The following is a 288,358-nucleotide window of genomic DNA, read 5'->3' as shown; positions in this document are numbered from 1 at the left end:
GTTCAACATCAAGAATTGTGCTTACTGCCCAGTAAAAGCTTTCTCCACATTCGTGGAAAAATTACAAAGGACGATGGTGTAAATGCGGTGACGACTACGAAATTGATCAATATGGTTGTTTGCCATTTGTTTGAGAAAGTTCGCTACGAGTTGAACGGTATGGAGATTGATCGGAATAAACATGTTGGTATCACCAGTGTTATAAAGGGTCACTTATCCCTAAGTCCCGGTCAGCAATACAGTCTGGAGAATACCGGTTGGTTGAGCGGTGATACCAAACTAACTGATGCTTCTGGAAATTTGGACGTTGTTCTACCGTTAAATTATATGCTGGGCTTTGCCGAAGATTATTGTCGAGTCATCGTCAATGGCAAACACGAGTTGATTCTCAGACGTTCCAACACCGATTTGAATGCGGTGATTCAGACCCCGCCCACGAAAAAATTTAAAATTACCCTTAATAAAATCGAATGGTTGCTACCCTACATCCAACTGGCCGATAAACCGAAAATCCAGCTACTCAACTAAATTGCCAAGAATCTGGCGATATCCATGAGTTTTCGTTCTTGGGAAACGTACGTGTATCCGATACTCCCGTTGACGACGCGACATGTGTGGGCTGTCAAGACACCGACGCAGTTGGAGAAACCGACATATGTCGTTCTGGGATTCCAAACTGCAAGAAGAAACGATCCCCAGAAAAATGCCAATGAATTTGATCATTGTCGAATCAGAGATGTAAAACTTTTCCTCGACTCGCAGTGTTATCCTTACGGAAATTTGAATCTCGATATATCCAATAATCAGTACGCCATTCTCTACAACATGTATGTTCAATTTCGAACAGTCTACTGCAACAAAGAGGCCGAACCTTTGTTATCGAAGCACGAATTTATAAACCAAGCTCGCCTCATCGTTATCGATTACTCGAGACAGAATGAATCCTTGAAAACCGGACCAGTGGATATTCGATTGGAATTTGAAGCGAGCGTTGAATTTCCCCAAAACACCGCAGCCTAGTGTATGATCTAGCACGATCGTATTGTCGAGTACAACCCGATTAGCGGTACGGTTAAGAAATTAGTATAAGTCAATTTTGGTATAATAATATGTTTAATTAATATGGATATTGTAAATGATATGTATAATTTTACTTGTTAAATTTAGAATACGATGATCTATTTCCATTATTATGTATGAGCTGCAAACAGACTGTAATTGTTGATAAATAAAAAACATCTATTCAAAGCATCCAACCGTTATTTTTTTGAAACGTTCACCCATTTACATGATAAATAAAAAAGTTAGCATCTTGCAGCGAGCTTTGGAGATATCACGCATTATCGATCGGAGGAATATCGATTGATCGATAATGCGACATACCTGTGGCAACACCCGGTAATACCAACAGTCGTTCCTCGTTGCATAGAAATATCACGCTATCACGCAGAACTTGGATATTCACAATTCGGTGGGTAAACTGTCTGCCATCTAACAATAAAAAAATTTGAATAGTCCGCTCATCCTACGATGAAAAAATCAAAATGGCTGCTCATCTGGCTAAGCGAAAAATTCCATTATCAAACTGTCTATCGGTAAAAATCAAAATGACCACGCATCCGAGTAGTATAGGGGCACTTTGGGGCGTCACAACAAACCCCCCACGCACCCCTCTCCGGCGCCAGCCCCACGCCAGGGAGTGACTTTGGGACGCCTTCCCCTTTCCCCGCCGCCCCTCGCCGCGGAGCGAATTTTGAAACGCAATCCCCTTCCCCCGCCGCCCCTCGCCTAGGAGTGACTTTGGGACGCCATCCCCTTCCCCCGTCGCCCCTCGCCAAGGAGCAAATTTTGGGGCCCCTTCCCCTTCCCCCGCAGCCCCTCGTCAGGGAGGTATTTTATTCTGGAAGCTTCTCCGGACGACCACCCCTTTCCCGCAACCCCTTGCCAAGGAGCGGTTTTTCCGCCTCGAAGCTCCGCGGCTCGTCAGCCCTTCGCCCGCGACCCCCTCGCCACGTGGTGAATATCGTGTGACGACCCGTTACCCCGGGTACCGTTGACCGCGAATCGGATTCCGGACTCTACGGGATGGCCTCTGGGCCTGTGCACCCTGACCATGGGACGATCTCTTTCCCCTTACCCTGGTGCCCCTGGCCGTGCGGCCGACTCTGGGGCCACCTACCCATCTGGCCCCGCTACCTCCGTTCACGAAGCGAACTCTGCGACTTGGACGTTTGGGGTTACAGGTCCTCCACCCCGGCTCTCGTTCTTTCTCCATCCCTGCTCTCTGTGTCGGGTGCTCGTGTCACTGACCTTACCCAGCCGTCAGTGTTTATCCTAAGGTTTACGTGCGCTTGAAAAATATAAACCTGGTCACTCTCTCTCTCTCTCTCTTTCTTAATGCAAGACTATAGGCAAACTTAGATGTTCGAGGATCAGGGCGGGTGGGTGAGAAAACAGAACTCAATGGTGGCTTGCGTGAAAAATCAAATCTCATCCTTGCAGGTTCATTCGGTTAACACAGGTGCAAAGACATACATGGTTATTACTATTTGTTTGCTTGTTGTTGGAGCAGGATGTTTTCATTTGTGATAGTTACAGCGCCCCACATCACCACTTTACTTATAATAATTATAGCAATCACGAGTATAGACAGTACCACCCATGGATAAGGCTGTTCTTCGGGCACGTACAATGGTTCATCTACAGCATCTGCGTTCGCTTGGCGGGGTATAGCCGTGTTGATCCAAGTCTCGTTGCACGAAAAAATTCTCAGGGTAACACATACGTTGTCTGATATTTCCTCTTGATTAATTTCGAGTTGTACGGTGCCCTTGGTCTTCATTGCGAAATACCGGACAGGAGGTATCCCGATGCTTAATGATGGTAGTGTCGAAATAGTTTGTTCAGAGACTGGCTAAGGCTTTGTCCTCAGTTTCGATGGCCTGCTTGATTTCAGCAGCGAGGTATGATGAAAACAGCCGCGTAATTTCAAGGAGAACAATACTGAGGTAATTCTCGGCAAAGGCAGGATTCGCTGACGACGCGATGTGTTCTAGGACAGCGCCGTATTCCTTCTCCACTATTTGCCTGATGCGGTGAAGACTCGGTTCCTTGAGCTGCGTCAGATTCACTTTCTCGGCTATGTATGCGACGTATGATTTCTTGCACTCGTTTACTGAATGGGCTAAACGCTGAAGCCTTCGTAGCCGTTCGTCGACACACACAAATATAGCTTTAAGTCCGTTGAATTTGGATTTCTGTATTACAATTGTGGGTTGATACACTTTCTGGCGTTTGGCGGGTGACTGAAAATTCTCATCCTGGGTGGCCGTGTCTGGGCAGTCTGATTTCTTATCTTCTGATTCGGTGACTTCGGATTCCGTAGGTATTTCGAATCTGACGGCTCGCTCACCATGTGCTGTTGACAATTCGACGTTGCAACCCCCAAGCTCAATCCGATTAGAATACCATTGGGCATCGGTGTATCCTTCTATGTCAAGGTATTCGGAGATATTGTCCAACTCATCTGCGAGTCGCGACCAGGCTACTGGTGTCAGACGCACGCCTCCGGAGGAGTTGTTGACGAGTTTGATGACCGGTTCAAACTGATCGTCGAACCGTAGACCGAGACCGATGACTATTTTCTTAGTAAAAGAATTATTTAGACTATACGTTGTCGACAATAGCAGATTTTTCTCAGTCTTTTTCAAAGCCTTCGTAAATGTTTTATACATTTTATTCACGTTACCCATTGGTGCAGGAGATTTGGATGTAGCCATAGTTCACGTGAGGATTCTTCCGTAGTTGTCGCAAAACTGACGCTCTTTTGTATCTCACTTGAATATAGAGGGTGTAACCCCCACTCCACGAAACGGCGTTTGCAGCGTGACTAAAAAAAATTAACGAAATTCTAATGCCTCGTATGATTCAGGCGTTCCTTACCAGACTATATCAAGCTTCCGCCGTTGATTATATTTCATTTCCACGATGGGGAGTAAGACAAATGTAAATATGTCGCCAGAAAACCCAACGATCTCGATAGGCCTGTATCAAACTTGCATTCGGTTCACAGCTCGAATTCGGTGCTATGGTCGGTGCAAACAGTTGCAGTCTATCGAGGTATGTATACGTAGACATTGCAAGAGAAGAAGATAATGGGAAGGGTTACGGGTGTAGACAGCATAGTTCATGTTATACACGTTATGCTTGGGACTTGTGACGGCTCGTAAGCTGGCCCGCGCTTTTCTGACGTACAGCCTTAGGGTATGTTGTTTGTTATGGCTTAGTGGTCGACGAGGAAATACAAAGGGGCCTCACCGGGTGTATCATTTCGTTGTCGCAAGATGAGTCCACAATCTCCGTAGGTCTGCATAAGGTTTATATTTCGTTTCCGTTTCTGCGGCTGGTGCAAACAGATTCAGTCTATAAAGGGATGTATGTGTAATCATTGTAACAGATAAGATGATGAGAAGAGTTGTGGGTGTGTACAGCATGGACCGTGTTAAACTTGCAATGTTTGGGCCTTGCGTCGGACGGTAGGCTGGTCCCCGCTTTTCCAACGTACAGCCTTAGGATATGTTGTTTGGTATGCCTTAGTGTTCGTCGTGGGAATACGAAGGGGGCCTCACCGGGTGTATCATTTCGTATTCGCAAGATGAGTCTACAAGCGCCGTAGGTCTGCATTAGGTTTATATCTAGTTTCCGTTCCCTAGGGTGGTGCAAACAGTTGCAGTCTATCGAGGGACGTATACGTCATCATTGTAACAAAAAAAAGATGATGGGAAGAGCTGTGGGTGTATACGGCATGGACCGTGTTATACTTGCAATGTTTGGGCCTTGCGTCAGACGGTAGGCTGTTCCCCGCTTTTCCAACGTACACTCTTACGGTATGTTGATTGTTATGCCTCAGTGGACGAAGGAATACAAAAGGGGGTCTCATCGGCTGTACCATTTTGATGTCGCAAGATGAGTCTACAATCTCCATAGGTCCAGTATGCATTAGGTTTATAACTCGTTTCCTATTCTGAGGGTGGTACAAACAGTTGCAGTTTATCGATGGTGGTATACATAGACGTCGCATGAGAAGAGTATTAACATTATTCTCAAATACACTTGTTTCTAACCGTCACCAACCGCCGAATCAGCTCCACGATTTGAGGTAGGAATTGCGAGTGAATCCATCGGATCGTTTTCTATTTTATCTCTAAATTTCATATGTCTCGACGAATACCCGTTCTCCCGTTAATCAAAGTAGGCTTTAGGGCATGCAAGTTTTTCAACAGGATAAATGACGTCAGCTGTACAACTTTGTTTAATTATGAGAAGACCATGATTATCGCTGTCAATAGATTTGTTTTGCCATATGTAGCAGGCGGTCTCCGCGTTGGGTCCGGGTGGCTTTGGTTTATTTTCACCCTGGCTGCGGGTGTCTCACCGCGAACCGCCGCGGAAGGTTTAAGCTAGCGGACCATAGTAAAATTTCGTATACTTAGCTCAAGAAGCGGCGTGGTAACGTATTGTAATAGCATTTGCCCTGAACAAAACCCAACCTGTTGAACTTATAAATAGTTGTGGGCCCGGAGATCTTCTCAGTTAGAAAATCGCGGTGTTGCTGAAAACAACGATTCTGTTTCAATTATTGTTATATTTTTAAAATAATACATTCGATTAACGATCTCCGTTACGCGGTGGTGAAGGCAGCTAGCCAGGCTAGGAGGGCTAACGCGAGTCTTGTGCGTGTGTGCCCTGTTTTCCGTCGGGAGTTGTTGTTCCGCATATCACATGCGGAATTGCTTCGGCATTTGCGACAGCCTCTGGCGCTCTGCGGGGCACGGGCCCTGCCTCACCTCCACAGCACCGGTGCGTTGCGGGGTTACGAGTTCCTTAGTGCAGCCGCGAGTGTGATTCGCCAGCGGGGTGCCACCCTCTTCGCCGTTGTTCGGGCGCTGATGGCCGAGTACAACGAGCGAACCGGTAAGTTGTTATTTGTGTTGTGCGCAGTGTACGTTTGTGTGGAGTTTGAATCACCGGATCTTCAGAGTGGGGTAAAAAGATAAAAGAAAATATGTAATATGAAACATTAAGATCAAGTTTTCCAACCGTCAGAATTCCGCGCGATGCTGGAGGACTCCGCGGAGAATGAGGCGGCTCTTTGCGATATCGTCGTCGACGTCGCCGATGAGGTGATTGCGTCGCAAGGAGTAGCGCTGGGGAGGCCCGCCGAGGAGCCGGTTTCTATCGCTCGTGACGGTAAGTCCAGATGATTGTCCGTACGCTGTGCCGTAGCAGGGAGTTGTCGCGTATAAATACGCTGTGCACGAGTGGTACATCAAAATTTCCTTGTGTGACAGAATTCATGATGGATGATACCAGCGAGAACGAGGCAGCTCTTCTCGAGGGCTGTGTTGCCTGCGAGGAGTTGGCGATTGCGGAAGAGACAGGGATGAATGAGACGATGGTAAATGATAGGACCGCCGAGGAGCCGATTTCTGTCGGAGCTCGTGACGGTAAGTCCAGATGATTTGTCTGTACGATATGCCGTATATCATGGAGTACCCGTGTGTAAATACGTTGTACGTGAGCGGTGTTCCAAGAGTTCTAGAAATCTTCTTTCACGTGTGTACTTAAGGTTATTGTGTCCGTTGCAGAAATCGATTCATCACAGGCGTCGACCTTAGTGTTGTCACGTCCAGGTCCGTCAGGAGTGTTGGAAATTCAAGGTATATAGGAAAAGCTTGAAAACAAAAATGCAGACCAGGTATTTTGATATGAACTCACGAGAAATTTCTTCTCTGGTGGGGCGGGTAATTAGATCCGGTCGATGCTCATGAGCCGGCGGTAGCAGAAGAAGAAGGAGACAATTATTCTATATCCCCAATGGATGAGGTGATAATATTTTTGTGGCCGCAGACGCCCGAGAGTGGAATATTCACTCAGATGAGCTATACTCCGCCGGCGATGGACGAGGATATTTTTTAGGGGAACTAATCACACGGGTACTCTAGGGTGTGCGTTTCTAGTAAAACTGCGAAATTCAACTATACTTGCAGATTGACGACGCTTTACCATGGAATTTAGTCTTATTTTTGGTTTATATGTACAACAGGGGGTCTTATGCAAACTGTTGGACCGTGTCACGTAAACGAGGGCGCCAGTACCTCGGGCATACAGATCGGCGGGGGTAGGGCCCAGAGGGCTCCGAGTTACAATTCTGACGTGACATTAGAGTCAGACGATGACGATGCCGATGACGATGACGAGACACAGACTGCTTCCGAAGTGACGTTTGAATTCGATGACGATGCTGACGACGACGAGACAGAGGGTGCATACTCTGGAAACATGGGCAGAGAATCGGAGCTAGAGAGTGAAGCTGCGAGCGAGAAGGAGTCAAGTCAGGCACCCGATGACGGGGCTGATTCACTGGGTAACCGTTTCACGGTTATCGGTGAATCAACGAAATTCATTCGTAAATTCGCGGTCACAGGGCGTGAGTTGCGAATGAAGATCGCGGCCCCTGAATCGGGTGTTAATCTAGTGGAGTGGCTGGAGGACGCGTTCAGAGACCTGCATGCGTATGCCGTAGCAACGTGTCGAAGTAGCGACTACATAGGTTTCACGTTTAGCGCGAAGAGTTTTAATCATGGTCCTGCGTGGTTATCGTTCCGGCCGGTGAGGGATTCGCGGTACAGTGACCTCTGGAAGTTAGTTTTCAGCGTAGCCCAGAGCGCATCAGAGTTTGGCTTCGACAGCGTCTTCACCGTGACGGTACACAGTGTTGGAGTACCGGAGGGTCGCGGAAAGCCGAAGCCGATCACGCACGCGGGGGTACTTAAAAAATCCGTCGTGCAGATTGTCAACAGTGACGGGTTGTGTTTACCTTGTGCCCTTGTTGTCGCCAAGGCTCACGCCGAGAGAGGCCTGAACCGCAGTGGCGCTCTGCACGAGCATTACGAGATGGTGAGATTCGCTAGGTCCAGTTTCCAGCGTGCAGAAGCGCGTAATCTTGTTGCGAACGCCGGTGTCGAAATTCCGCCAACGGGGTGCACAGTGCATGAAATCGCACAGTTCCAGAACTATCTGGCACGCGAGGGATTCCTCATCACAGTGTACGAGTTGGGGAGGCTAGGTACCGGCAAAGCGGCATTTGACGACGGTACTGCCGTGGTGAGAGCAAACGGAACAGGCGATGTCAGGCACCGATTGAATCTGCTGTATTATCCCGAAGAACAGCATTATTGCCCAATTGTAAATTTAACCGCGGCCGCAGCAGGGGCCTTTTTCTGTCAACCCTGCAATAGGAAATTTAACAACGGGTCCGAACACGGATGTTCCGTAAAGTGCCCACAGTGCCTCGCATCGCCACCGTGCAACAGCGAGTCTCGCGAAATCAAGTGTCCCGATTGCAGACGCGTGTTCCGCGGTAACGGTTGTCTGGAGTACCACCGCAGGATCGGCTTCTTCAGTGCGCCTCGCTCCGTTTGTGCAACGCCGCGTATATGCCGGAATTGCGAGCGATTCGTTAATTTTTCGCAGAGGGCACACATTTGTGAAACTCGTTTTTGCGTCACGTGCCGCTGCAACAGACCGTACAATCACTACTGCTTCATGACGCCGCTGAAAGACGCGACAAGACCGAAACGTTACATCTTCATTTTTTATGATTTCGAAACGCAGCAATGCGAGACGGTAGACGGTGCGCGACGACAAACATACATGTGCCGAACTTGTGCGTAGCGCAACAAGTGTGTACGCAATGTATCCACGATCCCGATATATCGAACGGCTGTTCCGCTTGCGGGCTCGTACGTAAGTTCGTTTTCAGGAGGGAACCGGTGAAGGAGTTGGTAGACTTTGCCACTCGGCCCGTTCAGGACTTTGCCCGCATCGTATGTATTGCGCACAATGCAAAAGGTTTTGACGCGCAATTCATACTGCGGCATATGGTTGAGCGGGATGGAAACCCGCCGCAGGTCATCCTGAGCGGCAGTAAGATCATTATGCTCGAAACGGGTCACACCCGATTTCTGGATTCCTCAGCATATATGCCTATGGCATTATCGGCGCTACCGAAGGCTTCTGGACTACCGACTACTTCCGTGAAAGGTGTATTCCCCCACCTTTTCAATACCCCTGAAAACGTGGGTTACGTGGGACCGCTCCCCGCAGCGAAGTTTTACTCTCCGGATACCATGAGTAGCGATGCGCGAGCAGAGTTTTACTCATGGTACAACGAGGCTGTAGCAAACGACCATCTGTTCGACTTTGATGCGGAATTGTTGTCGTACTGTCGGTCGGACGTAGATATTCTGCGACGTGCGTGCGTAGCATTCAGGGACATATTTCTGGAGTGCGGCAGAGTGTGTCCCTTTACCGAGAGCACGACAATTGCCTCGGCTTGTTCGGTGCTGTTCCGTAAAAATTTTTTACAAACGGAGCGAATAGGTATCCTGCCACCGTGCGGCTATCGTCTTGCCGATGCCCAGTCTCGTAAGGCTCTGTAGTGGTTGGTCGTGAAAGAGCGCGAGCTGGGTATTGACATCAGGCATGCCGGAAATGGACGTGAGTTTCGGATTCCGGAGACGGGTCGCAAGGTGGACGGATACCATGTCGCGGGCGACGGTACGCGGCACGTCTACGAGTTTCACGTTTGTTTCTGGCACGGCTGTCGTAAATGTTTACGAATTAACCGCGATAGGCGTAGCGTCAACAGCGAGACGTTGGATAGGCGTTACGAGGAAACTCGTGCAAAGATCAGCCGTATGCGCGAATTGGGTCACCACGTGACGGAACAGTGGGAATGCGAGTTTGATCGGAGCTTGAGGGAGAACGAGGAGATGAGGGAGTACGTGGCAACACACGCACTGATCGCTGGCACTGCCACGAGCGAAGCACTCAATCCGCGTGATGCGTTCTACGGCGGTCGAACGGGGAACGCTTCCCGATACTACGAGGTGAAAACAAATGCAACGGGCAACGCGTACGAGGAAATACGATACCCCGATGTTTGCTCGTTGTATCCGTTCATCTGTAAGAATGGAAGGTTCCCTGTTGGCCACCCGACGGTCTACGTTGGAGAGGAGTGTAAGCTCTTGACAGGGTCAAGCGGTTGCGACATCACGCGAGTTGAATGGCTCATCAAGTGCCGAGTTTTACCGCCTCGCAATCTTCATCACCCTGTTTTGCCGGTGCGCATGCATGACAAACTCATGTTTGCCTTGTGCCGCTCATGTTGTCAGAGTTTGAACCAGGACGAGTGTAGACATGATGACGAGGCTGCGCGAGAATTCGAGGGCACGTGGGTGTCGATCGAATTAAAAAAAGCCGTGGAAATGGGATACAAGATCAGGAGCATAAGCGAGATCTGGTCGTATACGGTGACATCGTTTGACCCGACTACTCGTTAAGGTGGGCATTTCGCCGGCTATATCGACACCTTCCTCAAGATTAAGCAAGAGGCAAGCGGCTGGCCTGCTGAATGCGAGGACGAGCCGGTTCGAATGCGCTACCTTGATGAGTATGAGCGGGTCGAGGGTATACGGCTAGATCGCGACCGTATTGCTAAGAATCCCGGCATGCGATCAGTTTCCAAATTATGCTTAAATTCGTTTTGGGCCAAGTTCGGGAAACGTGAGAATCTGGTAAAAACAGAGGTTATAAAGACGCGTCAGCAGCTGCTCGAGCTTTTGACCAACCCTGAAGTCGAGGTGTCCGGTTTGCTGCCCGTGAACGACGAAGTGTTGTACGTGCGTTGGTCGCACGCACAACACAGCGTTGAACCGTCAGCGCTGGCAAACGTCGTGATTGCCTCGTACACTACTGCCCAGGCTCGGCTGAAGCTCTTCTCGTTCCTTGAGAAGCTCGATCGGCGCGTGCTCTATTACGACACCGATTCAGTAATTTATACCCGAAACCTCCGAAGGCCAAACGAGTATGAACCTCTCACGGGTAACTTTCTTGGCGACCTGACGGACGAGTTGGCGTCTTACGGCCGTGTGAGTTTTATACGCGCTTTCGTCTCGGGAGGGCCAAAATTCTATGCTTTCATCATTCAACGTCCGAATGGTGAAGAGGTGGAAATTTGCAAGGTGAAAAGCATATCACTGAATCACGCAACGAGCTCGAAAATCAACTTCGAGGCCATCAAGCGGATGGTGGTAGAAGCCGCTGCACCCATTCCCTTGGAGTATCGCGCCATTCGTCGAACGGAACTGCACGCAGTCGTGACGCACTCCGAGCACAAAACGTGTAAACCGGTGTACGTGAAAAGGCGTTGTTGCGTCACGGGTTTCGATACGCTGCCCTACGGTTATCGCACTGGATGATGACGAAGATCCCGGACTCCGAGCAGTTGCACACCACAGCTTCCGTCTTTTCACCCTGCGGTAGTACGGACACCCGGACGGCAAGCGACGCGCGCGTTTGAGCGACACATAGATAGACAGACAAACAAATAGACGGACAGACAGAGGACACCGAAGGGATTCTTACCCCAACCGCCTGTTATTCTAACCGGCGAGACGCCAGGCCAACCCATCAGATACTCTCTTGTATGTGCCCCGCCAAACTGTATAAAGGTTAGTACCACGCTTAAACCCTACGCATGAAAAATTGTGAAAAAATCTCGCATTGCTCGTGAAAATTCATCTCGTCAACCGCGGCGGGGCGCGCTGTTTTCAAGCTGATATCACTGCGCGCCCGCGTACGAATAAGCTCATGGCGTACGCGCCTCACGCACAATCAGCTCGACCGCGACCGCGCCGATGAGCTCGTACCTGCGCGGTTATGCTTCCGCGTGCGCTTGAATAAGCTCATGGTCAGCGCACGAAGGGAGTGCCGCCGCCGCCGCCGCCACCGCCGCCGCGAGCAAGCTAGCGTAGTAAAAGAACGTGTTTTCAGTTGTTTCCATTTTTTATAGATCCCGCATTATCCCTGGATTCTTCTTCTTCTTCTTCTTCTCCTTCTTCTTCTTCTTCTTCTTCTTCTTCTTCTTGTTCGATGACGGACACACGTTGGAAACATCCGTTTTCGGCCTTTGTAGCCGGGCCATCAGGATGCGGCAAATCAAATTTCGTCAAGAACTTTCCGCGTCATGGAACGTCAATGTGCGAGACAAGATTTAGTCGTGTGATATGGTACTTTGACGAATGGCAGCCGTTGTACGACGGGGAGAAGAGTATAGAGTACCGCGAGGGGTTACCGCAACACGCCGATTACGAGGCTGACAAAAAACCGAAACTTTTGGTGATCGACGATCTGATGCGAGAGGCTTCAAACAATGTCGTCGTTGATCTTTTTACCAAGGTCTGTCATCATAAGAACCTCAGCGTTTTCTCCATGACACAAAATCTCTTTCACAAGCGCAACGGTCAACGAGATATTTCCCTCAACGCAAACTACATAGTCTTCTTCGAAAATCCACGGGATCGTGCCCAAATTCAACATCTAGCCAGACAGGTTGTGACGTTGCACCTAGAGTGCAAGTCATAACAAACCCCAAACCCGCGGGGAAGAGCCGAACGGGTGAGTCCCGTCCCGTCGGGAAAGACCCGAACGTAACCGAAGCCCCCCCGACGCTCGGCAGAGCCGAGCGCCAGGAGCAGTACGTTCACGGCTGTCAAAGCAGCAACACCGGAGAAACCAAGAATACGAGCAAAAAGAGAGAGAGAGAGAGAGAGAGAGAGAGAGAAAGAAAGAGAGAGAGACACAACTACACACACACCGATACACCCCGCTACACGTACGCCGACGACTCCAGGAGAGAGAACCAGAGAGACACAGCTACACCCCACCACACCTCGATACCCACACACACACGCCGACGACACCAGGTTAGCCTGCATTCTACAGCCGATCTGCTCCTCCCCTCGCAATACCAACCCTTTCTACCTCACACTCCCCGTCACACTACACCCCATCCCCTCGCAATACCAACCCTCCCGACCTCACATTCCCCGGCACCTCACTCACTCTCCCCCCCCCCCCCCCCCCCGTGCGTATCTGTAAGTTAGTATTAAGTAACGCTAAGGGCTGAGGCGTGATAAGCCCCCAGTAAAGTCTACAACCCTTTTGTATCTTTCGTAGTTTAAGTCGACTCACCCCCCCCCCGATCGCAACGCATGTACCACCTCCCCCTTTTTCACAAATACACACACCAAGTTTTACCTATTACATCCGCCCCGTCTCTAATTGTCTCTTCCCCCCCCCCCCCCCCCACATTATTCGTGCGGACTCGAAACCCGTCACAAGGTGTATCCCGAAGATCCGAGGTTTCTTTAAGAGGCCTATCACGACGCTACCGCAGCGTCACACGGATATCTGCTTTTCGACCTGAAGCAATCCACTCCGGAGAATTGCCGTTTCCGATCAAACATCTTCCCTTCGGACGATAACCACTATGTCTACGTTCCGCGAAAGGATATAAAGGTCACCAATGCGCACCGGGTTCCAGTCGTTCAGCTGTGATGCCTCGAATAAGCCGTACCGCGTCCGGTCGCAGAGCTCGTGCCGATTCCACCAAAGCAAACGCAGTAGCGCTGCACGCTCTGCAGAAATTGAACCCATCGCAGAAATCGGCATTGCTACGCACGGCCGACAATTCGCTGGTAAAGACCATTTGTGAGTGTGCATTGAACATCTTGGAGGGTAACGTAGCACTGTCCAGAATTCAGAAAAATCGTCTGGCACGTCATAAACAGACATTACGGTGGTTGGCCAGTAACCGGGGTACCTGTAAGTCCAAAAAACGTTTTCTTGTTCAACGTGGGAACGGATTTCTCACCCTCTTGCTCGCTCCGTTACTCGGGACTTTAGCTTCCAGCCTCTTCTCCAAGTAGCAAAATGGAACGTACAAAGAAGATAGTTTTAATTCCTATGGAGAGTATAGAGAGATTTCAACAACGCGTCAGCGAGGGTATAGCCACTACGCTTTCACCTGGAAATACAACTACCACACGCACCGATCCCGCTTCAAGACTCGACAACGAGATGAAGGACATCTTGAACAAACCGACGAAAGACGACGCAGAAAAATGGAAACTCTATCAGCAGGTACTTCAACGATATTTGTTTTTTGCAAACGACGCACGCAAACCCATGAAATTAGACGTGCTCGAGGTAAAGGAGAAAGAGGAAGAGGAGGAGGAGAAGGAAGAAGAAGACGGAAACACAGCCGAAGAATCAATGATATCTCCCACTGTAGCTGCGAGTCCTGGCAACGTTCAAGCGCGCGCAAAGAAAGTCGCGTCAGCGGTACCAAGGAAGTATCGTGCAAAGGCCGAAATGCTGATGCGCGAACTCGGCAGCGTACAGGAACGATTTCCTTGGGATGCCGCAGGAACCGTCTCGTTAGACGGCGTTACAGTTCCCGGCGCAAACATCGTCGACCTGGTCAATCATGCCATGCGATCTAGGAAGACTTTTACTCCCACAGGGTCTGGTCAGTTTGCACGGTTTCTTCAGACGATCAACGTACCCCGAGAATACGTGGGGAACGATACGCTTTGGAAAGACATACGCAAATTCGACGCTCCGGGTCTACCGACGGTAACATCGCAACAACTATTGACGCACACCAGTAGTTCCCCGACGAAGCAACGAAGTTCCGCAAACGTTACACCCGTAACCAGCCGTTCTCACGACGCAGGATACGCTCTACGCAAACGCGCCACCGGAGCAAAATCCGGTTGGAAAACACTTCGGCTGAAGAAAAATGACGACTCTTCTTGAAGAAACGTATTACAATCCCTCGCATACTGCCGGTTACGCGGGAGCACGAATTCTGGAAGATGTTGCACGCGAAAACAACTCTCGCGATTCGGTGAGAAAATGGCTGGCAGCTCAGGATGCCTACACCTTACACAAGCCCGTGCACAGGAAATTTCCGAGAGCAAGGTACAACGTTTCCAACATAGACGACGTATGGGAAGCTGACCTGGCTAACCTGAGTTACATGAAGGCCGCAACAACGGTTTTTGCTATCTCCTGGTGGTCATCGATGTATTGAGCAAGTACGCATGGGTGGTCCCGCTGAAACGAAAGACAGCCGCAACCGTTGCTGAAGGTTTCGAGCAAGTGTTACACACTACGCCGCGCAGACCCGACCTACTGCAAACGGACAAAGGTAAAGAATTTGTCGGGAGTGCTTTTCAGAAGATACTTCGCGACAACGAAATACGATATCGTGTTACTCGTAATCTCGACGTGAAAGCAGCTATCGTGGAGCGATTTAATCGTACACTCAAAGAACGCCTGTGGCGTTACTTCACACATAAAAAGACGCAACGCTACGTCGATGTTTTGCCACAAATCGTGCAAGCCTACAACAATACAGTTCACTCGAGCATCGGCATGGCGCCGTCGGAAGTGACGCTTCGCAATGCTGCTACAGTACGTGCCCACATGAAAAAGCGTTATCCTCCGCGTCCAAATGGCAAACCGAGATTCCATAAGAATGATTTTGTACGAATTAGTAAAACCAAGGGAACATTTGAAAAAGGCTACGCGGCAAACTGGAGCGAAGAATTATTCAAGATCCGACGAGTGCTTGCACGTTCACCGATAGTGTACGTCTTGGAAGATCTCAACGGCGAAGTAATCGACGGCTTGTTCTACGACCTTGAACTTCAGCGTGTGGAGGGGGAAACACGGGGATGATAAAATAGCGTGTTATTGCAGCATGTATCGCAGTCGTTGAGTGTTCACCGTTCGACTCGTGCATCAAAGAACATGTCCCGGGATCAGTTTTACCTAACTTTACCGAGCAACAGCTCGATGCAGTTTTTTCCGGAGAATCGGACGTGCTGTTACATTACCCAGCTACCGCGTCAGATTCAACTAACGGGAGACTGGGAAGTCGGGCTGGCCGGAATTCATTATCCACTCACGTTTAAACACCCTCGGGGGAATGCGCCAGTGAAAAATGAAACAATACCCTCTGTCACGCATTACAATACTCCTGGGGAAGGCGCAGTTGAGGTATCAGATTGCGAGGTATCCGAAACCAACAAATCATCAAGGATCCCCGGCTGCCAGGTGTTCATTTATTGCGATCTGGTGGAGCCACGTATCGTTGGAGATGTTTACGCCCCGCTGTTACGAGTCATTCAAACATGCGGCAAAGACTATATCTTACAAGGCGAATCAGAGATGAAAACACTATCGCCACTGTACTACGTACCACTGATGCTCACGAACTTTCAAACCATCGAGATCGATACAAGAGATCAATTCGGTAGTCCAGCACCATTCACGAGCGGGACACTGACGGTAACGCTGCATTTTAGACGCGTTGAGTAATTGACTGGAATCACAGGAGTCGTTCAGCAAAAGAGAGGGAAAACATACCAGGTACGACATGGCTCATTATATACAACATTACGAAAATCAGCTCGGCGGTGGAGGCATAGAGACGGTTTACCGAGGAGCACCGCATCTACGCGGGCACGGAATCGGCAGCTTCTTGGGAGGCCTGTTTCGTCGAATACTACCTCTGCTGTCCAGTGGTGCTCGCGCGGTCGGAAGAGAAGCACTACGTGCAGGGATGAACGTCATGACAGACGTAAGAAACGACACTCTGTTCAAACAGGCAGTCAAGAGTCATTTCATAGAATCAGGACACAAATTGAAAGGAGCTGCTGAAAAAAAAATTGATAAACTCGTGGAGGGCAGCGGTTATAAAAGCCGAGCCGGCGGATTAGCGCGTCAGTCAAACATTGCCCGCGTCAACAGACTTGTCGGCGCGCACCAAGCAGCTGGTACTACGAGAACAATTAGACGAAGGTCGAAAAAGAAAACATCGGCCGAGATACCCAAGCGTGCCAGAACCGTCAAGAAAACTAAGCGGAAAAAGTGTTGTAAAAAACGGGACCTTACAGACATATTCGGACCCCGGTAAGCCCACGCGCCGCTCGTCTTCAATCTAAACATCAACAATGGCCTTCCTGCACGCGCACTCGGGTGAGTGTATGAAGTCGGAACTGGATTTGTTTTCTCTACCACCAACGCAGACGTCTATTGAGGCTGGTCAATGGGTACACTACAAGCCCGTATCATCTCTAACCGACGATTCCCCGATTGAATTTGTTGTACCTGGAAACGGTGATGAGTACATCGATTTGGCACACACTATGCTTAGCGTACGAGTGAAGCTACAACCGTCTGCTCCTACCCCGTCGGCAGGCGAAGGCAACGCGGCTACTCCGCATGCCGCTCCGGTAAACAATCTGCTTCACTCGATGTTTAATCAAGTCGATATATTCTTCAATCAAAAACTAGTCTCACCAGCCAACAACTCTTACGCCTATCGAGCATATATAGAGACTCTACTGAATTACGCACCGCCCGCCAAAAAATCCCATCTTTCTTCGGCTCTATGGTACGACAGCGAGGATGGAGTATCGGATGCATACGACGCCGACGCCGTCGGTGCTGACCGAGGTTTCATCGAACGCAAACGGATCATGAGCAATGCACGTACCGTTGATCTGATTGGACATCTGCACGGTGACGTATTTAATCAAGACAAATTTTCAACCAACGGTGTGGAACTGCGTCTTCGACTTGTGAGATCAAGAGACAGTTTTTGCATCATGGAAGCCGAAAATCGCCACAGGCTGCACATACTGGAAACTTCACTGCTTGTTCGCCGAATGAAGATCAGCCCTGGAATCTTGCTGGTGCACGCACGGACGCTAGCCGAAGGTACGGCAAAATATCCCGTAACCAGAGTCGAGGTGAAGTCTTTCACCATACACGCAGGAGTACAGGCAGAAACACTGAACAATGTCATACTCGGACAACTACCGAAACGAGTGATAATCGGTTTTGTCAGCAATAAAGCCTTCAAAGGCGACAGACAGTGCAATCCGTTTAATTTTCAAAACAACTCTTTGAATTTTCTATCGTTGTACGTCGACGGGGTGCAAGTCCCATCGAAGCCGCTACAGATGAGTTTTGGCAAAGACGATCTCTACGTGGACGCTTATCACACCCTCTTCTCCGGTACGGGGATTCATTTTCTGAACGAAGGAAACTGTATCGACCGGCAGCAGTTCGCTAAAAGAAATTGTCTATTGGCTTTTGACCTAACCCCCAATCTCTCGGCCAACTGTACATCGCACTGGTCGCTCATCAAACATGGAACTCTCAGGGTCGAAGTGCGGTTCGACGATGCTCTCAAAGAAACTGTGAATTGCCTAGTGTACGCTGAATTTGATAATATTATTGAAGTTGATGCTGCACGTCAGGTCATTACAGATTTTTCGGGCTAAGAAAGAGAGGGAGATCACGCCCCTCCTATCACGACTGCTTCTATGATATACCAGGTGGTGATTTCCGTTAGAGAGAGAGAGAGAGAGAGAGAGAGAGAGAGAGAGCACTGTGACTACACCACGCCAACGTCTTCAAGGGGAGCAACAGACCGGCTGGAGACACCCGATAAACAAAAATTGAGACGGGGATTGTAACACAAGGCTGTATACCGGGACAATCTCTTGAAACTATACATATAACGCGCATGCGCCAAATAATTTAATCTCATTGGTCGGTGAAATCGCGCCGCGGTGATGTTTTCTTCTGCTGAGCAAGCCGCCAACGTACACAAAATGAAACAAAAGCTGTAATTCTCTCGCGCGTAAAGCCGTGGATTGAGGTTATGCTGCTGTTTATTTTTACGTAGCGTGAATTGTCTAAGAAGAATAGTATCGTTCAGCAATACCGTGGTTAATTTCGGAAGATATTCAACCGACGCAATAAAGAATTTAACGGAAAAGCAAATATCAAATGATACAGAAATTGGGTGTTATTTATTGAAAGAAGAAATCTGAAATTCAACGTGAAATGTCATTAACAAGTGGGAGTCTGGACAAACAGAGGTAGGTAAGTAAAAACAATGTTTATTGTGAACAGATTCTTTATTTACATAAAATTAAAAATAAATGAATGGTTGAGACCCAGTAGAAGGTATTTCCAGAGTAGATTCGTTACGGTGCAGTGCTCCAGAAGTCAGTAATTAGTGCCGATGAACATGAAATAAATAAAAGAAATGAGTAACAAGGAATAAAGAAATTATTCATCTTAAACACGAAGCTTAGGAGGACAAAGAGTAGCAATTAACAGAAAACGTACGCGACGCAATACTCACAAAAACCCTCGCCGACATCATTGATTAGTTGACAAAGTTTTTGCAGCTCCATTGTACAACAATCAATATTCCGTTAACAAAGAGGGTTCACCAGATATCCAAAAATAAAAAGAGAAAAAGAACAACAGTTAATATTACAGTGTAAATCATGCTGTTAATGAAAAATTAGGAAACAAAACAATAACTTACAAGACAATCGACTGAAAACACTGGGAGACCAATCTCCACTCTTCTGATCACCCCTCGTCTAGCCATTGGTTGCCTTTCAAAAAGTGCTCGAAATGCCCTCCAGCAGCTGCAGCGCAGTAACCGAGCCGGTCGTAGAAGGCATTTGTCGTGTTGGATATAATATCCGGAGACAGGTTCTGCAGGATGTCCAAGATCCTAGCTTGCAGTGCGGCAAGGTCTTCAATCCTACCTTGGGCATACAGAACATTTTTCAAATGGCCCCACAAGCCGTAGTCCAAGGGAGCGAGATCAGGTAAACGGGCTGGCCACTCGACCTCCGGGCTTGCCCTGCCAATCCAGCGTCCAGGGAATTGTTAGTCGAGGTAATCACGCACCGCACGTGTGAAGTGCGGTGGGGCTCCATCTTGCTGAAACCAAACAGGTTCACCCTAAACACAGAAAATGATACGTTACTTGTAGTAAGCGTAAAATTATTCATTTGAAAATCATACGCACTCTGCTAATAATAACGCCAGCTCTACATGATAAAATACACTCACGATTTCTTCTTCAATCAGCCTAAGAGCCGGTACAATCCTCTCTCTCAGCAACCAGAGATACTTCTCGCCGTTGAGGTTTCCATCAATAAAAAATGGCCCAATCAGCCGATTGCCAATCGCGCCAAGCCAGACGTTGAGCTTCAACGGGTACTGCGTGCCCGCCTGAATGAACAGACGAGGGTTGTTTCGACACCAGGCTCTGGTGTTCTGCCTGTTCGGTTTCCCGACAAGTATCACCGTACTTTCATCTGAGAAGCAAATGCGACTCAACAAGCCCTCGTCTGCGTTCAGACGTTCCATCAACTCTTGGCTGAAGCGAAGACGACTATCGTTATCACCAGCCAAGAGTTCTTGATGGACTTGAAACTTGTACGATCTGTACTTAGCTTCACGCAATACTCTTCTGACCGACGCGTTAGATATTTCCAAGTCCTGGGCGATGCGGCTGATAGGCTTGAATAGATCCTCTTCGACGGTCAAGCAGATGTCCAGCTTGGTATCTCAGCTCAGCTGACGGTTTGGTTGAGAGATTTTCCTGGTCCTCTCGTCGACACTACCGGATTTTTCAAATTTTAGAACCAGATTCCTGATGGTCGCTAACGAGGGTGTCGGTCGATCCGGGTGTGTGACGGCGAAATGGGCCTGATTTTCCCGGTAAGACGGGCCCTGGTAATGATGTTTGACTAACTCCACCTTTTCCTGCACAGAAAACTTGTAATTAGGCATTTTTTTATCTAATGAACACGATGAAAAAATTCACAAAAAGATCGAGGTAGTTGCCAGACACGTCGTTGAAGTTGCGCGATCTTATTGCAAAGTGGTCAATTTACGCGGGCGGGGTTGTTTATATTCGCGGGTGGGAAAGTTACGAAACTCTGGAGAAAGATGATTGTATTGGCTGATACCAGTCGCGATCGTTGCCCTCATCCAATCAAATTCTGGTATCGCCAGAATTGTGGTTTTCGCGCCCTCCCAGTGTCGCCGGTATGCACAGAATTAGGATACGAACTATCTGGTTAAATACCACGTGGTGATCTGTCTCTGAGTTTCAATTCTAGAAATCGATGTCCCTCTTCATCATTACGTAGGAAAACAAGGAAATAGTTTCGCGATGTGATCGGCGATGTTTATTCACCTCGTATTCAGCGGTTCAGGTGAACGAATTTCAGTAACCTCGCGATCATACCGTGATATTCGCGATCATATTGTGAATTTGCTAATCGAAGAATTTTGTTGATTTCGAAAAAATATGGACTAGGAAAAAACTCCACAATACAAATTCAATAAATGGTATTCACAAAAGCAATACGTCAAACGATATCTAACGATCAGTAATTTGTGATTGTAATTTTCGAGCATTAAGCCAGGTGATGTCTGGTGGCAATGCGTCTCATTAACGTTTTATGTTTTGTGAATTTTATTGGAAATTAGTTGTATTCAAAAATACCAAAAGATCCTGTTTGATAATAATAGCTTCTAATATTTTCAGGTACGAAATAATTCATTGTCAAAGCGGGACTAAATTTGTCAGGCATCGAAGCATGTAAGTAAATTTCCAATTACGTGATCTTTGACAATGACAATATTTTAACATGGATTCAATGATTAAATTCGTTTTTTTTTCAGCAGGCTCGAAGTTTAAACTTTAATTAACACGAGGAAAATTATGCCTTACCTGATGGTCAAAACGTTTAGGTGGCAAGGATCCTGGTTTCTCGAGCGGTGCAATCATTAGAACCATTGAACCTGGTTGTTTCGTCAGACGTCAGGTGCCGGAGTGAATTTTATCAGGCCATCGCCACCTTCTTAACATCAGTTGAGGCAAAATTGAAGAGCGGGACATACTACAGATCATAATGGCTGAATATCCCATCATTTTACTTTGATCGAGCCAATAGCGATAAGTTTGTTACTTAACCGTTGCTGCCAATTCATTCTACCGAGGAATCATTCTGTGCACCATTGTAATTTAAGCATTATTATTGACCAGCATTGTTTTTCAAACTTTATACCATTTGATTTGGTATCTTATTTTGAAGCTTACTTTTGCTCTCTTTGGCATTGAATTCAGATAAATAGTTTTTCAAGTCCTCAATTAGATTGTAGGGTTGAATTTTGCTAGGCAAACTGAATCAATCTAAATCTAGAACTGTTGAATAAGTTCAGTTGAAAATGTCTTTAAATTTAATCTTAGTTGACGGTGTCATCTGGCTAACTAGTTGCACGATAACTTGAAACCAAATTCAATTTTACACTCTTTATAGGGTCCTACGCTAAGACTGAAAGCTTGTGAATCTCCATGTACCGCAATTATTTCTGAATTTCATGTTAGCATTATCTGGAGCAAAAAAAATCCCATTTTGAGATTGAAAATGGAACCTGAAACACAGAGTTATTCAGTAGCACGAATTGAAAACCAAGAATTTTATAATGGTTTCTGCAACAAAGGGACTCTTTCCAAATATCCTTGTTAGAAGGTGATGTTCGGAGGACTATGAACAAGATATTGTATCGGATTACATTATTTGGAAAAAAATCTTCATAAACTTGGTTAAAAATTAGATATTCATTTATTTTGATGGAACAACGGACACAATCTTGAATCCGATAAGTCAAGATCCTCGTAATAATGTTCTAACATTACTCTAAAACATGATTGTCCTTGAAGCTAATTGTGACATTGAGGCGCATTTTGAGAAACTTGATTTTCAACTTGTGTCACAGGATGTGATTTACGTTCCTGAGTTCTACGCTTTCGATTAGATTTTCTTTGTTTCGAACCGCACTAACATGAAATACAGAAATCATTTTAATAAATCTAGTATTACTTGAATTTTCAATTTGAGTATTAGGTTCTCTTCATTTATTTAATCGGACATCATTGAAAATTTGCGAAATAAATTCTGATAATCATTCGGAAATTTTAAATAGTAGTAGCAATAATTTGTTGATCGGAAAAAATACATTGACTATCGACTATTCGTAAATTTTGTTGAACTATTTTCAAGAAAAAAAATATTCACAGTTCCGTTACAGATAGTGAGATATTTAAATTTCTTGAACGCTCGGTTTAATGTCTCATTTTCGAAAGTGATACAATTCCATATTACCGCCTGAAATCACAAAAGAGTGAGAGAGTTGCCTAGTTGCTTGAAAGTGGCGATGATCTTTGTACGTCTGACAAATTGAATGGGCAGATAACAGTGAATATCAGAGATGTAATTATTTTGGCCGTATCACCTGTTGATAGATAAAAGTTCCATTGTTATTTCTAATGTACGAAATAATAAAAATGATTAAATAAAGTGTTCGCACCTACCTGCTGCGTTTCTTCCAAGCACCCAACATTTAAATAGATTTCTCATTTTAGTCGAATAAAGCCAATTTTCAAAGAGCATTAGCATCAACTTTCCGAGTCACTACTTCGACTGTTTGAGATTCTAACCTCAAAAATTCGTATGAACTACGCCGCCGCCAGAAACAGAGTTTGACAGCTGAAACTCGGAGTGGCCAGCCTGCCCGAGCAGCCGATAAAACTCGCGCATGCGCATTATATGTATAGTTTCAAGAGATTTTCCCGGTATAAACACCCGTAACTACGGTGCCGAGCCAGTCAGTATTAAAACTACGTCACTGCAGGTTCGCTCTTTCAGCTCTCTATTCATTCGACTACATTCTTTCAAGTTCAAGTATGGATTACGTGATAGATATTAAAGGGTTTCGAAATATCTATGGTAAATTTATACCGAAAGAGGTGGCAGTCGTCACCATCGATCACCGCTACTCGGCATATTGGTTAGTAGAACCGCCATATCCCTTCACGAATCTGCCGCTCAAAGAACGTGGGGTGAACAATTACGTAACCTGCTACCATCATGGCATCGAGTGGTTTGAAGGTGATATCTCTCTGGTTCAATTAGACGTTAACCTCCGAGAAATCGCACGTAACGCTCATCGAATCTTTGCCCGTGGACACGATAAATGTAAATATATTAAAAATAGTACCGCGCGTCAAGTATACAACTTGGAGGACATCGACTGCCCGGCGTTCGACAAACTGGAACGGTCTTCGGTATGGTGCTTCTTCCACGGCGTTATGAAGGGGGAATTTTTCAAATGTGCGATGAACAACGCACTCAAACTGAAGAAATGGATCAACAATAACAATATTCTAACTAAATACGATTATACAGAAGCATTGTCAGCCAGTAAGCCCAACATCACCGGAGAGGAGACTTCGACTAGTAATCAGCCTCTGCAGGTACCAAAAAGAAATTTCACGCTACAGGCAGTAATACCAGAGTCAGTCGCTTCACTGGAAATCTCTCCTGATCCGTCTGCGCCTACGTCAGACGGCGAAGTTACCGTTCCCTACGACATACTTACTACTGCGATTGACTCACATACCTCCTCACAATCTTTTACGAATGGTATGATCATCTCCGATAACAAGGGCGAAGAAGAAGAAGCAGAAAAAGACGAGGTACAAAATGGACAGTCTACAGATATGGAGCGCGATGCCGGCAATGCCGAACGGGAAGACCGGGGTTTTTGCAGCGGATCAGATACCCCTCATCTGGACACGCCCGACAGCCTTTGTGTCAAACACGGATGATCACACACGCCCCGGTAGCCACTGGGTGACGTTTTTCGTCAGTTCCTCGGGACACGGTACATACTTCGACAGCTTCGGATTACCACCATTCGTCCCTCACCATAAGCGGACTTTACGAAGAAATTGCAGACAACACGACTAGAACGACAGACAGCTTCAAAGCCTCACTTCTGATGTATGTGGACAATTTTGTATTATTTTTATGCACTTTATGGCTGCTGGTTTTTCTCTGCGGGAGTTTCTCAATATATTCACTCCTGACCTCGAAAGAAACGATCGTATCGCAGAATTATTCCACAACCGAATAGCCCATGTCACAAAACACAAAACTAACACCGTGAATTCAAATCACATTTATCCTATAAGTTGTCTTCAATGTTGTACCTCTAAGAATTGTAATGTTGCTGATCATAAGGCTGGTAAATAAAAAACCTTGCTAACATATCTTGTGTAATTATAAGAACATTGTAATTATCATTTATTCGTTATCTGTAATAACCATGTATGTATTTGCACCTGTGTTAACCGAATAAACCTGCGAGGATGAGATTTGAATTTTCTACGCAATCCACCATTGAGTTCTGTTTCCTCACCCACCCGCCCTGATCCGCGTACATCTAAGTTTGCCTATAGTCTTGCATTAAGAAAGAGAGAGAGAGAGAGTGACCAGGTCTATATTTTCCAAGCGCACGTAAACCTTAGGATAAACACTGACGGCTGGGTAAGGTCAGTGACACGAGCACCCGACACAGAGAGCAGGGATGGAGAAAGAACGAGAGCCGGGGTGGAGGACCTGTAACCCTAAACGTCCAAGTCGCAAAGTTCGCTTCGTGAACGGAGGTAGCGGGGCCAGATGGGTAGGTGGCCCCAGAGTCGGCCGCACGGCCAGGGGCACCAGGGTAAGGGGAAAGAGATCGTCCCATGGTCAGGGTGCACAGACCCAGAGGCCATCCCGTAAAGTCCGGAATCTGATTCGCGGTCAACGGTACCCGTATTAAGGGGTCGTCACACGATATTCACCACTTGGCGAGGGGGTCGCGGGCGAAGGGCTGACGAGCCGCGGAGCTACGAGGCGGAAAAACCGCTCCTTGGCAAGGGGTTGCGGGAAAGGGGTGGTCGTCCGGAGAAGCTTCTAGAATAAAATACCTCCTCGACGAGGGGCTGCGCGGGAAGGGGAAGGGGCCCCAAAATTTGCTCCTTGGCGAGGGGCGGCGGGGGAAGGGGATAGCGTCCCAAAGTCACTCCTTGGCGAGGGGTGGCGGAGGAAGGAGATGGCGTCCCAAAGTCACTCCTAGGCGAGGGGCAGCGGGGGAAGGGGAAGGCGCCCCAAAGTCACTCCTAGGCGAGGGGCTGGCGCCGGAGAGGGGTGCGAGGGCGGTTTGTTGTGACGCGACAAAGTGCCCCCATACTACTTATCCGACTAAGCAATAATCAAACTGGCTGCCCATCTGACTAAGCAAGAATCAAAAACCTGCACACCCCGACCCTAATCAACGTGGTGGCATGTGATAGGGAAACAAATCGGTTAACGTAAAAAGAGGTAGTGGGCAGCGTTTGACGAAGGGCAAAATGAAAATGGTTGCTCATCCGACCGAGCAATAATCAAAATGGCTACCCAGCTGACTAGCAAAAAATTTAACTGTGAAAATGTCTATCGATAAAATCGGGCGAAAATATAGGTGGTGCCATCTATATTAATAGTCAGCACCAATATCGCGGGTAAGGCTTTTCATCGCGGTGGTAACATACCGACTATCGGTAAGGTAGGAATCAGGATACAAGAGTTCTAACTTACCACAGTATGTTACCACCGCGATGGTAAACCTCACCCGCGATATTGGTATACCGATTTCACAAAATATGCGGAGTCGTGCAGTTCGACCCTAAGGAAATACTCTGTGAGATTTCCTTTGTACGGATTAAGCCGTCGAGTCTGTGGCCATGATAAATGCAGAATATGCAATAAATATCTATTTTTTGTGAATTACATTCACAAGCGACTCAAGGTAGAACTCTGAGAGTCTACCTACGTACGGTAAAAACCGCTGAGTCTGAGGCCCGTTTTTTCCGCGAGCGACTCACGCTCGAACCTTCTTAGGTTATGTACGACGATGTATTTCGTAGAAATTGTCTCCGTACGGCAAAGCCGCCCGGTCTACGGAAATAACTATAAAGAACATGAAAAAATACCTCGACGACTTGTCGATGCACCCTGATGGTTAATCATTACTCTCTTTGCAGCTACGCCCGAGGTAGCGCCCGACTTCTCGAGTCCGTATCTGAAGAACTGTCAGGCATCGCGTTGACCATCTTCTTCAATTTCTTAAAGAACTTCTCGTTTTTATACTCTTTGCTCTTCTTCCTCTTGTGTGATTTTCCCATGATTCTTCCCGATGAAAAACTTTGAACAAAGCTCTAAACGTGCTACACTTTCACACACGAAAAACGTTGACTTGGAGAGGAAACAACCGCATCGCCATAAGGACCCGGCGGTGCTCTTTTGTTAAGCACTGAATATTCGTGACGCTAGCGTGTGAAATTAGACGGTACTATGATGTAATCTCGAAAACGAGACTCGTAATATAATAATCCAACAATTGGCCTTGCATTTGATTTATCTGAATCTCTTCAACACGCTGAAAAGTCACTACGACTGGTAGCAAGAAACATAAGTTGGCCACTGGGATAAAACTTCAAATTTTTTGAAAATTGGATTTCTAATTCGAAAATTCTTTATAGAAAGGTGCAAAGATTAGTTATGATTTTTTTTCAGATTTGTTATTCAATCCTTGCACTTGCATATTACATTTTTCTTTGTTCCGGAACGCACCTGGGACGTCGCCTCGGACTGCGTCGAATCTGGGAAACTGTGGCGATTTGATTGCAGAATTTCGGGTGCCTCCCACACCTATGCTATTGACCTTGGACATATGCTCTTGCTGACTTTCGTACCGGAAATTTTGTGCTATACAAGTTTGTTCCTGTGCAATTTTTGTCCATCTGGCACAATTCTTGCAACATTCTAGAATGAAGCCAACAAGCGCGCAAGGTTTTCATCATCTTGTACGGTTTTTTTTCTTAATTTTTTTACGTACGTGTATTATGCAAACTGTGTTTTTCACATAAAGTTCAATTTATGGTCACTAAATCACTTCTTTCAGGCCCATATTTTTTTTAAATTCAACAACCTGTCCACCGAGGAAATTGCGCACTGAAATTTTATACATCTGTTCGTTATTTATGGGTTTTATAGATACTCGCAAGCGCAGTAATAGGGCTAGCTCGTATGCAGCAGCGAGAGCAGAGGTACAATTTCCCCGTTTTATACACAATCCACGATTTTGCCATATGTTTGTGAAAAAATCGGAAACTCGTGGAGTAGAAAATTTTTTTATACAATGTGTATAGTTCTTACAAGAACTTCATTAAGCAAAAATGTTGAACCCGGTAAAATGATCGTATTTCATGATTACTGATAATATGTGCGTAGTTATTCATTTTTGGGAAACAAAAAAAGAATGCGGAATACAAATTTTCCATTACCCGCATGTAGCGTGTCAGTGCGCGTTGAGTACAGTGGGTCTAGGACACTGAACTCTAATATAACTGGAAGGCCCGCTGCAATAATAAGGAATAGGACTTGCTTTCAGCCGAGTGAGAGGTATCAAATAAGACCACTCTCTCAGTCGCTCCGTGTCTTCCAAAAATTTTGTCCACTTATTTTCACACCTACAACACATTCTGTTTGAATCTCTTCACGAATTCTTGCATTATCTTATGTTTTATAAAAATTTACCTTTTTTTTTTCATATGATATTGATATATTGTATTGAGATTTTGTAATAATTAAATTAGGAAAAATAAAACTAAGGACTGGTTTCTTTCAAAATACTTACAGACTACCTGAAGTCGAAATACTTACACAAAAAATGAGACATTACTACCAGGTATAAAAAATTGATTACATTTAGTCACACAACAACCTCACATCATTTTTTAACAGAATAATTATTCAAAGTTAACAATAAAATAAAATCCCCGGTTGTTCACAATCACATATTAAAGTTCAATGTGGTTTAGTAGGAATAGGATATTGCAGTGGGATAACATTTTTGCTTCGACGGTGCAACGCATGCGCAGTACCTAATAGAAAGAGACAGGCTGGTATATTTGAGTACATTTGAGCTATCTCTGTCGGCTGAACCTCCACCACCGCAGCAAGCCTTCCAGTTATATCAGAGTTCAGTGGCCTAGGAACAGTGTGGCATATTCAGGAAAAATAAAACGTGAAATTCAAAACAGAGAAATATCACTTTCGGTATTTACACATGATGCAGAATTCATACCTTACATTACTAATAGCACATCGCTGTTTCTATAAAACATAAACATTATACAATCAAATTAAAGTAATAATCAAAAGCGTACAGCAATAATCTTGAAATGTGCATCCACTTACACATTCAATTATCGGCCTAGGCTCTACGTTCCGGCGGAATGAATTTCGTACCATATGAAACCATCTATATGTGAATATTTCTTAATAAACTTTTTTAATATTGATCGGAAGCTTTATTTTTATGCAATGACTTGTAAAATTGTATTAAATACATAATAAATATTCAATAATAGACACACATATTGTGAATTTTATTGCAAAATTTCAAGAGACTATGTACAGTAAAAGAACTGTAGATAAATGTATAGAAACCAAGTTTTTTACTTCATACATATTCGTAAAAGTAGGTCAAAAGTTAGCAATATCTCAATGTAAAAATATCAAGAAACAATAAAAATTGGCATACGTTGTAGAAAAATGTATAGAAATAAAATTCTGTAAAATTATGATAAAAAATGTAAACTATAAATATAAGATTATTTATAAGAATGTTTTTGTATAAATTTTAATTTTAAAGAATATTGTGAAATAGTCGACACAGTGTCATTGAATAAATGTTGATCAAAAATAAATTAATTTAAATAGAAATACTAAAAAAAAAATAAGTTTTCTTCTGCGACTTTCCGAGTCAGTTTCATAATACTGTCAATTAGTTCTCGACCATTGCAGCATGATCTGAAACGTGAAGTAAAATTTAAAAAAAAAAAATAATAACAAAAATAAAATTAAATCTTAAAATTAATATAACGAATTTCAATCCATTGTTCAGAGATTAAAATTATAAATGGATATAAGAAATTTCTATGCATTTTTAATGAGGAAAAATTAACGTTTAAAGAATATTATTTAGAAACTTATTATTCAAAATCATTTTAATCGAAAAATAAAATAAGACAATTTGTTTATCTGATGCGCATATGTATTGCTATTGTCTTGCTGGCGAATACGAGATCATTTTTTAAACCCTTGGTCAATTTTGCATTGCTCGAATGGATTTTCAGCCGGAAGACTGCAAATCGTTCGGCGATTTTTAATTATAAATTGTAACATTCAAGTAAAATATATGGTATTGAATTAAATTTCTCAACAAAATAATTACGTAAACTCAAGTTATATGACCTTAAATTATCTATCGACGATTTAAATATTTTTTCCATCTCAATGAAATAAATCATTGTTTTGCCGTTCACAAAAAATAGTGGGTTACTTTTATAACATCTCAGGTACGATATCCTGTTATAAGAACGCTGAGTTGATCTTAAATTGCCTGTGCATAATACACATTGTTTACAAACTTTTCTAGTTTTAATAATACTAGTGATAAGGCATCCCGCAATTTGATGCAAAATATTTAGTTCTATGTTACTTAATTGTACATTGCAACAAAGCATATCAGGAACAAAGTTCGATGCAGAAATATTTAAACTGTCAGTGTCACGAACTTTTTTTTTTTAAACTTTGTATAAACTCAAGAACGTCCGGTAGGAACTTTCGATCATCGTCATTATAATTACTACTTGAAACGTTTCTCATATAATCAGAAATTGTCATCAATTTTAAGTTATTTTTTAATTGTACTGCATTCAAGACAATTCTTCATCCTTAAAACCGAGAATAAATTTTTTATAATATCTTGAGTGAATCTTCCACCAAAAACAAATATGTAGCCACATTTATCAATCAAATATTCTGACAATTCACTGAAAGACGTAGTCAATGTTATCATTCCTTTCTGAAATGGTTTGAATTCTCTTTTATTACCAAACTCTGGAGACGAAACCGAATCAATGAATTCATACAAAAAAGTAACGATAGCATTACATTTTTCTTTATCCATTTTACTCACAGCAAAAGTTAATTTCCTGGAAGTCAGTATCTTAAAGCACAGTGCAAAATTTTCTATCAGCCAGGCAGTGGTTTTAACTTCAGGTTTATTTAGTTCTTCCCCTAAAAATTCCAAACTCGTAATAATTTCATGACGAAGAACGTGCGAGGCACTTTTTACTGTCATCTTTTGAAAATGTCCATTTCTATCAATGTATTTGTTCGATAATTTCGGAGCTAATTTTAAATCAAAATCACTTTGATCTTTCAATAATTCATCAAAATGCGCTGAACTTGCTATATTTGTTGGAAGATTATACAACTTAACGTACTTGTCAGGAATTTTTACAATTACATCGTTCAATATCCCTTCTTTAAATTTTTAAACGCATGACATACGTCGTGAAACAAAAATAAATGCTGTTTGTCATCAATTAGATGTTGACATTTATTTTGTGTCTTTGAATACATTCCCAAATTAACATCAAATGACCGCCACATAGCTTGATTAGAATATCCCATATCGGATAAAATATCATGAACGTTTAATCTTAATGAATGCGCTTTTCTTATATAATTTAGAAATAATGGCTTGTATTTTGTACCGTCCGTACTTTTCCCTGTGTGAAAAGAAATTAATGACTTGTTTCCACTTTTTACTGATTCCAGCGACCATGATAACAAGCGCATGTACGCTGCAACCTCGCTACTGTGATGCCCGGGTAATGTTACATTGCCTGCATAAGTCTCAGTACAATTATCATAACATAAGTTTTGAATTATGCTTATTTCGTCTAAAACTATAACACATTTTTATGAGATTCTTTTTTAAATTCTGATACTTTCAATTTAAAAAATCCAAAAATTTCGTGGCTAATACCGCTGACGAATTTCCAATTTTCTAATTTCTTGCGAAGTGCTCTGAGAGATAATGGAAGAGGAAATTTTTCTCATAACAATTCTGTATACCTGGAAACTCCGCATGCAAATTTTAACTGATATGCTTTAATTAGAGAAGTATTAAACCATTTTAGCATTGTTTGCAAATTTCTATCACGAAATTTTAATTGATCGTAATTTAGTATTGTATGGATACCTTGTGGAGTTTGCTCAAAAATACGTATTCGGTCTTCCAATGTCTTAACCAACACGTTTAAATAAATTATATTTTTGCTTGTATCTTTTTTCATAGAAATTCTTAGACTTTCACTTTGCGGTACAATTTTTCAAGTGCCTTATGCTTTTTTACTAAATCTGTGTTAGAATCAATAGCTTTGACATCTTGGTGCCAGGCCAGTAATGTTTCTTCTTCTCTGATTAAGCCATCATCATAAACAAACTTCTTTGTGATTAATGATTCATTCTTATACTCCGCTTGATCAGTTGTTAAACTTAACTTCAATTTCGTTGAAACTTGAATTGTCAGGAATACGTTATATTTTTGCTTCTGAAGCTTTCTTGTCTTCTTTGACATGATTACTGCAAGATACTTTGTGCATATTTTATTCACTTTGCCTTCCGAATAGTTTTCCACCAAGTATCTCTCCATTGCTGGTCAACTCTGTTATTTGCACATCCTCAATATTGTCTAAAGGCTCTAAAATTTGTAAAATATTAAATCAAAAATATTTGTAATAAATTTATATAACATTATTGTGAAAATCTTTTTTAAAAATGCACAATCATATCTCTGTAAGAGTTTCAATTTCAATGTTTGCATCGTTGATTCTTCGTGAAAACGGGATTAAAAGTTTGTTATATTCTTTTTCATGGGCTTGTAATGGATAAACTTTATGTGAGTGGGGATTTGTGTGTTTATTATTCTGTTCCTTGTGAGTATTTTCAATTTGAGTGGACTCTAAAGACAAAACTTTAAACTTAAATAATAACAGACAAAGGAACAAAATTATTACATTAATTGTATAAGTATGTAACTTTGACTTATTTGTAGATTTACTTGATGTACCAAGTTCCTAAATATTATTGGAATAGCTCACATTTTCAATTTTCTTTTGCTATCTGACCTCACTTTCTCCCACATATCTGGTATGAAATGACACTACAAATATAAAGAAGTCGATAATATATTTTTCTAGTTTCATCACATGAGGTGTTTAGTTATCTCTAAAATAAATTCCGATATCGAATACTCAGTGAAAATTAATATAAAACTTACCTTGCATAGAGCAGATGAATCTTTTGGTGTCCAGTCAGTCATGTGACCCAAAGTCCTGCAGTTTTTTTCCCATCCTCTCCTTCGAGCAATATCTTTTGGAAAGTAATTCATTTTCAGACCCATTTGAAACGTATTCTGACAACCTTTCGCTGAGCAGGGATGCATATTGGCTGTGTGCGTATAATCATCCAGCAACAGAACAAAGGAAATATGTACAGTAATTGCATATTATTGCTTGACATTATTGCACATTAACAAAAATTTGCAGTTTTCGGCATGATTTTCTAAACCGCTGAGTATCATTTGAGGTTAGCTTTTGGTAGCAAGTTAAAATTATTTTTCCTACAAAAAAGTATTTCACATCCTCACTTCATTTACATCGCGTTCATTTATAATTCATATTGGATGTCATATTGGCTCATATAACAGTGTATTGGACTTATGATCGAATGAAACACACGACTATTACATAGAAGTATCACAACCTGACCTCTTGCCTGGACCCTCCTGAAGCTGGTATCTTCAGTCAACGCATGTAATTTGCCTGATATTTTGAAATTCGCGAAATAGTTTTCGTAAAAATGGCGAAGCTAATCAGTACGGGGCACGCGTTTGGGCCACGCTGTTCCTAGACCCACTGTACCTTAAGCGATGCAGTCCATAGAGATATAAGAGTAGAGTACGTGAGCCACAGGAGCGCACATAAGTGAAAACCAGCACGCGATAGAAAGAGAGAGAGCAATTAGGGAGTCTGGTTATCTTTGTCTAAACACGCATGCGCTGGCGTGCCGACGGTTCTTGACACAAACATAACCTGCTTCGTACTCTATTTGAACATGATTATACCAAAAAAGGAGGTTGGTGTTCCACAGAATATATCGATGAAATAGTGAATCATATTAGCGGTTCTATAGTATTTTCATTAAAGAATAAAATTCATTGTAAACAGTGCGTTGCTATGATAGAAGGGAATACTGATAACAGCAGCAATTACAAATTAACTAAACTAAAAAATCGTGGAGGCTTGCACTTTGCATCTGACGACGTGAACTTTATTTGTATTACGCTGAAAAAATTTCAAGTCAAAATCGACATTTAACATTTTCTTCAAATATTATGGATAGAGTTGTCTCGAAAACTCTGCAAATATTACCAAACACGATATCAAATGATGGTAAACATTCTTTGTAACAAGATCCCTTGTGTGACCACAGACATAAATTGATTTCACTTATATTGTATATTAGTTTATTTAAATTATACTAATACTACTATTCATAGTCTTACTACTGATTACATTATTTTTTTATATGTTTTCGTATTGAGTGCGGCCGAGACTCGCCTGCTGCGCATGCGTGATTAGACAAAGACAACCAGACTGACTAGTTGCCTTCTCTCTTTCTATTGCGTGCGGGTCGCATCGGCTGACTCACGTACTCTATTCTTATATCTCTATGGTGCAGTCGCGTGATCAGTGAGTGCAGTAAAGTACGAGCGAAACAGCACTAGTTTTGTTTTCTCTCCGTCTCTATCTTGTCGTCTGTGACCCGGTTGCGGCTTTTCGCAGCATTATCACAGTGCAAAAAAATTGCACGCCGGAATTTTAATAAAGTATTAGCTCAAATCTCCAACATTGTGACGTCTTGAAAAGTAATGTGCCCTTATTCTATGAATTCTGAACATTTTTACGCGATTTTAATCAGGTTTGTAAGATTTTGTATCCCTCGCGATGAATATTCACGATCGGAAAACACATATTTGAATTTAGACTAGTATTTATGATAATTATACTGTGATGATTTTTATCATCAATTCGTTCTTTTGGTAGAAAATTTATTTTCAAAAGTTAGCTTTACAATCTTTAGAAGATTGTACATAGAATTTGATTGATTTCTTCAACTTTCGCGGTAGTATAGCAATAAACAGAAGTCATAGCTAAGCAAACATTTTTATACGTGAAGTCAATGAAAAGTTTGCCTATATGCTTGGCCTTTTTTTATTTTGAATCCACCGTGCTTTGTTTCCCCCCGGTCACGTACGCTCATTAATATTGTTATTTTTGTGATAGTCTAATGAATATGTGTATGAGATTCCTCAAAAATGTACAATAACTGCTATGTCGCCTATTACGACAAATCTAGCTTTTTTTCAAAAGGCGTATAAATTTTCGTGCTTTCCTCTAGCTTTTGGAAAAAAAAAATTCTAGTAAAATAATCAATGCTTCTTTGCGGAAAATGCACTTCTAGTGTTTCGTAGTTCAAAAACTTAAATTTAGAGCTGTATCCGTTCTGAACAAATTTTTTCTCTGAATTACATTTTAACCCAGGTAGCACATTCATATCCCAGTAACGTGAAAACATGTGCTCTACATGTACCGTACATTTACTCCATTATGTCCGCCACAAAACATTATGGTAGCTATATATCAGACACAGAACAGAGATACGTATCAATGATATCATAGATATCGATGAGATTCATATCCTTCCAAGTCCGTTATGTATCATTTATGTTCTTATTTTTTGCATCCAGTGCATGGCAGTTATATTTTGCAGTGGCAGATCAGATTCCTATTTGTTACGTAATACATCCAAATCAGAGCAATTGAATAAACGTACTTAATAACTATCTCTTACTTCGTATAACATTCGACGAGATTTATTTTATGCGCAAGTGCACATATGCACGCTGCTAAAAGAAAGCAAACAAATACTAGAATATATAAGGAAAAGATTGCTTATTACCAACCAAAATATTGAAATAGAATGTGTCATAAAAGTAACCAGCTTGAAATGACAAAGCATAACAAAGATACTAGAATATAGAAATTCAACATGTAGTGTCACAAGTAACAATAGGGAAACCTAGTCTCTCGTCTAAGCTACCGATTTTTGTAAATTATTAATGAATGTCAATCTTTCATACTTGTAAACATCTATGGTTTTGTCTTATTCTTGCGTTATTGTCTCCCGAGCTATCGTCGCTTTGTTTTTATCGATTTGCAATAAAGTTCGCACTCTCGTTTTTAATTAACAAAATAAAAATTCGCTTAGCGTCATTCTTTGCAACTTGAGTAAGATCACGTCACCCAGTTACGTGTAGATTTAAGTAAATTCTTGCATTATATCGCTTCGCCCAACCTACGCACATTTTTCGCTATTAACTATCGTCTCTCGTTTCAAAGCTACCGTTAAATTCTGTTCTATCGAAGTTTCTGCGAATGGCTATTGTCTGTTTTACTAACTACCGCTATCGTTGCCATTTCATTTGACTGTCTTAAACCTGTAACCTGCTCGACAATGTATGACTGATTGACCCGTTCATTTTCCCTGACTTGAGTTTATTCTTTATTTCTTGACTTTCTTTAATTCTTTAATTATCGTTAGCTGCCTTGAATACCGCCACTCTACCAGTTCGAGTGAGTACCTGAACCTAGTCAGCCGTACAACGGGTTCTCTAGTTATTTTTCGTATTGTTTCGTATTGATTCTTATTGATTGGTAATTATTGTATGAAATTCGACGCTAAAGCGTCTGACGCCCAACGTATTTTATTTTGTTATAGCTTAGTTGTTCAGAGTAAGTGGAGAACCGCGCCAAGGTGTCAACGGTAAGTTCTCATCTGAGGGTAACAGAATCTAGCGTTACAATATATATATATATATTCTTTTCCTCTCTTAATTTTCCGCTTCGTAACAATATATATATATATATATATTAAGAGAGGAAAAGGATTTATTTTTTGATGAAGCTCTCCGTTTAAAGTCTCGAGATAGACTGTTTTTACAATAATGTTGGTTGACACAGCGACCTTATTCTTTTTAAAGACATAAGAGGTTTATAAACGTCTTTTATCTATGATGACTACTAGATTATTAAAAGGGGGTAAAACGGGTGATTTCACCCTGTGTAACACTACTCCCCTCCGAGGAAAAGAGTCGTCCCGACTCGGGAAAGATAAAACAATTGTAAAAGTGATCTAGCAGTCAGTACTCGAAGGTGAGTTGGAGCTGTGGCTCTAAAAATTTAAAGACTCCCTTTTTTACTATCTGGCATTTGCCCACAGTCTCAAGGTAAATCACAGAAAACCTTGAGCAGATAGTTGAGCGTTAAATTGAATTTCAAAATTTATGTGCCTTGTTTTATAAAGGTAAGTGTTAAGGGTGAGTTAGTGAGTTCTTCATGAGATTCCTTGGCCGAAGACACGAGACAGACCGAAGGGCAGGAGACAGAACGGATCCCAGAGGAAGAGATTTTCTTTCAAAGTTCTTGCGGGGATCAAGAGATAGAGTTGGGAGGACAAAAGTGAGAGGAACCGGATGATTCCCAATTCGCTAAGCAAATTTGGGGGGAAAAAAAACGATTGATTGGATTTATAACTCATTCAATGAAAGAAGAGGAACGATCTTATCTGAATATCCGGAGAACTCAGGCTAAGACCGGACAAACAGTACAGCTGGAGGTTACATCGGGAACAGCCAAAGACGGCAGATTCGTCGGGGAAAATCTATAAAAACTCAAAGAAACTGATATATTGGTTACATAAAAAAAGAGAGGATACGACGCAGGCCTCTAACCACGAACTGTGAAGCAATAGGGCTAAGGAATTTAGAAGAAACCGAAGATATCCGCCCTTTTGAAACATCGGTAGCTAGTTTCCCGAATTCTGAGGAACAGAAGGTTGCGCTTCCCAAACCGGATTAGAGGATGCTCTCTTGGAGGCATTATTGCGCCACGAATCTTCCGCAGTCTTCAACTGACGGTCGAGTTTGAAACAATTCTTCGCGATATGTCCTCTTACGCCGCAAAACTGGCACTCTGAGACAGGCCGATTGGAGTTTGATCTATTGTAACGCGAGAAACCACTATTTTTCCTTCCTGGAAGAGAATCTGAACTAGGCTGATTGACTGAAGGACGGGACGAAGAATTTTCTGAAGGTTCAGCTTGGCTTAATCGATGAAGTTGACGCGAACCTAAATCCGCCTCGTTTATGGCTTCTAATTCTAAGCCCTTAATAATTGCTTCATGTAGAGAAGTTGGAGCTGCGAGCCTCAGATGATACCGAAGCTCCGGATTCCAAATCGCATTAATGAATTTCGCCCGAGCTATCTGATCTCTAGCTTTTTCTGCACAATCAGTAAGGGAATGTCGAGCGAGACGTTCGATGTCATTTCCGAGAGAGGCTAAATCTTCCTTGGGCCCTTGACGTCTATTTTCAAACTGAGTGAAACAAAGTTTGGAAAGATGTTCTTCGCCAAACCGAAGTTTAAGAGCCGCACAAATGCTGTCGAAATTTTCAGAATCCGAATCTGAAAGCGATCCAAGAACTACCAAAGCCGGACCAGACAAAGACGCTGTCAAATTAGCTGCTTTCTGGGACGGACTCCAACCATTAACCTTACTCATCATGTTGAACTGACGTTCGTATAGACTCCAAGCAGACGAACCGTCATACGAACCGGGCTTCAAATTCGATTGTTTCGAGGGCAACTCTACAATACTCGCGGCAGGTACAGAGACCTGATTGAGTCCGAACGAGCTCCGAGTCTGCGGAGGGAGAACGTTGGCAGTTCCGCGCGATTTTAAAAAGGCCAAGAACTCTGACTGAAAATCCACGCTAGGATGAGACGGCGCGACAGGAGGCTCAACTACTTCTGAAATATCACGTGACGGAACATCGTGGCATTGCGGAAAAGAGCTAACCTGAGCTTGTCGCGAGACATGAGCAGGTGGAAAATTTTTAGCAACAGGGGGAATTTCGCCTCCCCCATAAATGGCGTCAGACCTTGATTGATCTGGAATTGAATAAATGGAGGTCCTTCTTGCTGGGACCGGGACTGAAGGAAGAGAAGTCCTTCTACCTGGGGACGGAACTGGGCGTATTGGGAATTCCTGCGGCCGCTCCTGAAGCTTCTGCACACCTTGCAGGATCCCTATCAGCGCCTGGGACACGATTTCCTGTTGTTGACGTTGTTGCGAGAGGAGTTCGTGCAGAAGATTCTGCTGTTCTTGTTGCTGCAGTTGTAGCTGTTGTTGGTGTTGTTGTTGCTGTTGTATCTGTCGCATCAGTAAATCTTGGTTTCCTTGGATGAGCTCTGCCAAGAGAGCTAGTTGGGGCTGGGGCTGAACCTCAGCTTCCAAACGAGGAGAAACGGGAGGAAACGCCGGTTCAAGGGACGAAACGCGCCCGGCAGCTCGTCTCTCCGCGCGTGATGTCCTCGGAGTTCTTTGCATTCTTGGTAGACTTCTTATCACTTAAAATCCACTCAAAACTCTGTCGAGATTCAGAAGAATCCCACTTCTGACACCAATGTTACGAAGCGGAAAATTAAGAGAGGAAAAGGATTTATTTTATGACGAAGCTCTCCTTTTAAAGTCTCGAGATAGACTGTTTTTACAATAATGTAGGTTGACGCAGCAACCTTATTCTTTTGGAAGACATAAGAGGTTTATAAACGTCTTTTATCTATGATGACTACTAGATCATTTAAAAGGGGACAAAACGGGTGATTTCACCCTTTGTAACAATATATATTGTAACGCTAAATTCTGTTACCCTCGGATGAGGACTTACCGTTGACACTTTGGCGCGATTCTCTATTTATCCGCAATATCAAACTATAACAAAATAATTACGTTGGGCGCCAGACGCGTTAGCGTCGATTTTCAAACAATAATGCAAATCAATAAAATTAACACAAAACCGTACAAAAGAGATAAATAGAGAACCCGTTGTATGGCTGGCTAGGCACAGGTACGATCGCGTACATCCCAGTAGAGTGGCGGAATTCAAGGCAGCTAACAGTAATTCCAGAATTAAAGAAAATAACAAAATAAAGAATAAACTCCAGGCAAAAGGGAAATGAACAGGTCAATCCATCATATATTGTCGAGAAGGTTACATGATTGAGACAGGCAAATAAGATGGTATCGATAGCGGTAGTTAATAAAATAAATAATCGTTGTTCACAAAAAGTTCGGTAGAATAGCAGTAAACGGTAGCTTTAGAACGAGAGACGGTAGTTAACAGAGAAAAATGCACGTAGGTCGAGAGATGCGATATAATGCAAGAGTTGACTTAAAACTACACGTCACTGGGCGACGTGATCTTACCCAAGTTGCAAATGACGCTACGAAATTTAGTATTCTGTCAATTAGAACGAGAGAACTGTACTGCGATCGGTAGCAAACAACGTGACGATAGTTCGGTAGATGATGCGACAAATTTACCATAGATTATAACCAGTATGAGAGATTGACATTCAGTAACAATTTACCAAGTCGGCAAACGATCGACTAGGTAGCCTTCGGTAGAATTATTCATAAACGGTAGATTCGACAATTTATAATGATTACGTACTTGAGGAATTAAATAATGAATTCCTAAACATAACTTTTGAGAGAATACCAAAATACAAAGTTATGAGAGTGAGAATTTCGGAGAGTTTACAAAATAGAGAAATATACTAAAATACACCGCAATACAAAAGAATAATTCACAGAACTTAATTTAACAAAATACGGAGAAATAAATAACAGGCAAAAATAATATAAAATTGTCAATAGTAATAAAAAAAAAGGTGCGGTAACATCTAGGGGTGATTCTACGCTCGCTTGTACTCCAAGGAACTCGATATGTGATACAATAGGCACAAAAATAAATAAAAATATAATAAGCGATAACAGAAATAAAATATAAAGCACGCTACTACTACAAAAAGAGTATGGAATAAAATATGAAGCCAATAGGGCTCAAAGTACGATAGAAAATACAGAAGCAGGATAATAGAGATTCACCAATAATCAGAAAAATCATAAATACAAGAGAAATAATTATTTGGCAGTTACGAGGTCGCTCAGATACGAAAATAATAAATTACTGAAATCATGCAGTCACACGGCGGCTTACTGCAAACTCTAGGCCGTGGACCATGATGCACACAAAACTGGCATCACACGATGCAACCAAGAAACAGTAAATATAATATTAATGACCGAAACCATGCAGCCACACGGCGGCTTACTGCAACTTTAAGCCGTGAACCATGATTCACGCAAAGTCGATAAATACCATAAGAAAGAATAGAAATTATGAGCAACTTCGTAACGGTACAATTCAAAGGCAAAAGCCTTACCTTAACGGTTGACCTCAGGCACACAAACTGACTCTATTTTAAATTAAACTTAGAATAATAAAACGAAAGTAGAAAGGAAGGAAAGGACTTGAATTTACAGGAAGAAGTTAACGGTAGTGCAATGATCGAGAGTATGGAAAAACAGTAGATACGATAATGGTAGAATGAAAGGAAGAAGGATCGGTAGGTATTAAATCGAGAGAATAATCGGAAGGATGCGGAAGAACGATGCTGTCCCTCAGCAGGTCAAGCGTAGAATAGCAGGTCGTAGTTCAGCTCGCCGATCTCGTGGTTGTCGTGAGGTGATTCTTCTTCTTTGATTGGTCGGTTGACCCCCACCGCAAATAGGCCATCCCCCTGTGGCGAATATTGGTTACTGCGTGGTCATACGTCTCCCGAAATTACCGCTAGATGTGGCGTAACGTGCTGCTCGCGATTTCGTCGTTGACACCAACTCGTACGATTTGTAGTCGCTTCAGTTTACAGTCCAGGCTGCCTATCATCGGGGACTTCTTTGGCAGAGGCATACACAGGGTGCCTCTCGGCCAAAGTTACCGGGTGGAGAGTGACGCCTCATTGTTCACCTCCACCGGCTTTTGTACAGGCAGTAGCTAGCTGCCTGTACCTGAGGTCGTGCAGTCAGACGGTTGGCCAAACCGTGGACCACGACCCACACAATTGGTCCCTGTCGATAGGAAGGCAGCGTCGATCCTCAGAACGATGGCTTCATCAACCTGGACGTAGTGGTTTGGGGTCGGTCCGGCACCAGGCCGGTAAGTCGGAGGATGGCAGGCTACGGTCTGCCCTTCACGCCATCCTTACGGCATCCGATAGAGTTGGCGGCTGGTTCCTCTTCGAGGAACGATGCCCTCGGCCGACGGGAGGATTTTTATCTCCCTGTTCACCGGCAGTCGAGGCGATACGGAAGGTTCGGGTGGATGCTACCCCAGGTGTATATAAAGGTGCACCAAGGTAGCCAGTGTAGTCTGATGAGACCGTCAGTAGGCGAAGTCGTCGAGAGCTGCAAACGGTAGATAGTGGTCCCTTGTTGATCGGAATCGTTGTCGTCCAAGTACCTTGTTAGCGTGCGCCGAAGCGCGAAATAAAGAATTTACAAAAAGAATTAGTTAAAAGTAGTTATTGCCTATTTTGTATCGAGTTCGGTTGGAGTACCCTGCTGAGGACGCGTAAACTAAAAATAATAACGGTTGTGTGCCCTTGTGACGGGCGATTCTGAAACGCCACGTTACAATATATATATATATATATATATATATATATATATTTATATATATATTTATATATATATCGTATATATATATTTTTTTTTGTGGATTCGCCGCTGTACCATTGACTTTGTGGAAAAAATGCTGAAGACTAATAATGTCAAAAGAGCGTCTGAGCAAAAAATATTGAATATTTATAATAATGATAGTAATAATAATGCTAATATTAGTACTAGTAGTTAATAGCAATAACAATAACAGTGATATTATATATACGATATGATATTATATATTTTGAATAATTAGGGGCGTATCTCCTATACTTACACCCATTTACTATTCGTGTTTTTTGATGTTGACATTTTCTTACGTTTAGAACACTTCGTCGTGGAATGCCGTAAACAAATATATACGCCTCTCTGCCATTAAGAATTGCAAAAGGGCGTAAACTTGTCGCTTAGGGCTGGTTCCATTTCAAACTGCCCAGCAAGGTCGGGACGAAAAATTTAAACGACTTGTAAATAATTTATATGATTCTTTGGGTAATTTAAGGGGACCCATATTTGGTCATTTTGCTCTAAAAAAATTTCATCTCTTTACACGGCTATTACCATTTTTTGTCAAAAACTCGTTTTTACAGATTCCGTAAATTTACTGTTTTTTTTAAAGTGCTATAACTTTTAAATGAATTAACGGATTTGAGTGATTTTTTTTCAAAATATGCGTATTTTTATCTTCTTTCAGAAAATTCCAAATTCAGGAAGATCGACACAAAATCGCCGGAGTTATTGAACGTAATGTTGAATAATCCGAAAAAATTCAACCCCGATTTTCGGGAATTGCGTATTTTTTTTTCTCTCACCACTATGTAGTTAATTCAATATAACTATGTAGTTATAGTGAATTCATGTTTATTGTAATATTGAACTGTTTTGGGATTAATATAGTCTTATTTTTGAATGGATTTTTTTACACTATTCCTACCCACTTATTTCATCGTATACATGTATTAAACAGAAAGAAGCAATGTAGCGACATAAAGAAATCGATTTACAGTACAAAATATACGCTACCTGAACATATCAAAAATTCGTGATATTGAAAAATTCATAACTCTTTTTACAGAACTAATCCGCTAACAAAACTTATGCGAAGAGTTAGTGCCTTTAAAGAACTATTCGAGAAAAAATTGGCGAGGAAAAAAAAAATATGCAATTCCCGAAACTCGGGGTTGAATTTTTTCGGATTATTTTACATGACGTTGAATAACTTCGGCGATTTTGTGTTGATCTTCCTGAACTTGGAATTTTCTGAAAGAAGATATAAATACGCATATTTTGAAAAAAATCACTCAAATCCGTTGATTAGTTCAAAAGTTATAGCACCTTAAAAAAAAACAGTGAATTTACGGAATCTGTAAAAACGAGTTTTTGACAAAAAATGGTAATAGCCGTGTAGAGAAATGAAATTTTTTTAGAGCAAAATGATCAAATATGGGTACCCTTAAATTACCCAAAGAATCATATAAATTATTTATAAGTCGTTTGAATTTTTCGTCCCGACTTTGCTGGGCGGTTTGAAATGGAACCAGTCTCAGGCCTTTCTTCCATTAGTTATACGATATATCAAACTCACAGTTGTTAAAAAATCTATCGCAATTATCCCAAATAACCTGGTATTGAAACCTAGAAAAAATATTTCAAGGACTTTTACCGTAAACTATTAAGTTCACCGACAATGCTATTTAAGAAATATTCAATGCAATGAAGAAAGTTCTCAACCGTTGGGAATTATGATAAAGCTTCTCGGTGTCGGCGGTCAAACGTTTGAAATAAAACAAACATCTTTCGTTTCTGCCCTAGTGAGAGGGGCCCTCCTCAGAACTACAATTTATTAACAGAAATAAAAAAACATATCTCTCTATCTAATAAAAAAGTTTCAAACAAATGAACGTAGAAAAAGATTATAATAACAATAGTAAAAAAAGATTATAATAACAATAGTAAAAAAAGATTATAATAACAATAGTATACGCATGAAGTTGGCGGTGGGGTGAGATACCGAAAACAAAACAAAAAGTATCTAGCAAACCCTTTGACAGCTGTCATCGGCTGTTTATGACAGTCTTTGACAAATATCTCTATAGGTATCTGTTTCTGACGCGCAAAAAATGAACATGCAAACGAAAATTATAACGATGATTCCCGACAGGAATTGTCTTTTTCGCGCGTTGGCGTATTGTGTATACGGCACTCAAGATCGACACGCAGAGGTGAGACTGAGTATCGTTTCAAATATAATGGATAATTGGTCTACATTTGCGGGTTTTATTACAGGTAATGAGTCAAACGGTGCTGTGATTAGGTGACCTGGTGATTACAAATCACATATGAATAAAAATGCAATATATGCAGCTGCGGAAATTTTTAAGATATGTTAAATCGAGTATCGCGAAGAACAAATTCATCCACACCGGATCGGATCACAAAATGGAACACAATTCTCGCTACTCTTCACCGGTGACGGAGAGAGTGGACACTTTGATGTCTTGCAGAACCAAAATAAAATTCAGATAGTGAGTAATAAGTATGAAAAGTAACAATCAAATAATAGTAAATCTAAATATATCACCAAACAGTCAAAAGGACAGCCAGGATTTACGATGAAAATGGAGAAAGGAGGAGTTTCAAGCAGCAGACAAGGCGATGAAGATGGTGGATGGTCGGAAGTATCACAAAAGAAAGAGGAAAATAAAATTGTAAGTGCGAAGAACCAAATAAGCCATAGAATAATATCCACCAAATATTCGTATAACCAGGAAAGAGGACGACCAGGATCGATGTTGACCACAAGAGAAAGAGGTGTTTTGCGGAATGAACATCAACGCAAATATAGAGAAAAAAATAATATAAAGAAGGTGATTTTGGAGAATAACCGGCAGAGCGGCAGTAAAAATAATTCAACGAAGGGTGTCGAAGAATTAGAAGAATCGATTGCGATGATTGATTCGGAAAATAAATCGAGAGGACGACCAACCAATGTGATGTACATAGAAGAGCGAAAAATTAGACGACGGGAACAGCAGCGAAAATATAGGGAAGCGAACAAAAAATATCATACTGGCTTTTCAAACAACGAACAGAAAGGAGGAGTTTCAACCAGCAGACAAGGCGATGAAGATGGTGGATGGTCGGAAGTATCACAAAGGAAAAAGGAAAATAAAATTTCAAGTGCGAAGAACCAAATAAGGCAGAGAATAATAATAAACAAATATTCCTATAACCAGGCAAGAGGACGACCATGATAGATGTTGACCACAAGAAAAAGAGGTGTTTTACGGAGTGAACAGCAACATAAATACAGAGAAAAAAAAATATAAAGAAGGTGATTTTGGAGAATAACGGGCAGAGCGGTAGCAAAAATAATTCAGCAAGTCAAGGAGATAGACAGATATCAATAGAGAAGGAACACCAATTTTCAACCAACGAATGGAAGCTTAGATTGATGAAAAAAAGAAAAGTAAGCACAGAAGGAATTGAAGTGGACAGCAAGTGCAGGACCTGTCATTAAATCAACATGAAGGAATTCGCCTGTCTACTAGACAATGCGTAAGGAAATAGTGAGGCGCGAAGCGCCGAACAACGAGGCGCGCAGCGCCGAGTGCCCGAGGCGCGTAGCGCCGAGATGGGGTTGGCGCGCGAAGCGCGCAGGGGCGAAGCCCCTAGTATAAGAAAAGAAAAGAAAAATACATATAAACCATAATGCATCTATTTACATCTGGAGCATAAATTTGTGGTCAGTAATTTGACATATTAAACGGAAAGACGAAATGTATTGTCAAAGAAGGAAAAATCAAAAAAAAGGGGGGGGGGGCAGAAACTTACATGAAATTACTCAGTAAATGGCGTCAAGGCCAAATGTAGATTCAATCTCTCAAGAATTAGAAAAAAACCAATAGCTCGCCGAGTCGTTATTTGTGTTCAAAGAAAAACTTATTAATTGTCATTGGCACCATCAAAAGAGCAAAAAAACTTACAAAAAGGGTAACCGGATATTAATTATTCATTTGTCTAGCTCCTTCGGAACCATTATAAGACGGAATCTGTAATTTGGAATTGAGACCATTAGCCGAACAGGTGTTAAGCCGGCAAGACAAAATGGAAAACGAAAAAGACCATAAATTGTGAACGATGAGATAACGACTCAATGAGTATAGAAGTACAGTCGGTAACTAGGCAAGAACCCTGGAGAGAAAGACGTCGTGGCACTGGTATCTATCCTAGGAAGTTAGCTACCTCCACCGCGGGAAGGAAAGAGAAACTCCCTATTTGTTCAAAATTAAACTGTAATTAACATCACTGAGGTTATCTGTGACATATCTTAAATTGACGGAATCGCGTTCCCCAACAATATTACACATATCTAATATCAATCTTTTCTCTAATTCTTACGGTGGAAGACGCTAACTTCTGTAAAATAAAAATTGTGATTATGTTCTATTCTATGTTTTGTCAATGTCTGCTCCAAGCCATTCTCAAACGTGAAGGACAGCTGTGAGTTTGTAAATAAGATCCAAAATCTCAATATCCCAGATGATCACCTTCTTGTATCACTTGATGTCACTTATCTTTTCACCAATGTGCCAACAGATTTGGCAATTGATGCGGTGTCTAGAAAATGTGACCAAATTAAGAACAATACTCAAATTCCTTTGGATCAACTCGTTTGGATCAACATCACGTTTAAGAATGTTACTTATTCACAAACATTTGGCTTCCTAATGGGATCACCCCTGTCCCCCATATTGTCAGATTTGGTTATGGAGGATTTAAAGACAAGATCTCTAAATTCGTTGAAGTTCAAAACAACTTTTTATCACAGATACGTCGACGATATTCTTCTTACCGTCCCTTCTGGCCTAATTGACTGTACGGTTTCGGATTACAACCAGTACCATGAAAGGCTTCAATTTACTTTTGAGGTTGAGGCTAACAATCGGATCAGTCTTCTCGACGTATGTGTGATAAATCGCTCTGGATTCTTGATCACAGATTGTTATCAAAAACCGACGTGGTCCCGTAGAGATATATGAATTTTGAGTCACATCATCCGACCAATCAAAAGGTTGCAAACATTTACAATTTGTTGGACAGGGGCATCCTGTTGACTGACTACTCATTCCATTCTAAAAACATTTATCTCATTAAACATGTATTGGCTCTTAACAACTACCCCGAAAAACTTGTCAACCGTTGTATCAAAAATTGAGTCGCTTATTTGAATGACAAAACTTACGGAGAAGTAGGCATAACCATAAGCAATGATGATCCTTCAGATTCTAACAAAGCTATTAATGACTTTTCCGTATGTGAAAGGAATGTCACAAAAAATAGGTTGTGCTCTTAGAAAATTTAATGCTAAATATGTTTTTAGGAATACCAACAATTTGTCAGGGCTGTTTATTTTACCCAAAGATCGAATCCTCTTAGAGAAGTGCTCTAATTTAGTCAATAAAATTCCTTGTACTGATTGCAACAAATGTTATACAGGGCAAACTGGCAGACATTTGAAGACAAGAATCAATGAGCATAAACGTAATATTTTCTCCGATCCGGAAAAACAAACAACCCTGACAAAATGTAGAATAGAACATAATCACAATTTTAATTCTACAGAAGTTAGCGTCTTCCAGCGTGAGAATTAGAGAAAAGATTGATATTAGATATGTGTAATATTGTTGGGGAACGCGATTCCGTCAATTTAAGATATGTCACAAATAACCTCAGTGATGTTAATCACAGTTTAATTTTGAACAAATGGGGAGTTTCTCTTTCCTTCCCGCGGTGGAGGTAGCTAACTTCCTAGGATAGATACCAGTGCCACGACGTCTTTCTCTCCAGGGTTCTTGCCTAGTTACCGACTGTACTTCTATACTCATTGAGTCGTCATCTCATTGTTCACAATTTATGGTCTTTTTCGTTCTCCACTTTGTCTTGCCGGCTTAACACCTGTTCGGCTAACGGTCTCCATTCCAAATTACAGATTCCGTTTTATAATGGTTCCGAAGGAGCTAGACAAATGAATAATTAATATCCGGTTACCCTTTTTGTAAGTTTTTTTGCTCTTTTGATGGTGCCAATGATAATTAATAAGTTTTTCTTCGAACACAAATGACGACTTGGCGAGCTATTGGTTTTTTTCTAATTCTTGAGGGATTGAATCTACATTTGGCCTTGATGCCATTTACTGAGTAATTTCATGTAAGTTTCTGCCCCCCCCCCCCCCTTTTTGATTCTTCCTTCTTTTACAGTACATTTTGTCTTTTCGTTTAATATGTCAAATTACTGACCACAAATTTATGCTCCAGATGTAAAAAGATGCATTATAGTCTATGTTTTTTTCTTTTTTTTTTATACATATATTTTTTTTATTTCTGTCAATATTATTGTAGTTCCGAGGAGGGCCCCTCTCACTAGGGCGGAAACGAAAGATGTTTGTTTTATTTCAAACGTTTGACGTCGACACCGAGAAACTTTATCATATTCAATGCAATATCTAATTTGTGCACTATTTGATGTCATACTGTCATTGCGTGATGTATCCTCTCCGGTTCAATTCATTTTATACCATCACATTAATCATTTTGCTCTAATTTACAGTATTTTCCATAAAAATGGCTATGGCTATAACATATGAAAGCATCATGGTTGGATCAATCGAATTTTTAAAAAAACTCTTAGATTCTTCTATGATATTGGGTCAAATTATAAAGTACCTAGTTACCCAAATAGAAGTGTTATCCAACCTAGCTTCCGTTAAGGATTTCCATTCCGTCTTAATTAAAAACATGACTGTCAAGATTACGACGATATAACACACACCAGCCGTTCGCAAATTCCATTCCATAGAGTATGTGCCTGCCATTTTGAATGTGAACAAACAGGCTGGCCCATTTTTGAACTTTCAATTCTTCTCAGTAGCATATTGGTGCATTGTTTGCAGTAAGAAATTGAATATCAGGCATCTAAATGATTCTGTATTTAGTCTAGAAAAATGAGCTTGGAGGGTGAAAAGTTAAGTTCCGAATAAGAAAATGTCGGGCCACTGATCTCCGAAGAATCAATATTTATTCACCAATAATTATAATCATTAGTCACTGTTCACAAGTTCGATTTCTTACGTCTCCCGCAATCTGTATAGAAATAAAGTTCATTTACTAATTCTTTACGTAACTAACTTCGAAGCTGTATCTTCAAGTAAGACGCTGACCTGTGATACAAACGAAAGATTCTCAAAAAAAATACTTGGACTGTGAAGACCAATAGATTGTTTCTATTTCATTAGTTTCATTGTTCATTTGATGAATTATGCGCTAAATTTGAGATCTCTAAAAAGTACTTGAAATGGCACACCTTGTGGCACATTCATTATGTTTATTTATTTCGTTGCAAAAAAAAAAACATGCATTGGATTTTCGATAGCAGACGGCGTGCAGGTTTATCGTGAGTCGAAAAGGCTGCTTGTTAATCTGGACTACCGATGAATAGTCGGGTATGTTTTTTTAAATCTTATTTTCATTTACTTTTATTGTATTATTTATTGTATTCATTCACATAGAATTAATATGACAGAATTCTCAAAAAAATAAGTAAAATTCATAAGTAACTTTATTTTTAACTGGTTCTCAGTAATTCTATGTCCCTCTTACCTTGACGTGAATTTTCTTCCTTAATAATTACCGGTACAAAAGTACTCGGCTCTTTTCTGACAGACGTTGAAATTGCCACAGTGTATATAATATCGCGAACGGTATGCCCAAGGCTCAAATAAATTACGCTATCGATACATCTTTTCGCGGAAATAAGATTCAAACAATATTTAAAACACTAGTTCTATATGCTCGTGTGAGTGAAAAACATCGGTGTAAAACCTGAAATAAAGATTTTCTACAATTGCAGTATAAGAGGTGATTAAAATATCCATTGACTGTGGTAGGTCTTTGATCGCAGCTTGAAGAAATCTGAAGAAGTACAAGTGAATCGCTCGTTGGCACATTTCTCGTCGCATTGACTCATCGGTGCGAACTCCTACGTGCCTATGTAATACATATCCATTATTTAAATTCGCATGGCAATTAAACTTCGTTTCACTGACCTCTCAACCCCGTCCGGGGTCAGCCCGCATTAGGCTAATTCCACTGCATTCTACGCGTGTTACTCTCCACTGCATTCTATGCTTGTTACTCGTCGTGCTATCCACTTGTCTGCCTGTCCTACGTATTCCGATCTCCAGAAGACTTCTCGTGAAATCAGGCGCATGCAGTGTTGGTAATACTGCAAAAAGCGTTGAAAAAACGATAGCCCCCAATAAAATTCACTTATGTTTAAGGAGGTTGATTATAAAAGACCCAACCTTGGCGTGACAATTATAATCTAAGTAATTCTACGGAGTCTCTCTAAAGTTAATTGAATTATATTAGGGGCCTTCGAAAAAATCATTCAGACACCAGCCCACGTACAAGTTAAGTGAAGTTTGGAAAATCCAAACGCGCCAGATGGTGCGAATGATATACGTGAAAGAGAAGGGGTCGCAGTTGATTGTACCTCGCAGCACGAACAGCGAAATTACTAAGTGTGCTACATGTGCGCAAAGCATGTGTATGCATTCTACGGATCAATGAATCATGAAAGGAATTATTGCGGTAAAAGTTTCTGAAACTTTGCATGGGGCATTCCACGCTAACTCAACCAACGCTTGACTCTCACTATTTCTGATTTTGTCCAAAAATCCTTATGCAATTGTCCCAACTCCGGAGTAAATTTGTTTTACTAATGATTTTTGAAAACCAAATTGGCTTTGGCCGTAATTGAAATATTTGAAAAAATCTTAGACCCAAAGTGGGTCAGCGTTCCGTTTTTATTATTTTCGGAGGATAAATTTTCAAAAATGGAAAGTAAGAGCTAGTTCACTTACAAATTTTTTAGAATTTTTTTAGATTTTGAAATTACAGCCAGACATTTTGATTACCAAAAATCATATGTAAAACAGCTTTAATATAAAAAAATCCAAAAAAATTCAGAGTACTGTTTTCGAGTTGGGACAATAACATAAAAATTTTCGGATAAGATCAAAACTGGTGAGGGCGCGCTGTTGGTTGAGTTGTCGCGGAACGTCCCATATATAGGCATGTATGTTGGGAATATAATGCCAACTCGATGCAAGACGAACTTGACCATTTTCAAGACTTTTGGGATTTCGTAGATCTTTGCGCAAGAAAAAAAAATCGGATACTTACATTCAAACCCTATTCCTAGTTTTACCACTCTCGATGATTTCAAAGAAGGCGGCACTATAAAATATCTAAATATTGATAACTCAGACTCTGATGAAGGAGTAACATTGAAGGAACAGAAATCTAGAAGGTGATATTATCACCGAAAACAATTTGAACCAAATTAAGAATGGTGGCGTTTTATCCTGGCTGAGTTAGGGTGGAATGTACTATACGCAAATGAAACCAGAAGCTGACAACAATAAGAACTTCACTATACGTGGACAACCAATGACGTATCCAGTACCTGACTGGATCCTCCCATTGTTCTTGTTTATTAATTTTGTATCTATTTTAGAGATATTTTTTTCTTCGTAATTTAATTATTTGACGACCGCAATAGGATCACCCAATCCTAATCTTAACGCATTAGTTTCGAGTGATTGACTAAGTTTATTAGAAATTCTAATCATTATTATAACATTCAGTGTACGTTATTATACGACGCGAAGGCTGAATCAGACGGTACAATTTATAACATCATCAATACTATCTACACTATCACTTCCTTTGTAATGGCACTACTGTGAACAAATTATTGTCAAAAATTAACCTGAAGATGGTCGGCACGCAGCCCGACCGAAACGTTATTATAGTAAATTAACGGTTCTATCTGATCTACTTCGACGAATGACGTCACTTCAAAAAAAAAACGACAAGGTCACGAACGCAACAATTAATAATAAAAATTATAAAAAACATGTTATCACCGCTATAGATATTGTAGAGAAACACGCACATTTACTAAACATGTATATTGGAAAATGTTAACATAATCATTTTGGTACTTGTAAGCTTCATCTGAAGATTTTAAATCGTCTGCTCAACTAAAATTGAATAAAATGAATTCAAAGTTGTGTATTGTCGGATCAGTTTCAAATCGAGGGTGAAAAAAAACAGTACGTCTAACATTATAGTGAGCAAGGTATAGAGAACTCTTCGAACATCGGAGAATTTCTATAAAATATGACACGCGGTGCACGTGTAGGGTAAGCACAACTGTTACATACACTCCGACAACAGAATGAAAAATGTAAGAAAATTCAATAAAAATGTAATGCTGCACATTCTGCGGCACATCTAGGATCAGATGTTGGGGCTACACTTTATCTGACTTCACCTTAAACGCATCCTATCTCTGATTATGGTCTAAAGAATACTTTCCTCGCCCTAGTTGATTCTTCCCTTCCTCCCCCTCCGTGACATTCGCTACTTGGCCGATGTGCGCACGCCTGGTCAAAGCACGGTACGTCACGGCGTGGCGCTTGAACCTGCGAAAATCAAAGTTGGCTGAGGTCAGGCTGGGGTTAGGCTCAGGTTGAGCAAGGTTGAATCAGGTTAGGTTTGGTCGGGTTAGGTTGGATCCGTAAGTTCGGCGGGACGTCGGGCTCGACGTTACTCCGCGATTCAACTTTCAGCCGCCGCGTCAGTCTGCGCGTGGAACTGAGCCGTGAGCCCACGGAGTTTGTCCCGTCCTCTCGAGTTCCGCATTCATCGGTTTAAGAGTAACCAGTAATCTCTTTTAGTTGAGAGAGTTTTTTTTTGCAATTTTTGCAATCGAAGTGTAAAACAATACTCTAAAAGTTAGTTCGTACCAGTTTGAAGATTGGTTCCAAAATAACAATAAAAATTTCTTTTTACGCAAATTAGACAACCAGAACAAATATTATAAAGTTAAAGTCTACGAATTCTCCGATTTAAAAAAAATCGTCAAAGAAAGAAAAAGAAGTATAGAAACCAGAGACTGAAACTGTTCTTGTTTCATGGTATTTTACCAAATTCCCAAAAAACTTTATAAACAAGTTTATAAAAAATCTGCGTCAGTGATACACGTTCCAAGTGCGTCTGGCATACTCGGCTACACGAATTCTCATTTCAAAACTCTTCGAATTACTAAGGAAGTCCGAAGCCTTTACTTCATGAGAAGACCGTGGTACAAATTTCATCGGAGTCGGTGCCATATAGACGTCAATTGACACGCAGTAGAAAAGTTTTGCATTACTTCAGACTGCGTGGTGCAAGCAGTGCTGGAAGTTTGGTGTGAATCTAATCAAGTTTGACTTAACAAAACATTGTCTGCAATAATTTATTAAGCATTCGAAGACTTTTATGCACTGCTATCCATTTGCGCTCGATAAAGACATTAACGCTTTTTACACTCCTCGGCAACCGCAGCAGAATGTAAAATAAAAGTGAACCAATTATATCGCGAGTGAACTACCCACGTCCACCTTGAAATCGCGTTATGCGTAATTATACTTATTTCTGATGTCTGGTCCCTTCCGACTTATGTCAAAACGCTAGATCAGCGTATTAAGCATCTTTGAATGCCATTCTTACTACCCAGTATTATTCTATTGTCAGCTTATTGCATAATTCCATATAGAAAGAGAAACGATTATCGCTACTGCAGCAAAGGTGCCCTGATCTCTTTTCTGCAAGCGTCATTCAAACCTATATTATCCACTTGTTGCGGTCGCTACGGGTAGCAGCCGACGGAGATAAAAAAGAAAAGAAAAAGTTCGAGGGACGTTGGATTAAAAGTAATTTCAAGTAAATGCAGCCAGAAAAACTGTGTGGTCAACTGGATACTAGATGAGCTCAAAGGGTTCTTTCTGCCTCTACCTCCGGTTGAGTTCCAGGCGCGTTTAGTCTTTGGAGAGACGTGCAGTTCTCTGAACCTTTCCGACTGTTGAACGAAAATTAAATTTTACTTTATTTAATCGGACACATTCTACAGTTTCTATGTAAAGCGATCAAGTTTCCAATCAGAAGTGACCAGGTGGCATTCGTTGCTATTTTTTAGTGAAATTTAGATTTTTTTCAAATCGATTTACTTCAATTTTGCATCCAACTATGCAGATTACCTCGAAACAAATATGCCTCGCCGTCTATTTCGTTCGATAATAAAATGAACCGGTGTGTCGGACCCGTTTGACAGCCTCGAAACTAGTAAAAAACCAGTTTAGCGGTAGTAGTAGACTCAACGACAAGAACGACGCCTTGCAGCTCAATCCAATTAATTGGAAGAGGTAGCTGATCAACTTGTAGTTACAGTAGAAAGTGAAGTGAATGCGTGTTTCGTGTAAACGTTAATGTCGCAGATGAACTGTGAGTAATAAAATATTTCTAGCGTCCCAAGTATCTACTCAACAACATCCAATCGACGACTGATTAGATAGCCAATATTTATCGGTGCCAATTTGCTAGGATCACGTGCTGCGAGTGACGCTATCAAATTAAAAAAAGGCGTCGAGAATTTCTTTCTGAGCTTAAGCAATTTGATTCTATACTACTCTCAATATCTTGCTACGAGTCATTTCGACACCCATTTATCATAAAAAATATTTTGGTAACGACCTTTACAGAGAATATGCGAAGACGGTTGGAGATGCGTCATCCTCTCCTCTATTTAAAAGCAAAAAATCGTCAGTGAAATGAGAAATGAACATCTTTGCATATAATCACTTCCAAAAATTAACAGTAACATAAGCCCACTGTTACAGCAGCCAAGAGCATAGGGGTAAGAAAAAAAATCGCAAAAGGTGAAGACCTAAAGGCTGTGAGAGAAAGAGCGAGACATGAATGGCCGAAACTACGGTGAAAATCTATCGAAAGAGGTATTGAAGCTAATACCCTCCCATTTCATCAGCGCAAATAAATCCAGCACCATGCTGCCGCCTTGCGATAATTTCGGAAACGGAACTGTCGAGAACTACCAGCATGGCTGGGTGAATGTGACGGATTTTAACGCATTTGGCGTCGTTGGTTCGATGAACAACGTCAACTGCCTCGAACATGCTCCTCAGTTGACATATAGCGCCTACGTGAAGGCGGTGGTGCTCTCTGTAATGGCGGCGCTCAGTCTGCTCGCGAATGCCGCAACAATTTACTCGATAACAAAGAATCGGCGGAAAAGGCAGAGCTGCACCGCCATTTACACCCTAATTCTGCACCTGTCAGTGGCTGACCTATTGGTTACTGTTTTCTGCATCGCCGGCGAGGCGCTTTGGAGCTACACCGTCGCCTGGATCTGGGGTAATGCTGCGTGCAAGATATTCAAGTTCCTACAGATGTGGAGCCTGTATCTTAGCACCTTTGTACTCGTGTTGATCGGCGTCGATAGGTTCGTCGCTGTTAGGTACCCCATGAAGAGCCTCAATACTGCTCAGCGTTGCAGCCGGCTCGTGCTATTGACCTGGGTGGTTTCCTTCATTCTCAGCATACCTCAGGTGAGTTGGTTAAATCAGTGGCTAAAAGTCTTCAATTTTATTTGATTGACTGACTTGACCGTAGTTTTTAGAATAAAGTTTTACAAATGATATTATAACATTCATCGATATCTGATGTAGTTGTCGAAGTTACTAGGTGGTATACCGGTCCTCTCAAGATTACCAGAAGTTGAATTATGTGAAAACGTATACGTTAGACAAGCCCCAATGTTTTTTTCCGTACAAATTTTTGTAATTTTGAATTTCTACAGAGGCACTTTAGGATTGGTACCAACGAAAATTGAATGCCTGCTATATTCGATAGCAGGAATTTTTCTCGTCAAAATAGAAAATCGAATGAAAAAAGCAGTGAAAAATAAAGATCTACGAAATGCGTGACTTTAGTTCAGTCCTTGACAGTATCTTTTCAGGACTAAATACCTCATAGAAATGAATAGCAAAACCCTATGCAAAACTTTGATGAGAACTTTCTCTCTACCTCATGGAATTTTCCGCTATTAATTTCATTGTGAAGAAAGTAACATCAATACTGCTGGCACGCGTCATTCGGTTCCATAACCCTCGTCCAATTCTGTACCTGAATCAATTGCTAAAGGAGTTTGACAGAGATAACTTGAAATTTCTGATAAAAAAAAGTATTTCTGCACAATCCGGAATTCGTGATACTGGTTCTAGCATAATCAGTTGAAGGGTAGAGAACGCAAGTAGTGTAAGTTAGTATGAGCTAATTTTTCAGGACAAAAGAATTTGCTTTTGAGATTACTAGCAATTGTGATACCGGGAAAACTGTATTACTCTGCTTCGATCTATGTCGTAGCAATAGTTAAAATCACTGTTGCTACTACACTTAGTCCTTAATGAATTGCACCGCTTACATTCTCGACCCCTCATTTACGTGATAAAAAACCAGGCTGAATCAAGTATCATCATTCTATGTGTTCTCAGTACGGAACAATCTTTCTGCAGTTGAGAATGTCAAATGTTTAAAAACAATGAGCAATCTGAAGCTTTAGTTTATGTGTCAGTTCAAAATTCCCTAATCAATGTCGAGAAAGTGTAAATAACAGTGTTATCGGACTCAGGAGTTAATTAATGTTTCCGGTTAAATTTTTACTTCAGGGGAAATGCGGGTAGACCCGGACACGTGAATGAAAAATACCAAAACGTATGAATAACAGGTTTCCATGTTCAATATTACATCATTTATTAACTTCAGTATCGTTTTAATGACTTGAACAAAATAATAGATACTTTGCTCAATTGTGTAAATAAGAATAATAGAAAATCGTTACCCTTTAATTTGGGGCAATGGAATAAACGGGGCATAAAAGCCCCGGACACACATTTTAATGGCGATTAGACCGTTCTTTGGTTTCGCCAACGTTAAAATACCAATAGATATTGGACGATTTAATTTTGACACAGGCTTTGTGAACCCAATCGCTGCATTTTCGACTTTGAATCCAATCCTCTCCACACGTGATGCCTTCCGTAGCTTCATGACGATCTTCAAGGGAGCAGGTTTGAGATTGTTTTGACGTTTTTTAGTTTGTTTCGATTCGTTTTTTTTTTCTTTTTTTTTTTTTTTCTTTCGTTTTCGGTAGTTTACCTTCGGTGACTGTGATTTTCGTTTCAAAATCATTCTTGTACGAAGAAGATGTTAATATCTAACTTCTTTGCGGTTTTCGGGACCGTATTTTAAGAGGCTTTGCTGGCACATCAGAAAGATAATTGCTTAAAAAATCGGCTATACTGGATTAACTGGGTGTTTCAGAAGTAGGTGGTGTGATACGGCTGGTGGAAAGCTGGGTGATATCATTTTCTGTAACAAAAGACACCGATTCCTGAGCGATATCTGTCATTCTAAAACATACAGACTGTCGGAGGGAACCCGACAGACTTGCGTCCGGGGCTACCCGATAACCTCTATCCCATATTTTTATTAATAACGATCAAATTTTAAACGTGATCTAATATACAATGTTATAAACGTAAAGTACATGTAACATCCCATAATGCAATTAATAAGTTGATTAGTAATACTTACGATTTTTATATAAAAACCGTTGAAGTTAAATGAGCGCGCATGACAATTCTCGGCGGTGACGAACTTCACAAATACATTTTACCCGGTCAGCGGTCATGCCATTATAAACTCTAATTTGTGTCTGCGCACTACGAACACGTTGACAAGTGTCGATTTGTTTACGTTTATATTTCAAGCATTTCGGACTTTAAGTGTCCAAGGATATCCGCTGTCCAGAGCTACCCGCACTTTCTCTACCACCTTCCGAGAAATCTTATTCATCAATTTTTAAACTGAAAAAATAGTACATTGTGTACTATAGAGGAAAAGCAAGACTTTTGTAGTGAGCTTATTGACAAGTACTGAAAACATCGAGCGCATCATTGAATCTTCCCTCCTCTACGGTGCGCACTATACTTTCGATAATAATACCATGCTTTTCAAGCTTTCATTCTAAAATGATTTCCACGAGATGCTGGAATTCAAGGGGGGGAAAAAGCAAAAGAAGGGTCTCTTCTGGGTTGAAGCACCGACCTATAACAAAACCACTATTGAAAAAAAAAAAAGCGCGACTACAATATTATGCAAGAAGAAAAAAATTGCTGGAAAAGTATTGAAATAACGACTTGTCGATTCTGTTATTTGAAATTTTCATTCATAATAAATGAACAATTACTTTGATGTTTTGGTGATGTTTCTTCAAACTAGATTTATGAGTGAATACTTTGTTGCTTACCTAACATTATTTTTCCGGGGGTAACAGTCTAAATTTTTTTATGTTCTTGCGCTGGATCATTGGTATTATATTAGGCAGACTTGACTGAGGCAAAATGTTTTTATAACGATATCATGTTGCCAGTTTTTGATGAATTTTTGAAAAAAATCTTCTGCATCAGTGCTTGACTTCCACGCACCTTGACGTTCAAGGTTCTGATATTTGGCCCGCTGTCGATAAACAATGTAGAAGAAATTCTGCAAAAGATTGCTTTGCGTAGGTTTGCAAGTTATTTAGATTCAAATAAACCGCAATTTGTTTTGGTATATTCAAAAACTTATGTATCCCAATGACTTACGACGTGCAATTGCCTTTTTAGCAATTTCACACTATTTGATTCCTCGGTATATCTTTTGGATGCAAGTTTACATGTAGTTTCACTATTCTGGCAAATTCTTCTGTGATAACAAATGTACATCAATACTGTTACTAGAATGTATTCTAAAAATCACTTTCATGAGTAAATACAGGGTGAGGCAATTGCAAAGTCGAGAATGGGAGGAGCTTATTTTATGAATTGGGCCGTACCCCTCAGCCAATCTGGAGTGAGTCAATTGAAACTCCGAGAACAGGAAGAGCTTAGTTGTGTTAATATCAAAGTACGGTTCGAAGTGTGTACCCACTATGAATGAGAAACAATAATGAAGATATGGCAAGAAAGGAAAGATGACAGCACGAAATTTCAACAATTAGGTTCGTCATGGCATATGAAAGTCATGTTCACTCACAGACCTAGCATAGTTGAATAGGTTAGTCAGTATGTGTCAATAAAAAAGGAGAGCAATTTAAATACTGTTTACTATAATACAAAGTACCATTTATTACTAATACAATTCTTGTTGCCATATCGTGACTTTATTTCTCATCACCACTGAATACCTGTATGTAGACTTCAAACCTTACTTTAATCAATATAACTGAGCTCCTTCCATTCTCGGAGTTTTAATCGACTCGCTCTAGATCGGCTGAGGGATACGACCTAATTTATCAACTAAGCTCATCCCATTCTCGGCGTTTCAATTGCTTCACCTTGTGTATCGTTACCTGAAGCCTCAGCCAAAATTCTTACGATTTCTTCGGATCAAAGCACCTTTACTTAAGAATCGAGATGACTGTTTTTTCACGAAATCTTTATTGTCAGATAATTGGCAATGGCAATTTGTTCTTTGATTTTCAGCGGTATCTTCATCATAGAATAAATGGTGGGTAGCGTCCATGCTTTGCCCAACTCGTTGTAAAATGCCATCAATATTGATTTTGAAGTCATTTTAGTATCGAGTTGACGCTTCCAATCGACAACTATATTGTATGCGGATTAATAAATCTGTTTCGACTTAGATGGCAATGAATAGTTTTTAAATCTTTTCACCAAGTCAAGATCGCGTGCCGTATTTTTCAATCACTTTTTGCTATTGCGTTTCTTAAGAGGAAACTTCGGTGAAAAAAAAGTACCGTATCTTTAGATCAATTTCATTGAAACTTGAATCATTTATTTACAACCCTCAAACTTGAATCTGATCCAAAATTCAGCTCAATAGGTTAAGTAATTCCAAAGTTATGCATTTTTTTCTAAGATTTCTTCGAAACATCCCTTGCCCATTAGGTTTCATCCTAGAAGGTAGAAATGTTTTGTGGATACATTTAATAATATAGACTAAAAATTATTGCAGGGTATTAAAACTATTACTTTAACAGTTTGAAGTTTTTTCGCTACAATTTTTGGTATATTATAGGCTGTGAAGTGAGTTATATTCACCGGAGCTAAAATTCACAGCAGCAATTTCAAGATAATATGCCTAAGAATATATCTGCCAAAGGGCAAAATGATTGGACGAAACCTATGCGCACGTAATATTTTGAATACCTGAAAACACAATTCTGAGATAAACGCGATTTACATAAATTCAGATTCATGACCTTCTAGGAAGCAAATATAAAGTATGCAGACAATGAGTTATTTACTGTAGAGATAAAACACTTTGACTTAGTTGAATTTAACGTTGATTTGGGCCATAAAAAATTGGGTCAAAAGTTAAAAAATTCGATAGTCGGATTTTTCTTTTTTCATGCCATTAATTAAATTGAATTCAAAATTCATCTCAGAATGTGAGTAATAATAATGATAAATCATGTATCGCTCGTCAGTGCCTATCACTGTTTTGATTGATCTTCAATTCCATTCCTCGGTTTCAGTTTGTATCCAATCGGCTTCTCCGTGTCTGTTCTGAGGTCAACCCTATTCTTACGCCGCGTCTTCCTCCAGAATCATTTAATTATCAATGAACTCGCTCCGGGACATAAAGGCAAAGAAAAACCCAATTATTTTATTGTGGAATAATTATTAGGGCTAGACAAATATTTCAATAATATATTGAGTAAATGAAAACGATCGACTAATATTTATCTTCCCCCACTGGAGTCTACTATACAATAGCGCACCTGAATTTAACTTGGGAGCTGACTGCTTGCAAATTAGTCCCGTGCAGAAACCGTTAGAATTCCCCGGCACCATACCATGTCCCTTGAACTGCTTCTGTTTTAGCCTTCTCCGCAGCGGTTATTTTTAATTATCACTGTTCGTCTGGCTTTCTTAGACTCAGTTGTTCCTTTCCATTCAGCCTTATGCTTCCGTCTGGCATCTCGTTGCTGGTTCATCTTTTTTGCATTATCTGCCACCTTTTCAGACTTCACTGATATCTTTGCCTTTTGAGCATAGAGCGTTCTAAGTAGCATCTAGTTGGGCTGCGACAACGACACACACCTGGCAGTATTTTCAGAGTACCTGGTTATCTATGGCCAGTCCAGTAAGGATGTCGATGACTATTCTTACGCCATATAACGATGTAAGGCCTCGTTTGTGCCACGTACCGTCGTAAGATACTACAACGTTAAGTACTACCCCACTCTTCATCGAAGGATCTATTACTTCATGCGCTCTTCTAACAGTTTTTCTAACTTTCTCGAAAACTCTCGCTTCTAACTTCTCAGTCCCCGCAGTAAATTGGTGCACATGAAATTTGAAGCTACTTACACTAGTGCCTTTCATACCCATTACGATACAGAATTTTTCCGTCCTGAGTGCCCTAGTCCAACTCCGATGATTCCGTCAACTACTCGCCTGTCTATTTCGAAGGGTGGCCTTGTCGAAGTGTCATTGGTTCGTGGGCTCGTGTAATTTTCACCTATTTTATAACTGCACTTGTAGCATTTGACGACGAGCGAGTCCTGATTGGATTCATTTTGAGAGACAGATCTCTTCAAAATTTACTTCGGAGTAATTCAAACCACAAGAAAACTTTGTGACAGCTCGTCAAATCTATCGTTCCAAAAAGTAGCATAGCAAACACATTCGCGGGGAATAACGACTAAACTGTATAAATTTTTAAACCCAAATGGTTAGAGTATATATCAAAATAACTTGTACGAGAGTTATCCGCAATCTTACCGACCGATGACGGCGCACAGGCAGCCGTTAACTTCGCACTTTTTTATTTTCCAAAAATAATGGAAAGGATCAGCGGACTTTGGCGAAAATTGGTACTTAAACGTTTTTTGAATCACTGATCGCGAATCCAAAGTCGGATTTTCAAAAATTTCAAAAGCGGCTCCATTATGATAGTCAAAAGTTCAAAAATTTCTTTATCGGTTTACGATAAAGTATTTTAGCAATGTCAAATTTTTCCCAGTTGGGGGACGGATGAAAAACGTTTTTCCATAAAAAACCGAAAATCAATTTTTTGGTCATTTTTGACGAAAATTTCGCTGAATTCTTCCCTTAAATGAACTCATTTCGACTTAAATATAATATACAATATCTTGCATTACTTACTTTGAAACCTTGAGCGTGAGGTTATGTCAACGAACACATCCATCGTGATACGAATTTTCGCGTGATTTTTCAACGTAACAATTGATAGCAGCATCTCCTTGAAAAATACCGTGCGACGTACAACAATGACCTGTGCCCGTGAGAAATGCGCATGCATGGAGCACTAATTTGAATATTCTCGCGTACTATGAACCGAAGGTGCTCCTCTGTCCACTCCCCACCATTAATTGGTTTCAAGAGTCCAGTAGACGCCTACTTCACTAACACACGCATCAGAAATCAAGGATACATGGTTGCATCGAATAAATAGATATTTATTTAGAAAAATGTGAAGACGTGTTTTGATGAAAATGATGGTATTGAACAGCTTTTACCTACATTTAAGATTGTTTGATTCCTCGTACCATTGATCAGATCGGCTTCAACTGATGGTGTTGTATCATCTTAAAGACGTGGGAGACAATAAAACGAAAATTCTGCAGGTACAAAAATGTACGTCTATCATATTTTAGACTTTTACAACTACAGTTTTTTATCAAATTTTGATATCGACAGTTGGGAACGTTTCTTGGCAAGTTTTGAACTATCTTTTTCTTTTCTTTATCCCTGCCATGTGTACTCATGAAGGAAATCAGATCAATCGCAGAAATAAATTCTGAAGCAATTCATAAATTGATGAAAAATTTTGCCAACATAGTTACTTAGCGTACATCCTGTACGCCCTAGCATCGTACATGATCGTTTATCTTGTCGTCCTACAGAAAGCTTCTACAACGTACTATTTCACTCTAATTATATACGGCTGCTTGAATGCGGCGTGTATCTTTGGAATCCTTGGCTATACCTCATCCAAACCCCGAAACTGCTCGTTGTCAATCTCCCAGCTTGTAGAGCCTGCAATGTGCTGCTGGAGTAACGAAATTTCTATAACGGGGGCGCGGTTAACGGGCACTTATAAATGAGGTTGAGGCAATCCAGACCTGCGAAATTCACCCCGGGCAGCGCGATTTTATATTGTTGCCAAAGTTACGAATCTCTTACCGCCTTGATATTTGTGGTATGTAAAGTGTTTGGATGGAAGAATGTCATTCAGTAATGGAGTGTTTGTTGGCGCTCTCAAGTAGTGAAAAGAGCTTCAACTTGAGTTCGAACGTGTTAATTGTTGTCTTTAAAAAACCTTAATAAATTAGTTACCTGCACGAGCCGGTCTGAAACTCGTTTCATTCTATTGATTATCAGCAATTACAGTAAATATGGTTATCAAAAGAGAATTAAAAAATTGTAATACTTCAAAACACTGCTATTCGTCGTGCGATCCCAAGCAGGTCTTTGGTATAGTTTTATAGAAAACAATAACTACGATATCGCCGAATCCTACTTTCTTCTGCAACTGTCAACGTCAGCTTACTACTAGTAGGAACTGGTTATTGGAAATAATGGTCAAACGAAAACACCACACCTGTCGTTACCGTTTAGACTCGAGTGTGGGCTCTCCTCAGAAGGGATACGAAGATTTGAACCCTCATCGAAATTAAGACAAGATGTCGAATAGCACAAGTGGTATAAACCTACATCTTAATCGCCAACCAAACTTTACCTCATCTCTTTAATTCGCACTGGGACGTCCAGCGTCTCCCACCTTTTTTTGCGGCTTATTCTGTATTAAACTACTTTTGTAGTAAAAACTGCCGCGTTTGTTGGTTCTATATGGTCCCTGAAAAATTCCGAATCAGAACAAAATACAAAATTCATTTATTGCAAAAATAGCACACATAAATAGCACATAAACAAATTGTCAATATTCGTATTTTTTCACGAAAAAAAAGCATTTGCAGCTGATCCACCATGTCAAATACCAATTTTTACACAAACCTAATACACACCGAAAAATTTAGCAGAATTTTTTAAAAAATTTTTCGCTTCGTAGTTTTGTTTATCGGCCATATTTGATCAGCCATTTTGAATTTTCAAATTTCGAGATCAGATTCTTAATCAGTGACTCCAAACACCCATGTATGCAATTTTCGAGTGAATCGCATGTAAGGAAAAATGTATGCATGAAAGGATTAAGTCTAACTGCTTGATTTAACTTTAAGTCAAGTCGACACTCTATGTTATGCTCGTAATGACATCTCGGATTGCTTTTGACCCCTCTTTTCTCCTAGTCGCTGTTCGTCCACCCATGGTTTTCTGCATCGTCAAATTTTTGGCATCTTAATAATTCAACAAGACACGTAAAAGTGGGAGATCAGGATTTCGAAGGAAGTTTGATAACGCATCCGTAACACTTGCATGATATGGATGACTTTGTAGATATTGAAAAGATCGAAAGATTAAGGTAATCATTCCTTCTAGTGACGTTATGTATTAAATTCTACACGTGATTCCGAAGCCGATTAGCGTCGCATCTTTTATTTAGTTTTGCAGGTTATTCTGTTTCTCATTGTGTCGAAAATTTGAATTTGAAAATATTTTTGGATCTATGTGTACATTAACATTTAACGACGATGTCGTACAATAAGTATCATTGCCAATCCACGATGCATGTTTAGGACATGCGATATTAATTCTCTTAGTTTTTTTAACAATTGAAATATACATGTTCGTATGAAGAAGGCTTACACTCGGCTCGAAACGTTAACGACAGATGTGATGTACTTCAGAAAGTTTGCTTCCTCAAATGGAAAAAAATATGACAGAACCGGTTCAAAATAGACGTCCGACGAGTGCGCGACATCACTGAGCCGTAAATAAATTACCAGCATTGAGAAAAGCGAGGGTGAGTAAACGAGTTATATGAACCTCGAGCGACGTCACAATGCCGCAATGCTTATCTTTTCGTTATTTCACGCACACGACCTCGGTAAACACTGAAAAAACGCCCTCAAGTACCACGAGTTAACACCTGAAGAATAGCGTATTGTTTTACTATTGCCGAAAGTGGGCGATTTCTAATGAGTGTGAAGTTTTGCAGCATGAGCCGAAGCGAGCGAGTATCAGTTGTCACCTGGTGAACAATCACTTCCTCCCAAATGTCGGAACCAACAACACCTAGGCCTGTAGAATATCGTTTTAAAGTTAGTAATCTGTTAATAACTATTGTAATCAATCTGCTATTCATTGAGTTACCTTGTTTGAATTTAGCTTAGTTTTATAACAATTTTAGTATTTAATGTAATATTTTTGCAACATAAACCAAATATTAATATATAATCTAAATTGAGAGACGTGAGATGACAATCAGTCAAATAACTGATTGTTCGTCTATAAAATAGTAGTGTTACATTCAATTTAAACATTTAAATATTATACAGAGTTATAACAAACAATTTAGGGAAAAACATTAATTTTGTAAAATGGTTTTCTCGATTAGCTCTGAAGATGGTTGGCAGGCAGCCCAGCCGAAATGTCGGAAATATCAAATATATTCCATTGGCCTTACATCGACGACAACCTTATTTTATTTAAATTACAAACGGCCACAAAATCCACGACAAAACATACTATTATACCAATCCTATCGCTATTACACTATTATACTATTATTATTATTCATTACACACTCCACAAGCTTCGATAATAGAACTTTCCAAGCATAGGTTGTTTCGGCAAAGTAGCGAACTCGATAGTTTGAATCAAAGTATCGAATCGCGCTCATTACTGTCTCATTTCACTCGCTATTTAAAATCGTCCTCACATATATTATGTACTCAGGCTTCCGTGCAATATTTACCCTTTCGTCTCTACCTCAAATCTAGTCGCTTGCCGGTGTCGCACCTCGGAACAGATCATCTGTGTATTTCATGTATTGTTTACTGTTTCAAAATCATATCTGGGTATCATCTGTGTATTCTCTCGCCTATTTCAACCTCAGTTGTCTGTTTGATCTCTCACGATACAGATGGTATCGCTATACATCGGATCAATAAAGTATCTCATTTATTGTCAAATGAATATCATCGATCGTAATTATCGTCCCGCTTCTCCACTATCTATAGTCTGTCATCACTAGTTCGCGGATCCTACGTCAACAATCCAAATCTTTCACTATCTTTCCAAACACAGGTGTTGGTGAAATTGATGAGAAACCTCATGCTGAAAAAATGCGATATTTCTACAAGCAAGGGGTCATCCATAAAGGGGAGTGGGAGGGCGCAAACATTATTATGGAGTCTTAACTGGGGGATAAAGTCAGAAAATTTCTCTCGTAAGTGTTTTCAAACTGTCTATAAATACGTAACATCTATGCTAGTGTTCTGATAACACGTGTGATCTGCCGTGTTGTGGAAATTTTCATTAAAAAAATACGCTGATTACCGATCACTTTTGTTACGTCTAACTTCAGAAAAAATACGTCCATAAATAAAATGTTTATAGGGCGATTGAAATGAAATTGATCACAAGCTAATTTTAAAATGACCAATCGAAAACATTAAATTACTTTTTACCACTGTAATTGAAATTTACGCTCATGAGAAAGAAATGTAATTCAATTTCTTCTATTGTTTACTCTTGTAGTCTTTATTCGTAACAACAACAACACTGACATTCGATCAAATTCTTTTCATAACCCTCTAAATATAGGCTTAAATCACAACACAGTATTGGTAATTGATTTTTTTTCAACCAACCATTATCATCAACAAAATCATAGGTAATTGATTCTTGTTAATCACACGGGACAAAAATTAAAAGTTGTCAAGTTCATCATTGAGTTAAAAGTGCAGTTAAAAATTCGCTACGTCAGTCTTCTGTCGATGTTAGAGCATTTTTCTAGTGTGAAATATTGTCGTCATTCGTTAAACAATATTTCACCCTTATTCCGAAAATGCAGACAGTGATGTTTATATATATTTTATATATTATATATCATTCACGATATTTTATGATTGATGAAATTATTTGGAGAAAAAATCTAATGAAAAAATTAGGGGGGCTGCATAGTTTACGGACAGTTTCTAATTACAAGATACTGTGTACGTAAGGTACGCCCTCATTGAAATATTTATTGGCCTAACTGTAAACCTTTTGATACAGCATAAGAATTGGCAAATTTATCCCAGAAGGTGAATGCTGAGTACAACGAATATCAAATTGTTTCCGCTGCATCAGACCAGTTGTTAGCTCCAAAACTTCTCCGTATTTTTTCAAGGCTGCTTATCAGCTCCTGAATGGAAAACCGATGAACGTTTTCAATGTCTGTAAATTGTCTCGTTTGATTCGTTTGTTCATTATATAATAGTGAGCATGCTTTTGTATGAAGCGATTTCATTTGGAATTCAAATTAAGAATCAGAGGTTCGGAATCTGCAATTATTTTATTCAAAGAAAATCATACAAGGCAAAGACGAACGGTAAAGGCGAATGAAGTTATTTTTTACACCGTTCAGAACTTGCTCGAATTCCGAAATAGGTACCAGTAAATTTTAAGTTAGATCTGGAGCCAAGAGTTTGATTATGTTGATCGAATGCTGTGATTAGATGTGCGTAATATATGCGTCGAACAATATGATAAATTGATTCTAAACGGCAATTTCAGACTGGTATATCGATATAGAAAACGAAATAACTTTCAAGTATTTATTAGGTTTTTTTATGAGAATGATGTTGACGTCAATGTTCGTATAATGATACAGCTATTATCTAATGATCGTCGAAATTCGGTCACTATCGAGGACGTGATCGATTATTCTGATTTATTATAAATAACTGACGGTTATTTTGTCCTGCATTTTTTTTTTTATTTTATTAGCTCACTCATTAAGCAAATTAACAATTCATTGGATAATAAAGAAAAACCACGGATCAGTGGTCATCATTTGATGTTTTTCACGGCACTTTTTATCACCTTGCTAACTCATTCTATTACTGAGAGTACCATCGAGTATGCTGAAAATCTTTTGTCGTTAACACGATTTTTTTTAATTCAACAGTTTCATCCTTATCAACAAAATTGTATGCTATTGCATTATTTTATTCGTTTTATAGTAATTTATGTAATGCTTATTATCAAAGTCGTATAAACTGTGTCAAAGTGCTTCGAATTTTTAAAATTTCGACATTGCCGTCCTAAGCTTACGTTAAAGAATAATAGGGCATGCCAATTTTCTATTCGCATCATTCGAATGTAAAAGTTCTTTAATCCAGTCAGATATTGAATTTTTGAATTTTTCTATAGAAGCATACGTTCAAACATAACAAACTGGCAACTGCTAATTTCCATGCTCATAATTTAAATGCAAGGGCGTGTCAATTTTTGATATTTTTATGAAGCCACTTCCAGGAACATTGCGGGAGTTTGTCGTGACAAACAGACTATAAGAGTATAAGTATTCATTAAGATTAGGAAAAACCTTTTTTCAACAAAACCAATATTTTTCCTTTCACGGTAAGTAATGAAAAGTGAATGGAATTACGGAGATTGGTGAATCAAATCTCAATATTTGTTTGTTGATTTGATTACGAGATCATCTAACAAAAAATTTATCAGGTTTGAACATTTATAAGCTACAATGATTTTCTCAGAAATGTAAGAAACATGAATACTTTAGTTGCAATTAGTATATTTTTGAAAAATTCAACATTCACTGATACCGACATCATAAGAAGATGGTCTCCCCAAAAAAATAAACTATCGTGAAATGAAATCGTACGAATCTATCGGATTTTTAAGCACCTTATAGCACAATTGAATAAAAATATAGTATCTAGACTCTATTTTACAGTTTTTAATTTTTCTTGCCCTTTTCATTCACGGTAAAATCTCCGTAGCTGAACATGCGATTCGATTCCTAGTACCGCGTTTGACTCCGACGAAAAATGGACAAAGAATCATAATAGCATGGAAAAAAGAGGAAAAAGGTTTCATTTCACTTATTGATTCGCCTCGTCCATTGCGGCTTGTGAGTGTCGTGCAGTGGATGACGATTAAATAATTCGATACACATTACTCGCGGTGGCAATCGACGCTTTAATAATAGCTACGAAGGCACCGATATTGAATGGTAATGCCTTGATTATAGTCTCTCGTTTCTTATTGCCAAAACATTAAAGATTCACGACGAAATTATTGCTACCAACAATCAATTTGATCTCACACGTTTCGTCGCTCATGCAATTCTTGGAGGAAATAAAAGCATTTGCGGGTTTCCTTTTACCTTTCCAGATTTCTTATATGCCTTACAAAGTGCATTGTTTTCAATCGTAAGATTAAAATCTAATAAAAATTAAAATAAATTTAGGCTTCATAAATATTTAAAGCACTCTCCAATGTGTGCATTTAAGGGTGTTACAACAAAAAATATTTTTTTTTAACGTGCTTCAGAATTTCGGTAGAGCATCTCCAATAGAATATCTCAGCCAAGTATTAGCTCTTAATTTTGATATTTAGAGGTACCTATTTTGTTTCTTCCATTTTCCATTTCAATAGCATGTAAAAAAATCGGAAATTTAAAAAAAAAAAATATGCTTTCAAACGGTTTGATCTATAAACCGTTTGAAAAAAAATTCTTGCAGGAAATTTCACGCTATGTAAAAAAAGTACTGAGATAAAATTTTCTTAACTCTAACTGATTCAGAGATATTAAAGATTACTGAGTGTTTATAGGCGAATATCTCTTATTTGGTTAGAGGTAGTAGAATTCTACCTTTGTACTTTTTTATAGAGAGTGAAATTTCCCAGAAGAATCTGTATTTAGATAGTTTATAAGTCAAGCCGATTACGAGAAAATAATTCGAAAAATTTTCCGATTTCGTTTACGTCTTATTTAACCCTAGTAGGTCAAACCTCAGTAGAATCGTATAACGGTCACACGGGGTGAAATTCACTCCAAACGTAATATTTTGCTTGAAAAATGAGTTCTAGACATCTGAAAAAAATATTTAAGTATTGTTTAACGTTCGCAGAACAAGCTTTTTAGTTTTCCTGATCTGAATTGATTGTCTTTGCAAAATATTTGGGGTGAAATTGATCCCCTGTGACCTTTTAGAGTTAAGTGGAAAATGGAAAAAAATAGGCACCTCTCAATATCGATATTAAGAGCTCATATTCGGCTGAGATATTCTATTTGAGATCCTCGAACGAAATTTTGATGAACATTTGACAGAAAAAAATTATTGATTGGAATATCCTAGGGCGTCTGTACATATATATGCACTGTGCAGCCGCTTTTCTATGAAATGGATAGCGACCGATGACTTCTGCCTTGCTGGAATTTAAAGCTTATGCTTTCAACTTATCACGGAATTTGTAAAATTTTCATGCTTCTTATTTATGAACCTCGTTAATTGTTCCCCACTCTATAATGAAAAGGTGTTGATTATGGGTAACGTCGCGTTGAACGCGTCCGAATTTCAACCCGTAGAGTAACCTGTGTCAAACTAATTGAAGATGAAGGATATTAAAATTTTAAATACCTTCCCGGCATACAAAATTCTCTATTCCTTCCGTAAAATTGATTTCACCTTGTTCCGAATGAATGACAATTTATGTATCACACGGATGTGCAATAAGCTCCACAATAACTATACAATATCCGCAGCAGACTGTTATGCTCGATCTGTCACAGACACGTGTACGAGTTACAGAATAAAGATTAACATATTTGACATTGATACACTACGAATCGGATATTGATGGGAGGGTCAACGTAGAACGCAAAACTGCGTCGATTTTGATCATTTATTGGAGGGTAAGACATTTATATATCTTTTCAGGGTCATAGATACTTTTTATCATATAATTCTAATTTTCGATTATCTGAAATGGTCTGCGCAGAAAATTCATTAGTATATGGGCAGATTCATTACTTTTCGCCGAAAAGTTGCGGGGATGGGTCACCGATTTGGCTGCAGTTTTTTTTTCTCGAAACCAGGTCAGAAAAAAAGGTGATCATGAAAATACGTGCTCGATGCGCCAAAATCCGGCCGCTGGAGAATTGTTGGAAATCAAAGGATGCTTGACGGCTTATATTTGTCGTTAAGGTATATTCTGATGATATCTGCCCTATTTTTGCTCGATCGCTTTCATTTCACTGAGATGTCGCCACATAAAGTAATTCGATTTTTGAAAAACCGCTGTTCTTGAATAGCTAGAACATTTTTCTATCAGTTCATTATTGCTGAAATAATGATAATTGGCTAAAGGGGAGGCCATAGAACAAAAAAATTCCAAACTTTGAATCAGCCAAACACATATTTATGTTGATAATTTTTGGTCCGTCCTAAGTTCATTAATCGGGCATAAGTATCATAAAAACATGTAGTAAATATGAGCTTGATCCGTCAAATAGTTTTTGCGTAATCGTGTACACCGATCTTCAAGTCGTTGAAGAAATAAGTCTCAAGATAATCGCGTTTAAAGTTTCGAGAAGAAAAAAACGTATGATTCCGCGGCTTACCGACTAGTCAGCTAAACCAGCACCAGCCTTCTTCCAAAATCACATGGATGAATGCATATATTTCTATGGGTTTCTGACAGCTATTATTGAATAGCTGTTATGAGATGACTCACCTTTTTACATGGCGCCAATTGTCCAAATTCACTAACTGCATCGTATTATTCTACAGGCTTCAAACTATAAATATAGGCATTAAAAAAAAAATCATACTATGAAGCCTCTATATAAAGTTCCCCCTTAACAGTGATGTAAGAAAAACATATCACAGGCACAGCCTAGAATGTGTAGGAATCAGGAGTTTCATGTGGCTTACCTCGATGGGGCCAGCGTAAAAACTTTCGACTGGAATGCGTTTCGAGTCCCGGAAACATTAACAAACAGAAATTTTTTATGTTTTACATTTGTTATGCAATTCAGAAAAGCCCTGTCAATTCAGAATAAAGTTATCCGAATCCGGTCATTCGGTCTCCAGATGGAATCGGATAAAAAATTGTTCACTAACAAAAATGTTTATTGTGCTCGATTCCAATCCGCGAAATTATTTCACGTGGATCACTGTGTGATACAACAAACATCTTCTTGTTACCTGCACCTTTAACGAGATCGATAAACATAGATTTTTCCCCGAAAGTTTAATATTGAGTCGACTATTCGCTTCACGACCTGCGAATTTTAGTTGTTGAATCGAGAAATGTAAGAAAATATAGTCACCATTAATTTTCTCCCGTCAACCAAACGGTCTGCATTTAGTGTGAAAAAATATTCCATAGTTTCAGCGTTGATTTTCTAGGACTATATGTCCGTACGTAGCATCTGTAACCGAAACACGAAGAACAAACAAATAGAAAACAACTTCGAAAAGAAAGAAATTTAGCAATAGTATAACCCGTTCTTGCAGTACACCGCAATGTGTAGTCAGGTTAATAGGTAGACAGCTGTATCTATAATTATATAAGTATGAATGCAACACACATATATAATGATAACATGCCATAGTTATTGGATAGCCGTAGGGCTATTTAGCAGCACGTAAGAAATGAAATTAATCACACTTGTCGTCTGCTGTATAATCGCTAGTAACCATCAGAGTGAGACAAGGTAAGACTGTCAAATGATGTTAATAAAATAAAATGATATAGAGTATAAATGCTGAAAAAATTACCCATTTAAGGAGGACGGGTATATACCGAGGCCACACATCGACGTGCTAAAATAAGATTAGGAAAATAAAAAATTGGAATTCTGAAATAAAAATTGTTCGCAAGTGTAGTACGATAAAACAATTTACCGCGGTATAAATGTCGCTACGTTTAGCTCTGCAGACATGCCTAATTAATTATGACGGTATGCAAGTACGTTGGACGTGTATTTTTATAAAGCTACGAGCAGGCGCGAATTAAATAATGCAAACACTCCAGATATGTAGGCCTATTAACAAAGAATATAGAATAGTTTATACCACAAGGTCGTTTGTGAGATTACTGAGTTTCTAGTAATTGCAAATTATCTCCTACATGGGCGGTTCCAACGTTCTATTACAAAACAAAGTTATCAGTACACCCATTTGTAGTACCAGCTACGTATTTATTGAAATATAAAACTGTAGGATTTTATTATTGACGCTGCGAATCATTCGACTGAGCTACCTACAATTTAATATTCGAGACTCCGGATGGGGATTCAGCACTAGATCTTAGATCTAAACTTTTGCTGATATAATCGGTGTCACCATTTCCAGCTAACTTTCACTGTATGAATTGACGAATTACGATTCTTACTCAAGTATGCGCTAAAATGTATGCAAAGTGTCGGACTTGTATCTGAGATATTATCACTGAATTATAAAAGTAGCAACTATTGACTCTGCGGCCATTCTCCTTTATAACATAGGTACTCAATTCAACAGATTGCGAGGCTGTCATTTGGTTGAAAGGATGTACAATGTACATAATAACAACTATACGATATCATAGTTATTAGAAAAGCCAATTTCTATCACATTGTTTTAAGTCTTAGTTAACAAAATGGAAAAATTAACTAACAGCACCATAGCCTGCTCAACATTTTCTATGAGTTTATAATATTTGTAATCAACACGAAACAATCAGGTGATCTCTATTATTCTGCTATATTACGCAAAAACATCTGCGCCGGATCGGATCTTCTTCTGTTTCCTTGTTTACTGATTTTGTTCTTGGCCTACGAAGGAAGCAATTCAGGGCCAGTAATTCACTCGCGTTTTCGACAAATGCTTTGAATGGACTATGATAAGTTACATATACTTCAAAAAAAGTCATTTTATAACCGAATAAAAGCGTGCGCAGGATCGTTGCCAACAAACGAACAAAATTCAAAAAACCATTTATCGAGATGAGCGCTATTTTACTATTATTAGTGATAACGTAATATTTCGAGTTCAAAGACTACGTGTCGTACTGGCTCTGCCGATATCTGACTTTTTGTTAGTTAACCAAACTCTGCCATGACTCAAAACAACGTGGATAAAACTGCTGGTTTTCAGAGCTTGAACTCATTATTAGCACAAAACGTGAAATACAATCACTGACGAGGAACACCATATCGAAATATGACAATATGACTTGTCTTCGTCAGAATGGAATGTAAGTAGTGAAAAGCAAAATGTACCAAACCTTTTCGCCCGTCACCCTCTTCTGACACGTGATAAACAGCACTTTTGATGTAATTAAGGTAAGTGGACCAGTTATTGATACACTTGGACCCAATTATTGAACCTTATATTTTCCAAAATTATAAATTGTCGGCACAAATTGTGAATTTCTCGATGACTAAAACCAATTGCTAGAGAGTTAAACACTACAAATTTATTTCTTGGTAATTTGAAAACTAATGTTCAAACAGATACAACCAAAAAGGTCGATAACTGGGACATTTACCTCGGGCCACTTTCCCGTTTTCACTTGAACATACAATTCCTCCGTATATGCGTATTACATACTATATTATCTGCGTGTGTAATTCGAGCCTTAAAATCACTGATATTGAATTGGTCTGGTATGGAACAAGCTAAGTAATTCTAATACGTTTGTGTATACTCGTTCGTTCATTTTTAGAATCAATGACGTTAGCAACCAGCTTCTGCGTTTTTTTTTTGATAGCATACGCATAAATAAAAGAAAACCCAGTAATGCGAATAACCTGTGAGGTGTATTTGCTACGTGATTGAATCTCATTATTACCCGCATCATTGTATATCACAGAATTTTCCAAAAAAAATGTGCCAGAAAACAAGTAATGCGAACAGAAAAGTGCATATTTGTTATAGAGAGGGGTGCTTGCATATTTATGAATTCATCGATCAATTTATATTCACCCTATCATCATCATTTATGTTATTATGCTTCTGTCATTTTACTCGAACGCTTCGGTATTTTACATTTCCTCGCTGCTAAATATAACTATTAATTATATCTAGTATAAGAGATAATCATATACTAATCGCATGGCTCCAGGCAAACTATCAGTATCCGGAGTGCGGTTGAAAAACACCCGCAGCGAAATAACATCTGAAGAAGATTCATCAATACCAGCCGTAAATCGACCGCAATCAAATTATATGCGGAATGCATAAAAATTAACGAATCGTCATTCAACGACGATTCTTCGATCGAATATTATTGTGCTTACAGCCAAAAGACGAAAACGCGAACTTTCACTTCGCGTTTTCTGTACACGCTGACGCATCTGACATCTGGGATTATCATTACATGACGGAATCAGCATTATTAATATCAATAGGATGAAAAGTCACTGGGAAAAAATATGTTACACCTTATTTCGTGAAGTCGCTATAAACAGAAATATTTGAACAAAATAACTCCTGCCATTGCGCAAAACCGTTCAAAATATACACATATATTTCCCCACCTGTTACTTATGGTTTTGTTGTATAGAATTTAATTCCATATTGATGCATTGGCTGATTGGCATCTACTATATCCTTCAAGACTCGGTGTGTTGCGTCTATTAAGACGGATTTCCTGATTTTCGACCTTCTATGGCCAATGCATTTTAATAGCCGTGATCATCGACCTTCCAATAAATTCAACTACGAGTGAGAGGACGAGCCGGCAAAGGAATAATATTACTTTATGTGGCATGCCTGTAAACTCGGTGTTTTTAGGTGAGGATATGTTGTTGCGTTCAGTGTTGAGTGCAAGCCACAGGCAGGGACGAAGGCGAGCCGAAGCGCAGCTGACGGCTCGTACTCAAAACGTCATTCGGACCAAAAACAGTTTACGGATGCATCGTATATTCTTTTTTTTGGCACACGCATGAAAAAGTCACTTGCATAGCTTATTTTGAAAATTGATTAATACATTCAGCAGCAATTGCTTCTCAAAATGACGCTTTGTAGTAAAATTGTTCGAATATTGATTGTACAACAATTAACATCAGAGAAAACTTAATTTCCCAGCGATCCCTGAAAAAGTGTTGAAAAAATTATTCTTACTGTTAGTCACATTCTAACATTCCATCCTTCGATTCCTACTGCATTAGGATGGAAGTGAAACTGCAGCTAAGGTGAAATTATGCAATTTTCGTTCCATTTGCCCGCAAATTTGGCATTACGCGTCTGTTTTCAGATCGGATAAAGTTTGTTTTTAAGTGCCAGCTCAGAAACCTTATCCGGTCTGAAAACAGACGCGTAATGCCGAATTTGCGGGCAAATGGAACGAAAAATGGAATACGCGGCTCGCGCCGTAATATACTATTCTAAGCTAAGCTGCTCCCAAGTCTCTACTTTATTAATTAATCTTTCAAAGTCAAATTCTTTTATTTTAATCGTCCTATTTATGAATGATTCAATTTCTCAAAGCAGATTTTGGGAAATTTACTATTCTCCATTTCGAATACTTTCTTGAATACGGTCGAATGCCAATTTAAATAATGTAACCTCGATTCTATCCAATCCTACCTCTGCTCTCACTGCATAGTCACGTGCATTTGATGGGAGGGCAAGTAGTTTTTGAGAAACGAGTTCTGTAATTTGTTTAATTCATCAATACGTCCTATGCTCTAAATTCGGATGGCATAGAGATGCGTTGATAAAACTAATGCACTGACTAGTTTTTTACACGTATCTAGGATTAATAATATTTATTCTATTAATTAAGTTCACCGTTGGATAGAATGTATTTCTAGTTCTGTCACCTATTTTTTGTTTATATAATAATTCTTATCTAATATTCTATCTCGTTTCTGTTAAACAAGTGGAGAGGGGGGTTGCTTTCTCTTTTGAGCCCTCCTTTGAAAAATACCGTCTCTTTTGTTCTTCTGACATGGAGATCCAACTGATTCGTTAAAAAATATTCACATAAATACTTTAATAATTTTGTTCAAGATAGAGGAGGAGTCCGATATGCAAACCTTATCATTGGTAATGGCTAGAAGAAGGACCTCAATTGCGTGGTCAACAAAATCCGTTTCAAACCCTTTCTTACTAAGAACTCTGCAATTTTTGGAATGTACAGAGCAAACAATAAAGGGCTCAGAATTTCCCTTTGCAGTACACCGACTGTTATATCAAAGGGAGCAAACATCCCTTCTTCGGTTTCCACCACTATTTTAGCTTTGCTGTACAGATCCATAATTATCCTAATTATTTTATGACTTACTCCTAGGTTACTTAGTTTTCGATGTAATAGGTTATGGAAAACAGAGGGGAAGGCACGCTTTAGATCTATGAATAGGGAAAAAAAATTTTCACCCTTCTTTGTTAGTTTCATTTGTATTATTGAATACAACGTGAATATATGATCCACCGTACTTCTAGTTCACCGAAAGTCCGCCTGCCACTCTGGCACCTTATTGTTTTTCTCTGCCCAAATACTATAAAGCCTATGATAAATTACCAATGTGGAAATCTTTTTTATTGTATTTACCAAGGAAATCGGTCTATAGACTTTCGGATCATACCGATCGCCATTTTTATGCAACATTTTGGTTATGATTAAAACCCAGGAACTGGGAACTTGTTCCTTCTTTGTGATTTTATTAAATAAAACATTTATGTACAATATCGAATTGTTAGGATAATTTTTTCAAAAACTGATTTGAAATTCCATCCCTTCCTGGGGCTAATGCCCCTTTTATTACTTGTCTGAATTCAGAGCATTCCTTGTCATACCAAGGTTTTGAGTTCGCAAAAAAGTTAGATTGGTTGGAAATCAGGTTTGCCGATTTAGCGGTCTCTTTAATGGTGTTAACTAAATTAGTTACCGTCTTCTCTAAATTAAGATCGATCAGTACCACATTCTTCGACCATAATATTTTTTTTCAAGTAGTTTAGCTTTGGCTTCGGTCCATTTAAGTCTACATTCACCCTTAATATTGTTTTCTTGAAGCCTAAACGCTAAAACCAGAGGAAAATGATTGGATAGAGTGGGACAATCAATTACCTTAAAATCTTTTTCCAGATAGAGGGTCGATAAACTACACATAACAAGATCTATGACTAAACAACCTCAAATGTTGACGAAGGTATAATTCCCCATACAATCACTTTTTAACCTTCCATTGGCGAAGAAAAGCTTATCTTTTGCAACAAAATCTGTCAGCTCACCTCCAATATTGTTGAACCTTTGATCTAGGCTCGTTCTCCTCAGATGGAAATTACCATCTGCCGGCACATGATTTTGGGTGAATAAATCCTTCTCCGCAATACGTCAGTTAAAGTCTCCTCCAATAGTGATGACAGGGTCCGGGAATTTTAAATAGACACAATCTAATATTTCGTCTATAGCTTCCAGCAACCCTTTTCTTTCATCTACCTGATTTATATACGTAACCCCGATCAATCTATTTTTTATTTTTTTTTCTTTTATATACGGGTTCAATGAAACTGAAGTTATTGGTCTTGGACAGCATTTCAATTGACCTAAATATTTTCTTATTAATCATTATTAGAAGCCTTCCACTCGCTCTGCCTCGACTTGCACGTCTCATTGCCGGGCTATCGATCTATGAAAATTAATTCGAAACATCAACATTTGGCGTTTTTAATGCTCATGTTTCGGAAATGCATACAATATTTTCTTTTCTGGTTTCGCGAGTTATACTTCTAAAGTTACGAATTCTCGTTGAAATCCAGAAAATAATTCGAAGTAGACGAGATTGAGGTTGTTGCTATTATCTTGTAGTAGGAATCCTGGGTTTTTTATTGATTGAGTGAGTTGAGAGGTCTATCAGCTTCATTCGCCATCTCTATATTATGCCTGGTACTTTGATCCGCGTTGAGTCCAATTTTCTTATTTATTGTTGCTTGCCTGCTGTCTTTCTTCTCTAGTCTTGCGCTTACGCCGCTTCCCCAGTATTCGTGACTATGCTTAACACTATAGTCGGCAGTGAGTTGAGCATAGCTTTGTGATTCATCATGTGTTAAGATTTTTGGAAATGAAGATGTTTCTCAGTTGATTACTCATCTTGTATCGACGGCAATTCTTTAAAATATTCCAAACGTTAAAGAGTATCACAAAGTCTGACATGTTTATTGGATCCAAGTGCTTTACACATTTATTTTACCGATGCTGCATGTATTAGTCATTATGGGTCTCCCCCATGGCCACTATGACGTGTCATAGGAGTGTTGAATGTATCCGTGATAAAAGAAGTTCGGTGACAGGCCACAAGATCAGTTGGGCTTTTACCAGGTGCCAGTTTACCATTGTGTACACAGAGAAAAAGGATTTTTTGGAAGAAGCGAATATTATTTCACTTAACTAAATACGGCAGTGATGGGCAACGAAATAGAGACTTATTTGAGACAGCAAAATTATTTGGATGAATTAGCCATTTGAAATGGGTAAATATTTGATGACATCAATAGAAGACTCAGTTATTTCAAACGACTATTTCCTCAGATCGATTGGTCGCTGCTACTGCATTTACTGTATATTTATTTGACTGGATCGGTAAGTTTCATTGATTGTACCACATGGCGTTTCAGTTTAAACAAAAGAACAGCTAATGTGGAAAATCTGTCGGTTCTGTGAATTTATAAAGAAACGTTTCAAGTTACCAATAATTAGTCCAGGGGAACACAAAATTGTGAAATTTAATATTAGTGGTTTGGAAGAAAACTAACGTTTGCATTATAATTAAGGTATTTGAAACATATCAACCTGTTTCAAAGTCGCACACTTATGACCACTGCGCTAAACTATCTTTCATAAGTTGGATGGCTTTTCCTGGTTTATTGTGAGCCATACGCATACTCACCATTATATGCATTACACAGGTTTACAGGAATATGCGGGTGATAAAGAAAAAAGTGAATTTTTAAATCGAACGAATATAGCATTGATGTAAAAAATTAACATATTTCTGAAGCAGCATGCTGATTGAATCCACCAATACTGCAGTTATCTCATTGTTTGCTGAATCAACTAACATTAAATCGTTACTGTACTCAACTGAATCCGAATTGTCAAATATAATATTATTCATTTGATTCAAAACCATGTTAGTTAATTTAATTGGTTCCGACAAATAAATCGTTTATTACAATAAAATCAATCGCTTACAATAATTAACTAAGTCATTCGCTGAATTCAACCAAATGCAAGTGACGGAATAAACTGTTATTTTGTTAATTGGAGCACACGTTGATTGATGTAATTGGGTCTCTTCACTTAATCATTTGCTACACTAAACTAAATACGAGTCAAAGATGCTGTAACCATTTTTTATTACTGAAAATAAAGAGGTTCGTCGGTTAAAAAATCAAATGCAACGAAAACCAGAAAGTACAGGACAAAATCATATATTTAAGAAAATATGTGTCCTGGAGTTAACGTCTGGAAAGATTATTTCCACAATAATAATGGTTGGTGCAGCAACCATTGTAGAGAAGTTGTTGTAGAGAAGGTACCTTCGCTACATTAACATTAAATATTATTCATTTTATTCTAAAGAACGTTGCTTGATTCAATTGGCTTCCTCAACTGAATCATTTACTAAACTCAACTACATTATTAAGTTTACTCAACTATATTGGATTTGTCAACTGTACTTTCATTCGTTTTATTCAAGCACTGGTCAGCTTGAGTCAACTGTCTCCACAACTAAATCACTTACTACGCTCAAGTAAACAGAAATTGTCAGAAATACTTTTTTTTCATTTCATTTAAATATACGTTGGTTAATTCAAATAAATTTGTATTGGCCGGACATATTCAGTTGATTTAACAAATTCTTTTTCTCGTTATTCGATTGGTGGTTCATTGGTCAAATCGACGATACTAAATATAGAGTTGATACTGTCGAACTACAGAGATCAATTAAGTTCTGAAGATACGTAAGCCTTATTTTTTTTGCAAATTACAAAGGATTTTTAATTTGGACTTGGAGAAGAAAAAGCACCGCATTATACTTTTTTAAACCCAGCCTTAATCACGTAAATTCATTTTTTTGTTCTGAGTATAAAGATCCGATTTGCACTCTGGAAAAGATGGACTCAACATTTGGTTGGATCGATCTTTTCGTGACTGAAATTCGTGCCGAAATTTTCACCACATACCTATGTTACTAGTCAAAGCTGAACATCAATGTTTAAGCGAATCCTCTGGTCCTCGGTACGAATAAACAATGTAAACTACCACACTATATTTTCCATTCCTGTAGCTCTATTTTGTAGTACACTGAAGAAAAGGATTATTTACGTCCAGTAATATTCGTTTAATTCAACAGATGCCATGGTCAAATACAGTGATCACAATACTTTCTTGATTCAACAAAATACTTTTGCCGGACGAACTACTTGTGACAAGTTGACATTAAATTGAATCAAGCCTTTGATCGATCATGCTCACTTTCAACTTATTCAAGGTAACACGGCGTGAGTTTCTTCCGATAATGTGAATTTTGTATCAACAAAAGACAAAAAAAATGACAAAAACAAAAGACAAAGAAATGACAAAAAATTTAATTGAACGCACCTCGATTGTTTTGTTTTAGAAATATGAAATTGCTGTCTCAGAGCACATTAAGCTTGTTATAATTCATGTTTTGTTCATTTAAGAGTTCAATGGTTGAAATGGGTGATTAAATTTTCTTGTTATAAAAATCTTTTGCATATTATATATTCAATATTATGAGTTATTCAAGCGCACAAAATGTGTTCTTCCAATTATATCATTTATAACTCTAGTGACTCAACATTTTCCGGGATTTACTGAATATTTCATGGGTAAAACCCGATACCTATTCTTGTATATATTTAGAAGGATAAATTGAACATGTGTCTACAGTTTTTGTTTATCTGTCGTTAATATAAATTTCGATAACTTGAAACTTGGTATGGTTATGCTTTCTTCGTTTGTAACAGGTCTGATGGCAAAATTATCGTACGTTATCCGTACCTGAGGTCCTAGCCGACTAACCGGTTTTACAACGATCTCTAAAGCTACTTCAGTAGCGAGAAAGTTCACCGCTTAGTGGCGCTTTATAGTACTAGTATTCTGATTTTTAAGATGGGAGAATCCTCTTTTTCTTGAAGCATGTGGTGTTTCTTTTACTTTATCAACAAATTGGTGCAACTGATTCAACCGGTTACGCCAAACGAGCTCCGGTTAGATCAACAAAATATGGCATTCAATTGATCTAAGTTTTTTGTTGGCTAGAACCATGTACTTATTTGATTTTGAGTACCTAATTGTTTCTGTCAACGAACATGCGACTTGGAGAAACAATACATAAACTTCAATTAAAATTCAAATAATATTCAATTGACCTAATTTTGGAAATACATCAAAAGGTTCACTCGAATCAGTACTTCACTCGATCGCGACAAGAAAGGCTTTTGTTTAATCAAAAAATTCGTTTGACTAAATCACTTTGACAAGCTAACTAAATCGGAATTGTTGAATTGAAATAATCGTATTTGGCACAAATAAAGGATACTAGATTGAAGTGAATGGAGTCCAATCTGTGGAACACAATCTATTTTGTTGGCTACAGGATTCCTTTCCCTTCGTATACTAAAAGTTCTCTCATCACGATCGAATTTTGGATATAACTTTACGTGCTTCCATAATTGAGCTGGCTAAAGATAACTTATATGAATCGTAGAGCAAAAAATGATGTAAAATATATTCTCGCTTGAATCGTAAGACCAAGAATTGTGAATGATATCTAATTACGTAAATTAGATATAATAAATTGAAAACCAAACCTGTACCGGCTGTGGAATGCCAAAGCTATCTCTGATTTTCACCGTCAGAATAATAATTCGTCGGTCCACGATAATCCTTTCGCTTAATGGGTTTATTTTCCGTATTACGAGAAACGAGTTTGGGCTGCAGCCAATTAACCTGTTGCCGCAGCTTCTCAATCCAGATGATAATTTTTCATTGATCGAAGTGATATCTTATGCAAGTCGGTTGTTCAGAAGCTGCACGTTCAAATTACCAGCGTATTTCGTACCGCAGTTTTATTCTCAAGGCTTTATTAATACGTCCATCTGAACCTACTCATTGGCTCTCATGGTTAGATTATTGAAAACTCGTATAGCACAAACGCCAATGAATATACAATTATGGGTATTTTATGACACAATGAACATACAATTATGACCGTGTCAGGATCGTTCAGACTCGTTGTTTATTTTCTTACTAATATATTTTACGCTGTTGTGAGGTCACATCATATTTCGCAAGACATTGTCGCATATTAGCTGCCATGTTTAATATGCTTGACAGATTCCGTACAACAGATCCAGAATGTGGATTGTCAATTGCACTGGATTTCATATTCCACACTGATCACTGTATCACTGGAAAAGTGGACGGGTACGCTTTCTACGTATTACAGCGTGGAACCATTAGAAGGGGGATGGGGGGACAAGCGTGGGTTCTTTTAAAGCGGGAAATTTATTCGGACCAAGTGTTTCAAGTAAATATGTGTTAACACAGTCGACTATGAACTGTTGGAGTACCGCCGTCCTTTAATTTCATATTTTTTAGCCATCCTTTTGATAAAGTAGGATTGCTCAGGGAGAACACTAAAATACTACAATATTTTGTTTATTCTCAACTCCACATTGAACCCCGATATTGTTAGCAATTGCGGCTGTAGCATTCACCTGTGATTAGTTCGTTTTTAGCACTTCACCATTTTCATTCATTTCATAATCTTTTTCTTAGTGCTATGTACTAGACTTTATCGTTTACAACAATTTGCGAACTTGCTCGCTTCTATTTACTTTCCACCGCCAACGAACAATACAAGCGTAAAACTAGTTGGCTTTCAATTTGAACTGCCCGCTTTGAATCGGATCATAAAAATTGCAAATAGCACTGATCAATTGTCCAGTCAATATAGAGATCGGTGATATTCCGAAATAAATTTCAATAGTTATCTACGAAAATCAATTTTTATTCTTGTCGGTTGAGCGCGTAATTCGTGAATTTGTAACGCAGGTTAACTTGAATAGAAAATTAGATAGGAATTTAAAATTATGGGCAACGTAGTTTGAAAAGGCTTGTATTTCAAAACCTTGAAGAACAAAACGAAAGAATTAGAAATTTTCCATCGCAAGATCTACAGAATGTACATGTTATCTACATCACTACATAAGTATTATAAAGGGTATACGTACGAATGGATGACGATCGAATTATACAGATCAGCATTCTATATAACGACCCTGAGAGTCCCAAATACATCAACAATAAGAACATATCAATCAAAAAGTGTGCAACGATCCGACGGGAGAATTTACGCAGTTTTCACACTCACACTGTTAGTTACATATTATCATCTGAGCATTAATTGCTAACAGCTTCTTTTCGAGTTACCATGTGGTAGGTGTTGTTCAGTAATCAATCGAGACGCCTGCTTGAAAGCATTTTAGCATAATGAGTGCTACATTATTCGGTCCGCGAAGTTTCCATCATTGTTATTTTATACCTGTTTTGCTTCTTCGTTACACTTGTTTTCGTTGTGTGTTGGACCTTCTTGACACCGATGTAAATCACGCTGATGCACATTGGGGAAAAATCGAGTTTTGCGGTCAAATATCTAGTAAACTCGAACCGAGCAATGAATTTTCTTAAAACTTAGTTCCCGAAAATTTTCGAAATCGCTAATTCTGAATTTCACGTCAAATTTTGAACATTCGAAATGGCGGGTGGAATTTGGTTTTCAAAAAATCTAAAAATGGTGAAGTCGGTCGCAGAATTTGGCCTGCGTGGATTTTTGGAGTCGTTGATCATGAATTTGAGATGAGATTCCCAAAATCCGAAATGGCTAACTTGATATGGCAGTCCCAGGCTCTAGCTTGGTATCTAGAGTATATTCTATAAGGTACGAATAGCAGAATACAATTTAATTTATTCATGCATATATTAAAACACGAGCCGTCATTTGATTTAAAATTCATGCATTCATCCACTCCACAATTCATTCAGCCCATGTGTATATTGTTTAAAATAGTGTATATTGTTAAACATGGCGTACATTGTTAAAATTATAAATAAGTGTAAATAACTGTCTTTCGTCGAGGCACTATATTCTTGGATTTCACTTTTGTTTTTTCTTCGTTTTACATCGTCTCTCTGTAAATTTGGCTTTTAGAGTGTATAATAATTAATTTTAAATGTTCGTCCTCGTAGGTTAAATTTAATTTTTTATTATAAGTTCGTCAGTTTTCGGTCTGTTAAGACTTAATTTCGGAGAGGGGAACCTCCGCACCTCCTTCCTCCTAGAGAGATGTAGACCAAGCAACTCCTTCTTAAATTTCAAATTTTTGACCAGGTGTCCCACTCCCTGGGTCTAATTTCATCCGCTCGTGTCATGCTCATTGCGCGGTTATATTTGAATCATTACAACGTGCAATGCAATCATTCACGGAGAGATTGCTGCGACGATCGCATATTCGTATTATATACTTCTAGGATAAGGAATGACAAAAGAAAACAGAGGCAATAGTTTTTTTCTATTCGGAATCTTTATTCATACTGACTTGTTTACCCGCTGATACGATAATTTCAGATCTAACAAAGGCCCATCACTTACAATTAATATCACTTTGTACCAGCTTCCGCACAATATATCCTAGTTATTGCCGTAGTTACAAAGTTCCCAAGTCAAGTTAGTCGCGTAGTGCTTCGACGACGTTCTTCACCCGCTTCTTTCTCCACTCAACGTCTCGCTTTTCTCGTTCGCTAACTTGCCTTACGCCCGGTCATCGTCCAATCGAAATATGACCGAATTTTCCTCCTTTTACGGCCCTAGATTTCTTGATATCATATTTCCACTTTTTTGTCTCGGTCTCTTGGCTTAGATTGGATGTTAGTAGTGTTTTTCTGCACATTTCCTCCCAGAACTTATTATTACAATGCACAGCTGGCATCCTGTGTCAGCTGCACAATCACTTTTTGGCGTCATACTCTCACCTTATTTTTACCAGTTTCTCTTCTTTTATGTACAACATAGAATATGGAATTGAAGTACAACAAAAAATACGATTTTTGTGATTTGAGACAAAAATATTTATCACACAAGAATGTTTGAAAAATGTGTATGGGGCTTTTCACATCTGTGGCGGACACCCGCCACCAGCAAGCCGGCGAAAAACCCTTAAAATATTTCCGTTTCTCCGTGTGTATCTTTTTCTATAGTTCTTTACAACTAACGTGCGAGTGTCCAGGCCTCGCCTCGCTAGCCGAGGGCTAAGGATTTGACCGCGCCGGAAATTTCCCTACATGTGGCATTTATGGCGCGACTCGACCCTTGGCCTCGACTCGGGGGCGAGCCTGCACTTTTTCCTCATTTGCAACCAGTCTTCGCCACGCTCTTGGCACATACGTACCTATCAACTCGTTTCGCTTTTTTTCCCTGCCTTACGCATTTTCTACTACGCCATCCGAACTGTGTAACCCGATTTTTCTGGCAATAAACAACTTGTAAACCATATTCTCTGGCATCATACAGTAACTAACCTCCCGACAGCACCACAACATCAAATCGAACGAAATACTGCAATTTTTCTCCTAACTACTCTTGATTTTTCTAGAGTTAATGATTTCTCGAATTATTTTTTTCCCCGGGACTCGAGAATTCTCGACTAGAAATTTTCGGGAATTCCCGAAAACTTTTAAAAATCATAAGATTGTTAATTAAATGCAAACTGGAATTAAGATTATTAATAACCATTATTATTTATTATTTATTCAGTCTTGTTAAAATAAATGTTTCATAACCTACACATCTTTCTAACAGAGCCAACTAAATCAAACTTTGAGTAGCGTCCTATAAAACTTTTAAACAAACTGAATTTTGGTGCTACCACTACTGAAACATCACGATAGGTATCGTGATATGCAATGCAGTGTTGAATTCGGGTTTAAGATAAAACTGTTTCGTAACATTTAAAAAAAAATATTTTTACGAAATCCGAACTTGAAGTCATATTGAATCACAAATGAAAGTAAATAATGAACCGAAAAATAGTATCAATAAATTTGTTCAACTAAAATATCACTTGAGTATATGATTTCAAAATATTCATATCTACTAGTAACGAAAACTGATCTCCATATTGACCATATTACGAAACCACGTGTTTTCTGTGTATGATCATTGAAGATACGTGTTTTTACCTTCTGTACAGAAACATAGAAGCTACGTGTTTTCCATTGCTTCACTCTGGAGGTGTGTTTCTTTCCAGCAAGCATTAATGTATTAAAATCGTATACCTGAATAGTATTTGATCAGAAGTTTTTCACTTTATTATTCGTTATTAGTTCTGATGCTAAGAGTAAAATTATTTAAGATAAGCCGGAGCTGTCGTCCACCCCCTCTGATTGTGCTGACTTTTTTGCGGGCATGTTACCCACTTGGAGAGTAGTCAAAAGCCCAAGTCTTGGGTCTCGAAAAAATTTATTGGCTGAGCCAGAGCCATTGTTGGCTTTTTGTACCAAATGGTTGAAAATCGGTTTCCTAGTGTAAAATTGACCAAGGAACAAGAATATGGGCACAGATTTGACTTAAGACAAATACCTACAGAAATGTTGGTCAAAAACACTCAAAATTGACCAAAAACATGCCCAAATCCTGGGAAAATGGTAAAAAAAAGTGTCCCTGGAAAGCAGTGAATGTCACAAAATAGGCCTGCAGGTCGAATATTGGCCCACAAGGTCAAAAATGTCAACCTTGGCAACAATACAAACTCTAACTTTGACGCTACGTATTTTCTGACCGGTTTGTCCTTAAAATTTGAGCATGTGCACATTGGATTCGTTGCTTCTTTCTCTACAAGATAGCTGCCTCAGATAGTCTAAGAAAAGATATTTTAACCATTACCCCAAGAGTTTGAACTTTTTCGGCTAATTTCAAGTGTTTTTGGTCAATATTTATGAAGGTATTTATCATAAAACAAATGTGCAGCCATATTTTTGACATTAGGAAACCAATTTTCAGCCACTTGGTATAAAAATCCTCTGCGTATTCAAAAATACTTAATTTCAAGAAAATATCACAAACTGTTCAAACGTACTATCTCCGAATTTTCAATGATTCTATATTTTTAATCAGGCGTTTCTGGAATACCGCGGCCATACTAAAACACTATGTCATCGAACAACATTGCAGACCTTATCATCACTAAAACAATGCTTTCCGTTGCAAAAAAAATTTCGTGAAGCCTGATTTTCTTTTGAATAAAACAGATCCGAATCGAATTCAATAATTGGTTGTCGAAATATAAATTTCCGACATTCGTGTCTTTTCTCAGTCGCTTCATGGTACATACCGCGTCAGAAATGGCGATGCTTCTTTCAATTTCGTGGTTCAAATGAGTGTAGCACATTTTCAGATTCTTATGGGATCAGAATTAGCCAAATAAAGTCTACTGTGAATCCATAAAAAATACAAAACTAAAATAAAATTTTAAAGCATACTTACATGCAGAGTTTCTTCATTTACCGATATTAGAACTTGAATAGAAATTTCGAAGAAGAATCTGTTCACGCATTCGTGAGTGGAATCCTGATACCTAACATTTTAATGTGGCATTATCATAAGGTGATAGGGATTCTTTATCACATATACAATACATCTTAAAGTATCTTAGATATAGTTCCAAAAATTAATTGCAGAAGTTTATCGGTCTACCATTCGGGCCCCCTGTGTTTTCACAAAAATTCTCAAACCGGTTACATTTCATTTAAATACATTACGTCCGTTGTCGGTAGTATACCTCGAAAACCGGTTGTGCCCGTGTACGGATAACACTGTATATTCAATGTACAGAAGCATGTAACTTACAGAAGATGAGAGAAATTTTGGAGTAATTAGGTTTCATCATTAATGTCACAAAATAATCTTATCTTAAAGATGCGGTACCAGTTTTTACGATTCATACTCGGTACTTCTTGGAAGGCTTTCGAACGTCCCTGCGAGAAGTACGAAAAGTTATCAAGAATGAAAATGAGTCGTCGAGTAAGGAGAGTGTGCCGAATCGAAAAATTCACTTAATTTTTGGGTTATATAACAGCAGTATGCCCAGCTATAAATTAAAAATAGCTGTACTCAGTCTTTCGGACGCCAAACATATTTGAAGTTGTTGAAACCATGGCAACCACGATACAAAGATGCCCCTAATCAAGTCATAAAAACTCCATATCATAGGCAGTCAGGCCGATCAGACCGTGTCAGTTCTTTGACGTTGGAAATATAATAAGCCAACTACAAATATAGACTTAAGACTGACAATGAGTTGTCCCTCTAAACAGTTGGCTGTATTTCTATGGTCTTCTTCGTTAGAGCTATATACGTATATCTCGTTGTAACCAAGACGCTATCAATAAAGGCCGATTATAAAATAATTTATCACGGTATAACAAGAAGCAGAAGCTGATGCAATTAGAATTCCACATAGAATTGAACGTTCAAACGAAGTCACCTGTTGTGAAGTTCGATCGAAATTATATGAAGAGTCTCGTTCGAATGATACCTATGTAGTACCACTACTTCCTACATGATAATGCTACGATTTTCAACTAAAAACAAAATGCCGGAGTGCCCTGATTCTTCATGGTGGTGACATTGTGCCTGGGCTGGTGGCACTACATAGTTATACGAGTATCTCTTAGACGGAATTGTACATATAATGACGATCGAAATTCGCAACGGTTGGGTTCGTTTGATCGCTAAGTTACGAGTTGATCGAATTGTGTACTGCAAAGTTAATTGATAATCTTGAAGGTAATAGATCATATCGGTCTAGTATGTGATCTTTGATCTTTACATTATTTCGGCCGATTTCAATCTGCCTATAGGTAATAGATGGTACGCTTTAAGTACTGTTAAAGAAAGTTTTGCAGAAAAAATTTTTACGGGATTCTGGCACAAAGCTCGCGTTTTTGGCACATTTGACTTCACAGCATTGGACCGGACCACGCGGTAGTGAAAATGAAAAATATATTTTTGCAAATATGAAGGGCTTTCAACCAAGTCACTAACTCAATAATACCCTGTAACGCGTGCGGATTTCCTGAGAGTGATTACTCATGAACTTGCGTTACGGAGAGTTGTCTTTGTCTTAAAAAAATTTGATGAATCAAAATAGAAAAGGGAACTCCTGTAGTCTGCCAACACGAAATACCCTATTTAACTATGCTGAAGCATTTCACAGACTCGAACTTTCGCCAGAGCCGTCTTTTCACAGACTTGGGTAACAAGTGACCGAAACTGCCTTTTCCGTAGACTCGGACATATAGTCCAGTCATTCTGTGCTCAAAAAGGGGATAACCGTGCATTTTGGGTAGGCAGCGATATTTTTTTTTTATATCATAGCGGGGTCAGCCGAGAGTGTAAAATCGAGTTTTCGGGACGGGGGGTGTTGTTATTCGACCGCCATCTTGAAATTAAGGGTGTAATCCTTTTTTTTGTTATATCTCCGTAATCGTGAGGCTGACAAAAATTTTGTAGAGAGCATTTTTGTAGTTTATACAATTATCTATAACTTTTTTTATAACTCTTTCACCTAAAATCAATAGTAAACAAATTATGAGCCCAAAAAGACGAGAAATGAGGAAATAGAGTACTTCAAGGTGAGATAACTCAGAAATTTCAAATCCTACAATAAAAATGCTTCTCAGCTTCTTTATAGGGCATTTTCTAACAAAACAATTTGACTTGTTCATTTTTTTCAATTGGTATGTTTATATTGATTTTTTAGGGTTGCGGAGGGAAGAGAGTAAAAAACAAGTGAGATACGTAGGTATTGAAAAATTGTTGTTAATTTTATTTCGAGTAGTATTTTATTTTATTATGATATTATTACGTTTTAAATTATTATTGTCTGTTTTAGCCAATATAATATTAACATTGAACTCTTTTCCACACCACCGTCGAGGTAGAGTCGTAGGAGTATTTTTTTTTTTTTTGTAGTTTTCCCTGTAGGCCTAATCCACGAGTATTTTTTGCGAAGCTACTTAATTTTTACCAAAGTCGCCCAACTCCAGTAAACAGGGAAATCGGAATTCCATGTATGTCGTGCCCGAATTAGTTTCGTAAGTTTCAACCGGCCTACAGACCAGAGATCCCAGGCTGTTCACCAAACTCGGGATCCCTCAAATAACGATTCCGGACACAGAATGAACAGTGCCGTTCAAAGTTATTTGCTTCACTGACATTGAAGCTGTATTTTATTCTACGACTATCTGAACTATCTGAACTAAAATTAACCGTCAAACGAGGAAACAAATATGTTTTCGAGTAATATTTAATCGGACAAACTTCTAGTAATAGAAATCAAACATAAATGGCGATTCTCGTACAATTACAAAATTTCAGTCAAAATGTAAAACAATATAAAATGAAATCCAAAATTGAAGTTTCAATTCGACGGTTTGAGATCTGTGCTATACGAAGTCTTGTTTCGTTAAGTATGAAGGATGCTTTTGTCGCGATGTCTACGATATTACAAAGACGGAGCCTGAAATGCAATTGAGCAAATATTTCTATGATCTCAAATCGAAGCTGCATTCATGAAATGATTCTAGATGATCCCATCTAAGTAGCAAACTAAATTAGCTAAGCGCTGTGCTGTGAACTGCTCTCTACAACCGCTGACTGATCCAAGTGCATTACGACGTGACCACTCTATTCTAATACAAAAACTACCTAAGGTTACTTGCCCCTTTGGCTACGCACCAATCAAACAAGGAAAATATCCCAGGTCAATCTCTCCGATTTGATATCTTTTTGTTGCAATTTGTTATATTAGACTAAAAACTAAGCGGAACATATTTTTTTCATCTGCCATTAAACATTTTAAAGGAGTGAAACCACTCTCCAAAGTAAGGCATAACAAGGGGCGATTTGGCAGTTTCATCCACAAGAACACAATATTTTTTAACTAATCCAACTGAAATTTTTTTCTCACAACGAGAAACAAAAATTGTAATTTACTTAATTTAAAAAAAAAAAAATCACTAGGATACATTCCTCGGAAGTGTAGGCGATGCGCAAGCCAAGCACTATGATTCGGGTCTTCTCTAAAAGTATGGAGAGTCAGTCGGATGCTTTTCCTCGGGTTTGCTGCCGAGCTCCTCTTCGGGCATCTATTTATACTAAAATTCGGTTCGATCTCATTTGCGCACTGTCCTGTCCGTCGTTCAGCTGTGAAAAGGATTATCCTCCCCTACATCGTCGCCTCGCCCTTTCCGCGCTCGCCGTTGTAGTTGTTGAGGTATGGATCTCTCGTTCATCCGAAAAAGGTCGATTACTGATCTTGGAATCAGCTGTCCGTTACAGCCCAGAAGTAATTTCACAACTTGAGTTTCGAAGACAAGGTCTTATCAAAAGAATGCTCTGCAAAAACTCATCTACTACTACTTACTAATTAAGGCGGAAGGTGACTGTAACCGCCGACATAGACCGACAGACCAACATTTTTCCATAATCTTTTTTTCGAATAGCAGATATTCGAAAACACATAGATTCATTTAAATTGGAAAAATTTATTTTTAACGAAACCAATACTTTTTCTATACCACCGCAAGTAATGAAAAGTAAAACAGTAGTTGCCAACGCAGTCTCTGTTCCTAGAAGGAAAGCCTATATAGCATATTTAACGAGGATGTGATGATATATTTTTCTCCATTCACCATTGACTGCGACTTTCGAGGATTTTATTTCAAATCCGGGTCTGAATAGCCTTTATTTATCTGAATTGCATTGCCATCAGCGAATAGAGACCTGAAACGTATAATTTACTGTATTTTTGACCTTGTTGAAGCTTGATTATATCTTGTCGACGATATAAAATTATTTGTATAAATATAAAAGTGATATAGAAAGCTGCTAAATCCATGAGAAATTTACATGGAGATGAAAATGAAAAGATATACCCGTCTAGTTTTCATAACGTGATTGCGTAGTATACAACTTGATTTCGGAAATAATTCATCAACTCCCGAAAATTGAAGCATTCGTTCTAGATTTTGGGTACCAAGAGCAGTAGAAATCGATACCCGTTGCCAATGGATTACAGTAAGCTAAGGTATTTCTATAGTGAAATAGGGGAAGTGGGAACAAAGAATTCACAATAGACGGGCTCGTATTGAAGCATTTATTGTCTCACCGCGGTGTGTACACTGCCGGCTCTTAAGTCTAGCTTATTCTAGCAATACCACCCGGGAAACAGTTTCAAGTGGCAGCTATATAGCCGTCACATAGCGAAACCCAACTACCAACGCAGCGGCTATGTGGCTTGTTGACGGTTTTATCCTGGCGTGTACTCAGCAACGACAATCAACACTCATGGTTCTTAGATGCTTAGACTGCCATAGAGTTTCAATATCCTTTGGCCATATGCCTCGGTTGTAGCTGCATAGTAAATATCTGAAATTATAGCACTAAGCTGTCATATTAAAACCGATAAAGAATCGTGGATCTTGACCGTCTTGCGACCATAAGAAAACCACTTTTGAAACTCTATGAATATTATAATTTTTTATAAAAAGTAGGCAATTCATGTACATACATAATGCTGATGCATTGGTATTAAGCTCTTGTAAATCCTAGAGTTTCAGTTAATTTTCGCATATTACCAAACAGCCGCTTTGTTTGCAGAAACAAGGTCCATCTAGTGAAAGTATTACAAAGTGCACAAAGTATTATGGCCATGTTGCCGACGGATGAAAACCATATTATTTAAAGGTGAGAACTACCTGTGAATCATCTACCTGGCCAAACTACTTCTCTATCTTACTGTGTACAAGCATGGCGTTATATCTGAAGAACACGTTAATATTTTCAAACATGACTTACGTGGCCGGTACTCCCGCTCATACGATCTCAATGTTTGAGCCTGATCGAAATTGGTCAAGTGGTTACGTATTTATTATCTGTCAAAGATAGTAAAAAAACATTTTCTACAATAGCGGAGCGAAACCAGCGAGTTTCCATCCGCAAACGAGGATGGAAACCAGTCGATTACCGGTCGCTGATTCGCGCGGATTAAAAACGCCAGAACATGTGTCGCCGTCTCGTGAATCGTGGTAGAAGCTCGTAGCCGTGTCGCCATCTCCTAAGCTGCCAGTTGCTTGTGTCAGAGAATTCCGATACGGAGTACTGTACTCGTCCCGAAATTCGAGAAGCCGCCAACGAATCAAGACCAAATTTACTCCCGGGAACCTCTCGAGAGAAATATCAAAAGGAGTACAAGAAATATGAACAATGGAATCTCGAAAGTGGAGTAAAACACACCTCGGAAAACGTTCTCCTGGCCTATTTTTGGAATTTATCAAAAGCATCAAGCCCGCTATGGGCGACGTACTCCATGCTCGAAGCAACTATTGATTTCCATAAAAACATTACCCTTTTAAGGACGGGGATTTTTACGTTGAAATCGACCTTTTATTTTACACGAAATTTGTGTATAATATCAATGAATTTCTCACCGGGAGTGTCCGACCAACCCAGTGGTCGAAATTTCGGCCACTCCCGTCCGCAACGTAAAGTCCAATGTTAAAAATTTGACTTGGCGAGTTAGGAGTGCTTTCCTACGTAATTGGATACGCTGAATACGAAAAAAATAGTAAAAGATATGCAAGACACATCCTTGACCTTGGAAATTACATTTCAAGGTCAAATTTATTGCTTCTTCTATTTTAACCCAAAATGATAAGAAATCCTCCGCAAGAAAAAACAATGTGCTGATCTGCCGGTAGAAACTAACGGTAATCAAATATTTCGACTTTATATTCACTTTGAAGATGCGTTTTACCATACGCAATACTATTTTTTTCTAATTCAGTGCACAAAAATACGTGGGTATACCAATTTTTAGGTCGAAATACTGAATAAAAAATTTGACCTTGAAATCACTATTTCAAGGTCAAATATGCTTCCTAGAATGGTTACACTATTTTCACTATATTCAACACATAATATTATCCCCATAACAACTCGAAAATATTATGATACTTGAGTGGTCGAAATATCGACCAGTTCCGTCCTTAAAAGGTTAAAATTAACAACTTTTCAAAATTAATCGTCTTTCTGAAAACGCTGAAAAAAAGATTTGTCACAAAAAAGTCAAAAGTTTTCACCGGACGGGAGATTAACAAGTGTTTAACTGAACCTCCCCACATTAGATTTTTGGCAATGAAGGTAAATATGAGATTTTAAACATTCATTTGAAAATTCCTATTAATTGCTAAATAAATTTTATTGCTCTTTCACTGAAATTATTCGTATTTTCTTTGGGATTCTTCAATAATTCTGTATAAAATCCATGTTTTCATAAAATTGTATCAAATTTAGGTTGTAGCTGTTTTTAGACTATTCGCTGCACACCGAGGATGCGAATTCATCAACATGAATTGCAATGACGTGAATCAATAAGGAAATTTGATTCTGGTGAAATTAAACGACACCAAAAACCGAACAACGAGATGCTTTGCAATAGAAAATGAAATGCCTCTAATTGTAAAGAAATACATTACACTGCGTCCACCAAATGCACTCAGCACGACATTTTTTTTCGGCCACAAAAATGGAAAGTGCACCATTCAGGTCATTGGAAAACACACGTTTGAAAAAATACCTGAGCAGATTGCGGAATTTCTGGGCTTGGAAGATCCAGAAAGATGCATCGGACACATCTTCCGTTCTACCACAGTGCTTGTTGACTCACAAGCCAATATGGAAACACTCAAACGCCACAGAGAGTGGAAATCTTCAACAGTTACCAAAGGTAATCTTTTAGTTGTAATTTAAATTTTTGGTTCCATAAATATAATATTCTGTTACAGGTTAGATAGCTGACTCGATTAGACACAAAAGAAATACTGGCTCAATGATTGACAACATCAATAAATCATCAATGTCTAAAACTGCATTCGTAATTCCAACTTCAACCGTTTCAAAAGCACCGGATTCGACAAATTCACAACCTCTGAAAAAAGCCAAATTTAGTGACTCGATGATCTTCAACATGATCAACCTACCGACTATGACCTTGACACTTCCAAAAGCACCAGACTAAACCACAACAATCGATATTGAACTTGAAGATCCGAATACTGAATATGTCTTGGATGCGTCAGATTCGGAGGACGTTATGGTGGAACTTGTCAGCAACTCAAGTGCTCTAACCAATGCAATGAAATCCAAAAATCCGAACAGTTATTAATATAACAGGATGTAACTTTTATTTTGGGAAAAAATAAACGTAAAAAAAAAATGTCAGTAGTAGCTATTCCGATTGTCTTACAAGAACAAAGTAATTTATGAGGTTTAGAACATTGATCTTTTGTTCTGAAAATAATTACCACAGAAATTGATAATTGTTGTATCAAAAATAATTGTGTAATAAATTTTTGTAGTTTTTCCATACTTTCACATTCTAATTTTTTTTTAACCAAAAATAACCCTGCCGACAAGTAAAGAACGCCTGCGGAAGTTCGCGAACACGTGGAGAACTTAGAAAATCAGCTGCAACCTTTGAAAAATTGGTCTTATGGAGTGAATTTTTATTCTTACTTTTAAATTTTTATTTTTTCGAGTCAGGGGGCCGAACAACCCGACCAGAGCTCCGTCCCACAACCCCGCGATCACTTTTGCCCCCCTTCCACTCCCCAAAACAGGCACACCAGTAGCAGAGCTATCATCCCTTAGTGTTTGCTGCCACTTGCTTGACAAAAACTATAAGCTCTGAACATCTGTAGCGCGTAGCTACTGGAAACTTACTTTCACATCGCTATTGAAGAAAATATGTAGTATGTTCACCTCGGCGCAAACGACCGTTTTCTCGCTCGGTAAGCAATGTACTATTTCATGAACTCGGGATGGTAGACTGGAAGACCGGCAGATTCAGAGAAGGTCGCAAGGGCCTGCACCTGATCACGTCGGGTCGGGTAAAACTCTTCCTCTGTCTTAGCCTGTAAAGACAATTGTAAAATAGTTTCGAAATAACGTAAACCAGTCCTGAAGGCCAAACTCGCCCAACGTATGTCCATAAGCCAGAATTTGGATGAAGCGCCCTGAGTTGGGTCCTTCGGGGGAAAGCCGCCTTGCTTGCACTTAAGAGGATATGTGGCTATCAACTGCACTGTGTCCGGGTGTGAAAACACTCGGCTCAAGACAGACAGAAAAGAGATTCCACTGAGAACGGTTGTGTATGCAGCCTCTATTTCAAGGTTCTGGATAATTTGTGTTTCTGTTATAATTTGCCAATTCTGGTATTCGGCTGTGCCGCCAAGTATACAGTTATTATTTTGCACTATTTTATCACTATATGCCTGCAGTTTGTTGTGAGGACGAGATATGATAGTGCTGTCCCGTCGAAGTATCGGTTGCGACACGGCAACAGCTGCGAGTCATCCGTAGTCGTCTTTGGGGCAAGGACTGCCCTCGTACCCAAAAAGTTGGGGTCCTGTAACGAGCTGGGATTTTGCCACTGGGAAATCCTATTTCGCCCAGCGACCTGACTTAGAAGAGAGATCGGTCTCGGCATCACGGAACACACCGTGTATTGCGACAATATCGCGGATGCTGTACCCTCCAATAGATAAGAGAGCTCTCTTACAATTATTTGATTTAGTCAAGCAAATGATCATTCCAATTGCGATAGAAGTCACTGGCTTGTGGGAGTTTATTCACCTTTTCATGCACTTGGATGTTACCTGAGTTTCATCAATAAATTCACTATCATTCATTGGCTAGCTCGGGCTTTTCCCTCTACTCCGTGAGGGCTTTTACGCCTCGACAAATTGTTGTTCATTATTAGTTTGTCCGCACAATTGCCGTGTTTTTATTTAAATGACCCAATTACTCGTTCCTGCCAAATTCTCGCTTTTATATTATAAGAATAATTCACCCGTGACTTAATTCTCGGTGTTGGGTAACGAAATTTTTTCCGTTTCGTGGAATTTAATTTAACTACGCGGATAACATTTATCACGCCATTCGTTTATTTACGTCCGGATTATATTTTGGGTTCTTACGAGAACGCTGCAAACCGGTTTAATCGCGGAACGAAATTTTCATCATTACTCTTTCGTTGATAGTTCCACAGAGCTCTCTCTACACGTGAAGTTTCTGCGGAATTTCTGTAAACTATTTTTATTTCGTCACGGCGAGGTCGATTTGGCTTGATGAGTGCTCGTCGTCTGTTGTATCCAGTAGTTGGCGAGGATTCATGGTAAATTGTTCAGTCACGGGACAGAACGTTGTTTTGTACTCCCCCGTTACTCGTTATACGTTCCGCAGAGCTCTCTCTACGCACGAATTCTCTTCGCGTCATCTTTAACACGATCTCGGTCTTATCTCGATAAGGTAAATGCAAGGTACTACGTGTTCGCCGATTTTCCAGGCTTGTTGACGCAGGTTTGGTTTTGTTTAACCGCGAGGAAACACGTTTTTATTACTTATCCGTTCCTGGCTTCGCAGAGCTCTCTCTACACGCGAAGTTTTTGCGGATATCGAAGTAATTCTTCAAGTTTACCAGGCTAAAGATTGCTTACTCAAAATTTGCGAAAAAAAATAAGAATAAACCTCTGCGGAAATCTAAAGGGTTAAGTCGTCGCGTACGAGACCGCTCCTCACGTGACAATGGTTTCTTTAGGTATTGAAGCTGCATGTTTTGCCATGTTTGTAGAAGTGAAAGACAGAAAATATCTTTACTTCAGATTCAAGGGTTTAATTAACCAGTTTATGTGCCTACCCTTCGGGCTTTGCACGAGTTCTACGATGTTTACAAAAAGTCTAATACCAGTTATGGACGTACTGAGAAAAACGGGTCACATATCAAGTATTTATTTGAACAATATTCGTTGTATAGGTGCTAAATGAGGAATACGTTCAAAGAATGAATCAGACACTGTGACACTACTGACAGAATTGTGTTTCATCGTTACCTTTAAAGAAAGTTGTTTAACCCCACCGTTGAGGCGTAAATATCTGGGGTTCTTGTTAGGCTCAAAGGGGTTTGTAGTGGAACTAACGAATCAAAAGAAAAATGGTCTAAAAGACTAAATATAACAATACCTGCTCACAACTGAATATCAAATTAGAAGTTTTGCTAAGTTCTAGTATTAGAGTGTCGTGTTGCCTAGCTATTGCGTACGGTCCATGTACTGTGAAAATTTTGAAAAAGAAAAATTTGTATGTTATTAGATTTGTAATTCAAGTGGTGGATAGGAACTATAGAAAAAAGTAATAAGTCTATCAGAATCAAGTTTTAAAAAAGAGATGAACTTAGACGCATCGTTATCCGGCTGGGATGCTTATTCGGAGGAAAGAAGTACCCATAATCTTGAGAATTGAAGAAAGAAGGTTTCATATAAACTACCTTGAGTTACTAACTGTATTTCTTGCCCTGAAATGTTTTGCAGCAAATTTGGAAAATTGTGAATTATTGATAAGGTGTGTTAATACGACTGCCTTGTCATATGTAATAAAATTTAATGCATTACCTTCTTCTTCAGCCGAGTTCGGGCTATTTTGATGTGAATATTTACCTTCAATGTAAAAACAAATATGTATGGACACGCTCTAAATCGAAATCGAAAATTTATAGTTCCTCAGAAAACAAAAAAAAAACCATATCAGTTTGCAACGATTGCGAACACAGTTGCACTAAAGTAATAAAATTTGGACATCCTATTAGGATCCCAAAGTTCAAGGTCGTACCTATAAATTAGAATAACCTGACCTTTTGCAGAACAATCACACACTTCTACGGGATTGAGATTCAACGAAGGAAACACTTCGGTGTTTGAAACTGAAATGATTTTCATAAAAATACGTATTCATAATTTTTATGATACAAAACCTGGAGATGAGTCTATTTTCCTGGCGTTTCGGAAAATTGATGATTCAATCCAGTAATAATAATAATAAAAATAACGTTGAAAAAAATTTAAAGGTGGTACGGAGCTCTCACGTAATGCCGTTGTTCTTATTTCATCTTACTTTCTGTTTTCATTGACCTCAAACACTCCAGAAACAGCGATTTTCTCGGACGAACCGAGCGTTGTGTCCTAAGTTCAGGTTCAGAATTGTAGAAGTTTGCAAAGTTAATATGGTACCACGTTCATGAGTCTAGAACTTGCACTTCTGTGAAATGTTTTAGAATTTAATAAGCAATCAATCAAGCCTGGTGGCTTTATTCGTACCGACTATTTTTATGCATTATTAAGAACTTCTGGGACACTTATGACCTTATCAACCACCCTCTGGATAAAGATTTGAACACTTGCTTGTAATGATCTTCTGCAACACATCGACAACTTGAAGACTCAGACACATTAACAAACCAGGTTGAGTTAATTTTTACAGTAAGCATTGCTTTCTCAAATTTAATTCTTTGTCAAAATAAATATCCCCGTTAATTCATTGTTAACAGACACAACTGGGTGGGAATACGAAAATATGATAAACTGCGGCGATTGAACAAATTTGCGATGTAACCTTAGGAATGTGTAACGGTTTTATTATTTGCTTAAGGCACAATTTCAAAAAAAAAACGAACTACTATAATTTAAGTTCAGAAATAGGTTTATACCTTACTGCAGCATCCTACTGTATGGAATTTATTATAGTTTGATCATTCGAAACCCATAATGACATATTTCCTCAATTTGAAATATTTCTTATAACCAGAAAATAACCTTACAATCATTAACTCATTCATTCTTTCAAAACATGCCGATCGGCCTAGAAAGTTTAATTTAATAAAGTTGGAATTTGAATTGAATTGAAAAAGGGGGAATCCTATGATAGTGAGTGTAAGTTATACAAATTTTCTGAAGCTACATATATAGGATTCTCAAGATGATGCTAATTTGATCACAGTTGACGCCTTAGTACTATTCTCTTACTTAACTGGAGAAATTGACGATCATTACGAGCTGTGACATGCACGACCATAGCTCGTAACGGCGGGCGTAGATCCTTTATGTGCTGAACGTGCTTCGAAGAGGCTGTCTAATCGTCCAGGAGATGTTCAGTGATGTCCCACAAGATCCGTAGTGTTGTTTGCTTATGCTCAATGCAAAGACATTTGAAAAATATTTTGTACAATGCCGACCCAGCAGTGGAATATTTACGTGTATAATGGCTGTATGTGAAAAACATTGACACACTGCTACGAGGAATTTAGGTATATATTGGTTGATGTAAGCGCCTATTTGACTCTCTTCGACGATAAATTTGTTTGTGCTACTTTGCTCTGATGGCAGGTGTCACCCTGTACCTGTCACACATTGATTAAATTGCTTTTTTTCGTGCTGTCTTTATTATCCTTACTTCCGTCCAGTCGATCCTCTTCAAATCATTCGATCAATGAGTATTTAATAAAAAGTGAAGGTTCTGCAATATTCATTGCTGTAAAAAACTGAGAATCGTCTTAGCAAAAGTCAAAGTGCGGATAGTGGCATTTTCATCGTCAGTTCATCTACATTCAAGTATAAAATACAAAATTTCTCTATAACGAGTCAATGAAATCGTATTAATTTTGAAATCTATTAATCCCATGTAAAGCGAACATCAGTCGACACCTCAATTTTTCTTTAAATAGCAGTTTTCTCATATTTCGCAACCGTGACCCAATTGGAGCTTCTGCTGAATCACCCCTAGAATGTCTAAAACTACTAATGAATCGATACACCCAAAATGTCTTGTGAACAAACACAGCTGGGCAAGAATATGGAATTATGATGAACTACGGTGTTTGAAGACACTTACGATTTAACGTTAAAAATAGTTTAGATCGCTTATTTCGCATTGGAGTCTTGCAGTTTATTTTAAAGCAATACGTGAAATATGCTATTATGTGAATGGGGTAGGATTTATTTTTCGTCCCATCATGCAGACATCAAACATGACTCACATTCAAAACCAACATAATCAGGTGAGTAAATTGAAGAAGTCTTACTCAGCCTAACTGGTACTGTAAATTCTGGTGAACGTGGAGCTGCGATTACTTGTCTTTAGCCTGGCAATATACGCCCACCAGGAGCAGTCTCATTCTAATCTTGTTCAAACAAACTTTCAGACGAATTTATCTACCCTATCTGTGCGCTTTTGTCCTCCTATTTCTCGGATGAAACTCGCTCTGTGTCACGATCAATGTTTCACATTCCTTTAGGAAATCCTTTAACCTATTTATACAAAAGATTTGGTTAGTCAGCGAATCTTACGTGGCTTGAAGTTTCTAGTTTTTTTTTTTTTTTGTATTATGCTAGCATAAAAACTGCTGAACAAAATTTCCGAGATTATCGCGGAGGTTTGTTCGGATAAACAGATAGACGGACATTTTTCTAAACACCTGTTTTTCGCATACCGGAGGTTCGGAAACGTGAAGATTCATTAAAATCAGAAAACAGTACGTTGTGTTACTAGTGCGGATAGTTGGTGATTTTCGACGAGTGTGAAATTTGCAACATGAGCCAGTGCGAGCGCTGTAAACGCACGAGTCAGATATCACGCATCCGCATGTGTAAAAATACGTTATTTTTTTCAACACCTGTGAAGAGAAGCTTGATTTGAGTTGTCTTTTTGCCTAGAAAAGTAAGACTGGCAGGATAGGCGGTGAAATGATCAATCCACCTTATTTTATTTTATTTTAAACTAACCGACGCCTATTTATTTTACTATGAATGGGGCACCTTAAGTACGCTCCACATATTTCGAATATCTCACTTTCCAAGCAAATGTTGGGAAAGATCATTTTCGACTGAGACGGATACATTTATTAAATTACCTACGGTGATAGAAATTACCATGTCCCATTCTTTGCATGTATGCTTCCATCGAAAAAAATTATAAAATTCTAAAGATTCTGACGCAGTTCATACGATATTCATCTAAAATTTTGTACAAACTGCTATGAAACGAGTAAAATCATGCAACAGGTAACGATTACATAAAAGATTGAGGATCCGTATGCCTAATAAAAAAGAAAAAAAGAAAGAGAATACAACCAACTAAGGATTTCGATCGTATTAAATGGTATTTCCAATCATTTAATTAATTTACAAAGTGTTAAAAGTAACCATGAAAAAACTATTTTTAGAATTTGTTTCTAGTTTTCCTACTATAAATGTGCGAGTAGGTACTTTATGTAATTTCTCATTGAATCTAGAAAATCATCTATCCGAATACTGTGATCAAAATACGATGTATACAAAAAAGTACGGTAGCAATGTCAATTTTTGTGCTCGTGACTCGGCTTGAATAATGAGTGCATCTTTTTGCTGATCCTAAATTTAATTTGTGTTCCAAATCTGTTGAATTTCACATATTCGGTTGATTTCGTAGAGATGCGTCCATTGACAAAATCATCTACGGATTGTTATCACATACGCAGAATTTTCCAGGAAAGTGAATGGAAAAAATATGTGCTTAGGTAGGCTAATCCGCTAATCAAATATGCGTGAGAATGAAATACGCGCCTCTTCGGCAATGAAGAAAGATCCCAAAACGGCACTCTGATCGGTAAAATATTGGTGAAATTGATGAAATAAGTCCGAATAAGATTCTAGCAGATAACGGGCCTAAGGGCCTGAGAAATGCTACTCGAGTCACGTGGGAAGCGATCAGGCGTCGGAGACTTAGGGTTGTAGATTTTGTAGTTCTTCGATGTCCCGACTATAACCCGGGGCAAGTACGTGGGAGCGGCGCCAAGCAATACCCCTCAAGAGGTATCCTTTTTGGTTGTTGTATAAAATTGGCGGTGTTAAAATTGACCGAAAGTGGCTGGTGTGGACTTAAACGTGATATATAGTCTTAGATTGGCGACAGATAGTATTAGATTGTCATCGAATAGTGTTAAATTGACACCCAAAAATATTCTATTAAAGTCCACACCGCATTTTTTTACAGTGTTGGGAGGCGCCTATCTTATCACAACAAACAGACTCCACGAGGCCCATGGACCTCCCAGAATAAGGGAGCTACCCACCAGTCCCTGAGGGGTGGGGGTAAGAATAAAAGAGGATGAGAAAATAGAAAGTTCGCAATGTTACTAGTCCAGTCAAGATAGGCAAAAAATCGAGCTCACCTTGCATTAATTTTGTTTTTTCTTGGTTCAATCGTTGGGGGGGTCACTGGGAGTCCTCAAACCAAAAGTCGGCCAAATCGGCCCCTTGCTATCGCCGCCATCTTGAATTTTATGAAAAATGGTTTTTCTTGAATAACTCGGCTATTTTCAATTTTAACGAAAAATGGTAAAGACAAAAGTCTGGTTCTCGAGTTTTTTTTCAAAAAATGGATATTTTTCGAATTAAACCTGAAAATAGCTACGAAGTAAATCTATTGTATTATCTTGTTTATTTTTGACTTTAGGGCATAAATGAACTCAAACAAACTTGCAGAAAATTAAATTTTTAACAATTTTCGTCCCTACCTTTTTTTTGCTACAGTCAATATTTAAGTTAGTACGCTAACGGCAAAGAAAAAGAGGACCGTCAAAACTTTTGTTTCAATGTGTGAACGTGTCTATATGCGTGCGCACGCGCGTGCGCGCGCGTGTGTGTGTGTGTGTGGTGCTGCCGGTAAGAATACAAGATAGAAAATAAAAATAGGTTTAAAATGAAATAAAATAAACCTGAAAAAAGGGGCGAAGTCAAACTATTGTATTATCTTGTTTTTAACTTTACTTTTAACTTTAGGGCATAAATGAACATAAACAAACTTGTAGAGAGTTAAATTTTCAACAATTTTGGTCCTTACCTTTTAAATCTATTTTTATTTTCTATCTTGTATTCTGTACCGGCAGCACTACACACAACGCGCCCACGTATATAGACACGTTCACACATTCAAACAAAAGTTTTGACGGTCCTCTTTTTCTTTGCCGTTGGCGTACTACCTTAAATATTGACTGTAGCAAAAAAAGGTAAGGACCAAAATTGTTGAAAATTTAATTCTCTACAATTTTATTTTGTTCATTTATGCCTTAAAGTCAAAAATAAACAAGATAATGCAATAGTTTCACTCGCAGCTATTTTCAGGTTGAATTCGAAAAATATCCATTTTTTGAAAAAAAACTCGAGAACCAGACTTTTGTCTTTACCATTTTTCATTAAAATTGAAAATGGCCGAGTTATTCAAGAAAAACCATTTTTCATAAAATTCAAGATGGCGGCGATAGCAAGGGGCGGATTTGGTCGACTTTTGGTTAGAGGACTCCCAGTGACCACCCCAACGATTGAACCAAGAAAAAAGGAAAACGGAATTAATGCAAAGTGAAAACCTATCTTGACTGGACTATACGGGGTGGATGATTGTGATCACGACGGCGGCTATCGATGACCGCATTCACACTCAGCCGTCATGTTATTACGGCCTATTTCAGGTTCGTCACCCGTCGACTTTACGCACCTACGAATCATAAAAGGAAATGAGAGGAACTTGTATTGAGGAGTTGAATGTTTTAGTATGTAATTGATTTATTGTAAAACATATGGAGAATACAGTGAGAAGATGTGGAGGAGGAAAGATACAGGGGCAGGAGTATACTGCGGACTCGGTGAAGATAAGGAGAGGATGCAGGGTGTATAGTTACTATAAGACTGTGGGAAAAGAATGTGAGGTTTGGAGGACGTACCAATATCCATTTTATGCAATATCGAATTTTTGAAGAAGCGATAATGTCATTTAATAGAATTCGAAAGTATAGGAATTCGTGGTATGAAGAAATAAAAGAGTAGAATAGGTCAGAATACAGATTTCCAAAATGTAGAATCGTATAGAGATTCTAGATTCTACCGTTGCACCTTTTGACTTTTCTATATTTTGTCTTTGTGTACTTCAGATTTTGAAGTTAGTGACCTTTGGAGGATTAGTAATAGGTGATTTTCGTCGAGTGATGGTCAATTCAAGAGACATTTTTTTTTTTAATCAATATTTTATTGCAACGTTTCGATCGGGCTGCAGCCGATCATCTTCAGGCTACTAGAAACAAAATGAAAACAAGAATTTTTCTGGACAACTGTTTAAATTATTTGGCGTTCGTTTATATTTATAAAACTAGTTTAAATTTGTGATGATATGAGAATACATGCGTTTTTAAACTGGAAACGTGGAAAATGATATGCACAACAGCTAATATGATATAAAAATAAAAAAATAAAAATAAAAAATACAAGGCGAGACTTACAGAAAAATTATTTATAAGAAAAGGATCGGGTATTATCAAATTAGATGTTGAGAGATTTCATCTTACAATTTAGTGACATTCCTTATACATGGTGTTGACTCTTGACCGGTTCGCGCGAAAGTGAGGATATATTGATTTGTATTGATTAACGACTGATTCTTTTTCTCAGGACTCGAGAATTCTCGACTAGGTATTACGTTTCCAGACCTTAAGATTCTTTTCCCACACTTTTACGGTTTACTTTACTTCCCGGGAATTCTCACTTTCAGAATTCTCGACCAGAAACCTGAGTACCACCGTAATTATCGGGTGGGAAGTGACAAACGTACGTGGACATGTAGACTATCTCTAATGGAATAGATTTGTGGATTGAAGATAATCCAATGTAACGAATCTAACAATATTAATCAAGGTACATGAAAATGTATAAACCGATATCAATCTAGTTGTAAGTATGAGTTACTACACTTCAAACCACAAGCTTTTGGGGCAAAACTTACACCGGTACTTCCAATGTCACAAAAATTTCTGAATATGTTGTCTCTGTCTTGAGAAAATCACTCTAATTTTTCAAATCTCAGCGTCAGTATTTTTGGAGTTACACGGTGTTGAAAATCTTAGTATGAAAAAAAAAACTGCAAAACTTTGGCGCACGGTGATTTTCAAACACTTATATCCTTGGATATATTCATCATAAAGGGTCCGATCGGAGATATTTTGAAACTGATGCAATCTCTCTTCAAAATATATGCATATAAATTTTACTTCCCTAATAACGAAAAGTCTTTTTTTATGCGTATGAATATTCAAATGGATTTTTGTACCATGAATTACTTGATCTCAAAATCTGGAAAAATACTAGCGTATTTCTTGATCAACTTCCACTAAAACCTGAATTTTTTATCATAGATGACTAATGTGATGTATGTAAGAAGTGAGGAAATTTTGTTCTTTTTATACGGTTAAACGAAACGTAGTATGTATAGAGAAAGATTGGATATGAATAGAGTCACATAAAAAATTTAATTTCATTGAATTCAGTATTCCGTCATTATTCACAATATTGCAGTAGGTATATCCTTTTGTGCAAAAGAAAAAGATTCGGCAGTTATTTTGTTTCTTGATCGGAGTAGATAAGCCAGGCTCCATTGGTGTATCATGGATCGCTTCGAGAAAAGCAGGTTCCTGTGCGCAACTTTCCTTCTAGTTTCTTAAAACTAATCTTGCCATATTTCTGGTAACTTGGATGATGACTAGGCTTCCACTCGAACTAATGGATATTTAATAGATATTACCGACGCCTTGGATCTTCAATGTAATTTCACCGCTGTTGCGGGTTTTTTGTCGTTCATGTTCAAAGTTTCACATTTCGTGCAAGGTTTACCGGTATTTAAATTTTTCTGAGGAAGGCCCCCCTTAGGGCCGAAACGTTAAACTGTGACTTCCATTCATTTTGACCTTAGATACCGAGAATTCCATGCATATCATTAAGTTTATAACCTGTAGTCACTATCATTTAGAACTTGTAGTCATTTTCGTTATATCTTCAGATAACTGTTGAATATATTGGTTATGTTGACTGTTTTATTTCGGTTCATTCTGCATTTGGTTCCCAAAATTCTGAGCTATTCGACAATTCTTATTGCAAGAGAAGCACCGTAATCCACCACTGATGTATACAAATCTGGTTCTTCTGTTATGTTGTAATTTGGAATGTCTCTTCGAATATCCTCTCTTGTACGGCAGCATCGTGATCATTGCTATAACTGCCTCTCTCATAGTAACGTAGCGCCTGCAACAGCTTTGTCTTGACTTATTCAATTGTTATCAGTATACTTGAATTTTTCAAACCCCCATTGTTAGTTCACTCTATTCGTTTCGTACCTCAATACCCAGTTAACCCTTTCATGCACACGTTTTTCCTGACATGCGATTCAGTTGAAATTTTTGAATCTGAATGAGAAATTTAAAAAATTCAGAAAAAAATTAAAAATTTGAAAAAATTCTGGAAAATCCTACGTCAAATATAAAAATTTTTAAGCTTTGATCCGAAGTAGGCCGATTTTCCCTTCTTACTGTTTTCAAGCTTTTTCCAAAAAAAAAAAATCATGGGAGTTTGAAAATTTTTTCAGACTTTTCAGAACCATTTTACCATTTGCAATTTTTTTTTTTATTGACAAAATTGCTGCGTAGATAAGCGAAACCACCATGCTCAGTGCAGCCTGAGCTTTTTTGATGGCGTTAAGAACAGCTGGTCTGCTAAATGCACTGGCTGAGAAAGTTAAGTCTAAGTATTCGTAGCTATCCACGATATCCAGTTCTTGGTCTGCAAAGTGGAATCTTAGGTTGCCCGGGATCCGGCCAGCTTTACGACAGCATACTGCTTTTGTCTTAGATGTGTTCACCTGTAGTTTGTTTGTTTGATAGTTATGAAGAAAGTCTAGTTTTCTTTTCAAATCGCTCTTGGAGTTGCTCAATAGTACTAAGTCGTCAGGATACAATAATATGAGGATATCAGAAGAGCCACCAATGTTCACTCCTTCACAGCCATTCTCCCGCCGGAAGTGCTCCAGATCGGCGGTAAAAATAATGAAGAGTAGAGGGCTTAAAATTTCCCCTTGCAGCACTCCTTCAGTCGAGAAGAATTCGCGCGTGGATTCATTGTTATTTTTTGCAGTGAAGGCAGCCGAGTCGTAGATGTTTTCAAGTAACCTAACAATTTTAGCACTGATGCCTGCTTTGTATAATTTAAGCCATAGCAGTTCGTGATTTAAAGAGTCAAAGGCCCTTTTGAAATCGACGAACAGAGCACATAGTTTGGCTTTGCTTTGGCGCAGACGAAGTTGTGTAGCCGTCAGCAGATTAAATAGATTGTCTACGCAGCCTTTTTCCTTTTGAAACCCAGCTTGCGATTCCGGTATAGCCTTTGCATCTTTGGCCCAATTTCCAAGTCTCTTGTTGACCTTGTAGGTGAAGAATTTTGTGAGGTGATTAATTAGCGCTATTCCACGATAGCTTGCAGGATCGAGTTTGCTCCCCTTCTTGTGCAGCAGTGTAATTGTCGAGGTAAACCAACCTTCTGGAATTGTCTCGTGCTCAAGCAGTTTATTAAACAGACAGAGCATGTAATATCTCGAGTTTAGCGGCAGGGCTTTATAGGCCTCATTTTTTATGTTGTCTGGTCCTGATGCTTTGATCCTTTTGCAGAGTTTTGTGGCTTCATTTAATTCCTCCAGCGAAAATTGACTGTCCAGTGACTGGTCAAAGACTCCGTAGAATGTGTATTCACTCATGTCTTTAGGCGGGGTATTCTCAGCAAAGAAATTTTCCCACGTGGTTATATCCATTGGATTAGCGTTTAGCGTAAGTATTTTCCTGTGTAGTCTGGCAGCTTTCCAAAATTCGGCCGAATTTTTTATGTTGGCTAGGCTGTCGAGATTGTCTTTGTTAAATTGTGATTTTTTAGCTTTTATTGTGGATTTGTACCTCTTTTTTGCCTCTAAGTAGTTTTGGCGCTACCTAGAATGTTTTCGACTCTGACTTGTTTAAAGAGAAGTTTGAGTTCCATTTTTGCGGCCCCGCATTCCGCATCGAACCAAAACTGCTTTTTATTTGCCTGACTAGAGAGACGGATTTCTCGAGTCAGCCCCGAGTTACTTGCTGCAACTTTTATTGCTACGTTATTACAATGTTGTTTATTGTTACGTTATTACAATTCAAGAGGATCCGGTACATTCCTCGGGGTGATACCTAATACAAAAACATTTAAAACATAAACATTATTCACACGAGCAACGCACGAAGGTACTTTTGGAGCAGCCTCATTTCTCGGTGTGAATGCTGTCTTATATTACAAGTAGACGTGAGGTGATTGAAATATACGCCTTGATCATAATTAATTGCAGGTACAAGCATTTGAGAAAATGATTCGGTATGCATGGTTTGCTGCAAAATTATCACTGGATCGCGAAATTTTTATCAACGTCAACGATCTTGCTTTTCCAGAAATTGGAATAAAATTATTTTTATGGAAAAATATACTTTTAATAAAAATTTATAAATAATATAACATTAATTTGAAATCTTCAAATTAAATCGGCATCGCTATTTTCATCAGATTGATCATCTGTGTTCGAATTCGTTTCATCGATGTCGTCTCGTTGCTCAGACTCAGACTTAGAATTTGAAAAGAAACGAGTCATTATTATAAACAAATTATCTGCAAATAATACTAAAAATAAAATTCATTCAAATTAACATCATCATTTGAGCAAGTAAATATTCACAATTTCATTTTACTTCCATTTTTATTCGGTTGAACTATTACGTCTCTCACAAGCCTTGGCAATTGATTTCCTTCGAATCAATTAAAATTACCGATAGATTTCGCAACAAAACTGTCCCCTCGCAGTCATAAACGACCTTTCGAACGGATGTTCAAGGTTATTTTTTGCGCAGATTTTAGCAAAAGTAATTGGGCACTCTCAACGAGACGTTATTATTTTATTTCTGCCATTATGAAAGATTATTTGAATGTTATTAACGACAACATATTCACTGTTAATTTATTTTACTATCAGTTTATATTGAAACATAAAAGTTTTAATTATTAATTAATTACAGGCATATCGTTTTGTTTTTTTTTAATTATACATAATAATTATGTAATAAACAAATTTTCAGCTATTACAAAACTCTTGTACTGACATTATTATTGCGACCACTTATGCGACATGCTGACTCGGCGCGTTCCGCAACTACGCGTTCTGACTACTTTTTCACGTTTTTTTGTACTATGAACAAGTTCAGCTCAAATCTTCAACTATTCCGAAACACTCATAGTACATGACATAATTTAACCAGGTGTCCCTTTATCTGACTTTTCGAGTGAGTGCTGACTCATATACACCCTTAATACTACTTTATATTTAGATATGAGCCATTAAAAATCTCTTGCCGTTTTTTATCACGAGCTCTTGGACTAATAGTATCCCGTCAATTTTGTCACAAACTGAGCCATTCAAAAAATTTTTAGCAATCGCGGTGACTCCTCATCATCTCTTTACTTATCATCCATTTGCCTATTTACTGTTATAATAATTTTGCATTTTATATTTACAAATGAAAAAATTTTCGAACTAGTAATTAAGTTAGTGCTTAGTTGCGTTGAATTCGCCGAATGCAAACCGTGTAAGGTATACCAATGCCCGAGACATTGTTCAGTGCACATTGTACCTGTATCTACAGATTACTCCCGACGCTCGCTACAGCTCTCATTTCGAATCAAATCGATTTTATGCCGATAGGGTGGTGTTTAGTTTCCCTTTCGAAGTTAATAGAGAGCTCAGGCTCCTTTTTTTAGTACTCTCAGTTTCCGAGATCTTCCGATAGTTCGCTTGGAATGAGACAGTCAGCTTTTATAGTTCCCGTTTCTGTCCCTGAGGAAATTTTGTCAAGATTGCACACTGGCAATTGATAGCTTTCACGTTGAGCAATAACGTGGGTGCTGAATTAAACGTTAGGACTTAGAGGTATAACGTTTTTCCAGTGTAGAAAAAGTGGATCAGAACTGAGTCACTGATTCTCATACGCATGCTTTGGGGATCCTTCAGAAAATTATATCTATTCATTACGTATAGTTTTCACTACATCTTTACTAGTTTCAAGGTCTAGTAAATCACCTCCGACCATTCTATGGAATTACCTTCGACCGTTTCCGAATGGTGCATGTGTTTATGGTAATTGGAAAACGAATAAAGGTATTTGGGTGGTTTTGGCATGAATTAAGTTTTGTATTTTATCAGTCAGGCAGTTTTTTATTGGTATGATTAACCAAATGAAGAAACTTAAAAACTTTCGTCGTTTTACGGGTTCGAATTGCATCGTAGTGGGAAATTCTTGATAGTGCTTATACGTAAATCCAAGCTATTCGGATCTTCGGATACCCAATTCATTCGGATCCGTCAGTTATGAAACTTCAAATCCGGATAATTCGAGTACCCGAATGGTTCGAGTATCCGGGTAGGTATGATTTCCGGATAGAATGAGTATCCATATGGTTCGAGTACCCGGATAACTAGTATAACCAGAACAATTTGTACAAGATTTGCAAATAAATTACATACATTCACACGAAGAATTTTAGAAATTTAAAACACAGAGGTGTATTTTTGCAATAAAGTTTTATTAGATTGCGTTAGCCCTCGATTCCATGCGGAATATATAGCAATTCCACTTAGCTGTACAGAAATAGTACTCTTGCTCCACTTCTGCGTAGAAAATCTATAGTGAATTCGCAAACATTTTCACGGGTACACATATAATGATAGTTATAACAAACACGTAGCTCTAATACTTATGGTACAACTATCCGTAATAAAGTTCGTCGCTAAGATACATTGATCCAACTATCCTAACCCTAGAACACGTGTATCTTTTTTTTTCTTCTAACTCATGAGTCGGGTCGTTAACGACCTCGCAGGATTTTCTTTCATAAAATCGCTCTAAAAACAATGGTGGGATTCGCAAGTACTTTTCGTTTTTTAATTAGGAAAAAAATGGTGAAGAGCAAATCCAATTACGTTGAAGTTTAGTTGGGGATAAATTCAATTAACTATCAAATAGTGCTGAACAGCAAAATCGTCATTTTTTCAACAAAATCTCATATCTTTCTTGCTAATGAAATGATGTTAAAATTTTAAAGGCCATTTTAAAGAGGATACATTAGACTAGCAGAAAACAATTGCTTTCCTTATGTCCCATTGGAACAATGTGTTTATTTCGGGATATGCAAATGGAAAAAATACGGGATACCGAAATAAGAAAAACGTCAATGAAAACGTAGCAAAACAGTATTTGTCAGGAGTTTTCATATATTTACAAGTTATCCTGTTTAAAAATTATCATATCTCTCTATCTAATAAAAAAGTTCTGAACAAATGAACAGGTAAAAAAGATTATAATAACAATGGTATTAAAAAGATTATAATAAAAATAGTATAAAAAATATTATAATAACAATAGTATACGCATGAGGTTGACGGTGGGGTGAGATGCCGAAAACAAAACAAAAAGCATCTAGCAAACAAAACTTACTTTGACAGCTGTCATCGGCTGTTTATGACAGTCTTTGACAAATATGTTCATAGGTATCTGTTTCTGACACGCAAAAAATGAACATGCAAACGAAAATTATCGAGGTGATTCCCGACGGGAATTGTCTTTTTCGCGCGCTGGCGTATTGTCTATACGGCACTCAAGATCGACTTTTATTTATTTTATTTTATACAAAGCCGCTGAGTTCACGTGAAAAAAATAAAGTGGCGCAGATTTTTTACAAAGGGTTCGCGTTCACGAAGAAAATTGCTTCGGTATGTGAAGTATATGGCTTTAGATAATACATATATGGAACCATTCATGCTTAAATTACGTATAATAAATAAATACTTGAATAACAAGTCAAATATTTTGATACGAGTAAAAAACGAAAATTCACTTACTTCTACGAAACACCAACGGCAGCTACAGAGCGGGGTCGTTAACGACCCCATACATGAGTTATAGGGTTAACACGAACCCCCGCGTGAAAAACCTAACTATTCATATTATTCGAATAGTTTAAGTATCCAAACAAATAAAGTGCTCTAACTATTCAAATAGTTCGGATAATCCGGATGCCCGAAAAAGTGGTAGCTCCTCACCGACGATGAGGCCAGCTAAAGTAAACACATCTTCATTGTTATTTTGCTTAGTTTATCTAACACCGATATCGTATTTTCCGCTTGAATTTAATGCACCAAAAGTCATTCCGCTCACATTAAATTTTCTCTAAATGCCCTGCAGAATTAATTTCTTATAACGTTGATATGTGTTCAATAATCTTGTTTGTAATATGTTCGTGATTAGTGAAGAAGTTAAAAGAAAGTTTGTCATGAACGATTTGTGAATAATTCATCTATCAATAAAATAACCTGTTATTTATTAGTCGTTGGACGGAGGGAGCAGTTTAGCATTACAAACACAATAAAATAATGTGATTACTCTGAAATCAATAACGGACGGACGCTTTCATTTTATCTTTCTGAGGTTCAATCATTTTTTCCTACACATGATGAATAAAATACACACCATACTATCTCTTTAAATCACGTCAATCGGTGAGAACCAGAGAAAATAAAATGGTCAATGGCCAGCCGTTACCCCTGATTAGCACAACTAATTGGTACCAGGTTGAAGTTGCAGAAAGTCCCGTACAATCCGTGCAGTTTTCGTCCAATATCGAAAATTAAATGTTCCCTTATACTTACGGAAAAATTGGCGCCCGAAAATAAAACTTCAAGAAATGAATTAAAAAAACTGCCGTCTATTTGAAGTCTGTTGGCTACCAATAGCTGCAGTTGCGAGTAGTACGTACAAATTAAAGAAAGCTTAAGAGTATTGCTTTTAGTATTATTGTCTATTTTTCAATTCTTCATTCTTCGCTACGACAATTAGAATCGAAAAAGTGCGCACGTGGAGAAAAAATTTGATCAGAAACCTGGAAGCTGTGTTAGAATTACTCCAGCTGTGTAATTTAAAGCGGGTGTGTGATGAATTGTAATGATTAAGAATCAGTATGATGATGAGGGAAAAATGTTGAGCCAAGAGATTTCGTGAGTTTCTAAAAACATCCAGAGCCTGGTGCATGCGAGTAAACTTTCCTTAATTGGTGAACCCAACTTGAAAAAGGTGTACAGCAATCTACGCAGACTCCTTAACCGGAAAATATCACAATAATCTCGGTATGTTGGAACTGATCCATTTTTCAATTTTATCATTATATCTTACGCTAAGGCAGCAGGTCACGTGGATATCGAAACAAACAGGAATATGAAAATAAAAATCAGGAAAACTAACTCAGCCTACCCTAACCTGAAACAGAAACAGACAAATGAGCTAGGCATAATGAAAACTTCGGTACATGAATCGAATCTTCATAATGTGTACATAAATATTGTCCATGTTATTAACGGGAGTTTGCAGAGTATCGCATACTCAAAACTTTGGTTCAGCTATTATCGAAAGTGAGATGTATGAAATTAACATTCATTCATTTTTTCATTATACAGATTTGGATCGTTAATTCATTTCAAAGTTTACACACTCGTGAATAATGGCATACCTATGTTGTCACTTTCAGTGGGCGTTAGTTTTGACCGTCAGAAAATTATTACAGTAAAAATCTATAACAAGGCTAATTAGCTAAGAGTTAGCTGGCTAGAACAATTAGCCGGCCAAAATAGTTAGCCGGTTCACCTGCTAAACCTAAAAGTGTAAAAGATCAACAATCAAATGAATTTTCCACCTTTTGGATTCGAACTTGCAGCTGGAATAAGTTTTATTATATTTACTTGACAGAATTATTGTCATCTAATTATCCAAGGAGTCTCAGTAGTTGATCAATCAATAATAATCAGCTAAACTAACAATAAGAATAACAATCAACGTCGTCAAATCGTGATACGTGTTTGGGTTAACTTTTCAAAGTAATTTACGCATATTTTCGAATAATTTGATACGTATTATTTCCTAACTGGAGTTAGTACGTTATTCAGTTATATTAAAATTAAATTCATTCAAAAACTCTCTAATTATAAATAATAAATGTCTATTTATGTGGTATTTTGGCTAGAAGTTCGAACCCAAAAGGTGAAAAATTCATTTGTATGTTGATTTTCTGCATTTTTAGGTTTGGTCGGTTAAAATTAACTGATGAGCTATTTTTGGCTGGCTTGTAACGAATTTGTTATATTAGTAGGTCAGTTCTAGAAACGATTAATTGTGATTTAAATTTTATAATTATATAAATGGTCATACCAATCAAGCTGACGGGAAATGTTGACCGGATATTAAATACAACAAGAAAAAAAAAATAAATAAAAAATACTTAAAAGTAACTCTTATCTTTTCTGAGGCGTCATACGTTAAAAATAAATGTTAATCCTATATGTTTGAGTCGTCAGTCCTTATATAATATATATTTCGATTAATCTTGTAATTGGTGTCAGAATTTTCCGCAAGTTTTCCCAAGAGGGTTCGAAGAGATTAAAAAGAACAAATAAATAATTAAAATTCCGTCTCGATGGTTATGTATGAATTGAGCCGTCACATCGATAATTGATGTGATTTGCGATACGGATACTAACCGACTGACTATCCTCGCACCTCACGCGTGATCGACACCACACGTACATGTGTGAACATATACATGTGACGTCCAGATTCTTACAGGCTTAACCAGTTAACCAGCTAATTATTTTAGCCGGCTAATTACGTTAGCTAGCTAACTTTCAGATAACTAGAAAAATTAACTGCCTTGGCCGGCACTAATCCGAAGATATGACTCTACAGGTTGAATGATTCTTTTGCCCTTTTAATGCGATTCGAATTGGCGTTGGGAATATATTTATCCAGCTTAAAATTAATTGTAACCTTGAAATCAGTAAGACTCAATAACAAGTTTTTCTGTAGAGAACTGGTTCAGTCAATTCATTGGTTTGGTATTTGATTAATATTTCAACCTTGTTTGGCATCGAACGTTTTCATGTTTTGTCGAAAACTATATACTGCAAATCCTTCAAGTGAAACAATTCCTCTTCGATCTTTATTTTCGTATGCTTTCACGTTATGTATTCAGACCGTCAAAAACTGAATTAATCAATACACAAAAATACAAGAAAAGGCGCATTAATAAACAAGTTTTAAATTATGTATATCAATCCGAGCAGTATGAGTTTATTTATTGTTCTCTTTCTGTAACGTTAACTTATGCGGCATCTAACATCTTCAATGGTTTATTTTTATATTTTTTCTTACATAACATTATTACCGAATAATCACGGTAATTTAGTTAAATAATTTCTTCGACATGACAAATCATTGAAATCCGAGAAAGATTCATCGCGCCTTAAGCTTGTTATAATTTGTATTTGATCGAATTGTACGGACGTACAATATATTCGACAACGGTTTCGTGAAATATCATTTCGGGCAGTCTGTTGCTATGACTACATCGAATACAGTTATTCATTTTACATCCTATACAGCGTGTTATGTTGCCACGAAATTGCAGTGATCGGTTTCGGTGTGCAAGATTGGTAATGTTACGTTCACCTTACAGCAATGTTGTGCCAATTTGTTATGTCCTTTCCAGGGAGGAGATTTTGGCAAATTACAACAATATTACTGGGTAATATTGAAACAAAGCATTCAAAATCAGTTTTGGAATGAACATGCGTATGTATTCAAAACGCATGAATGGTTTGATGCCTCGTGGACGGAATAAGATCGAAAACAACTAGAAGCGGTTTTTGTATTTGAATATGTCTGAATCCTTTTTGCGAATCAAAAATTTACCTTAACACTTTCACGCACCTTACGTGTGATTCACTTGAAATTTCGCGTGCATGGGCAAAAGCCAGAAGGGGTTACCGATTACAAATCTGAGCTCGAAATTTGAAAATTCAAAATGGTGGACGTAAATTCAAAAAGTTATTCGATTTAGATAAAAATTTATGTAACATGGCATTTGGGGTCACTGATTACGAATTTGAACTCGAAATTCGAAAATTAAAAATAGCGGATCCAATGAAACGGACAAAATAAAACAAGAACAAGAAAACATTTGAAAAGATTGTGTAAAATTTTTTAAGGTGCGTCAAGTTTGTGTAAAAATTGGCATTCGGATTTTCATGGCAGATCAGCCGAAAATGCTTTTTTCGTGTAACAGCACGAATTTCGACCATTTGTTTACATGTGCTATTTTTGAAATAAATAAATGAATGAATTTTATATATTTATTAGACTTAGAAACATTTCAGAGACGACGTGAAACCAAAAAACTCGGAAGTTACCAAAAAAGTAGTTTAATAAATAAGAAGTTGCTAAAAAATGTGGAACGCTGCGCGTCTTAGCGTGAATTAAAGGTTTAACCGATCGAATATGTAGAAAATCAAGTCAAACATCCAATATCCTCACCACATGTTAATTGTATTATAAGATTACTAGCTTTAGACTTCATAGTATTGATAGACGGTAGAAGCGTATGAAATATTTTATGAGTACCCAACTGCAGATGTCAAGTGCTCAGATACGGAACCATATACCGAATGATTTCACGAGTTGGGATATTTGCAGCTCGATAATAGTTTCCAACAGAGTACGTCAAACTCTCCTGCGCGATTGGTGGCGGACTGTAGAAATTCCAAGCAAGTGTGAAGGAAAGACTGATTTCATATGAAATCTGTCCATTCACTGTATAGGATAAGAATTTGTTACCCATAGTGCGGTAATGAATTGATACACGAAATGTGATATGAACTACGTTTGTTTGTGAATTTGATACGCATGTGAATAAATACAACCGTGTAGGGGTCAAAAAGTGCATAGTTGTAACACTTTGCGCCATTCCTGAAAGAACGAGGAATGAAATGAGCGATCGTGACACGGTTTTCATGCAATATCAAGATCACTAGACGAGTACTAGGAATTACAGTAATTTCGTAAATAAAAGATGCTCTCAGGATCAGCTGGGCGCACGGCCAACATAGGAGAGATCGGCCGTGTGCCCAGCTAATCGCGAGAGCATCCTTCGTTTGCGATATTATTGTAATACCTAGTTCTCATCTAGCGATCTCAATTTTACATGAAAACAGTCAGAGAAGACGACAACTTTATATTTTTAGAACAAAACTGATCTCAATCAGATGCGTTCAATGAAATTTTCAATCATTTCCATCACACATTTTCTTGATACAAAATTCACATTATTACTAGAAGTCACGCCGTGTTATCTTGAATAAATTTTTAGTCAGCAATCATTCAAAGGCTCGATTCAATTTTGTATTAAGTTGTAAGAAATATTTCGCACGACAAAAGTATTTTGTTGAATTAAGTAAGTATTGCGTCCACCGCATTTAACTATAGCGTTTATTGTTAGTTGAATCAAACGAATATCACTTGACTCGAACAATTATTCCCCTCTATGTAGAAATCATTATATCAGCCGAATTACAGTTGTAGATGTGGACTTGAAACTTCAAAGTTACGCAAAATTAATCTGAATTTTGATATCTATTGGATTTCAGGAAGATCATATAACGCATAACGAATCTCCGGAATAAATTATTATATGGCGGTGAAATTCACACCAAGATATTTCGCATTTCACGTGGCAATACACCAAGAATATTGATAAAATCCACGCAATAGATGTCGAGTTACTAAGTTGATAAAGGTTTAGAGATTCGTTATTCGAGACGGACGGCTGGACGCAAGTTCTTGATATTTAGAAGGTAGGCTGTGTCGTTAAAATCGTGACCTCCATTGACTTTAAACAAAATTGGAAGACAGACCGAACACTTAGTTACTGACTATTTTTGTAAAACCGGTATGAACCGCGATTTCAGACGAGCAGCCAGAAGTGAACGTTTCAAATTTAAAAGGTCGGTTTGCTAGAAGGAGGGAGGTCGGCGAAAAGTTTGTCGACTATGAAAGATCCTTGAGCATCGTATTAATGATACATGAAAATGCATAGGTAGTCTAGAAATATCGGTGTACCATACAAACATGTTATTCGTGGTCATGGTAACGTGATTTGAGTGTACATAAAAATTGTTAACTCTTAAGATAATTTTTATACATGTGTATCTGTACAAATTATCAATATTTCCAACCATTTTCTGCACGCTCAATTAAAATAAATTGGATGAAATATGCTATTTCGATGCATTGACTTTGACCACGAATTGGTTACAAAATCAGTCCAAAAATAATCAGAAAAAAGTTCGTCAGAATGTTGGAATAAAAATTTAATTCCACCTACAATAATAGTTCATCTGCATGATTCATAATAAATTGTTGCCGCAGCATCGATATTATATTATCAACATGTATATTAACTGAAAATCAGAAACCAATTCATTCGTACTTCAGTTCCCTAAAATCTAATTACGCAAACTATGCAGAGATGCAATTGAAAACTGTATCTGTAACCCAATAGTCATAACCATGTTCCTCAGAGGTAGATCGAGCCTGAGGCTAATATTCAATGTCAATACAAACGACGTATTTACTTTTAAGGTAGTGAGAATAATCACTCTAAATTTAAGCAATTCGCTCATCACGGCACATGATTTGGGATAGATATGATTCTATACTGCATCAGGGTGGTCCTTAATAGGGTTGTTTTCGAATTTTCATGCCCCAACGGGCTTAAACGCTTCCAAATTAATGAAAAAAAGCCCTCAAAATTTGAATATAAAATATAAAAATGTATAAATATAAAATACCAAAAATGGTGGAAAATACACATTTTTGTAAAGAATTGAACGCTTAACAAAAAAGCTCTGATGCATAAAATTTTTGGATGTAAGCGTTCATATGTTAATTAACGAATTCGATTCAACTTTGAACGTCATATTATATTTTATTTTATTTGATTCAATTCGATCCAATTTAATGAAAATAAATTGTGTTGAATTTGTATGAGTGCTGAATGTGGGTGGGGTCAAAACTTGGAAGGGTCTGATTAGTAGTCATTCTAATCAGTGACACTTTCGAAAATCAAGATTTCACACAATTAATTTTTCGTTCTTTTATTTACGGATGTTTGAAATTTCAATATATCGGCTATTCGAAATATTGATCCTTCCAAGTTTTGACCCCCCATCCATGAAAGTGCGTTGCATCGAACAGGTATTGTGTTCGATGTGTGAAAAATCGTAGGTGTTACGTCTGGCCTGCCAGCCACACGTATTCCCCATCTTTTCTATTCACTCATTACCCATTTATTGTGCTTACTAACTATTCCACATTCTTTACGATGACCTTTGTAACGATATTATTTTCTCTGCACTCTTTCTTAACTAGGATCTTCTAAGGTTACAGTAAAAAAAAAGCACACGACTCGTCGTAGGTGTAGCAACATAGCCCAATAGTTTAAAAATAATAAAACACATGATAAATAACAAATAATATAAAAATGTATAAATAAAAAGATAAAAAACGAGGCGTGAAGAGACAATTATCCGTAAAATAAAATTAAGACGAGAGAGGGGTTTTTCCGGCGAACGTATAAAATTGTATAGAAGACGGTGACGATATTAAAACTGAATAAAATAAATAGTGATTGAACTCTTTCTATGCTCGGTTGTATATTTAGTAAAAATTTATACCTGGCCAGGGTTTCGCTTCAAATCACTACTGTTACACATCTTATCCTATCGAGCCAAGTAGATCTACTAACTCTTTCGCCCCAAACTCGTCTCTCTCTCTCCCTCTCTGTCTCTTCTCCGAATTTAAATATAATCCGTCACACCTTATAGTCTGCGTCTTGTCTCGTTTTCATCCGGCCTTCAAGATGAGACGGGCGCATCTCAATTGTTCCGACACCGTATAACAACATTCTATCGTTACGCTAGAGACAAAAAAAGTTACTTATGGACCTCGGTTGGCTGGATAATCAGTAAATGTCAACAATTTTATTCAAACCTATAAAAACTTCACAGGTGGTTTTTTTTTTTTTTAACTTCGTTTTTCAAATCGGCAGCCATGATATCGCGATAACTAATTAGCGGATTGACCTCAGTTTTGGCATTCGCCTTCAGCGGACTGTTTTTCAGCATTGGAAGTAGAATTGAGTCGATATGATATGTTTTTTTTTAATATCGTATATTATAACTTGGAGAATCGTTAGAAGAGTATAAAAAATTCACAATCAAAGTTTAGCAAGCCGCCGTTTTTTAAACTTTATTTCCACTGAATCCGGTACCAAACATCGCAACACTCATGCAGATTAAGAATGTGTTTGTTTTTTTCCAGATTCATACAACGAATCGTTCAATAAACTGATTACCAATTGGATATTTTTTTTCACACATCGTTGTAAATAAATGTACAAAAGTACATGATAACGAAATTTGCATATATTCTTGAAAGATCAATAAACATGTGTCAAAATTTCATTATGTACGAGAGAAATTTGACCTTACAGATTTAGTATTCTGAACTGATAGTTACCCTCTGTGGAAAATTCCAATAAATGTTCAATTACACGGTCGAAATTATTCAGAAATGACAGAAGTCTTACCGACGTTGATCATATGAATTTAATAGAGTAGCGAGCGTTTAATTCATTTTTACTGATCATACCGATTGTCATTGCAATAATATACTATACGAAAAAATTTATTAGACGTAAGTTAAAGCACCGGAACGAGCATCACTTCCGTTGATTCCCGAAATGTTGAGGCTGAAAACGTTCGCGACTTGATACCTCGACGTTGCCAATGCTGCGTTTGCAGTAACGGTACAAATTATTGTTTTCTTGATTATGGCGATTTTTGTAACGCTCAGCCCGGGATTTCCTGAGGATTTGTTCAACGACACGCGTGACCATGTATTTGTCGGATTTCCTTTTACTTTTTTTATTTGCTGACTCTGCGTGGCGACATGGGCAAGATTTACCGCAGCATCGCTGGCCGGCTCCACGTCTTCCGCATTTTTTCACCTTGCGGCGACGGCATCGTCTGCGAGAACACATCTCGATCAGATCTATCTCTTGTGCGGCGATCTCTTTGCTCGCAGCATCCGTCTCAGTCGGGAAACTATAGAAGCCTCCCTCCCGCCTCAGGATTCCGTAGGCGAAGCCTCGCTTCAGAGATGTGTGAACCTGTCGGAAGATCATATTATAGTGTTAGGTCTCGTGGTTTTAACGATTTGATTCACGCTGGGATGCTCAACGTTCCACATGTTTTGTTGTAGCTTTTTATTTATTAAGTTACCTTTTGGTAACAACTACTGAGACTTTTGGTTCTACATGTTCCCTGAAATATTTCTACATCTAAAGAAAATGTAACGTTTATTCATTCATTTATTGTAAAAATAGTAAATGTAAACTACGTGGTCGAAATTCGTACTTTTCCACGAGAAAAAGCATTTTCTGCTAAATCTACCATGAAAATTCGAATGCCAGTTTTTACACAAGCTTAGTACACGCCCAAAATTTTCTTCTTGATTTCGATTGTCTGACATATTAAAGCCATCATTTGAATTTTTCAATTTCGAGTTTAGATTCATACTCAGTGACCCGAAAAACCCATGTGTGCAAAATTTCAAGTGGATCGCGTGTAAAGAGAAATGCATGCATGAAAGAAGAATTTAATGAGTTTTGCAGTTTTATCTAGATCTCGATCATGTAGTTCACTTGATACACAGGGGAAATTTACAAATTTTTACAGGTCTGATTCGACTTTATGGTTTTCCAAAACCAAAGGTGTCCGTTAAACTTCATCGGCAGGTTCCTATCGAGCTGTGCTTTTTAGCCTAGTAAGCCCTGTTGTCACATAACTATTAACTATAAGAAAGGATCAGGTATATATCTGACAATGAGCAAAGCAGCGTACCACGCAAATTGTCTATCTTCGGCATTGGACTCTTCAGCATCCTTGAACTACTATGTAAGTAATGAGAAGGTTTTATTGCATGTCGCTTAGCATGTTCTACATAAACATGAGTCCAGTTACTCAGCATTCGTTACAATTTGAAAAAAAGTAGGAAGTATAGCAAAGTATAAAAAAAAAACTAGAACAGCTGCATCAATCCAATCAGGTAAGATTTCTAGCTGAATGTAAAATCGGAATACTACAATACGTAACAACATGAGTATTTCAGTAGAGGTAGTAGAGGTATTCAAAAAGTTTGGAAGTTGTGAGTTTATATTTACTCGTATAAGACTAAGGAAGTCGGTGAATTGTTGGAATTCATATATTGAAAACTGATTGGTTAATTTGATTGAAGTTTGTTTTATTTGAAACTCTGTGGATTAAGCTGCATTCACGTTTTTTGAAACAAGAATCGGTGAATCACACACATTGAGACAGCCTATTCTTGAATAGCCTATTATTTTTTATATGATAACCCCATAATGAAAATTGAACCTCAGGTTCAGTCTTCATTTTGAGAGTCCTACATTTTTCAAATTACTTGAATTCCATTTAGGAGTAACTATAAGTACGAGCTGATGTCAAAAATGAGAGTCCATCACCATAGGAGTTAATGAAATTGTAGGTTTTCATGTGCGCATTACGCATAAGAATCCGCAATCGACGAGAATATGGCTGATAATATTACAATCAATAACGAGTTACACGTGATAATTAATGGGGATTTATATCAAGGTATGACAGTAATTACAAATGTTTTGTAACGTCTCGAATTAGCGTCGACGGCAGGAGATGGAATGTACGTCTTCTTCTGTCTTTTCGTACAGATTTTATTTGTGATATTTTGACTGTATAATAATAATATGGAAAAAAAATATGAAAGCAATCGAAGAAAGAAATAATCGTAAATGTGGTATTAACAAATATAAATAAAGAAGGCCTAATATCGGTGCAGTTGCCGGTGTAATTATTGTAAAGATTATGTACAATATTTGTTAATCAAATGGTAATTTGACTATCAGAGTGGTTAATAATATTTGTTTAAAATGCGCTAGTCGAAAGAATGTATCAGAGATCTTTAAAGAGAACATTTTATTAACATACCGGCTTCGGTTGATATTTGTTCGGAGAAGACCCTACCGTGAAAGGTTTTTCATCTCGTGTCATACAAAGGACCAGGAAAAAAAAGAATTTTTCCAACACCTGCTTAAAATGTTTGATTTTCGAAGCCTGTGGAGCGTGCGCAAAGTGATCTATTTCCAAGCGTGTCATAAACAACGTCGGCGCTTGCACACAATTTAAATGCCATATATTTTACGCACTGTAGTTTTCTTTGGTACATTATTGGCTCAGAATCATCGTAGAAGGGATCAACAATAAAAAGAACTACGTGGAAAATATAAAAATCTTTAAAAAGGCCAGAAAACCGAGTACCCTTCTTTGAAGGACCAACCAGCGCCGGATTAACGCCTAGGCCGACAAGGCCTAGGCTTAGGGCGGGAAATTTTTAGAAGCAGCACTGCCGATTTTTTTTTTTTTTTTTCTCTTGCTAAGATTACATTATTACAGTTTTTGTCGTCGGATCGTATTCCAATCATATTCAGCTGAAATGACAATTAGTGGATATACTGTATTTTTTTCATCATGGTACCTAAGCCACGGCCGCCCGTGGCTGCTGCTGATGCCGAAACCGAAGTATATAATTTCGCCACAACGTGGCGCGGCGGTACCGGCGGACACCGGCACGGCGGTTATATCTCGACGTTCGACACTTCTCGCGAATAAAGTGTGGTCACAAATTTTATAGTTCTGAGCGGTGATTTTCAGACGTTGCCATCTCCATGGGTACTGATATGGCTTGATATCTTTGCGCTGGGTTAATTGGTATTTGTTCAATTGGTAGCGATGAATACTGTATAAGAAAATCGTAGTAGACGTAGTACAGGCAAAAGTGAATTTTTTCCTGCACTAAATTACAGGAGTTATTTTTTTTTCACAAATAGGTTCAGTATGACGTACTGAATGTAAATTCATAAAATCCTTACAAATTTCAAGGGCGGAAGTGCCGCCATTTTGAGAAAAACCGTTTTGGCCTATATCTCCATAACCGTGCACTCTAGGCCCACAATGATAATGACCTTTTATTGTAGATAATGATATTTTCTATCTTTTTTGTTGAATAACTTTTTTATATCCCTAACTATTAACAAATTATCAACTTATACGACTGCCAAAATTCATTTATTGACTTTTTGATCAATATCTCTCCGAATAATTGTTTAAACAACGAAATGCTTATAATTTAACTTTTAGATCCACACATTTCCTACAACTTTTACTTGAAACTTTTTGTCCTCAAATAAATATTTATGAAGTTATAACTCTTTCTATGTTGCACTATCGGGTGGAAGGTTAATAAAAACGCGGGATGCATAGAATAATGATGAAAATTCTTCAAATATGTGCAAAAAATATTGATGAGGTGACAAATAGCAATAAATAATTTGCATTCTTAACTGCAAATAAACAGCAACTACCTGATGGAATTTTTTCCAAATTTAATAATTGAATTTTGGCAGTCGTATAAGTTGTTAATAGTTGGTGATACAAAAAAAGTTAGTCAACAAAAAAGATAGGAAATATGATTTTCTACAATAAAGGTCATTATTATTTTGGGCCTAGAGTGCACGATTAAGGAGATATAGGTAGAAACGGTTTTTCTCAAAATTCAGCACGTCATACTGAACCTATTTATGAAAAAAAATAACTCCTGTAAATTAGTGCATTATGGACAAGAGTAACGGGTCCCCTATTGCCTGTACTAACGTACAGAATTCTAAACTAAGAATATATTTTCAAGTGTCATGAGTGGGAGAAAGAAATTGAGCAGTTTTCGGTACAGAAAAAATGCGAATGAAAAAAAAGTAAGCTTAAGAGAAACGAAAGCAAATATTCCGAAATTAGAACGCGTTCATTGTATAAAATAAGGTAACTGGCTAGTACCATAGAAACACCGGCTGGTAAACATGAAAATGAAATCAGAAGTGAAAATATTGATGTCGATATTAAAAATAACGATTTGCAAATGAAAGTACAAATGACGGAAGTTCTTAGGAGCGGGAGCTACTGAAAAGAATGCTCCAAATATTAGCACATGGGACACTCTTGAAATTTGTAATGTTCTTGATCTGCAGGATATAGGTAACGCATGCAATACCACAGATGTTTGTAAATTACGTCAATCGTAAGACAGTGGTCTTATCAGTAAAGTTCCTGCTAAATGGATACCGAATGAGACAACGATCGAGTATTTATTATCGCATAGTATTGAACAAAATATCGATTGTGATTTTACGAGTTCAAAGCGACAATACATATATCGATAAGACCCGCGTCCTTATGAAACACGTATTTGTACGACACATCCAAACGGTGAAGTAAAGCAATAGAAATATCTTGTCTATGCCGAGAGCAAAGGAGCCGTGTTCTGTGCTCCATGTCGATTATTCGAAGGGGTCTCTAGTTCGGCGACAAGTGGATATCATGACTGGAAGAATATATCTGCTTGTCTGCACGAGCGTGAAAATTCGAAAGAACATGATACGTGCGTCTTCAAATTGATTAAAAGAGGTCAGACACCCGGTAGAATTCACGTGAATTTGAAAATTCAAATGGAAGAAGAAATTTTTTATTTGAGAAACATGCTGACGAGAATTCCAGCAGTGGTGAAAAAATTATCAAGTAGACGATTTCCATTTAGATGTAGTGTAGAAAAATTTGGATCGCCTCATAACGACAATTACATGATGGCTCTTGAGCTTATAGCAGAGTTTGATCCATTTTTAGCAAATGACATTACACGTTACGGAAATGGAGGTCGAGGTAACGCATCTTACCTCTCATCCCATACATGTGATGTATTTATAGAATTGATCGCTGCAAAAGTGGTTTCAAATATTGTCAACGAAGTAAAAAAATCTAAATACTTTGCGATCATCGTTGACTCGACTCCTGACATATCTCATGTCGATCGGTTGTCTTTCATGCGCAGATATGTAAACGACGATGGTGTGCCAGCAGAGGGATTTTTTAGTTTTCTGCCGAATATCGGTCACAAATAAGAACAGTTAGCTGATGCTGTACTTTCAACTTTGAAGACTTATGGACTGGATATCACTAATTGTCGGGGCTAGTCGTACGACAATGCCAGCAACATGTCTGGCACATATAGTGGGCTGCAAGCAAGAATTAAAAAAATCAATTTCTATGCTGTATATGTACCTTACTCCGCACATTCTTTGAATTTGGTTGAAACAACTGCAGCAGAGAGTTGTCCGGGAGCTTGCGGGTTTTTCTCAATAGTTCACCATCTTAATTTATACTTTTTTGCTGCCTCTACCCACCGATGGGAGATATTAGTATCTAATTTCCAGCCAAACAGTAAGGTAATAACGAGACTTTCGGAAACTCGATGGTCATCTCTAGCAGAAGCTTGCCATAATTTGAGTGAAAACAGGATTGGAATTCTTAACCCTTTCAGTCATGCATTTTTTGTCTGCATTGATTTCGATGAAAATTGGTACTCGTGGGTTTTCGGGGTCGCAGATTACGAATCCGGCATTAGATTTTCAAAATTCAGAATGGCGGATCCGATATGGTGGACGTCAAGTTTTATATTTTATATCTTTCTGCTCAATATTTTGGCCTGAATTTAGTCATTTGGGGGATTTTGGAATGGCTGATCACGAATCTGAAGTCATAACTTCATAATTTCTAAATCCAAGATGGCAAATGCCATCTTATTTTCTTTGTCTATATTCGTATCTCTCTCTTAGCCCTAACCGGAACTAACGACGAGGACGTGGAGAGCATCTAGTTCCACTTTTTTTTTGTTTATTTTTTTGTGTTTTTTTCTTTTGTTTTTTATGTTTTTTTATTGTTTTTTTCTTCTACTTGTTTTTTTTTTCATTATCCTTATTATGACGCACGCACACACACATATATATATATATATATATCAATGATAATGACAGGGAACCACGGATTTTAATTATCTCAAATTTCATCTCAAATTAACTGAAATATTTATTTCTAATGTATATTTCAAGGAATATTCCTGATAAAATAAGATTTTACGTGATTGAAATTTTTATTGTCACATTGCCCGATTGCATCGACTATAGCGGATCCACCATTCTGAATTTTCAAAATCCGACCTCATATTCGTGATCAGCGACTCAAAAATCCCTAGATACGTATTTTCAGAGGCCTTGGTTCAATACTAGAGCTCTGAGGTGATTTTTTAAAAGGTGGGACCGTGGTGTCCCAATATGACTGAAAGGGTTGAAGCATTGTGTAAAATAAAAGAACATACTATTGAGAAACCAGTAACACGTAGTGGAGCTGCAGGACCGGAAAAAAGTTTTCATCGAATTGAGACAGCTTTCATGTCCGTATTTTAGACCCCACTGTTGGATCGCTTTCACATTATAAGCCAAAAGCTGCAAAGTGTTGATATCGATTTACAGACAGTTATAGAACTCTACTCTTCACTTATAGGATACACTGAGGGACTTGTTTGATATCTACGATGAAAAAGTGAAAGAGAAATCCGAAATTCAAAAGTACGATCTGCAACCCTTTTATTACCAGCCAATCGATCTGCCAATGTTATGACGAGATTTATAGGCTAAAAAACAAACAATACGATCAGTTGAAGCCATGGAATAATAATAATATTTTCACTATTATATTACATATTAGAGGTGTTCTGCCTCCCTCGCATACCGCTATCAGGGATAATCCTCATAGGTGTCACTTATACATGTCTCCCTCGACATTCTCACAAAAAATAGACCTTGAATAAATAATTACTGAAAAATATCACCAGCTCTTACACTACTTGCCCTTCCTTTAACACGGAAGATCCATAGAAGGTAAATTAAGCAATTCAGATTCCTGACGGTCGCCGCTTTTTGATCGTGAACTCTTGATATAATTTATCACTGACATCATTCACCCACAAACGTGACGACGTAGCCTGTACGCCTGCTAAGTTACGCCGGGGATTTTGTAAGTCTTGTTGCTATGTTTCCCACTGAATTCATTATACATTCGATCATCAATACACTCATAATTCACATCATTAACTCATATGCCAAAGACTAGTAAAACGAGTTAATAAGAAACAAATCACCTAAGGAATACACATCATTCTACGAGCATCGAGTGTATATGGGGCATTCTCATCAGTTCAGCCACCTTTTTCGGACCCTCTTAAATACCATTCATAAACGGTCACATTTTAGTACTACTTAAAAGTAGTTTTGGTGCATTTGTACAGTTTTTGAAATTAATCAATCTATTCAAGATGATGAATATCTATATCTATATCTATATAATAGTTTTGTAAATCATACACCTTGGATCGAGTGAGCCTGGTAACACAGTTGTTCTGTTTTGAAAGTCGCAGCATGAAACTACGTCATACCTACCATTGCGGCAATATACAGATCGTTGTTACTAAAACGATTTGATAAAGATGTACAGTATGTACACTTAGGGACAATGAATCTCAGATGGCTAATTTTTTACACTAGACAGTTCTGTGATGGATTGGAAAATCTGAAAAAATCACCGATTTTAATATCAAATAGGACTCAAATGTGATTAAAAAAAACTGACAAAAATTTACAAATCGTTTATCAAACGATCTGAAATTCAACGACATTTAATCGTGATATTCCAAACAGACGTGACTGAATTGGTGGAGAATGCTCGGTAAAAGCTTTTCATGTTCGAATTTGTTATCAATGTAGATAATAAGTTCATCAACAAGTTTTCGCACTGAAGAGCACGGGAAAAGACACTGCCCGAATCTAGTGAACCAGGTTGATCAAGTATTAGAATAGATGGACACTTTCGTATCGGAAGTTCCGCGTGTTGCATGGTAGATCAACCCCTGGATCTCACGTGTATCATTTGCCCACTCACCAATTTTTTTCACTTTGACCCGTAAAAATTTTGTCAGCAAATCTTAAGGATTTATCAAAAATTCGGATTTCGATAGATGTTGAGCGCCTTCGTCCCGCGCCTCGTACGTAAATACCTCCAATTGCTACTTTCTAACCTGTTTTCCGACCACATCCTCATCAAATCCGAAGTTCCTTGTTATGTAGTGAACAATATCTCGGGACGTCGATCCTCTAACTTCCTGCAACTTCTGAATCGCAGATACGGCCAAAGCCAAAGCCTTTGTTTTCGGTGCATTATTCATTTTAATGTTGTGAGCCCAGGTCACCACGCAATAATCCCCCATCACAAAATGTATAGCTTACGGCAGTATCTTTATCTTTAACGTACGTCTGTGGAAAAATAAAATGTTTTGATGGTCATGGGGTACTTTTTGTTACACTTCAAATACGTAATACGTGGTTACGCGCAGGTAAAAGAATTCTTTAACTAACAAAATACATTTTATTGGAGTCCATTCATTTTAATCTGGTATCCTATTTTTGTCCACATACGATAACTTCAGTGCAACAAATTCAATTTAGTTAATTTGTCAAGACGATTTATTCAAGCAAATTCTTTGATTCGACAAAAGCATGTGGTGTCGTGATCGAGTGAAGAATTGATTCTAGTAAACCTATTGATATATTTCGGAAATAGAATCAACTGAATATCATTTCGTTTGAAGTTTATGTATTGTTCTTCCAACCGTATGTTCGTTAACAAAAACTATTTAACACTTCAAATAAAATTAGCACAGGAATCTAGCGAACAGAAAGTTACATGGATCGAGTGACATACTTTGTTGATTTAACCGCAGCTTGCTTGATGTAACTAGTTAAATCAGTTGCACTAATTTTTTTACGAGCTAAAAGAAACACCACATGCTTTGAAACAAGTAGAGAATATATTCATCGTAAACATGGGTATACTAGTACTATAAATGGCCACTAGGCAGTGAACTTTCTCGCTATAGAAGTAGCTTCAGAGATAGTTACAAAACTGTGTAGTCGGTTAGGAAGTCAGATACCATCAGGATAAATTAGATAAAAATTTTCCGTCCGACCTGTTGCCAACGAAGAAAGCATGATATCAATTTTCGAGCCATCGAAATTGATTTAACTAAAAATTAACGAAAACTGTTGACACACGTTCAATTTATACTTCTACATATGCGTCATTGCACGTCAAGCGGGACGGATTTAGTGAAAAATATACCTCGATGTTTCTGATTCTCTCATCATTTTTCTTCCAAATTCTCTGAGCAAAATGAATGAATCAAACAATTTTTTTTTCTTTTTTTCTACTCGAATAATTCAAAAGTTACGAGGGGTTGAATTTTCAAAAAATGGACATCATGCTCTACTTTAACGTCGAGATCTCTGGTTCCCTTTTTCGTAAAGATTGCAGCAAAAACTAATTTCAAAGCTCTTAAATCGTAATTTTATCTTATGTATTTCAAATTTATTGGATAAATGATTTTTCATTTATATTAAGAAATTATATTATTTAAATGCGATTATCAAGATAATTAACTTCTTGAAAATTTTCAAAAAAATACGAGCGTGTTCCTTGATTCATTCTCTAAGAAAGCTGTATGTTTGAAAGTGGAACTCCGACGTAAACTATATTAAAAAGTGATTGATTCCTGAGGCATGTCACGCATGGCCACAGGCAGGGGCGCGGCAGACCCTGTTCGCGCATAGTTATACGTAATTGAAATTCAAGTCAGGTAACAAACTGTGTGCTAACTTTGCCTTCTATACGATTGGCTTGCAACTCCGAAACACTGAATACATTCCAAGAAATTTTTATTACAGCTTACACTGAATTTCTCAGAAGGTTATAGATATCTAGTAATTGCCAAGTTTTCAGGATATTCCGAGTAATACAATATCAATACCCATTGTCTGAACAGCCGTTTGTGTGAACCCTCAGGCATAAATTTTGGACATGAACTGGGTTCTTACCAGGCTCTTAGAAATCTCCTTTTATTTACCCTTTCAAATTCATTCATGACCTCCCTTCAATAGCGGAATGCATTCTATTATTTGACTATTTCAGTATCGTTTTGATACTTACTGGAGTCGCTCGATTTTCTGATCACGTAGCTTCAAACAATTCACAAGTGTTTTATATTTTTTGAAGTGCTTTGAAATTAAATTTTCAATATTCATTATGGCACCAAAACAGATCAGTTATGACCGTTGCTTCAACCCGTTCAATCTAGAAAAGCATTGCAGACAATCCGCAAAAGATTTGAGACGTGTACTTCCCACGCTGCTACAGAAGTTGAACATAAAAAATTTAGCAAAGTCCGCAAATATGAGAATTTATTGTCAGTTGATACTTACAAAAATACCTGAAATCGATAAAATCAGTGATAGTTCTTCACTAACAAGTGAGGATCCTCAACGTAATACCAGTGCGGTGATTCAATCGTTAAGTGCCGAAAAGAATTCTTTTAAATTGACCGTTACTGGACGAACATTACGTATCATTAATCCTCCAGCGCTAATTAACTTCAAAATATGAAAAGAATTCTACGCCAAGGAAAAGATCTGTGGATATTTTAAAACTAAATGAGAGTTCAATTAAAAACAACATCCTTACGACAAACTGAAAAAATTGCGCAAAACACTAACTTCAAGGGTATTTCATATTAAAGATGACATTGAAACGGAATCGGAAAAAAACAACAAACAGTCAATTAATTCAATAATTAAAGGAACAGTTTCATTGTACAAAAGACCAGAAGAAGAAAATTCGAATTGTAAAAATATTTCAAAATTGGTAATTTCGCAATATTCATAAAAATTTTGATGTTGCGGACCAGATGATTACCGCTGCCTAAAAAAATTAGAAGAACACGAAATCTTATCCACCCCCAACGTGAAGACTGGTTAACTCATTAACGCTCACACGGACGTAAACGGACACTCGCAAAAAAAAGTATCCGGTAACGAAGTAAAGTAAAAAAGTATAAAAGTATATATAAAAGTAAAAAAAGTATATATAGTATTGGATTTTTATACATCTGATCTCATTAGTCGTGTGATGGCAGGTGAAAAAAGGTAGACACAAACCATGGTCAGTAATTCCTTTGAAAATAATGATTTTGATTTGATGATTTCAACTATTTTCATATTTCGCGTGCCTAGAATGACCTTGTGTTGTAGATCACTGAATTTGCTTCATAGTCAGTAATAATGTCGTAGAAAAAAAAATGCATTGTTCCATTTAAAAAAGTGGCGTTGACCTTGACGTAGCTTCAGCGCCTCCACCAAAAAAAAAAAAAAATAAAATGATCCAGTATGACGGCCTTTTTGAACAATGTAACTTTCATCTGAAACTTGTTTGAGTATCATCAATAGTTTGAGTACTATTGCTCCGACACACTTTAAATGCCCCACCCTGTATATCATACGAAGGATACGTTTTGTGCGCTTGAATAACTCTAATGTTTAGTCAGTGCAAAAGATTTTGTGAAACAACAAACGTTACTTGCTTCAACCATTGAAGTCTTCTCTCCACAGAACATAAAATAGAACGAACTTAATTTGTTTGAAACAGCAATTTCATATTTTTGAAACAAAGCGATTGAGGTGCGTCCAATTAGATTTTAGTTATTCCAGTTACACGTTTTGTTGACGCAAAATTGACATTTTCGCAAACAACTCTTGCCACGTTGAATAAATTGATAGTCAGCATAATTATTTAAAGATTTGATTCAATTCTGTATTAAGTTGTCACAAGTATTTAGTCCGACAAAAGTATTTCGTCGAATCGAGTAAGTATTGTGTTCACCGTATTTAACTACAGAAATTAGCCGAATGAAACGAATATCATTTGACTCAAATAATCCTTTCTCTCCGTGTAAATGCATGGAGTGTATGTTCCAATTCCTGGTTATTTAAGGGTATGTAGTTGCGATGGTTTTGTTGATAAATACAGAAAATAAAGATGACATTACAGCTGCAATCCTTAGATATTTATATATATCTAGATCTGTTAAGTATTCGTTTCATACGGTACCGTGGAATACGAAAAATATACCTAATCTTGAAGTGAAGGGTGAGCGCATTTTACAATTTCTGAATATTATATATAATCATCATACATAATTTCTTCAAATAAGACACTTCGACAGTGTAGTGTACTACTATAGTATTTAGACTAGGCTATAACTATAATTAAATATGTACACTTCTAACCCATTACACTATTGAAGTCAGTCTATAACGGAACGTATACGAGTGAATAGGTATCACCTATCACTAGAATAATGTAGACATATCTGAAGGTTTTTATCACAAAATAAGAGCGTCTGAACCAACAAGATGGAGTACAATTTACTTTGAGCATTTACAAGCCCTAAAAACAGTATTTGTCGCAGCTCCTCGCGTCACCTTACGAGCCAATGCAATTACCGGAAGTAAAATCAAGTTCACTCAAAATCTGTTGTTGTGACTACTTTTTTTAAAGGGGGTTCACTAGTTCGGCTGCTGCGGGGAACAAAGAGAATAATTACGTTGGCTCTTCTGTGAAACCCATGCATAAAAATCCAATTTTCTCGTTTTCTTACGATCAACGGCGTGGACGAGAATTCGTAAACAATTCAATTATATGTTTACAGTTTTGATGAGACTGTTGAAAAAATTTTGAATATTACTCGGCATTTATATAAAACTAGCAAAACCTTCTCGAGCATTGAATTATTTTCTCATGCATAAACTTGATGTGAAACGCCGTATATTTCAGATTTAAAGAAATAAGAAAAAACGTTTAAAAATTTATTTTCTATTCTTGAAGAGTGCTTTGGTTTGGCAGAAAAAAAATGAATAATTAGCGTATTTTAACCGTTGAAAAATAAATCACGAAAATCAGCTATTTTTCGACCCGTTACACTAGTATGATCTCTTGATTGCACAGTGTATATCTTGCAACACATACACGTTATGAAATCAAATTTCATATGCCTAAAAAACGAATAAGAATTTTGCGCAACATTGCCATTTGGAATTTGACAATGAGCTTCTATATACATATACGACATTTCATATATAATCGACCTGACCAGAACCTTTACCTCCTCAGATCTTGGTGAGATCTTTTCATCAATTAATAAGACTGTATGTGAATTTTTGTAGATTTTGATTCGAACATGTTTGGAAGTGAGCAACCGACAAAGCATATTTTCAAGTCTACCACCTCCGATTTCAATGGAGTTGTAACTCAAATACTATGAACGATAAGAAGAAAAGTTGATGAAAGAATTACACTATATATTTAAGTTGATTTTTAAGTCATAGTCTTCAAAGCAATATGGCGGCTCTTAAAATTTGATATAAAAAAACTAAAATTCATTAGTTATTGAAATTTCTCAATAACCACCCGTTTTCACTAAGATTTTAGATGATACTTCTTTCTAAGTACAGAAAAATGTGTATAAATTCAGTATCGGACCGAATTCAGTTACAAAGCTATACATCTTTTTCGTATTTAACGAAAAAAAAAAACATAAAAATATTAATAAGAATGTTTCACGCTTCCAAAAGCACTGCGCAAACTCAAAAGAAACAGAACAAGATCAAACCTGTTCATTTGATGTATCACGAAGACTATATGAGTCGATAGCTATGAAGTTTCTAAGCTAAATTCAGCCCCATGTTGAAGTTTATACACGTTTTTCTACACCAACAAGGATATTGCATTGGTGAAAATGTGATTATTTTCAACCGTATTGCCACTGTTTGTAATCGAACAATTTTGATATGTATCATTTTCTCTGAACGTTAAAAAATCGACCACACTCAAATTTTCTTTTGGATTTTGGGGCTGTAGCGTATGATGTTCATTCGATTCAACAGTATTCAGAAGAAAATTTGTAAAGCTAGACAGTTAATACTTTTTATAGGTACATTTAGTTGATGAGCACCCTCAAATTATGGTGCCCTTAAATTCGGGGATATCTCACATCTCTCATATCTTTACGGCGGCGGGGAGAGGGGAGTATGGGCTACTTATCTTCATACCAAATAATCTGAGATCTCGACAGAACTGTTGCGTACCGTCAATTTATTTTCACTGGAATCACTGTCAGGATTGCTAATTGCACTATCGTATGTGTTTCTCCCAAAACCTTAAGACCCTCTGTTTACAACCTTATGTTGTTATACTTAGTTTTCCCAAGATATTTCAGCACTCGAATGCGACCCTCATAAATCTATTTCTATCTCAATTTCACTCGGTATTACTTTTCTGCGAGTCCAATATTTTTGCTCTTTGCTCTAAAAATTGACCTTCGTCTGCTTATTCTTTTGCCCATGGGGCTTATAAATTTTCAATTCCGTGGCGATCCCCCACCTTCGTTATTTCATCCACCGAAGCCTTCCCGTTCCAAATAACATCCCACGTAATTTATTTGCCATCGATGCTCGCCACTTGATAGCAGTAAATTATAGCAATTGAGAAATGTGCCAAGGTACACTATTTCTGAGGCACATCACTGCCTCTAACAACGTGATTCAGCGTAGTTGAGCACTTGCTGCTTACATTGGGTTAGACAAAAACTACGAAAAAGAAAAATAGAAAGAAAACGAAGTGATATCAAAGGAATTTGACGACCAAAAGAAAACTGTGGTTCGTTTTGACAAAAGCACACGCTTGTCAAATTGCTTATCAGGAAATCAAGAATCCACGGCTAAGCCAAAGTTCGTACATTTTTACCGTGCAGATGATCATATCAATTTGCATATGGATGTTAAATGACATGACATAGGGGTGGAAAAAAGTGAAATAAGACTCAGTTCGACGGAATAAGTAAGTACTATCAACTGAATTACTGGGGTATAAATGGATATACAGTATTGGGTGTAATTAATTAATTACAAAGTACAATTGTACTTTATAACCGAAAAGAACATTAATTGCACATTGCAAATGTATTTTGTAATTGAGTAAAAAAAAAACGATTAGAAATTACAATTGTCATTGTCATCCTTTTTTGAATCAAGTACAAATTACAATTTTAATTGACATCCTGTTATCGTATCAATTACAAATTGCAATTGTAATTGACATCCCTTTATCGCATCAGCTACAAATGAAAAAATTAATTGACACTTTTTTCGAGTCATTCACAAATTAAAAAAGTAATGACGCTCTTAATTCAGGTCAATAACTAATTGAAAAATTAATTGACACTTTTTTCAAATCAATTACAAATTACAAAAGTAATGATACTTTTTACGAATCAATTACAAATCACAAAAGTAATAGGTACTTTTTTTAAATCAAATCGTACACTCTGTTCCCGCATGAAGCAAACAGTGGTCGTCGAGCCAATTAGGGTAAAAAGATAGTTGAAACTCGGTGGAAAGTAATTTATTATTGTTTCGGCAAAGTTGCGAATAGTTAAATGTGTGTCTCGCGACACTCAAAATCGTCCTCGCACATGTCCGCTCACTCGCGTGCAATGTTTACTTGCCGTCTCTGCGTCAAATCTCGCCGCTTGCCCGTATCGCGACTCAAAACCTATCAGCTGTATCTCATGTATTGTCTACTGTCTCGAAATCATGTATGTGTGTAATCTATGTGTTCTCTTGCTCTGTAAATCATCACTCTCTGTAACGTTCTCTTGCGATACGGTCTGTATCGCCACATCGAAACCAATAAAAGTCTCGTTTATCGGTAATCATTATCTCTCTCCATCTCAACATCATTTTTGTTTCATTTACACTCTTCCTCATCACTAATTCGCGGATCCCACGTCGATGATCCATATCCTTTTGCTATCTCTCTAAACAATTATTGAATCCAACGTGCAATGGTTAACCATTTATTAGGACATAAAACGACGTGTCATGAACGAGGAAACAGAGCAATGATAAAAAGTTCGACGTTCCTGCGTCTGGCCCCCAATCAAACTATCTTTACCGATATTATTCAGATAAGTACCTGCGCCGTAGGGTTCCGGATTATCCACCCTCGACCTATCTTTCAATATCATTTCTAGGATAATTTGCGTTCACAATGTACAAATGTTAAACGAGTGAATATCTAATGAACGTGATTTTGCACACCATATACATTTTCATCATACGATTATTCGCAAGGCATTTGTGCGACTGTTATGCTTTCGTGTTCATTATGAGTATGAATGTACTGACTCAAATCATTTGAAGTTATCCAATTTAATGTTTTAGGAATATTTACAAAACTCTTGGGCCTCGTAAAATAGATGCTCTATTTTGCTCCGGAATTCGACTACTTCAAGGGCGTCCCATTTTACCTCGATTTCTCTAACAATACTGATTTGTTTATTTATTTGGGTGGTATATAACAAGAAAAATACATTACATAAAGGGGAGATTCAGGCGAAATGGGCCCCGCGCTGATTCGAAATAAAATGTCAATTACTTTTTTCATTTGTAATTGAGTTTAAAAAAGGGTTATATACTTTTTTAATTTGTAATTGACGCGATAAACGGATGTCAATTACAGTTACAATTTGTAACTGATTCGAAAAAAGATGTCAGTTACAATTATAATTTGTAATTGATTCCTTTTTTTAATTAGAAAATACAATTGAAATTGTAATTCAATTTTTTCAATTACAAATTACAATTCTAATTTGTAATTTGAATGTTATTAATTCCAAAAAATAATTAAATGCTGCCCAATACTGTGGATATAAATATACAGTGATATGTATAAACTAGATATTAGGGTGTTACAAAAAAAAAATATCTTTCAATGCGCATCAATATTTCGTTATAGCATCTCAAATAGAATATCTCAGCCAAATATGAGCTCTTATTATTGATATTTAGAGGTGCCTATTTTATTTTTTTCATTTTCCATTTAAATAACACAACAAAAAAGAAAAAATCAGAAAATTATGATTTTTTTTTCCTTGTAAACGGCTTGACTTATAAACTATCTAAATACTGATTCTTGTAGGAAATTTCACGCTCCATAAAAAAGTACTGAGACAGAATTTTCCTAACTGTAACCGATTAAGAGATATTCGTCTATAAACATTGCGTCATCTTGAAATAGGAAAATTTTAGCTCAGTACATTTGCTTTGTATAATTTATCCGGTCATTTTATGAGATCCCAATGTAGACTCGATGCTCAAAGCCTTTGTGTATATACACTTCTCGCAAAAATTAAGGGAACAAAAAAATTTTCGACATTTTTTGGTGATTTTCAACAGGCTGTATTTCAGTGAAAAATGGTCGTACAAGAAATAAAAAAACAAAGCTTTTGAAGCTTAAAGACTCTAGTTTTTGAATTTTTCGGTTAAAAATTTTTCGAAGCACTGTTAGCCATGCAATTCTTGGATAAAGCACGAAGAAAAAATTATCAAAATTTTTTACATGTTTTTTTTCGCTCTACGGGCATGGAAAAATTTTTCCGAGCTAAACCAATGCATAGGTCGCATAGCCTGTTTATTCAGCTTCAAGATGCTTTTGTTTAAACCTCGATACGACCATTTGTCTTCGAGACATCGAATTTTGAATCCCAAAGGATCCTTTTTCACACAACTGCCGATATCTCTAGAACTACTGGTCGCCTAGCGAGCCGAAGGGCAGTTTCTTTTTCTGCAGAAAATTATCTACAAGAATCTGTCATGGTTGATGTCAAAAAAATTTTTTTTCCACCTGTAGCGTTAACGTGAAAAAAGAGCAAAAAAACGCCATTTTGCCTTTTTTTTGGATAATCGACTGTATCTTCGTCAATATTGGGGGGAAAGCTTAGGTTAGAAGAAAATTTTACAGCCTAATGTATCCCAAAGGTCCCCCTAAATCGGTAGATCGATCGGTTCAGCGGTTTTCCCGGACCGATTGATTGAAATTTTGAAAAAATTAAGGGAACAAGGTTTTTGTTCCTTAACCCTTTCGGCTCTGTATGAACGGTGTTCCGCAAGTACGGACGCTTGCCGCGACTGCTCGGTCAGCAGGGACGGCGCGACGTAGATTGCGTCCGTACCGAAAGGGTTAAACTTGACCTAATCTTTTTAAAAATCAATAATTTCATTTCTTTTTCACTTTTTACTCAACTTTGTGTTTTTTAAAGATTAATTATCAAAAAAAAAAAACTCGAAAAAAAAATTTTCATAAATTTTGAAAATTTCCAAAAAAATTTTTTCGAAAATTTAAAAAAAAATTTCGAAAAAAAACTTTTTTTTCGTTTTTAAGAAAATCAAGGTTTCTGACAAAATTTTGATTGATGATTCATTCACCGCCGGCATTAGCGTTACCCAAAGCATACCACGTGGAGGTTGCGCGGTCGGATTTACGCTTCTTTTGTGCTTACGCACGAGTGTTTATGATTCTTTAGAAAAAGAGACCCTGTGGTTCGTCAGCTCCACAGTATTTTATGACTCCAAACTCATTTTCTAAGCTGTGTAAGCATGTGTGTGTGTGTGTGTGTGTGCGTGCGTGCGTCTGTGTGTGTACGAGTGCATCGTGTTCAGTATCGAGTGTTCCCGCCTCTACTCTGAATCACAGCTTGCAATCTTTGTCGCATATTCGAAATGCAATTTCGGATCATCCGTTGAGGGATCTGACGCCAAACTCTAATCAAAGCGTTCTCTAATGCTGGTAAATTGTTCAAGTTTGGATAATTTTGACGCAATGGGCGGCCCAATATGTGCTCTATAGGATTCAGATCAGGACTCATTGCAGGATGATTCAATAATCTGATGTTGTTTCTCTGAAAGAATTGACGGGTGATATGCGCCGTATGAGGCCTAGCATTATCCTGCATAAAAATGAATCCTCTCCTGTTTCTCGCTAAAGGTAACACCTGAGGTTGCAAGATTCGGTCGATATAACGCCGAGCATTGAGAGTGTCTCGAACAATCACTAAAGGAGTTCGAGAATCCCTCGAAACTGCAGCCCAAACCATTACCGATCCTCCACCGTAAGCAGCTATGGGACGAATAAACCGTTGTTGATAACGTTGACCTGTACGACGCCAAACTCGAGGTCTTCGGTCGTTACCATACAGGCAAAACCGAGACTCGTCAGAGAAAAAAACGTTGTTCCAATTTCTCATTGACCAGTTTACATGGTCGCGAGCGTACTGCAGACGAGCTGTGCGATGTCGAAGGTCAACATCGGTCCACGGGCAGCAGTTCTTGCACGGAGTCCAGATTCGCGAAGACGATTTCTCACCGTCGATCGAAAAATGTTTCGCGGCTGTCGTCGTTGTCGTTATTGTTGACGGTTAGGGAAGTTTCGGGCGATGACGTTTGCTGGAGCATAAGGGTCTTGGATAGCCTGCCGAATGATTGCCCGGTCGTCTCGACGAGTCGTTGCTCGTCGGCGGCCTTGTCCAGCACGTCGTTCATACCCATCTGTTTCCAGGAATCGGTTGTACGCACGAGACACAACCGAAGCACTTACACCGAGTCGTTCACCAACCTGCCGATATCTGTACCCCTCCTGAACAAGAGTCACTAAACGAGCGACTTCTGGGGTGGTTAAATGTCGCCTGGGGGGCATTATGACACAAATTGAATTTTAAAAGCTGCTGTGAGTAATTTTTTTTTTGAAATTTACGAAAAAAGGTTAGTTTTGAAAAAAACTGTTTGTTGGCTTTTTTACCGAATAAGTCGAAACGTTTTGAAAAAAACTGTTTTTTAACACGTGATGGTTCTGCAGAAAACGGAAAAATTCTATCGCTCCGAATTTCGCACAACGAGTACCGTGGGCAACTTAGGGGTATCAACTTTGAATTTATTCAATAAATTTTTTTTTTTAGCAAAATAAAGGTTTAAATGTTTCCATAGCTTCAGTGGAGGTGAGTCAGAAATGGCCTCTTGATTTTTTTTTTAACTTTTTTAAATTAAAAAAAAAAATTGTTTTGAATTTTTTGAAATTAAAGAAAAAAAAATTTTTTTAATTTTTCGATATTTTCAGAACAAAATTTTAGGGAATTTTCTTAAAAACGAAAAAAAAGTTTTTTTTTCGAAATTTTTTTTTAAATTTTCAAAAAAAATTTTTTTGGAAATTTTTAAAATTTTTGAAAATTTTTTTTTTGATTTTTTTTTTATTGATAATTAATCTTTAAAAAACACACAATTGAGTAAAAAGTGAAAAAAAATGAAATTATTGATTTTTAAAAAGATTAGGTCAAGTTTAATCGAGGCCAAGTAACTGCCCGAAAAATCATGGTTCCTTCGATGTAAAAATGAGTATACTCAAGTGCGAGTCAGTTGCAATTACCGGGTATGAATGATCGGTTGCGCGTGTACGTGGATGATACATCGTGGTTAGCATCGGCTGACGGAATATATTAATATGTATACCAATATCTGCTGCCACTCTGATTATCCCTGGACGCGTCTTTTTCGTCTTTTTTCTGTAACACGGATTGAATTTCCACAACGGGATTTTAAACCGATTTTGAAGACAGGAATGAGGTTTGTTTCTGGAAAAAAGTCCCAGTAAACTGACGAATTCTCTTTGTATTTGCACGTGAAACAAAATATGATCTGCTGCTACGCGAACGACGCTGTTCAAAACTAGATTCAAGTGGTCACGATCGATTTGAAATTAAGTGCAGTTTATGCATGTTGGTCAAATAAAATTTTGTCAAGCGTGGAAAACACAGTAATGGTGATGATATCTAGTAAGGTCGATTACGAAAATTTGAATGGATCGCATTTTAAGTATAAAATCAATTTAATTCAACTGGGCCAGCATTTTGGTTGATTTGAAAACGGGTTGAATTTATATGATTCATAAATGAATTTGTTGAATATGATTTCTATTATTACGAGGAATTTTTAATATCACTAGGATCCTTCGGGTGATTGTTTGGCTGGTAATTATGTCAATAGCGTAATAATATATGCCTGACTACCTAACCACTGTGTTGTTATCTTCATAGCGTATACATTATCATTATCTGTGCTAGATAATTGTAATGATGGGTATTACTATTATAACTTATGCCAAAATGAATTACTATTCGAATATCTGTAGCAGTACTGAAAATAATTAGATTTGCAATTTAAATTTTATAATTATTCTATATCACGCGCTTGACGCGTGTCTAATACCACATTTTCAGAAAGATACAAGCGGTAAAGAGTAGTATCCAAACAGTGGACAGCGCTATACTGTAACATGAACACGTTATTTTCAATAAAATTACCTAAACAATATTTAATAAAGTCAACTCAAAGAGTCACAAGACTACTCAACTAATGCATACATTTATTTGATTCTGCAAATATTATTTTTACACCGTTAACTGGTTCACTTGCTTTCATTGTTAATAATCTGAAGATATAAAAAATAAGAAGGAAAACCATTTCCACCCTTTAGAAATGTATAACATTGTTGGAGAACATAATACAGTTAACCTTAAATCTGATGCTGAGAATCTTAGCAATGTTTATTTCATCTGATTTCAATCAAACAACAATTCGGTTTCTCCTTCTATGCGATGCAGGGCCCTGCTACTTTTTTACTGGTTAGACCTGTCAGCGCTGCAGCGCCAGGACTAGTGCTTTCCCGTGTCATTTTCTCTTAGCTTTTTCTTTATGACACCGATTCGTCTTTCTATCCATCATGGTCTTTCTCTTACAATAATCCGATTCGCAACAGGTGTCAAAGGATGATTTCCCGCGTGATTAATCCAATTTTTGATTCATTACTTGCAATAAAATGGTTCCTAAAGAACCAGAGAAATAAAATCGTTTTCTCTCTTCACATTTTCGTAAGTTTCTGGTTTTTTTCCCGCTATTCATGGACATTGACGTAAGTTTTTGTTTCAATCGTTCCTTGTAGATGATGACCTGGCGCCTATTATATGCTTGCTTGTCCTTGCGATGTTAATTTTCAAATTATTCGGAACTATATAATGCCTGTTTGCACGAATCTGAATGTAAGTTAAAATACTCTTATGTTATACTTTTTTTCTCTTTTTTTCTCTGTATTAGGGAACGTACCCATACTACGTGACCTATTTTTTTAGATTTTTCGACCCCTCCCCCCCTTCGGTGACTTCTCGTAGTATATGACAAGACCCCCCATCCCCCCCTTTATTTTTCACGTAGTATTAACTTCACTGAAATACAAACTGTCTGACAAACAGTGTCTGTTTACAATTGGCTGACGTCTCGGCATATGTGCGTCAGCGCCACCAACTGTGAGTTTAAAAAGCACTAAACACTGCGCGCTATATTCAAATACAGGTCTAAAAAATACGAGATTTCTCTCAGTAAAATCGACTACGTGACAAAAAGCTGAGCCACTCCCCCCCTCCTGTGACTGATTGTAGTATTTTAAAGACTCCGCTCCCCCCCGTTAAACGGGTCACGTAGTATGGGTACGTTCCCTTAAGGGGGTATTCTAGTGTAGAGGCATGAATTTGAGGTGTTTTTTGAAGTGCTATAAACAAAAAACAAAAAATATTTTTACCATCCATTTTTTTATCAGGCGTTTATTATTATTTCACGATTACAAAAAAAAAAAAACAAGTCAAAAAATACAAAATTGAAAGTGCTATGAGTTGTTGAAGTGGGGGGTACAAAAAAAATGGCGCGCCAATGTTGTCACGATTGCAAGCATTTTCAAAATCAGAAAAAAAAAAAAAAAAAGATTATTAATCTACATAAATGCAGCTATCGTACTAACTAAAAAAAAGTCGAAAAAAAATTTTTTGTTGCCAAATTACGGCTGTCCGAAAAAATAATACGTTTTTTTTGACTTTTTTGGACGTTTCTGAATTTTTTAAAAATAGTAAAAATTATTATTTCGTTATAATAATAGTTCGTGCGATAGAGACATGTATTGAGAAGATTCTCACCAAATTTCAAGTAAATCGGTTCAATAGAACTTGAGAAATCATGTCAACCGTTTTGAAAAATGTAGTTTTGAGAAAAACGCGTTTAAAGTTTCGAGTAAAATTCGTTCCAGCCGAGCCAGTATTGAAGACGTGTCACTAAAATAGCTATATCTCTGAAAATAATTGAAATTTTGACTTGTCTTTTTAAGGACACATTCTTGAAAGGTTAAGCTTTGAAAATATAAAAAAAAAAAAATCGATTTTTTCAAATTTCTACACTAGAATACCCCCTTAATCACTTACAGTTACTAGTGCGTTGTAAAACATCATTTTCGTTAGGAAAATATGTTTTTCTTACAATAAAATGTTTCTAGTCGAGGAGGCCCCCCCCCCCCCCCTTGGGGCTGAAACGTCATTGACATTCGGTTTTTTTTTTATTAATAATCTGACGACATCAAGAAAAATTTCTACAGATATAGTTCACACTATTCGGCATCGGCACGCGTCGACCGTCACCGACACGGCACTACACGGCATATCATTCGAGAAAAGAATGATTCGTTGCGTCATTTTGGACAATGTGGCTTACGAACGGTAAGAGTACAGTCGATTTTGCGAATATTGATTTCCGAAAACTCGTCGAATGTGTACGATCTTGCGTGATACTGTATGTTATGATCCGCGTGAAGAATAGTATTAATTGGTTCTAGAATGATGCTTGGCGAGAAATTGGAAAAAAATGAACCAGCCAGGTAAGTTTGATAATCATTCAATTATCTTCGTGGTTCGTAATTGCTATGAAATTGCGACTTGACATCAACACGATCGTGTTCCGCGATAAAAAATTGTTAGAAGGTATCTCAGACGGTAAATTCAATATTTGTTGCACTGCCTTCCTGCCGTGGTAAACTTCGCAATTCGGTGGCAGTATCATAATTATAAGAACTGCTTCTTCATGAATATTATATAATTCCTCGGATAATTATGTAGGATGGATGTGGTATTTTAATTTGTACAACATGTAGAAAATTGGCGTTTGCAATGATTTTGGAATCATGACTCTTTAACCCAAGAACAAACAATTTTCGTCGATGGTTAAATCTGATTTTTTATTGTAAAAAGTTCTATCGATATTATTCAACTTTTAATGTCTTTCGGCCATCAAAACTATGCTTCATTACGTTACGTAAATTTTTATCTTTGTCTGTTTCAACAACACTGTGTTCGAAATTGAAATTTCTTTCACCAACTTCAATGAAATTTGTACATGTAAACTTAGTTTCGAATACTGGTAGGGTATAGTACAGGCAATAGGGGACCCGTTACTCTTGTCCACAATGTACTAATTTACAGGAGTTATTTTTTTTCATAAATAGGTTCAGTATGACGTGCTGAATTTTGAGAAAAACCGTTTCGACCTATATCTCCTTAATCGTGCACTCTACGCCCAAAATAATAATGACCTTTGTTGTAGAAAATCATATTTCCTATCTTTTTTGTTGAATAAATTTTTTTGTTTCACCAACTATTAACAACTTATACGACTGCCAAAATTCATCTATTGACTTTTTGATCAATATCTCCCCGAATAATTGTTTAAACAACGAAATGCTAATAATTTAACTTTTAGATCCACAAATTTCTTACAACTCTTACTCACAACTTTTTTTTCACATATTAATATTTTCAAAGTTATAATGCGGTCATTTCAAAAATCCTGTATCTTGCCAAGGAAAACGCGGACGAAAATGTGAGAATTGATGACATTATCCAGGGCCGTATCGACGTTATGTCTGCGAGTGACGATTGCGAATTGCTTTCGGAAATTTTGAAGAAAATTAATTCTGAAGATGTGCTTGATATTCTTACCATGAAAAAATATTTACGAGAGAAACACGGCGAAGAAGTTTCCATCGTTGATTCTCAAGGTCACGATGCATTCGTTCTTTACAAAAGTAATTCGCAATTCGAATCGAAGGGTGAATTGCATAAAATATAATATAAATTTGAAAAAAATTCCATCAGGTAGTCGCTGTTTTCTTGCAGTTAAGAAAGCAAATTATTTATTGCTATTTGTCACCTCATCAATATTTTTTGCACATATTTGTAGAATTTTCATCATTATTCTATGCATCCCGCGTTTTTATTAACCTTCCACCCGATAGTGCAACATAGAAAGAGTTATAACTTCATAAATATTTATTTGAGGACAAAAAGTTTTAAGTAAAAGTTGTAGGAAATTTGTGGATTTAAAAGTTGAATTATTAGCATTTCGTTGTTTAAACAATTATTCGGAGAAATATTGATCAAAAAGTCAATAAATAAATTTTGGCAGTCGTATAAGTGGTTAATAGTTAGTGAAACAAAAAAAGTTATTCAACAAAAAAGAGAGAAAATATTATTATCTACAATAAAGGTCCTTATCATTTTGGGCCTAGAGCGCACGGTTACGGAGATATAGGCCGAAACGGTTTGTCTCAAAATGGCGGCACTTCTGCCCTTAAAATTTGTAAGGACTTTATGAATTTACATTCAGTACGTCATACTGAACCTATTTATGAAAAAAAATAACTCCTGTAATTTAGTGCAGGAAAAAATTCCCTGTTGCCTGTACTAGTTGTGAAGAAAACGCATTAAAGTTACCATTTACGTGTGGTTTGATAATTTCAATATCGTACGTAAATCCGAAAATAAATAGAACCACCTTATCAATCTACTTTGTAACATACTCAATAAATTTTCATTTGGTACTCAAATGAATTTTAAGGACACATGACCAGTTTTCAAAGTAACCTTAGCAGCATATTCATACTGAAAAGACTTGCTCTCGCTTTTTTATTCAGAATTTCACTGTGGGGTTCAATTTGTGATATTTTTTTCGCGACAAATGCAACCGATCGTTCTGAACTGTCTGGGAAACGGTGCGATAGCACTGCTGACAACCCATAATGACATGCATCACAGTACAAGAGATAAATTAGGATCGAACAATTTTAATACTCCGTCGAAATTCGATCTTTCGACCATTCAAACTCTTTCAAACACTGATTAGTCCATTCGTATTTTAATTTGTTACTTAAGTTAGACAACGGTTTGACACTATCAGCTTTATTTAGAGAAAGTTTCTCGTGAAAATTCACTAATCCCAACAAAACTGACGATCGTTTAAAATTTTTTGGTACTGGAGCCCTGTATAATGCTTTCACCTTTGGAAGTGTAAGACTTAGACCTGTATCACCAATCAAAAATCTTAAGATTTCAATTTTTTTCTTAAAGAAATTATATTCATGAACATTTATTCTTAGTTCAGCTTCGAATGTCTTTTATTGCATCACCGAGTGTGGATTCACCGTAATTCTGAAATTCCCACACGCTCTGACTTGTGCGTTTTCTTTCAATACGAGTATGACGGGAGTTGGCCATTTGCTACAAGCCATTGGATTTCAATTTCTCACTTTCACTACTTTTTAATTTCATCTGAAATCTTGCATCTGACAGGGAAAATGGAGCGCGATAGGGATTTAATTGCACTGGTTTGTCGTTATCTTTAAATCTGAATAGTATTTTTCGATCTGTAAAGCATCCCGGTTTACCAGAAAACAAATCTAAGAATTGCGATAAAAAATTGTCTCTCAATTTACCTTTAAAATAATACATATCAGAATTCTTTGGCTTATTGACTTCAGCTACTTTCAAAGGCCATTACCCAAACTCCTGAAGCCTTGTGCTCAGGTCATTCGATCTTTATTGCGAAACGTTACGTGAATATTTCTTATTATACGTGTTGCAATATTATTTTTTCTCCTACAAAATTTTCTTAAACAGAACGTGGCAAAACATCGTTGTCTACGAACAGCTTCGTTTGAGTGGGATGTGGTTAAAAGCGATCGTCGTTTGAAATATAAATAGTACACTTCTTAAGCAAGTAGAATGTATGAGTAGTAAAAAATGTATCCTTCGACTTATCGATTTCTATTGTTGATAGATGTCACTCAGATATCACTCCGATTTTTTGAATAATGAAGCGGGTGCTTACTTCCAGCAAACACACTTCAGACTGTATGGAATTCGGAGCACAAATCGTCATCGCTAAATGCGAGATACAATTCTGACAACGGATTTTTTATGTATGGAAAAAATAAATACATGCAGTTGGACAAAACTTGGAATATTTCGAAGATTGTAAGTTTATGCTTATAATTAGATTTACTCCTTGGGGTGTACTGAACTCTAATTTGATTTTCAGAAAGAATTTGAATATTGAATACATCATGGAATGTGCAAGAATTTTACATGTTGTTCCATACTTGAAGTTATGGTCATAATTCCTTACCATCACGCAGAATTTATCTCATACACTTTCTGTTTACAAGTTTTTAAATTATTACATCGACTGCTAAACAAGCTTTTTAATGTAAATGAATCATGACTATTGCAGAAACTTCTGGGACTTCTTCGTATCATCACTTATATTTACTTTGTTCACACGGAACTAATAGAAGAATCACGAGTAATACTTTCTACATTATCCACTAACGTATCAACATTGCATGAAAACAATCTCATGACGGCTGATTTTACTCTTCATTCTTCCCAGAATGGCGGAAAGCATCACAATTATGCACTTTTTGCCCCTAAAATGCGGGAAATGTGGAAATGGCAACGCGTGTCAAAAAATCACACATTTGTTTCACGATTTTTGGGATTTGAGTAACTTTCCTGATTCCCGCTACAAAAGAGCGACTATACATTTGATTCTTTTGCGATCGTTTGTTTATTCAATATAGAAAGAAAAAAAGGTGAGTTTACTCGGTCGGTAAGGGTAGTAATTCTGCACGACCTTGAAGTTTTCGCACGATGTCCATTCACAGCCGTGAATACAACACCAACCGGCATGGGTATACACAAATATTCTACAGTTATAAAGACCGCATCGTACGCGCTTCTTCGATCCGAGCAGTATTTCAATTTAATAACACAGCGTATTACGTAAAAATGCTGGTATAATACGAAGGCCCCCCTTTCTCGAGCGTATAACCTGCACGATCGGTAAAAAATGAGAAGTTACGACGCGACGCTACATATTATAGTCGAGGTCCTCGCTCACTCTTGCGTGTCCCGGCAGTAATTCTAAAGCTCGGTAAGACATAAACACTGATCTGTGAGACGGTCTTACTGCGTGCGACGGAACGGCCACTGTCCGTGTATACGTATTCTTCTCCTTCAATCAACGACGGTTATTTCGACTTTTTCTTATACCAACTTGTTACATAAATGCCGAACTTGGCCTCTAAAAGATCAATTGATTGGGGCAATATTCACAAGATATGTAAATTCAAACGAACGTAATCGGGTAGGTCATTTGACGGAGTGTTAATTCAGGCAGCCATTTATGCTACGGCTATACGATTATCATGCCGAATTTTTCATCGTGTTACTTTTTCTATAACCCATTGTTACAGCTTCCGGTAAATTGAAAGCACTCATAGATATTCATGCGCCCGGCAACGTGTAAATACCATGTTTATACTTTACAATGAGTGCCTGAGCATTCGAATCTTTCACTAAACTGCGGGAGTGTTTCCACCTAAACGAATCAGGGTTTCCTCAATTTTTCACCGTTAATGTGACATTAAATGAAATCGGTTGCATTTTTTATTATTTTTTTGAGATTTCGGTTTCGATATAAAGTAAGCGTGAAGTACTGAGATTTCAGTTAACGAGTCACGAATCAAGTAATCTGAAAGCTTCCCATCGGAAGTGATCGAAATTTTTTACATTAAAGGCAAATACCATAATCTGATCATATTTGAACAATGTAGATATTTAACACTCATCTATGAATTGTTCCACCAAACATGAAAAAACTTTATAATTTCCTTCGTTAATGAAGAATTAAAATATGATTATCGAAACGGTTTTGAATTTTTTATAGCTGTGGTTGATGAAAGAAAAAAAAATACAAGCGTTCTTGGCGTTTTGCAAAACATCGTAAAATTGCCTTAAAAAGAAAATAAATAAGTTTCGTATTCCAAATGTGATATTGCCGCCACACCGTTGAAAACGTGTTGTTATTGAAAAAAAATTAAAACTTTGTGCTCACGAAACTTTTTGTTCACATTTTACTTTTTCATTGGGATCGATTTCAGTTTGATTTCTTATGTAACCAGGATTGAACATAAGATTTTGCGAGATCTTTAAAATATCCAGAGGCTCATAATCATAATATTTATTATTTCTGACGATTATGTGAGATGAGAGGTTATAGTACAAACAGTAATTATTCAGTACCCTGCAATCGCGTTGAGGCACTTGTTGATAAAAACAACATGGTGTGGTCAAGGTTAGAATATATGGATCATTCCTAGTCAACTAAACCTACTTTCGCGATCGATCTCTTGTTGACTACTTTGAGACTGAAGAATGATGTATGAAACGTTGAGAAAGAGACTTACGTTAATTTAAATACACTGAAATATCTGTACGTTAAAATAAATATCGTTATTGTTTTAGAACCCCGTTCTTTGAAATTACGAAATAGTTGACGTCTGTTCTCATCTCGGCTAGCGTAGCCATACCAACAGCCGCTGGTAGAGCTACATTTTTTTGCATCACTCGTGCTATGGTTTATGGACAGCCCCTAAGTTGATTTGACAGTTCAATTATACCCGATACCTCGTTATTGCAGATCACAATGTAGATGTTTTAAAAGAATTAGCATTTTTCAAGCAATGCAAAATTAAACATAGGTACGGGGTAATTCTACCTCAAATCGGCGGAATTTAGGTCTTTTTTGACCTTGTATTTTTTAGATAAATTGTACGCACAAAAGTGGTCCTATTTTTTCTCGATGGTCCAAAACACGCGTACTCGTACCCGCACAACGCGATAGCGACGAGGCGGACCACGCATCAATACGATACCGCGCGCTACAAGTAATTGAACCAAAAATATTTAGAAGAAACGCATAATTATTCAAACTTTTTTGCATTTCTAGCAGAGAATAAGGAATGCAATCGCATTATTAGAAAAATTATTAAATGGTTAATGTTTGAGAAAAAAATTTATAAACATTTGAATTGCTCATTAAAAACAAAAAAACTTTATTTTTTCAGAAATTGTAAATTTTTATTCGAAAGTGTCTTTCATTAACTTTGAAACGGGTTTTTTAATATCTTCCCACGGTAGGGAGATCCGAGATATGAATTTTCGAAGCCGCCCGCAAGCTAATTTTATAGTGAAATGCAATAATTCATGACTAATAGATAAAAAAAAATTTTCGACCAACGAGTAAATGCAGTCCATTTTTCAGGTAAACTTAAAAAGTTTCAATTGATCTATAAATACGAGGTCATTTCTGGGCCGATTTGACATGGAATTGCCCAGATATCTTTATAGCGCATACCGAAACGCATATATGTACCTCATTTTTCGCCTAGGTATTCATTTTCTGCTTTTCAGAAATTATTTCAAAGAAATTCATTCAACCGCCTTAATCTCATAACCATGTTTGTGTATTCTAGAAATTCCTTGCGCATTTATTTCTACCCAATCGTTCTGCCCTTAAGCAGACATATTCTAATTTCTATAATCTTGAAATTTGGGGCAAGAATTACCAACTCTGATAAATACAACACATTACTCTGCATATACGACTATAATGCCAAAAATTGTTACAGGGAAAAAATAGGCCCGTTTAGCCAATTTTTCGAATGACTCAGGAGACTTTAATCAAAATTTCTCCTACTGTAGTTTAAGGTAGTATAATATAGTATTCATTCATTTGCTAATCCTATAAAAACCTGTACAAATAAGTGAGAAGTTGGCATTGTATTTACATTAGGTACATAATCGCTTGTTACAGTAGGTAGTAGGTAGGATTTATAGTAGATAAAATCTCGCTTGAGAATTCATTAGATTTGTGTCACAATAGAAACGAAATAGAGGACAAAGTTACACATTAGATCTAACGGATAAAGTCATGTATTGTGCGACGTTGCACTTTTAAAGTTTGATAATATTTTGAGCTACTACGATTTTTTTTAGTAGGTTCGATACTATCTTAATTCTATCAATACAGTTGACATTCAATAAACATGTTCGTGCATTGATTTGAGATATGCCCATTATTTGTTATACAGAGATATCGGTTTTAGTCTCTTGGAACGCAACGCAATTGGTCAAAATATGCATTATGCTTCCTTCTCAACAACATTAATTCTGGATGTGCGTTTAGTAAATAGCCTGCACTGATCTTGAGCTACGATCTTTATCATCTAGATTGGCAACGTTTGATTTATGTAGGGCTGGTGCTCGTTTGGCAGGTTCAAACTCCGATAGAATACAATGAGATTAGATTAAATGAAGTTTATTGTGTGGATATTGTGCTGTCCAAAGTTCATTGAATATTAAAGTTCCCTCGGTATTTGTATTGTATATATTAATATCAGCAGTACATAATGGAATTGTAATTCTCTATTTAACAGTGCGAAATAAAATGATATAGCTGCCTCACTGCTGCTCTCTCTCTCTCTCTTTCAATCAATATAAAAATTATAGATGGAGCGTTTGCTTGTTTTATAAAGAGACTGAGCTAATATGAAACGAGGTATGTAAGGACTCGGTGGCGCAGTTGGAGATGACCAACCCTCCAAAGGCAGAAACCGGCATTGGTTTCAAAAAAGCTGCATGAGTTTATAGGCTTACCTGAACGTGAAAGTTTATACTCTTATGGCAGGCAAGCAGAGCCAGGACCGAGAAATAATGTGACCTAGCCCAGTTCACGTGTGTAGGGGGTAATGTGCTCGTCCCTCCTAAAACCAAAACCATATCTTAGGCTCGTGTTGATCACTCACTGAAGCAGCACGTTTTGCTCCTTTGATGCGTCGTAAAAAACCAGAGAGCATGAACCCACTAGGGAGAAGAAAAGCTTCTCGATGAGGTACTTTCTCAGCGCTGGGAATAATGCTTTTCTTTAAAAACTTGATAGAGGTGATTCGAGCGAGTTGAAATGCTGCACTCTCTAAATGTCCGTTTTTCAGGCTGCTATATGAGACACCTTTTTTAAATCGATTATTTAAGATTTACATTCAAGTTTTGAGATATCACTGTCATTCTTCTTTGCACAATTGGCCTTTTCAGTCAATGTTGATGTTTTAAGAGGGATTATTATGATTCCGCAAATACAATGAGCGCCATAAATAAGCAAAGTGTTGAAAATGCCTGTTTTACAGAATAAATGTAATTGTGGAAAGGTTATAGAGACTAGTAAAGTGGAACGCGGTAAACTTGGTTTTCCGGAATCGCTAAAAACGAATCCGACGTCATCATTTCAAAATTCAAGAAAGTGGATCCAATATGCCAGACAAACATGAAAACTGATCTTATGATTTTGACAATTCAAGATGATGGATCGAATCCCACATAATATGAAAACTTTCTAAGAAACTGTCAATAAAATATTTTATAGAAAGATTATGAGAACTTTGAGAAGAACAACAACAATCAAGAAATCTGTTGCAAGCTTCTGGCGTGGACATTTTCAACTTGCAGCAACCTTTTTTTGAAATATTTTTGGAATGTTTCTTTCCTTTCATGAAAGGTTTCAGAAAGTTTTCTGAAATATTCATTGTTATGTGGGATATGTTGGACGAAAATTTTTAATTTGTTCGCATATCGTCAAGAAACTCCGTGCAGAGGTGTTTGCAGTCTCTGATTGGATTCATCATATAGAATTTTCAACATCTGATTTCAGATTCGTAATTAGCGATCTCAAAAACCCTCGAATAGAATGTTTTCTCCGGATTCGATCGAGTTGTAAAGCTTTATTCGCCATGGTGGATTCGCTATCTTGAATTTTCAAAATTCGATTTCAGATTCGTAATCAGTGACCCCGTAAACTAATAATTTATGTAGAACATGTATATGTGCAGAGGGGTAACCTTCTCGAAAATGAATCATTCCGTTTTGTGCCCCTGGATACTGTGGAGCATTTGCCTAATCAACTGCGGGCAGGGTGTTTCGTCACAATCTAGCTTAGCAATAATATTTTAAACAAAATCAACACATTAGTTTTGGAAACATTGCTTTACTCCAAAAAGCAGGTTCCCTTCATCACTACTGTAATAAAGTTTTTATAAAAATTTTCTATCACAATGGAAACATTCCCATCAACTTCTAATTCCAGATCTGCAATGCAAAAAGTGTCCTTGACTTTTCTTATAAAAAAGCATTTGTAGCTGAATCTGGGTCTTGAACTTATATTGAATTTTACCATGACAATGATAATTTTCTCCAGTCTTTGAGCTCATCGGTCACTTCACTTCGATAACAGCTTGTCACAAATACCATCGGGGGAAGCACCGAACTCAGGAAATTTGACACCGAGTAGGAGTGAACTCTTATCTACTTTTTTCAATCGATTACATATTTTTTGAAGCACTTGAGGTTCTCATATTCTTCCTCTCTTCATTGCCATGGTATAAAAGTTTTGTACACTCAAAATTCTTCCACCAAAGTTTCATGAATTGTGTTACAACGTGCCGTCTTAGGAATCACTGATGAAGTAATACGTCCACGACGCAGTTCATACCATTTTAGTAGAGCATGCTGCTATGCAAGCTTCATTGGTTAATTTTGCAGCAACATAATCCAGAAATGCTTGTACGTTTCATTTGTCACCATCATGCGATACAGTATTATGATGCATTGACAACCCAAAACCAAAAGTTGGCGCAAACTTTCGCTAAAAAAATTTTATCAAATGACTATCTGTGTCTGATTTCTCGATATTTAATATTCTTTGAAGGAAAGTTTCCTGCCGGTTTTCACTCTAACCACCTACAGCAACAGATTGTGACTGTGTGATGTCTATCTGCTACTTAATACTTTGTCATGATGTAATTTAGATGAGAGTGAAACATAGAGTTAATATGAAAGTTGAGCGTTCGATTATCAAAATCGAGAAACGTGGTCAATACAGTATCAAGGCTCTCGCCGGACTGCCTAGTCAGTCTCTTGTCCAGTTAACCTTATAGAGGTGAGGATTAACCCAGGCGTCGTTACTCGCGGTACACATTGTCGATATTATTCCTACGATCAGATATCAGTGCCAACTTGAAATAGTTTTGGCTTCTTCGATAGCATGCTATGGATGTAGGAGCAGGCTCTTCTGTAGGACGATGAATCCACACAAATAAAGCCACAGCATGTTTGCAATTACCTACAAAATTTTTAAAATAATTTCGAACATAAAAGAATTATTGCAGCTTCAGCTTGCAAAATATTACAGACATGCCCATTGAAGCAGTGCACTCATCACAAACAGCACTCATTACAACATTGCCCCCTTCATTTATTACTACCCTGGCAGTATAAATTTAATTCTTTATTCTGTGTTCTGGGCAAATATTGACTCCCTCTGCATACGTACCCTTTTCTTGCAATACTTGTACATGTCCTATGGCATCGTCTCCATACTTTAGCCGCATAGATATAGGAACAACAGACTATACTTGTTGGAGATATCTTATGATAGAATTTCAAGTTCACACTGTAAATAATCAAGAAGTATGTAAAATACAAGCCTTTCGGTTTTGAAGTTAAACTTAGTTGACCTATTGAGTTCAAATTTGGATCAGATTACAGTTTAGACTTCTTAACAAAAGGTTCAATCTCCAAAGAAATCGGCCCACAGATATGTGATTTTTCAATTTCATCGTATAATAGGCTTCGCTTAACTCTTACAATTACAGGACCGACGTTTGGAGGTTTAAGACTCCCATACAAATCGACAAAAATCTGTACAATATCTGGACGAAGGTAGTGTTTATGTATAAATTCTCCGGCCCTATGGGGGTTAAGGTTTTTATTTCACTGTTTTATGCTTGGGAATGTAATAAAGTACAGAAATACGTCGATAGATTTAGCATTTCCCTTCTTGAGTAAGACTCCTTAATAAATGCTCTACAACCAGTGAAAGGTTTGATGCTAGCAAGTGGTGAATTTTCTTATAAGGAGAAACCAACTGATTCATTGAAGAAGTAAATTGAAGCAGTTCTTCTGTAAAAATCAATTCTAAAAAATGGTACCTCGGTTGTGAGAGCCACCGTTATGCCATTAGCTTGATCAGATCTTTATTAAGAGTGTGCACAATTAATGCAAAGGGCGGAAATGTAGAACTAAATTTGATAAATTTGATAAACTGGTAAATTCGAAAAATTAACGGCGGAGCCGTTTTTTTTTTTCAAATTTGTATCTTCAACAATGAAAAGTCCTCGTAATTAATGATAATGCATATCCGCATTCCAATTATTAGACGGTCTTTGACTGTCTTACGGGCTTCGCATCAGAAGCGTAAGATTCCAAAATGTAAACATTCCTTACATACATTCTTACAGTTGTTGCTTAAAAGGAAGAACACTTTCTATTCACAATGTAGAAGAACCATTGTGATCAATCTGATAAACGCATTTACCGTATAAGATTCAGAGTCTCTATACCATGAGCAATAAGTATTGCAATTTCGATTAAATCCTAGATGCAAATAAGTCTATCTGAGGAGTACCCAACCTCGAGGTTATCTCTCGATAAGCATTCTGTGCAAGCTCCCACCCTATATCAATGTCATTTATATGTAATTCCTGATCTGCTACCTTATTTTCTTTATACCGGGACAATCTCTTGAAACTATATATACAATGCGCATGCGCGAGTTTTATCGGCTGCACGGGCAGGCTGGCCACTCCGAGTTTCAGCTGTCAAACTCTGTTTCTGGCGTCGATGTAGTTCATACGGATTTTTAAGGTTAGAATCTCAAACAGTCGAGATAGTGACTCGGAAAATTGATGCTAATGCTATTTGAAAATTAGCTTTATTCGACTGAAATGAGAAATCTGTTTAAATGTTGGGTGCTTGGAAGAAATGCAGCAGGTAGGTGGGAACACTTTATTTGATCACTTTTATTATTTTGTACATTAGAAATAACAATGAAATTTTTTTCTGTCAACAGGTGATACGGCCAAAATAATTGCATCTCTAATATTTACTGTTATCTGCCTATTCAATTTATCACACGTACAAAGATCATCGCCATTTTCAAGCAACTAAGCGACTTTCTCACTCTCTTGTGATTTCAGGCGGTAATATTGAATTTTATTACTATTGAAAATGGGACATTAAACCGAGTGTTCAAGAAATTTAAATATCACACTATCTGTAACAGAACTGTGAATCTTTTTTTTCTCGAAAATAGTTCAACAAAATTTACAAATAGTCGATAGTCAATGTATTTTTAATGACGTTTTAATGATGTTCAATTAAATAAATGAAGGGAACCTAATAATCAAATTGAAAATTTAAGTAATATTAGATTTATTAAAATAATTTCGGTATTTCATGTTAGTGCGGTTCGAAACAAAGAAAATCTAATCGGAAGCGTAGAACTCAGGAATGTAGATCACATCCTGTGACAGAAGTTGAAAATCAACTTTCTCAAAATGCGCCTTAACGTCACAATTACCTTCAAGGACAATCATGTTTTAGAGTAATGTCAGAACATTATTACGAGGATATTGACTTATCGGATTCATGATTGTGCCCCTTGTTCCATCAAAATAAATGAATATCTAATTTTTAACGAAGTTCATGAAGATTTTTTTCCAAATAATGTAATCCGATACAATATCTTGTTTATAGTCCTCCGAACATCACCTTGTAATAAGGATATTTGGAAAGAGTTCCTTTGTTGCAGGAACCATTATAAAATTCTTGGTTTTCAATTCGTGCTACTGAATAACTTCTGCGTTTCAGGTTCCATTTCCAATCTCAAAATGAGATTTTTTTTGCTCCAGACAATGCTAATATGAAATGCAGAAATAATTGCGCTAAATGGAGATTCACAAGCTATCAGTCTTAGCGTAGGACCCTATAAAGAGTGTAAAATTGAATTTGGTTTTAAGTTATCGTGCAACTAGCTAGCCAGATAACACCGTCAATTAAAATCAAATTTAAAGACGTTTTTAACTGGAGTTATTTAACAATTCTAGATTTAGATTAATTCAGTTTCCCTAGCAAAATTCAACCCCACAATCTAATTGAGGACTTGAAAAACTATTCATCTGAATTTAATGCCAAAGAGAGTAAAAGTAAGCTTCAAAATAAGATACCAAATTAAATGGCATAAAGTTTGAAAAACAATGCTGGTCAATGATAATGCTTGAATCTCAATGGCGCACAGAATGATTCCTCGGTACAACGAATTAGCGGCAACGGTTAAGTAACAAACTTATCGCTATTGGCTCGATCAAAGTAAAATGATGGCATATTCAGCCATTATCATCTGTAGTATATCCCGCTCTTCAATTTTGCCTCAACTGATGTTAAGAAGGTGGCGATGGCCTGATGAAATTCACTCTGGCACCTGTTGTCTGACGGAACAACCAGGTTCGATGGTTATAATGATTGCACCGCTCGAGAAAACAGGATCCTTGCCACCTAAACGTTTTGACCATCAGGTAAGGCATAATTTTCCTCGTGTTAATCAAAGTTTAAACTTTGAGCCTGCTGAAAAAAAACTAATTTTATCATTGAATCCATGTTAAAATATTGTAATAGTCAAAGATCACGTAATTAGAAATTTACCTACATGCTTCCATGCCAGACCAATTTAGTCCCGCCTCGACAATGAATTATTTCGTACCTGAAAATATAAAAAGCTATTATTATCAGACAGGATCTTTTGGTATTTTTTGATACAACTAATTTCCAATAAAATACACAAAACATAAATCGTTAATGAGACGCATTTTTAATTTTATGTAAATAAAGAATCTGTTCACAATAAACTTTGTTTTTACTTACCTACCTCTGTTTGTCCAGACTCCCACTTGTTAATGACATTTCACATTGAATTTTAGATTTTTTCTTTCAATAAATAACATCCAATTTCTGTATCATTTGATATTTGCGTCGGTTGAATGTTTTCCGATATCGACCACGGTATTGCTGAACGATAGTATTCTTAGACACTTCGCGCTACGTGAAAATAAACAGCAACATAACCTCGATCCGCGGTTTTATGCACGAGAGATTTACAGCTCTTGAGTCTTGTCTCATTTTTGTGTATGTTGGCCCTCTGCTCAGCAGACGAAAACATCGCCGCGGGGCGATTTCACCGACCAATGAGATTGAATTATTTGGCGCATGCGCATTGTATGTATAGTTTCAAGAGATTGTCCCGGTATGTAACTAGGGGCTTCGCCCCTGCGCGCTTCGCGCGCCAAACCCCGCCGCCACGGCGCTATGCGCCTCGCTATTTCCTTATACATTCTCTATTAGACAGGTGAATTCATTTTGCACGTTTATTTTTTGCGTGCCAGAAACAGATACCTATAAAGATATTTGTCAAAGACTGTCATAAACAGCCGATTACAGCTGTCAAAGGAAGTTTTGTTTTCTACATGCTTTTTTTTTTGTTTTCGGCATCTCACCCCACGGCCAACTTCGTGCGTATACTATTGTTATTATAGGCTTCAGGCTTCTTTGGCTTTAGGCTTCCTTTTCATTTGTTCAGGACTTTTTTATTAGATAGAGGGATATACAATGCACTAATTAAACGCGAAACTAATTTGCAAAACTTTGGAGATCAAGCTCCTCTCGTTTTATTGACACGAGAGATGGTCGTCGCAGTGTAAAATCGTTAATGTATCTCACAACTTCTCGAATTATCTACTGTCGTTTTCAAAGCCGAAAGACACTGCTAACGATTCAATATAGAACCTGAGGAATAGGTATCTAGAAAAAATCACAATCCTGTATCGCTGTGTTCAAATATGATTAGAATTTGTTGACACAGAATTTTTCACTTAATCACGATACCTTTATACCCAGATTGGTATATGCGTATCGTAATCGCAAGTATAGAAGGGGAGCGGCGATTAGACGTCCTATTAATTGTACAAAAGCTTTTACTTTAGACGCTTGTGAATAAAATTCGTGACTTCTTGATAAGGCAGCTCTGTCTTCTTCTCTGTTGCTTCTAACATGAGGGGCACTCTATGTCAACTCAACGAATGATTTTCCCTCACCACTTTTGATTTGCTTCAGAATTTTTTATACGATTTTACGATCTCAGAAAAGCACTCCTGAATTTTTTAAAGTTTTTTCCTACAACTGTTGACTTTTTATGATTAATCAAACCTATCTCAAGGTTGGCACTTTTTTTAAAGCTCCAAAAATTGTCAAAAATCTTTTTCATTCTGATCATTTTGATATCGGTTCATGATGGGGACATTTCTTTTATAGTTTTTTTCAGCACTTCAAAAATCTTGAACAAACAAAACATCATATTACGACGTTCCAAAAATCTGAAAAAACTCAGGAGTGCTTTTTTGAGATGAGAAAATCGCATAGCAATTCCTGAAGCAAGACTTCAATGTCAATAACAAGACTCAGATATAAACAACGCTTTTTTCACTTTTCTCTAATTTAATAACGAAACCTAAGCGTCTAAGACAAGATATTATTTGTTTCACATTATCGCTATGGGCCTCGAAAGAATCACCTTAACGTCAAATGTCGTTCAGGTAAATTGATGATATTAATATCTTCAAAGGAAAGTGATGTTAAATTTCTCTTCGAAACCATAAGAACTAGGCTCGTGGAAACGTAAGGTGTTGTTGACAGGTCGAATTGCGGGTATGTAAATTCGTAGACCTAACCCAATAACATAAAGAGCAGATATTTTCTCTGAAATTTATATGCAGACATAGGGAGACCTTTCAAATTGAAGGATATCAAAGAAGAACAGACTTCGCGCAGCAAATATAGTCTCGGCTTGTTTACTCACACTCTGGCTGCTTACGATCCCTGTTGAATCGTGTGTGATACCCTTTTCACCACGTGAGCGCTTTGATTTTGCGTCTGACGAAGATTGCTGTTTTGCAGTCAAATCCACCAACAGCTTCCGTAGATTGTCTACGATGGTTTCTTTAGAAATCGATATTTTACAATGTTCACCGACTTTATGCAACGTGGCTCTGTTCAACGTATATAGCCAAGATGTTTTTTCACTTCTACAGTAGAACTCCTTTTGACTGTGATCGGTTCAGTATTTTTCAAGTCATTTAGATGATAAAATTATCAGAAATAAAATGAAAATGATATCTTGAGAAGGGATTCACAAAGTTTCATAAAAATTGATTTTACAAGGTTTTATGATGAAGCAAAACCCAGAACTCGTCTGATTTTCGTGCATTATGGTATCTGAAGGTTTTTCGGTCGCCGATCACGAAGTTGGCATTGTACTTCCTATATTTAAATAAACCTATGACATTATTTTTATTATTTCAGCTTGAAACGAGTTTGAAAACGGGATGTTCAAAGGCTGGCTCATGGTCAGCCTAAACCTGCTCATTTATAAATGTAAAAAAGAAAGTCTTCATCTTTTTATTTTCGCTAAAAATTGCTTATCTTGATGAGTTGATCCATTAACTGCTACGTTGGTATAAAGTACGCTGTATGTCGCAATGTCTGAAAATAGCCATGAGCATGACATTAATCGAGGTTAACGAATTCAGCGAAAGTTGAGATCATCTTCATCATTTGTTGAGTTCGTCGATATAATCTATTTCTGATTCGTGCGAAGAGGCTTCTAATTATTCTGCTTTATCTGAGAAGAAAACTTCAGTTTAATAACCATGGCAACTGGAGGACGATAATAACAGTAAGTATCATGAAGCCGATACTGACAATCGTAGTAATATTAGTAGTATCTCGCCCTTGTGAAGTTAGTATTGGGTCCTTTCCAGGATGATGGCACGTGCACGAGGGAACCAGGCTCGGATGATGATTTAAAATTTACAAAAATAACATTTATTACGTACACACAAGTGGTTCACATTGTCGTATGGTACATAGACGAAATAGGCAGCAACCAACTAAAAGTTTTCTGTAAATTCGGACACACTATATTTCGTTACAAGCCTACTACGGATATGACATTAGTAACTCTTAATCCGACGATCATATAAAAGTGATCGATGTCTAGATCATCCATTTATTCACCATGTAGCATATCTAATGCCACAATACCCGTGAAAGAGTGAGGCGCAAAGCTTTAAAACTTATAAAAAAAATTCATTAGACTTTTTGAATTAAAGGAAAAAATACTGCCACGATTTTTCTTTAGTCTGATAATTTAAGTAACGAGATTAGATTCACTTATACAGCTGCTGACAGAAGGACTAATTGAAATAACATCATAACCAGCGTGAGGTTATATTGAAGATCAATCATTACAAATCCTGTAGAAAAAAGTGTTGGATTGCATCATTAGTTTCCATAAATGAGAAACATTATAAATTAGGAAACACATCGAAGTGTTGAAATATCTCGACAAATAGCGATAAAATCTGTATAAATAATATTATGTGCAGATTAAATTGATGAATTTCTTACATATACTCCTCAAAAATTTTTGATAATGGTGAAAATCGAAAAAGTGAAGCATACTACTAACTTATCAAGTTACAGGATTGGCCAATCATCTTAGACATAAGAATGTTGACTACGGAAAAAAATCGCTTATTTCTTAAATGGTCTACAGCATGATGATAAGATATTTCGTAAACCGGAATATTCATAAGCTACAAAACTAACCTGTACCTCGCCATTGGTTTTTTTTTCCTGGTGTATTCATCGGAGCAAAGAACCTTTAGATTCAAAAGTGTAGAACCTCGATTAACCAGGAAGGATGGATCCGAATCTGCTATATTGTATGAATTTTTAATTTTAAAAATAGTCGTTAACGATTCTGGAAGCATTCATAACAGTTCGTATAAATGAAAAAGCAAGATTTATAACCATTGCGTGGTCATTATGTCAGTGAGAACAAGCACGACATCTTTATTGTTCGAGTATAACAGACATACACAAAGCTTTGTAGTGAGAGCAATTCATTATCTGTAGTTGACGTTGAAAATTATCACTAAACTTGCTAATGTTTGAATCAAGTGCGAGACTGCCATGACGAGGAAATACAGACATTTCTGATGTGTGAATATGCCACGATAACCTTATCGCGGATCTGGAAAGGTCTTAACGGGTCAACGCACACACAAAAGAACCGAATACTGAATCCCTAAAGGCCTGGGTCCACGAAGAAGACAGATTCACGTCTTGTCCCCGCCTTGAGGTGAATTTTTATTTTTTTTTTATACCGCATGTGATTATTGATCTCGATATATACGACTGCAGAAATTATTTATGCGTGTGGGAATACAAGGTCACTAGAAACCGGTCATTTGGAACCGGGATAAGCTGTTTGATACTATTCGTATCACTTGTATGAGTACCATAAAAATTTTGTTTACAATGTTATAAGCGACTATGTAATTGTAACGTATTTATACTTTATTTACGGTATAATAATTAATTGCTATGTTTCTAGCCGAAGAAATTCGGAGAAATCTTTCTCAAGTTTCTGTAATAGGTACCAGAACTTACGATTAGAAGAGGTTTAAGTGTGTTGATTTTCTTTGTTTCGGTTTCACCTCTCTCTGTTCATGTCCAATCTTTGACACTTTTGACAAAATTCAATATTATTATAACAAAGATTAAAATAAAATATGAAATACTTTGGTCAGTCACAAAATTTTCCGTTATCCAATTTTTCTTGTGACAAAACATAAGTTTGAACAATACTTTAAAATCCTTAAAATTACCGGGTTGTAAATTTATACATTAGGTGTATAAATAAAATGCATGTCTTTAAAAACGGTATAACTAAAATGTATCACTATAAAAACGGTATAAATAAAATGTATAACTATAAAATGGTATAAATAAAACGTATAACTATAAAAACTTATCATGAACAGCCCTTTTAGGATTTTTCCGTCGCTCAGGCCTCCATTTCCTCTTTTGATTTCTATAGATCTCCGTCACACTTTAGATCTAACTGTCAGTTATACTTTAGCTTTATCTCGATCGTGTTTGATTGCAAACTAGTTATTTTTGTTCTATGACGACGAAGATTAAATTCAAGAACAAACGTAGATTTAGTAAACGTGTTTAATTTTTTGAAAAGCGCACTCCATATTGTTCTAATTAGGTACGTCTCTATCATTCAGTCGGCGTCAAAGGAATGGGGGTGAGAGATTGTCAAGTCAGAGATCGTCAAAGTAACCGCCAAGGTCAAGGCTTTGCCTATGAGCTTATCTACTTCTTTGGTCAAATTGTACTTTGAATTAGACGGGCGTATTCAAACTCTTACAATCTTCTATAAATTGCTCCCTAAACCGCATAACGACTAATTATTTCGTGAAGCACAGAGTAGATGCTTGCCAAAATTTTGAATTAAAGCTTTCTGACGAAATCATTCAAATTAGTAAGCATAGCAACTTACCATTAAAGATGGTAGTAACGATAGTAGCACGATGACGATAATAAAAATAGTATTTCTCCCTTATGACGTTAGTGCCGGGTCGGTTCGGCGCTTTTAATGCTGAACGTATATTAGGACTAATTTAAAATTGACAAAAGTAACATTTATAGCCTAGACACATGTGGTTTACATTCCCATATGGTGCACATATACCTAAAACTGATGTGTATGAATTTTTTCATCGTTTAAATGTACATTGCTTCAAATTTTTTGCAGTCTCCTATGTATACAGGCAATAACCTATTAAACGTTTTTTTTTTTTTTTAATTCTGATACTCCACATCATGTTAGAAGCCCACCATGGACATGACATTGCAAACTCTTGAAAGGACGACCAGACAAAAGTTTTTGCTGTCCAGTTAATCCAGTTGTTTATCATATAGCATATTCAAAACCATAGTACACACGAAAGAGTGAGGCACAAAATATCTAGTGTGCAAAACAAATATTGACAAGCTGTCCCCAATTTCATTCATCTTAGGATATGTTATTCTTGATCGAAATCTAAACGACACGTGTTTTTTCTTATCAACAGATGAACGGTTTAGCGGGGTGAATTCAATCCCCAAAGTTAGGCATCCTGAGTAGCAGTTTCACAATTTCTCATGCTTCCAGTTGCGATATTTGAATGAAACCAATTGGAGGATAATTCTCATGGTAAATAATGAAAAATGTATTCGACCGATTATGATGTTCAAAAATATGGTTGAGAATTATAAACATATCATTATTCACTTATTGGAATGAAAAAGTCGTACCTATGTAGAGAAATATTGTATTACAATATTTTCAGAACATTTCAAGACTTGGTTGCAACATGTTTTCTCCCTCGTAGGTCCAACGTTGGTTCAAAAAGTGTGGTATTGATTGATGTATGGAGTAGCCACTGCCCTGCAGCTGTATGCTAGGCATCACCTCCGAATAAAGATTTACGTTGAAAATTATATCTAAAATAACAACCGGAATGATTCAACCCCCTTACGCTTACGGTTTTAGGGTGTGGAAAAATTTCGTTAGACAATTCTCGGACAGTGTTTTATTAAAGAAATATAATGTAAATTTACATTCGAGAAATACTGTTATTAAATTACAATCTTTGACTTACAATCAGTTATCATCTCCACGATATGTCAATCTTTTTGAGCTTTCTTGGTTCAAGAGTAGTTACACAGAAGTCAAGCCAGAAAGATTTTGAAAATTTTGCGGATTTCGCTTTCGAAGGAACTTGTTCATCACATTGTCAAGTTGCAAAATGTAATAATATGGCGGCTATTCGTTTTTCTTGGTGCAAGAAGTTCTTATGGTTTCACCATTTTTTGACGATTATCATTATTGTAATACTTATAATGAGTATTGCAACGCATATCACCTCTAATATGGAGACAATACAAAAGTAGATAATTCATTATTGTTGAAATTCAATATATTGTAAGATTCGTAAGTTGTAAGTTGAGTTCAGATTGATAAAACAATGTACGTCCTGGTCTCCCTCATTCATTGCATTTGTTATATGAATCTAACAACATCGCACTGCTGTATTTTATTATGCGATGATTCCAAAATTGCAAGGCCAGAATCGATTCCAGTGATGTCAAAACCCCTGAAATACCGGGATTCGCAAGATTTCGCGATCGTGAAATCAACTCTGCAAGAAGGCGGTCGAAAATTTGAGAGGGTGGTTTTTGTCATTAATGAAACTAAATGTTATGCAAATAAATAATTTCTCAATTGTTGCTCAAAAAAGCTTTGTAATATTAAATAACACGAACTGAAGCAAAATAGTACCAATTTAATGTAAACTTGGGTGTATGTGTACAGGAGTAGTTCACCTCCTATGTGACATTATTTCGAAAAACGCAAAAACACGTATGACCTAATTTTTTATATTCTGTCAATGCAATTAATTGCATTCAAATATGAGCAACAGGTTTTCAGTTATATTGAATTTGTAACTTTCGACCCCTTGAATCTTTTACCATTTAACCCTGCCCTAATCGCATAAAATGCATTTTTCGTTATTCGCCCCGGGAATTATCCTCAAGTTGGTTTCATTCAAATATCTCAACTAAAAGCAAGCGAAACTACGAATCTACCACTGTGGATGCCCAACTTTGGGAGTTGATTTTAGCCCTTTAAGCCGTTCATTCGCTGATAAATAAAAATACGTGTCGCTTATATTTCGATGAAGAATAATATATCCTAAGATGAACAAAATTGGTGGTGGGGAGCACATTGGAACCTTTCATTATTAGTACCGTATTAGATATCGCTGTGCAATATATAATAAAGTTATGACCTGCATTGCAAAAATTTTGTATTTAACTTGAAAACCATGAGAATATAGACTCACGAAAATTGTTCAATGTTTCAGCTACCACCTGACCGGCAAAAATACTTCCTTTATATACGAAAAAATGTTAGAATCAATCTTTGTCGTCAAGTAGGTACATAATTCATAAATAAATTAGCATTTGTCATCTCTTTTTGAATAAAATGATATAAAAGTGAAGAATAGAGATTTGTGATGAGATGAAAATTTTTCAGATATCAGTACTTGGCAGGCATTTTTTTAAAACACCTGGAAATTTTTCTTATGCAGCTGCAGAAGTTTCCAAAGAATTTCATTATAAGTTCCCACTCTAATTGATGATCTGATAAGTCTATTGAAAGTACTGCATCTGCAGTTCTCAATAAAAGAAAACATTGCTCACCCCAAACGTAAGTCTAAAGACGTAAACGTCGTCTTTGTCATATCAGATAGCGAGTTGTAATTAATTGTATGCGAGAGTTCCTATATCGCGAAAAGTTTCCGATACGTGTTTTTTCAAATCGTTCGGTTTACGTAGTATGTGTAAAATACATTATTTCATGCCCTAGATTTATGCATATTTAGAATCTGTTCTTTATTACAGTCTCGAAAAATATCATCTGTTCAAAAACTTTTCAAGCTACATTACGGATTGTAAATTACGGCAAAGTCTACATATAATGTATAAAAACTCATGGGAAGATTATTCTACTGTCAATAAGAATGCAGGCTCTCCCAATATTTTAAACACTTTTATCGTGAAATTTACGTTCTAAAATTATTCTTTAAGCGCTTATTAGAAGTCAATAAGTTTATACATTAGTGTTACGTATAATCACTTAAATTTTCAAGACTCTTTTCCTTTTATTTATCCAACCAACTCTAACATCTCACCATATAGATACTCGTATTGCAGAGAAAGTAGATGAGACATGGGCGCTTCTGTAAGCGGAAATACGTCCGGAAAAGAAAAAGAGAGAAGATTGCGGAGTGCTGTTATCTCGGTCCTCTGGCGCATGCGCAATGAAGCTTCTTTGTTGACTGGGGGAGGGTTATTTTCGGCGCTGGATCTACGAGAAGAAGGGGGGGGGGGGGGGGGACCGGGGCACTTATCCCAGGCGACAACTTCGTGGAGCGGCAAAAAGGAAGAAAGCGAGTTGTGGTGGATTGCTGGTGAATTGCGAACACATATGCCCAAGATAATTTATCTGAAAATAAAATATTGAATAAAAAATAGAAACTACTTATTCACATGTTCCTGGAGGTTCTTTCATAAAACTGTTCATCGTCCATCCTTCATGATCGAATAGAGTTGAGAAAAGGTTCTCTTAGGATGAATGTTTTCTTTACATATGACCCCATAACATATTTCTCCAAAATTGTCGTGTATTTTGATTATTTGGTCAAATAAATCACATTGAAGAGAAATGTTTTTTTAGGACTCATGTCATTTATCCAAACATATTTGAAAAATCACTTCTATCCGTTGAAGATATAATTTTTCTAATATATATAAAAAATTATATTTCACAAATGAAGAATTAAAGAAATCGATTCCGATCGAATACTCTGATTTTATTCATTCGCAATATAACAGATCATTTTTCAACAGATATTCTTACCATTTTTCATTTGTTATCCTCATTCGAACCTTTGCCACTGGAGCATTAAAGGCGGCATCGACGGTGCGTGGAATATCTCAGAATATTAAATTAACAATAACTAGTTCCATATACTAAATTAAAATTGATATTAACAGAAGTATATATCAAACATAAATACCATATGAGTTTTTAAATGTTTGCCGTTTGTAAAATAAGTTATCAAGTTCAAAGATTTTATCTTAGTTCTACTACAAGACATCCACTTTTTTGTCTTCCGAAATATATTAATATGTGATTTATTTGCGCAATAAATGATATGTTTTTTTTTTTAATTCAAACTGTTATTGCTTTTCTGAAGTACCTGAACGAAATTCCAGTTCTTAAAAAAGAAAATTGATTTCACAATTAGAGGTAGAGGTAGAGGTTAGTGGCAGAGGAGGGCAGCAGCCTTACGTCTTGCCCCCCCCCCCCCCTCCCCCCCCACTCTCGCCCCGACCCACTGAAAACATCCATATATTACAATCACTTCAATAGTATTTTACTTTTTCAATAATATGTCCAACTTTGTACACCATATTATCTATAAGTAGGATATTCTCGATGTGTCAGTAACTGTTCTTACAACCTCGAAATGATGCAAGTGGTTATAGTTAGGGAGCTGGCTGCCAAAATTTCTAAATGATTTGTTCGTCTGGCGGACATTATTAATATCAATTTTTGTACCATAAGAAACATTAAGGACCGCGTCTGTCACCATGACAGACCTGCGTTATCAATTGACAGCGCTAAAAAAATTTAAAAAAAAAGGTGTGCTAAATCATTTGTTCGTGTCTGCCTCTTGGACTAATGGTCAGAATCATCCTGAAAACGATCAAAATCCAGAGGTAGACATCCAGACCTCTGACTTTTGTAGTAGTAAATTTTTTAATTTTTTTTATGATTCAAAAACGTGTATATGAAATGTTCGATCTGCACACCTGAATTGTTCGATTAAAAACAATGTGAAGAGCTACAGAAAAATGGTCTGCCACCATGGTAGCGCTGATTTGTCAATTGACAGCGCTTCAAAAATGTAAAAAAAAGGTGTGCTAAATCATTTGTTCGTGTCTGCCTCTTGGACTGATGCTCAGAACCGTCCTCAAAACGTTGAATATTCAGAGGCAGACATCCAGACCCCTGATTTTCCAAAGGCAGACCATTTAAATATAATTTTTTTTTTAACTCTACGCTCGCGCCAAGCCACAAGTACAAACTTCTGCGCCTACAAAATGTTAATGAAAATAATTAATGTTACATACAAGCAATCGATAGGAACAATTTTAAAAACATATTTCAAATATCCGGCTTCTAAATCTGTTACCTGCCGTCCCGCAGGTATAAAATGAACTGTGTTGTTTGTCTTTCTTTCTAGAGAGAAAAAAGTGAGAACGTTATAACTCCGTAGAGAGTTGGGGCATACCTATACATGTAGGTGTATACCTATACATATATAATAAATTGTTAAATAATTATTTGTTTAAAAAATTTGGTTAATAACTTTTGGGCAATATTATTATTGATGATTGTTGTTCATAGCATGCCAAATGTTGTTGAATTTTTTCAGATTTTTATTAAGTAATAAAGTACGAAAAGTCTGATCGTATACAATTTTTGGCTGGGACGATCCATGACATACATCCTTAAATTTATTTGCATCTTCTGGCATTGTAATAAACTGTTTTTTTCTTTTTTTTTATTGGATCCAATAAAAACACTCAACAATATAATAACACTAAAACTATTAATACCAACAATAAATAGCCGTAATACCCACTTTCCCTTGATTCTGCGTGAACTTCAAAAAATGGTAAACCTCAAAATCAGTGACCAAAATGTCTGCCAACTTTTTTTTTGTATTCGGGTAGTCCTATTGAATCGAATGGACGCAACTAGAACGACGAACAAATGATTTAGTCGAGCTTTTTTTTTACATTTTTACAACCACGTCTCGTGATAATGCAGGGCCCTGCATGTCTGCCTCTGGATTTTCAACGTTTGGAGGATGATTCTGACCATCAGTCCAAGTAGCAGATACGAACACATGATTTAGTACGCTTTTTTTACATTTTTGAAGCGCTGTAACTCCAAATTGCAGGGACGTGGTACCTTAACCCATTAACGCCCGAAATGACATTTTTCATATAGTCATGTTTGACCGATTGCCAACAACGCTAGGACAATGGGATTTTAATAAAAATTGGTACCCGACTATTTTCAAGGGTGCTCTTTCAGAATATCGAGGTTAGAAGCCATGAAAATTAGATTTTCTATGGAAATTTGCAATTAAAAAAAAAAAAAAAACAGCGAAATTTCGGTGTAGTTATTTTAAAAAACTATTTATATCGAACCTTCATAATACTCAAATCAGATTATTTTCTGCAAAAATCGTGGAATTTTTATCTGTACTTTAAAAACCTATTGGTTAAGAATTTTTTTTATCAATCGTTTGCAAAATAGCGGCTCGAAAAGGGTGAAATTTTACGTAAAAATCAAATAAAGGTTCCTTGCTTGATTTCTCGAGCTAATTGTCTTAGGTTCAACTTTGGGTAAAACCTTGATTCAGTGTTTGAATTTCGAAAATTATGGAAATTTTAAAAATTAAAAATGGCGGATTCAAGACGGCGGATGAAATCATTGAAAAAACATTATTTGGCGCAAAAACTTTGATCCTAGGGTTTTCGGGGTCGCTGATTACGAATCTGAGGTCAGTTTTGAAAAACTACAAAATGGCGAATTCAATATGGCGGACAAAAAATCAAAATTACACGATCCTGCGCAAAAGTCACTCTCAGGAGTTGTTGGGGTTCCCTGATTACGAATCTCAGGTCAGTTTTCACAAAATACACAATCGCGGATCCAATATGGCAGACAAAAAATCAAAATTACATGATTCTGCCCAAAAATTTTCTCTCAGGGGTTTTAGGGGTCTTTAATTACAAATATGAGTTTAGGTATAGGAAACTCATGAGAGTTGATCAAATATGGCGGACAAAAAATAGACATCATGTAATTCTGCACAAAAACTTGCTCTTTAGGGTTTGGGGATCCCTGCTTCTAATTACGAATCTGAAGTCAAGTTTCAGAAATTTCAAATTGTGGATATATTATTATTGTTATTGATATATATACATGGATGTGAATTTTTTTTCACTTATTTGCACTCTACATAATATATTCGTAGATAATCAAATATTTTGGTCACATATTTTCGGGCAGAATCATGTAATTTTGATTTTTTGTCCGCCATATTGAATCCGCCATTTTGTAGTTTTTTAAAACTGACCTCAGATTCGTAATCAACGACCCCGAAAACTCTAGGATCAAAATTTTTGCGCCAAATAATGTTTTTTCAATGATTTCATCCGCCGTCTTGAATCCGCCATTTTTAATTTTCAAAATTTCCATAATTTTCGAAATTCAGACACTGAATCAAGGTTTTATCCAAAGTTGAACCCAAGACAATTAGCTCGAGAAATCAAGCAAGGAATCATTGTTTGATTTTTACGTAAAATTTCACCCTTTTCGAGCCGCTATTTTGCAAACAATTAATAAAAAAAAATTCTTAACCAATAGGTTTTTAAAGTACAGATAAAAATTCTACGATTTTTGCAGAAAAGAATCTGATTTGAGTATTATGAAGGTTCGATATAAATAGTTTTTTAAAATAACTACACCGAAATTTCGCTGTTTTTTTTTTTTTTTTAATTGCAAATTTCCATAGAAAATCTAATTTTCATGGCTTCTAAACTCGATATTCTGAAAGAGCACCCTTAAAAATAGCCGGGTACTAATTTTTATTAAAATCCCATTGTCCTAGCATTGTTGACAATCGGTCAAACGTGACTAATGGGTTAATTAACTGGACCGAATCGATTTGTATTGATCTGAACTTTCATCCCTATCGATATGAAAGACAAACAAATCATTTACCAAAATGGCAGCCAGCTCCCCAACTATTAGACAGAGATAGAAAGCACTCCACGATTGTTTTTGTCTTTTTATTCGCAATGTGTATATTTCGCTGGCTTCCTGACATTATCTGTAATATGTCTGTGCGATTCTTACACGTGAAATTAGACATTTTGACTTTAAAGCTAAGTGCTACGACTAGGGGGAATATGGCGTGCAATTATTTGAAATAATTCACATGGTAAAATAAAATAATTTGGTTCAACGCAAAATCGTTATCAAAATTGAATAGTACTCATGATTGTATCCAAAAAAGTTCATACATTTTGTTTATAAACATCAAATCAAGGTTGGTTCTGCTAAAAACTATTGTTGAGTACTGTTTTGACAGCCAACATTTCCGAGAAGTCAGTATCAATAGCGTTGACCTAAAAACTGGTACCAAATCGCTGAGATTCGATCCAAATAAATTTTTTTTTTTTTGAGAAATTTGAAATAACAGTTGAAGGTACCTATGCCTATGAAAGAGATTTATTTATCCATACATCATTCAAACATACATATTAAAATGCGCCGTTATATTTCACGAGTAATAGAAGAGTCCACTAGTTAATTAGTCGGGTATATTAATGAACGACGATTGAAAGTATCGATTTCATTTGTGTGACGTAATTTTATTTGTTACCGTATTAGCACACTGTTAATATGGTATAAAGAACTCGTAGAGATCCAACGTAGGTAGCAACAGCCTTCGATGAGAGCACAATCCAAGATGGTGTAGATCAAGATGATAACGTTTACCACGTGTGATGTTCGAAATTCGATGATCCAGAGACAATGTATAATCCACTTGATTTGGTGATTGATTAGCGTGGAACTTCTGCGGTCTACTGCGGAACACTGATGATTTTCTCTTTACTTCTTAATCGTATCGTCTTTGGTTGAATTACGGGAGAATAGAAATTCGTTTGTAGTTACTTGAGTTAGAGATAGAAATAAATATCACTGCTATGAGATATGATCACGGCCTTCTACATAGGTCTGGGGACGATCCAATGTTGTGTATAAATGCAAACGATCCAATGTTGTGTATAAAATACCTTGCTATGATTGCAACCAAGTTTATATAGGTCAAACTGGCCGCCACCTTAACACCAGAATCAGGGAACACCAACGCAATGTACATGAGATTGAAGAACGTCACACGGCTCTAACAAAACATAGTATCGATAAACAACATACTTTTAATTACGACAATACAAACATCCTTTGTGAAGAACACAATTATTATGAAAGACTATTACTAGAAATGTGCAGCATTGTAGGTCACACCAATTCTGTTAATCTTAGACAAGATGTTGAACATTGAAGTAATATTCACAAACCTCTAATCTCCGCCCACACAACAAATATTGTTTAACCTTAACTAGACACAAAAAAAAAAAAAATTTTTTTTGTCCCCATAACACAGTTCTTTCTACATAATTTTTTTCACAAAATATTTATTGTTTTTCTGTATAATTGTTTATATTAGGTTCACCTTCACTCTGGATCATATTTGTTTCTCCCATCAGTCGTTATTCACCTGTTGACCCAATCGGTTCAACCAACAATAATTTTTGGTTAGACATGTGGAACATAGTCATAAAGAGCCTACCTCCACTTCTTGGACACTTGCAAATTAATTATACTGCTAAAAAGACCTTCTTTAAAAACCTTTCAACACAATGACATACTGACTGTGAAGAAACATAGTTCTTTAATCTTTTTAATTAATGACTTCCAACTATTAACTCCTACATGTAAAATAACTAGAAAATTGACATTGACTACCGTCACTCATAGAACATTGTCTCCACTAATTGTAAATTGTGAATTCGACTACATCTTAGTCCACTTACTTATTATAAAAAAAAGGTAAATAACACTCAAAGCCATTCTTTTTTCAATTAATCAAAATGTTCTTACTAACCAATAATATATAATAGCCCTAAGAGTATTACATCTACAATATCTAATGTCTGATTACTTCTAGTATTATTATTTATTAAAAAAATTTTTTGTTGTTCTTGACAGTTAAATAAATAATTCGTTCTGAGGAGGGCCCATATCCGGGTCGAAACGTTAACTAAAAATACGTTTACTTAATTGACCGATCACCAAGATTCTATAATAGATTATATACGAGGTCGAGAATTCTTATTCATCACAGGTCTGGGGACTCCTATCTCTTTACCATTGAACGCCGTGTAACCGGTTTGAAGCCTGTGTTTCTTAGTTCGACCGGAGCGTTGTAATCTCGGAGGCTGGCTACTGCAAGTGCATGTCTAATAATAAGTAGGTACACTTACCAGTGTATTGGCCTCCCCCTCGTTAGAGCAAGCGGCAAAAATGCGGCAAAACGCGGTGTATTAGGGATAACGGGATAATAATATGGACAGATGAATTATCGTTATATCTTTATTTGGGGACGGTGACCATCGAACTGATTTCTCACCCCTTACATTCTATCTTCCCTCTCTGTCTTGCTCTCTTCCCACTCACGCTCGATGTCTCGCTCACGTCGTACACGCATACACCACAGCTTACAACGTCGGTTTCAATTCCGTTTTGATTTTAGAGACGGAGTGCCCAGACCTATGTAGAAGGCCGTGGGTATGATAGATCTTCCGCCCCGGTGTCTTCCCATAGAGTATGTATTTGTCTCCTCCAATTTCCGGCTTGGTCACCATCCGTCAGTAATCATGCTCGTCAGTTAAATTACCGTTCAGGTTGAAATGTTTGCGTGCGTTAAAATATTTTAATGCTTGTAGTGTTACAAACCTAAGCAAAGTAATCACGAATGTACGAGTCTTCGGCGGGGGGGGGGGGGGGGGTTAGAGACATACTCTGAAGTGAAAAGTTTCTTTTATTTACACTGTATCGCGTTAGCTGTCCCAGATATTTATAATGCTGGGAGCTCTGGAAGACGGTTAACGTAACAAAATTTGTACGCTATTTAGTGAGTGACATTTTGAAATGACATGAATATCTTCTGAAATTCGTTATTCCTCATAGGCCAAAGAAATTCCATAACCAGAAGAATGAATATAAGTCTTCACAGAAGAATCGGGATGGATCAAGCTGCTCACGCTAGGGTTACTATGGTCCTTTTTAATACCTGCGAGTCATTCCTTCGGGTACGAGAACCGAGCTACCACTAGATTTGGAAAGCCATAGTACCTGAGAATTTTAACTTCTTCCAGACGGTAAACAACCTGGTGGCGTTCCGTGGAGGCAATTTGAAAGCAAGTGCAGTTTCTAAATACATATTCATTTCGTCTGTACTGAAACTTGTCAGATGCGTATTACATATTGGATGTTTGATAAAGTTTTGGCATCTGTCTGCCGTGATGCGGCACAACAGAATTTTCGAAAGTGCAGGTGTTTGCTCTTTTGGTATCTATAGATTACAATAATTCGTTTGGCATTTGAATTACTTGCGGAAGGAACGATGGTCACTGTGTGCCCTCACGCCAGATTATTGAGCATACGTCGATTTCTATCTCCGGAATAGGTTGGCACGGCTTTCTTTGATGAATCGTTTGCTGGTCTCGGTGAGCATCCTACTTGGACATGGTCAGAGCGGATTCACACCGTTTCCAAAGGTTCGAAACCCTAGTCTAGGTTCACGTTTTTCATCCGTGTTTCAACAGGCTCTGGTTGATTTATAAAACTTAAAAAAAAAAGAAACAATAACCAACGCTACCATAAGTAACGTATACTTTATCCTATTAGTGATAAATTTCTAGAGTAATAATTTATCGTAAACAAACTTATCGAACCGAACCTCATCAAGGTGGACATGATTGACGTAATCTATTTCACAACTGTGTTTCGTTTATGTACTTACCAATGAAATTATACGACGCTATAGGTTTTTTCTCCTTGACCACAAAAAAAACAGCCCGTTGTCACTTTTGAGTATTTGGGTATTCCACGCGTCGCTGTCACTGGCGGTTAATTATTTCGACAATGTATCGGAGAAATCGGTTCACTCATGAACTCGTGCGGCCGTCTTACCGACGAATCACCACTAAGAATTTTCGCCCCACGCGATCTCTCGGACGTTCTCGACAACGCCTGTAAAAATCGATTGCCATGGTTCCGAGCTGAATTCTCAATTCTCGGAGAATCACCGATTGTCGCAACTGTCTAGATTTCGTGTTATTTTCTCATTCCAGGGTGAAGCCCACATATTCATAGTGTCTGCCTGTTTGAAAGGCTGTGAAAAATGGGGCTGTTATATGTCCATTGTTTTTATAAAAGGTGCTACGTGGCGGAAACTAGGAGCCAGAATTAGCAGCTAAATGTTCTAATGTTCATTTAAATAAGGCAGTGAAGTCCCAAAATAATAATTTTGGGAAATACCTTGCACCACAATTACTTTTATAGAATTACAAGGATAAGACTGAACTGCATTTTTCTATTTCCCAAAAATTTAACACGTTTGGTTGCTAACTCTGGCTGTTAGTTTCAGCTTTATAAAGATGCTTTGGTTCTGATTTTTAACGACATAAGTGACACGCCCACATTTTAAGATTTACATGACGTGAATTTTTATCAATTTTGAGTGATTTTGTGCTTTCATCGGAAGCTACACTTCTTGCAAAAATTAAGGGAACAACAAAATTTTCGAAATTTTTTGGTCATTTTCAACAGGCTGTATTTCAGTGAAAAATGGTCGTACAAGAAATAAAAAAACAAAGCTTTTGAAGCTTGAAGACTCTAGTTTTTAAATTTTTTGGTTAAAAATTTTTCGATGCACTATTAGTCATGCAATCCTTGGATAAAGCACGAAGAAAAAATTTTCAAAATTTTTTACATTTTTTTTTCGCTCTACGGGCATGGAAAAATTTTTCCGAGCTAAACCAATGCATAGGTCGCATAGCCTGTTTATTCAGCTTCAAGATGCTTTTTTTTAACCTCGATACGACCATTTGTCTTCGAGATATCGAATTTTGAATGCCAAAGGATCCTTTTCACTCAACTGCCGATATCTCTAGAACTACTGGTCGCCTAGCGAGCCGAAGGGCAGTTTCTTTTTCTGCAGAAAATTTCCTACAAAAATCTGTCATGGTTGATGTCAAAAAAAATTTTTTTCCACCTGTAGCGTTAACGTGAAAAAAGAGCAAAAAAATGCCATTTTTCCTTTTTTTTGGATAATCGACTGTATCTTCGTCAATATTGGGGGGAAAGTTTAGGTTAGAAGAAAATTTTACAGCCTAAGGTTTTTGTTTCTTAAGGAACCTTGTTCTCTTAATTTTTTCAAAATTTCAATCAATCGGTTCAGGAAAACCGCTGAACCGATCGATCTACCGATTTAGAGGGACCTTTGGGGTACATTAGGCTGTAAAATTTTCTTCTAACCTAAGCTTTCCCCCCAATATTGACGAAGATACAGTCGATTATCCAAAAATTCCTTAAGAAACAAAAACCTTGTTCCCTTGATTTTTTTCAAAATTTCAATCAATCGGTCCAGGAAAACCGCTGAACCGATCGATCTACCGATTTAGGGGGACCTTTGGGGTACATTAGGCTGTAAAATTTTCTTCTAACCTAAGCTTTCCCCCCAATATTGACGAAGATATAGTTGATTATCCAAAAAAAGGCAAAATGGCATTTTTTTGCTCTTTTTTCACGTTAACGCTACAGGTGGAAAAAAATTTTTTTTGACATCAACCATGACAGATTTTTGTAGGAAATTTTCTGCAGAAAAAGAAACTGCCCTTCGGCTCGCTAGGCGACCAGTAGTTCTAGAGATATCGGCAGTTGAGTGAAAAAGGATCCTTTGGCATTCAAAATTCGATATCTCAAAGACAAATGGTCGTATCGAGGTTTAAAAAAAAGCATCTTGAAGCTGAATAAACAGGCTATGCGACCTATGCATTGGTTCAGCTCGGAAAAATTTTTCCATGCCCGTAGAGCGAAAAAAAAATGTAAAAAATTATGAAAATTTTTTCTTCGTGCTTTATCCAAGGATTGCATGGCTAATAGTGCTTCGAAAAATTTTTAACCAAAAAATTTAAAAACTAGAGTCTTCAAGCTTCAAAAGCTTTGTTTTTTTATTTCTTGTACGACCATTTTTCACTGAAATACAGCCTGTTGAAAATCACCAAAAAATTTCGAAAATTTTGTTGTTCCCTTAATTTTTGCGAGAAGTGTATTACTCGAGAAATCCGTATATAAAAAATTTGCTCCAATCTCACTTCACCCGTCTATGAATGATATCAACGTTGCCTAATCTCTCTATCTAATAAAAAGTTCTGAACAAATGAACTGGTAAAAAAGATTGTAATAACAATAGTACACGCATGAAGTTGGCGGTGGGGTGAGATGCCGAAAACAAAACAAAAAGCATCTAGAAAACAAAACTTCCTTTGACAGCTGTCATCGGCTGTTTATGATAGTCTTTGACAAATATCTTTATAGGTAACTGTTTCTGACACGCAAAAAATAAACATGCAAACGAGAATTATCAAGATGATTCCCGACGGGAATTGTCTTTTTTGAGCGCTGGCGTATTGTGTATACGGCACTCAAGATCGACACGCAGAGGTGAGACTGAGTATCGTTTCAAATATATCATACTGGCAAACATGTCAGCAGAAGTAATGAAACAGAACTCGAGGAGAGTTATATCAGAGAAGAAATAGGTTTCTTTGTTAGACCTGCATGGAAAGTTCATTTTTATGCACCATTTACAAACACCGAAAGTAGTCTTTTATACACATGTGCGGGTAAAATTTTCGCGCATTGCTAGGGGTGTGAGAAAAAACCTTTCCACATTGCTAGCGGTGTGCGAAAAAGTCGGTCGCGCTTTTATCCACAGTTGCGCATTTCGCAAACAGCTGCACTAGCGCCACCGGTGGAATAGTTTGGTGCATAAAAATGGACATTCCATTACAGGTGTAATAAAAAATACAGTTCGATACACGTGCGAAAGTTAGCACTGCCTATCTCGCGTGAATGCGCCACACTCGCCCTTCAACTCATCTCCGGGCTCGTGCTGCGCCTTCACGCTTGTACGGGCATTGCCACCTTCGCGCACTAGTATCGAAAAATACTATTTTGGATCCTGTAAATCCTTGATCCGGTTAACCACTAAGTAAGGGCCTTCCCAGTTTCTTTGTAGTTTCGGACACCGTCCGTTCTGTCTTCGAGGTTGAAAGAGCCAGACAGAATCTCTGGGATTGAATTTTATATCCTTATCTCGAATATCATAACGAGTTTTTAATTTGTCTGAAGCCATAGAAATTCTACTTATAGCAAAGCTACGAATTTCTTCTACTGTGGGGAAAATAATAACTATAGCAAAATAAGTCGCCAAATGCAATTGGGGATGCATGGAATCGGGGGTTTTGTACATGTGAGTGGATTCGTTTACGAAAACAATCTGAGTAGACCTGCATAGGGAGCCAATAGCAATGTCGGGTTGACCGGAAACAACCGATTAACAGTTGTGGACCTGTCATCAAATCAGCACAAATAAATTCACCTGTTTAACAGACACTGTATAAGGAAATAGTATGGCGCGTAGCGTCGAGGTGGGGTTGGCGCGCGAAGCGCGCAGGGGCGAAGCCTCTAGTAAATACTTTATAGAATTTTTGTTTTTTTGGTTACTCATGTTTATAGAATTTTAAATTTGTAATCTTTGTGAAACTTAATGAACTGATCGGTCTGTCTTACGTCAATATATTCCATGTATTGATAAATGGTACCGATAGAACATTAAAACCACACAAATAGAAATGTTAATCGATACACTAATTTTTCTTTTGGTTACTCTGCTTCTGGTAGGTCTTTTCTTTAATAAATCAAATATCATTCTGTGAATTGTTATTGCTGAACCGTTATCAAATAAATGTAAAATATCTCACAAGCCTCACAACCTTTACAATCATTACAATATTGTTACAAAGGGTGAAATCACCCGTCTTACCCCATTTTAATGATCTAGTAGTCATCACAGATAAAAGAGGCTTATAAACCTCTTATGTCTTTAAAAAGAATAAGGTTTCAGCGTCAACCAACATTATTGTAAAAACAGTTTTGTTTCAGACTTTAAACTAGAAAGACGTTCTCTGCTATTAAAGCTTTTCCATAACATTTGATTTGCGCCTTTAATTTGATTCACTAAATAAGCTCGCGAATCCATACTTATTTGGCAACGTCTTAAAACGTTACAATATCATAAATTGTAAGGGATCAAATACTTCACGTACTATTTGGTTAAGTACTAATATTGAATACCATTCGGTGACATTACGAAAATTTTAGGATTCATCAATACGTAACCTCATTCAATAAAATTCATTGGAATCAGTTCATTTAGAACACATTAATTCCTTCGAGAACGCCGTTTAAACAGTTTTGGTTGTTCATGACAATTGTTTTCAAACTTAACACACTACGGTGAATAATAAAGAATTAACGGATCAACGGCTTGGTATTAAATAATAGATAATCAACGAATTATCCGTGTCAATTAACTTTTTCACACAATCGTATGAACTATTTTCGACTACTACGGTTAGACGCAGAACAGAATGCAAAGGGTCTGTACAAAGTACTGTAATATTTATTTTCAACTATCTTGTGGTGAACTTGCACTGCGACGCATTTGTCAAATTTATACCTATAACATTTAAAAAAATCTAAGATTCTGGAATTTAGCTCTGCACTTTTCGACAACTAACGGTGCTACCCTCAGTGATACATGTATGCGAAATTTAGTTTCTTGTGAAACGTGGTTCTTATCATTCTTACTATCATTACTAGTAATACCTATTGGAACACGGTTCACAAGTACGTACGTTTACTAACGTTGGATGTTTTGTGCTTAATTTCAGTTGGTGATATTTCACGAAGCGAGCGGGCCCTTCGTTGAAGAATTTTGGCAATGCGTCACACACGGATTCTATACGGAGCCATGGCAGGAGCAGCTCTACACGACGCTCAGTTTGATTTTCATGTTTCTGCTGCCTCTAGCTATCTTGATATCCACATACGTATCGACCGTAGTGACGATAGCTCGTAAGTAAGCATAAAAAAGACTTATAGTGAAACTATCTCACAGTAAAAGTGAATGTACAGACTGCTCAGCTGAACAACTTTTGAACCGACAACGAAATTCAACTTTGGTCGATTGTCAATTTTTTTTTATTGGTAGGATTGTATGTGTAAGCCCGTCTTGTGCATAAGTCCACAAGTCAAATTTCACAGACTTAGGTTCATTACATGCGGAGAATTATGTTTATTAATTTTGACTTTGAGACAGTTTCATGTCAAAAAGCTTTCATGTCAAGTTTTTACTGTAGCCACTTCGCGAATATCGTGCTAAGTTTTACTGTACCTATAACGAGAAATTTCTGCCATTGTTCGTCACGTGCTTTCTCGCTTTAGGTTGCACCTTCGCATATTGAGTATGCAAATTCTCGGTCGATCCTCGCTCAGCAGTACTGTCGCCAATTTCCATCTCATTTTCGAGGACCTCCGCAATCAGTAGTTCTCGAAGGCCTTAAACTTAAGAATATAGGGAAGAAAGAATATCTCACAGGCTTTCACGCTTAGTTCGAAATTGGATTTTTTGTCGGTATGGCAAATCTTTTTCAACTTGAGATTCATAGACAACATGTGGAAATAATAGAGGAAACTAATATATCATCCGAATACTGTGGGTTTACTATAAGACCTTTTTGGCAACAAATATTTAAAACATGCTCATCAATAATTGGAATAAGTTCAAAATATAAGGAATTTTGTTCTAACAATTCGCACAAACTTCCGACGCATTATCTTTGAAAAACCATCTGACTGTCAGAAAAATTATACCATTTTGTGTATCCGTAACTATATTATGGTGGATACTCGATACACGGAGAAAAATCCCGGGTTCAGAATACCGTAATGAATGTAACTTTTACTGAAATCGCTGGTGCGTATATGGACAGAATGCCTGTACGGTAATTCCTATTTTATTTGTCTAGTAAGGCTCGAAACTCAAATTGTGGTTCTCAAAACCAATTCTGAGCATCAGCATTACAAAAACGCATGTTATATTTACTCCGTCCAGACAGCTTATTTACTAGTCGATGCTGTAAGTGTTACGACAAAACAACGACAAATCTATTAGTCAATGCTTTAATTGCTACGACAAAACAACGATAAATTTACAAGACCGTAAAGTTGAAATTACTGCCCCAATGTGGTTCATTGAGCCAGCTGGTATTGTTGGAATAACCAAACTGTACGGTATCCTTATCAAGCTGAGGGAATAATCCATGCACTGGTTACCAGTGTGTATAGTTGAGAGTACCGATCGGTGCAATCGTAGCTAAAATATTGTTTTGTTTGTTTTAGTAAACTTTTTGGTAAAATTAACAGTACAGGCATTCTATCCATATACGGACTTGCCACTCTCGTGAAATTTACCAGAAGTTCAGTAAATTTAACATGCAAGGTATAGTTATAGAAATAATGAGTCTGTAATTATAATATTTGTCAGTTTATTCAACATTCCTTCAATTTACATGAAACATGAACATTGAGCAGGTACATGTAACAATTGCAAGAAATTCCAAGGCGTAACGTGTAGTTACGTAAGTCTTAGACTGTTTTATAAGTAACAAACTACACGGACGTGAATCGGGTGACATTTTAAACGAAATGAGACTTGAATGTATATCCATACCTGGATTTTCAATTATTTCGTAGCCCCAAAAATGATGATCGAATCTACAAGATGGCAAAATATTAACTAAAAAGTAGGGGTTGTCTCCGACCATAAAAATATCTGTTACTTTACCAAAAACCGGATAAACTGTGGTTTTCTCCAGAATCAATATCGAACCTACCAAATATCTCCGGCTGTTTTATTTCATTAAAAGTTAGGATTTCTGCATTCATAGGGGCGTCGCCATGTGAAGTAGTGTTGAGTTGATGCGGGACGATATACTGATCTATATATCGGAAAACTATATATATATATATATATATATATATATATATATATATATATATATATATATATATATTGTATAAAAACTGAGGCCAATAAACAAAAACACTGATTATATACGAGTAAAAGTGAATGAACAAAAGTACTCACCATTCCCAGGCTCTAGCAATGAAGAAAGGGAAGAAACGTAGCATGGTACTGAGTTTTGGTCTTGATCCAAGCTTTGGAAAGACAGATTATTTCTGTTTGTCGAACACTGCACGCCACTAACATAATGAGCCATGATGCCTCAAGTTTAACCCGCTTTTTTAAGACTGATAGACGGTTACAAACATAACTGTGCCAGAAACTAAATTTACTCTTTACCGATCCACGCACTTCGGTAATTTTCCCTCCAAAACACGTCTTATAAGCAAAGAGTAAATACCACCGTAGCGGCATGCAAATCCAACCGGTCTTCTAGTCTTTCTACGACAGAGCCGGTAAAATTCACCACGCGCTTCAGTTATTTTCCCTCCAAACGTGTTACGAGCATAGACTAGTAAACTTCACCAGAGTGACGTGTAATGCATACCGCTTCTATGGTGCTTTTACCGACGGGGCTGGCACACAATTCGCTACGCTGTGTGATAGAACTTACCAACTAATCGGTAAACCATGCGCTTGTCTGTATCTAGTTAACTCGACTATGCAAAATGTATATAGTACTAGAATAATGGTACACTCTACCATTACGACATCAGTAAAAATCACCGTAACTTTGTAGCAGTTTTTACGTTCACGCATGTACTTTAAAACGTACACATTTATAAGTATGAACAAATCTTTAGTACTCAGTACCATAAAAATTTTCCCTGTGCAGTACGGTAATCTGGACAGAGGGATTTTTCTCTGTATACGATTTTTCGAAAAATTCTATTATTTAGGATTATTTTCTCACAATCAGACTATTTAGCCCACGCCATTACAGATCCAACCTGTCGAAATATTATACTGATAAAATATTATGATACCTTCAAAACATGCTATTATTATATATAAAGAAAATCAAAAACGGCACACAGATTGATCCAAAGTGATCATTGTGGGAGATTCGCTTTTCTTCGAAGCAACCTGAAATATCGACTCATACATATCTTATTGGAATAATACGCAGGTGCAAATATTATTTTATCTAATGCAGTTTCGATTCTCGTTACCACCCGGCGCGGCGGTTCAATTTTATACGAATACAATTACAAATACAAATAAACAAACAAGTATCAATTCTAAACCAGTCCAACACCGTTTTACAGTGATGTAATTTAACTCACGCAATGAATGTTCCGGCGTTATGCTTGACTTTCACGACATAGGCGTCATCGTTTTTGATGCAAATACTTTCTTTAAATTCAAAAAATCACACACACAGATAAAGCCCAATTATTAAAATTTTCAGATATCACGTTACAGGATGGGTTTTCTCACGCTGAAGGCGTGTTATACCTATTTTTAAACAAGTTTGATGAATAATTATCATATTACCTCTATATAATAAACCTCAATAAAATCTGTATCCTTTGAAAATCTACCTATTCTGTTCGTTTGACTGGTAACTTCAATGTTTGTGAATTTAGCCATGTAACCATTGTGGACTAGGAAAGAGGTTCGGCAATCATGCCGTCTACAGAACAAAAGCGGATGAGATTCAGTACACAGTTTTGTAGTGGCGATAACGTTAGTAGTAATTGATTACGCTACAGGCAGACACCGTCTTTATGTGGCTAGTCCGAGCTGAGGTTGAGGTGATTGATGTAAATGAGAAAACACTATTTAATAAAAAACGGAACTTGAAGTATAATTAGGTAGTTGTATTAATTGAAACTTGATAATATTTTTACAATGAATTTCCAGAGTCACGCTTATTTTTACTAAGTTCTTGATTTCTAATGATAATTTACAGTAGCTTGCATATTGGTTGTGTAGTTTGAAATGCGACACAAATGGAGTTGACGGTTTGAAGAATTGCGGTAGACTGGTTGTTGGTGGGTGTTTTGAATGAAGATTTGGAAAGAAGGTGGAGGGGTGTAAGAGTTTGATCTTTCGTATTGATTAGTGGATTTTTAAGAATATTTGATTACTAGAATTGGTGGATGTTTGGGATTGGTCGAAAAATGTATACCGGAAAAGCCTCACAAGAGGAGGAGCATTGATACATAGGGCTTCTTAGAGAGAGTATGTGGACAGGAAGAATAGAAGAAGGAATGTTGGAAAGTTCCAAAGGCAGGGTTGTAAGAATATAGCCCGGGGAAATTGCGTTTGATGATCGCATATTTAGTTGCCAGAAGTAGTACAGCAAGGCGGGTTCTGAGTACAAACACCATCTTTACCGACCAAGCCAGCTATCGCATCCCAGACGCAAACCTTTGAAGATAACCCTCACTCTCGTAAGATAAAACGTGCGCTGCCGTACGGACCTGAGGTTGAAAACGTGCAACCTTACCGACAGTTGTATTGGTCGACGGTAAAAATCGCACTGCCTTACCAACAATTCTTATCGGCCGAAGGTCAAAATCGTGCTGTTTTACCGACAATCTTACCGACCGAAGGTCAAAGTTTTTATGTTGTGCTCGTCTGCCAACGGTAGAGGGTGCAGCGGGGGCGAGAACTGTTTTACCGTCCCGCATTCTTTTTCCACGATGGGACTGCTCAGGTGTAACATCAACCACCTCACATTCCTTTCACATGTTATCAACCACGCGACATTCCAAAATTAATGGTTCTAAGAATTGTTTTTCACTTACTGGGATGCTGGTTTGATATCAACTACGTGCCATTCATTACCCCCACTAAATTTCAAATTATGTGGTGGGGGAACGTTATATAAGTCAAAAGTGGTAACTTCATCGCCAGTCTGAAGCTGTTCTTTTTGCAAATGAGAAGTGCTCTGGAACAACAACGTGAATCAAAGAAACGACTAAAACTGCTCATCAAGAATATTGGAGAAGTAAAACATCTGCTGAAAATCAGATCTGACCTCAATCAACTCACAAGAGATTTTGAGCACATACAATTCGACAGTAACGATCATGGACTTTTCAAAATTGAACGAAGTCGCTCGCCTGGAGACACTTCTGCCCTTGAACAAGCTTTCGTACCTCGAAGTATACTTAGATTACCGAGTCAGCGGCGTTCGTCGGGTTAAAACGAAATTTGGTGACAAAATCGTTCTAGACTTGGAGAACTCTTTCACGATTTTTCTACCGAACCAAATAACCAAGGCCCTTATTACGTCCGGCACATTGCTTCGGCGTACCTTTTTCAAAATCGATGTGACCTTCAACACGTGGTGGTGATTCTCACAATTAGCTTTCAACACTGTAACGGTTACGGCCATAAACAACATTAAAATATCGTATTGCCTGAACCGGCGAGTTCCACCCCTCCTGGCAAAAGTCACGTAGAGACCAACAATGATCCCTAGTATAAGGTTCAAAATTGTTTCTTACAACTGGTACCAAGAACTGAGATAGGAGACTGCTAAGCTGGTAACAGCGGAGCTCAGCCTAATAATACCTCTCTTTTTTGGGAGCAAAATTATCATTGATATTTAGCATAAACCACTACCTTTGGAACCACCAAATTAAAATAGATTACTTATTAGGATGTATGAATGAGTGTGTGAACATTGTATGTAAATATCTCTTGTTCATATTTTTAATGTGTCACCGACGAGATTGAGAATCGTCGGAACACCGTCAAAGAGCATGAAGTAACGCTGACCATGTGGATTTGGGCACCAGGAGGTTGCCCTCGTACCTCATTGGCTAATTACCGTTGTAACTTATTACAACTTGGACCCTCAGGCCCAAGAAGCCATGTCTTTCGTCCGTCAAGTCGCGAGGTGCGTGGACGTCAACCCCGTATTAGCCCTTCTTGAGCAATAGTAGCGTTCGGAAAATCTTAGTTGTGACCGGCCTAAAGTCTCGCGCTAATTCGTCAAATTCGAGCATTCAGTTATTCTATTAGCTGCAAAAGACTCACTATCTTCTACGTTTCCATCTTTTATGTGCTTTACTACCGACGCAGACCGACACGATCCGACGGCTCTCAATCTCGTCGACCGATTCACCTAAAGATAAGTCAATCCAAGTGCTAATCTTCGACATTGAACGAATTCTTGTTTCACCTTTATAATCAAAATTTACTTCTGTAATATTCATTTAAAAGCAAGTCTAGAATTGGTGGCTAGCTTCACTATCCCCAATTAAATCATACTTATTGTTTCCAAGATTTAACCAACAAGAATTAACAACAGGATATATAATTGATTGAGGATAATCTGAAAAGAGAGATACAATATCGAATAATCACGACCAGCTAGTTATAACCATCGTTCAGAGTAGATGTTCCTGGTACCAAATAATAATATTCTTTGAAATAGAATAACACATAATTTGCCAAATCCCGCAAACGGTCAAATTTAGTGATTCTGCAGCTTCTCTGCATTTGAATATAAATTCGTCTATCGGCGTGGATCGTTATACAAACTCAAATGCTTCATAAATTGTTAATTTCGGCTTTTATGTCATTATCACCATTCATTGTTATCGGACATTTCAATCACCAAATCATACAGAATATACTTCATCTTATACCAGTTAAATCATATTAAACCATTTATTTTGAACGACCTTTTTCCCATTTTCATTATTATAAAATTGCCTCAACAATTTAAACAAACCTCACAAACCTGTACAGGACTATAGCAACACGATCCTACAAATTACGGGCTTATCCAAAGGTAGGACTTTTCTTAGTTTTAATTTTCATCCATTGTCGTTACGTGGGACCAAACTTGATTATTCAATTAATCATTAACTACCACCGCTCAGTACAATCTCACCCCCACGTAATACCCTCCAAGAAGATGAAGATTTGTTCCAGAAGGTGACGACAGCCAGTAAGGAGATACGGTTGCATGTACGCTATCTTAGCGGACCGTACGGTCAACTTGAATTCGTATACGTATAATCTAAGTATCACATCCAAATATCCAGTGTCTTGTGGAAGTCTTACGTTCAATGAACAAAAAAAAAAAGATTGAAATTATGAATATTTTTTCGTTTATCGTTAAACCGTCCTGTATACCTTTGATCCTACGTACGTTTTGTACCTTGTAATTGTAACTAGAATTGAGTCTTAAAATCTAAGAAAATGTTACTCCGAACACCACTAAGGAACGATGGACGGTTTCAAGCTGCGTTTGCGTCCTCTGACTGTGATGTGAACGATAAATTTTGTACGGGTTTAGTCAAGACTAGAGTGCAAGGTCGACCGGTAGCTGCGGTAGTATACATTAAGAGCCAAGGATCTGCGCTGCTGGGTTACTATCGCTCTAGCAATGGAAAACATAACTCGGTTTAAGTACAGCTCGGTTAAGGATGGAGAGCAAGATTGAATCTTACATGAGCTTTGTATTGAAAAACATTCTCTCTTAAGAGCTAAGGTGAAGGTGTGAAATTAATTCATGAATATTCTTTATAAAACAGTTTTATTGAGGACAATTTTTGGGTTACAGTTGACAATTACTTCACAAAGATAGTACAATCATTTTATTCAATAGTATCGTAACCAGGATGATATATTCGCTAGGAATGCGGGACCGTTCTTGCAGATGCTTCTGCGCAGTAACATAAATCATACACCCTCGCCATCCGAACAGTATGATGATTTTGTAGCCAATTTTAAAGTAACAAAACGTTCTGTGCTGCACAGATTGCGTTGGATACTGTATGCACGTCACATGTTAGAGACACAGCTGAAGTTTTTTACAAGGTTTGAAGCGACAGACAGTCAAAGTCCGGTTTATCGATTATTTGAACTTTGCGGACAATTTTGAGCAACCAATCTCGTTTTTCTTCTTCTTTTACGTAAACGGTTTCAGTTTTGCACAGCCTGCCTTGTATGGTCCACTCAACTTCCTTAAACGGTATGGTTCCACAGCTCCAAGGTAAACCGTGAAAATCGCGTTCTAACCAGGAATTTTGGCTTTGGTATTTGACGTCCACACAATCTCATTCGTAAGGTGGCTTGAAGAAAAACATTGATGGAGATGCTTCCCAGTAGATTGAAATTATAGCCAATTCTTTCTATGTGAAGGTATTGTTGAAAGGTCTACGAAAGCCTTGTATGTCAACGATAAGCTCCATATTTGAACTGTGCGAGATGGTGGGAACGGTCAGCTTTCATACCAACTTTTTCACCCCACCACTGAGCGGGTTGTATTCGACAATACGATCGTGAACAATCAAGCAGTACGCCGATGTTTCAGCGGGAAAGTTGGCTCCAGCTTCAAATTCAAGACGGATGTCGACAGGTACGTACTTCAAAGATTCGTTTTGTTTTGAACAGTCGATAACGAATAAGGGGACGTCTCGAAGAAATTTATTCTTTGTCAACAACGGCTCGGGGTTCTTTTCGTACTAGGTAGCTTGGAAGTTTGCGTACATCTCGTACAGGAGCGCGTACACGTCACGACTCATGTTGAGGTTCAGGTTACCGTACGGATAAGATTCAGAGTTTAACAATAGCTTGAGGTCCGTGATATTGCAATGATCGAAATGACTTTCGTTCTTGCCGGTTTTGTTCTTTCGACTTGTTTGGAGACCCAAAATGACGTACCGAGGTTTTTTAAGCTGAGTGGAAGTTTTCACAGTCCAAACGTCTTTCGATGTGTGGGAAGTAAGGGATATTCGTACAATTTCCAGCTGCGGAAGGTCATTGAAATAGGCGGATCTTTCTGAATGAAATTTAGTAGGTCAACTTTTTTCTGATCCGCGAGTCTCAAATACGGTATTAGCCATTCCGCTGCATTGATCGTGATTTTGAATTTCTCCTCTTGAGTCTGCATGATTGCGTTGACGTCAGTTTTTGATCACGTCAAAATTAACTCATGTCTAGCGTTGACAACGATCTTGCGGTAGTCTTCAGCGAAATCCAATATCATGCTGAGCGGTATCAGTACGTCAAAATTACCCTCGGCATTGGTTAATTTTTTCTTCTCTTCTACATCAAGCCATCCAGCGTTCTCCATCAGCCAAGTCTGACCAGGCTGCAGGGAAGCGTAACCCTCCATAAGACTTGTCAAGCCAACGTTCTTGCTTCTATCAATCTCAACTGCATTAATTTTGTAGCGAATTTCTTCAAACAAATGACAGATCGCGTTGTTTACGAGCTCTGTGTTCACAGTAGCTGTACCATCAGGTTTGAGGAGTCGTCCATGGACATGTACCGAACTTTTGCTTGGTGATATGCATAAATCCTAATGCTGAACGGTGATTCGAATTGCATCGCTGTTGTTGAAAGTTGACGAGGCGTAAGGTTTGTGAGCGTGAATCTCGTAATGCGCAACGGATTCGTCAGAGACGACTGGTGTTTGAATGTTCAAGATTTCTTCCTCCATGGTACCTAGCAGACGATAAAACAGCAAAATCGGATTTTTAGTTGTGGGAAATTCCTCTTCAAAAAGGTGTCAGTTTCAGATCCAGAGCTATCAGTAACTCCACCTTTCGAGGTGTTAACCGTTCGAGAATCGATCGATGACTGACTTGATCGGGGCATGCCGATTTACTGATATACCCACTCTTTGACAGTCTGTTATATACAATTCCCATCGTTGATGGCGATTTAATATATAGTCTCACAGTAATAACTTCTCCACGAAAATTAACCAGGTTTCCGTCTCGATCCACCAACCGGAGCCGAACGTGATCGATGGTCCTGACGGTGATCGGAAGGTGAATGACGTGCGACGGTACTACCACGATCTTATATCCTGGTGGGACAGTCGGGAAAAACTCGTGAATAGTGTGTATTTTGTGTCCATTGACGTAGGCGCCCGTTGTAATGCTACACTCGACTCGCAACGCGTTGACCTTGAGTATAGTTACAGGCACGTCTGATTCGTGAGTTTTATCAACCTCCAATACACGTTGTGTGAATCCCAAAAGTTGAGCAATGGAATAATTCGGTTCAAAGTTAATCGTGTGGTTGCATGTGATTTCGCTGCGCAATGTATTATTGTTGGGTTTGATGGCGAGCCTGATATCTGTATTTCTTAGCACGTTTTGAAGATACTTCTCTATATCCTCGATCTCGTAGCTGCTGGTAGGTATGGTGATCACCTTATCAGCTACGTAAATTTTATTGTGACCGACATCAACGTTGGGAATCGAATTAAAGGTTAACAATTCTACCAAGCCAAGAGCATAACTTTTATCGCGAGCAAGTTCGATCGGTGGAAAATATTGTGCCTTAAGTATCGAAGAGGTTCTCGAAATCGTTAACGTTAACGAATCCTCCATGACTGCGAGTGGTAGACTGACTTTTGTGAATCACGCACCATGTTTAAATAGCTCACCACTTAGAAATTTCAGACACAAGTGTCCGCATTCAAATGTATCATAATCGTGGTACCTTTCATGATTGTACTTGACGCTACCAACACCGAGGTATTTTATGAGATCTGAGGGTGGTTGAAGGTTGCCGAAACTGCCAAAGTAATCGATATTATTGTCACGTTTCTTGCATGCAACCCAGCGTGTTCCCGGACCGTCTTTGTCGTCGAGGTTGATTATCGCTAACTCGTTTTTTCGTGGACCGGTTTGGGCATTTCGTTTCGCATGAAAACACCGTGGAAATGCGGAACCGTAAAGATTTTTGCATATTTCAACAATTCCCAATTAGCCAACGCTCAACGTTATAGCATCGCATCTAGTTGTTTGAATGATGGAGACAAAGACCTGTTTTGTACGGTTTGACATGAAGCTCAACGCGAGAGCTTCCATAGTTTAGTTGTGTCGTTTGCTGCTTTTCAGTTCTCATTTACCAGCACTTGCATCGTTTACAGCTGTTGCTATACCTGCCGCACCACCGGCTAACGCGCCTGTAGCACTAAGTCCAGCGAAGATAGGAATCAGAAACGGTAAAAAACCAGCGACTTTTGAAGGTACTGTTAGGACGCAAGGTGTTCGTACTTTACATTTACCACCCGCTTTTTCAACGGCGCTTTCAGCTCCCTTCAGTGCAGATTCGATAGCTACTTTTGCATCGTTGCTTGGAACCATAGTACGTGTTGCAGCATTTATAATTTTTCTCAAGGTCACATTTTTTGAGTTTGGAATTCCCATTCCGAGTTTTGATTTCAGTAGTTATCGCACAAGCGGCTGCTTTCTCACCAAAATTTGCATCCTTTGCGAGAACCCGTTTGCAAGCTGTTTCAGCCAACACCCTATCAGCCTCGTTTCTAACTTCAAGATTTTCACGATTTTGCGAGTAAGCAATGTCGTGGTCCTTGCAAGCTGCGTCCAGGAAATTGATTGCCGGCTCACCCCGCGCCAGTCTCTTTGTTAATTTTGTACCAGGCCCACAGTACTGATAACCAGGTACATGCGATTCGACTGGAAGGCTGTTGACGATTTTATTCACCAGACCATTGCCACCATGTTGCCGCCTGCTGCTTCTTTTACCACTGTACGCGATCATGTTCGTGCGTTGACTGAAAAAAAGTTCTTCAAAACGGGATATTTATAGCAAATCCGATCAGTCATGAACGAGATGCGGTTTGAGAAACAACCCACTAAGCTTCCCGTGATGAATTTTGACAAACTTTCGGAGCAATATGTCAAAAGGCACAAACGGCACGGTGAATTACTCCTGAATAGTGTACGTGCAATATTCTGTGGACCGTCGAATTGTGGTAAAACTAATGCGTTGCTCACACTTATAACCCATCCCAACGGACTCAGATATGAAAATATCTACATCTTCGCAAAATCTATTAACCAACCGAAATACCAATTGCTGAAGCAATTGTTGGACAATGTTGAGAATACGGAGTATTTTGCGTTCACCGAGCGTGAACAAGTGATTACACCGGAAGAAGCACGGCCCAACTCAATAATCATATTTGACGATGTAGCGTGCGCGAAGCACTACAATATTAGAGCCCACTTTTGCATGGGTAGACATCATGACGCTGACTGTTTCTATCTCTGTCAGACGTACGCGCGTATTCCCAAGCATCTCGTGCGCGACAATGTGAACTTACTCGTGTTATTCAAACAAGACGATTTCAATCTGAGACACGTATACAACGACCAGGTGAGCACCGATATGTCTTACACAGAGTTTAAAAGTGTGTGTTCTGCATGCTGGAACGGTGAGAAGTACGGGTTCCTGGTGATCGACACAGTCAGTGAGCTCAACAGAGGACGATACAGGAGGGGATTCGATTCTTTTAGTAGCTTGGAAAAGAAATAAAATCTAACGTATCTGAGCGAAAGTCGCAGTAGCGTTGCAGACTCAGTTGCGTCAACATGCAGAGCTCTGAAATTTCCAAGCAAAAAGATGTCCTACATCAGATCGCTTGAGCAAGTGCTACGATCGGTCGAAAACACAAATTGCTCAAGTCAGACAAGGAATCTACGACTCAGAAATTAAGTGACGTTTTCGAACCAGTAGTGACTCCGTTGCAAGAACTGGTGAATGTTACAAAACATACTAAACCTGTAAAACAAGAGTTGGAAGAAATTGAAGAAGTAATGAAGCAGATGAAAAATGAAACAAACAATGAGACTGTCTCAGAAACGGACGGTTCCTTTGCTTCGGCAGGAGATAAAACAATCGTAGAAACAGCGGTCAAAAAAATCGAGGATGAGTATTTTACACTGATGAGAGATGCAAAGACAAAGGTGAATTGGACAACGTGTACGGTGTACGCAACCCCTCAAACGGACTAATGATTGGTGATTCGTTGATATCTCTTGAGAGTGACCACATTCGTATTGGCGATACGCTTTACCCGAAAACGAAGGGTTTGCCGGAACTTTCGTTCAAAAAGAAGCCTGACGGTTCTTCTGTGAGCGCCGGAGATGGGGAAAATTTAAAAAAGTAATCCTCGCAACGAACGCGCATAAAAAGTATGACTCATCCGATGGGGCTGTTCGAAACGATAACAGTTACAAATTCAAAAATGTCATTGCCGAATTGATGGATTATTCCCCATCACCTCGCCGAAAGGGTAAAGGTCTACTTCTGCAAGCTATGATCATTCGACAAGGTGTTGAAACGGAATACGTTTTCTGGGATGATCCAAACGAGTTAGTGGAGCGTCTCCATTTACTCCTGGCATCTCAGGCAGCGGGAAATCCGAGTCCCAATAACGAAATAATCTCCATTATCGAAGAGCTACGCCAAGCAGGAATCATTTAGTAAGGAGTTTTCATCGTTCTTGCATTCATTACCGAGATGAGCGTCGACGTGTTTGGACGGCATCTAGATGAAAACACGGCCACGAGCAATCGCGATCCTCCGGGTGTCGGATTTCGAATAACAGCGGACGGGCATCACGATATACGGAACAAGAGACTGTGCAATGTCGCAGATCCCGTAGAGCCGAACAATGTTGTAACTTTAAAAATCTTGAGACGAAAATTCAACGTGCTGCAAAAACAAATCGACAACCTCGATCAAATGATCAAAGCTTTAGAGCCCACCACGGAGAAAGCTTTGCGGCGACCTCTCGACAACGACCAGGTTCGCCCGTCGTCAGAACCGAGAGCAGCGCCCCAGATCGAAAGCGGCAGCGTAAGCAGACGCTGACGTTTCGTCTCTGCGACGAATAATCGTGCGAGAACTTGCCCTAAGGGCGCGCCCCAAAATAAGCCAAATCGGTTACTCTCAGCCAGAGCTGTGGTTAAACAACCGCGTGATACTTTCCTCTGAACTCTTTAATAAACGACAACTTATTATCTGTGATACATCCAGGTGTACCTATCATTTAGTTACCCGTCCTCCCTTGAATAAAGCTAATGTAGCTCAGATAGCCAAAACTGGTAACCCCGACTAAAAGAACTAACCCAAAAGAAAAAAAGAAGAGGAAACTTGGCATGCCCACACCGCAAACCCCCTCAAAACAACTACCTGGCGAAATGTCGAACTCCGAGGGAGCCGTGGGTGGAGAGGACCCAACCGGAATCCTCCTGCAACAAATCAAGGAACTTCAAGGAGAAATCCAAGACATGAGAAATCAACAGGTAATAGAAAGCCAAAGAACACGAACTACCCAACCCAGCTCCTCAAACCAGCAGGTAACAATCACTCGTGAAGATAACGAGCGAGTGCGATAGCAAATTACAAATTACCCATGTTTTGGAAAACAAATCCAGCGGCATGGTTTATACAAATAGAGTCGACGCTGCGAAAAAAGAAAATCGTCTCAGATTCAGCCAAGTACGACGCGGTGGTAGAAGCTCTCGACGAAGCAACCATTTGTGAAATTACAGACATTCTTTTCAATCCGCCAGCAGATAATCGATATCAACACATGAAAGACATGATATTGAAACGATTCACAGCCTCATCAGAGCGTCAGTTGCAGATCCTGCTCTCGGAGATCCAACTGGGTGACCAAAAACCGTCGCAACTGCTGAGGAAAATGAAGGAGCTGGCCAACAACAGAGCATCAGAAGAGCTTCTCAAAACCAAATGGCTCGGATTATTACCAAAAACGGTACACAACACGTTAAAAGTCGTACGCGACGCAACACCGGACGAGCTAGCAGAAATAGCCGATAGCATCCTCGAAAACACAACGAACGTCATGTGCGTGAACACTCAAGGTGAGGAACAAACAGTATCAGTAAACGCAATAAAAACGCATGAAGGAAAAGCTCTGGAAACTAAAATCGATAACATTGAAAAAGACTGAATGAAATTGCCGAGTGGATAAAAACTGAAAAAAATAAGAATAAAAACAAGGAAAATCAAAGATCCAGAGCCCACTCGCGAACTCGATCTCCTTCAACGGGACGCACCGGTCAATGCTACTATCACCGAAAGTTTGGTGACAAGAGCTACCGCTGTGCTCCACTGTGCACTGCGAAACCCATTGAACAGGCTACGAAACCGGAAAACTAAAGGAGCTGTCATCTATACAGGCGGTGGGCGACAGCAACATGGATACGAAAGAACACCGCCTACACATCTACGACAAATTGACACACTTCAAATTTTTAATTGACTCCGGATCAGTGGTCTCAGTAATTCCACAGGAGGCAATAAAACAAAAATTGAAAATTTCAGAGCTCCAACTCTACGCAGCCAACCACACGGTCATAAAAACCTATGGAATCCAATGGACAGAAATAGATCTGGGACTGCGCAGAGCATTCAAGTGGCCATTCATCATAGGTGACGTCAAATCAGCAATCATCGGTGCAGACTTCATCGCTCGCTTCGGTCTGTTAATAGATCTGAAAGGACAACGATTAATAGATTCAACAACATCGCTGTCAACAAAAGGAGAAATCATCAAAGCTGCAGTTCATAGCATCTCGACAGTCGACATGAAAAAAAACTCTCCAAGCAACGAAGGCCAAAAGTACACGGCCCTGTTGAACCAATACATCGAAATAACAAAACCAACGATCCAAGCCACCGACGAGAACAATGAAGACATCGCTCACTACATTCCAACGCAACGACCTCCGGTAGCCGAAAGGCCAAGAAAATTGGCAGGGGAAAAACTGAAAGCAGCAAAAGAAGAGATTAACATCATGCTGGAACTAGGAATAATCAGACCATCGAAAAGTCAGTGGTCAAGCCCGCTGCACATGCAGAAAAAGAGTTCCGGAGCGTGGAGACCATGTGGGAACTATCGAAAATTGAACGACCGAACAACACCAGACCGATATCCTCCACCGATGATCCAAGATCTGTTCTAGAAACTTCACGGTAAGAAAATTTTTTCCACTCTGGATTTAACGAGAGCGTATCACCAGATACCTATGGCAAAAGAGGATATTCCAAAAACGGCCATTATTACCCCTTTTGGATTATTCGAATTCATAAAAATGCCTTACGGGTTAAAAGCAGCCACCCAAACATTCCAAAGATTCATGGACAAAATATTTCGGGATCTCGACTTTGTGTTTGTCTACATCGACGACATCCTCGTCATGTCAGAGAACGAATCCGAACACGAAGTACACTTGAGACAAGTTTTCGAAAGACTGAAACAAAAAAGACTCACCATCAATCCGAGCAAATGCTTCTTGGGAAAATCGGAGGTCAAGTATCTCGGCTATACGATAAACGAAAACGGGTACAAACCACCACAAGAACGCATTAAAAGAATAAAAAATTATCCAAAACCTGAAAATGTAAAAGAATTGTGACGATTTCTAGGTATGATCAACTACTACCGGAAATTGATTCCCAACGCGGCGAAATTTCAAGCACCCTTGAACTCGTACCTGAAACAATCAAAGAAGAACGACAAAACAAAGATCAACTGGACTCCGCAAGCGGAACAGGCGTTCACAGACTGCCAAAACAGCATCGTGAACATAACGACCACCGAATTCCCGTCACCGACAGCACCATTAGCTCTGGCAACAGACGCATCTGACAATGCGATCGGAGCAGCGCTGGAACAAAAAATAAATGGGACGTGGAAACCGATCGCATTCTTCTCACGTAAGTTATCTGAAACAGAAAAAAAGTACAGCACGTACGATAGAGAATTGCTAGCTGTCTTCGCGGGAATCAAACATTTTCAACATCTTTTGGAGTGTTGACAATTCTCGGTAAAAACCGATCACAAGCCATTGATTCACGCTTTCTCACAACGCTCCGAAAAGGCATCTCCTCGCCAATTGCGACAACTCGGTTTCATCTCTCAATTCACCACGGATATAATCCATGTGAAAGGAGAGGAAAACAATGTAGCCGACGCCCTATCCAGAATAAACACAATAAACATGCCAACAGTACTATCCAGCCAAAAAATCGCCGACGCACAATAGAGAGATGAAGAACTGAGACAACTCATCGAGGGAACCTCATCGCTAAAACTCCAGCGACTCCAAATCGATGAAAAAGAGATTTACTGCGACATTGCTAAAGGAACCGTCAGACCGTACATCCCAAAGGCTTTGAGAAAAACAGCATTCAACTCGATCCATGGCCTCTCGCACCCGAGTATCCGGAACACAGGCAAGAAGATCAGAGAAAAGACGCAACGCAATGGGCAAAAGAGTGTCTGGAGTGCCAACGAGCGAAAATCCAGAAACACAATCGAAGCGTTCCGAACAAAATCGACGTAGCGGACGCCAGATTTAACCACATAAACATCGACATAATAATGATGCCCAACGTCGACGGCTTCAAATACTGCCTAACCATCATCGATCGCTTCTCACGTTGGCCGATGGCAATACCACTCACAGACATAAACACGGAAACGATAATCACAGCGCTCTTCGACAACTGGATCAGCCAATACGGGACACCACTGAAGATCACGACAGACCAAGGGTCGCAGTTTGAATCTGCGCTATTCCGGGGATTGACCAAATTCATCGGAGCAAATCGAATAAGAACCACTCCCTACCACCCAGCGTCGAATGGTATGGTGGAACGGTGGCATCGAACGCTTAAAACCTCGCTGATGTGCAAACCAGAAATCCCATGGACTCTCCTTCTACCATCGGTAATGCTCGGCCTCAGGACTTCGTATAAAGACGACATCAAAGCGTCGCCGGCAGAAATGCTGTACGGAACGACCTTAAGAGTCCCAGGAGAGTTCTTCACGCGCAACGAAGAAACTGCTGATCCAGAAAAGTTTCTGGAGAAGCATCGCGAGGCAATGAGGCGAATCAAACCAACTCCGACTGCTCATCACACCAAAAAACGCCCCTTCATACACAAGGACATGAGCGATTGCACTCATGTGTTCGTTCGATGCGACCACGTGAGAGCACCACTGGAACCGCCGTATAAAGGTCCGTATAAAATCATCGAAAGGATCAACGACCGGGTCTTCAAGGTCAACGTTGAGAAACACGAGAAAAACATTTCCATTGAAAGACTGAAGCCAGTGTACATTCCAAATGAAAATCCGGAGATTGAAAATCCCTACCAGAATACGAACTCTACTGGGGGGGGAGTGAATGTGGCGACCTCTCGACAACGACCAGGTTCGCCCGTCGTCAGAACCGAGAGCAGCGCCCCAGATCGTGAGCGGCAGCGTAAGCAGACGAATAATCGTGCGAGAACTCGCCCTAAGGGCGCGCCCCAAAACAAGCCAAATCGGTTACTCTCAGCCAGAGCTGTGGCTAAAGAACCACGTAATACTTTTCTCTGAACTCTTTAATAAACGACAACTTATTATCTGTGATACATTCAGGTGTACCTATCATTTAGTTACCCGTCCTCCCTTGAATAAAGCTAATGTAGCAAAAAAAGCCAAAGCTTTGGATACCTTTCACACAGACTTCAAAACAGGCAGAGATCTGTCGATTCGAAATGCTGAATTCATTTCTAAATTGGACACCAGTCTAAGAGCGTTGGGGTATGAACGAGAAAAAGCAAGCAATGGTGACGGAACTGCATAAGCCTGCACGCCAGAATTACCCACGTCGACGTGGAGACGTGCGCGGCATCGACGAGACCTGGCAGGCGGATCTTGTTGATATGACGTCATACGCTGGACAAAACAAAGGCTACAAGACATGCTCACAGTCATAGAGATTTTTTCAAAGTATGCGTGGGCTGTACCGATGAAAAGCAAGTCTGGAAATGATGTGACGAAGGCAATGGCATCTGTGCTTGTACAAGGACGGGTGCCGAAAAATTTACACGTCGACAGAGGAACGGAATTTTACAACTCGAAATTAGAATCGCTTATGACACGTTACGGAATCAAACTTCACTCCAAGTACAGTAATTTGAAGGTTTCGATCTGTGAACGTTTCAATCGCACGCTGAAAGGTAAAATGTAGACACGGTTCAGCATGCAAGAAAGCTACAAGTGGCTCGACATCTTATCTGATTTGGTTTCGGCTTACAACAACACCAAACACCGAACCATCAGAATGAAACCGTCGGATGTCACCGTTGCAAACGAGAGGCTGTTATCACGTCAGGCGTACGGAGGGCTTCGAGCGATACCTACCATATCGGCAAAATTCAAATCCGGCGACAAAGTTCGAATCAGCATATTCAAAAATGTCTTCGAGAAAGGTTACACTCCCAATTGGATGACTGAAATTATCACGATAAGTCGAGTGGAAAATAATCATCCTGTAACGTACAAGCTCCAAGACTACCGAGATCAACCCATCGATGGTGGTTTCTACGAACAGGAGCTCCTCGAGGTTGAACATTTGGATATCTATTTGGTGGAGAAGGTGCTCAAGAAGCGTGGAAAAAAAATACATGTTCAATGGTTAGGTTTTGACAATACCCACAACAGTTGGATAAACGAATCGGACATGTAACATTGAATAAATGAATTTTTTGTAAAAACGTATGTGCCTCTTCATTTTTTACCGGATACATAACAAGTATACATCTTAATTTTTAAGACAATCGACAGACATATGCATCGTTGTACAATTTTTATATTTCGGAACGTTCTTATTCACTATCCTACATAATAATATTTTATACATCATGGTACAGCTATGAATTAAATCCTACATAGATTACGATACGGTAATTACAAAGCTAAGGTGCAGGCCTGTAGCCACACGGTAGCTTGTTGGTTGTGTTTTGAAACACGATCCGCTTGTCGTCATTCTAGCACAGTGCCACTTTCTGCTGTTCTACGGTGTATACCTCGTGTTTTCGACTTGATATCAAATGCTGATTTGTAGACAAATTTTCACTGTTCAAAACACATTCCAAATAATTGTTGAAAGTTATTTTTCTCAACGCAGATCCTTTGACACCTTTGGCACATTTATTGTCTTTCTCATCTCCCAAGACTCGGAATGCGTAGAATTCAGCTCTTAATCCTACAAATTCCAGCATTATTTTTCCGTTATTCTCATCTTTCATCAAGCCGAGAACTTGTTTGTTTGCTAGAGGCATTCCATACACGCTGTCAAGCGGATAATCAAACGTATCGAATTTATGCAAGTCCTCCTTCATATGTTCGTATATGTCAGGGACGGCAAAATTGTAGATCAAACTGTCGGTATCCGTATACATCAATATTGCTCGGTTGCCAAATTTCCGTTTAAAATAATTACAATGAAAATCGTAGATATATGTTGTACCCAGAACCATGATAGAGAAACCTGCATACAATGGTTTATTCAACTTGACTTTCGTCTTACTCATTTCGACGATAATTATATCTTTGTCGAAAACGGTGCAGCTGTGAAAATTAGGTTTGGCTATAGTAGCTCTATCACCGTATCTTCCATCCCATTTCGTGATCAGCCTAACATCTCTATACTTTCTAACATTTTCCATTGTTTTGCCAAAAACTGCGTTGTTCGTCAGTTTGTAAAAATTTTTCTCGAATTCGTTGTGAGATTTTTTTCGCAAATCGGTATTCAAATCGATGTATTTTTTGAGCCACGGGGTTCACCTGAATTTGAGAACTCTGTGAATTTTGAGTAATTTTAAGCCTAATTGTAAGCATTGTTTCAAAACGCTATAGTGAACAAAGTAGTTTTTTTGGAAAGTAGCGTGGGCTTCAATTTTGGTTGCTTACTATTCGAGATCGGAGGTATGTAATGCTCCGGACACAGTGGTAAATCTTTATGAGTATCATGCGGTTCCTCAGGGTATTCCAAATCCACCTCCAGTATGTAACCAAACCTCGCATCGTCCGAGATGGTAAAAACGTCGCATTGTCCGAAGTCTGATAACCATTCGAAGGAACTGTATGGCAGAGCAAAGCTCATAGCAGCACCGTACAAATTATTAACGTCAAAGTACATGAGATAAGATTATTCGAACTCAGGATCGAATGCCTTTCTCATGTACCTGTTGTTAAGCTTAGCGTATCTGTTTGAGCACTGTGACACACCACCTCGAATACCTTTTTCGATCAACATAACCATATCTATGTCGGTGAGAAGCTCGAGCTCGATGTCGGTACACTTTAACATTGCATCAAACGACAGACCGGGCGCGGTGTAATAATGAAACGGGTCCAGGTTGTACGTTGTCCAACAGCTCTGTCGAAAATTTTCAAAAACGCTGGCTAGTAAAAACACGTCCGTCTGTAAATACAAGTCCAAATACTCTCCCAAAGTTTGAACGTTAAAAGTTTGCCAAACTTTACATGCATGTGCATAGTTGTCGTCTGATATATCCCGACCATTCAATTTTGAGTCAAATTGTTGTTTGGATGGTAGCCGTCTGTCCTCGAGCTTCTCCCAACTGTCTATGTATTCGTACGGGAACACTCCTTTTCTGGTCAATAACTGAAATTTATCTGAGCGACGATAAAATTTTCGTTTGATTGTTTTTTGATCATCACCGCGATACGTTGCCAATTTCTCGAGACTACTGGGTACGAAACGGTACGAATCCATGGATCTAAACTTTATATCTGTCCCCTTACATATTCTGTAAAAGAAATGTACTTTTCTTTGTTTACGGGTAGAAGCTCAAATGTGCCCTCGAACGATGTAGCCAGTGCTTTGATCAGAAAATGTGAATCGTAACCCGACAGATTTTGCAATATCACTGGGATAGTGTGCGAATTTTTGTATTTGAGATTGCAACCTCGATGAGCAGCACCACGGTACTTTCCTGTGAAATGGCAGTTGAAGACGTTTGAATTTTTCCGCGAGCGCTTTCAAGAGTCTGATCGTTGTGATAATTCTCATTTTTTCTCCAATTGATGAAGCCTTTCACAAAATTTTGTCCAGAAGCCGAATATTTTGACTTCCGAATTTTATCCATTTCTGAATCTCTGCTGTTGATGATGATTTGTCCAAGATCTTGTACGCCGATGTCTTAATCTCGATCAATCTCAAACACTTCTTGGATTCCATCATGAGCTTTTTCCTCGCGTATACTTGACAAGTTGAGACTTAATGATCGTTTGCAGTGATGATCGCCCTTTTTATAAGGCAGCTGTACGTATGTTTGTTAATGCGCGCGCACCTTTCATCATTCTCAGAGCCATAGTAACCCAACACCGCAGATCCATGGCTCTGAATGTATACTACCGCAGCTATCGGTCGACCCTGCACTCTGGTCTTGACCGAACCCGTTCAGAATTCATCGTAGAGTTCACAGTACAGTCACAAGCCAAAAAGAATGTCACGTGGTTGATATCAAACCGGCATTCGAGTAAGTGAAAAAAAATTCTTAGAACCATTAATTTTGGAATGTCGCGTGGTTGATAACGTATAAAAGGAATGTGGGGTGGTTGATGTTACACATCAACAGTCCTACTGAGGGAAATGAATTTGAAGTGGTTAATGTTACACATCAGCAGTCCTATCGTGACAAGAGAATGCGGGACGGTAAAAAAGTTCTAGCCCCCGCTGCACTCTCTACCGTTGGCAGACGAGCACAGCATAAAAACTTTGACCTTTGACCGATAAGAATTGTTGGTAAAGCAGTGCGATTTTTACAGGCGCCCGATACAACTGTCGGTAAGGTTGCACGTTTTCAACCTCAGGTCGGTACGGCAGAGCACGTTTTATCTTACGAGAGTGGGGGTAACCTTCAAGGGTTTGCGTCTGGGATGCGACAGGCGGCTTGGTTGGTAAAGAAGGTGTTTGTACTCAGAACCCGCCTTGCTGTACTACTGCTAGGCGTGTTAGTAAAAGGTAGAGAAAAAAAGTACTTCTTTTATTCCTGTTATGCCCTATGGGTTCCCGGTCGAAGTGTCGGTCACTCTCTACGGCGTGCATTGTTCCCGCTGTCATTACTAACCAGGTGTCTAGTTATTGAAATCACCAAATCGTGTCTAAAAATCTATAGGTACTGCATCTCGAATAGTAAGAATGTTACGAAAAGGATTAGATTGATCCAAAACCACGTGACATGACACACAACAATAATAATATAATAGAAATGCTAAGGTAGTACGATCGAGCCTTTGATTAAATGTGGTTTGTCCGTATTATGTAATTACAGGCAGTGAGCGCGTATTCAAAACTGAACTTGCCAACAGTAATACGAATCACGTATCCGGGGACCTAAATCGACGCCGTCTGATGCATCGCGCCAAGACTAAGTCCTTGCGAATCAGCGTCGTCATCGTGGCTGCCTTCGTTCTATGGTGGACGCCCTATTATACCATGATGATCATCTTCATGTTCCTGAATCCAAACAAACATGTGAGTAGAATTGCCAGATTACAACTCACTTAAATCAATGGATGAATATTTAGTCAAACTGTGATTAGTAGCACCATATACGTGTACGACTTTTTTTCCATTGAGTGACATAAATGTTGTATCATGCTTTAGATATTTCATCCATCTTAATTGAATCTTGGGTAACTGAAATCGAATTCATTTGATTTAACCATTGGAAACATACCTCTTTTCGGTTCAGTTACATTCCTTGATACTGGGTATGTAATGGTTCTCGAGGTCGTTGATATAAAATATGGGGTCAGATTTGGGAAATTTTCAAAATTCAAAATGGGTCATCTAATATAGCAAACTGAAAATGTAAAAGTGATCGAAATAGCTTAAAAATGCACACTCAGGGGTTTTCTCGGATCACCAAATACGATTCCGCTGTCAAAATTACATCAAAGATGGTGGATCCAATATGACAGACTGAGAATATGAAAATTGATTTGATTTGCTTGAATCTTGCTATTCGGTGCTTTCTGGGAACACTGATAACAAATCTGAATCCAGTACAATGAAATTCAAAAAAGCAGATCTATTTTAGTGGTCAAAAAATAAACAAATTGATCGGACTAGCTCAAAATTTGCTACTTGAGGATTTTCGGGGTCAACTGTAACGAACTCGAAATCGTGATAGCGACTACCTTCATCCTTCATCCATGCGGACTTTTATCCTAATGTATTCTTCATAATGCGAGATTCATTCAAGCATTTTGTGCATAATGCATAAAATGCATTCGGCACATTGAATTTAGTAATTTTGACGGTGAACACGTTTTCATCGACCCCGAAAACCACCGAGTCACAAATTTCAATAAAATATGAACTGTTTTCATATTTGCAGTCCGCCATATTGGATCCACCGTCTTGAATTTCGAAATTCTGACTTCGAGTTTGTTTTCAGCGAGCCCGATAACCCCTGGATAGCAAACTTCAAGCGAATCGGATTAATCTTTATATTTTCAGTCTACTATATTGGATCCGTTGTTTTCAATTTTCACGGCAGATTCATTTTTAGTGACCCCAGAAACCCAAGAATACCGAGTTCTACTGTTCTAATAGTCTCTATAACGTTTCCATAATTACATTTATTCTGTAAAAACAGATATTTTCAACACTTAGTGATGATTAGAAGACCAATTATGCAAAAAAAAAAAAATAACAATAACAGTGATATCTCGAAAATTGAATGTAAAGCTCGAATTACCGATCCAAAAAAGCGGCCTCATATATGATACGCTGTGCCGCAAAGGATTGAATATAGCCGTGGTAGATTCCGCGCCTTCGCAATCCCCACTGACGGGATTACTTTCAAACGTTCCAGTCCCTCCGCTCTCTCGAATCTCTATCTCTTTAGACGCAAGTGTGTGTGTAATTGTATCAAAGAGTCCCGTTTTGGTTTGTAGATTGGAAATTAGGGGCTTGAAGCGGGCCTCGAGTAGGGCACGCGGAAAAGAGGTGAATTTCGTACAGCAGCAAAATGTAAAGTGCTTTTACTTTCTCATACTTGAAATATTGGCTCGCCGAATGCGAAAAAGTATTAGCTCTGCTCTTAATGAATGCGTACACTGTCCTAAGCACTAGTTTATGTATTAATAATCAGCAATGTTGATAGTATCTATTTGAATTATCGTTCGTTCGCCTCCGGGAGTACAGTTCTGTGAGACGCTGCTCGTCTCGTTACAAACGAGTTCGCCACCTATACACCCCGTCAATTTATCCCAAAATCAGATTTTTCCTCCTCCGGTAAAAATTATTTCTGTAATAAATGTCGGCAATGTATAAAGGATTCATTACTGCACTGTGCTCTGAATTGACGATAATTATTCAACAATACGCTATCTACATAATGAATCGAACTCTTTTTCGATGAAAGCTTCATCTCGTCCTTCACCTGTTCACGCGTTACTATCTTCAATCAAAGGGTATGCCTACGCGTAGAGATCAGGAAATGAAAGTTCGATTTTACCTCGGCAAAGTGAGATCAGACGGCGAAAATCGACGTCGTTGAATCGTCGCACGTAACCACGAACCAACCAACGTTTTTACTTTGCATTTTTCCCTTGAAATTCGATATTTTTTGTAGGTATGATTTATGTACACAAATATCGACGTTATGATAATCGAAGTTACCTGCTGGCTCAAAAACGAGCCAGGTCGGCCCTCTAAAAGTTGATGGAGTTGCTGTGTCTCATTTGGAGGTTGAGTTTAATCTGGGTGTAAGTTGACAAGCGACCATATGACACTACAGCCTATAGCCCTCTCGTAATCCAGGTAGACCGTATTGAACTATTAGGAATTGTCTACTCGATTTTGAAAGGCAATCGATGTATCACGTCACCGAGGCATGCGAAACCAATCCTTCTCTCTGAGAATTATCTTCATTCAATTTCATTCATCGATCGCAGTACGTCGAGCATGTATTTTTGGCGACATTCAGTCACTTGAGCCATCAGGCACCTGATCAATCAATTACTACAGTCTCGAAAAATATGCCGCACAAAACCTTTATGCCCGTGAACGAATTGTTTTCACCCCTTACTGACAATATCCCTTAATTGTAGATCTAAAATTTTAGACATTTGTTTTCATGCAATGGAGATTTCTTTTCAGGTTATACGAAATTTTAAACAAATATTTCAGTAAATACAGTCAACGTCGAATATTTCTTTTCAGTTTTTCTCGCCGATCGAAATATTCCGAAACGTAATAATAATACGACCGAACCGCGAAAAAAAAGCATTGTAAGTGTAAGAACTGTCACATCCTCGTGTCTTTATTACTATTGAAGTCCGTGAACCTTGTGTCATTTATACCGGCGATGAATAAATGTAAGAACCTTCTCCTTGTCGAGTAAATTACGATAAAATCAACGACTCAGAGGGAGAAGGGTGGTTCGTGATTCGGCAACCTAGGCCGTACAGCCGAAAATAAAAACATATTTCTAAGTCGCCGGAGGGAGAAGAAATAAGAGAATACAACGCACCGGGATCTCATTTGTTCCGGAGTAGCTCAACCAACATGCCGAGCACAGTGTTATGGGTCTGGATTCGATCGACATTCCTCTAATTGTAGGTATAATGCGCATTATAAGCCAGCAATAACGATGCTTCGGAGTTAGGTATAGTTTAGGACTCCACGTATTGGACAGTAATAGATCAGTGAGAATAAAGTAGTGTGCACAATTATGAGTTCGATGTCCTATTAATGTAGCTTTTATTATCCGTTTAGTTGTTTTATCGCTTTTTTACTTCATCCCCTGAGAGATGGAACATGTGTAAGGCCGCTTGCACTGTACTAAGGAAAAGTTAATTGTACTGGACCACAGGATTGCGTTTACGTTCACAGACTTGAATTCTGCAGGACCGAAAGAAAAAAGAGAGCAATTTTCGTCACAACATTTCGCGAAAGTTTAACTTTTAGGGCTTCGAAAACACACACTGAATTACCCAATCACATTTCCTCACCAAACCTTGAGCTTCTCCTGTAAAGTCAAACGAGTTCCTTTCTACTATCGGAGAGGCGGTGTGAGATTTATTTTATTCCTACTTGAGATAAACTGCACCATTCATCCGATTAGGTTAACAAATACACACGAAATAAAAACGGTAATTTTTCCGGGATTCTGTTTCGTTATCAGGAATTTGAGGTAAGAGATTTGAAATTTTACCAGCCTATAGAAGTCACACTCCCCTCATCAGTGTGAGTCCTGCACATACGAACCCTTAAACCGAATTTTGATCAGCCATTCGGCATCAAAAAATTGATTCATCTGGTACTGTGATGTTTTATTTCATGTGATAAACATATAGGGGTAATTTAATTAAAGGAGGGAAAATTTTCTCGCTATAAATATGATATGGTATTTCATATCAGCAAAAATGAACGGCCCGCCGTTCAAAATGGCCAAATTAATGTAATTCACATTAATAGCCACATACAAACGTCACATGTGTGCACATCTCAACAAGCTTCACACACAAATTCAAAATATGTGCTATCACGACGAACTTTAAAATGTAAATATATTCAGAGGCACAGGAAAACAGACAATTTTCGAAAAACTGGTGATGAGAGAAATTAATGACATGTAGTCAGGGCGGCTAGGTGGTCTAGTGGAGTAAGTCTCCGGTAAAGCATCTCCAGATACCAGGTTCGATTCCTGGCTCCGTCGTTAATTTTTCAACTCACCTGAAAATTTCGAAATTGTTTTCTTCAACTAGCAAATTTTTCTCGCTATAAATATGATATGGTATTTCATATCAGCAAAAATGAACGGCCCGCCGTTCAAGATGGCTAAATTAATGTAATTCACATTAATAGCCACCTACAAACGTCACATGTGTGCACATGTCAACAAGCTTCACACACAAAGTCAAAATATGTGCTATCACGACGAACTTTAAAATGTAAATATATTCAGAGGCACAGGAAAACAGACAATTTTCGAAAAACTGGTGATGAGAGAAATTAATGACATGTAGTCAGGGCGGCTAGGTGGTCTAGTGGAGTAAGTCTCCGGTAAAGCATCTCCAGATACCAGGTTCGATTCCTGGCTCCGTCGTTAATTTTTCAACTCACCTGAAAAGTTCGAAATTGTTTTCTTCAACTAGCAGATAGTCATAGCGTGAACGATTGTAAAAGGATACAACGATCGAGTCGTAACTCAAAAAGGTGATACAGTTCACTCAATTCGCGTTTATTCGACGGACTTAAACGCCCACCTCTCTTCCTCTATCGCTCTAGGTATGAATCATGCATAGGTAGTAATGCATCTCTACAGCAAGCAGTTTGCATGCGTCCTTCCAACACGTACATATATGCCGTGTATTTTGCAGCCTTGCAAATCTCTTTATAGCCAGTTTTGCGGTTTAACGTTAAATCGATGCGTCTTTAACAAGTGCAGGCCGTTTCACATTCTGAAACTACAAAGACGGCTCTGCAGCCCAGCTTTCTTCAGGATTCGAAAGAATGGATGAATACGATTCCACCCTGGTTTATTGTTGGGCTCGCCTGCCAACTCTTGTGAATAGATTGCAGCCACCCCCTGTTGCTGTAATAATACGAACATTCTCATGCAAACTTACTTCAGGGAAGATAGACCCCTTCTCAATGGGTGAATCGATACTTTAAGCAACTGCTTATGTATTTTGAACTTGGAAACGTATCAGATTTCATGAAATGTTTATAAATTCAAGCTTTGTACGGGCTTGTGATAGATTTTACATAAATTTGAAAATATGGACAAGATTTTATGGGACGTTTTCTCAGACTTTAATGGATCTTACATAAAAAAATTTCGGAATTTCGTATTTTTTGAAGTTGCCGCAACCATTCACAGATTCCATTACATTATAATGAACTCACAAGATTTAACGATATTTCATGGTTTTTCACAATCATTTATAGAGTTTCGTGTTCTCGAAACTTCTGTATCAGAATTCACGGAATCTACCAACTATCAAATTTCGGTATAGGATACGCTATGAGAGTGATTAAATCCTCCTACTTTAATGTGTTTTCAAAATTGAAATGCAAATCAACTGTTTGAGAAGAATTATGAGTTGAGATAAGATAGCCGCAACGTAGTTTATCGCTCTGGCACAAGTTCCCTATAAGATGCTCAAAATCAGATACAAATACAAGCTTTTGTACAGTGAAACTGATACAAGGAATGAAAACAGTATTAAGAAACTGACAGCATCTGATGCAAGTAGATAGTGGAACAATAAAATTATAGAAAAATCGGCAATTCCTAAAAGTATATTCAAGTAACGAATGTCGACTAATAATAGATGAGGTACATGGTAACTTTAGTTTTAACTACGCTCAGCTTCAATTATTAATAAATGAAAACTAAATAGGTAACTCTAAGAGTATAAAAGTCACAGTAAAAAATTACAGTTATTTCCAAGTTAAGACAATATGCAAAACATTATACTGGTGTGCCTTACAGCGCGGACTAGATATAACTACAGATGCAGCGTTCGTAATTTTGGGGTGTAGGGCACACTGGCGACCCATGACAATGGACGAATTTCAGTACGCTAATTTCCGAAGAGCAGGGACGTTTAGAGAGTTGGTTTTCTTATTGCCGTACCCCGGAATAGTGTGGGTCCTAATTCTACAACCTTGCGCTAGATAGTTAGATTGAGCAGTTTCCAGTAATACGAACACCAGACAGCCCATGTGCAGGGGACATCTATCCGACAAGGATAACCGACTTAATGGACGTCAATGCTTGGAAATGCTGACGTCACGTCCAAACATGAAAACAACGTGAACACATGTATTCAAAGCCCGCTCTCAAGCCTTAACTCCTGAATACCCGATAAGCCGCTGAAAGCAACAGAGCAATAGTTCAGATAAGAAAGAATTACGGCACTCACTATCTTTATTCTCATGGTCATAAAAAACAAGTGGTGATTCATCTTCAGTTGGTACAATGTACGATTAACAATTCTACAGACTAATGCCGTATGCTCTGCCCAATTCAGGGTGCTATCCAGTGTCACACCGAGGCAGCGCAAAGGAGACATACTTGATAATAATTCCACGGATTATTGGCGGAGAATATTTGCATAGTCAAGCCGATAGATAAAGCTAAAGTTACCAGCTTTGAAAGCCTTCCCTAGAGCGTGAAAGACCCCAAGTCGACTCTTTCGTTTCTAAGCTAGTTTTCAACTCACTCATCCAAATTCTCAGCATGCCTGACGACAGATATCCCATAATATGCTTGCAAAAACAACTATCATTGGTTTCATATGATTCCAAAATCTTCAAACACGATTGGATCCTTCAGATCAAACGCATATTTGTTGAGCCAATCGGACAAGCATCAATTTTTTATGAACCCACTCCCACCCCAATGATAGCAACCAAAAATACTCTCCTTTACTTACTCTCCGTTACTCTCCTCAAGCAAATTTTTCTCGCTAAAATATGATATGCGTAGCTCATATCGCCAAAATGAACGCGCAGCCGTTCAAAAAGTAAATGGCTAAAGTGAATTTTAATTTCACATTAATAGCCACTTACAGCATATGTGTGTACATACCAACAAGCTTCACACACAAGTCTAAAATGTGTCTCTGCGACGAATCTCAAATGTAAACAAATTCAATGGCACACGAAAACAAAAACAATTTTCGAAATACAGGTGATGAGAGAAATTAATGACAGTGTAGTCAGGGCGGCTAGGTGGTCTAGTGGAGTAAGTCTCCGGCAAAGCATCTCTAGATACCAGGTTCGATTCCTGGCTCCGTCGTTAATTTTTCAACTCACCTAAAAATTTCGAAATTGTACTCTCCTCAAGCAACCAAAAATCTCGATGTGACGCTTTAGCAAATATCTATATAGGGTGGATATTGAAATCCGTCAGAACAGTAGCACTTTAGTAATTCATTCTGACATTTGCCTGCAACGTGGAGCTCAGCAGTATTTAAACTTGAAACGTCCACTCAAAACATACCAATTACTGGCGCAGATCAGATTCCTTAGCAACGTTAACTGCAGAATTATATCACATTTAAAAACTTACAAACTTACTTGCTACCTATCCTCTGACTGTTGTGATAGAACTAACGATATTTTTCACATGTTAATTCACTGTCCCGTTTTTGAAATCAAAAGAGTTTCACTTAGATTCCCTCTGAATAAACAAGGCAGCCTTGATCTCTCTGCCATACTCCCAACTCTGAATTTAAAAAATATAAACAAACTAGCATCATTCATCAAATTCATTTTGTGAAAATACGCATCACTAAGTCAAGTTTATGTATACCGTAATGCTAACCTCGGTTAAGGACTCATCTTTGACACTTTGGCGCGATTCTCTAATAACCCTGAACTCAATAAACAATAACAAAAAGATACTCGTTGGGCGCCAGGCACGTCAGCGTCAATTTCTAAATAAAGATACGGCACGATACGATATCAATAATCAGAGAATCCGTTGTATGGCTGGCTAGGCTCAGGTACTCTCCCGAATTGGTAGAGTGGGGCGGTATTCAAGGCAGCTAACGATAACACAGGTTTGCGGTTCTTTTTTTCTAAAAGCTTTTTTACTGGAGTGTTAATAATTGTGAAAGTAGTCCTGAATGTAATATAAAACGACATTCATATGATATACACCACGTCACATTCAGCAGATTTAGCTGACACTACGTTTGAATGGAAAATCAGTACCAACTATAGGTTGTATGAAATAAGACTACCTATATATAAAGTTAAAACTTAAAATTAAGCTGGGCAACATTGGTTTTCTTGCCCTTGATATTTGAATAGCTTAGTAAGATTTTGTGTCAACGATGCTAGGTGTAAGCGTAGTTTTACGAAATTGGGTCTAGTTACTTATTTTATTGACATTTTCACAAACGACTTAATCATGGAGCCTAGAGTAAAGGAGCCCAAACGCTGTACTGTGGACGTGGGCTATGAAAGCAATAAAAATTTTTACTGAAATACCCGCTGGCGCTACTGTACCCAAAGAGAGGATGACAGAGACGGAATGAGAAGAGAAAGAGAAGCGAATATTCATATTCGTAGCGCAGTTATACGTAAACAGATGAGAAAACAGTAAATTTTTCGTTTGTCGATTAATTCTGTCATCATGCATTTGCTAACTAGATAATATTTTTGGCATAATTGAAAGTCGAGTTGACCTAGATCCTAGAAATATTTATTAATAAAAATTATTTTTATACAATACGCGTCAAATCCAGACTAATTAAAACAAACAACAAAAAGTGCGAATATTTATTATTCAGTGCACAATAGGAACGTGCTTTTTCATACAGATAGGAAACAAAAATTTTCAAACAACAAAACATTACAATTTTATTAAAACATTATTATTTACTGCACAATAGGAATGTGTTTTTTCGTACAGATAGGAAACATAAACATTTTCAAACAATAAAACAAACAATTTTTAACAATAATTAATATTAATAATGCGGTAAACTGTGGAACTGTGGAAATAAAACAATTTTTACCTAAATCGAAGTTCATCCAAGATCGAAATTTTCATTGCAGACCTTCGACAATTACCGCATGATCATAAATTGTCCAGCTCTGGATGGCCCGACGAACTCAATTGTTCTTCTAGCCGACGCGATGAAACTAATGTTTCCTCGGTGAATAATTTATATGGAGCATTCCACCCGAATTCGACCAGGCTCCGACCCTCACCCTTTTCGATTCGAATCGAAATTAGACACTGTCCAAGGACTTCGCTCCGTCGTTGTTGCATATTCCACAGACAAAAAAAAATTTTATTGTATTTAATATGAAAATACGGGTAAAAACAAAGCGGGTCAAAATTTATATACGCCAAGTCATTGAACAAACATATTTTTTTCTATCGGCAAAAATTGGTATGCAATAACTTAATATTTCGTCAACAAATTATACGTGTTGACTCATTTAACAAAGAGAAAAAATTGTGACCGGAGATTTACCTTTGGTACCTTGAAGACAGACAGCTGCCGTCGTCCTAAGCGCTTGCAGTTTGCTCTGCGGGCATCTCGCCCAGTTCGGCAGCCTGGGTAAGAACAATATTTCCCCATTCTGCTACCAGAAATAAACTCAAAATATAATTTGTGATTACACATGACAATATATGAATTTTAACCTCACTTTCATGCTCGTTTCATTCAATCCGTAAATTACAATTTAATAAAGTATTGAAAATAGCATATGTATTTAAAAAATACCATTTTCTCACCTGCTTAGATATAATGTGGGGCAATCACTCACTACACCTTACGACGCCGGTTTTCATCACAATAAAAAAATCTTTGGAAAACTCGTTTATACGTGCAAAGCCGAAAAGCCAAAAATGACGTGTAAATGCAAACCCACCTCCTCTGTTTGGAGCACTAGCGCTTCCCGTGGCTGCATTCCGAACCCAACTTTACGTCACTTTCAGGGTCCACGTTTATAATACTTCTCCTATAGGCGTTCGGGCTCCTTTACTCTAGGCTCCATGGACTTAACCCTTAGCGGCCACACGGGGTAACTAGTTGCCCCAGGCTCAGGAAAAGTGAAATTATTAGTCCCTCCAGTAATTTTGCAAAATGAATATACTTTTTGAATGATCAGCGGATACTGTTATTTTTTTACGGTAGTGGTATGAGTTGTGCGTGCAATCCTAAAATTTTAGCCCTTAATATTGAAAAAATGGCGGAGTAATGAATTTTTTTCTGGAAAAGCCATTTTTGTTGAATTTTCACACATATGACCAGTTTTTAGAACGCCATCTATAAATTGACCGATAAAAATCATCAGAAATGTTGAAGAACTCTTCAACAAGCATGAAACAATCGGTTAGAAGTCTTCAAACACTCATATATGTATATGTCTTGTACAACTAGGTTTTTCAGCGTGGAGTACTGAGTTACTCCATGTGGCCGCTATGTGGCCTGGCTGAGGTGCAGCCGCTAAGGGTTAAAAAAGCAACATTTAGATGAAAATTTTGATTTTTTTTAATATCTAAAGTTTATCAAACAAATACTACACAGCTCATCAAAAATAATTTTTTTTGCTGCCCTGATTTTTTCCGTAAATTTTGGTGTTTGACAACGTACAATTTAGGAATAAAATCGGAATTGTATTATAAATCATTTCCCCCCTTACAATACTACAATAACATAAAAGCTAGCAGCAATATAAAGTGACCTTTTAGACTCATATTACACCCCGAGTTTTTACAGTTGCTTAACATTTCTTGGACAATATTTTTATAATTGGGAACGGTTACGTTACCTGAAAATTTAGAAGCTCCAGTTTTTAAAGAATTCCAGGAATGTTTTTCTGAGCTTGCCATGACATTCTCAAAGTCTGTATCTTCATACTAACGAAGTAATCATGAATTTACTAGATTACTCCTTTGAAACTGATAAAGATATTTATTTTAATAGAGTTATTCTGAGAAAAGTTTCTCTCCATGTATATCTGAATCCTAAAAAACCATGATATGATCCGTAAAAACAGAGTTGATATTCAAAATCAGCAGTCCAAAATCTATATGTATCATGTAAAAGTTTTCAGAACACTTTTTTATCGCAGATTTAACTAAAGAAACAAAGACGTGAACTCAAGTCAGGAATTAACAGATCAATCAATCGCATATTGTCGATTAAATCTACAATTTTGGATCAGTTAAATAAGTGCACAAAAGATAACGATAGTCTACTGGATTTCATTCAACAAGCCAAAGATCAGAATTACGTCTAACGATAGCTGTTGACAAAAAATGATAATCAGCATAAAATATGAGACGTAGGTCGGTGTAAGCGACATAATGCAAAAGTCTACTTAAATTGCACGTCAATTCTTACGTATAATTTACAAGAGAATACAAAATTATGAGATATTTCGAAAGGATTGAAGAAGTTTTACTGAATTAGGGAATACCTGCTAAATATACTTCATCACGAGAGAATCAGAGATAACTAGTGTGGCTTACATTACCAAAAAAATCAAATATTCCAAGAAATACGAAAATACATCAAGTAATAAGTAATACAAAATCGGTAACCAGAAAATAGCGAGAAGTACTGTAGTATTCTATAGTATATTTAGCGGTTGTTTAGTATCTACACTCAAGTGTACTCTAAGGAACTCGATTTACGATACAAGGCATGCACAACAGCAAATAAAATATAATAAGCGATAGAATACAATAAGTACCGGAATTAAGAGAAAACAGAGATAAAGGTTGCTCAAAATACGGTAGGAATTACAAAAGTAATCTAATAGAAAATTACGGTAAAGTAGAGAAATTCAAAGGATACGATACAAATATTAATTCGGGAGCTACGAGGTCGCTCAGCGATACGAAATTCATTAATTAGTGAAATCATGCAGTCACGCGACGGCTTACAGCAACTCAGAGCCATAGACCACCATTCACAAAGATAATGGCATCACACGATGCAACCAAATACATTGTGTCCATAGGAATAGTCCATATGAAGGAAAATAATAGTGTTTTTCGATACTAGTGCGCGAAGGTGGCAATACCCGCACGAGCGTGAAGGCGCAGCACGAGCCCGAATACGAGTCGAAGGGAGAGTGTGGCGCATTCACACGAGTTGGGCATTGCCAACTTTCGCACGTGTATCGAACTCTATTTTTTGTCACACCTGTAATGGAAAGTCCGACATAATGAAATAAAACCAGTCAAAGAATGAAAAAGTTCGAAAATCTTGGAAAAGCGGATTTCCAACAGGCCACTGCACATCACGTTGGGGTCCAGGGGCAAAGCCCCTGGTGGGGTCGAGGGGCGAAGCCCCTCGATCTAAAACAGGAACTGAAATCCCATTAAGAAAAGCAATATTACAATATCATAATAGTATACGAGGGATAAACATAGGAATATGAAACGAGACGAAACTTTTATACGAAACCACGGCACGATGTCGAGCTCGGCAAAGAGTGACAAACGATTCCATCGGTGATGCTAGTGCAGCTAAATGCGCAACCGTGGGTAAAAGCGTGACTAACTTTTTCGCACACCGCTAACGATATTCGAAGGTTTTTTTCTCATACCGCTAGCAATACGCGAAAGTTTTGCCCACACTTGCACTTGTGTATAAAAGACTACTTTCGGTACTTGTAAGTGGTGCATAAAAGCGGATTTTCCACGCAGGCGTTGCAAAAAACTATTTACAAGCCTCATTCCTCGTCCAAGCCGAGAATAGGTAGTGATTAATTTTCAGCTGGTACGATGACATTATTGTAAATTGCAGTTGTATACTTCCCGCAATTCAAGGTGTAATTCAGGACCACACCGAGGTAGCATAGAAATCAGGTATATTTGATAATTTCACTATTAACTAATACATTGGGCAGATTTGCGTCGTCGAAACAATAGATGAAACGATTGCTGCTGGCTTTAAAAACCCTCGTTTTTGCGGTGATAAGTCTAAGAGAATTTCGACTCGCAGTAGGTGGTATAAGACAAAACGTCATTAGGTTATCATGTGAGCAGCATTACTTATTGTTAGAAACGCCAAGAAAGCCTAAGACCATCCTGACCAGAGCGTATAGGGCGACCTTAGAAAGTACTGCTTATTTAAAACCTAATCAAGAGCACAACAGGCAGACTTTGAAACGGACTGGCTGATGCCAGCTTGACCAGGGCCACGTCGGGTTCGCTTCAAATACGTATTGCTTGAGGAAATTTTGACTAGGGCCACATCAAGTTTAGCTTATCAGAGTTTCTACTCGGGAATGAACGTACGCAGCGTGGGAGCCCGTTTGCGTTGGATTTAAAATATTATGCACGATGAGGTACCAATTTAGTTGGTCAAAGACGAGCCTTTTCAAGACCTTGTAGATGGCGCACGGGATATAAACCAAGCGAAAGTTGGATGAACTTAGTGGATTTTCAAGTTGGGCGATTAGACGAATTGTATCGATTCAAAGTTCACCCGCCTAAAATCAAAACAAGAGCCAAATAAGAGTTGACTCATGATTAATCACGTGACAAACCTCGGTTAATTCCACCTGTCTTCTCCGAGACAGGCGCTCTTTCTCTCAGAAAAACCGTCGAAGGAGCACTAGGTGCGAATTTTATAATTGAATAAAATGTGGTGTTGAAATTTTTTGTAATGGGCGTAGCAACCAAATATAAATTTTAAAACCGTCGATATTAACGAAGGTCTTATCAGGAAGACGTATTTGAAACCAAAAACATCCATCTAAGACGAAGATCGATCCATTTATCTTCAAAGCCACCGAAAGTATTTCATAACGTCACAACGCACATTTCGTCATCATTTCAACACCGTCTGCCGACGATATTCGTAACGTACATATAAAAGCTGTGTCAAAATCTGAACAAACTTCAGCCAATAAGCGAAAAAGAGAGGCAATTTTAATCAGAGATTGCCAATTTAAATTTACAGTTTTGAAATTATACACTTTGTTGTCAACTACTCTGGAAACACAAATTCGTTACAAACACATATCAATTATCTTACACACGGTTCCGTGAATATCACTGGCATGTTATATGTAACGCAAAAGTGATGGTCCAGGCACTCTAAAATGTCCGCCACATGTCATGCGGCAGTTTCGTAACAATCGCAAAGCACAGCTGCATGCTAGTTACGTTGCAGAGGCATGAATCTTAAAGAACAGGGAGGTTACAATGTTACATCAGGTTTATGTCGCTAACACATGTCATTGGGAATTGGGGTTACATGGCGTACGTATCACTGAGAAGTTTCGGGAAATAACAGGTAGGTATCAGATACATCACAATCAATGATCCATAACTGTGTCAAATATATAACTGCTATTTTGTGAGATACTGGATGTTTTATTATTGTAGCTATAAAAATATAGTATATTAATACTGTTTCGGTTTTTACATATTTTATTCAAACTTTGATAGATTTGTACCTTTTTCAGTATCACTTATGTATCTTTCAGGGGGTGACCTGGTTGATTTCTACGTTGACGTACATATGTCCATTAAATCGAAGTCCACGTATCTGAAACGCAAAAAAGGGCTCAAGAATCCTATTCTATATACTATTCCTAATAAAAACAGTCTAATACATTTTTGTCAGAAGCAAAAATAAAAAAATTCCATGGATTCTACGAAATTGCAATAGTAAATTCGTAGAATTTGTGCCATTTCTTCATTTCTGAGTCAAATGAAAATATGTTGGAGTGTTTTTGTTTAAAATTGCATATAGGATAAGGCTGTTAAGCCCTTTTTCGCATTTGGAATACGTGGACCTCGATATTTGCAGATATATACGTCAACGGCGTAATCCTCCAGGGTACCCCCTTAATGCACGAATATAAATTCAAAAGCCAATTGTTTCAGCTTCAGAAAAAGTAATAGAAATTGAACATGAATATTATTCCGGTACAAATTCTTATTACATACTTGACTTTCTTAAATCTAGAACAAATATGAACATTTTGATAACATATAGGACCTTTGTATCGTTCATAAACAGTATAATCTTTCCGTGTAATACATAAGCATCTAAGTTTATGTTTATAGCAAACAATCTTAGCAACGTAATAGTTACAGTTTATGTCTGAAAGAATGAGTACGTGAATAGGGGGACTTGGTTTTTTTGAACCCTCAAATTATATAAAATGAAGTATAGTATGAGTAACAACTACATAAAAAGTAATTTTCCTTTTTGAAATAAAAAACCTAATCACTAATCTGTAATTTGAAATAACACCTTGAAATGTTTCCATTTTCTGATTATGATTTTGTCCATTCTCAAAGATGAAAGTAAGATATGTGTTTATTTACTGTAGGGAGACCAAACCAAAAAACAAGAAAAACACGATACGACGCTGAAGATACAAAATAGGTAACTTTTACCTAGTGTGATTGAAGATTGCGGCAACTTCCGGAATTCTGATCTACCTATTCTGGTTGTTAGTTACCGGACGTGGTTGAGGATTTTTTGGTTTATTCTCTCGTTTGAAACGCTGTTTACCTTAACGGAACCATTCCGATATAGTGTCTTCGAAATCTTTATCCGTGCAAGTGTATGATAATCTCACTACTTCTGTTGAATTCCACCAAATCTGATAGTGTTATAGTCATGCAATCAATGTTCTTTGGATAATTCTTCGATCTCACACACCTTTGATAGCTATAACTTTCAAATTCGAGAGTTGAAAATTTGTTCGCAGACCACACCATGAAACAGTTGTTGCAACACTGTTAGTGAATACTTTCGTAGTATTCTTAGAGTATTTGGAGTTATTGCCACCTATTTGTCCCACATACTGCACCTGAAAGTAATATTTGTACCATATAGTTGATCATTTTTTTCACACATGAACGGGGAAAACTATTTTGCTCTCTCAAGAGAGGAAGAAAAAAGAAGTTTTGTGTCCTTAGGTAGGAAAGAACAATATTGCTACGGCGATCTTAATATCTCATCTCCCCACCCTCGGCTCGGGCAGCATGCTCCGCGCTCCTAACAAGGAAAGTCTTTCCGCTGACATCCTTCGATTTTGATGAAATTTATATATGTTATTCTACATCAAAATCTAAGAGACACGTATTTTTTTTATCGGCGGAAAAACGTTTCTAAGGGGTGAAATTATCCTTTGAAGTTCAGACCTCCAAGGGGTACTTTTCAGGTTTCACCTATTTTCACTTGAGATAATCGAATGCACGTCCCATGGAAACGGGATAAAAAGTATCCTATATCCGTCTCCTGGTTCTAAGCTACCTCCCCACTAATTTTCAGCCAAATTGGTCCAGCCGTTCTTGAGTTATAAATAATGTAACTAACACGTCTTTCTTTTATATATATAGATAAATATAATATTTTTGCGTGAACATATGGTTCGCAAATGTATGTGCTTTATTTATCAAATATTAAAAAACCTCTAAATATATGTTATTTTTTTGTAGTAGAATAAGATTTGTGACGTGGTGGGTAAAGGTCAGAAAGTAACGTCACATACTTAATCACGTTGTTACAACCTATTGCATTCCTCAGTATATTGATGAAATGAAGCGATTGCTCTGTTGCATTATCGTAACTTTGAAAATTGTTCATGTTTAGTGATTTCGAGTAAAGTACTCTTGATGATTCTAGGATTCTAGTATTTCGGCATAAATATGAGGCATTCTATAGTAAAATATCGAGCTGTTGATTAACATTACACTTTTAATTGAGTTTATGGAAGCAAGGGAACCCGTTAATTGCATAAGAATGTGTATGGAAATATATTAACCGTAATAGCCTTCTACTTTAAACTTACAGCGGATTCACTTTCCGCTGCTTTCTATCGGAGGTTTTTGTTTTGCGATATAAGTTTTTACGTCTGTTGTTTTGGGCCACCAACATTCATGTTTGTTTGACGTGAGCCGTATTGTAGGCACTTCTGATGTTACATCCTCATCCTCGTCACTGAAATCGCCTTCACTAACAACAGCGTACGGCAAGCTCATGGTGAAGAGTATCAATGGGTAATAAAAATTGACGATATTAATACTAACCAAGACGAATGAGTTCAATGAACCAAATTTTTCAATCTACGTCATTACAACGTGGTTCGTAGCCTGTCTTAAAATATAAAATTACAAATATAGAATTTTTAATTTCTCGTTCGTCACTCTATTTTTTTAATCATGTTACTGATGCCCAAAGAAAGTTTGTGTAATTTTAAATGAATCTGGATGAGTCTTAGGGCGACTCTGAAGTGTCCTATTTTGTCCAAAACTTATCGTCAAATGGATCCCAAAAAGAGTCACAGATTTATCAATTACCAAGCCAGCGCAATATTTAAAAAACTACTTGCTTAGTAATTGTTAAATTCGACTCGATGTTTAGGTTCAATAAGAGGGTAAAAATTTCAAAAAATAGAACACCTGTTCTAAATTGCCTCTTTCTTTGAGCAGCGTGTTAAATCACTTTTCTTTTCTCTTTAGAACTTGGCAAGGAGTTATGGTTAGTAAATTTCGGTGAAAATCAAAGTAACCTTTGAAGCAGTCTTTTTTTGAGAAACTAAAAAATTGCGACCAAAGTTCTTCATCTCTTCAAATGCAGAATCCTATCGTTCTATCCGTAAATTACAAAAACGATGCAACTTTGTTTTTAATAATAACATTTGCCCGGTATATTTCTTAAATTATGGGTCGAGATTCTCTTTAGATTTGCAGAAAACAAATAATATTTGAGAGGGTGTAATGAATTGTACAAGCGTCGCAAGGTTTTATAGGTTACGAAAGCGTATCTACGTACGTAACAGCATAACGTAGAAACAAATTGTCAATTAGAAATAGAAACCTATTACAACTGAAAGTAAGAAATAAAAGAGATGAATAAAATCACCTCGGTTAGGTGCGTACCTTTTAAACCGCATAGTGGGATCCGCATGTGTTGGACTTGCAAAACCAGTGAGGCGTTCAGCGTGGTCTGGCTTGTGTAGTAGGCACGCGCGCGTGAAGTACGAGTTGGAGATTCAAATATCGTGGGCCAATGGAAATACTGCACTTTTCCGGTCGCTTATGGGTAACTTCAAGCACTTTCGTTTGATGTCTCTCGTCTGAAGCACAACGAATTCGTAGCGTTCTTCGTTTACTAAATGTACGCCAACTTCTGAAGAATCACAGGGCTCATTGAATAATATTTTACAATCAACATACTTCATTCCATACAGAAATATTGTACCGTTTTTCAAGAAAATACGCTTGACAGCTATAATATTTTCCTCAAGTCAGAGAAAACAGCTATCACTTTTTTTTGTATTCAAAAAGAAGCTTTCATACTCTAGAGACTTCATTGATGTCTACCCTTACTATCTTCTCCGGAGCTATGAAATTTTATTATTGGATAGTCTTTTTTCTGAGGACTTATTTTCGAATAATTTTCTACATGGACCCTGTTAATGAATTGTTGTAACGCTTTGTTTGATGTTCTTACGTTTTTCTTGATTTTTTGCATGAAATTTTCATATTTGAAAGCACTGTATTTGTTGATAGGGCCCAAGGATTGCACATCGTCAAAAACATGAACTAAGTTGTGTACATTATGAGACACTTATTCTGCACCGTATAGCTTTGAATAAGTTGATACAAAATATATCAACAAACTTCGAGCATAATCTATTAGTGTCACAGAATATTCCTCACTGGCTAAAATCCGCACTGCTACACTAAGACTGAGAAAATGATTATATTTGTCTTTATCCAAAGTATCTTCGAAAATTATCGGTCCGGTGTATAATAAGATTTGTCTTAGCTCCGTTCCTTTGAATCGATCGACTTGTTCCAATGGTCTTGGCTTCCTTGCAAATTCTTCAGATATGGTTGCAACTAATGACATCAAGTGAGCAGAGGCCAGCTTTAATTGGGAACTAGTCATCTTAACATTGTTTTCTCACTTTACCCAAAATTGAAGCAACTTTTCATGATACCAAGGCAAAAAGATGCAGATATTCCAGTGGGATCCGGCTATCCGTTCCTATTTTCAAGTCTTCGAGAATTGATCGCTTCTTATGATATTCTTCGTTAACTTTCAATCTGAAAGTAGCATCAATTTCTGGAATTGTTTCACGATTTGCCTTGAATTCGCCTTTTTGCATACATTTGCTGCATCCGAATTATGTATTATGTCCTTTGGTACCAGTGATAAAGGCTTTCGCAGGTACGTCGCATGTGATTACATTGAGTTCACATGATATTTTGTGGCCGTTTATAAGTATACCTGACTCATGAACCGATAAAGTATCCGCCACAAAATGTTTCAAGAAGTCATTGTAGTCCTTAGGTTTTTCATTGCCGTGGTATATGCCATTAAAATTGGCCAAGATTGGCTTCCAGAGCTTTTGTTCAGCGGTAGACCATCCACATTAATATTAAATTTGACATTTGATGGAAACTCTTTAGGCGAATAGTACCCTGGTGGCATGCTTATAATTTTGATATTCTTTGGTGTGTTCAGAAAGGTAAATCAGCAGGCAAATCATGTCCATGGTTTTGTAAAATTTTCAACAAATCACTCAAGTGGTTTCGACTAACCGATGACTTAATAGCCCAATTCAGAATTTCAGCATATATTCCTGGATTATTTTCAGTTGAATGCTGTTCACAACAATCATTGGTAACTTTTGCAGAACCACTACTACTACTGCCGTCGAGATCAGCACTGAAATTTTCGGTTCTATCCAAACACTTCTGTTTTGTCTCATGAAAATGATGTGAAAATTTTGCCTCAGATGTTCCATGATTAGAAATTGTATTTTCTAGAGTACTTTCCTTCAAATCATGCTCAAATTTTTCACAATTGATCTTCGGTTTAACTTTTTTCAGCATACGTTTGATTCTTTTCTAATCAAACGTCTCCCATGACTTTTCGTCAGACATGTAATTTCTTTCCCAATCTTAGGCATATGGTGATGTAATATCCTGTTGAATAATCGGATATAACATATTTTTATGATTGACTCACTTATATCGATTTAAAAATATATTTATTCTTATCTTTGATCGTACTGAAATATGTTGAGGTCACTATTAACAAAAGATGTTTCACTGAAGGGAACAAATTTATTCATCTGTAATATTACGATAAAATAAATTCACAAAAACCTAAACGCCGCGTAAATCCCGGTACACGTTTCACTTAGGCGAAGTGCAGCGAGGTTATATTCCGCGTGTTGTTCTGTTTAGGGTTGACACAATCATAGATCCACTGCAACATAGATGGTGCATATTAAGGTTACGTTTTGCAGTCATGTTAGCTACGTCTCCTCAAATCTGTGAAGGGTATGTTGCACCGCATCATATAATTAATGTGTTAAGACGGTTTCGCATCACTTACATAATTTCTATGGATAGTATTATCACAGATATACCATAGCATAGATTTTACGTAGCACGCTTGCCTGGCTGTGACAAGTTGTCACAACATGGAGTATATGTCTCAGATATGTTTGTTCCATTTCTATTACATAAGCATTACATTGACAGTTGAGCGTATTAGGATCATCACGCTATAGACGTCGCATTCACGTCAAACCGATTAAATTGTTACCTGGGTAATTTATATGTTGGAATGTTTTCTGGCTTTCTCGAGAGCTGATTAGCTCATGGAAAGTGCATCGGTTGTGGGTTTTTTGCAGAAAGATGTTAATAGTGAGTATGTTTGTTACATTAGGGCTATCTCCAGGGAATAGGGACAAGAAAGATAGGTATCGCCTATTCAAAAAAGAACCCTAAGCTGCTTTAGTTTGTCCTTGACGAGGTAAGGGGTTGCCTACGCCGCCTTTTTGCACAACTAACGAAGATTTGAATACAGTCGTCGTTCGTATTTTGATCTATTCCAAGGTCTCGGGCGCTAATGCCGTCGCCGTGGTCCCTCCAACGATGCAGGGTTTGAAATTCCCGTGCTCGTCGTACCTGTTCTTTATTACATCGGTAGCCTCTACAGTCCAGGGTGGATTGCCGTGGCTGTCAATCAGGCTCGGATTCACATTTACACGACTGGTTCATGGTTTATAACGATGCCAAGTGTGAGGTTGTGTCACCGTCGCTGAGTCCCTAAATTATACGCGATTACTGCCTAATTGGTCGGATAAGGAAACAACCGCGTATATTTCATAAGTGCCAAATGTACGATGAATAAATATATTGAATCACAAATTATAGATTCGTTGACAACAAGATGACAGAAAAGTAAAATGAGTTTTGTTATAATTTAAACGTGATTCTGTCTATATTCCTAAGTTTTCACCTTACTTTTTCCTAACCTATTGAATTTAATTTTGGTTTCACTTTTGAAACCACGCTTTCCTTTTTTATGATGAATTTGGTCACTTCGACTCGAAATTATTGTGTATTGAAATTTATAATTTTTTAAAGTCAAGTTTACATGAATCTATTTTGTTCTCCTCCCATTTGATCAGGCGGGTGTACCACGTCTTCTAACACTGCTCCTCGGTGCTGATCAGCGTGGTCCTTGTATACTCGGTTCAATCCCTCGGTGTTGTCGCCTCGTCGTGCTTAGAGATTATCCCGTTCACGTTAGATTGTTCCTTCTCTGTAGTTCGATCATGCGTGTACTCGGTTACGTGTATGTATGTATACCCGCACGTTGCAATTTATAGAGTAAGTGACTAATGATTGAATGGATAAATGAATGCGTTCGTTTATACATTTAAGAGTAAACCACAGTGGCCACGATCTTTGTTAGTCGATTGCAGAACTTCCTCGGTCAGGAACATACGTACGTGCAAGATCATTTATGGTGCCTATAGGGTCCGAAATTTCTGAATTTTTTCTGTATGAGAGAATGTGTAGAAAATTAATTCTTTGGTAGCAAAGACCGATTCAGTCGTAATAAAGTATAGTTGTTTGTTTTTATTTTTATGTTGTATTCCGGAACAGAAAACTAGTTCACATCTGACCGACGCATGTAATAACACGATTAATACAAAAGAATAAGTCGATAACAAACTTGTTGATCATTCATATTTGCTGACACAGAGATATGTTATCATTCTACATAATAGCGTAGCATTACAATGGTCTGTAAAAAGAATAGGATTACTTAATAGATCCATCAATATTTTGAAATACAAGAGAAGTAAGCATTTATGTTTGTGTCGAAATGTATAGGATAACTCGTCATTTTTTTTTTTTCTGTTACATTTCCTGCACAGACAACAGTCTTTTTCATGACTTACGATTATAAATAAATCTTACTATCGTTGCCATATCATAGTTATAAAAATTTGCTAAATTTTTTTTTTTAAATTATTCAATAATAATATCACATATCATTAGGGTGGTCCTTGAGAAGCTTATCTTAAAAAGGTCTCTCTTCAGATTGGTTCCATAAAAAAATTAGAAAAATTCTTCAAGTATTGGAGATAAACAAAAACACCGGCGACGATGATCGATTGCCAACTTCAAGTAATAACTAATGAATATACTTTAATTTTCTGAGGAGGGCTCAGACTCACGGCCAAGACGTCAAATTTGTTACTGAATTTATTGACCTTTGATACCCAGAAACTCTACACATAATTTCAAGATATGGTCAAGAAATCAATCAACAACAATGAACAATGTACTGCAAAGTAATTTGTCTAGGGATCTTATTATCGCTTTTCAATTATGCATCGGTAGAGATATTTTCGTCAGAGGTAAACAATGATAAATTTTAGGTTATACGCCCAAATTTCGTATCGTTATCCTCACGAGCTATTTCAAATTGATATGCATTCCATATGGCCACTACGGCAATCTACACAATTGTAACGAATACAGATAATTTAATATGTTTCATTCGAATACTGACTTGAATTGCCCGATCAGCGTCGATTTGTCATATTAATAAATCAAAGATGAACAGCTCGACACTCTCGAACTTTCAGGGCTGCTTGCAGTGGCTCACCTGCTCAAGCTTGTGTGTGTGTAGTGTATTAGACGAGCTGTTTATGAGCGTGCGTGTGCTACAGATGACGTCCAAGGAATTTGCGCTCCCCTGTGGTGTGACAGCGTACTTAAAAGGTTAATGATGGCGCCATCTTATATCACTGAATTTTCGTGGGGTAAAATATCAGTATATAGAGCTTCACCAACAACGGAGTTGCAATTAATGTATTCGCGCTGCTGTTTTATTGCGGGTGAAATAAATTACAGTGGTATCTAAGTGCCGTGAATTTTTAAACAACCGAAATTCTATCGCAGTCGTTTTAGCGGTAGCCATGTTGACTTTGTGAGTGCGTGAATACGTGTGTCAACTGTCAACGGAATTACAATAATTTCTTTCGTTACTTTTGATTCAACTGTGATCTGCTGCTGCTATTTCATCCACAAAAATTTTGAATGAGGAATCATTTCATCACAAAGCATTCGAAAAGTATTTTTTCGTCATTCAGAATTTATCTCACAAAATTCGTTTGTGATTCACATGTGGTAGTATCAGACAAATGAAAAACATCACTATGGTTGACTCATAAGGAGAGTTGGCAGCAAAAAGAGGCCGAAAACGGGATGAAATTGAAATGGCATTTGTGAAGAACTGAAACAACATACATACATTTTATTCTTTGCAATATTTTTATTGGAGTTTGGACTACAAAATTCAGTGGTTCAAGTTTTAAAAATATAAATATTTAAGGCGATATGGGCGGATAAAAAAGATCGCGCGTCTTGTGCACTGCTCCCTTATTGCCACAATTCTGAGTGAACAGTCAAGAGTTTTCGGTAATTCTCAGCATCATTCTCTTTAGGGGATGTTCCTTTACAGACTGAACCTAAAATTTTTGAAGTAGCATGAAAATTAGAAAAATGGCGGCTAAAATTGTAAAAAACATCGAATCACGAATGACATTTGTTTTAATAACGACAATAATAAATTTCTGTTGACATAGACATTGGTTCACTTTGGAGAGAAAGTTGATATCTTCATTTAAAGAAAAACGAAAACGGCGATATCTTACCGTGTTCTTCAGTTATCGTGGCAAAACTGATGAAAAATGTTGAAAAAAACGCGTGCCAAAAATATGTACCACACCTGAACACACAGTCGTCTTTAACGCTTGATATCTTTCTTTATTATCGATATTTTTTTTAAGTTCACCATTGATTTTGATTTCTGAATTCCGTTGATACTTTTTACTACGTTATCGGGTATAATGCACGAAAAATAGAACTGTTTGCACGCCGCTCGGCAAAATCAGCTCTGATAATTCATCAGACAGTGAGTTTGCTGGCTACGATTCGCGTAAAGAATTCATTGAGTTCCTCTGTGTTAGTAGTAACAAGAAGCCTTGTTGCCTTAGATTTTGGTACCCGGTTGTCGGAATTTCGACTAGATGGCCCTATAACTATTCACAATGCTATCGAGGTGAACCCGCCAACTGTAGCCAAGGATATGCACGAGACTTCGCAGAATGAAAGAATAATAAAAATAAACGAATAATTATTTCGGTTTATCCGTAAACACTCGACCGTTTCCGAGAGTGTACGGTTGAAGTTTCGTCGCTGGATTACGAATCCGCTGCGTACACTACGTTCAAGTGGATCGATCGACCAGTGGCTAGCGTTACGTCTTGCGAGTTTCTGCGCCTCGTATTTCAAGTTCAGACTGTTTTACTAGTTGTGCTTACTTTTTTTTATCTCTTCATCAAAGTATGCTTCACGAATGTTCCTTAGTATATTGATGAATAAAAGGGCGCTATATTTGAATTACAATTTATCATTCCAAAGCAATTGTCCGCTTTTCCGAAATATGGTACATGATATTGGGTTTGAAAATAGTTGGAAATAGGAAATGTACAATAACGAGTAGTGTTTGAAATAGGAGAATGCTTCGGATGGCTCGGTTAACGGACCAAAATGTGTCTGTGAGAGTAAAGGATATATTGTAAAGAGAAGTATAACAACTGACATAAGATAAGGCAATTAATGAAATTGGAAGAGTAAGAGTGGTGTTATCACGCAGCGTTAGTAGGTCGGTATTGGAAGAATCTGTGAAGTAAAGAAATAGTATTAGTTCGTTGTTGGTCGAGGAGGTTCGTCTAGGAATGTAGACACAAGTTGGTTATTTTTCAATGTAATTAGAAAATATCCAGGCTGTAAGAAAACAGTACACATAATGTGTTTTATGAATATAATCGAACGAGTCGACTAGAGAAAAGAGCGCGAGATAGGCGCTGCGGACAAGATTGCACCATTCTTGTACAGTGTATGGATTAAATTCTCTCAAGAAGGTTGCGCGAACAAGGTGCCTGAAAGGATCTCAAGAAGGTTGCACGAACTAGGTGCCTTGAATGAGTGCACGGACTAGGTGCTTGAAAGGATCTCAGGAAGGTTGCACGAACTAGGTGCTTTGCACTGGCTGTGCACCCAAACAAACCAATGCACAAACTCGGTGCGGTAAAGTGACAGAGCGTATTCAGTATCAACCTGCAATTCACCCAAGGTATTGGTGTTTGAAAATCACAGCGCTGAGCAAGCTCGGCTGTGGTCAGACTACAACTGGCCGCCTCTCTGCGGTGGCGCTTATATGTGGGGTAGTTGGTCGTATCATGGAGCGCTCAGTAGTCTTTCGGTGACGTCACAATTCTGTAACGACAGACAGATTACACAGCTCTACAAAATAAATACTTTTTTTTGTTGCTCTGATTTTTTCTGTGAATCCTGGTGTTTGAGAACGTAAAACTTACGAATATAATTATGATTATATTAGATTGGCTCTGGTTTTTATGTTATTGTAGTATTGTATTCGAGATGACTCAATGTTTAAAGGCGAATTTCTCTTAAACGGTTAAAGTTCTATATCAGTAGTTTTTTATAGAGCGTGAAATTTCCTATAAGAATCTGTTAATACAGATAGTTTATTAGATGTACGTTTAGATGGTTTATATGTCAGACGTTTATGAGATATATTTTTTCCTAAATTTTTTTACCTGTTATTTAAATGGAAAATGGAAAAAAATCAATATTAAAAGCTCGTATTTGGCTGAGATATTCTATATAAGATGCTCTACCGAAAGTTTGATGCGTGTTTGAGAGAAATTTTTTAATTTTTTTTTTTCGGAACACCCCAATACCCCCCCTTTCGAAGAAACTTGTTGTGCCCTCTTTTTCATGGCGAGAACAACAAAGTATTATATTTCTTGTATTTTTTATACTTTTGCCCGAATAAAGTAAGCATAACTAAGGTTATTGATAATATTTTTTTGATAAACTTTAGATATTGAAAAAAAGAAATCGAATTTTTCACCTAAACATTGCTTTTTTGAGTCATATATGAAAATGTCGATAAAATAAATAACTAAAGCCAATTTCGAAAAACTACACTTACTCCTAAGGTCGTTGACATCGAATCTTTCTAAGACGACTCAAATATCAAGAGCAACAAAACCACTGTAGACCAGTGTTATCTGTTCCCTTGCCGGATTATACTCTTAGGTGCTCATTCAATCATTGTAGGCGAAAGTGAATCCGATAGCGTAAATTTATTGATACAGAAAATTATTAGTTTAATCGTAACAAAAAAAAATATGTAATTGTAAGGTTACTCAAACAAGTAGCTTGGTTTGTGTTTATTGTAACATTATTACAATCCAAAAGGATCCGGTGCATTCCTCCGGGAGATACCTGTCATAAAAACAAACAAACAAATGTCGGTGGTTTATTTGCTCTTTTTATACCCAAATCTTGTTATTTGCAGTATATGAATGAATCGTCCCTAATTTGTCATGATATCAGCGTATTCATGTACATTTTAACAAATTAATTATAAATAGAATTAAAAGACAAGCAATGTTTTTGTTTGATAGCTAAGCGAAGACCTACAAAGTGGAATATTCTTGTTCGGAATGAGCAACAGCCTTGTCAATCCATTGATCTACGGAGCTTTCCATCTCTGGCCACAAAGAAGACGGCGTCAAGGCAGTAACTACAGGTCAGATGGCGAATGCCCCCTTGTACTATTTATCTCAATTGTGTGTTTGCGCAGTAATTGTATGTGTACACGGTATATATTTTTGTCACTGCACAAACACGCCTAACTTAAACGGTTGGGAATTTAAATGAGCAGCGTGCCAAATATCCTTACTTCCTTCCTTTTGTTAGAAGACTGTATACAATAGTAAACAAATAGCAAAACAGCTTAGAAAGTGATTAACTGGGAATTTAACAGCAAGAAGAAAACTTTGTTTAACACTTTATCACGTACCTCTTTGTTCATCAGTGGACCGAATAGAGATGTAAGGCTGATCACGCTAGTCGACCGAGCAAGGCAAAGATATTTGCAATGCTCACCTGGCGTCTGAGAATGGGGAAAATCAAACAAAACAGAATTTAAAAATTCGAAGACAGCTCTGCCCGTTTCCCTATAGCAGTTAAAAGTAGTAATATTCGCGTTAGAAAAGTAGGATTGTTTAAATCTATACTTTTCGTCACATATGGTGATTTAGGAAAAGTATTGGTTTCGGTCGAGAATAAACTTCTCTTAATTTCAATGAATCTTCACTTTTCCAGATCTCTAATATCCGGAAAATAGCTTTTTACAATATCATCTGTCTGTCAGTCTGTCTGTCTGTCCTAACAAACTCCCACGATGAACTCAGGAACGGCTAACTGAAAGAATTCGAAATTTACACGACTTTGCATTCAAATGATAATCATAAAAAATTGCCGTATCCCATTTTGTCGAACGTATGCTTTTATTGAAAACAGTGGTTAGTCTAGAAATTCTAAACACTCCGACACGGTTTATGTGACGTTGATAAAAAGTGTTATACAAAGGCCATAGTGGGATAAGCAGAGTAGAAATAACTTTTGCGAATATCGAAATGATATCTTATTCGTAAGTAGGTACTATCAAACTACTAAGATCCTTTGAGTAACAGACTTCAATGTATATTGGTTTTTGTTAAAAATAAGGTAAACTAAAAGATATAAAACAAATTTTACCCTAGGACTGACTTCACCGATTTGTCCAAAAAACGAATATGTTATTGCGAGAGTTAAGAGTTTTCACAGAAACAATGGATAAATTTTCTGTTCAATAAATTCATGATGAAAGAAAATTATTATCCCTCAAAGTTCCGTTTTTACTGTGATACTTTTCCAGCAAAATTATAAAACCATTATTTTTACATTCTTCATAGATTCCTGAATAACTCGTATTTTCTCAGAATTTTCATAACGGTACATGGTAATTAAAAAAGAAACGCCTTTTTCCTATCAGAAATCTGAATTATTAAACGAGCTTTAGCCGTACTATTACATCATAAACAAAAAAATTAAATAATACACTTACTTAAGAAGTTGTAAAAAACTTTTATTATAATCGTTTTTTTTTTACAACAATTCACTTACATAAGAAATTGTGAAATTTATTACTCAGAACTTTTAATGTGAGTCAATTATTTCAGTACATTATTTATAAAGAAATAAAAGTAGAATGTGTAATAATACGGCTCAAACTTGTTTAAAGGCTGACCCCATACCATGTGGTTGTAAGAAATTCTTTGTTTTTTCCCACTTTAAAAGGTAGTTTGAACGGATAAGATCAATATGCTGTTACGTCCCAGCCGATAATTACGGCTATACCCTTTCTGTACCGTAACTTATAGACGTGTAATTGCCATAAGAGAGCACACATGCTCATACCATAGCCTTTAAGATGCATATCGATCTAGATTCAGTTACCATCTTGGTGTGGAATTGTCTCGCACCGACAATTTGCATACAACATACCATCCGTTCTTTCGCAAGCGAGCTTACATTCATATAATGTCATGCAGTATATGAGATATTCCATGCCAACTGAGAGGACATTTTCCCTGACCCACGCCGATTTTCTTCATTATTTTTTATATGATTTTACAACCTAAAAAAAGCACTCGCCATTTTTTTCAGATTTTTCGTTCCAACCATTCTTTTTTAAAAAATGTTACAAACCCTTTTATGGTCCTAAAAAAAATACGCCATTTTTTATTTTTTTACAAAAATTCACATAATTTCTGGGTCCCAAAACAAACATTTTGAGCAATAATTCAGAGTGGAGAATTGATTTTTTAAATATTTTTTTAGGGGAATAATTTTTCTTATTTTGTATGTACTATCTGACAATAATTCCTAACGGCTCGGCATTTTCCAAACTAATGGATTTTTTCGATTCAACAATTATTTATAATCGAAATAGTTAGAATGCTCAATTTTTCTTTTAATTTTTCTGGAATCGGCTTGGACGATAAACGTCGAACCATTTTCAGTACATTCTTACCGTTTTTGACGTAGTTATGAAGTATTTCATGAAATATCGTACTATTTTGCTATGGTCGCCCATGTATACGAGTACGATTTCAATAATTAATTGCAGGACAACCATGCAGACGATCGACTTGAAATTTTTCACAGATGCGTGATTCCTATGGACGTATATTCCTGAAAAATTTTAACTCATTCTTATCATTTCGACAAGGCGAGCCAACCTCCTTAAGACGATTATCGTCCAAGCTGATTCCAGAAAAATTAAAAGAAAAATTGAGCATTCTAACTATTTCGATTATAAATAATTGTTAAATCGAAAAAATCCATTAGTTTGGCAAATGCCAAGCCGTTTATTAGACAGTACAGACAAAATAAGAAAAATTACTCCCCTAAAAAAATATTTAAAAAATAGAAAAAATCAATTCTCAACTCTGAACTATAGCTCAAAATGTTTACTTTGGGACCCAGAAATTATGTGAATTTTTATAAAAAAATAAAAAATGGCGATTTTTTTAGGACCACAAAAGGCTTTATAAAATTTTTAAAAAAAGATTGGTTGAGAGGAAAAATCTGAAGAAAATGGTGAGTGCTTTTTTGAGGTTGTAAAATCATATAAAAAATAATGAAGCAAATTGGCGGGGTCAGGGAAAATATCCTCTCAGTTGGCATGGAATACCTCATACACATCATTTTCATTTCTTAACTTTATATCTTGAATTTCAACTCACACATAGACCATGTCTACAATCGAAATTCACGGAACTCAGGTTCATAAGCCCTCACTGACCAAACGTAAGTAACATGTAAAAATAAAAGATGAGCAGTTCGCAAAGTATCATTCTCAGAACTCAATAATACACTCTTGCAACCTACTATCTTGTCAGCACTGCACCGATTGGCCTCTTCGAGACAAATCGTTACGCACTGACGTAGCTAAAGACCAATCAGGAGTCTATTTCAGATCTCCCACTATTGAATACCCTTTTCGAACCAGACAGATGCAACAGAGAATCACTTCAGACATCAAAAAAGAACAGGACTAAATTAATTGCAGAACCAATTTAGACTTCAGACTATTCAGAACAGTTCGAAATTAAGAATTTTATAGAATATTCTGAATCAGAGAACACTCATATTCAGAACTTTCGAATTTCAGTACAACTAAATATGTGAATAATAACATTGTGAAAAAAATCTCGAATATCGATTTAAAAAACATCTTATTGTTAATAAGTGTGTATTATAAATTAAAGTGTTGTGTAAAATGAATTATTTCAATCACGCGTAGTGATAGTTGGCACGACCCACAACATAGTTCCAGTCCGAGACAGGCTGCACGAGAAATCGTAATGTACAAATAAAAATAAATAATAAAATATAGAAATGGTAGTTTCATCAGTACGGTTTAAAAGTATCACAATAAATTACAAAAGTTTGAGAGACAATAATTTTTTAACCATAAATTTTGTTGAGTTACAAATCTGTCCATAGTCTCTGTGAAAGTTCTTGACCCACTTAATAGTAAATTAAATTGTCAGTCGAATCGCTCAAGTCAATCCTATGGAAAAAATTATTTTATGCTTTTGAGTTTTCTTTTATTTTTCTTGAAAACCAATTGAGAATGAGGTTGATACTTTCAGGATCTCAATATTTAAATAGTATCTACTTATCCACAGAATATAATGAAGATATTCGTGAAAGGCATTTTACCCTTATTATCCCCCTTCACTCTTACTGAAACACGGATAAAGTCAAGCAATAGGAAACAATGTTACGAAAAATGAATAAATCGTGTAACAATAATAATATATGTATGGTACTTGTAGTAATTTAAGGAGGGGGGGTAAGGGTAAGGGTTTCAGCGTAAAAAAAAACACTTTTTTTGTGAATTTTTTTTTAAAGTATGGATTGAACAAATTCAGTCAAACCTTTTGTACATTATTAAGTATACTTTTAACAATATTCTGTAATTTTTTCATGCGGAAATATTGAAAAACAAGCTGGTGAAAGAGCTTGCCCCAGAACGTCTCAGAAAAAAAAACAATTTGTGGTGTTCACTATATCTCGGTCGAAAATTATCTGATATCAAAAAACATTGAAATTTAGTCAAAGTATCATCAAATCCTCCCCCCAACGTTTTTTGATTATTTTGTTTTTTCATTTAAAAATTTTTAGTGGCCATCTAAAGTGTAAACTGCTATTTTCCACGCAAAATTCCGCCATTTTGTGACTGGGAAACCCCCTTAATACGAAAAAAATTTTTTTTGAACTAAACGTTGGGGGAGGTATTTTATATGTAGAAGATGTGTACCAAGTTTGAAATGAATCGGTCAGGTAGTTTTTAAATGGCAGCGAACACGGACTTTGAAAAACTAGTTTTGAGAACAAATCACAAGCGCACGATCGAACGTACAACGACAAACTGACGCCCGTCTCTCGTTTTAAAATATTGTACAGTGTATAGTATCCATACAAATATAAAATATGTCTTTATGGTTTTACTTACCTGTCTTTACTAAATAAAATATTCTCGAAACAGGATAATGGACCAGAATGATAGAAGTGAATAAGCTGTATACCTGCTGTCAGAGCTATAGTGTTAAAAGGCAGGAGACTAATTAGACAATAACTTCAAGAGTTTTGCTCAGGTCGACTTAAAATTTTGGGAATTCTTGAAATGTTTAACAATAAGATAAGACAAAAGAAAATTCGATTTTTCGAAAGTGCAAACCCTTACCCCCCCCCCCTTAATCGGTTTGTAAAGTGATGAAAAATATCGCAACGAAGACTTTTTTATGACTTGTTTCTCTGGACTGGAATTTTCTCGCGCACTTCTGATAATAAATTTTGAGAATGATAGAAGCACAGCAGTAATTAAACAGCCGCACAGCACTAAAAGAAGAGAGGCATACATATTTCTAATAAGAATACCTCAAAAATACTTCATAAAAGTAATGAAATTAGTCTACCAATGCATATGTACATTTATGGACCTCTCCAAATATTATTTCTTCAGCGTCAACAGGATCATTCGCTTTCTTGCCAAGAACCTGAAGATGTAAAAATCTATTCTAACTACCGCATAATAGTATATTGTGTTAAACGTGCGAAAAATGCAAAAGACGAGTCAGATACAATGTTGTAAGTATCGTAATTGAGGAAACTCTCATTGCTAATTACTTTTGTAATGTGTGGTTAAAACAAATTCAATTATACATCACATTTACAATGCGATATTAAAAAAAAAAAAGGTTCCAGACATTAATTTTGTAAGATGCATTTAAGAAAAGAAAATAACCTATTATTATAATAGCATAATTTTTAATGGAAAAAAATTCAATTATTATATTAAATATGTGTTGCCATGTCAGGAAAAGTCTGGTAATTTTAAATCGGTAAAAAAAAAAACACGTAGGCCATAGCCTCTGTAATGACTGTTTGTCTGGCATTCGTTACTGAGATTTAGGATTATTAGGGTGTAAAGAACAAAATTGGCCGAGGGTGAACGTTTGCAAAAATGTAGGGGAACGTGAAATACTGATGAATTCAGAGGATGAGGTGAATCGTGTTGACTAAAAGAACCAGACATTTTCAAGAACAGATTGAGGTAGAGCAAACGGAACTAACGTTTTGCAAACTCCGCCGTATATTGGCACTGTGTTATAAGTCACGAATATTATCATGTCGATAGCTGCAACCGTATTTGATAAAACTGGAGGAAATTGATAAATGAGTTGTGATGATGGTATCTGCTACATAATATCATATGAATTGAAAAATGTCCTCATGACGTCAGAGCCTGATTGTCAGTGCCATTTTATCACCGGATAACCTAAGTTTTTAATTTTAATGGAGGTGAAAAGTAATTTTTGGGGTTTCGAAATAGTCATGTCACATAAATTAATGAAACGCAATCAATAATATACCTGTTCTGATATCCGCACGCGAAAAAACACGGTCGACAGACAGCTGTCAGCCTGGTTGCATTAGTTTGTTTATTTTCCCCCCGAGGACGCATTCTAAAGTGACAATCCCAAAAGGTGTCCAGAAGTATAATGTATGGTTACATATGGTTACACGTACAGCTGTTTACGACAAGACTTTATAGCCAACGCACTCAATTGGATCAAGTGCCTTACTTGAATAAAATCAGTTAACGAATCCTTTCCGGACCACCCCCCCAAATCTACTTTTAATAATTTAAAAAGAATTCCCAAATCTGATCAAATTTTTATCTGGAGTCTAACCCGTGCCTGTGAAAATGAGGATTTCTTCATTAAAATTATTTATTCTCTAAGAGTAATAAAGTTCACAACAATCTATGACTGCGAGGTTTTCGTGGGCACTAGTGCTATCTTAGAAAAAATTCACATCATTATAGGTGTTACGAACGGCCCCTTTGAAATACGCGACACGCGCTAAACTGGATGAGTCAGGGAGTGCATTAACACCGAAAAAGTGGCGCAATGGCTACTCTGCAGAATAACGCCCCATCACCGATGAAACCGAGCCGTAATTTGTAATCCATCGACACCTTCGAGTCAGTCGAAATTGAGGAGCTTAAGATCAACGAGATCTCAGCCTGGAGATGAGTGAGTAGTACACCCCATCGATCGAACCGGCCACTGGAAAGGACCTTCCATCACGCATAAAGGCAACGTGGAGACTCAGGATTACTTAACGGCACGGCTCGGCGAATCGGTGGTGTGTCCTAAGAGTCACCCTCGCGCTACCCAATGTGGCCCACTCCTCGACTCACCTTCCCTAAACCGTAACGTAACACTTAGTTGTCCTAAATCTCTGTTATTTGTAATAGTTCAATTGGTTACCCTAGTTGTTCTAAGTCTCTCTGTCGTTTGTAATAGTTTAATTGATTACTCTAGTTGTTCTAAATCTCTTTGTTATTTGTAATAGTACATATACTTGATTTATTTCATTGGACAAAATATAAACCATTGTGGACAATTCGAGTCTCATCCATTCGTCTTGTCCATACCACTGAGATCCTGTCACCTAGAATAGCATGCTTTCATCACAGCAGGTGTGTTTACACTTTATACCACCGAAACCTAAATTAATCTATTTCTAACCGCTCGGGAATAGATTATTTATATATTCTTTGAGGTCACGCTAGACGAGATCCGTGAGATCATCGTCTGCACATGACACAGGGAATCTAGACAAATTGTACTTCTAAATGGAAAAAAGTCAGATTTTGAGTGCACGCAACTCGTCGAGATTGCATGGTGTGATGATATGAGTTTTTTTCCAGATAGTAGCAGTAATGCCCACTAAAACCTCGCAGTTAAAAATTGTTTTGAACATTATCACTTTTACAATAAAATATATGCTGTGAATGTGTCCGATACACGTGTATTTCAAATGGGGAAATCCACCCTCTTACAGGCACGGGTTAAAGTTAAGATAGAAATATGAAAAAATTAGGGAATTGTTTTTGAATTTACTAAGTTGATTTAGGGGGCGGCTCGGAAAAAAAATCGTCAACACTCTGAATAAGGAAGAGTCTGAGTGTAATTGTATAAGTCGAAAATTTTATTTTTTTCATCGAATGATACTTTTCCCTTCTCCCTAATTTTGGCACAAATGTTACATATTGGTTGTAAGTGAAATTTTCATTCATCTAGCTTTGTGTTCCCAATAGAAAGAATGATTGCATGGGGCGCAACTTTGAAATGCACTCCATACTCATCATCCTTCTGAAAAATTGCAACGTGAAATTCAGTTGATATTTCTATTGAAGACAATTTCTCAACCAATTAGTATTATAAGTATCAATCGATCGGTTGAAAGTTCCCTACGATTATTTTTGACCCAAGATTATCTTTAAAAAATGTATATTTTTCTTGCAATGGAACTCAAATCGCAAACCTACGCTACGTGAGCATAAAAAAAAATGTATAGTCGAAAGATCTATATTTTGTTCGATTTTTATTCACAGGGATGGGTCAACGGGTCAACACCGAACGACGTCAACGAACGCGAGCATGATGCTGGCGCAGAGAGGTAGCAGTGTACGTTTAGTGCGTCAACCAACCAAAAATTCAAACCTTGCCTTGAACCTAGACCGTAGTAATTCCCAACGCTCTGACAAGACGCTGCTCGTTCATCTTCTGCAGGACGAATCGCGGAACAACAACGAAACATCAATCAATGACCGACAGGCTCGCGTTGTCTTGCGGTATAGCGGAACTGAAAACGGTAACGGGGTGCATTTCGATACCAAACTTGGGGATCACCAAGTCTGACTTGAAAAGTCTGTGAGATATTCAACCGCACTATTCATGTCAGTCCTCGGAATATTATCATTTTCCTCGTCGCAGTTATTTAATCCAGACGAATGTGAGTAACATTGCGTCAATTTGATATTCTGTACGATTGTACGATTCTATAAGCTTGAAACACGTTATAAATAACACTGGTCAGTAGTGGTTTTGTTGCCCTTGATATTTGAGTAGCATTAGTAAGATTTGATGACACCGACCCTAGGAGTATGCGTAGTTTTTCCGAAATTGGATCTAGTTATTTATTTTATCGACATTTTCACATACGTTATCATACATATGACAAAAATCATTGTAGGTGTAAACTGCAAACGAGCGTTCATACTTTGGCACATAAAACCTGCTTGAAATTGAATAATTCAAATGAAGTGATGCTAATTCACAAAGTGGTAATTGTTACAGTACCGCGGCGATAAATAATTATTTGAAAAATACTTTGGCTTACATAGTTTAAATAGTAGTAAATGAATTTCGACGTTAATAATTAAGTATTTAATTAGTAAGAAATTTACAGTGATCAATATCATACCACGCCTAGAATTTTTTGGTCTCTTCATTTCTGAGGTTAAAAACATAGGGTCCCATGCAAAAAAATCGGCTTGACCTCGAGATGACCTTGAAGGTAATTGTCAAGGTCAAATCGATGGTCACGGTCGGATAGTCAAAGAAAAATTATACAACCTCAGTACCCATCATTTTTGCTACTACTTGACGTTTCGAAGTTATTCCGCTATCCCGGAACTTTTTAGACATCTCATATGGGTACGTCATATTGACAATGAAACGGAAATTTATTTTCTAATTTTTATTTGAACGGACCAGAGATTTCCTTTGAATACTTGTACGTACAAAGGTATGTATTGATACGATTTATTTCATGGACTGATGGATCGTACTACGGCTTACGCTATGAATGAGGAATTGATCATTGCCACAGATTTGTTTGCAAGGCAAGAATTGTCCAAACAGTATTTCTTTGCATAAAAGTAGTTTCGTTGCCAACTCACGTAGTTCTTTTACCGAGAAAACTACAAAGTATAAAATAGTCTCAGCCAACAAAAAAAGAATAATAAAATGAAAACAACACCCAAGGTTTCTACTTATAGGTAGACTTCTTGATATTCAAGAGAAATAAACTGTGACGCTTGAGTTGACATGAGGAAAATATGTGATTAAATGTACTGAGTTTAATGAGTAAGATCTTTTGAGATGATAAAAAAAACCTTCATTTCATTATTTTATTACAGTACGGTATTGCATAACGTTATAATCGAACGATTACGGATATTGTAATACAAAGCATTTCGTGTTCAAGAATAATTATTGATTCATCTTCATACATCGACGCATCTGTCAGCCTGGCTATATTCAAATATCACGCTAATCATTATAGCAGCATAAAAAGTTTTGAGTTATTTCGATTATGTGAATACCCGTAGCATATGAGTTTAATCAACGACAGGTTTATACGGTCTTTCCGCAGGCATGTTATACCATACGTGTTTTTACAAGTTGCAAATTACACTCGTAAGCTCGTAAGTTCTTTACTGCTGCTATTTTATAGCTCTCGACACGCATAGGTGACGTATTGGAGTCGTGTCATCACTTTTCAAATCTTGCTTACCTCACTTTACTCCACCGTATATTGCCTTATTCACCTAAATTGGAGAGTAAAAAAAAAACAATAAATAAATAAATCTCTGCCGTGGAAAATATCATTTGGGTTTCAAATTTGAACGAATTAAACAAGTTCCAATCAATTAATACCGGCATAAAAGCAGCTCTCATTATTTGTATAATTCAGGAGAAGAAATTCCAGAAGAAGAATCTTGATGATACTTATTGTATGTGAAACATAGCAGTTCATATGTTGAAGGTATAAAAAAATGTAATAAAATCATCTGGTGACTCTAACTCCCTAAAGGTTGCACGGATATAGGTATATTATATTAATATATGCGTGTAATTCCAAAACTTACAAACAGATACCTACCGATATCCACTACTAGAAGTGTAGCATACATAAAAGTTAACTAAAATGTCAAAGTGGGAAGGAAAGTATGGCTATCGCGGAATAGGGTGAATTTTCACAACACGCTCTTTCCGTTTCCGCACATGAAATAATAACACAATTTCTATTCGATTCTCGGCTTTATTCGATTCTGCAGGCCTAAAATGTATTTTTAAAGATCTGAAATGATTTCCAACCTGCGCATAACAGGATGTTGCAGCGGAAACATCGAAAATTGATCGTTAGAAGTTTCCAACAACTGCTTGAAGGATTTGTACTCCTAGGAAAATCTTGAACAAAACCCATTATTTCATATTCAGGACTTTTTTGGTATATATTCCTGGAACAAACTGTCTCAGGGACCAAAAATCCTTCTAGACCTCCAGTTAATTGATTTCGAATAATTTTTCAACTTTGCTCACCGGTTATCTTCACAGAGAGTTTAATGTTTGCACATTGGAATCTCCTTGAAAAATACACATCAAATTACACAGGTGTGTAATGAAAAAGGTTTCTGAATACTTGTACATAATGCGTATAGATTCTGGTCTGCTGATTCCGAACATCAGCTTTGTTTTTACATATCACGTCATGATTTTTTGCTATTCATATATACATGGAGGGACACTTTTCACAGAATAACTCTTTTAAAATAAATATTTTTATCAGTTTCGAAGGAGTAATCTAGTAAATTCATGTTTATTTCGTTGGTATGAAGATACAGATTTTGAGAATGTCATGGCAAGCTCAGAAAAATATGCCTGGAATTCCTTAAAAACGAAAGTTTCTAAATTTTTAGGCAACGTTAAAGGTCCTAATTACAAAAATATTATACGCATTTTTCATCTGAATCTTACTTTTTTAAGTCAAAATATGTTACGTTCTGGGAAGAACGTCACTAGAAATCTTTGATTTACTGCGTGATTTTCGGGTTAAACTGGATTCACAAACCTTGTGATGTCCAAGTTCACGAACTTCGATGATCATCTCGTATAGATTACTCGTTCAGGTTACCTCAATCTGGAATTATATTGTGGGTCGTGCCAACTATCACTATACGTAGTTGAAATAATTATTCGTACATAACACTTTAATTGAAATACACATTTATTAACAATAAGATGTTTTTGTAATCTAGTTGGAGATTTGGTTTCACAATGATGTCGCTCACTTATTTAGTTATACTGAAGTTTGGAAATGATTTAGAATGATCTGTATGATTTAAAACTTAAATTAGTTCTGCTTTCATTGATGTTAAATTTAGTTCTGTGTTCTTCGATGTGCAATTTAGTTCTGTGTTGTTCAAAATCTAATTTGGTTCTGAACTATTATTCTCTGTTGCATTAGTTTCGTTTGAAAAATGGGAGTCTTAGAAAGATTTCTGATTGGTTTTTAGCTACGTCAGTGTAGGACGATTGCTCTTAGAGAGGCTAATCGGTGCAGTGCTGACAAGATAGTTACTTGCAAGAATGCAATTTTGAGTTCTAAGAGTAATACATTGTGAAATGCTTATATTTTTTTTCGCACGTTCTTTACGTTCGGTCAGTGAGGTTTATAAACCTGAGTTTTATGAATTTCGATTATAGACCATGCGGTCTATATGTGTGGGTTGAAATTGACTATGTAAGATTCAGTAATGATAATTATCATACATATATCGCATACCATTCAACGGATGTAAGTTTGGTTGTGAAATAACGGATAGTATGTTTTACGCAGTGATGGTAACTGTAAGGTAAGTTATGGTACAGAGAGGGGAACACCGTAATTCTCGACTGGGATGTAACACATATGTAAAAATGTCAATAACATAAATAACTAGACTTCACGGCACACGAAATCAAAAACAATTTCGAATACAGGTGATGAAAGAAATTAATGACCCTGTAGTCAGGACGGTTAGGTGGTCTATACCAGTTGAGTAAGTCTCCGGCAAAGCATCTTTAGATACTAGGTTCGATTCCTGGCTCCGCCGTTAATTTCTCAACTCACCTGAAAATATTCGAAATTGCACTCTCTCTATAAATAACTAGAGCCAATTTCGAAAAACTACGCGTACTCTCAGGGTTTTCGACATCAAGTCTTAGTAAGACTATTCAAATATCAATGGCAACAAAACCACTGTTGACCAGTTCAACCAAAACTTTAAATACAGGTAGTTTTATTTCATTCAACCTGTGGCTTGCACCTATTTTTTATTTAACCACAGTTTCAGCCAAATCTGATGAACCTATGAATCTGTTAGGACAATAATTTTTTTTTTACTTCAGACGTCCAAAAACTAAGTGTTATTTTGTACTGTATTGAATCCCATTTTCACTTTGCTCTGTTTTTGCTAACATAATATGTAAGATATTCGATGTAGATTTACAATTTGAAAAATATAGACTCTTGCATTTATCTTATTGTCTAATTAAACGAAATAAAACAGTAATAAACTATATAATTCTAGATTAATTATTCGTAAGATGTAATATAGCTGTATGGTAGAATATAGCATATCTATAAGTAATTTTTTGATGATAACGAAGATCAATAGGAAAATCTGTTTGTTGACTGGAACGAAACATGTTAAATAAATCTGAAACACTTTAGTTGATCTGATGAATTCCTGCTTCACTGTCGGAGAAAATTTAAAATCACGTGATTTTTTAGTTAATAGCGTTGAATTATAAATAAATGAGTTGAAAATGTAATTTACCTACAATGTATCCGTATTATATGAGTAGAAACTAACAAAACTGTACTGTGGACTCTCCTAAGCTATACTCTGTTTATATGTATATATATATCGTATACCGGGTGCCCCATTTTAAATAATACAGCTGAATATCTTGAGAAGCAATGGTCATAGGAAATAACGTTTCGTCTGAAAGTTGTCGGGTACCGAGGGGGACAGATGCTGGTAATATTCGTTTTCCTGTAAGTGGAAGCGCCAAGGTAATATGAAGGTCAACTTTGGTTTTATCAATGGAATCATATGTTTTTTATTTTATTTATCCGATTATGCGTTCAAATTTACGTAAAAAAACACTGAAACATGCTAAGATGAATGGTTCCGAAGATTTTCCATTATTTTCAGAAATCTTTTGTACGTTCATGTTTGAGCGCGCGTGTGTATCGGCCGATGCACAATCACCATCATAAAAAGATTTCTTCCTTGGGGGATTTATCAAGAATAAAGTTTTTAGTATAAAGTAGACACTCTTTAACTATATTTTGGTTATGAATATATCAGAGATCATCTTGAAATTTCACAGTTGGTCACCGCCGACTCGTCACCACTCAAGTTCGTTTGTTTCTCGTAGGCTGGCCATCCCTGAAATGATTGCATCGACGACGGCGACGATTATATTTTCAATTTATTTATGGAGCATTCCTGTCAAAACGTCCGGGAATGATAATTTGAATATTTGATTCCATATGAATTTTTATGGGTGATCACACCCAATGTGATAAGCTTTCGCAACATTTTTCAATTTTTTTTTGTTCATATGTTCTTGGAATACGAATTTTCAACTTTAATTTTTGTATCTACAACTTCTTGAAAAATTGACATAATAAAGTGTTATTTTTTTCTTGAAAATTTTTGTTTATAAATATACTTTATGAAAAAAACAATACAAAAACGTGATTATCATCAATCGCGGTACAATTTGTTCATTTCAAACTCAAACTTGACGATTTCGAGACATTGGAAGTAGTATAACAAGACCGGTTCTGGATAAAAACACCTTCTTTACCGACCAGGCCGCCCATCCGCCGACCAATCTGCCTATAGGTGCATCCCAGACGCAAACCCTTGAAGGTTACCCCCCCCCCCCCCCTCTCGGAAGATAAAACGGGCTCTGCCGACCGCTCGTCGGTGAGAAAATCTCCAAAATGACCATGATCGTTGGTGAAAAATCCTCCAAATGACCATGATCGTCGGTAAAAAATCCTACAAATGACCATGATTGTTGGGAAAAATGCCTGAAATTGCCGTGGTATTACCTCTTGTGGGATGAATTTTGCTCTTTGTCGGTAAAGAAAATCGTGCCATCGAGCGGGATCGATAACTGCATTACCGAGCACACTCCGTGAACCCTCAGGCGTTCGAGCGGACCCGGTGGGTCCTCGGACGTTCGACCGAGAATCCTGGCATGTGTCAGGTTTTTGAGAGCTTCCAGAAGGTTCGAGAAGATTCTCCGGCGATCGAGAGGTTTCGAGGGCGGAGGTACGACGTTGGGAGGCTCATGCAACGGTCTTGAACGAATCTAGGCTGACAAACAATTCATCCGACGGGTTTCGGGTCGACGTTGAGCGGCATGCGGACGAAGAATTTCGGTGCGACGCGCGACGTTCAATTCTGAAAGATCCGCTCTGGCCTTGAACGAATTTCAGACATACAATTCTCGGAATCGTCCGATGAAAACAATACTCGGAATCGTCCGACGAGTTTAGACTTGACGGCGAGCGGTCTGCGGACAACGGATTGCGGTGCAACGTTGAGTTCGTGAGCCGTGTCAAGAAGCCGCCTCGACCCTGAAAGATTCTTGTAAACTCAGGCTGACAAACTATGCGTTCAACAAGTTTCGACTTGACGGTGAGCGGCCTGCGGACAACGGATTGCACTGCGACGTCGAATTCTGGAAGGTTCTAAAATTTGTATGCGGCTGCTTCGACCCTGAACGAATGTAGGCTGACAAACAATGCGTTCGACAAGTTTCGACTTGACGGCGAGCGGTCCGGGACCGTGAGAAAGAGCTTCTTTGACCCTGAAAGATTCTCGGAAACTTAGAATCTTAGAATAGAAAGAAACTTAGAAGCGTTTCAACTTGACGGCGAGCGGCCTGCCGACAACGGATTGCGGTGCGACGTTGAATTCTGGAAAGTTCTAACGTACAATCGAAGACACATCATTTCGGTAGCTTCTAGAAGTTTTTCAAGGATTCTGTGTGCCTGGTGGGAGGAATACGGCTATAAGAGGCTGAATTTCAGGTCAGAAAGACAGTCTTGCACCTTCAGCTCTCATGAGGAGAACTTCAAACAAAGCAGAACTAAAACAGCGAATCGATCTCTTCTTAAAAAATATTCACGACTTGAAAACCGTTATTAACCAGAAGACAAAACTCAATAAAGTGACAAAAAAGTTCGCAAATCTAAATTTATCAAGAAACACGTAACTGCTAAACATTGAAAAAAAAAATGGATTTCACAAAACTGAACAAAGTTGCAAGCATGAACGAATTTCTACCGACGAAGAAATTAATGGAGCTAGAAATTTTCAAAATCTACAAAGTCACCAACATTTGACGAGTCCAAACGAGGTTTGGACAGCGTGTCGTCACAGATTTGAACGACGAATTCAGCGTATTCTTACCGGCACGGATTATCCGACTGCTGAACGAGGACGAGACCCAATACCAGAAATTGGTGCAGACGCTGGAGGAGGAGCGGTTGCTCTTGCAGTATCTGGGCGGCCAGTACGGTTGAATTGAATTCAAAGATGTGTCGACTCTCGCCTAATTTGTACACCGTACCTGGACAACGTGTGCAGCGTCTCCTTCTTACCAGCATGGACCGCACGACTACTGAACGTGATCAAGAACCAATTTCAAAAACTTGACAACAAAACTTTGGAAGAAGTTTCCAATTATTTAACGTTTCATAACCTTCAAGAAAATTGTATACATTTTTCCACAAAGCTTTAATTTTTTATTTGGTGTACATTAACATGCTACTACATTGGATGCTGTTTACAGCTCTCTGAAACATAGAATAATTATGGACATTTAAGATATGATGTATCACACACAAAAGTATTTATCAAATTTGTTCTAAAAGTTGTGAAATGATATTTTAGAAACGTAAGACATGTATGTATCACAAAAATTTCAAGGTTTTCGTTATTAAAAAGAAAATGAAGGAAAATAAATTTGTTCTAAAAGTTGTGAAATTAAATAAAAATTTTTCTTACATTTTTTGAAACAGAAAATCTCCCTCTTCATCACGTACCAGGCAGGCCGCCACACCTGCCTGATAAACGATCACATCATTTCGCGGGTTATTATCATCCTTACGGTCACCGTTCGCCATATGCACGCTCAATGCCAGCCAGACCGATTGTACGAGAAAATCGGAAGGTACTTCGACGATCCACTCTATAAGTACCCGCACATGTTGAAGAATATTTACGTATTCCATGGTTTTTTGCGTTGCAATTTCTAAAAACAAAGCGTACACGCGTTAAATCATTTCTATTCATTCAAATAAAATCGAAAAATTGTTGCACACTCACGGTAAAAAAATTGTATAAGTGCACTGATTTCAATCACCCACCTTAACAGTTTGCAAGCTCGACTGCTAACGAATTCATCAGACGGACGGAACACCCCACTCTTCGTATAGCTTCTTCATAAGTTTTAGGATCACGATTAAACTGACACCAAATCATAAAGTGGTTGACACTTGTCGGTTACGTTTGCAGGGTATATCCTTCTCACTCTGTCCTACTGCACTGGTGCGTAGGTCTCGAAATCGTGAAACTGACACCGTAAGCAAAGTAAAACATCCCCGTAACGCTCTCGGTGAACGATATCTACTAAGCCCATCACAGTTCCATGTATAACTCTAGCGATTAGTTCACTCTCACAGCTCTCTCTCTCATACATTAGGCGTGCGAAACTTCTTGGCCAAGTTCCAAGAACTGCCTTCCTATCTTCCACGCGCTGCAGATTCGTTCGAGAAATATCTTGCAATTTTTTGCGTTAAAGAATATTGCATACGGCTGTTCACGAATTTTCGACAATGTGTGAGTCACTTCGTTGTTTACCCATAAAAGGAACCGTATCAGCGTAGAGCGGTCATTCTAGAGCAAGCTTTGCAACTCTGTCTTTGCCAAGTGCGTGATCGAAAGAAGAAGAAACAAACATGGATTCCGAAAAGTGTTCAAAATTAATACAAATCATGGAAACGGCGTTCAAGATTTTAACTGAAAAATCGTCACCGGCAGAGTTTGCAAAATGGATTCGATTCGGATCCCAAAATACCAGGCTTTTGAATAAAATCTTACGCAACAACGCCTCAACGATCGGGGAGAAGACAAGAATTTTGACTACAATTGGAATTCTGAAATCGTTGACAGCCAAATTTCAACAATTTCAAAAAGTGGGTGACGAATTACGAAGCCGACGAAGAAGCGATCGAGTACTGTGGGAAGATTTGGAGACAGCTTTCGAGAGCCGAATTCGAACGGGAGCCATTATCAGTCTGCGGCATAAAGATTTGAACAGGTTTTTGGAAGATGCGAAACACCTCGTCGTTGCAAGACTGAAGAAAATGCTACGAAAAGTGGGAAGTTTGAAAGCGAACTGTGTCGTGTGTTGTGAATTTAATATAACGAAAAATGCTGAACTTCTTGAAGAAATGAAATATTTCAACACCAGAAACCAGATCATCCTCCAGCCAGCTGACATACACAGATGGTTCGAAGAGAACGTAAAGCAAAAAGTGTTGGCCCCGGTGGAAGATTTTCAAGAGAAAGACTCTGGCTGGTCGCTGACTGGAATAATCGATTCGACTGTGAATATCAACAAGTACGTGCCACTACGAGGCGGTGTGTTCACATACACACCACTAGCCAAAGATATTCAAGATGAGAAAACTGTCGTCAACATCCGTAACAGCGACTCATATTACTTTCTATGGTCGGTCACCGCAGCCCTCTTTCCAGCTAACAACAATCCCAGCAAAATCACTTCATATCCACACTTCAGTTCAGTGCTACAATACGACGGTTTGCATTTTCCAATGTCTTTAGACCAGATTCCAAAATTTGGAAAACTTAGAAAACTTCCAATTAACGTTTATGGTATAGATAGTACGGAAAAACAAAAGCGCAGTGAAATTGTACCCATTTATTTAAGCCGAAACAAGTCTGATAAACCTACAATCCATCTTTTAGTAATAGAGTCTGAAAACGACGATGACGATGACGATGATAATGGTATGGAAAATATTGAAAAGAATGTAACACATCATTTTGCATGGACTCGAAATTTTTCGAGATCAACAAGTTCCCAAATTTCCAAACGCTCACATAAGACGTGGTTGTGCGATAGGTGTCTGTCTCATTTTAATTTCGAAAGATGTTTGTTGAAGCACCCGGTTGATTGCATGAATTTGAACAAAACCAAAGTTATCTTACCAGCAGAAGAGGACAAGATTCTCAAATTTAAAAATTTAAAACACAAAGAATCCGTTCCGTTCTGCGTTTACGCAGATGAAGAATGTTTACTGCAGCCCACTCTGAAAAGTTTTGGGGAAAATAGAACAGTTTATCAGAAGCATCTTCCGTATAGTATAGCTTACTATCTACATTGTGCGTTTAACGATTCGCTTTCAAAATTCAAAATTAATCGCGGAGAGACCTGCATCCAATGGTTTACAAACGAGTTAAAGGAATTGGTACATTCGTTAGAGGGATATTACAAGACTTTTGTCCCCATGAAAGCACTGAATTTTAATCAGATCATCGATTTTGATTTATCGACGGTCTATCATATTTGTGTAAAACCGTTTACACCCACAGACGTGAAACATCGTGATCACTGTCATTTTACGGGAAAGTACCGTGGTGCTGCTTACCGCAGCTGTTATCTAAATTACCAAAATTCGCACACCATCCCAGTGGTATTCCACAATCGGTCGGGTTACGATTCGCATTTTCTGATCAAAGCCCTGGCCACGTCATTCGAAGGTACTGTTAAACTTTCACCTGTTAATGAAAAAAAGTACATTACCTTCACTAAATTTGATAAGGGAACGGATGTAACCTTCCGTTTCATAGATTTGTACCGTTTCATGCCTGGCAACCTCGATAAATTATCATCGTATCTGGACGATTGTCAAAAAACAGATAACAAGTAAATTCTGCAGTAGCTTAAACAAATTTCGGTTATTAACTAGGAAAGGTGTCTTCCCGTACGAATACATAGACAGTTGGGAGAAGCTCGAGGAGAAACATCTACCAACCAAAGAACAGTTTTATTCAAAATTGAATGACCGGGATACATCAGACGACGATTACGCACACGCGTGCGACGTATGGCGAACTTTAAACGTTTTACAACTTGAGAAGAGTATTTGGACTTGTACTTACAGACGCACGTGTTCTTACTAGCCGACGTTTTTCAAAATTTTCGACAGAATTGTTGGACGACGTACAAACTGGACCCATTACATTACTACACCGCGCCCGGTCTGTCGTTCGATGCAATGTTAAAATGTACAGGCATCGAATTCGAGTTTCTCGCCGACATAGATATGGTTATGTTTATCGAAAGAGGTATTCGAGGTGGTGTATCACAGTGCTCGAACAGATACGCAAAGGCTAGCAATAGATATATGGGAGAGGAATTCGATCCAGAAGTCGAAGAATCTTATCTCATGTACTTGGACGTTAATAATTTGTACGGTGCGGCTATGAGCTTTGCTCTGCCGTGTAATTCCTTCGAATGGGTGTCAGGTTTCAGAGTGTGCGACGTTCTTGCCATCTCGAACGAAACTGACTTTGGTTAGATGCTGGAGGTAGATTTAGAATATCCTGAGGAGTTGCGTGAAACTCATAAAGATATACCATTGTGTCCGGAGCACTATGTACCTCCGATTTCGAACAATAAACAGCCAAAATTGACGCCTATGCTACTTTCCAAGAAAAACTACGTTGTTCGTTATAGCGTTTTGAAACAATGCTTACAATTAGGCTTAAAATTACTCAAAATTCACAGAGTTCTCAAATTCAGGCAAACCCCGTGGCTGAAAACATACAAAAATTTCAATACCGATTTGCGGAAAAAATTTCACAACGAATTCGAGAAAAATTTTTACAAACTGATAAACAACGCAGTTTTTGGCAAAACCATGTAAAACGTGCGAAGGTACAGAGATGTTCGATTGATCACCGAATGGGATGAGAGCCACCATAGCCAAACCTAATTTTCACAGCTGCACCGTGTTCGACAAAGAGATGATTATCGTCGAAATGAGTAAGACGAAAGTCAGGTTGAATAAACCATTGTATGCAGGTTTCTCCATCCTGGATCTGTCTAAGACATATATCTACGATTTTCATTATAATTATATTCAACGGAAATTTGGCACCCCAGCAAAATTAATGTATACGAATTCCGACAGTTCGATTTACAATTTTACCGTCCCCGACATATACGAGTATGAACATATGAAGGAGGACTTGCATAAATTCGATACGTCTGATTATCCGCTTGACAACGCTTATGGAATGCCTCGAGCGAACAAAAAAGTTCTGGGCTTGATGAAAGACGAGAATAACGGGTAGATAATGTTGGAATTTGTAGGATTACTAGCAAAATTGTACGCATTCCGAGTCTTGCCAGATGAGAAAGACAATAAACGTGTCAAAGGTGTCAAAGGATCAGCGTCGAGAGGAATAACTTTCAACGATTATTCGGAATGTGCTTTGAAACGTGAAAATTTATCTACAAATCAGCATTTGATATTAAGTCGAAAGCAAGAGGTATACTTTGTAGAACAGCAGAAAGTGGCATTGAGCTGGAATGACGACAAGCGGATCGTGTTTCAAAACACAACCGACACGCTTCCGTGTGGCTACAAGCCTGCACCTTAGCTTTGTAATTACCGTATCGTAATCTATGTGGGATATAATTTATAACTGTACCGTGATGTATAAAATATTATTATGTAGGATAGTGAATAAGAACGTTCTGAAATATAAAAATTGTACAACGATGCATATGTCTGTCGATTGTCTAATATATACATATATGCATACTTGTTATGTATCGGGTATAAAATAAAGAGGCATATACCTTTTTTACAAAAAATTCATTTATTCAATGTTACATGCCCAATTCGTTCATCCAACTGTTGTGTGTATTGTCAAAACCTAACCATTTAACATATATTTTTCTTCCACGTTTCTTGAAAACCTTCTTCACCAGATAGATATCCGGATGTTTAACCTTGAGGAGCTCTTGTTCGTAGAAACCAGCAGCGATTGGTTGATCTCGGTAGTCTTTGAGCCTGTACGTCACAGAATGAGTATTTTCCACTCGACTTATCGTGAATATTCCAGTCGTCCAATAGGGAGTGTAAACTTTCTCGAAGACATTTTTGAATTTGCTGATTCGGACTTTGTCGCCAGATTTGAACTTGCCAATATGGTAGGTATCGATCGAAGCCCTCCGTACGCCTGACGTAATAACAGCCTTTCGTTTGCAACGGTGACATCCGACGGTTTCATTCTTATGGTTCAGTGTTTGGCGCTATTGTAAGCCGAAACCAAATCAGATAAGAGATCGAGCCACTTGCAGCTTCCTCGCAAGCTAAACCGTGTCCGCAATTTACCTTTCAGCGTCCGATTGAAACGTTCACAGATGGAAGCCTTGAAATTACTGTACGTGGAGTAAAGTTTGATCCCGTAACGTGCCATAAGCAATTCGAATTCCGAGTTGTAAAATTCCGTTCCTCTGTCGACGTGTAAATTTTTCGGTACCCGTCCTTGGACAAGCACAGATTCCATTACCTTCGTAACATCATTTCCAAACTTGCTCTTCATCGGTATAGCCCACGCATCTTTGAAAAAATATCAATGACTGTGAGCATGTACTTGTAGCTTTTGCTTTGTCCAGCGTACGACGTCATATTAACAAGATTCGCCTGCCAGGTCTCGTCGATGCCGCGCACGTCTACACGTCGACGCGGGTAATACCGGCATGCAGGCTCATGCAGTTCCGTCACCAGTGCTTGCTTTTTCTCGTTCATATTCCAATGCTCTTAGTCTGGAGTCCAATTTCGAAATGATTTCTGCATTTCAAATCGACAGGTCTCTGCCTGGTTTGAAGTTTGTGTAGTATCCAAGGCTTTCTCCGTGGTGAGCTCCTAAGCTTTGATGATTTGATCGAGGTTGTCGATTTGTTTTTGCAGCACGTTGAATTTTTATCTTAAGATTTTTGAAGTGACAGCATTGTTTGGCTCTGCGCGATCTGCGACATTGCACAGTCTCTTGTTCCGTATATCGTAACGTCCGTCCGCTGTTATTTGAAACCCGACACCCGGAGGACCGCGAGTGCTCGCAGCTGTGTTTTCATTCAGCTGACTTCCAAACACGTCGACGCTTATCTCGTGAATGATTGCAGAGTCGACGAGAATTGGCTGATAAATGATTCCGGCTTCCCGTGATTCTTCTAGAATCGACATAATTTCATTGTTGTGACTTGTATTCCCAGCCGCTTGAGATGTCATAAGCAAACGGAGACGTTCCACCAGGTCATTAGCGTCGTCGCATAAAATATAATCTGTTTTAACACCTTGTCGAGTAACCCAAGCCTGAGGTGGCAGAACACCTTTGCCCGTACGCTTCGACATCTGTGACAATGGTGATACGCCTTTACCTGACGTAGGAATATTGAGCAGCTCAGCAACTAAATGCTTGAATTTGGCGCTCTGAGCGTTTCGGATAGGCTCGGTGGCGCTATAGTACTTTCTGTGAGCATTTGTTGCGAGAAGGATATTTCTGTAATTCTCATTGTTGTTGCGGGTAACGTGAGCGCTGTTGGGCATCTTTTTAAACAGCAGCTCCAGCAGTCCCTGAGTTTTCGGATGGAGCGTACCGCCTATGCGAACGGAATCGCGCTCGTAGCTTCTCGGTGAGTCACCAACCATCAGCCCGGTAGTAAACAGACTCCGTACCCCGTACACGGTATCCAGCTCGTGCTGTCTTTGTTTATCGTTGAGCATCTCAAGATATTCATTTTTTGATTTCACCGACAATTCCGTGACAGTTTGATCCTCTTCCTCTGCAGTTGCAAAAGAATCTGCTGCTTTTATTTCGTTCTTCGGCTCATCCTTTGTTTCAGTTTTGAGTTCTTCCTTCACCTCTTCCTTGACAAGTTTCGTGCCTCGAGAAATATTGACTAATTTCTGCAGCGGGGTTACCACAGGTTTGAAGACATCCTTCATTGTTTTCTGCAGTGACTTTTTTCCCGTCTTGAGGATTCTGTGCTTACGACGAATCGCATTACTCGCTTGAGCGATACGATGCAAGACTTCTTTTTCCTTACAAATTTCCTACATGTTGACACAACTAGTTCTGGAAAGCTACTGTTTCGTCTCCTTCGAAGATCGTGTATTTTATTTTTTTGTCATGTTTATAAAATTGTCAAATCCCCTCCTATACCGACCATTACCGAGCTCTCTATCCTTGTCGATCACTGCGAACCCATATTTGTCACCGTTCCAGCATGCCGCACACAAGTCTTTAAACTCTACGTACGACATATCGGTGTTTGCATGATCGTTGTACGCATGTCTCAGATTCATCTCGTCTTGTTTGAATAAGACAAGCAAGTTGGTGTTGTCGCGCACGAGATGTTTAGGGATTCGAGCGTACGTCTGATCAAGATAGAAACAGTCTAAATCATGATGTCTACCCATGCAAAAGTACGCGTGTATGTTTCCCTGCTTCTCGCACGCTACGTCATCGAATATCATGATCGAGTTAGGTTGCGTCTCGTTTGGTGCAATGACGTGCTCATGCTCGTTAAAGGGGTAATACTCAACACCGTCGACATTTTCGAGCACTTGACTCAGAAACTTGTATTTCGGTTGATTGAGAGATTTTGAGTAAACGTACAGGTTTTCGAACCTCAAACCATTCGAAAGCGTTATGAGCGTGAATGAAGCGTTGGTTCTGCCACAGTTAGATGGACCGCAGAATACCGCACGTACACTACTCGGCAACAATTCGCCATAATGCTTCTCTGTTTTGTACTCTGCTGCGTAAATTGGTCAAAATTCGTCACGGGCAGCTTGGTCGATTGTGTCTCGAACCTCATCTCGAACGTGACTGGCTGGATTTTCTGTGAATGCATCGGTGAAAACAACTTTCTCTCAGTCTCACAGCGGACATGATTGTGCACACACGTGATCGTAAGCGATCGTCAAAAAGCGATCAAGTGGAAAAGGTTTGGTAAATAGCATTATCAACAAACTCTCGATCGAGTTGCATGTTCCCGGTTACCAATACTGCGGTCCTGGTACGAACTTCACAAAAAGACTTGCGAGAGGCGATTTCGGTATCAATCCTCTCGATGCAGCGTGTAAGAAACACGATATAGCGTATTCGAAAAATCGTGAGAACCTTCAAGCTAGAAGCGTTGCGGATAAAATATTAACCGAAAAAGCCTAGAAACGGGTTCTCGCAAAGGACGCAAATTTGGGTAAGAGGGCAGCCGCTTGGGCTGTAGCTAACACGATGAAGGTGAAAACAAAGTTAGGCATGGGGTGTCGAAAACCAAAGAACGTCTCCTTGAACAAAATCATACAGGCGGCAAAACAGTCTATGATTCGGAGCTACGACGCGAAAACGAGCAATAATTCTACACACCTGAGGTGCTCGAGAAGCTGTAAAAAAAGGTGATAAACATAATGTCCGATCACCACGCGTTCTACCGATACCCTCAAAAGTTGGCGGATTTCTACCTTCTCTCATACCTATTTTTGCCGGTCTCAGCGCTACTGGTGCGTTAGCGGGGGGTGCTGCGGGTATAGCAAAGGCTGTGAACAATGCGAGCGCGGCTAAACGAGAATTGGAGAAAAGCAAACGGCATAGCAAAACGATGGAAGCGATCGCCTTAGGTAAAGGTCTCCATCTCAAACCTTATAAAAAGGCTTTCGGTCTTCATCTTTCATGAAACTAAATGTAAAGCTACCATGCCGAGCGTTGACCAACCGGGATTTGTTGAAGTATGCAAAAATCATGAAAATTCCATACTTCCGAGGTGTCTTTATGCGCAACGAAATGCCCAAAACCGGACCGCGTAAAAACGAGACAGCTGTAGTCAGTCTCGACGATAAAGATGGCCCTGGGACACACTGGGTTGTATATAAGACACGCGGCAACGATGTAGTTTACTTCGACAGTTTCGGTCATCTTCAACCTCCGTTAGGCCTCGTGAAATATCTCGGTGTTGGTAGCGTTGAATACAACGATGAAAGGTATCAGGATTACAGCACATTCGATTGCGGACACTTGTGTCTAAAATTTCTTAGCGATGAGCTATATAAACATGACACGTAATTTAATAACGTCAGTCGACCACTTGCAGTCATGGATGATTCGGTTACGTTAACGATATCGAAGAATGAAGTTTGTCGAAAATCCGGTCAGGAAGAAGAAAGTTTAATACTTTGAAAGATGTGAGAATAACTATCGACGTTTCGGCCGGGCCCTGCCGACCATCCTCAGGAATAATTTCTATAATAATTAACAAAACGGGATGCTTCAACACAACAATTCTGAATTGAGAGCATGGAGATATGTTCAAACGAATATTAATTGTTGTACAAAATGAGTGAAAAATTAAACAGTTGCAAGAAACTGTCAGAGTGACCGACCATCCTCAGGAATAATTTCTATAATAATTAACAAAACGGGATGCTTCAACACAACAATTCTGAATTGAGAGCATGGAGATATGTTCAAACGAATATTAATTGTTGTACAAAATAGGTGAAAAATTAAACAGTTGCAAGAAACTGTCAGAGTGACAGTTTTGGGTTAAGTGTCAAATTTTAAAGAAAGGTTAAACAGAGGAAAAATTGGTTGATGAGAAATGAAATATGTCAGAAAAATGCTTAATAATAATGTGGGAATTGGAATTGGGGAAAAGATCAGTTAAATTTGAAAAGATTACTCACAAAAAATGACGACCAGTACATGCTTAGATGTTGTTAGTAGTACAGCATTTCGGATGGAAGTGAAGGTTAGCGGGAATCGATCCGTAAATCTATGTTGATCACGTGTGATCTTGATCTATGTTCGAAAGTCATGGAATTCAAAGGCAGGTGACCAATCGGAGTAAGGGGCGCCACGATTTGAAAACACGATTATGTAAACTAGAGAATGTTGGAGTATAAGTGGCTAAGATGTTCAATATCTGTACGTTTGTTAACAGAGTTCCTTTTGTTCTTAAAGATATGAATCATTTCTTTGATGATACGTTTATACCAGTTCGGTTCTGTAGCTAGGGTTATAGAGTTGTTGAAATCGAAATTGTGACCCAGGCTCAAGGAGTGATCTGCTAAAGCGCATCTGTCAGTGACATGGCATTTGATATTAGAACGATGGCCAGAAATTCTATTTTTTAGGTGTGGTGACGTTTGTCCAATATAACTCATGCTACAGTCTCGACATGGTATTCTATATACACAGTTAATTTTCTCTAAATTAGGAGTTACAGATTCAAGATGAGAAAACAGAGACAGTTTGGTAGTATTAGATATTTTAAAAGTAATTTCAATTCCCTCGTCATTCAGAATTTTTTTGATTTGGCTAGATAGATTTTCAATATACGGTATAGAGATAGAGTTTTTAAATTTATTCTTAACATCAGTTGGATTGTTGGAGTCTAAATTCCAATCAATCGAGTTGTACATTTTATCTACTCTATACTTTTTAATATCATTAATGAATTTTATAGGGTAGCCATTGGAAATGAGAGTTGTTTCTACAAGTTTTAAATTCTTTTTAAGGAATTGAGGGTTTGAGATTCTAAGGCAGCGATCGAATAAGGATATGGCGACAGATTTTTTATGTTTAATGGGATGATGTGAGTTAAAGTGAATGTATCTCCCAGACCAGGTTGGTTTGTGGTGCCAATCTAAAATTATGGTGTCATTGTGGTTAATCACCATAGTGTCTAGAAAACTGATTTTACCATCTTTTTCCAACTCAAAGGTGAATTGAATACGTGGGTGAAAGTTGTTAAACTTATTAAGAAGGAGTTGTAGGTTTTCATTCTTGACACACGTTATAATATCGTCGACGTACCGATAGTAAAAAGGTAGGCTGAAAGGAAGATTTGAAATGATTTTTTTTTCAAAATGTTCGAGTACCAGATTCGCTACTACTGGGCTAATTGGTGAGCCCATTGCTACGCCAAAAATTTGTTGGTAGAATTTATCTTTGTAGGCGAAATAGCATGAATCTAAACAAAGTTTGGTGGCCGCTAGGAATTCTTTTTTATTAATGTTGGTGTGAGATTTCAAATTGGGCCAGTTTTTACTGATAATCGATATTGCTAGATTGGTTGGAATGTTGGTAAACAGTGATTTGACATCTAGGGATACTAACAGGTGATCAGGAGGGATTGTTTTTCCCCTGATTTTGTTTACAAAAGACCAAGTGTCCTTGATGTGATAGTCTGATGTACCTGTTATGTTTGATAAGACACAAGAACAAAATCTCGAAATTTTGTAGGTGGGAGAATTGATGTTAGAAACAATCGGTCTGAGAGGAACATTTTCTTTATGAATTTTAGGTAGAAAATATATTTTAGGAGGAAGAGAGTTGTAAGTTTTGAGGTGTTTAGCAGAGTTGGAATCTATAAATTTTTTCTGTTGCCATAGACTTATCATATCGTTGACTTATTTTTGTACTTTTAATGATATCGGGAAGTCTTCGATTCTCCAAGCGCAATATTTTCCTCCGATCGAACTAGCTCTGAACAAAAATTATGTTCCGGTCTCGTTAAACTATTAACCTTCAATTCCATTCCTAACGTTGATTACAATAAATTATAGGTAGCCGATAAGGTAGTCACTATATCCACTGGCAGCCACGAAATTGAGGATATTAAAAAGTATGTTCAAGACGCGGTAAAAAACACCAAAATTGAAATCAGCATAAAGCCTAACAATAATACGTCATGCAGCGAAATCAAATGTAACCATATCGTAAATTTGGAACCTGACGATCCTATTGGTCAGCTTCTCGGATTTAGACCGCGTGTATTGGCAGTTCACTAAACTCACCATTCGGATATGCTTGTAGCTATTCTGAAGGTTAACGCGTTACGAGTCGAATACAGCATCACAACGGGTGCCTACGTCAACGAGCGCAAAGTGCATACTATTCACGAAGTTTTCCCTATCGTTCCGCCGGGATATAAGATCGTGGAAGTGCCGTCACACGTGATTCACCTTCCGATCACCGTCAAGACCATAGATCACGTACAGCTTCGGTTAGTCGATCAAGACGGAGATCTGGTTCATTTTCGCGGAGAAGTTATTACTGTGAGACTGCACATCAAATCGCAATAAAAGATGGGTATTGTATATAACAGATTGTCCAAAAAGAGTTATAAGAGTCAGTCAGCATGTCTTGATCAAGTCAGTCATCGATCGATTTCCGAAACGCTAACACGTCGAAACGTAGAGTTCCTAATACCTTTGTGTCTGAAGCTGACACCTTTTGGAAAAGGAATTTCCCACAAATAAAACTGCGATTCTGCTGTTTCGTTGTATGCTACGTACCATGGAGGAGGAAATCTTGAGCATTCAAACACCTGTCCACCAAGAAATACACGCACACAAACCGTACGCATCGTCAACCTTCAACAACAGCGATGAGATTCAAATCACCGTTCAGCATCAGGATTTATGCGTACTACCAAGAAAGAGTTCGCTGCATATCTCTGGAAAATTGCTCAAATCGGACGGCACTGCAGCAGCGGTCACAACTTCAGTCAATAACGCCATCTGTCATATGTTCGAAGATGTACGGTACGAACTAAACGCTGTAGAGATTGATAAATGTAAAAACGTTGGTCTGGCCAGCCTGCTGAAGGGTTTCGCTTCGCTCAATCCTGGTCAAAGTTGGCTTATGGAAAATGCTGGATGGCTGGATGTTCAGGAAACGAAAAAAATTAACTGATGGCGATGGCAACTTTGACGTAGTTATTCCCTTGAGCATGATATTAGACTTCGCTGAAGACTATCCCAAGATCTTCGTTAACGCGAAACACGAGCTGATTCTGACAAGATCACAAAGTGATATAGATGCCATCGTTCAAAATCAAGACGAAGACTTTAGAATCGTGATCGATCAGGTGAAATGGTTAGTACCCTATGTGAAGCTCTCGGATCAACGATAAATCGCACTGTTCAATTTCATTGAAAAAGATACACCTGTCTTCATGAGCTTCTGCAGTTGGGAGTTGTACGAATATCCTTTGCTACCGGCAACTACGAAACACGTTTAGACTGTGAAAACGTCCATCCATTTGGAAAAACCGCGATTTGTCATGCTCGGTTTTCAAACGAATCGGAAGAACAAAGCCGGCAAAATGCCACTCATCTTGATCACTACAACATTACTAACGTCAAGCTCTTCTTGAATACCGAGTATTATCCGTACGGTAACCTGAACCTGGACATGAGTCAAAATCGCTTTACATTACTGTACGAGATGTACGCAAACTTTCAAGCCACCTATTACGGCAAAGAACCTGAGCCTCTGTTGACGAAGAGCGAATTTCTACAGTACAAACCTTTGATTTTCATCGACTGTTCGAAACAAAACGAGGTTCTGAAATCTGGAGCGGTAGATATTCACATCGAATTTGAGACTAAAAATAACTTTCCTACTGGTACGTCCGCCTACTGCTTGATTTTACATGCATTCATTTACATTGAATATAACCCGCTGAGTGGTGGGGTAAAGAAATTGGTATAAAAACCTTGAAGGTTGTAACAATCGATTCAGTATTTTTCACGATGGAGTTCACAGTCGACGTACAAGGATTTAGAAGACCGGGTCCTGGTAATATATCAAAAGAGTTGGCACTTGTGTCACTCGACGAAGATACCAACCCGTCAATTTTTTTGTTCGAACCTCCGTACGATTGGAATTATTTTCTCGCTCCATTCAAAAGCGAAAATTTGTGGCTATCACGGAATTTAATGGACTATCCTGGGAAGGTGGTGATTTACCTTTCGAGAAGCTTGACGTCACCATCGAATGTATGTCGCTGCGTGATGCTTCAACAGTTTACGTAAATGGTTTGGAGAAGAAGAGTTGGCTGCAGGAAATTCTGGGTGAAAAAGTTGATGTCGTTGATTTGATGGATTTGGGTTGTCCGTCGTTGCAGAAAATGAATAAAATGTCATATACGAATTCAAACTCTACGCATCGTGCTATATTACGTCCAAACTGTGCAGCTCAAAACGTATTGTTACTGCGAAATTTTTAACTCATACACAAAAGACAATCGGTATCTACTCAAACAGTTATTCATTCCCATCGCCTAAAGCATGGTTACGATACCGTTGAGTAAGAAACATGTAATTACTCTAATATATCAGCATTATGATTTTCATGTAACACTGGAATCTTAAGGTGTTTCTTTCAATAAAATATTTTGCATAGTCAATATTAACCGTTGATTCAAAACCTCTGTCCTGCTAGTTGCGAGTTTATTTTAGAACCTTCCAGAATTCAACGTCGTACCGCAATCCGTTGTCGGCAGGCCGCTCACCGTCAAGTTGAAACGCGCTAGACGCGTTGTTTGTCAGTCTAAGTTTCCGAGAATTTTTCAGGGTCAAAGAAGCTCTTTCTCACACCTCCGTGAAGTTGGCCCCCCGAAGTTGTTATTTTTAAATCTAATTAATGCAATTCGTTTGAGAATCGTTTGAGAGGGTTTGAGAGTAAAGAAAAATCGTTTGAGAGTTAGTAATTTTTCCTGAAAATTGATTTTCATTTTGGGTGTGAAGTTGGCCCCCATATTTTCTGTCTCCTCAAAAAATGGACTTAAACGTTTAATTTTTTTTTAATCGTTTGAGAATCGTTTGAGAGGATTCGAGAGTAGAAAAAAACTGTTAGAGAGTTAATATTTTAATTGATATTACATAATTATTCAATGTGCGATTTCCCCTAGGATTAGAGCACTTCCGGTGTGCGCATTGTGTGTGCGCACTGTATATGCGCAACATGTCTGCGCAGTGCGTCTGAAATCAGCTGTAGCGACCGAGATTGACGAAGAAATACGAGTTTCGAGGATGCGGATTACCGTAAATCGAACGGGTACGAGATGGACATGGAGACGAAGCTGAGCAATTTTCTCTCAATGACACCAATGGTAAGAGAAGAATTGGATGAAACTATTGGAAAAAGACACGAGCGTCGAAAACGGGAAACTTGACGAAATCTTTTTAACGCAGTGCAACAGAAAGTGAAATCTTTTATAGAACGCCAAAATTGATATTTACTTGCAGATAAGGAATAATGCACTCATAATTGGAAGAAACGTAGAATGTCGATGGGCTTATAATATATGTCAGCGATGTTCCTGTTCGTCTATTCCAAGATTTCTGTGTTCTCAGATCTTGTAAATCTTGGACCGTGCTTGCAACGATCTTGCGAACGATCCATGTTATTCGGCTAGGCGTACCATCCCTTGTCGCATTTACAAGGTAAATAAACTGTGTAGCTGTAGCTGTGTAGCTTTTGCGCAGCGAAAAAAATTGTGGGACAAATACAAGGCGAAATCTCGCAAACACAGACCCTCGATGGTCGTCTCGACGGACATCTGTTACGGGACGCACGTTTGCATGAAAAACAGTCCAATGTACCAACCGGGAGCGATCGGTAATTCGCAATTTTCTAAAAAAAAACCGTTTTAATCGTTTTTTCGACATTTTCTTTCAATTTTATCGCTGGCTCGATCGTTTTCAGGCTTCACCATCGCCAACGGCGTTCCCAAGGTCAGTCAGCTGCTCTTGGCCGCCTGGAACCTCGATTCAACTTGCCGTTTTAAAATTTTTCCCGCCGGATCTCTTCACACCGGGGGATCTGCCGATAAACGCGAATCCAATGGAAACGCCAGTGCCAGCGGCAGCAGCAAATCGAACCACAAGGAAACCGCCGATCGTTCGGACATGCCGCCGCCTCCTTCGCCGGCCTCGAGCACGTGCAGCGATACCGGAAGCATCACCACGAATCACAGTCAGTTTTTATCGATTTTTTGTTTCTTTTTCCGTCAAATCCTTCGAGTACACACTGGGTCATTTTGACCCGTTAAATTTTTTCTCTTCTGTTTCGTGAAAAAATGCATTCAGGCTCGCATAAATTCCCAACTAGAAAAAAGAACGAGGAATTCATGTTTTCCGGAATTGAATGATTTGAAAAACGTCTCGGGTCAGATTGATCCACTGTGGACTTGAGGAGGTTTTTTTTTTTTTCTTAAGCCCTTCGAGGACACATTGGGTCATTTTTACCCGAAGAATTTTTTCTCACCGGTTGTTTGGCATTGAATTTTGTTTTTCGTGAAAAATACATTCAGGCCTATAAATTCGCTGAAAAAAAAAAAACGAAAAGTTCATATTTTCCGGAATTGAACGGTTTGAAATCCCCCTCGGGTCAGATTGACCCAAAGTGGACTTTTTGTTCCTCGCAAATTTATGGAGTTTGAAGAAAATTCAAATTTTGGGGTTGATTGAATTTTCCGGAACGCGAGAAACGTATGACCCTGAGGAGCGACGGTGAGACGGATTCGACGACACCACACCGGCAACGCCAGTGGCCACGACACCTCATCAGACGTCGATATTGACGCTGAGCGGAGTTACACCAACGAGACATTTGGTGTTTTGACATATTTTGATGAAAAAAAAATCGAAATATAGAAAGTCACTCTTTTCAACTCCAATTTAAAAAAGGTTGATGACCCACCTAGCTCGAACACTTAGAATGAATTTCTACTTCAGAAGGAAGCATAAAGATACGACAATAAACAATGCTAATAGCCACTTATTATTAAATAATCGAGCTTCTGTACACACTTTATTTTCTTTCCTTTCTCTTATTGCACTCTCGCTTTACTCATTTCTTCTTTTTGTTCCCGTTACGAGACGATGAAACAATCGACAAATTCTTCATGACACTCATCCTTTTTTTTTTGCCTTTTTCAGTCTTCTACTTGTCGCGCTATTTCGTGCCTTCCTTTCCGGTCCTTGCTGAGATCCGATGGAAACTCCGAGTTGTCGGAAACGGAAGTGATCGTCCACGACGACAGTAACAGTCTTTTGATGTCACTTACTTCGGTTGCACCCGCATTTACGAGATTCACCAAAAACAAAACACGGTTAAACCTTTCGACCGACGACACATCACGTTTTATTGTTATTATTATTTCTTGAGATGGAATCAACCACATTGTTGTTGTTCCTTAGAATATTTTCTACATTTTACGATATTCAAGTCACGAAATTACTTTTCCTTCTCTTTTATTCTGCCATATGGATTTCGGATTTGACCGGTAAAATGAAATTGTTCGACAAAAATTTAAAAAAATCATTTTGATCCTGATTTTTGTTCTGAGGTTGAATTGTAATTTTTTCTCATAAATGAAAATGAAAGAAAAAAGACAATATCGAATTTTTTTTCTTTCTATCGAGTAACTCAAACCTTTGCCGCACTGGACCCTAGATTGTAACTATACGTACCTCACAAGAAATTACGCTCCCAAAACTCGAAAGTAGACGATGAGATGGGGTTCTATTTCTGTCGTAGCCGATTCAGGTTTTTTTTCTATTTTCAAATCGTCATACTGCTCCCAATTCATGGTGTTGCGATATGAATATGCGGTGAAGTGCCCCGAAGTATACCCGACTACTCTACATAGTCTAGAATTAATTTTAATAAATTAGCACAAACGGTTTGAAATTATCATAAGTGATTTATTATATGCACGGTTTGCGTCAAATGTATTGAACATATCTTACCGGTATTGCTCATCACTCATCCCTTCGTTGTTTTTAAGTTTTAAAAGTGATGGTATTTCGGAGAGCTTGCATCGCATTACCTGCTTGTCGCTGCTATTTTTACGGATGTCCGCATCGACGAACAGATGAATTCCCGGTCGACTAATACGGGTCATCGATCCATTACAGCCCTTTGTAAAACAGCGGAGTTTTGTAAGACGCGCCCAAAAGTTAAGCGCAGCTTCCAGGGCGCCAAATCCGGATTTCGCCACTGTTTCGTGATTTGGTGACAGAAGGGCCGATGAATATTCTCGTCTGCACAGCTGCAAGCATTCTTCGGTTATGTGGACACTTGATGCCGTTTTCATTGCTTTATCGACGAAATTGTATACGCTGTCGTATGCGCTTAAGGACGTTGTATGCAAAACACCCTTTTCGACAGATTTTGTTAAAATTTTGCTCGAGTTTTAATTGTAATATTTCCAAATTTCTTGCCAAATTTCAATACGATTGACCACGTCGTTTGAGAATAAATCGAATTTGAAAACCCGAAAATTAACACAGGGCTTATGGGAAAATCCGCAAAATACCTGACAAAATTCACGTTTGCATATGTAATTGGAAAACGGATCGATAGAAATGCTTGAAAAACTAGTATCATCTTATTCAATAAATTTTGGATCCATTAGAATTTTTTAACATTTTTCCACCACGTCGTTATCTCGTAATTAATTCCGAAAGTAGGGAAAGTTCGTGAAGATTGCATGGGGAGAATAATCCCGAGCAGTCAGCTGTTCCAAACTGGCAACGCCGTCTGAGTTGTCCGTTGTGCAACATAACCTCATTCCCCCGTCTCACAACATTCGGAAGTCCCAATTGGAATCTTGGTACGATTATGAATGATAATAATTGTAAGCAATATATTTATCGGATAATAATGATTTTTAACATTCATTTTTTTTTATTCGTCCGACAACAACTTTCAAAAATTCAACACTATTGGTAAATCACTTGTCACTCGTTTCAAGCTCGGATGGCCTATAGGTTAGGTTCATGCGACGCTGCCACGACCGAATTTTCGTGTCGTGCATTAGTATTGTCCCCCGCGTTCCCTATCCGTGAAAGGGCTCTACAGCTGTAGTGGGTACAGACGCGGCGATAAATATCGTTCTTGATGCCAAAAACATGAACGATTTCGACTATTTTTTTCGCTTTTCGGATCAAAAATTTATTTTTTACTATTCTTATCGTGAATATTTTGCAATTCTAACGGCGTCTCAATTCAATTTTCAATAAAAAAATATTGCATTCACTATTTCTTATAAAAGACGACGTCACAAACTTTTTGCTCGGATTTAGCATACAACGTCCTTAAAGTATAGGGCAGAACTTTATTCGCTGTTTTTACGTTCGGTTCCGGGACATACAAATTTAAAAGAACGCGCGCTCGATCGTTGTACGTTTTACTGGTGACTCCCGTATTTAACGTGTTCACAACAAACTGGAGCGTCGGGTTCTTGCATTTTTTGATTGCTGAATCGTAAGCCGTGTGGTCAATAGCTCCAGAAAGCAGCACTTGTGCCACAGAGTCGAAAGGGCACGTCGACTGTACGAAGTACGTTTTGCTGTTCAGTTTAACCGGCTTCGATAAATTTGAACCATTTTCCAGAAAACATGGTTTCTTTTTTCTCTGTCTTGCAGCTGGCTTTTTTGTCAATTTGGCTGTTTATGTACCTTATTTCTGGTAATGCTCCGAAATATGTACTTTTTTCGACGTCTCTTCTGTCTTCACTTCATTTTGTGGTTCGTGTGCTTCGTTTTCGGGAATGTCCTCACTTCGGCTATACAAATGATCCCATGCATCAGAGACTTCTACAACATCTTCTTCGTCTGCACTTTCAACAACAGCACCAATGGCAAATTCGGTCTTCGGCACTTGGCCTCCCCAATTCTCCACAGACCACTGGTCAGGGTCATGCTCTGGAATCTGCGGAGTTTCGGAATCAACCTCGCAGTAAGAAGAGACATTGAGATCGCCCGGTTCGAACCTTGCTTCTGCATTGCATTGTCTTGCAGTCTTGGCCACGAAGAGAAGACTACCACCTCCTAAGTCTCGTAAGTGAGTAACCACAAAATTGTCAGCCCTTCGTAGACCTTTTTTTAAAACATTTGTTGGGAGGTCATTGAAGTAAGATTCAATGGGCGCGGATGAGGCATTATTATTATTCATTTTTGGCGTCGTGCAATTGGTCCAAAGTGGAAATTCCACGGCAAGTGGCTTCATCGACGCAATGAACCCTGGTACATAAAATGCATTCATTTCACGCCCTTCGTTTCCAGTTGTAGCACTTGTTTTTAAAATTTTGTCGACCCATTCCGCGATGGATTTTATTTCACACCCATCACACTGACTTTTCTCATAATTTGAGAGATTATCAACTGGACGGAGATGTTTATTTTCTTCGATGTCGGTTCCAAATTTTCTTAGGGCAATGCCTGTCTTTGCCATTATACTCTCCAGATGATTTCTAATTGCGAGGACACTTTCAACCTTTTCAGCAGCCTCGTCGTCCTTGATTGGAATCGCCACGGTAGAGTCCAAATATTTTTGGCTTGCGACAACGAACGTTCGCGTCAATAACATCTCGAAATGGTTGATGTCCGAAGATTGAATCATTAACGCAACGGACCGGAGGAAGAATTGCTTCACTTCGATGTGCGTAACGACTTTCCAACATTTCCACCTTGACACAGCATGAATTATGTGCGCAACGTCAACCCGTAGGTGAGTATCTACCTTTATCGGTTTCTTTGCCACCAAAAGTTCAAAACAGTTCTGAATGTATTTCTTCAATGTTGTGTCGTTAAATTCCTTGCACATTCCATACAGGAGCGCTTTGGAATAATCGCATATCGCAAGCTTCGGTTTGGGCGCACCGGCTCGCATAAATAGATGGATCCAATTCATGATGAAGTGCGCGTCGTGTCTCTCCGAGAATATCTGGTGGATCGGAATAGTCAATTTATCGAAATTAATAACCATAGTGTACAGGAAAATTGGACCACATCTTGATTTGTCGTTTCGATCGATTTTTCTAACTAAGCTCCCTGTCGCATCAATCATTACCGTACTGATTGTGCTGTTTCTGCAGTATTCTTTGTACGCGTGAAGCTGTGATGGACTGCGATAGACAACAACAAAAGGGGTTGATGCGATGTACTCAATTTTGCCAAGAAATTCTGGTTGTTGCGATATAGCTTCTAGCGAAGCATTCAAGTTTGTCTTGTTCAGTGGGTCGAGCCCCAAATTCTTATCAATTCGCTGTTTTTTTGCTTGCCGCAGAACAGGTGCATCTGCAAGAAATGGTGGCTCTGCATCCCCCAGAACCATTTCTTCCCCTGCCGTGCGTTTTCGGAAATTGGATGCACCTTCATGTACTAAATTTTTCTGGACCTCCTCTCTGTATTTTCCATTTAGAGGACGTTTCACCACTTCGTGCGTGATATTCCGAGTATCCCGCGTTAATACGTTCAGTATAACACTGTCATTATTGGTTGGCTCTTTTTCGATAGTCACTTTTAGTTTATTTTGACACGACTTTCCTTTACATTGACCCTGAATTGTGACATAATTACCGATACAGGTTGGAGCTTTTGCAATTTTGGCACGCTTGAAAACGTATGCACATGGAATTTTCGTCTGACGTGAGATGGCAATCGGTACGATATTATTCCAGACTCCTTTCTGTAGCGTCGGTCGGAATCCGGAAGACAGACCTGCAAGTGCAAGTAATATTGAAGAATAGGAATCACAAAATATTTTGCCTTATTATTTTGGCCCAATTTCAAGGTGGCCATTGTAGTTATATTTCACTGACTGATTCAAGTAATTCATTTTTTTTTTTTAAGATTTGCTTTAGAGAGAGAGAGAGCGCTTACAACAGTAGTACAATTGGATAACATTTCGAATTTCAACTATTGGATAAAAACCGCGAACACGCTTTCTACAGAATCATAATAATTTTACTTTTTTTACAGGACTGCCAATTTATCGTTGCTAAACAGCCTGGTTCGACAAAATTCAGTCAATAAACAACCTATTCCTATATTTTTAGTTTTTTTGTTCATTTTTGTACCAATATATTTCGCACAAACCATACTGCTCAGTCCGCCCTATTCATTATACTCCGTACATTAAATGGTTTGAAAATAAAAATAGACAATTTTTTCAATTCTAACTAAAGGAAAATAAAAAATTGAAGTAAATTTGAAATTATAGATATTTTTAATGAGCTAAAAAAAATATTAAAATATCAAAAAAATACTATTTTTTTGAAGAATTTGAATTATACTTCCCAAAAAAAGAAACAAGCTTCAAAATATGAAAATATGTTGTAAAATCAAATGCCTTATTCGCTTAATTAAAAGAAAAAGTATCGGAGACGTACTCGTGGGTTTGATAGCATCCCATTCTTGGCTTGTGAGCTTGACCGTGAAGAATTCTTGACCATCTTCCGGTTCATTTTCATGATTTGCTGCGTAAAACTCGTCGGAACTTTCGAACGTTGTCGATTCATTTGACGAATACGAATTGCTAGGATTCGTGTCGGTTTTGTCCATCGACGATGGAATAATTATGCCCTTTTCCTTTCGTGCAAGGGAGAGAATATTTCGGAGATCCTGGACCACGTTGTTATAAACATTGCGAACACTCCACTTGTTATTTAAATCTTCGGAGATTTCTCCACATATTTCATCCGAATAATCCGGCAATTCCGATGTTGCGAAGCGCGTAATGAATTTCTTCAAGCTCCGCACAGCTTCTTCCACTGTCACAGCAGCTTTCCGTGGCATATTGCGAATCAAGTGGTCTTATACGCGAGTATTAAATCAAAAATAAATCCATCCGAAAATTAAAAAAAAATCATGAACACTCAGGAAGAACAACACAAAACTTGGGATAAACAACACAAAAAAAAAACGCGAACGAAAAGAACGTGAAAAAAGTTATTAGTAATTAAAAAATCGATCATAAAAGGAATGAAACACTGAAATAATGATTATACGGAAGCTTCAAAATTTTTATAATAAAGTCGAGGGAGTTTTATTCATCACCGTGTCGCGTCAGAAACAAGACTGAGCTCGCTTCTTCTAAGCGATGAAAATTGTATGGTGCACCATACAATGTAACAGCAGACCAAAACAATGTTTACAAATTTCCATCAAATTAAATGTAGAATTAAATTAAATCTCGTTTTTTGCGAACATATGTAACTTGGATAACGGTTAAGGGTAACGGATAAAGATAACTTGGGAAAACGGTTGGGATACTACAATACCGCACTTATTGAATTGAAAAGGTACATCGAATCTTGCATTTCTGTCGTTCGTTTATTAAATTACAATTTCGAAATTATTCTTCAATACTTTTCTTAGAACTATCGCTTATAAATTTTTCTACACTTTGGTAAAATGTTGTTGATAAAAAACATTAGTCTTGCCGATATCGAGTTGGTGATGGTGTCGCAAAGTGCAGGGCGATGGATCAGACGTGACAATTTGTCCCTCTCGCTCCGTGTTACTTTTTCTTTTCCCAACTTTTGGCTATTTTTCAAAAACAGCGTCACGCTGCAATGCCATTTCCCTTTTTTCCATTTTTCCTTTAAAGTTACTAGAAATTCCGTTTTTTTTTTTTTCATTCACTGAACATTTTGAATTTCTTGTGATGAATCATTGAAAATTGAGAAGACTGGAACAAGATCAGTCGATTCATTCTTCGCAAAAACGAAGAAGGTTTTTTTTTCAGGTCGTTCGAATGTTCGCCAAACATTTTGAAACGGGCGAGCCAATGCCTGAAAACATGTTGCAAAAATTGTGCGCATCCAAGAACAAGTTTCCAGCTTCGGAACTTCAGCTTCAAGTTTTTTACGATATGCTGGACCAAGTTTATCACTCGAAAGAATTGAAAGGTTCGAGCACAGAAATCTATAAGGAAATCCGATCCAAGTTTTATGAACTTTTTTACGTGGAAAACACGGTAAAAACGCATGATTTTTTTTTTATTAATGAGAAAATGAAAATATTAACCAACTTCAGAGTCGGTAAAAATCACCGGAATAAAAATAATTCGAGTCAGTCGAGTTCGAGAAAGTTTTTAACTCGATCGAATTTTTGCAATTTTTAAAAAAAAAAAGTTTAGTCGAACGCATCCAACAAAATATCCATTTTTTCCAAAAAAAACATTTCTTTTTATTGTAGGCGAAGTTTACCGAACGCCATAAAAATGAAAAATTTCCATAATAATTGAAGAAAATGGCGTAAAAAAAAGGGGGAAAAAACATGAAATTTCTGTTTCTCACTAGGCATGGCAATTGAGATTTACCCACATTGTTGGATACGGAGCAAAATATTACGCGCATTTGATATCACGAGCGGTTGCTTCTTGGATTTGTCAAACGTATTTCCAAGCGGATCCATTGAGCAGAAGTTGCGGTGAGCGTTACCGTCGCGAGTGTCTTGCTCACGGTGGTGGAAAACCGCCATCGCGATTGGTCTCAGATTTCCTCAGCAAAGAAGCGAGTGCGACGAATTTTGCAAAGTCTCTCGTTAGAGAAATCGATAAAGAAATCGACTGCGTAATGAAAAATAATAAATATTAACGATGTACAAAAGCTGTAAATTCAATGAAGAAATTTTCTGAATTTCGCATCATCTTCGTTGTTCTTTTTCTTTTTCTGTTGTCATTTATTACAAGTACGGAACCTTGCCCTATTTACAATGTTGAGAAAAATCTACGAAATATTACAGAAAAATACGTTTTCGTAGTCGAGCGCATTTTTGTTTATTTTCTTCATTTTTTTATTTAATCATTTATCATTAATTTTACGAAATGGTCGAATTCAGCACGGATAATATTCGTTGAGAACTGGCCATCGCTGCTTCGTGTAATCTTCGCAGTTATTGGCCAAGGGAATTCAGTGACAGCCAATTATTTGACACATTTTTTATCTTGTTCCTTTTTTCTTGGATATTCTCTCGCTAGATTGAAAATTAATTGACAACGATAAGCCTCCAGTTTTGAGATGCAAGCATAGAATTTTTTTTTCTTTTTACAATCTTTTTTTTCTCTGTGTTTTCGACCTTTCAGGCTCTTTGCTGTTCGAAAAAAATTTTCGAATCCTTCGTCACTGATATTTCACGAAGCGCGAAACTTCGTTGACTCGTTATTATTCGAAATGAGAATGAAAAAAAGATAAACAAAAAGACGTGTCACAATTAGCGCACTTGAACTCGCTCCAAAGTCTTTTATTTTTAATCCCTTCGACAATTCGAATCTCTTTTGCTAGGAACAGCTAAAAGCAAATGTTTGTTTTTTGCACGAGCTGTGGAAAAGTGGCATTAAAAAATTCTTCACGTATGAATCTTAACAGCACGTAACTATTGTTTCATTTTGAAATCTGTTGATTTTCTCGAGGAGAATGCCTTGAGAACAATCCTCTCAATAATAATACAGAAGGGCAAACATATCAGCTGCATAAGTAAAAGAAAAAAAAGTAAATGGCTTTTCACTGACCGCACTGACCGTTCGCGAATTCGATGACCGATTTCATCGTTCAATTTAACTCGCTCGTCGTTTTTTAGCCAATGTACTAAAATCCTTTCGGAATTGTTTTTTTTTTTTTCATTCCTCTTAACGTTCACTCGAGTTCCTCCGTAGCAGGAAAAAAATAATGATAATCGTGCATTCTAATCGCTTCTAAGCAATTGACGGATCTCAAATTCACCAAAAATCGAAGAAAATATCACTCAAAAGTCTCTCGTTCCTCGTTTTTTTCTTCTGATCCAATCGAGCCGGAAATCACTCTGAAAAGACGCTTTCGGACCGGAAACTTTTCGCTCCTCCTTTCTTGTTGTTGTTTCTCCAACAAAAATCGGATTTACCCGGCTCAACATAACTTTGGCAATTGGTCGAGGCTACGCAACGTAATTGTACTGATTAGCGTTATCCTTATCACGCTCCATGTAGTCTCTGTCTATTAACGACGCGATTCGATTCTTCAGGTCGACAGGCTGCGTAATGAAGTTATTAAAAAAAAAAGTAAACACTTGAGTATTTCGTACGTCCAAAGATTTTCAAGAACTTTCAGAATTCACGAACTCTCGTAAATTACAAAACAAAAAAAAACGATGCATACAATTAATAAATCGCGAGAAACTTCGTTTCCAAATTGAGCAATTTGTCGAGATTTTTTTGATCCATCAAAAAAGTTGTTGAGCTTTTTTTTGGCAATTTGCAAAACCATGAAGCGGATATGCAAAAATAGGGAGAAGAAAAATTCATTGACAGAATGAAAATGACGATAATTTGGAGAAAGAAAAAAGCTGATGTGAAAATTCTTACCTTGACGGGAAATTTGCGTTGGTTGTAGAGCTCGCTCATTAAAAGATTATGCGTCATAGTTTTTCTCATTTTCATGATTCTCACTATGGCTGCGTCTATCTGATATTGTCGATCCTGATAGACTCTTTCTTCCGATCCCCATCCTGCGATTGCTCGTGCTCTTGGCTGCACGAGAAGAAAAGAATAGGAAAAAAAATTGATCAGAGCGCTTTCAAAATTACTTTGGATTTTTTTGTAGCCGCTTTGTCAGCCTGTTTGTTGTTCCCAACAGGCTTAGACATTGTACCGTCTCTGTTAATATTTCTCGAACTTATGCGTCTCGAGCTCTCAACGATTTTAATGACCTCGATCTCGCTGTCGATCAGTCTCTTGGCGGCATTGAAAAAATTGCCCCTTGTGCCAGAATCCGTCTGATAGCAGAAATGAAAAATGACGTCAATGATATTGAAACAAACTTTTGAATTTTCGAGTGCTCAAAAAAGAAAAAACGATAAATGCACGCGTTTGTAACACGGTGATAATTTAAACTCTGAATCAATAGAGATAAACTCACAGAAATTGATTTTCAGTATTTACAACAAAAACAACATTAATACGCCAACTTAGTGCTGACGGACATAATTTTTTAGCGTGGGCAATATTCGAGTAGAGACCAGCAGTCCTTGTATAGACATGCTTGTGCTATAAAACTTTATCTCCGCCTTTTATCCCTTCTGTTACTGCACTTTTTCCTCATACACATTCATTGAGAGCTATATATATACCCGTAAAGAAATTAATATTTATATCAATCCATAAACACGCAGATTACGTGTCTCTATAAGCACGGTTGAATTCCACAACCTACTGAACGAACCGTAACAATGACACTGGACCATGACTAAAAATTTCACAACAAAGCTATAAAATAAACGTCATTTTTTTTAGTTTTCACCGTATCACGTATCGTTTCCCTGTGTTTATAACCCCTGAATTCCCACAAGCTTCAATATTTGTTCACAACGCGACGATGTTTGACAAGATCATTGAAAAAACGTCGGATAAATTTATTATACGACTTTATTCCAAAAATTCTTTCGCTCTTTGAACATTATTGCTCTCGTTGAAATGTTGCTCAATTTGTTGAAGGATTAATTGATTTTGTTACTGGAGAACACACGATGAAACAGAAACGCCAGTTTCTTCGGCGCAGAACACTCACGACCAGCCTCCAGCTGATTTTAGATACACTGCGCATGTACACCGCGCATATCCATTGCGCAGGCCGGAAGTGCTCGGAAACTAGGGGAAATCATGGGGAAATCAATCACTCAATAATTATGGAATATAAATTAAAATATTAACTCTCTAACAGTTTTTTTCTACTCTCAAATCCTCTCAAACGATTCTCAAAAGATTAAAAAAAAAAATTAAACGTCTAAGTCCATTTTTTGAGGAGATAGAAAATATGGGGGCCAACTTCACACCCAAAATTAAAATCAATTTTCCGGAAAAACTATTAACTCTCAAACGATTTTTCTTTACCTTCAAACCCTCTCAAACGATTCTCAAACGAATTACACTAATTAGATTTAAAAATAATAACTTCGGGGGGCCAACTTCACGGAGGTCTTTCTCACGGTCCCGGACCGCTCGCCGTCAAGTCAAAACTTGTCGAACGCATTGTTTGTCAGCCTACATTCGTTCAGGGTCGAAGCAGCCGCATACAAATTTTAGAACCTTCCAGAATTCGACGTCGCACCGCAGTAGTGTATATATGAGAGTTCTAACTCAAAGATGGCGGCGCTCCCCCCTAGTTCCCCCCTAGTTCCCCCCTAGCTCCCCCCTAGCTCCCCCCCCCCCCCCCCCCCGACTCGCGGCTCACCTTCTCCTACGCCCCCCCCCCCCCCGACCCGCGGCGCACCCCCCCCCCCCCCCCCCGGTCATTTTTGACGGCTATTCCCATAGGATTTGACACACACACACACACACACACAAATAATTCCTGTCGAGACTTGTTTGGCGCCGGAAAGCCGCACATAAATCAGATAAGGTAAGAACCCGCTAGATCTATTGAAAAAATTCCAGGAAATTGCTCTTTGAGATGGTGCCGACAATGAACTTAAATCAGTCTGGGGCAGTGGTCCCCATAAAAATTCCTCGCACAATATGCCTGTCGAGACTTGTCCAATGGAAAAATTGTAGTGGGGGTGGGTGGTATATAAAGCGTACGTCTATCGTGATCGTCACTCTGTTCTCATCGTATTCTCATTGTGAACTGTTCTCGCTCGTGAAATAACCTCGAAACGCGATGGATCTAGCAAAAGTTAACCACGTCAGCCGCCTGGAGAATCTGCCAACCAAGAAGATGTCGGAACTCGAAATTGGGGGAGTGTATGACGTCATCGGGTTACGACGGGTCAAAACAAAATTCGGGGTACGTGTTTTGGCGACAATCGATGGAGAATACAACGTCTTCTTACCACCGAGAATCGCAAGAGTTCTACAAGAAGATTCCAGTCAGCTGACTGAAATGTGTAGCATGGCCGGAGAAAATCGTCTGCAAATGAAATACCTTGGTGGAGAATTCAACAAGTTCGAATTTTCATGCAGTTATGCGCCTTAAATGAACTATACGATCCCCCTCTACTTCCACAAAATTCATCCACGAGGGGGTAAAAGCGGGTGTGCTGGAGATGGAATAGTCAGTCTTCCACATACAATCCGTCAGTATATAATCGACCGCAACATTCCCACTCCTCAACATGGCGATGATCCTAGACGTGCAATGTTTTATCGGTCATAACATGAAGTTTGTACCCAAGGAAGTCGCAGTCGTGAATGTAAACGGGTCGGGTCTGGATTACATCATTTTCAAGCCGCCCTATGATTTGGCAAGCCTACCACTTGAATGTAGAGCTACCAATGTATGGTTGACGCACAATCACCACGGAATATCATGGAACGCGGGCAACAAATCTCACGAGGATGTGACGAAGATTGTGAGAAAAATGGTTGAAAATGCGTGTTACGTATACGTCAAAGGGGCGGAGAAGAAAGCATGGCTGACGGAGATCGTCGATGGTACAACGAGGGTTATTAATATGGAAGATTTGCATATCATACCCCCTGAAATGGAAAAATTGAGGTATATGGAAGCGGCATCGTGGCACGACGCGAACCATGGATACTCTCCAGCGAATAACCTCCAGCAAGCAGCAGCGCCAGGCTCAATTTGGTATGATGACAACTCTGAATACATCCCGGCATACAATTGCGCCTTTGAAAATGTGCAGCGACTAAGGAGTTGGTATTCGAAGGAGTGTACCAGCTCCCTCGAGAAATCCTTTCATCTGTACAAAGAATTGGATGGTTTAAGGGGAATGATGTCCGAGGATATAGCTTTTTTACCAAAAGAATTTATCTGCACGTTCGCATCAAACTCCATCAATGATGTGTGGGATAAACTACCAGAGAATATGAAAATGGACCACGCCGTCGCAAGGTTCCGCAGATGTAGCATACATTATACACCAGGACCCGATGGCGATATCGTGGATGGACCGAATCCTCTAATTAAAGACTGTTTAGCTTGCAATCGTGTGTATAGATAATATGGACAATATTTACCAAAATAACAATAGAATTTATTACGATATATACAATTATATTCGCGTTTATATGTAGAATATTCGATAGAATTAATCTCAATTATATCATAGCTTATACATAGAATTAACAAAATTTACTATTCGATAAAATTATAATCTAGAAATAGGATACATTACAAATATATATCTTTATAACTTTTACCCATTCTCCTCATACAAAATGTAAATGTTATGAATTTTTACTTGTGAAAAATATATAATCAATAATTATGAATTTTGCGTGGTTTATTCCTCGAAATCATCCATAAAATCATTATCGCTATCTTGTTCGTTAACATTATCATCATCATTGCTATTTTCGACATCTATAATTATTACGATAGTTTCATTCACCCATTTTTCTACAATTATTTGCATACATATATCACCGTAATTTATATAATATTGGCTGTTTGGTCTCACTCGAGCAGCTCGCGCATCCTCAACGAGATCCCGAAGCTCCTCCAACGAGAACTCGCGTGTTGCTTCGGAAAAGCCTATAATTATCTCTTCCTCAGCCTCCTCATCCTCGCCCCAATCAACGCTCGACCACTCGTCGTCATCATCACTCGAATGAGATGACATTCTTTCCAAAATTGATTCGCAATGAAAAATCTGTAAAAAGAGCAAGCCGAAATAGAAAAGTTGATGCTGCTGCACTCATCATTTATATGCATGATAAATCTCCAATTCAAAAAAGTTTCCACCTATTCAAAATGAGTGATACGGAGAAGGTGTGGAAGATACTAGAATTTTATTTTAATGTAGTGCTACTCACCAATCCTCGCCCGAATAATAACCATCATCGTCAGCTCTATCTATGTCTCCCAGGATTTCACGGATTTCATCAATCTGATCCAGAAGTAAACCGAATTCAAAGCGTGCGTCATTACCGCCATTCCAAACACCCTCCACCTCCTCCACCTCCTCCTCCTCCTCCTCCTCCTCCTCCTCCTCCTCCTCCTCCTCCTCCTCATCCTCCACATCACTCGATGATGATGATGATTCGAGATGATGCTCGCCAGCCAAATTATGTTCAAACTCGCGATGATCATCACCAACACTATCGTCAATACATCGCTCGGGGTTGATAATTAGCGTATCAGCATCACTATCAGTCAATTCATCCTCATCATCCTCCTCATAATAAGCCGCCCCTCTGCACACCCGCTTATATGTCGGCGATCGTGGTGGTGAATGGGGTGGGGAGTCTGATGGCCCCCTTTTCTGTCCGTTCATATTTTTTCGATATGATTCTAAAATTTTTCCAGAATTTTTATGGATACGATGATAGGGAATACAGAAAAGTTAAAACAAATCGAAAAAAACTTTTGTTAACATACTAATCAAATGCGATAATCATTACGGAATTCAAATCAACATTATCATAAGAGGATTGGCGTAGCAGCACATACATATATATGTGTATTCTATAAAGTACTCACAAAAAAATATAAACTCGTTGAAGTCTTGAGGTTTTTCCAATGAACACCGATTTTTTTTCTTTCTCACAGCTCACTTTATCAAAAACGCCTGTTTTAACACGAAGGATTTCTCAAAATTACCAGAGAAGTTTTCAAACCACTGTTCGAATTAATACTAAAGGACTCGCACCCGCCCTCCACCGAGCAAAACCCAGCCGGCCAATCATTCGTAGAGCACGCACCACGTGACATAGAGACGAAAGAGTGACGCGGGGGGAGGCGGTATAAGCTAGGAGATAATTTTCTCAAGAGCTCTCCAGCTTTCCGTTGCATACCCCACGCTAATATGGTTGGGGATGTGCAGGCTCGGACTTGCTCGCTATCAAGAGTCGTAAAACCCCAAAACTACATGTGCACATACCATCCGGTGAAGAGCGGGCAAGATAAGATTTTTCTTACACCAAACACTGTTCGCCACCCGCTGCTTAACGACTCATAAGACCCAATAATTTAGGGATGGTGGGAGGGGGACTGCGGACCCCGTCGCCTCTGACGTCATTTTATCCTCCGATATGCGCAGAACGCAGTGCGCACCGTTCCCAAATTCTTGCGATCTATCGGTCTATATACATATAAGCTCAACACATCCGATGCAGACTCGTCAGTCTTACACAATACGTACAAGTCAAAAAAGTTATACAAAGTTCAGCGTATATCAACGTCAAAGTCATGGCAGTCGAAGCGTATATGGGACTTGCGGAGCAGATGGAGGGGACGTACAATTTGCTGAGAGAGCAACCACCCGGAGAAGAGAATGACGCTGTCATCAATCATTGGACTGATATTGGAATTGCGAATATCCAAGTTCTGCGCGATATTTCCATGCAACGAGGAACAACCGTTGGTGCGAAAATACGGATCCAACATACGATCGCACTCCTGCAATCTTGGGTGACGAAGATCAAGCAGTTGCAGCAGCGCACAGTGGTGACGGGTGGAAATATCGGTACTCCTGCGGGTGTACAATGGGACGACGTGGATAGCGCTTTTGCCAGCCGAATCAGAACGGGGGTTGTCACAAATCTCCGTCATAAAAATTTGGACGCCTTTCTGGACGATGTGCAGCGCGTCGTCACCGAGAAGTTGGAGCTGATACTGCGCGAGGAGGGAAATGTGAAGGTTAACCTCATATTATCGTGCATATTCGAAAATGCCAAGCACGAAGAGATCTCCACCGAAGTTAAGAGTTTCAACACCTCCAACGTGGCGATTCTCCTCCCATCAAGCGATATAAATGGTTGGTTTATACGTGCACGGGGTGATCTGCAGTCAAAGGTGGAAGATTTCGAGCAACGCGATTCCGGCTGGAGTATGATTGAGATCCTTAACCTCGCTGTAAATATCAATCGCTACCAGCCTCTCGCCGCGGGGGCTTCAACATTTGTCGAGCTGCCCCAAGACATTCAACGGAAGAAGGCTGTGGTGAACGTGAGGAACGAGGACGAAAGATGCCTTCTCTGGTCCGTCATAGCAGCCCTCCACCCGGTCAAGATCAACGCCGATAGGACTAGCCGTTATCATCAATATATTTCCGAGATGGACTGTACAGGTATCAAATTCCCTGCTACTCTACATGATGTGAAAAAAATTGAGAGATTGAATAATTTGCGTATCAATGTATATGGTATAGAATCTCAAACTTTTTCGCATCATGCAAAATCAAATAAAAGTGTCATAGTGCCAATTTATTTGAGTAAAAATTTGCATAGCGTAAACATTGACACGATTCATCTTCTAATGGTTGAGAGTAATCCGGAAGACGATATGACTGGTGAGTTTGCTCCGAGATTCCACTTTGCTTGGATTAAAGATCTTTCCCGATTGGTGAGCAAACAATTGTCTGATCATAATGGCCAGCTGTTGTTATGTGACAATTGTTTGTGCCACTTTAGCGTGAAACATGCCTACGACAATCATCGACAAGATTGTATTACGTTAGATAAAGTACGCATGGAGTTTCCCAAGTGTAAAGATTTAGTATTTTCTAATTTTCAAAACAAAGGCACCGTTCCGTTTGTCGTATACGCCGATCTCGAATGTATATTAATCCCTGAACCTGTGGATGAATTTGAAACTCATAAGACTTGTGAAATTCAAAAGCATATCCCGCACAGTGTAGCGTACTATGTACATTGCGCGTACGATGAGACTTTATCAGAGTTCCACGGTAAACGCGGTGTCGATTGCATAGATTGGTTTATGAAACAGCTTAAAGATTTATCAATTCAAGTAGAGTCACGCATCAAAAACATAATTCCGATGAAGTCTCTTACCCAAGTGCAACGCGATCGTCACATGCGCGCAAAGAATTGTTATATTTGTGAAAAACCGTTTACCCCTGAGGAGAAAAAGTGTTACGATCACTGTCACTTCACGGGTAAATATCGTGGTCCTGCTCATAATCGGTGTAATTTGAATTTCAGAGAGTCGCACACAATTCCAATAGTTTTCCACAATTTGTCCGGTTACGATTCTCACTTTTTGATAAAATCCCTCGCGTCAACTTTTCCCGGTAAAATTACACTGCTACCCATAAATAAGGAAAAATATATATCCTTCACGAAACGCGTCGATGGAACAATGATGCACTTGAGATTCATCGATTCGTTCCGATTTATGGCTAGCAGCATCGATAAACTTTCCAAATATTTGACCGATACCGATAAACGCATAACACGTAAATTTTATAATAACCCGACTCAGTTCAGTTTGATGACCCGCAAAGGCGTTTTTCCCTATGAATACGTCGATTGTTGGGGGAAACTCGATGAACCGCGATTACCTGCAAAGAAGCATTTCTACTCGCACCTCTGCGATGCAAATATTTCAGACACCGATTACGAGCACGCGAAAACTGTTTGGAGGGAATTCCATTTAGAGTCATTGGGGGGCTACTCAGATTTATATTTAAAGACCGATGTTCTTTTGCTTGCCGATATTTTCGAAAATTTCCGCGCTAGCTGCTTTAAAACATACAATTTAGATCCGTTGCACTACTACACTGCACCGGGGCTTGCTTTTGACGCTATGCTCAAGCATACTAATGTAAATTTGCAACTTTGAGACAACCCTGAAATGGTGTTATTTATTGAAAGAGCCATTCGAGGCGGCGTAGCGCAATGTTCTAATCAACACGCTAGGGCCAATAATAGATTCATGGGTACAGATTTTGATCCAAACAAAGCGGAATCGTATCTCATGTATTTTGACGTGAATAACCTGTACGGTGCAGCTATGAGCGTACATTTACCAATCGGTTCGTTCGAGTGGGAGTATCAGCACATCGATATAACGAACCATCCGGACGATTCGCCGATCGGTTACTTTCTGGAGGTAGATTTGGACTACCCTGTAGAACTCCACGAGGATCACAAAGACTTACCTCTTTGTCCCGAACATTTTACTCCTCCAGGTAGTAAAAATGCCAAACTCGCGACCACCCTTCACCCCAAAACAAAGTATATATTGCACTATAGAAATTTGAAACAGTGTTTGAGTTTAGGATTGAAATTAACGAAAGTGCACAGAATTTTGAAGTTTGCACAATCTCCATGGCTCGAGCCTTACATCACGCTCAATACAGACATGCGTAAGCAATCTAGAAATGAATTTGAGAAAAACTTTTACAAACTCATGAATAACGCTGTGTTCGGCAAGACTATGGAGAATGTGCGAAATCATAAAGATGTTAAATTGGTTACAAAATGGGAGGGAAAAGGTGGTGCGAGAACGCTTATTGCCCGAGCAAACTTTCACAGCTGCACCGTATTTGACACTGATATGGTTATCGTTGAAATGAATCGTGTCAAAGTTCACTTCGCCAAACCTATTTACGTCGGCGCATCAATTCTAGATCTGTCAAAAATCTTTCTCTACGATTTCCACTATAATTATATTAAAACCAACTTTTCGAATAAACAGGCTAAATTGATGTATACCGACACAGACAGCCTTATTTATCAATTCAATGTGCCTAATATCTACGATATCATTAAACGTGATGTAGATACAATGTTTGACACCTCTGACTATCCGCCCGACAATGTGTATGGTATTCCCCTTAAAAACAAAAAACAACTAGGGCTAATGAAGGATGAAAATAATGGTAAAATTATGACAGAGTTTGTGGGACTGCGAGCAAAGCTGTACACATTTACTACGATGGGTGAGGATGGGGAAAAATATGACAGTGGCGTAAAAGTGAGTAAGCGTGCCAAGGGTGTAAGAAATTCATCGATAAATAGCATCACGTTTGATGATTATAAGCGCTGTCTGACGGCTTACCGAGAGTTGACTCTTCCACAGTGTTTAATACGCAGCAAAAAACACGAAGTAAGCACGATCGTACAAAAAAAATTGGCACTGAGTTGGCAGGATGACAAGCGGCAATTGATACCTGGACAGACTGACACCGTACCTTGGGGGTTTGTCCCAGCCCCCCAATAGCTATAGGATAAACTGTAGACATAGAACATATTTATTCGTTTACCACGAGAAAAGTTTTCAGAAAATGAAAAAAATTTTTCAGGAAACGAAAAAAATTTTTCAGAAAATGAAAAAAACTTTTCAGAAAACGAAAAAAAGTTTTCAGAAAATGAAAAAAAGTTTTCAGAAAACTTTTTTCCCATTTGATTAACACGTAAAAAAAGTTTTCAGAAAATGAAAAAAAGTTTTCAGAAAATGAAAAAAAGTTTTCAGGAAACGAAAAAAACTTTTCAGTAAATGAAAAAAACTTTTCAGAAAACGAAAAAAAGTTTTCACAAAATGAAAAAGTTTTCCAAAAAATAAAATGTGTAATAATCGTATGGCAAAATTGCATATTATCATTATTATTATTATCACTATTATTATTATCATTGTTATTATCATTATTATTATTATTATTATTATTATTATTATTATTTTCGTAGTACAGAGTATGGCACATGTGCGCACAAAGGAGATAAAATGTGGAAATATTTGTATATTCAAAATCTTTTATTGTAATTCGGAAAATACATACAAATTATGTTACATGTCTGTTTTATTTATCCAACTATTGTGCGAATTATCAAAACCCAACCACTTCACATAGAACAGATTCCCCCGCTTGCGTAATACTTTCTCCACAAGGTAGCCGTTGGGATATTTCACTTTGGCGAGCTCTTCCTCGTAGAAGCCCCCCTCGATGGGATGATCTTGATAATCGGTAAGTTTGTAGGTGGGTGGATTGGTATTTTTCACCTCACTCACGGTGAATATTTCAGTCGTCCAATTGGGTGTATAGCCTTTTTCAAATACATTCTTGTACTTGCTGATTCGAACTCGATCACCTACACTGAATTTCCGCGCTCGATCACTTCGTTTGATTTGCCGAGGCTTGTACACGCTACGATACAGCTGTTTTTCATTCTCCGTGCTAACATCCACCGGTTTCATCCGAATCGTGCGATGTTTGGTGTTGTTGTAGGACTTCATTAAATCATCCAAAATATTAATCCACTCGTACGATCCTTGGAGAGTAAACCGCTTCCACATTTTATTCTTCAATGTTCGATTGAAACGTTCGCATATCGACGCCTTGAAGTTGCTAAATGTCGAATACATGTTGATATTGTGATGCTTCATGAGGGCTTTGAATTCGCTGTTGTAAAATTCTTTGCCTCGATCAACGTGCAGATGTGTGGGTATACGACTCTGGATCAGTACAGATTTCATGGCAGCGGCAACATCTTTCCCACTCTTGGACTTTATCGGCACCGCCCACGCGTACTTGGAAAATATATCGATGATTGTTAGTAGGTATTTGTATCCCTTGTTGCACGAACTGTATGCGGTCATATCGACGAGATCAGCTTGCCAGGTCTCATCCAGTCCGCGTACATCTACGAATCGGCGCGGATAGTTGCGTCGAGCCTGTCTGTGAAGTTCGGCAGCTGTTACAGTCTTCATTGTTCCCAACTCTTCACCTATCAATTTTTCGAAGTGCTGTCCAACCACTCTGGTTCCTCAATCGATACTAATTCCCCGCTGGTCTGTCCCAACGTTGGTGTTGCCTGCTCCCCAATATGTTAGATGCGATTCAACGTATTTTCAATGATTTTGTTATTTATGCGTAGCTGTTTCAACTCCTCGTTGTGATTATGTGCGAAACTCTCAAAATTTGATTGAAAAGTATCCACAATATCCACAGCCATAGACTGTAAAGCAGTATTGAGAACTTTTAAGGAAACGGCGTCGGTGGAGTGCTGCGGATCAGCTATGTTACACAATCGTTTACCGTCCAAATCATACTGATTGTCGCTGGTGATTTTGAATACAACACCCGGAGGCCCTCGAATAAATTTTTTTCCCCCACCACGCTCCGAGTGTCGCCCGAATATGTCTATGCTCATCACTGGACGGTCGCTGAACAAATGATGATTTTATGTTTACACGCCGCTAATAAACGATTCCAGCCTCACGCAACTCCTCAATAATGGAGACTATTTCGTTGGAATGGCTGGTATTGCCTGCAGCCTGTGACGCCATAAGCAGCCGGAGACGATCTACAATTTCATTTGGATCATCCCAGTAGACGTAATCGACATCTTGCTCCTCCTTTCGCGCAATCTTATAGTCGGGTAAGCCTTTACCTGATTTTTTCGGCGAGCCAACGTGTTGTGCAATGAAATTTCTATACTTTGCACTTTTTAAATCATCTCGAAGGCTTCCATCGGCTTGGTAACGTTTTCGATGCGCATTTGTCGTCGTTACAATTTTTATATAATTATTCTTGTCCGCGTCATTTACAACCGATGCATCGGGTGATTTTTTAAACAGTAATTCGAGTAATCCAGGTGTTCTCTCATAACTTTTATTCCCCACATTGACCAGATTATCAGTGAAATTGATCGGTGTATCGCCAATCATCATACCGCTTGTCAACTTTCAAACGCCGTATGTAGTATCCAAATCCCTCTTTTTACTTGAGCTGAACATTTTCAAATATTGTGCTGTGGAATCCGTTGTTTTCTTCACCGGTGTACTTGTAGTAGAAATTTCACCAAACTTCAGTGTTTTATCATTTGCATCCATGAAATTCCCCACATCCATATCCTCATCCTCCTCATCATCATCATCATCATCCCCGGCACTCTCGTCATCTTTTTCCTCTTCTTTTTTCATTGTCACATCCGGTAGTTCCGTTTTAATTTCACGTTTAATATGCTGCTGCTGCAGCTTTGAAGTATCCACCAATTTTTGCAGCGGTGTTACTAAAGGCTTGAATACCTCTCCCATAACCTGTTCGGTCGTGTCCTTGTCCAACTTGAGCATCTTATGCTTCAGCCGTATGACATCGGATGCTTTTGATATTTCACTCAATGTATCGCTATGCTTACGAATCTTGGCACTCTCCATGTTGCAGGCTCGATTGTTACAACGAAACTGTGCAAGTTTATGTTAGTTTATG

The 288,358-nt window shown here is 38.1% G+C and overlaps 4 protein-coding genes and 1 long non-coding RNA gene across 5 annotated transcripts; 3 read left to right on the top strand and 2 right to left on the bottom strand.

The window, feature by feature from the left end:
* Positions 1–16,931: 16,931 nt before the first annotated feature.
* LOC124293004 (uncharacterized protein F54H12.2-like) lies at positions 16,932–18,269 on the top strand. Its single transcript, XM_046731898.1, has one exon. The coding sequence runs from the start codon at positions 16,932–16,934 to the stop codon at positions 18,267–18,269; it is 1,338 nt and encodes a 445-aa protein (XP_046587854.1).
* A 1,414-nt stretch (positions 18,270–19,683) lies between these two features.
* Positions 19,684–20,595, bottom strand: LOC124293003. The gene is made up of 3 exons (XM_046731896.1): positions 20,427–20,595; positions 19,870–20,336; positions 19,684–19,758 (listed from the first exon to the last, which is right to left on the bottom strand). Exons 1-3 carry the CDS (start codon positions 20,593–20,595, stop codon positions 19,684–19,686), a joined length of 711 nt encoding a protein of 236 aa, XP_046587852.1.
* Positions 20,596–53,023: 32,428 nt separating this feature from the next.
* LOC107225243 (gonadotropin-releasing hormone receptor) lies at positions 53,024–246,423 on the top strand. Its single transcript, XM_046731065.1, has 5 exons — positions 53,024–55,806; positions 182,991–183,174; positions 206,039–206,241; positions 233,074–233,198; positions 241,476–246,423. The coding sequence occupies exons 1-5, from the start codon at positions 55,156–55,158 to the stop codon at positions 241,780–241,782; spliced, it is 1,470 nt and encodes a 489-aa protein (XP_046587021.1). The 5' UTR covers positions 53,024–55,155; the 3' UTR covers positions 241,783–246,423.
* A 3,088-nt stretch (positions 246,424–249,511) lies between these two features.
* Positions 249,512–250,668, bottom strand: LOC124292834. The gene is made up of 3 exons (XR_006902770.1): positions 250,151–250,668; positions 249,789–250,035; positions 249,512–249,577 (listed from the first exon to the last, which is right to left on the bottom strand). It is a non-coding gene; the product is annotated as an uncharacterized LOC124292834 (long non-coding RNA).
* A 14,086-nt stretch (positions 250,669–264,754) lies between these two features.
* On the top strand, positions 264,755–266,866 carry LOC124292833 (E3 ubiquitin-protein ligase hyd-like). The gene is made up of 4 exons (XM_046731066.1): positions 264,755–264,789; positions 265,034–265,298; positions 265,386–265,655; positions 266,621–266,866. Exons 2-4 carry the CDS (start codon positions 265,220–265,222, stop codon positions 266,725–266,727), a joined length of 456 nt encoding a protein of 151 aa, XP_046587022.1. The 5' UTR covers positions 264,755–264,789; positions 265,034–265,219; the 3' UTR covers positions 266,728–266,866.
* Positions 266,867–288,358: the final 21,492 nt, after the last annotated feature.

The sequence above is a fragment of the Neodiprion lecontei genome, chromosome 2 (genome assembly GCF_021901455.1).
Source record: "Neodiprion lecontei isolate iyNeoLeco1 chromosome 2, iyNeoLeco1.1, whole genome shotgun sequence".
In the NCBI taxonomy this organism is placed as follows: Eukaryota; Metazoa; Arthropoda; class Insecta; order Hymenoptera; family Diprionidae; genus Neodiprion; species Neodiprion lecontei.
Note: the sequence above shows the minus strand (reverse complement) of the source record. Positions and strands in the feature narration are given on the sequence as shown.

What these genes read in the sequence shown, in the direction of transcription:
- LOC124293004 (XM_046731898.1), top strand. Translation starts at nt 16,932, where the DNA reads ATGGCCTTCCTGCACGCGCACTCGGGTGAGTGTATGAAGTCGGAACTG.
- LOC124293003 (XM_046731896.1), bottom strand. Translation starts at nt 20,595, where the DNA reads ATGCCTAATTACAAGTTTTCTGTGCAGGAAAAGGTGGAGTTAGTCAAA. An exon ending in TCTAAAATTTGAAAAATCCG is followed by an intron (nt 20,337 to 20,426) that starts GTAGTGTCGACG and finishes TGACCGTCGAAG; the next exon opens with AGGATCTATTCAAGCCTATC. An exon ending in GGCTGATTGAAGAAGAAATC is followed by an intron (nt 19,759 to 19,869) that starts GTGAGTGTATTT and finishes TTCTGTGTTTAG; the next exon opens with GGTGAACCTGTTTGGTTTCA.
- LOC107225243 (XM_046731065.1), top strand. Translation starts at nt 55,156, where the DNA reads ATGAATGGCCGAAACTACGGTGAAAATCTATCGAAAGAGGTATTGAAG. An exon ending in TCATTCTCAGCATACCTCAG is followed by an intron (nt 55,807 to 182,990) that starts GTGAGTTGGTTA and finishes GCTTAATTTCAG; the next exon opens with TTGGTGATATTTCACGAAGC. An exon ending in GACCGTAGTGACGATAGCTC is followed by an intron (nt 183,175 to 206,038) that starts GTAAGTAAGCAT and finishes ATGTAATTACAG; the next exon opens with GCAGTGAGCGCGTATTCAAA.
- LOC124292833 (XM_046731066.1), top strand. Translation starts at nt 265,220, where the DNA reads ATGGTCGTCTCGACGGACATCTGTTACGGGACGCACGTTTGCATGAAA. An exon ending in GTACCAACCGGGAGCGATCG is followed by an intron (nt 265,299 to 265,385) that starts GTAATTCGCAAT and finishes GATCGTTTTCAG; the next exon opens with GCTTCACCATCGCCAACGGC. An exon ending in AAGCATCACCACGAATCACA is followed by an intron (nt 265,656 to 266,620) that starts GTCAGTTTTTAT and finishes TGCCTTTTTCAG; the next exon opens with TCTTCTACTTGTCGCGCTAT.